We start from the raw sequence: 229564 nt of genomic DNA on the forward strand, positions 1-229564 counted from the left end.
GATGTCACACCAGTACTGAAAGCTCATGCACTGACATTGCCATGGAATCACCCACATGCGTCTGTTTGGGCTAATTCATTCAAAGGATCTCCATTTAGAAGTTGCATGAACTTAACATGATGGAATCTTTACGTGCTACGATGAACCATATAGTTTCATCCCAGTCTTATTTTTTATTACACTACAAACATTTTCACTTGTTACATCATTCCTTTTGCTCAGCAGTAATTTCCAGCTCACAGAAAAAAGGTTTAGTGTGGTTATTCCACTATCAGTCATACATCAGCAACAATACGTTAGCCATTTAGTTGAACAACCTGAATAGACAGATGACTAATGCCTTGCGTCAAATCTACCTTTTTCAGTGTCTTGAAATCTCTTTCCAATTCTTTAGCACTACATATCTGTGTCTGAAACACTTTCACATAACTGCCTGTGTTTGCTCATTTATACAATCAATAATATTCTGTATTTTCACCAACAGAGACCTTGTTTGGTGTGGGCCAGCATTCCCAAAATTAAGCTACAATGTTGTTGGTGTTATTAGCTTATGTCTGGCCTTGTTGTTGTAATTTCTGTTTCTGGAGCTACATATAACCATTTGTGGGCTTCCCATCTGTACCACCTCATTTACCTCAAAACTGTTATGATCAGTTGTCCTCATTCCCTGAAATACTAATCCTCACCACAGCAAAGTAAATTTTTTGCTACATAAATGGATCTTACATAAACACTAACAATGCAATGATGAAAAGTTCCACAGCTATCCAAAAAGAACGGTTTTGGCCAAGATCCAATAAGATTAGCAGCAAACAGCTACAATAGAGTCAGAGAGATAAGAACATCTACTATATTTGTAGTGTATGACAATCATGAAACATGAGAGAAGTGAGCAAAATCAATCAACTTGTAAATGTATTCAAAATTAAATCTCTTTAGGATCTATGTGAACACTCATTACTTGTGTGTGTGTGTGTGTGTGTGTGTGTGTGTGTGTGTGTGGAGAGAGAGGGAGAGGGAGAGAGAGAGAGAGAGAGAGAGAGGTGAACTTGAATTCTTGTGTCATAGAAATTGTATCCTACTAAATTGTCTTTCATTTTTAAAAAATCAATCTTCATAGCAAGATTTAAGCAACTGAAATTCTTAGTGTTATGCTTCTTACTTCATTCATTTTAAATCTGATACAAATTCTTCATTGGGGTGACAAAAATGGCTTCAGTTACTTATTTACAAAACATTACAGATATTTATATTCCTAATTGTAAGACACAAAATACAGAAAAATGGAGGCTGTTAAACAGATATAGATTTAATGCAGACTACATATGCAAACTTGATACTCATCCAGGTTCATTATCAGGGTAGGATTTACTCAGAATTTGGTACATTTGCTGCTCAGTACTTAACATATTTATTGCAGGTACATGTTGTACATAAGATCGGGAGACAGTCAGGTGATGCACAGAGTGGCAGATGATGGATGTATGGTGGACAACTGTTGTAATACATCTTCCTTTTTTATGGTTCTCTTCTTGCTGTGTCACTCTGGAGGCCCTCTTCCTTTATCTGTCAAAAATCCCACTCTTAACAACTTTTATTTCTTGGAAGACATTCTGAAGGAAGGGGTTATGTCCAACCACAATTTTTTTTAATAATGGCTCTTGTGGTTCCACAAATCAAACATTTCCTTCTTAACTGAATAACTGTCTCTCATTTGCTGCAGACATACTTCTCTATGCCATATGGTCACCTCACTCCCTCCAAGTGGGAGAGGGTTGAAGACCTGTTCTCACCTGCCTGGATACCCAACCACATTAAACATTAAAGCACCATCTTTCAGGACACAAGGAGGCATACCAGCTCCATATTGAATCCATATAATGGCTTAACACTGGAAACCAGTGTGCCAGCCAGCCTGAATGTGGTTTCCCACATTCCTGTACCTAAAAAGGAGAACATTCAAATTTCTCCCTAACATCAGAGAGAGACTAAAAATGAGCTTTGTTCAGCTGTCAAGTGAACTGATACACTACCTGACCGATAAAGGCCTGTATGCTGTTTCTGTGCAAAATCAAAAAGACAGATCAATGATATTTGTGCTTGCAACAGTGTGGGCACTCCAGAACACAAATTGTGGGACTGTGCACTCTACAAAGACACAGCAGGTAATAGCTGTCAGGAACTAATGATCAGCTGCAGTATCGAGGGAAGCCAAGGAAAATTTCACAGAACACTCAATCACTTGATGGCATGCTGCCATCCTGGCTAGATGAGATATTTTACAGAAGGCGACCTCTAAATGAAATGATTTTTCTAGAATTTATGATTGGTTGGTGCAACTGATCATGGATGTGCAGATTGTAAGATGTTACAGGGATTCATGGCATTGCTAGTCATAATGGAAACACTGATAACATATGCCCAACCAATGCCGCAGATAATGGCTGTTGACTGGGATAGCTTGAGGGTAAATCCAGCAATGGGAACAAACATCCACAACATAGATGCACTGTAATAAATGAACATAAACAAAACAAAAGGTTATTCAAATGAGGAATTAATTCATACATATATTACTATCCACAAAAATGTAAATGTATGGCCTATGTTAGCTTCCTAAATAATAGGCTGTAATTGTGAAGAAAAAATAAATAAATAAACTTCACAAGAAGATGATGAGTGTGACGCTCTTAAAAATATCATGATATCTCAACATTTCCATCTGACTGGAAACCCAAGAACTTTTCATTAGTAGTATCTGCTACAAAAGCCGACATTTGATGTTCCTCTTCACTCAATTACTTCTCTCTGATCATTTAGACTTCCATACAACCTCAGTCATTTTCTATGGTAGTGCTACCCAAGAACTTTTCATTAGTAGTATCTGCTGCAAAAGCCGACATTTGATGTTCCTCTTCACTCAATTACTTCTCTCTGATCATTTAGACTTCCATACACCCTCAGTCATTCTCTATGGTAGTGCTACTTTATTATGCTGTTCTTTCTCTTTTCCACCTCTCCTCAAAATGTCTTTTTCTGTAATTTACCATCTGTGGACTTTACTTTACCGTTCACACAAACCCATCTTTATAAAACTGAGAAACCTTTGTATGTAATAACAAATTACTGAAATGCCAATAATTGTGTTAGGGTCTAAAAATGATAAAATAAGACACAGAGACATGGTTTGTAACATCATGTAATGAACCCAAATATTAAGGGCTTCACCATTTCAAATGAAGCTGAACATCCAATAAGTTACTGAGGTAATATAGCTAGAATGTTTCTGCTGGTACAGCTATTGGCCTAACTAGCAAACTGTGCTGAATAATACTTGAACGGCAAACATATTCCATTAAAACACAGCAGAACATAATCCACAAGCTCTGCAAGAATGTCACAACTTCCAGAACCTCCAATTCTGTGTCTTGGGATGAGTTTGCTTTGTTTAAAGATGTGAATTCCTGAGATACTTAATACACACTGTGTATGTTCCATTAAGCTGACAAGGGAAACTCCCCATCACTTTCCCCTCAGATTTAGTGGTAAGAAGGCCCAATGGATAGCCCATCAAAAACTGAACACATGTCAAACACGGAAACATGAAGAACATGTACTGAACTGTGAAAAAAGAAGCAAAATAGTAACAGTGAACAGTCCAAGCTCAAGCTGGGCAACATCAAGTGAATTGCAAGAACCATGGTACTGCAGTTTTGTGGCCACGATGTTAGACTGCAAAGAGGGAGATCTGTATTCAAATGTCCCTTGTGCCTTTTTTTTTCCAGAATTGTAAAATGTCCATCTGGTCATTCACGTGTCCATTCACTATATTAAAATTTGTATCTGTGTCGTAGTGTAAAGTCTGTTTGCAACAGCAAGGTGTAAGGAAGGGCCTCGAGACATAAGTACCTCCTATTTGTTCTACACAAGTACCACATGTTATGATTCTTGCATTCTGTTTTCGATGTTTTGACTCTTGGATTCCTTTCTTGTGATCTAGTTCACGCCTGTTTATTTGTTGTTTTCATTTCTTTGAGAGATCTATGTGGCATCTCACCTGCTCTCATTATTCATCACATTCACTTTGCTATGGTAATACATTCTTACCACATGATTCATATTCTACAACCAGTGTACAGTATGACAGTTACCAAGACAACTGAAGAAGAACAGACATGCCAATGAGCACACAGACAGTTCATAATTTTGTGAAAAAAAAAAAAAAAAATATGGGGCACAATGGAGATCTGAATACGGATCTTTTGCTTTGCAGTTCAATACCATGACCACACAACCACAATGCCATTGTTCTCACAGTTCACTTGATGTTGCACATCTTGAGCTTGGATTATTCACTGTTTCTGTTTTTCATTTTTTTTCACAGTTCAATGCACCTTCTTCCTGTCTTCATGCTTGGTATGTGTTCAGTTTTCAACAAACTATTCACCAGGCCATTTCATCACTAAATCTCAGGGGGTTGTGATGGGGAGTTTCCCTTGTCAATAGCCATCAGGAACAGATATTCACTTCCTGTTTTCCTTTTCGGAGCCCCATACTGAGCCAACGCTGGGTTGTAACTAGTATGGCACATTCTAGTGTTCCTGGTGAACCAACCATACCTAATATAGGCTATTATTATGAAAAGGTCACTACTTCCAAAGCCATTTTGACACTACATCTACATCTACGTCATACTGTGCAAGCCATCTAATGGTGTATGGCAGCGGGTACATTTTGTACCAATAACAGAGCCCCACAAACCTGTTCCATTCGCGAATAGTGCCTGGGAAGAATGCTTGTTGGTAAGCCCCTGTATTGGCTCAAATTTCTCTAATTTTCTCCTCGTGGTCATTATGCGAGACATATATAGGGGGAAGTAACATGTGGTTCTACTCTTCCCGGAAAGTGCTCTTTCAAAATTTCATAGTAAATCTCTCTGTTATGTACAACACATCTCTTTTAATGTCTGCCAATGGACTTTGTTGAGCATCTCCATAATGCTCTTGTGCCAACTAAATGATCCTGTGACGAAACGTGCCACTCTTCATTGGATCTTCTCTCTCTGTTCTATCAGTCCTATCTGACAAGGATCCCAGATAAATGAACTTTACTCAAGAATGGGTTGAACAAGCGCCTTATAAGCTACTTTCTTCATGGATGAATTACATTTCCTTAAGATTCTTCTTATGAATCTGAGTCTGCCATCTGCTTTTGTACCTAAAAAGTCCAACACAATTTTCCACAGCTGTAATATGTGATCTTGTATTAACTTTCTCGTGTTGGCCTCAGTTCCAAGTATCTTCCATACTTCCATTTAACTACCTTTCTTTAACCAATAAAGTTCTCCCCTAGTCCTGATTTCTAAGCCCAGTGGGCATATTTCTAGAATTACTAACAATGCATCATTTAGGGTAGTGTATAGGCATCCTTAATCTCTGCCAGTGCTGATTTCTCTGTGTTCCAGATGTAGACACATAATTTATTTCTCTCAGGGTTTCCCTGGCACTTGAAGCTTTAGTGGGTCCTTTGCAGAGCCAATACTGTCTTGTGTCTTTGGTGACAGCTCGAAGATTGTTTTGATATCACATTTTCAATGTGGCCTCAATATTTTTCCTGAGAGTGGTCCCCTAGAGGGTAGAAAAGTGATTCTCTCGTTTCCTTCGTGGATTGCTGCATCGGTTCTTTCCTTGGAGGCTAAACAGGACCCTAGTGCCCACACCAAGTGGAGGGGACAGTCACCCTTAAATATGAATATAGGGACAACTGCAGCATCTCGACACATTGCCAGAAGATTATAAATACGACATTCTTTGAAATGTCACAGTACCTCATCACTGCCACCTAGCTGGAAACAGCTTTTCATCAATGATAGAAAATTTTCCATAGAACCACGTCTATAGTTATTACTCTTCTATTACCATTAATTTTGTCACTATCAACCATTTTCTGATAAGCATGATACATTCAATACTCTGGGAAAACTTCAAGAATCACATGATACCTTTTTGTAAGCAAATTTGAAGTAACAAAAAGTAACAAAGGAACTTTCAGAACATATTTTATGGCTGAATTTGTGATTATAAAGAAAGTACTTAGTTTTATAATTGGAAACAAAATTGTGAATATGAAATTATAAGAGAATTTTTTATGTTAATTGTGTCATAGACAACAAAATTTTTTTCCTGCATAGTTGCAAGAAGAGTACAAACATCTGAAAAATATCATTCAAAATTTCTGCCATTCATGACACTGTTACATTTTTAAACTGGAAACTATTATAATTGAATATGGTATAATTATTTATTAAATATTTTTCTGTCACATATTTTTTGCACATTTTTAAAGCTAGTATTTTGTTAAAGCATGAATAATATGATGCATATCCCTTCTACACAAATTGCAGGTGAAGAAGAAGCTGCTTACGAGAGCAGCGCATTTTCTCGTATAGATGATGTACTGCAACAACACAATATAAGTTCAACTGTCTGCACACAGAGAGTGACATGTTGGATCATTGATAATGCACTATCTAAAACCAAGGAAGGAAATGCTGGCAGCTTTGAAAAAATTGTTGATGGAATTGTGAGGTACGATAGTAAAACTGAGTCTGCTTAGTCATAAACATCAGTTTACATCCATTTACTGAAATATCTCATTCTACGAAGTTCATAATTTTTTAACCATCTTAATTCAAAAGCAGTGACAAATTTTCCATGTGAATTTAAAGTTAAATTGCACACTTCAACATGCTTTCTGTGCACTTTATCTGTCATATCTCTTTTTGCATTACTTTCTTTATTCAGTGTTATGTTTGTATGTATTGTCCCTTCCAGTCATTAATAAAAGGTTCATCTGATACTTCTAATAAATAAGAGATGGAATTTCTGGTCAGTATTTATCTTCTAGCAGCCCTAAACAATAATAATACAATATCACATTGGTATTTACCTTCAGATGGCATAATACTTAGTATTGCCAACAGACACATACAGAAGTAAAAGTGATGAGATTGTCCTTTCCTTTGGAGCAGAGAGGTGGTAGAGTGGGGAAGGTTAAATAATGAAAGGCAGGTCACTCAGAGCCCATGGTAAGAGGAATCCATCTCCAGTAAGGATAAGGGCTGGCAAAGATGAAGGGGAAGGAATCAGAGGGTTGGGTTGTTTGGGGAAGGAGACCAGACAGCGAGGTCATCGGTCTCATCGGATTAGGGAAGGATGCGGAAGGAAGTCGGCCATGCCCTTTCAAAGGAACCATCCCAGCATTTGCCTGGAGCAATTTAGGGAAATTACGGAAAACCTAAATCAGGATGGCTGGACGTGGGATTGAACCATCGTCCTCACGAATGCGAGTCCAGTGTCTAACCACTGTGCCACCTCGTTTGGTAAGGAATCAGAGGCAGTGGAGGGTGAGAGATGGTAAATTGGTAAGAATGCCTCATCCTTACTGCAGATGGGTTCCTCTCAAACTAGAATCTGCATGACCTGCCACTTTCATTCCATAAATGATAAGGGCACCGTCATTGGTAAAGAGAGACTAGGGGGAAGAAAAATGAATAGTGAAATTAGCAAGTACAGGGTAGCACAGCAGAAAAAAAAACAGGAAGTGGGGAGGGAGAGGAATGAAGATGAAAAGGGGGAGGGGGGTTGTGTAGTGAGAAAGAGAGAGGGTGTGTGTGTTAATGAAGACTAAGTCCAGGAGGATGTTGGGATGAGAGGATTTTTTGGAGGGCAAGTTCATGTCTCTGGAATTCAGGGAATCTAGCCTTGAGTGGGAGGATCCAAATGGCCCATGTCTCTTTGGTCAGGCTGTAAAGCATGTTTGACAATGGGGACAGTTCTTCTATACTTATTCATACTTTGCATGTCATTGGTTATACAGTGTGTGTGTGTGGTTGTTATAAGTACAAATGTGAGGGATGAGTAGATGACAATGAAACAAGCAAAAAACCATAATAAACATATGTTCATAAACTAATGGTTTCCTTGATGAAATGAAATGATTGTATGGCATTATTAGATAGGAGACCCCATCTGGAGTTGTTTGACCGCCCAGTACCAGGCTTTTTATTTGACACCATTTTGGCAACTTGTGTGTTGATGATGATGAAATGATAATGAGGACAACACAACATCTAGTCCTCGTGTGGGTAAAATCTCTGACCCATCTGGGAATTGAACCTGGACTTCCTGTGTGGCAGTCAGCTGCACTGACCACTAAGCTGTGGAGGTGGACGGTTTCTTCATAATAGAGTATTATGACTGAGTACATCAATACCTTATAACAGAGTCCCCAAATACATTATAATAAATATTCCACATGGCCAGTGTTCATGTGACAGCAGGCTCCAGTACGTTCCCTTGTTGATGCCTGTAATTGTTCAAAAATCCCAGGCTGGTTCTGAATGCACTGACAACCATGCATGATGTGATTCCAGAGTTCATTGACACTAGCAACATAGCTGGGATACACAAAAGCTTTTAAATATCCCCATATAAAAAACAGGTTCAACTTGGCAGGCAATAGTAGAGCTGGACCATGACCGATATACTTATTGACGAAGATTCGTGCTATGCATCCTCAAACCGTCACATGAAAGTGTGCTGGTTTACCATCATGCATATATCAGGTGTGCAGACTTTCACCATAAGGTACATCATCCAAATAGTGATTAGGTTGTGTTTCAGGAAATTGAAGTTACGCATGACCAGTAAGTTGGCCAGGTAGAAAATGTTGCCCTGTTAACAGAACACTAATGACACCTGCTCAAACATTAATGGAAAATATCTACTAATATGCTGTCCCTATGATAGTATATGGATTCTCATTAGACCAAATGTGTACATTCTGAATGTTCATAACATTGTCTCAGGTAAAACATGCTCCATCTGTAAATAACACATGGGTGAGGAACTCTGAGTGAATCCTTCTCACATGGTGTATGGGTCCATTGGCAGAAGACAACCTGGGCTCAAAAATCAGGGGTGGCCAGGGCTTGCACACTTCGTACATGATACGGTACAATTGTCCCTCATATAATACTCATCATAAGGTGGACAACAAACAACATTCTGCTGCGCAATCCTGCTGGTACATGTACCCAGCACTGCACCCACTTGTAATACACACTTTTCCATTCACGGTGCCAGTACTGCATATTGGTTTAAATGAACTAGTCTTGCACAAGTGCTGAGGGTCCCAGTGAACGCTGTTGTCTGGCTGTCTTATAGGAGGATATGCTTTGTGATACAATTGTATTGCCTCCCAAGCATTTCTATTAGCAGACCTGTACAATAATGTGGATGTCCACCATTTCTTCATTTGAAAAAGTGTATGTAGCCATGAAAACTGCCTAAAATGGTACATGTGAATATCGCGTTTGCTGTTCATATGGGAACTGGCATGTGGAACATAAGATTGTGTTTATGCTGCAACCTGCATGGCCCAAAACTTGAGCTGTAATTGATTGCTTTGAGGTCACTCTTTGCTTCGTACCAATAAAAGTAACATACTCAACTACCAACAGAAATGTGCAAGGAGTGAAGCTGCAACAAAGACATACCAGGTGTAGAAGTATGAAACCAAAATTTGGTTGCAGTAACTAAATGTCTGTTGTTTGAAACTAATAAACAATATTTCATTCAAAATAATCTCCATTGCTATTCATACACTTTCCCACCTCCCTGGCAGGCTATAAACGCCACATCAAAAAAAGAAAAAACAGTTCTTCCTTTAAAGTGAACCAGTCAGCAAGCCATTTTCATACGAATTTAAGCATTGTACAGTGAGAGCGTGTCCCAGTCATGCAAATAGATGGTAATTGGACAGAGCCAATTCTGGAGAATAAGCCGTATGCCCTAGTATTTCCCAAATGAATGCCTTGATTGTTTCCCTGACCTGTTTTGCTGTGTGTGATGGGGTGTTATCATGGAGCAAAATGACTTTGTGTTGCCTTTTTCCATATTCCAATCGTTTCACACGTATAGCTCGATTTAAATAGATCATTTGTCGTTGGTAGTGATCAGTATTAATGGTTTCACTAGGTTTTAGCAACTCATAATAGATGACACCCTTTTGATACCACCAAACACAGAACATTGTCTTCTTTCCAAAGTGGTTTGGTCTTGCAGTGGATGTCGATGGTTTGCCTGGATTCACCCATGATTTACGACACTTCAGATTCTGAAAATATATCCATTTTTCATCACCTGTCACTATTCAGTGGAGAAACTACTTTCTTTTGTATCTGGTGAGCAGCATTTCACAAGTGGTCTTTCGATTTGCTTGCTGTTTTTCATTCAGTTCACGCGAAACCCATTTTCCCGTTTTCTGCACCTTTCCCACAGCTTTCAATTGAATACGGCTTTCTGCATCAAATTCAATTGTTCTGTGAGTTCCTGTTGACTCTGAGTATCATTTTCATCCAATAAGGCCTGCAATTCGTTGTCTTTGAACCTTTTTGATGGTTTCCTGTGCTCGTCATTTCTCATGTCAAAATCACCACTTTTGAATTTTTTGAACCATTTGAAACACTGTGTTTTCCCAAGAGCATGTTTGCCAAAAGCTTCAACAAACATTTTTTGTGATTCTGCAGCAGTTTTCTTCAAATGATAACAGAAAACCAATACTGTCCGCAAATTGTAATTCGTAGGCACAAAACTCGGATAGTGATGTAAGGAACTTGTGATATTGCATATTGACATTTCTCATCAGCAGTTACAGGAAGAAGATGATGCTGCAGGTGAGGTCTTACAGACCCTATACTGACAGCTAGTGCCATCTATAGGGAAATCCCGGTTTCTTACTTCTACACCAGGTAGCTTTAGACATTAACAGTGTTGTAACGCTGTGTGTATGTCGTACCAGGAGGACCATTTGTTTCTGGACCTATCTTTATTAGGATTATTTGCTTGTTTCATTTTACTCTATTTGCCTCTTTTGCTTGAACTTATAATAGCCAAACATCCTGTATAAATCTTAAGAATGTGGACTTTGCTAGAAGGTGAGAGAATAGGATTTGCTCCCAGACCATAGACAAATGTGTTCAGTATCACATATATTCAAGTTAAAAGCTCTGTAAACATATTTCCAGTTTACAATGACTGAATGTGATGTAAACTGAAAAGAAATGGAGCTTGAGGCCATGGAGGGAGGTACTAGGATATGTTCTCATTTGTGCTATTAAAAAAACCGGTATTGGGGAGGGGAAGGGGTGTTCAGATAAGGTTTTCCGTTTTCACAGATGGTAATTCTCTCTGCAGCATATCCTATGTACCTGTGATCACCTTGGTTTCAGTCTGCTAATCCCCGTAGTCTTCCAATCTATTCTATCCTCCTGTCCAACATCAGATTTTTTGTATACTATTTCAAACACAACAGAAAGGTGAGATGGGCCACAGAGTAGAGCAGCAGCTGTCATTGTAAGGAAGCTGGGCAGCAGTAGAAATGATTAGCAAATGCGTAAATACAGTAAAGATAAGTTTTACTTGATTTATAGCTTCCTCCAAGTGTTGTAAAGAAACTTTATGAAAGAACAAACAGGAATGAAGTCCAGCTATTAAAGAGCATTGTGCAGTGTGAAACTGCCGCTACTAATGCACAAGTGAACTGTTGAAGACTGCGACTGAGACTGCACCGTGTAGCTGCCACTGGCCATCCTATATTACAGTGCCAGATGGTGTATGTAATTGGAGACACTGAAGGTGTGCCTCAATAGGCATGCACCATTGGATCCACTAGAATATGTGTCATCACTGTCAGCATCTGTCAGAAATGTGCACTTCCATTGCCAACTGTGAGATGCCAGTGAGGGTGGTATTGATCTATGATACCACAAGATTCACATTTTGTCAGTTACTTTTCTACTCCAAAGTAACTTGTGCATTGTAATCCTTCATTATCTCTTTCTTCTATTCCACATCCTCAACTTTGTCTGGTACTTCATCCCCAAATTTCTCCTGCCCTCTCCCCCCCCCCCCCCCCTCCTTCCCTTGCTTTCCAATGTAAGCACCTGAAGTCCCCCATGCATACATCTGCACTGCTCACCAATAAAACTGCAACACCAGTAATATCAGCAAATAACAAAATTTTTGGTTATTGTGCATACACCGAAAAGCCAAACAAACTGGTACGTCAACCTTTGTAGGGCCCCCACTAGCACGCAGAAGTGTCGTACCATGACATAGCATGGACTCGACTAATATCTGAAGTAGTGCTGGAGAGAACTGACATCATGAAGCTGCAGGGCTGTCCATAAATCCGTAAGAGTACAAGGGTGAGGGGGGGTGGGTGGGAGATCTCTCCTGAACAGCCCATTGCAAGGCATCTCAGATCTCAGATATCTCCATAATGTTCATGTCTGGGGAGTTTGGTGGCCAGCGGAAGTGTTTAAACTCAGAAGAGTGTTCCTGAAGCCACTCTGTAACAATTCCGGATGCGTGGGGTGTCACATTGTCATGCTGGAATTGCCCAAGTCCATCATAATACACAATGGACATGAATGGATGAAGGTGATCAGACAGGATGCTTATATACGTGTCATCTGTCAGAGTCATGTCTATATGTACCAGGGGTCCCATATCAGTCCAACTGCACATGCCCCACACCATCACAGAGTGTCCATCAGGTTGAACAGTCCCCTGCTGACATGCAGGGTCCATGGATTCATGAGGTTGTCTCCATATCCATACATGTCCATCTGATTGATACAATTTGAAACGAGATTCATCCAACCAGGCAATATGTTTCCAGTCAGCATTAGTCCAATGTCGGTGTTGAGGGGTCAAGGCAAGGTGTAAAGCTTTGTCTCATGCAGTCACCAAGTCATGAGTGGGCCTTTGGCTTCGGAAGCCCATATCAATTATGTTTTTTTTAATGGTTCGCATGCTGACATTTGTTGATGGCCCAGCACTGAAATCTGCAGCAGTTTGCGGAAAGATTGCACTTCTGTCACATTGAATGATTCTCTTCATTCGTCATTGATCCCCATTCTTGCAAGGTCTTTTTCCAGCTGCAGTGATGTTTTACCGGATTCCTGATATTCACGATACACTCGTGAAATGTTCATATGGGAAAATCCCTATTCACTGCTACCTCGGAGATGCTGTGTCCCATTGCTCATGCGCCAACTATAAAATCATGTTGAAACTCACTTAAATCTTGATAACCTGCCATTTTAGCAGCAGTAACCAGACTAACAACTGTGACAGACACTTGTCTGATATAAGTGTTGCTGACCACAGTGCCGTCTTCTGCCTGTGTACATATGTCTTATTTGAATACGCATGCCTCAGTGTATACACTATAGCAGGAAGAATATATAACTAAATTTGTAGATACAGAATGTAGAATTTAGTAGACAGATCTTGCACCTCTGGCAGCAGCAATTACTCAAGTGTAGCCCAGCACAGAGTTCTACTGAGCTTGAATAACAGATACGAGTATGTCATTCCATGCCACTTCAACTTTACATCAGATTTCATCAATTGTAGTGGCTGGCAAATAGCGGCACGCCATTTTCTCAGCAACCTCTGATCACTTGTTTCCGGGGAGTGAGAGATCTGGAGGATACATTGGTCAGAGCAACAATTGACCACCCTCTGAAGGACAACAATGCAATATGCAGTTGTGCATTATCTTGTTGAAAGATAATGTCACAGAGTCCTTGAAGATAAGGCACACTCATTGGCATTACCAGGTCAATAATATAATGGTTGCAGACCACTTTAGTGGTTATGCAAACCACAGGTGATGGTGTTGTGTATCTGATGGCATGTTATACAATCATGCCCTGTGTTAGGTCCATATGACCATGAGAGCAATCTATCAACATCTGTTCTCCTCAGAGCCGCCACACATGGATTCATCCATGGTGATACTGTATACGGAACTGGTACCTAGCTGAAAAAATGAAGTAGGTGTCACTTCTGTGCCAGTGCTGTGATTGTACAAATCACTGTTGGTGCATCTCTCTGTGCTGCCACATCAATGGTAGTTACAACATTAATCACTGTGCTGACAGTCCATGGTGCTCCAGACATCATCAAATTGTCTAGATCGGTACTTGTCTTACTGCAGATAGGCCTGTTTACTGGTTCAAGGTGACGTGGCTGTATGATCGTGCATGGTTGAGCAACAATGTGTCTGTCGTCTCAGGTGCTAGTCGTGTCAGAGTGTTAAGATCATGCTTGGTGTTGAGTATGGCCCTCCTGAACCTATCAGTTCCATATCTGTCTGGCAGATGTGGGATCCGAACCAACATGAGCAGAAGCATCATGGGATGTTCACTTGGCCAGAACCCTTCACTGTTGAATCCTGACACAAGATGGTAGCTGTTTTTTATTTGTGCGCGAAGCATAACACAATCTTCCCACTGACAAACAACATTGCTGAATGAGAAACATGCTGTATAATCTTTTGTTATGCACACAATATAAATAGTCTTACTCCTACCTGCTTTGTGCTGTTGCTCTCAACTGCTAATGATTTGCATAACATAGCTGCTGTACACTGCTTGCCAATTTGACATTCAATTCAAAATTTATTCACTGACTGCAATTTCTTTGAGATCAGCTGTATTAGGTATACATATTATACCTATTAGTGACATATAAAGATTGGTGCCCGACTAGAACACTGACATTTGTTGCATGCCACCTTCACAGTGTTGCAATTTCAATAGCCAGATGTGTATGTGTTCCACAGTCCATACATCTCCACTTTCTACAGCATCCCACCCTTGCCATGACTGTTAACTGTCCTTGTCTGGTTGGACACACACACACACACACACACAGAGAGAGAGAGAGAGAGAGAGAGAGAGAGAGAGAGAGAAAGAGAAAGGTTGGGGTGGGCCGTAGAAGGGGTCACTTTTGATCCTCTTCACAGCACTATATGAATCATACATACATCATACTGTGACTTGCTGGTGTAAAGCAGATCTCCACAACATCAGACACTACATTTACACCCACACATCACATGTCCAGAAATCTGACACAACCAGTAGCAGTACACAGATGCAGGATTCTGTTCTCAATTAAGAATGACACTCGATGCACTGGAGATGGAGGCAACGCGTTTGTGACATCTAATACTACTATGGTTATTGTCAGCGGAATGCCATGCTCTCAGGTACAAAGATTGTATAGGTAAGATCCAACAATAACGAGTATGATAAAACATTCAAGAAAACTAAGAAAAAATGTGTGAAAATCTTTTATTTGATTGTGGTATCAAATATGACTTTACATATAATTACACTGAAGAAGCTGGTAGTTATAACTGGATTATTGTAGATGTTATTCAATGTAATGTAGCTCTGTTGAATACTATAAGGAGTTTGGGAAGGATATTTCCTCAAGACATTAAGGCAAACAAAACTACTTTCAGAATGCCATGATGTTGAAACTTCAATAGCAGCAACTATTTATTCACAACCGATACAAAAGAGTTACATGTTTGCACCTGTTACTGTCCTTCAAAGTAGTCACCAATGTTGTTTAGAACCCGTTGCCAGCAATGTGGAAGGCATAGTATACCGTTATCAGAGCCTGTTCTGTTGATGGTGTCACAAGGACTGAAGTCTGGGGAGTATGGTGGATGGCACACTACTTCCCAGTCCCATCAACCAGAGTAGCCACAGCTTGCGCTGTATGCGCCCATGCATTGTCGTGCAAAATGATGGGTGGATTGTGCAGGAAGTGTCACCGCTTCTTTCGCAAAGCTGGTTGCAGGTGATGCTGCAAAAATGAACAGTAATACTGTTCTGGTCTGTTGATGGTCTGTTGGTCTGCCATGGAGGAATGTAATGCGTTGGGATAATACCATCACAGTCGTACACGAGAATCACCATAGCTTTCACCATATTGGAGCTCTGACACACTTTCGACTTTCGCAGCAACCCATAATAATACCATTCATTGAATTGGTGTTTCAGTTTTGGCTCATATAATGTGGCCGATGTCTCATCCAGTGTTATAATATGGCATAAGAAAGCCTCTCCTTCGAACTCATAGTGCTCCAAGTACATCTGAGCAGCGTTGTAACGCATCCATTTCAGCATTTCCATCAAATCATGCATAACCCATTGTGATTCAGTTTTTTGCATGCCCAGGCATTCCTTCAGGATGCAACACACAGTTGTATGCACTAATCCAGATTCGTGGGCAAGCTCACGAATCATATGGGATCGATCATTCTCCACTAATACGACAGTAGCATGCACTTCTTCTTCAGAGACGCTGGGACGACCTGCCCGATGCATGACTGCCACAGTTTGCCGACCTTCGTTGAAGGGTTTTACCCAATGTGCCACTGTTCTGTACAGAAATGCTGATTCCCCACACGCCTCTTGAAGACCTTGATGACACTCTTGTGCTGTACGACATCTGGCACATTCAATCTTGATCCAACTCCATTGTTCCTGTTTTGAAAACATAGTGACACCATTACGTTAGACCGCTTGCTCACAAGTGATTGTGTTTCCCTCAATTGTGCGCACACCGGTGATGGGTGTCACCTTACCAGCAGGCTTAGTCAACAAGACACGTTTAAAGTCAGTCAAATGCAAACTCACAATCGGTAAAAAGCAGATTATCGCACTTGATGGAAATGACAGACGAATCACTGAAAATGAGGAGGTTTTGCAGTTCATCAGAGACTTTTATAGCAATTTGTATAGCAAAACAAGGGAAAATTTGAGTGTATCTAAATTAAATGATGTACCTAGTGTTCCAGATAAACTCCCATCGGAAGTTAAGTGTGCTCTAGATAGCGTGAAGGAGGAACAGTGCTGGGAGATGATGAGCTCAGTGTTGACATCCTGAAACTGGCAGGAGAGATAACAATAAATGACTTGGCAAAAGAATTTATTTCCTGCCTGCACTATGCTCAATCCCACTATCGTGGAACAAGGCAAAGATTATATTGATACACAAGAAAGGAGGTATCCACAACATCAAAAACTATCGTCGTATCAGCTTGCTCTCAATTTTGTACAAAATTTTCACAAAGATCCTGTTAAATCGAATTAGTTCCACCCTAGACCCAGCCCAACCTATAGAACAAGCAGGGTTCTGAAGCAATTTTAGCACCACTGACCACATTCTGACCATTAGTGAAGTGATAAGCAAAGCAAATGAATACCAACTGCCTCTCTGCATTGCCTTTGTTGATATTGAAAAGTCGTTTGGCTCCATTAGCCATATAGCTTTCCTCCAAGCTTTGAGTGAGCAAGGAGTGGGAGCAGCATACATTGAAGTGCTCAGCAATATCTACAAAACTTCTTCGGCTTGTGTTAATATTGGTGAATCAACTCAAGAATTCCATATCATGAGAGGTGTCAAGCAAGGGCACTCCATCTCCCCAAAACTGTTCTTGGCTGTACTGGAAATAGCAATGTCAAAGCTGAGCTGGGAAGGTAAGGGAATTAGAATTAATGGAAGAAGACCTACCAACTTGAGATTTGCTGATGATAGTGCCTTACTGACCAACAACTTCGCAGAGCTCCAAAATTTAGTTACAGATCTTGCATCAGAATGTCAGTTGGTTGGCCTGAACATGAACCTTTTCAAAACAAAAGTAATGTCCAGCAAAAGGGTCCCAGCTGGAGATGTGAAAGTCAAGGACAGTCCATTAGAAGAGGTCAGTGAATATATCTACCTTGGCAAGTTTATACATATGAAGGGAGATGTAAGGCCAGAAATCTACGGTGCATCAAGCTTTGCTGGCAAGTATTTGGGAGGAATTCAACAGTATTCAGATCAAAAATGGCAGTAAATCTGAAGAAAACTGTATTTGATCAATGCATTGTTCCTGTGCTGATGTATGCTTGCGAGACATGGACACTATATGCATTTACAAAAGGGAAGCTTAGGACACCACAGAGAGCCATGGAAAGATCAATGCTGGGCTGTACAAGAAAGGATAAGAAAAGGGTGGATGACGTCCGGTCTGTGACGAAGGTTAAGGACATCTTAGAGACAGTAGGCTCCTTGAAATGGCAGTGGGTTGGCCATTTTGTGAGAAGAAAAGACAGCAGATGGACAAAGCTAGTACTGGAGTGGAGTCTGAGAGAGCATCAGAAGACTAGAGGAAGACCACTGGACAGATGGGACAAAGATTTCAAGAAGATCGCTGGTAGCACCTGGCAGAGAACTGACAAAGACCGTTCCACATGGAGAAGACTGCTGAAAGCCTACCTGACTTCACGACTCGAAGAGGCCACATCATTTAATGATTGAATTGGATGATGATGATGATTACCAGGATAAGAAAACACTTGTAACAAAGTTTTAAATACTTTTATCACCACTGATGATCATCAATAAAATATGGTTTGTTTGATTCAAATAGCAGAGTGGCAAATGTTAGACATCTGTTAGTTGCTCTCAGTTATATGCACCTTTAACTTAAAATTGTTCATAACATTATCTCTTGATATGTTTATTATTCTTCATTAAATGCACTGTATTTGCTTATGAGAAATACATAGCTTGTAGCAACCTCACTTGTCCAACTGGGTGTGTCATCTTGATATTGACTTGACAATGCCCTGGAAGCACTAGTTATGCCAGATCACAACAGTTTCCTACTCCTCACAGTTGTTTCTTAAAATGGGGTCCAAGGCACACACCTCTGTACAATACATAACTTAAAATAGTGCATCTGTATTACAGTCCTCACACCAATGCAGAATTGTTGCAATGAGTTTTTCCACACTTTTACGACACATAGACAAATGGATTCTTGTAGTTGTGTTCCAGCATTCAAGAAAACATGGTCCTTAAGGAAATGCAGCAAATGTATCTGCTGCCTTTTGCTGATCCCATGGCCCAATGTCAGTTCATGACAAAAACAGATGATTTCCATCAACGTCTTATGCACACACTGTTTTATCAGTGCTATATCCACTGTGAGCTGAAATTTCATTTTTATGATACACGAAACCACATTCACAAAAACCAGCAGTTCCTTTCATTCTAAATTTGTATCTTAGTCACCCTCTTTTGTTGACAATACAGTCATCTCCCATGCAATGTTTATCACTAGCATACAACCTTCACTGTTCCTGGTAGCCCCTTTACACATACACATCTGACACAGCCCTTCAGATGGTGTTCAGCCCATGCATACATGCTATCGTGTAATTCTGATCCTTTAATACCATACCCAACTGTCTGTTTCAAATTATTTCTTAGAAACAGTGGTTATCAGATAGAGGGAAACATTCCACGTGGGAAAAATATATCTAAAAACAAAGATGATGTGACTTACCGAACGAAAGCGCTGGCAGGTCGATAGACACACAAACAAACACAAACACACACACAAAATTCAAGCTTTTGCAACAAACTGTTGCCTCATCAGGAAAGAGGGAAGGAGAGGGAAAGACGAAAGGATGTGGGTTTTAAGGGAGAGGGTAAGGAGTCATTCCAATCCCGGGAGTGGAAAGACTTACCTTAGGGGGAAAAAAGGACGGGTATACACTCGCACACACACACATATCCATCCACACATATACAGACACAAGCTGCTGTGTCTGCTTGTGTCTGTATATGTGTGGATGGATATGTGTGTGTGTGCGAGTGTATACCCGTCCTTTTTTCCCCCTAAGGTAAGTCTTTCCACTCCCGGGATTGGAATGACTCCTTACCCTCTCCCTTAAAACCCACATCCTTTCGTCTTTCCCTCTCCTTCCCTCTTTCCTGATGAGGCAACAGTTTGTTGCAAAAGCTTGAATTTTGTGTGTATGTTTGTGTTTGTTTGTGTGTCTGTCGACTTGCCAGCACTTTCATTTGGTAAGTCACATCATCTCTGTTTTTAGATATATTTTTCCTACGTGGAATGTTTCCCTCTATTATAACCAGGCAACAGTTTGTTGCGAAAGCTTGAATTTTGTGTGTATGTTTGTGTTTGTTTGTGTGTCTATCGACGTGCCAGCGCTTTCGTTTGGTAAGTCACATCATCTTTGTTTTTAGATATATTTTTCCCATGTGGAATGTTTCCCTCTATTAATATATATATATATATATATATATATATATATATATATATATATATATATATATATATATATAAAAAATTGAGTCAGAAGCAAATACAATAAATAGTAATTACTGTTAAAAACAAAAGAGAAAAAGAATTACGAAACTACACTACTGTTGCCCAAAATCTCGCATCAACTGCACTCGGAGTCGTGAGCAGATCTTCTGTGACAGATGCAGGGCATAGTTATTCCATGGTGTGTTCTTCTCTGCAGTAAGGATTGGTGGTATCCATTGGAAAAGTGTCATTTCTGGAAGTTATTCCTGGATCTTTTAACTCCAGACTGAAGGCACTCAAGTGACCTTCACATGATACAGTTCTGTTCATGGCCAGGTGAGAGGGTTTCCAAAAGCGGTGGGTAGGACAAATTATTCTCAAATTGTGAAATTCACAGTTGTTTCCTTGCTGCATGTAGTTTTGTTCACAACACTCAAGAGGTTTTGTTGAAACTTCCTTCTGAGCCTCAACCTTGGGGCTATTGGAATGTGCCCATGGGATGTATTGTTTTCCTGATAAGCCTGTAATGTAACTTCAGGTTATAACATTTACTTCTAACTGTTAATACACCAGTACTTCTCACTTTATTCCATGTACCTGCAGGCTAACTTTCATGCTGAGGCTATGACACTTGATAAATGAGCAACTGAATTAACTGAAATAATGCTTCCTTGCATTTCTCATAATGCTGCAAAATTTGACCTTTTGCACTTTTCTGTCTCTCAAACAAAAGTGCATGAAGAGGTTTCTTGTCAGCCATAGTAATTTTTCATTCTACTTTGTACACAGTAAAAAGGGAGGAGACACAAAGAAATAACTAAAAACTTAAAGACTGAAGGAAAGGGGATAGAGAGAAATTAAAATTGAAACTTGCTTGAGCAGTGAATCCTCAACAATTACCTGCTAACAGCTCCAAAAACTTGCATCTCAGTTGTAATTTACATACTGTTTCTTCCTCTTCCATTTTGTTTCAATAAATGATGATAAAAATGGGAGAAAAGTAAATAGTCTAAAGTACTGCTTTATCCCAACAAGTACAGTACATCTGTCTATACTATTTACTGCTGCTTACTTTTAATTTAAATAAAACAATGGAAAAACCATGTTGGAATAACAATAATCTGGAAAAGATAGATGGCTACTTATCTTACAGAGGTGGCACTGTCACCTTTCTGTTGTTATCTTTAGTGTATGTATTTTCTGGTAGTGTATCATTATGCATCCAATGTCCACTGTTAGATAAAGGCCTTTTCGGCACATCTACGTGTTAGCTGTCTGAACAACTATAACTGCTCGTTTGAGATAATTGGCCAATTATACGAAATATGAACTCCAGCATGTCAAGAATGAATAGCATTTATTCACCAATAAACACAGAAGAAGATATCTGATAATACTTTAGAGTAGTTAGTGCTGGAGAAGAGTCTGCCAAGACACTATTGCCCTGTGTAACATTCATGGAATGTGACACTGCACACAGAAAACAAAACAAACCCCAGCATTTCTAGCAGTTGGTGCGCAATCTCTTTGAAGGAAGGAAGATTGTGTTTAACATCCCGTCAACATTGAGGTCATTAGTGACAGAGCGCAAGCTCAGATTGTGTCAATGGTGGGCAAGGAAATTGACCATGCCATTTCAAAGGAACAATCCCAGCATTTGCCTGGAGCGATTTAGGGAAATCACGTAAAACCTAAATCTGGATGGCTGGATGTGGGTTTGAACCATCGTCCTCCCAAATGCAAGTCCAGTGTGCTAACCACTGTGCCACCTTGTCTGGTAACACTCTTTGAAGGCCCACCATAACTGACAATCTTGTTTGCTCCCTCGAGGTAAGTGGAGCGTCATCCAAAAATCCTACGTTCAGGTAGAGGGTCTGCTTTGGATGGGTGCAGTTGTGCTTGAGGATGAGGTTGGGGCTGTTTCTGTATGATACATGTGTTGACAGTACTTCTTGGGACATGTGAACTGGTTTCACTCATCAGTTGAGACTGCGGTTGTTTTTCCATTCATTAGAATGTCCAGTTTGCCCTCCTGTTTTGCCTACACAATGAGGGTCTTGACAGGTGGTTGTAGTGCTGGTTTGACAGCATTTGTGTGTAGCATGATGTATGCAATGTTTTTAAATCACAATGCACATAATTTGGTCTTGTGCTGTGTCTGGATTGTCACTGAGGACTAATTTGAGCAATATTTTCCTTCAGGTGACAGATCAAGTCTGTTCGGTCGTGGTCTGGAAGCTGCACAGAACTTGGGTTGATGAATTTGCCAGGGAGTCAGAGTGTTTCACCATAAATGAGCTCCACTGACAAAGAATCCAAGTCTGGTTTATAAGTGTTTCGAGACCAAGCAGGACCAGGGGTAAGGCTGTTGTCCAACTAGTGTCATGACACATCACTGCAGCTCAAACAAAGGTGCAACCATTCACACTGTTGCTTGTTGTCCTATGATGAATAGTGTTGCAGATAATGCTAAGATGAGTAAATAGTTCTCATTCAAACTGTCAGCAACAGTTGGTGGTGATGTGCAGCAGATAACCGAAGTGCGAAATCCTGTTGGACACAAAGGCGAAGGCTAGGTCTTCTGCTGAAATGTTGTCAGCAGGTTTTGTGTTCGGCTAATGAGTGGAATGATCAATTGCAGTTAACAAGTAGCACTAACCATTTGGTGGCAGTGGCTGACCTATGATTTTGATGTGCACATGCACAAATTGTATTGTAGTATCTGGAAAAACTTCCACTTGTTCATGCACGTGGCGGGGTATCTTGCTGCGTTGACACTGGATGTACGTGAGTGTACTCATGACCATCCTTTTGCATGCCAGGCCATATAAGATGTTTTGAAACACGGTGAGCTGAAGGTGTAACACCAGGATGGCACAGCTTGTGCAGTCTTTCAAAAGTACATCTGCGGAGTATGGGTGGCAGAAAAGGATGAAGCCTATCTCTTGAAATATCACTGTACTGCACGAGGGAAGTCGACCACTTATAGCTGTAGGGTGGACAACGCACCTTTCAATGGATTCTAGAGTTCCTGGCCAGGTTCCTGTGCCTTTGCAAGTTATGCAAAATCAAAAGCATTTGTTATGCAGATAACTTGAGACAGTCAGCTATCACATTGTAAATATCTGAAATATGAATGATGTCAGTGCTGAATAGGACAATGAGCTCTAAATGATTGTACTGATATGGTGAGCATTTGTTGTTCTGTCGAAAAGTGTATACAAGCAGCTTGTGCTCGGTAAAAATTGTGAACTCTCTGGCTTCCGACTGGGAGGTGAAAGTACATGATTGATGCATAAACAGCAACAAGTTCGTGATCGTAAGTGCTCCATTTTTGCTGGAAAGGTGAGAACTTGTGTGAAAAGGAGGCGAGTGGTTGCAAGAACCATCGATTAGTTGTTGATTCTGCACCAATAGCATTCTGGCTAGCATCTACCACCAATGCAAGCAATGTGTCCAATGTGGTGTATGCCTGAGGTGCAGCATTTGCCGTGCTTTGCACTGCTGCTTCAAAGGCATGGCTTATTGTGTCTGTCCTTTGGATAGGAAAATTCCCCGTAATTTTAGGTCTGGAAAATGCTGCAGTCAGTGGTTCTTGCAATTCGACAGTGGAGCAGATGACACCGGTATAACTACAGCATTCCTAGGAAACAAGTAATTCCCCTTTAGTTTTCAGGCCGTGAAATCTTCATTATGGCTTCTGCTTTCTCAGGAAATGGTAATGACCCTGCTGACGAAATCAGATGGCCCCAAAAGATAATCTGTGGTTGGCCAAATACATAATTGGCAGCATTCAGTACCACAACATGCTGCTCTATGTGTTTAAAGACTTCCACAAAATGTTGCTGGTGCTGTTCTACAGTGACAGAAAAGACAAGGTTGTGATCTAGGTAGGCAAAACATAATGGCAATTCTTGCAGCACATAGTCAATAAAACTCTGTCGAGACTGTGCAGCACTGCATAATCCAAATGGCATGCTTCTTGTATACTGACTGGGTGGAGAGGTGATGACCATGGACTGCTAGAAGCATGAATGATACCTTCCTTGAACATAGAATTGAATTCTGCCTTTGTGATAACCAGATGGTGAGGAGTTAATTGTCTAGACCTCCATGAAACTGGTGGGCCATTAATCATTTTAAGGTAATGAATGGTACTGCGATGTACTTCTCTTGGAACACCTGGAGGTCATGTTATAGCTGGAAACTGCTGAGGTAACTTGGCATATTTATAGCCTGCCATCTGGATGAGTTTGGCACTACATGTCCGCCCCCGTTAGCTGAGTGGTCAGTGCGGCGGAATGCCATGTCAAGGGGCCTGGGTTCAATTCCCGGCTGGGACTGGAGATTTTCTCCACTCAGGGACTGGATGTTGTGTTGTCCTCATCATCATTTCATCCCCATCTCCGAAGCACAAATCGTCCAATGAGGTTGAATACAATAAGTACTTGCCCTCAGCGGCCAAACTTCCCCGAATGGGGGATTCCCAGCCCACAATGCTGTATGCTCATTTCCATTTTGGCACTACATATCACTGCACTGCTTGGATTCTGGCAGTTGTGATGCTGCTGATGAATCCTGCATTTGCCACATCCAGTAGGAATGATAATGGAGCAAGAAGTCTGGTCCAATTGTGGGTTCTGCGATGGTAAAATTTCAGGGGAACACATGGCGCAGTCCCAAGTCCAGCTCAATACAGTGAGTGCCATAAGTTGGTATGGATGAATTGTTTGCTGCAGAGATGCAGGAGGAAGTTAAGGTACATGGATAAATACAGTGTGTCCCAGTTCTATTAGGATTGTAACTATCAAAAATAAAAGTAATGAATTATATTCACAAAATCGCTGCATTTATTCAAAATAGTTTCCCCCTGAATAAATATGCAGCTGAAGTCATTTTAAAAGTGTTTTCAAACTGTCACTACTTTTTTTTGGAATTACATTGAGTACTGCAGTACAATTTTTTTGGATGCCTTTAATTGTGTTCTAACAGTGTCCTTCCATTGCCAACTTCAATTTGGGGGACAAACAGAAGTCAGGTGGGGCCAAATCCACCAAGTGATCCAGGACTGTGATTTATTTGCTGCCAAAACGATCTTTGCTTTGTGGCTGGGGCATTGTCAAGGAGCAATCAGGAACTTGCCTCTTGATGTTCAAAACCTGGTGTTGCCTCACTGCTCCACTGTCATTTTCCAGTGAGTGTCATACACGTACTGTTACATTAATGACGAGGACACGTGCTGCAGCGATGCTAGCACTTTGGCCCTCTACATGGCTGTTGTTGAAGCTTCAAGGGTCATAATGCCACAGTTCGCCACAAGAGACCACTGCAGTTTGGAATTTCACACAACCCATCCCAACAGAACTGGGACACATGGTGTACACAAATCTGAACCAGTGTCCAAAAGAAACTTTTGTCTCATCTTCTAATTCCTGATGAGGAGATGCTGAGGATGTTATCAGCAATCGGATGCTCCTACGTCCAACAGCCACTGGCAGTTGGGTGAGCACAAAGTGAGGTGCACGTGTGTGTACGATCTCCCAACTTCCTTCAATACTAGCAAAGAGAAGGTGGCTGCTCTGCACCACTCAGGGCCAAGGAGTTCATAGAGGAATGACTACACAATCTCTAACAACAGTACCCGCTGTTGTTGCTAGAGCTCAGCGATGTAACGATTCACTAATCTGTTTAGTCACAGCTTTAACCTTAACTGTGAGGCCATTGTAATTTGCACAGGTTACCACTGATGACAAAGCAATGTTGTGCAGTACTGTGACTGCATTAATTGAAGTTGGCATTGTTGCAATAGCTTCTAAAGGCATTTCTGTCTGACACAAGTTGGCATTGTTGCAACAGCTTCTAAAGGCATTTCTGTCTGACACACTATTACAGCATTCACCTGGGTGGGAAGACCGCTGTTCCACAGTGTAATTGGTAAGGTATCAGGCAAAGTATCTGGGTTAACTTTCCTGCATAAGTGCCTAAGGTACTGTGACATTTTTCTGTCACTGATAAATGCTTGCTACAGTACTTCGGCACACGCTCTTTGTGTGAGGTGGAAACCCTGCGAATTAATTTGGGCTTGAATTTGTCGTATATCTCTCACTCAGAGGCGCAGTTATTGCATCTTCTACTTCGGCCATGTAAAAACAATCCAGCTGGCTAAGCACCAAGGCAAATTTAATCGATTCTGTTGTTATTCTGGTGTAATGAAAGCTTGCTTCTACTTATGCAAAGCATAATGCAGGATTATGAGGTTGGAATGAAGGCAATCTCTCAGTGAGTCGCAATACTGAGGGCACTTCAGCGGCCAGTGTGTCTTGCATTTCGTGAAGATTCTTCCATCATACCTGAAAGTTAGTCTGCTTCTTCTGCTAACATAGACTAAACACACAGACCGAGAACATGTCAGGGTCACACCAATACAGGTGCAGCAAGGAGTTAGCCATCTGAGCAACTGTAACTGCACATTTGAGATACTCTACCAACTGTATGGAGTATGAATTCAGTGTACCAAGGAAGAATGGAATTTATTCACCAATAAATACAGAAGACTATACAAGATAAGAACTATTAGGTCAGCATCAGTGTGTTTGTTGGGTTTCCTTCCATGTAAATCATCATCATGATATTATTGTGCCCAATTCCGTCATCCATGATGACAGTAGGCATGTTCACAGGGCTGCATGCATTTGCTCCTTTTTGTAGCGGCGGCACCGCATGAGGTAGCTTTAGCGTGAATTTGCGGCAGTGGATTGCAGCCGTACCCGTAAGTCAGGTGCGGCCTTATTGATAAGAACTTTGTGCAGCATGAGGTGCCAAGTATGTTGGACTTACATGGGCACAGGACTTACTGAAACAGTGTGCTCAGTGGGACTGAGAGTAACTCTTCATGCAAACCTGGCACTAACCTACTGTTGGTAAGAACTATCTATCATTGCCAAGAAAGTAATGTTCTCTGTAACATTCATGGAACATCATACTGCACATAGAGAATAAACCAAAACCCTGCATCTCTGACAGCTGTGGTGCAAACTCTTTGATGGCTAATGTAAACATAGCATCTGACAATCATGTCTGCTACAGCTTCTTCCGTGCGTCACAGTATTTAGCTACACTTGTACAAGTTGCTCCTGCAAACTTGTACTTATCCTTTAAAAAAACCAGCAAAGGAATTCTTTGGTACATTTATCTGCCTTCATGCTCTGCCCGCCCATATTTCATTTTCAGTGAGGTTGCACGTCAGTTGTCTGATCCATTTGTGGTTTTTTCCCTCTCTCTTCCAGAAATTTTCAATATGCACCTCTCCATTTCTCATTGAAAAACCCTCAGTTCTAAAACAGTTTTCAGACTAAAAATTAATGTTTTATTGCTGTGTCAAAACTGGTAATTCTACACACTGATTGTAATTTTCCATTTACCGTTAGTCTGAAAACACTAATTTTCACCAAGAGTGCTACATATATTTTCTCTCTTTATTTCTACTGATTTCCTATGTGAGGATTACATGTTACTTTAATGGTTATTCAGAGTTACTTTCAAATTGCTGTGTTAAGTTCTTCCCTCCACTGTAAAAGTTTATTTGCACTAGAGGCAAGGCTATACATCATCATCAGTAAAACAAAGGTGATTCAGGTCTATTTCATTTACAACGAGTTTAGGAATCTAAAGACTTTCTCCAGGAATGCTGAGAATCATTTTGTTGACATTGAATTACTCACTATCCTTATGAATTCTAACAGAAGCTGAAGTGCTGACATTATATATCCTTCAGTATACTAACATTGGTTGAATTACTGTCTTGTTTCTCATTTTGTTGAAACTGAGTCAACAGCTTTTTCAAATTATATGAGTACTAGGCAAAGTCGTAATTCATACTCATTTTAGTGAATATCTTGTGCATTGTGGAGGTGGCTGAAATGTATGAAGAGTATTTATTGTCTGCCCACTTTCTTGTGAAGCAAAATAATTACAGCACCATTTGTCTTTGAGAATTGCTTTCCTCTGCACCTTTTCTGTACACAATAAAGTAAGTTTCTTTTGTATTGCTGCACTGTCAGCTTCACTATTTTTTTCTGTTATTGCTTCTTGAGCCATCTTGATTAATGAAATAGATATCTACCTAACACAATTTCCATTATGTTTTCTTTTATCATTTTCATTACTTCGGTTATTAAACTTTTGTTATAACTTCTCACATGCTCTTGAAGATTTTGTGAATAGTTCTGTTTATTATATTATCTCATGTTCCAATTGCTGTGCTCTTCCTACTATTTACCTATTTCTATTGCAGATTTCTTTCCTTTTGTCATATTCATAGCTGCAGCTTCTTTGACGGGCAAACAACTTTTTTTAAATTCCCCTTTTCACTATGTCCATGTAATCTACCTTTTCCTAGATGCTCTACTTGTTGCTTGCTTTAAACTGATATACCCGCCAACCAATTATTAAATAATTTCTTATAATCTACATTTATGCCAAATGAATTGTTTCATTCTCACATTGTATCTAATTTCTTGCAGTATCTTATGCTTTAAGGGATCACTTTCAATTTGAAAATTGATACAACTGTCACAACCTGTGCAGTCTTCTGTTGTTTGACAGAGTAATCTGTTTCAAAAAATCCATTTTCTATTTGTTTTCCACTGGAAGAATGTGGTAAGGACAAACAGTGTTTTCTTGACAAATTCTACTACAATTGATAAAATTTTCCATTGAATATGTTTTGTTTATTTTTAAAACAAACCTTTCTATTCTGTTTGAAATCCCTTCACAGACTAACATTATTTCATTTTTACAATAAAAGTCTGCACTTGAATTTCCTCTCTGATCTGCTCCTCTGTCACAAAACATATGTCCTGATTTTAATTATAATTGTTCCAAATTTTACTGTTGCAACTTTGATAGCCCTAATGTAATCAATTTTATGTTATTTAACTCCTTTTTAACAGTTGCATACCAATACTGTATGTTGCACTGGCCAACGCCAATGGGAGGGGTCAGCGACTGACCCCACAACCATTACACATTCTCTGTCTAGGATAAATCACATTACTTATGTATTTCCATAATTTTGGCAGATTAGAAGATTAAAATGTTGATTATTATTACTGGGAAAGGGTTTCTAGGAAATTTTTAGTAAAAAATAAGTAGTTTATTACATTTATTTGTATTAATTTCACAATTACAAGGATTACTCAGATTCACATTCAGAACACTTTACAATACGAACTACTACTTATCTCTTGGTGTGTGCAGGGCAGATATACTTCCTGCAAGAAGTGCAAGCCTTCATGTACTTACGGTCTTTGCTTCTGGCACATAAGTAACAGCGTCCTTTCTTTGGCAGATTATGCACAGCTGCAAGTGTTACTTTCCGCCGCGGCTCTGTAACTTTGTTTCCTCTGCTCACAGCACCTTGATTTTTATTACACTCATACCCAAAAGTTGATAATGCTGTAGTGTATTTTGAGTGTAGGCCTACAGCATTTTGAGCATGTCTTTTCATGTTAAGGTCACAACGTTCGCTAGCAAGTTTCTTCCAGAACTCTTTGAGCTTTCGGATAGTTCACCGCTAAATTCGTTGTCTGAACTCTCAAGCAAATTTCTAATTTCATCATCTGTCAATTTCATCTTTTTGTATATTCTGTCAAATGCCACAAAGATATTTTACCTTCCACTCACCACACTGTTTACCGGTTGACTGCAAGTGATGATTGTTAACCTGCTACACCTTCAGTTATAACAATCGCTATAACTCAACAATGAGTGTAAACCAAAAGCTGTTCTTATTGTCGATTGTAACAATTATAATTGCGATAAATGCCATGTATTTATTAAATAAACTACTGAACATGACAGGAGTTTTAGCCTGAAAACTTCGTTGGGGTCAGTTACTGACACCACCCATTGGTATGCAACTGTTAAAAGTCCCTAACATATATTCATGCAGCGAAGCTCTGGTTTATTGTTCCTGAATATAAAGGGAGTTGTGTTTCTAATTTTTTTGGTGGCGTAGTTTTGTAAAATCTTTATATATAAAAATTCAGCCCGTGTTCATATATATATATATATATATATATATATATATATATATATATATATATATATATATATATATATATATGCACTATGTAAAGGGAAAATGTTGTTACCAAAAATCTCAACAAGTTCTTGACCAATTTTTTTTTCAAATCTTAAATGATTCACAAGGACACAGACAATATATTTTTATAAATAACAGTGTATAGGTTTTCTGTTAAAACCAACTGGGGGAAAGAAAATGTTCTACTGTAAGAGCATGTGATTTTGTTTCACGGGCAGTTTTAACTATGATAGCCAGACATTTACACCATTCAATGAATTGTTTTGCTCATATATACTCACTCTCATTATATTAAACAATGGAAAATCTAGGATGGGATGTCACAGTATCGTGAAAAGAGTATAAAAGGAGAGAAGTAAAAAGACTGAGGATGCATTGGTGGAACAGAGGGCTGTGTAGTGCTGGAATGGGAACACGGAAGAGGCTACATGGGTGAGTAAAATGACTAACAAAAGCTGAGGCCAGGAGTGTTATGGGAGTGTAAGATATATTGCAGGGAGAGTTCTCACCTGCATAGTTCATAAAAGCTGGTGTTGATGGGAAGAATCCAGATGGTACAGGCTATGAAGCATCTGGATCCTTCCCACCAACACCGCTTTTCTGAATTGTGCAGGTGAGAACTCAGCCTGGAATATACAGGTATTCTATGTTCCCACAACCCTCCTGGCCTCAACCTTCATTAGTCATTGTCATTAACCATCTAGCCCCTTTCCTGTTCCCATTCCAGCACTACACAGCCCTCTATTCTACCAACACACCCCCAATCCCCCCCATTTCCATCTAATCTCCTGACTTCACCTAGATGCCATACCCTCTCTCCACCTCATCTCTGTTTGCTCCCACACTCCTACCCTGCTATCCCTCATCATCCATTACCCCTACTATCCAGTTGCCTCTCTCATCATGTGCTGAGACTGTGGTCATGTGTGTGTGTTGTACAAAGTATGATGTCTATTTTCAATGGAGGCCTTGTTGGCTGAAAGCTCACTTTCTCACAATCTTTCTGTTGTGCCTATCTGTGACTCAGCATCTCTGCCATATGGTGAGTAGCAACTATCCTTTTCAAAATACTGTTACTCTCTCAATATACAGGGTGTACATGAAGTTTATTTATTGCACAAGAACCAAACACTGTACAGATATCATACATATGTAATTTTGAAGAGAAACCCTGAGTTTTTTTCATGTGTACCGCCACAACGTAGTTTGGTAATTTGCCTATAGTCAGCGCTAGTCTCAAACATGGCGAGTTCAGGTGAGAGAGCACTTCGCTGAGAGCACTGTCACTGGATATTCCTACTTGGACATGCTGCAGCAATGGCTGACGCCTCAAATGCAATTGGACTCTCTGTTCATCTTTCAGCAGGATGGGGCTCCACCCTATTTTCATCATGAAGTTCGTGAGTACCTGAACACGGAGCTGGATTGGCTGTGTTACATGGCCTCCCCGATCACCAGATCTCACTCCATGTGAGTTTTTACTGTGGGGACACATTAAAGATCTGGTGTATGTGCCACCTCTAACAAGTGATGTAGCAGAGCTCCAGGAGAGAATTTGGGAAATGACTGCCCCAGTCGACGATGCCATACTGGGATGGTTATAGCAAGAATTCGAGTATTGTATTGACGTCTGCCGGGTCACTCATGGTTCACATATTGAAAGTGTTCCCAGACTTTATGTACACCCTGCATATATTTTTAAACATAAATTGTATAAAAAAAATGTGCTATTTTGTTCTCAGACGGGTTTAACAAAAACAGGAAAGTTGTATTTCTGACTTACAATTAGAATGCTACTACAGAATCTGAATTTGCTATAACAATAACCGTGGCTCAAGGTGAAAGAGGGAGGGGGGCAGAGGGGATAGAGAAGGTTGACAGAAAGAGGGGGCAGGAGAAGATGTACAAGAGAGGATGGAAGAGATGATAGGCACAGAAAGGGAGAAAGAGGAGGAGATGGACAAAGAGATTAGGAGGAAGAGATAGAGAAAGGAGGAAGTTAGAGATAAGGACGTATGTCTAATTCCCATACATCAAACAATGGCAAACCTGGATGGAATGGCGTGCGTGTGTATGTTGCCTAATTTTGGCGAAGGCCTTACTGGCCAAAAGCTGTATTTGTGACAGTCTTTTTACTGTGCCTATCTGTGACTCAGCATCTCCACTATATGGTGAGTGGCAACTTTCCTTTTCATAATACTGTTAATTCCCATACATATTAGAAATGTGTGCTTTCTCTTTTCATTTAACCAGACTGAGCCATAGCAATGTGTGACAGCGCACAGCTGAAGTCTACTTCTCTCATCTGTGACAACTGACTATTGAGTCAGTAGACTTCAGCTGTCTAACTTTTCATATTTGTGTTTTAAGAACACTGGATATTGTTCAGTTTTTCAGCAATATAACCAGTAACTACTGTCCAACAATAAAGTATATGTTCTTTGTGTACTATATAGTTCAATCTTTAATAATAATCATATTTTTTCCTACCCTACTTGAATTTATTCTCCCTATGCAATCTATGAACTATTGAAAGGGAAAACTATATTAATACTGTCTTATTTAAAATTTATTTTCAGTAACAAATGGCTGGAAGGCTTTGTGGAAGGCACTCCATTTCAAGAAGCAATAAATAATGCTAAGACTGGAAAAGATTGCATAAATATGTATTCGAAGTGCCCTTTAACAAAGGAAAAGCTGAAGTCTATGGCAAAATCTTTTGTTGCAACTTTAAATCTGTAAAGTTTGTAGGGAGAATGCTTTGTTTTGTGTTTTCATTGTTATTTTTTGTACCTGATGTTATGATAAAAATATCACGAATAAAACTAACTGTACAAAAATGTTTTATTTCATTTGTATTTCTTAGGACTGCCTGAAATATAAGGTCATGCAAGGACTCTTGAAATGTTCAAATACAAATTACCAACACTACTAAGTATGGAAATTAACTCATTCCCCATCAGCAATGATTCACCCTCACAATCTTACTTATGGAAAACAATGTTTGAATGTGTGAGGAATGAACTGGTCTGAAGTTCTTATACCTCTCGCCACTCCAATACACACGGCTGCTTTAAAAAGAGCAGAATAACATTTCTTATTCTCCTTTAAATATCGAAACTACACGATAACATCTGACTTACCGTAACTTCTGGCATCGCATGAAAGCTACTACAATTGTGCCCACAAAAATGTAACAAAGGTAACTGAAATGGAAGCAAGTTTTAAATTATGCTTTCTATGTGAAGTTGATATCTAGCATGACAGTCACAAACTATTATTACCACCACACGTAAATGCAATGTCTCATGTTAAAAGACAAAAAAGAAACTATTATGTCAAAACCGAGTTTCATTGTCTTATAATTACAGTGATAGCAGTCCTGAAAAACTACACACATACATTAGTAATTTGTGTTAATGTATTAAAAACTGAACATCTGATTCTTAATTCTGGCACATGTTAGTTTATTCCGCAACACTTTAAGTGACTTACTGTGTTTACAAGCCTGAAACTACATGTTCTTCACAAACACAGAGCGCAGCAGAAATTATGACCATATATGATTCTTCACTTTTGCAAAGAGAAATAAAATTACTTGGATTAGAACTAGGCAATGGTTATGGAAATATCTTGATTCAGGGATTCCCAAGATATGTTGCATTTGGACGTTTAGTGAGCAGGCACAAGCTGTGGTGCACTTTGTAACATTCTAAAGTTTTCCCCCGTCAATTGCACGAGCTTTCACTACCGTCTACTAAAATAATTTTCAGTCAGCCAAAGCTATACTATACCTGCAGTAACGTTATGCGACTCAATGAATTACTGAACATAGTAAGACAATGCTGTATACAGATCTCTCCTGTTAAGTAATGCCTCTTTTCCAAAATACGTTGTTCATTACTTCAAACATGGTTGCTGCTGTGTGTGTCGAATGGAGTGTTTACACAGTGTGTGTTATCAACATGCATCTCTGTTCACACAATGTTACTCCCTCAATAAAAAACGGAACAAGACTGATAGAGGTACTAAACAACTCATTGCTGTGCATATCAGTCTATACTGTTTTTAAACCTTCAACTGTCTCATTATCCAACAAGTTCATCAAAACTGATCAATAACTACAGTAGATGAGCAGCTTATGACAAACTGGATCACTTTTGTGCAATGCTTTATCATCTCCATCAACTACTTTGACATATCAATCCCATTACTTGCAGTCAGCTTCTTTTGCGTGGCTTATCTAACAGTTAACTCTTCTGTCAGCTTTGCATACTTTTTCCTTTGTCCTATGGAGAATAAACACTTCTCACTCTCTCTCTAACCTTAAAGATTTATCATTAATTCTTTTCACAATAATCATGTATATTTTTTCCAGTATTCTGTAACTTTTAACAGTCAAGCTGCAGACAATTTGTAAGGATTGGCCCTCTTCTGACATTGCAGCCAAACCACTTTACAGAAAGTGGAAACAGATAAAAAAATATTGGCATGTCCATATCACTATGGATATAGGTATTGAATAAAATGTATGTATTACAACTTCTGAATGTCAGTTGGAACATCATTTAATTACAAAAAAATAATTAAGTCAATAATATAAAAAATCATATAAGCACCCAAAGAAAAATAACAACCATTACAAAAATTAGTAAGGTACAAATTTGTCATGTAGCAGATGTCACGTGTCAAATTTACAAAAGTTAGTAAGGTACAAAATTGTCATGTATCACATATCACATATAAAATTTACAAAAGTATCATATTTCACATCTGATAATTAAAAATATATTTATATAATACTATATGGTACAATACTGGAATGTATATTCAAATCAGCATGATTTCAGCTCAGGTAAAACAGGTATTAGAAAGAGAGATCAAGAATCTCCAAGGCACATCCAGGTGTTATTAGCATTTGAAATTTGTCAATATAAAGTTAAAAATTTACATTCCCAACTTGTATCCATACTTTCAGAGTCTTGGTTTCTTTGCATGTCCTTCAACTGACATAGCACAAACAGTTGCCAGATCTTGAGGGTGTGCTTCTGCTTCAAGATTCCTTTTTCTGACTGGAGATGATGATGGTGACTCCTGACGAAGAGTTTCAACGTCATTGAAGATAACCTGAGCACCACCACTGACAGTTGGAACAACATCTCCCTGTAAAATCACAAGGTTCAAAACTCATTCCAATTTTAGTATACAAACTGAGCAAACAACAGAAAATAACCTTACATTTTTTACTTCTAAAGTGCTAAAAATGACTAGATAAGTTAGAAACAGCTGTAGAATGCCCAGGGTGAGGGGATTTAATGCTGTTATACTTTCCTCACCGGCAACCAGTATTCGATAAGGAATAACCTAAATACCTGTCCTGTTAGTAGCAGAACACATTACTTCCTACCAACTCGTTTTACATATAAAATGCTACAAATAGTCTTAGTTGATATTGTGTGGCCACTGCATGGGAAAACATTTAGTAACAGATGGTGTTAAAATTATTAAATGATATAAACCCATTTTTCCTCAGCTCTTCAGTGTGTGATGGAACATACTTCTGATCTCTCTCTCCTTTCCTTTCTTGTAACAATCAACAATAATGTGTGACAAGAATGTAGGTCAGCACACCTCTGACTGAGCTTGAAATTCTCCAATTTTCTGACAGTCATTTTGTGAGACATACTTCAGAGGAAGTAATATGTTGCCTGATAAACACAAAATGCTTAAGGGAAGTCTCTCTAACAAAGAAACCACTTTCTACAAAGCTTGGGTATCCGATTAATGAGGGAATTAGTATATTTCATCAAAATATACAAGGTATTAGAGATAAAGTTAGTGAATTGCTTATAGATGTTGGCTCTGAAATTATTGGTGTATCTGAACACTTCTTAAATAAGGAGATAATTCAGAGGCTTCCTTTACCAGGATACAGGTTGGCTGGCAGCTTTTCTAGGAGCTCTTTGCGGTGTGGGGGAGTAGCCATGTATGTGAAAAACGGTATCCCATTTGAGTCAATTGATGTTTCAAAGTACTGCACTGAAAAGGTGTTTGAATGTTGTGCAGGTGTGGTTAAATTTAGTGGAGCTAAACTTCTTACTGTTGCTATTTATAGATCCCCAGACTCCGATTTCACAACATTTTTGCTAAAGCTAGAGGAGGTTCTTGGTTCGCTTTATAGGAAATACAAAAAGTTAGTTATATGTGGTGACTTCAATATTAATTGTATAAGTGATTGTGCAAGGGAAAGGATGCTGGTAGACCTCCTTAATTCATATAATCTTATGCAAACCGTATTCTTTCCAACGAGAGTGCAAGGGAACAGTAGAACAACCATAGACAATATTTTTGTTCATTCGTCATTATTAGAAGGGCATTCTGTTAGCAAAAAGGTGAATGGCCTTTCAGATCATGATGCACAAATTTTAAGTCTAAAAGATTTTTGTGCTGCAACACATGTTAAACATAGTTACCAACTTTTTAGGAAAGCTGATCCAGTTGCTGTACAGACTTTTGTAAACCTTATCAAGGAACAAGAGTGGCAAGATGTTTATAGTGCTGATACAGTAGACGATAAATATAATGCTTTCCTCAAGACTTTTCTCGTGCTCTTTGAAAGTTGCTTTCCGTTAGAACGTTCAAAACAGGGTACTAGCACAAACAGGCAGCCTGGGTGGCTGACTAAAGGGATAAGAATATCTTGTAGAACAAAGTGGCAATTATATCAAAACGTTAGAAACAGTCACAATCTAAATGCAGCAGCCCATTACAAACAGTATTGTAAGGTGCTTAAAAAAGTTATTAGGAAGGCAAAAAGTATGTGGTATGCAGATAGAATAGCTAAGTCTCAGGATAAAATTAAAACCATATGGTCAGTCCTAAAGGAAGTGGCTGGTCTGCAGAGACAGGTCGAGAATATAGAATCAGTGCGTAGTGGGGATGTCCGTGTTACTGATAAGTCGCATATATGTACAGTACTTAATAATCACTTTCTGAATATAGCAGGTGAACTAAATAGAAACCTAGTCCCAACAGGGAATCATATAGCACTCTTAGAAAAAAGTGTTCCGAGACTGTTACCTGAAATGCTCCTCCATGATACTGACAAGAGGGAGATTGAGTTAATAATTAAATCACTAAAGACCAAGAACTCTCATGGATATGACGGGGTATCTAGCAGAATACTGTAGTATTGTTCCACGTATGTTAGCTCAGTACTTAGCCATATCTGTAACTTTTCCTTTAGGAGTGGTCGGTTTCCTGACCGATTAAAGTACTCGGTAGTGAAGCCACTTTATAAAAAGGGAGACAGGGATAATGTTGACAATTATAGACCTATTTCTATGCCATCGGTGTTTGCTAAAGTTATCGAGAAGGTTGTATATACAAGGTTACTGCAGCATTTAAATTCACATAATTTGCTGTCAAATGTACAGTTTGGTTTTAGAAATGGCTTAACAACTGAAAATGCTATAGTCTCTTTTCTCTGTGAGCTTTTGGACGGATTAAATAAAAGGTTGCGAACGTTAGGTGTTTTCTTTGATTTAACGAAGGCTTTTGACTGTGTTGACCACAAAATATTACTGCAGAAGTTGGAACATTATGGAGTAAGGGGAGTAGCTTACAATTGGTTCGCCTCCTACTTTAAGAACAGAAAGCAGAAGGTAATCCTCCGCAATATTGAGAGTGGTAATGATGTGCAGTCCCAATGGGGCACTGTTAAATGGGGCGTTCCCCAAGGGTCGGTGCTGGGGCCACTGCTGTTTCTTATTTATATAAATGATATGCCTTCTAGTATTACAGGTGATTCAAAAATATTTCTGTTTGCTGATGACACCACCTTGGTAGTGAAGGATCTTGTGTGTAATATTGAAACATTATCAAATAATGTAGTTCATGATATAAGTTCGTGGCTTGTGGAAAATAATTTGATGCTAATCACAGTAAGACTCAGTTTTTACAGTTTCTAACTCACAATTCAACAAGAACTGACATTTTAATCAGACAGAATGGGCATGTTATAAGCGAGACGGAACAGTTCAAGTTCCTAGGCGTATGGATAGATATTAAGTTGTTGTGGAAAGCCCATGTTCAGGATCTTGTTCAGAAACTAAATGCCGCTTTATTTACCATTAGAACAGTATCTGAAATAAGTGACATTTCAACATGAAAAGTAGTATACTTCGCATATTTTCATACGCTTATGTCATATGGTATTATTTTTTGGGGTAATTCTTCTGATTCAAAAAGGGTATTTTTGGCTCAAAAACGGGCTGTTCGAGCTATGTATGGTGTAAGTTCGAAAACCTCTTGTCGACCCCTATTCAATAGTCTGGGAATTTTGACATTGCCCTCACAGTATATATTTTCTTTAATGTCGTTTGTTGTTAGCAATATTAGCTTATTCCCTAGAGTTGGCAGCTTTCACTCAGTTAATACTAGGCAGAAATCAAATCTGCATGTGGAATGCACTTCCTTGACTCTTGAGCAGAAAGGAGAGCAGTATTCTGCTGCATCCATTTTCAATAAGCTACCACAAGAACTCAAAAACCTTAGCAGCAGCCCAAACACTTTTAAGTCTAAACTGAAGAGTTTCCTCATGGCTCACTCCTTCTATTCTGTCGAGGAGCTCCTGGAAGAGCTAAAAAATTAAGCAAATTCCAGTGCTACATTCTTGATTTTCTTTATTTAAACTAACGACTTGTCGCCTGAATATTTCATTTCATTCTGTTTCTACAATCGTGTTATAATTTCATGTATTGACTCGTTCCATGACCATGGAGACGTCTCCTAAATGTGGTCCCACGGAACAATAAATAAATAAATAAATAAATGCAAGCTCTTAGAATTATACTGGTAGCAGCAAACCTCTCCTTAATGTCCAACACCTCTCTAGTAGTGTCTGTTACTGGAACTGGATAATTATCTGAGGCACTAGTACTTGCATAATAAAATACCACCAAAATGTGTGGCTCTTCTTTGGACCTTCTCTGTCAGACCTACCTGGAAAGTGTCCCCAACTGAGAAGTAGTACTAAATAAACTGCTCGATGGGGGTTTTGCAAGCTGCTTCTTTCATGGATACTTTACATTTCCCTAGGATGAGTCATAATCTGAGTTTGCTTTTCCAAATAGGGAATTTCATGTAATGAAAGAGACTCTGAATAGTTCCAATTATTTTGTAGTCGTTATTGTGCCCATAGGTATAACATTGACATGGGGATGAAGCACTAATAGGTCTTTTCAGTTAAATATGCACAACAAGTTTTACTTAACCACGGTGAAGACAACTGCAAGTCAGTGCACCAAGCACTGATTTTCCATTCCATTATTACTTATCTCAATATCTGTCAGTTTGGTTAATGAATAATGATTGGAACAAAGGACTATACGCAGAGGTAGCAAAAACCACGGATAGCGATACGCATATTTACAGATGGCAGTAGTATCATGTACACAAGGTATGAATGGCAATGCATTGGCAGAGCTGTCATTTGTACTCCGGTGATTCACATAAGTAGGTTCCTGATGTGATTATGATCACATGATGCGAATTAGCAGACTTTGAAAGCGGAACGGTAGTTGGAGCTGGCTGATGGGACATTCCACTTCAGGAATTGTTACAGCATTTAGTATTCAGAGATCTACAGTGTCAAAGAGTGTGCCAAGAATACCTCATTTCAGGCATTATCTCTCACCATGGACAACACACTGGCTGACGGCCTTCACTTCACAACTGAGAGCAGTGGCATTTGCATAGTTGTCAGTGCTAAAAGACAAGCAACACTGTGTGAAATAACTGCAGGAATCAATGCAGGATGTATAACGAACATATCAGTTAACACAGTACAACGAAATCTGGCGTTAATGGGCCTGCAGTGCCTCTCTTAAGCTTGTGACCATATTGGTTGAAGCCCAGACAACTGGAAAACCATGGTCTGGTCAGATGATTCCCACTTTCAGTTGGTATGAGCTGACTGTAGATTCGAGTGTGGCGGAGACCCCATGAAGCTATGGACCCATGTTGGGAACAAGGCACTGTGCAGCCTGGTAATGGCCCCATAATGATGTGGACTGTGTTTAGATGGAATGGAGGAGGCCTCTGGTCCAACTGAACCAATCATTGACTGGAAACTGTTATGTTCAGCTACTTGGATATGACCGGTGCCCATTCATGGACTTAATATTCCCAGATAACGATGGAATTTTTATGGATGACAAAGCACTATGTCACTGGTCCACAATTGTTCATGACTGGTTTGAAGAACATTCTGGACAATTTAAGAAAATGATATGGCCACCCAGAATGCCTGTCATGAATCCCATCAAACATTTATGGGACATAATCAAGATATCAGTTATGTGTACAAAATCCTGCACTGGCAAAACTTTCGCAATTATGGACAGCTATAGCAGCAGGATTGTTCAGCATTTCTGCAGGGGACTTCCCACAACTAGCCGAGTTCATGCTATGTCTAGTAGCTACACTATGCTGGGAAAAAGAAGGTCTGACACGATATCAGAAGGTATCCCATGACTTTTGTCACTTTAGTGTAAATTCCATAGTGAAACAATTTTGGGAAGCAATTCAGCATTTCAACCTTACCTGTTATTTCCTGTTTTGGTCCAGAATGTTCAATTAGTGGCTACATAGGTGATTTTTATCCACATACTGACTTTATGTATAACCATAAGTTCTTAAGAATTATTGACAGATTAGTTGCAAAATTATACTTTTGAACTTGTTAAACACTTCACTCATTGCTTTCCTTATGCTTAGCTTTTGTTTGTCAATAAGTTCTCTTTGCTTTCAATTATTGAAACATGTAAAATCTCTCCTATTGATAACAGCATAACTTGGATGTACATATTTAAACAACAGTGTGTAATACCTTTCAATTTTACCTATGTATGCCCTCCATTGTTCTTTGGACTGTATGTTTGACTTTGGCTGCTCAGAGTTTCTTATCGTACTTGCTAAGCAAAAACATTTTTCTAACTCCCTTAATACTCCTTTTAGCACAGATAGTCACTGATGATGCAACAGCATTATGGTCATTGATTTGCTCATCTGTAGTAACTGAATTGCAAAGTACATATGTTAGTTACTAGGAGATCTAGGATATTGCCCTCATGAGTCAGTTCTCTAACTTCACAAGTCCGCAGTGATATAGGGATGTTCCAATTCTGGACTACAAATATTTTACATCAGGCAATTAATTTTGATTTATTTATTTTATGTATCAAATGACTTTGCAAGTGCAAGTACGAACATTGAGATGCTTAAAATAGATAACATATATTTCATATATGTACAATATGTTCGATTATGATACAGATACAGAACAAATACCAATATAAAAACAACAAACGCCAGTACATTTAACATTCACATGAGAGAATAGTTGTGGTGGAAGGGTAACAATAACCCACTACAAAGTTAAATCCAAATGCGGTAGCCACTCAATAGCAGCCGGGCTGGCCTCGATTTTCCAGAGAACCTGTTACGGGCAACGTTGTACTAATGTAGCAAAGTTTGATCACCATTTTCACAGTCCCACATTGGGTTATCAGTAAATAAATGTCATGTGATTAGGGCCTCCCATTTGGTAGACTGGTCGCGTGGTGCAAGTATTTTGAGTTGACGCTAGGAGAAAATCTCTGACCCAGCCGGGAATCAAACCTGGGCCCCTTTGCATGGCAGTCTGTCGCGTTAACCTCTCAGCTATCGGCGCAGATGGGTTACCAGTGGTACCCTACTTATACATCATGGATTTAGATTAGGCGCATCCAGTTCTTACACAATTTAACTGACACCATATTTTGTGGGGAAGTTGCATTCCTGGAATTGTTGCTTGGCGGTCTTCTATATTGTTGCAGTTAACATCAGCGTTATTCCACTCAGCTTTCCCACTCAGCTTTCCAGAATTTACAGATGTCATAGGCAAGTATTCAGTCTTTCCATATCAGTGCTCTTGATTTCAGGTGATTTCTACAGTATTCATCTAGTACTTGGTCTAGGGGTAGCGTCTTTGATTCATAATCAAAACGTCTTCGGACCCGGGTTCGATCCCCGCCACTGCCTAAATTTTGATAAATAATCAGCATTGGCGGCCGAAGACTTCCGGCATAAGAAGTCAGCCTCATTCTGCCAACGGCCTTTTCAAACAGAGTGGAGGAGCGGATAGAAGTTCAGGGCACTCTCTTGTCCTAGGGGTGGGAAACTGCCCCTAAAGGCAGAAGAATCAGCAATGATCAACGACATGAGGACGCAGAAGGCAATGGAAACCACTGCATTAAAGACACGTAGCGTGTATCCAGAGGTCATGTGGCCTGTAATTGAAGAAGTGTCATGATGATCTCTCCATTGGCAAAATATTCCGGAATAGTCCCCCATTCGGATCTCCGGGAGGGGACTGCCAAGGGGGAGGTTACCATGAGAAAAAGATTGAATAATCTAGGAAAGGATAACGTTCTATGAGTCGGGGCGTGGAATGTCAGAAGCTTGAACGTGGTAGGGAAACTAGAAAATCTGAAAAGGGAAATGCAAAGGCTCAATCCAGATATAGTAGGGGTCAGTGAAGTGAAGTGGAAGGAAGACAAGGATTTCTGGTCAGATGAGTATCGGGTAATATCAACAGCAGCAGAAAATGGTATAACAGGTGTAGGATTCGTTATGAATAGGAAGGTAGGGCAGAGGGTGTGTTACTGTGAACAGTTCAGTTCTAATCAGAATCGACAGCAGGCCAACACCGACAACGATAGTTCAAGTATACATGCCGACGTCACAAGCTGAAGATGAACAGATAGAGAAAGTGTATGAGGATATTGAAAGGGTAATGCAATATGTAAATGGGGCCGAAAATCTAATAGTCATGGGCGACTGGAATGCAGTTGTAGGGGAAGGAGTAGAAGAAAAGGTTACAGGAGAATATGGGCTTGGGACGAGGAATGAAAAAGAAGAAAGACTAACTGAGTTCTGTAACAAGTTTCAGCTAGTAATAGCAAATACCCTGTTCAAGAATCACAAGAGGAGGAGGTATACTTGGAAAAGGCCGGGAGATACGGGAAGATTTCAATTAGATTACATCATGGTCAGACAGAGATTCCGAAATCTGATACTGGATTGTAAGGCGTACCCAGGAGCAGATGTAGACTCAGATCACAATATAGTAGTGATGAAGAGTAGGCTGAAGTTCAAGACATTAGTCAGGAATAATCAATACGCAAAGAAGTGGGATACGGAAGTACTAAGGAATGACGAGATACGTTTGAAGTTCTCTAACGCTATAGATACAGCAATAAGGAATAGCGCAGTAGGCAGTACAGTTGAAGAGGAATGGACATCTCTAAAAAGGGCCATCACAGACGTTGGGAAGGAAAAAATAGGTACAAAGAAGGTAGCTGCGAAGAAACCATGGGTAACAGAAGAAATACTTCTGTTGATTGATGAAAGGAGGAAGTACAAACATGTTCCAGGAAAAATCAGGAATACAGAAATACAAGTCGCTGAGGAATGAAATAAATAGGAAGTGCAGGGAAGCCAAGACGAAATGGCTGCAGGAAAAATGTGAAGACATCGAAAAAGATATGATTGTCGGAAGGACAGACTCAGCATACAGGAAAGTAAAAACAACCTTTGGTGACATTAAAAGCAACGGTGGTAACATTAAGAGTGCAACGGGAATTCCACTGTTAAATGCAGAGGAGAGAGCAGATAGGTGGAAAGAATACATTGAAAGCCCCTATGAGGGTGAAGATTTGTCTGATGTGATAGAAGAAGAAACAGGAGTCGATTTAGAAGAGATAGGGGATCCAGTATTAAAATCGGAATTTAAAAGAGCTTTGGAGGACTTACGGTCAAATAAGGCAGAAGGGATAGATAACATTCCATCAGAATTTCTAAAATCATTGGTGGAAGTGGCAACAAAACGACTATTCACGTTGGTGTGTAGAATATATGAGTCTGGCGACATACCATTTGACTTTCGGAAAAGCATCATCCACACAATTCCGAAGACGACAAGAGCTGACAAGTGCGAGAATTATCGCACAATCAGCTTAACAGCTCACGCATCGAAGCTGCTTACAAGAATAATATACAGAAGAATGGAAAAGAAAATTGAGAATGCGCTAGGTGATGATCAGTTTGGCTTTAGGAAAAGTAAAGGGACGAGAGAGGCAATTCTGACGTTACGGCTAATAATGGAAGCAAGGCTAAAGAAAAATCAAGACACTTTCATAGGATTTGTCGACCTGGAAAAAGCGTTCGACAATATAAAATGGTGCAAGCTGTTCGAGATTCTGAAAAAAGTAGGGGTAAGCTATAGGGAGAGACAGGTCATATACAATATGTACAACTACCAAGAGGGAATAATAAGAGTGGACGATCAAGAACGAAGTGCTCGTATTAAGAAGGGTGTAAGACAAGGCTGTAGCCTTTCGCCCCTACTCTTCAATCTGTACATCGAGGAAGCAATGATGGAAATAAAAGAAAGGTTCAGGAGTGGAATTAAAATACAAGGTGAAAGGATATCAATGATACGATTCGCTGATGACATTGCTATCCTGAGTGAAAGTGAAGAAGAATTAAATGATCTGCTGAACGGAATGAACAGTCTAATGAGTACACAGTATGGTTTGAGAGTAAATCGGAGAAAGACGACGGTAATGAGAAGTAGTAGAAATGAGAACAGCGAGAAACTTAACATCAGGATTGATGGTCACGAAGTCAATGAAGTTAAGGAATTCTGCTACCTAGGCAGCAAAATAACCAATGACGGACGGAGCAAGGAGGACATCAAAAGCAGACTCGCTATGGCAAAAAAGGCATTTCTGGCCAAGAGAAGTCTACTAATATCAAATATTGGCCTTAATTTGAGGAAGAAATTTCTGAGGATGTACGTCTGGAGTACAGCATTGTATGGTAGTGAAACATGGACTGTGGGAAAACCGGAACAGAAGAGAATCGAAGCATTTGAGATGTGGTGCTATAGACGAATGTTGAAAATTAGGTGGACTGATAAGGTAAGGAATGAGGAGGTTCTACGCAGAATCGGAGAGGAAAGGAATATGTGGAAAACACTGATAAGGAGAAGGGACAGGATGATAGGGCATCTGCATACTGCCTCCAGGATGGTGTCTCCCAGGCTGTCAGCAGCATGGCAGAAGTTTTACACAAATGGTGGCCAAACTGGACATAGAGCCTCTCATGGTCAACAGCAGCATGTGCAACCTCAACAAGGAAAGTGCTCGCTTCAGAACTCTGAGACAATTTCAGTCTTTTATGACATTTTTGGGACTCTAGCACAAATAATTTTACGTGTTCGAAAATCTGTTTGCACTCAAGATTTGAAGATGGTCATCACAGGCTGAAATTAAAAGTTCTTTATATGCTCTAAGTAATTTCCAGGTAAGATGTTGATGTCAATATACCATAACCCCAGTATCGTTAGAATGTGTGCGACTCCATTTTGCAGGTGGCAAGGTGAAGTCTTTCCTATTACAATAATGTGTCAGATAAAACTTGGAGAATACCAAAGATAAGTTTGCCGATGTGTTCTGTTAATGCACTACTGCAGGAGGTTTTACAACTACCATGTTTGACTCAAATTTAATGTGCGCCTTCAATTAGATTGTTTCACATACAGAACTGATAATAACCACGCTCAATAATGAGTTCTTACTACAACAGTTGTCACCACAACTGATATTCAACCAGAATTAAAGCTTCTGATGCTATTCACTTCTTGTTTCAACCAGCTTTCTGTTCCCACTACTATGTGGACATTATTATTGAAAGTGATGCTAATTCTAGAGCCTCACCATTGACCCCGCTGATGTTATCTAGTATCACATTAATAAAATTTTCTCTTACTGAACTGCATGGATGAATATTCTTTGTGATACATGAAACAAACTGATTTGCTCTTACCTGATTGCAGTATGCAATACATCATTGAGTTGGTGGAGGGTTTCCTCCACTTTCTCTTATGTATTTGTCTATCCCAGTAGTTTCTTCCTGTATATAGAGCCTGCCTGAATTATTGAAGGGGTCTACATCCCTCCACTCTACACCGGAGGTCAAGAAATATCGCACCGATATTGTTGCAGAATCATCTGACCTCTATTTCAAGCCCTCCACTGGACACAAACCAAAAGGACTGCAATCACTTCTGGATGGCCAGAAATTACTTTGTCAGCTGTGCTTCAACAGTCCGTATTAGGCTACCTATGTTCATCGATTTGGCCTGTTGTGTAGAAAAACTGAGAACAGTGTTTGAACCATATCGATATGAGCTACGATCTGCGGCAGGAAAACCGGCTTAGCAAAGTGCCCCCTACTAGCTCTGATTCACTCTCAACAGTGGGCAGCACTCAATGTGAGTTAATAATTCGTAAGGTGATAGCCATGTACCCACCATCTACATTTACCTTCGAACTCAGAGATTTTCGAATCCACCACTGTCTGTCATTTGCCCTTGGGTGAATGTCATTTGCCCTTGGGTGAAGACAAACCAGCCACTCTGTATGCATTAGCAGGTGCAGCCACTTTTGTGTGCATTAGCAGGTGCAGTGTCGTCAGGGTTTCCAGGGGATTCCAGAGGCGACTCAGATGCCCAACTGTGCCGCAGCCAGCAGCGGCTGGAAACCAGTTGATCAAGACCAATTCCCTCTCGTGCCAGCACACAAGCAAAGCCCATAATTCTACAGAACTATATAATGAGCACAAAGGATTGTACCAACACAAGCAACCAGACTTACTAAAAGAAATACAGGAAGACTGCAACAATAAGAGATCCAATTAAGTGACAGCTGTGCTGGAGGTAGAACAAAGTTACCACTATTAAAATGGCAATACAATAAACTACTTCACAAAAATAAAAGCTATCATATTCATCCCACTAAACAATGGAAAGTGCATGATGGACTAACAAGAAAGCCATATGTGTTTGAGTTGTGCTTATGTGAATGTATTTTCTGTTTTGAAAGGAGGACTTTTTTTCTCCAAAAGGTGAAATGTTTAGCAGGCTTTTTCATTCAGCCCATCTCCAACTCAGCACTCCCTCTATGGTGTTACTGGTACTTTACCCTTTTCATTTTGTATTCATCCCATTATAAGACGATCCTGAATATAAGACAATCCCCTTCTTTTTTAAAAGGTTATTTGATTTTTTTTAAAATATATATTCTGACTAACCAAAAATACAAACTATTTTATTGATATAAAGTGTCTTCCTAAAAAGGTTAACATCGTACCTATTCTAATCTTATACTATTTAATGACTGTCTATAGCTTGATAATACAAAGACAAATAAAACGAAACTATTTATATTCATTTATTACTATCATTATTATTATTATTATTAATTTTTTCCTACTTAAGTCAGTTGTTTACCTATGGCGTCACTATTTTTAATAATAATAATTTTAATTTGAAAGCATACTGGCATTCTTCCTTCCTGACACTTCTCTCATAGACATCATCTTCTGAGCCATCCACAGAACTGGCAATGCAACACTTTTTGAATCATTTCGTAATAGATTCACTTGAGATTCCGCCATTGGCAGTAAAGATGTACTGGCCAAGAAATGATACTGAGGGTTTAAATTCTTCCCAGGAGTAAGGACATGGTTGCCTAGAAGCCACTCACTCTAAAGCTGTCACAGCTGAGCCTTAAAAGGTCTACTCATAAAAGCATCTGTCACCTGAAGTTCTGAGGTCATGCTACCAAGAATTATTATCAGGTCTGTGTTGTTCTTTGTTTCATGGGTTAGGTGTCTCATGAAAGAATCCAGCACTAACTTTCTTCTTCTGTTAAGAAAACCACAAGGTATTTTCTTCCAAATGAGCTTTAGCCAATCTAGCATCTGGTCATTTGTCATTCATCCCTTTTCTTAGCAAGCAATATAAACTCTGCATATCAAAATGGAAAGGTGTCTAATTGGGTTACCGTATGTCCTAGCAATATGTTGTGCTGTTTCGTTGGATTGATTATCTGTATTACTAAACGGCTGTGATCATCCAGACCCAGTGACAGGTCGCCTACATAATGGCTTCCAGGGGCAACAAAAATTTGATTTGAATGACTTAATGTAACACTGATTAAGTTTAAAATGCTGTCAATCTACTCCTTAAAATGTATAATCCTAGTGACTTCCATCAAACTTTATATGCAATTTCAAACCTTTTCAAAACTTGTTCTAAATAACACATCCAAGGCGTTTGATACACATTTACACAGTTGGTAGCAGGGCTAAATTTGCTACCCGCTCACTATTCCCCTCCCTGCATTCATACTAGTGCTTGGCCAAGCTGGAGTCACTGTTGCTCCTCCAACCATTACAAATTCTTCAAATTAAATCTGCATGTGACCTAAATTGCCAAAGCTTCATCTGTAAATGTAAGATGACCCCATTTTATTAAGCTATCACATTATATAAAAATGAACTCATTGGCAGCAGTTAATCTGCAAATGTAAGATGACTGTTTATTTTTCAAATGATAAATTTGGAAAAAGTCTCATTATTTTATTCATGGCTGTAATTTTCAGCAACTGTAGTTCATAGCTTTCAAAATAAAATTCTGAAGGAAAAAAACAAACCCTCATCTTAAAGGTGGGTAAATACATTATGCAGACACTGGCAGTTACACGTCTACAAGCAAGCATACATTCAAGTGGACAATGATTAGCATTTCAAATGCTTTGTTATTCTGCACTTCTGTTGACATTCAAGACAGTAACTGGTATACTGAAGCTAGTTAGTTTGAATTCAAGGCTTAATACACAATGAACAATAAATGCTAAGAGATGATACTAGCCATCCTACAGATTTTGCTTCTATTCAATTATACTTAGAGAATAGAGTATATTGTATCAATATTTAGGAATATAGGATACCACTCACCAAATATCAAACATGTTGAATCATCAAAGACACACACACACACACACACACACACACACACACACCACACACACACACACACACACACACACACACACACACACACACACACGAGACTGAAAACTCTGTTAGCTTTCGGAATAAATATAAATCCTTTGCCGAGCTAGTGTGTGTGTGTGTGTGTGTGGGGGGGGGGGGGGGGGGGCCTCTTTGCTCCAGTGGAGCTGCCCCTAAAGCATTATGCAGTGTGTTAAGTGGCTATGAGAAAATGCATAATAGGGGCTGACCATCAACTTTCACTCACACATGTTCACAGTTTATGTAACAGATATGAGGTTTGTTCCATAAGTTAGGCAACTTTGTCCACAAAATTTTTCTCCGCTTACTTTTTACTTATGGTGCAGGGTCTCTTTTGAAATGCTCTCCGCCGGCCGCGGTGGTTTAGCGGTTCTGGCGCTGCAGTCCGGAACCGCGGGACTGCTACGGTCGCAGGTTCGAATCCTGCCTCGGGCATGGGTGTGTGTGTTGTCCTTAGGATAGTTAGGTTTAAGTAGTTCTAAGTTCTAGGGGACTTATGACCTAAGATGTTGAGTCCCATAGTGCTCAGAGCCATTTGAACCATTTTTTGAAATGCTCTCCTCCACAATTGATACACCACTTCCTACACCGTTTCCACTAGCAGAAGCAGTCTTGTTACACCTCTTGTTGGATTTGCGAAGTGTTGTCTGCGGATCTTCTTTCATCTGATCTATCGTTGCAAATCTGCGTTCTTTCAGTGGGGTTTTCAACTGTGGAAATAAGAACATGTCCGCAGGGGCCATGTCTGGAGAGTACGGAGGATGAGGCAGCACAGTGAGCTCGTTTTTAGTGCAATAGTCACCCACCAACAGCGATGAACGTGCGGATGCATTATCGTGATGCAAGAGCATGAATTGTCTCGCCACATTTCAGGCCGTTTCCTTCACACATTTTCTCACAGGCATCGCAATACGTCCTGATAATACCATCGATTAACAATTTGTGCACGTGGCTTTGAATTCATGATCAACTAATCCTTCACAGTCAAAGACAACTATCAGCATAGCATTGACATCTGGTCCGACCTTGTGAGCTTTCCTGACCCATTGTGAAGATTGAACCTTTACGTCAACATCGTAGCTGTAGACCCGTGTCTCATCACCAGTTATGACTCTATTAAGGAGCATCTCGTTCTCATTTGCGTGATCCAAAAGCTCTTCACAGGTTGCGAGGCAAAGGTCTTTCTGGACTTGACTCATGAGCTGTGGGCCAAAGTTGGTGGCAACACTATGCATTCCAAGATGCTGTGTCAGGAGTTTGTGATACAATCCAACTGAAATGTTACATTCTTCTGCAGTCTCTCGGACAGCCAGTCTTTGATTGCCAAGCATAATTTCATTGACGTTCCTCACGTGACTGTCATCAGCAGATGTCGACAAGGGTCATCTTTTAACTTCCACCTGGCCATTGTTAAACCGTATGAACCATTCATAACACAGAGTGTGGCTTAAGCAATCATCATCGTAGGCTTCCAGCATAATTTGGTGCATCTGTGTAAACGTTTTCTTGAGTTTCACACAAAATTTAACGCGGGCACATTCCTCCTCTAACTCTGCCATCTCAAATACAGCACTGAACAATAACTAACAGACATACAACAATGTAATTTCCAAAAGTTACACATTAAACACAAGTGCGTGCAGGAACGCCAACCACATTTAGCTTCAACACACCATTGGCATGACAATATGAATGTTTCGGAATTTTTAGAACAAAGCTCACAGGCGACTTTTGATAATTTGGTGCATATTGAATCTGTGTGGAGGTTCCAAGTTAGTTTGAAATCCAAGTGTACACTCAGAAGTTTAACCAACATACAATCGTTGTTTATTACATTTTCAGTTTTATTTTGGTTTACAGTTAATCATTGTCTTTAAACCAGATAGTAGAAATTCTAAGTTGGCTTTGCTTTGTTTTTTTAGGTTCTCTATGTCATTTCCAAATGCAATGAAAGTGGTATAATTAGCAGATAGAACAGATTTACATGGTTTGATACTAGGTAGGCATGATAATATTAGAATCCAATGATTCACAGTCTACTGTCTTGCTCAGGTCAATTGGTAGGGCATCAACAGATGATTTTGCTTCAGAAGTAATGAATTTCAATGTGGATGAATTTTCCCTGAAGCCATACAGAGTGTTTGTCTGTGTTCCATTGCAAGTGAAATGTTTGTAAATTTGTTGATACATGCAATGTTCTACTATTAGCAAAACAACTTGTCTCATTTTTTATGTAGTGGGACAACTCTTTAAGCGTGCTGACAAAGAATAAATCATAGAAATCCAATTTTTTAGTACACAAAAGTGGTTGTAGTACAATATCCGCAATCTTTTTAACAACTAATTTTAACAGACCATACAAGTCTTCTGATTTTGAGTTGCTGAATTCTGATATAGCTACTGCACCACCAATGACAAGAATTCAATACACTTGAATGTACATGTTGCAGGTCTGTTATGCAATATGAGTAACTTTGCTCCCCCCCCCCCCCCCCCAATGTTTATTAATGCCTTATTTATAGTTGTCATTTTGTTGAGTTGAGTGTCCCTTATCACCAGAAAAAAAAATAAAGAAGTTATTCATGTCATCAAATATGATACAGGTAGTATTACAAGTGGTTCTATTAGTATTACCCACACTGATCTGGTAAATCTCCAAGAAGCCTTGCATTTATTTTGTGGTTTCTGAATAAAGTTACTATTTGCCATTCATTTCTATTTTATAATACCTGATCTGGACCTCTTCTTTTCTTGAAGGTACTAAAGTCTACTTCACCGTGCTTTGGTCTGATATGGATATTGATGACCTGTGTTCTTAATTTTTTGAGGTCAGGTGTGAACCATTGATGTAAACTCCTATGATTACTTTTGCTTGGTTTCCCCTCGAGTCTTTTTAATACTTAGGGCAGCACTTATTAAACATATTAGAAACAAGAATGAGATTTTCACTCTGCAGCAGAGTGTGCGCTGATATGAAACTTCCTGGCGGATGGTAGAGCACTTGCCCGCGAAAGGCAAAGGTCCCGAGTTCGAGTCTCGGTCGGGCACACAGTTTTAATCTGCCAGGAAGTTTCATATTAGAAAGAAGACTGACAAGGCCGTCAAAAATTTCATCGACATTTGTACAATGAGACAGGAAGTTGGAGCATTATATCATAAACAGTTGTGAGCTGAAAGTGTTGATTTGGGTATCATTAACAATTCTAACTCATTTGGGTTGTTCACATTGCTCTGTGGATTTTTTTATCAGAAATTTTACCATATCCTTCATACAGAAACTAGCAATTTTTAGCATGGGTTTTTGTGTTGCATTAATATACATCTTGTTTTTGCGCATCAGCTTCAGCTCTTATAGGGAAGTAGCCAATTTTTTGTTTTGTACGTGATATGAAGGCAGCATTTGCCTTTTTAATGCGGTTTTTCACGTCATCTCCAGCTCCACCATCTTCCGCCATTATACTACCCAGATACAGGAATGAGTTGACAGTCTCCACCCGCTGCTCACCTATTAACAATGGCACCTCCACGTTCCCTGAAATCACTCTCATTTCCTTTGTTTTGCCTATATTTATCTTGAGGCCAGCAGTCTCTGCTTTTTCTTTCAGCAAGTTTAATTTAGCTTGGATATCAGTCAGCCTTGGAGCTAATAAAACTATGTCGTCTGCAAAATCCAAATCCTCCAGACGTTCGTGGATCCCCCACTGGATTCCTCGTCTCCTGCCTGCTGTGACTCTTCTCATAAGAGTCTAGAACGAGTAGAAAAAGTGTTGGTGACAAAATGCAACCCTGCCGGACTCCAGTTGTTACTTTTATGGGCTCTGTCACATTTCCCTTGTGGAGTACACAGCATTTGTAGCCATCATATAGATCTTTTATGATGTTTAAGATCTTCTGTGGTATGCCACAAATGTGAAGGCTGTCCTTCTGTACACCAGTGAAAGCTGGAAAATGGATAAAAAGATAACATCCCAGTTACAAAGCTTCATAAATAGATGTCTTCGACGCATCATGAATATCTGGTGGCAAGAAAAAATATGTAATGAGGAGCTCTGGCGAATAACAAACCAGATACCTATAGAAGACCAGATACGAGAGAGAAAGTGGGGCTGGTTGGGGCACACCTTGAGAAAACCAGATGGAGCCATCGAGAAAAAAGCATTGGAATGGAAACCCCAGGGAACAAGGAAGAGAGGAAGACCAAGGGGCACATGGAAGAGGACAGTGGAAAGGGAAGCAAAAAGAGTTGGCAAGACCTGGGCAGAATTGAGGCAAATGGCCAAAGACAGGGACGGATGGCGAGTTCTCCTGGATGCCCTACACCCCCATAGGGGCCAAAGGAATTAAGTCAAGTAAGTCAAGTCCAGTGTGCTGGCCAGTCTGTGGATGGTTTTTAAGGTGATTTTCCATCTGCCTCGGTGAATGCGGGCTGGTTCCCCTTATTCCACCTGTTACACTATGTCGCTGATTGCTGCGCAAACACTTTCTCTATATACACATACACCAAAATTACTCTACCTCGCAAAAATTGGGGTTACATTTGTCTGGTGTGAGACATTCCTTTGAGGGGGGGGGGGGGGGGGTGTCATCTACTGGGGGCCAAACCGCACAATAACCCTGGATTCGGTGTGGGGCAGCGCTGGGGTGAGTGGACTGCTGTAGCCTGAGGGCTACGGCGGGGACGAAGCCTCTCCGTCGTTTCTAGGGCCCCAGTTCCATACAATAGAATCCCCTATGTATTGCTCACATAGGGAGCGTGAGGATAACATTATTAATAATTACTACATGCACAAAGGCATTCAAACAATCATTCTTTCCACACGGTACAATGGGAAATATACTCTTTCATTCACTTTATGGTGGTTTGCAGAGTGTAGATGTAGATGCATAAATTTCTTTCTTGATTTTTTATAACATTTTCCTGAGATAACAGCTGTCTTGTCGACATGTTATTTGCACAAAGGACATTGTGTGTCAGCTAAATACACTGAGCAAGTGAAAGTGGTTTGTTATCGTAGTCCTAATGTTAAAGTTAGATGGTTCTATCTAATACCCGGAAATGCAAAACTTATCAACCCTTTGAATGGTTAACGTTTTATACACTGGCACAGAAACTTCCCGGCACTTTAGGGGGAGTGGAAAAAAGGTGAGAGAAGTTTTGGAAAGACCTTTGATGTGCAGCAACATTATGCTGTATATTTTCGTATTACGAAAGTATAAATTCAAATTGCACCAAACACAGCATGTTAGTTTCTGGAGCATTGAAATTGAGATTGCAATGCCCTTTTTGAAGCCAATCATATCTCATGCCACATGATCTCACCAGCCGATGACAGCAGATATTCAAAGCATAGGACACATGTTATAGTCAGTCAACAGCAAGATCACTGCTAAGCATCGGGAACAAACAAAGAGGAAGTCTTTTCTTTCCTTTTTCTTAAGTATGGTTTTAGGGCACAAAACTGCTACAGTCATAAATACCCAATCTGTGACTGAAATTAAAATCAGCAGCAACAGGAGCGAAAGGAGGAGGGAAACTAAAAACTGAAGGAAATCTTTAGAAAACTGATATTGAGGCGGGGGGTTCCCCGAAAAGAGCTTCAAATGACCGATGTCATCTCGCTGACACTGATAAACTCAAGAATGAGATCGGCTGAGTGCGTGTCATCTAGTAAAAGGGGAGATATATCAGGCAACAGCTGTAAACGAGCACGGATTAAAATAGGGGCACTGAAGTAAAAGGTGTCTCACCGTCCACTGTTGAGAGCAGTGGGGACAAAGCGGGAGAGGATTGCCACTTAAAACATGTCAATGGCTAAAAAGACAGTGCACAATCCGGAGTCTAATTAAAATTCCTTCCTCCCGATGACGAGACCAGGAGGAAGAGGTCCAAGCACAGGGAAGAGGTTTTATGTCCTGTAATTTATTATTGGGAAGTGCAGACCAATGTGTATGCCATAAAAGAGCAACGCAACAACATAAAACGCTCTGGAGCCTGGCAAAGGAAACCATGCGAACAGCGGGTCGAGGAAGAGAGACTGCAACCTTTGCCGCTATATCGGCTGCGTCGTTTCCGCGAGTACCAACATGCCCTGGAATCCAGAGGAAAGCCACAGAGACACCACCCAAGTAGAGCATGTGGAGACAGTTCTGAATCCGGTGGACCAGAGGGTTGACAGGATAAAGAGCTTGGAGGTTGAGAAGAGAGCCGAGCAAATTCAAGCATATAATATACTGTATCCGCTGATGGCGACATATGTATTGGGCAACCTGGAGAACAACGTAAAGCTCCGCAGTAAAAACCAAACACTGGTCGGGTAACCGAAATCTAATCGGGGTGTTGCCAACAATATAGGCACTCCCAACACCACAGGTGGTTTTTGCGCCGTCACTATAAACGAAAGTGCACATACAGCAGCAAATGCCCAACGATAAACTATAGCAGGGGTTCTGTCCTTGGCAAGCTGGCACAGGTCACAGAGAAGGCAGGTACGGGGGGTGAAGTCAAGGTGGTGCCATACCCCCATTCCTCAAGAAAGTTTTAGGAAATTGGAAGGAAAGGGAATGTAGCAGCTGACGGAAGCAGACTCCCAGTGGTGGTAGAGAGGAAGGGCGGCCTGCATACCCTAAATCCAAGGAGGTGTCGAACAAAAGGGCATGGGTCGGATGAGTAAGCATGGAAGACAGATGCCTAGCATAACGACTCAGAAGGACAGCTCGCCGATTCGACAGTGGAGGTCCAGCAGTCTCAGCATAAAGGCTCTCCAAGGGGCTGGTGTAAAAAGCTTCAGACGCAAAATGCAATCCACGGTGGTGGACAGAGTCTAGACACCGAAGAATAGATGGCCGTGCACAAGAATAAACTATGCTTCCATAGTCCAATTTTGAGTGCACTAAGGCACAATATAGGTGGAGGATGATCACTTGGTCTGCTCCCCAGGAGGTACCACTCAGAACATGGAGATTGTTGAGGGATCGCAGACAACGAGCCAGAAGATAGTAAACGTGGAAAGACCAGCACAGTTTTCTGGCAAATATAAACCCCAAGAATTTGGTGACGTCCGCAAATGGAAGATCGACAGGGCTTAGATGTCGGGAAGGCAGATAAAACTCAATACGAGGCCAAAAATTTACACACATAGTCTTACTGGGAGAATATCAGAAGCCGGTTTCGATGCTCCATGAGTGGAGGCAATGGAGACATCAATGAAGACGTCTCTCAATGATGCTGGTCTGTTGAGAGCTGTAGTAGATTGTAAAATCGTCGACAAAGAGGGAGCCTGAGACATCGGGAAGGTGAAAATCCATAATTGGATTTATGACGATGGCAAACAGTGCAACACTTAGCATGGAGCCCTCGGGCACCCCGTTTCATTTGGTGAAAGTATGGGAGAGAGTAGTGTTCACCAGCACCTTAAATGTGCGCTCTATCATAAATTCACGGATGAAAAGGGGTAGCCGACCTCGAAAGCCACAAGAGAAAAGCGTGTGGAGAATGCCTGTCCTGCAACAGATATCGTATGCCCTCTTCAGATCAGAAAATGTAATTACCGTTTGGAGTTTCCTGAGAAAATTGTTCATGATATAAGTGGAGAGGCCAACAAGATGGTCAACTGCGGAATGATGCTTTCGGAAACAGCATTGGGCAGGCGTCAAAAGGCTTTGAGACTCCAGCCACCAGCCTAAACGGCAAATTAGCATACACTCCATAACCTTACATACCTTACTCATGAGAGAGATGGGGCGATAGCTAGAGGGGACACGTTTGTCCTTTCCAGGTTTCGGAACAGGAAAGACAATATCTTCCCGCCATCTTCTGGAAAAGGTACTGTTGGTCCAAATTAGATTATAAAGGCAAAGGAGATAATGCAGATACGTTATGATAAATGCAGCAACATTTGGACATGGATGCCATCTGGTTCTGGGGCAAAAGAGCGAGAGGAGGAGAGTTTGCATTGGAGTTCCCGCATAGAAAAAATGGTATTATAGCTTTCGTGATTTTGAGATGAGAAAGCAAAAGGTTTCCCTTCTGCTGCTCATTTCTTTGGGAGAAAGGCTGGTGTGTAATTTGAAGAGCTCGAAATCTCAGCAAAGTGTTGACCCAAAGAATTAGAAATTGCGACTGGGTCCACTAAGGCATCTAGCGCGATAGTTAACGCAGAGATCAGGGAAAAACTAGACGTGCCGGATAACTGTCGAATTCGACTCCAAACTTCAGATGAAGGAGTGAAGGTGTTAAAGAAGCTGGTAAAGAAGTCCCAGCTTGCCTTCTTGCTATCACAGATGATGCAACAGTTGGCCAACGTAGGATGATGGCGGAAAATGTGAAGAGCACGTCTCCGCTGATGTGTTGAGTCACAGCACGCCTCATTCCACCAAGGAACTGGGAGGTGCTGGGGCAAAGGAGAGGTATGAGGCATTGAATGTTCCACCAGCATCTTGAGCTCATAGGTGGCAGATGTGGACGCGGAGATCTCCAAAGCGGGTGGTGTGCGTTGAAGTGACCAACCAGCAAATAGGGAGGTGGAAGCTGACCAAGGAGGTGAAGGAAATCGGCTCTTGCCACTGTTGAGGACGATGGAATGTATATGGTACAGAGAGAGAAAGAGTCAAGAAGGCAAGACGTACAGCGACAGCTTGGAAGGAACTGTTTAAAGGGATTGGGTGATAATGGAGAGTATCATGGAAGAGAATCATCAAGTCTCCCACGTGCCGGAGCTCCATCAACAGAGGAGGGATCAAACTGGAACTGATTGGATATGAGGGAAGACAAAGCAAACTTGGGGATGTAGCTTTGTACGTAAGAAGCCTTCATGAGTCTGGGCGTCTGATTTTGGGGCCTGTGATTTAGCAGGAGCTGATGAAGGTTGAGTCTTAGAGTGAGCGGGTGATAGTAGGGAGGTTGAATGCGCTATCTTTGGGTTGGCTGTTCTGACGACCGTGGTGCCAAAGGTGAAATCGCAAGTCTGTGCGACTACCTCCTTAGTAGGTCGAGGAGAGGCGAGGACAGTGCTATATTTACCCACTGGGAGCACAGTGGGCTTTCTACAGGCGAATAACGTATGAGCAGCAAAGGTAGACACCTTTTCCTTCACTTGGATTTACTGACTACTGTGTTCATCTTTAAAAATAGGGCAATCTCTAGAGAAAGCAGTGTGGTCGCCCATACAGTTGATGCAATGGGGGGATGGAGGTGGACAATCAACCTCATGGGCAACCCTGCCACAGTTAATGCATTTGGCGATATTTGAACACGACTGGTTGGTATGATTAAACTGCTGACATCGATCGATAGCAACGTGTAGGGTTGGGGATGTAAGGGTGAACTGAAATCATCTCATCCCGCTATAATGTTCGAGGGAAGCTGAACTCTGTCAAACGTCAAGAAGTGAGTGCAGGTCGGTACCAATTCCATTTCAACCCTTTTCATGACTCGATGTACGGCCTGATCAGACAAGTAATTTTGAATGTCCTCATTGGATAATCTGTTGAGTGATCTTGTATAAACCACCCTGCATGATGAATTTAAGGTACGGTGTGCTTCCACCCAGACAGGGAGGGTGTGTAGCAGTATAGTCCAAAGCAATTTATGTGCCTGGAGGGCACTGTCTGTTTCTAACAACAAGGTGCCATTTCGTGACCGGGAACAAGACTTTACAGGACTTGCAATTGCGTCGACACCTTTCTGAATAATGAAAGGGTTGACTGTGGAGAAGTCTTGACCTTCGTCAGACTGAGAAACCACTAGGAACTTTGGCATTGATGGAAGAATTGGCCGGGCTGGGACTCGTCTAGCTTTCTCTTGTGGGCACAAGTTGTAGAATTAGAAGAAACCATGACTACCGGTGTCTCCGATGGCGCGCTCCTTCCTAATGGGGGCCCTCCCTGAGGGAAATACCATATAGTTATCACAAGATAGCTGGAGGTCTGTTCTGTATGAACCTATTTCACTCTAAACTTTGTCAACACAGTCTCTACAGCTAAAAAGAGTATTTAGTGTTCAAACAAATTTCGGGCTTGCAGCCGGTCGTCGTTCAATACTTCGCACGATATTTCAACTGGGCACCTGCCAGTCATCTTCAGGTGAGCCGTCGCAGACTGGCGAAAACGTCCTCCGTTCCGCAATATATAGCATACTGTAACTATTCTGCGCATGTGTCGAAAACTTGATAGATGAACCACACTGCCTGCCGGCAGTGCCCTCACTGGTGGAATACCAGAACTCAGTCGTCCTCTACGTTGCCGTTTGCCGCGACCGTCGACGCACTCTGTCGTCTTCGATTAGAGCAAATCGTGGAGATGATGGAATTCCAGGCACTGTCCAGCTGGTAGCCACTGTCACAGTTTAACAGATTTTCCGCCAGTCGTATTTCTACAGATTCTTTAATAATGGAGTCCCAGAAAGACGTTGCTGTGGATAAAATCATTATTTTCTGATACTCCATTAAATGTCCAGTAGAAATACAATGTTCAGCAATAGCAGACTTGCTTGGCTGCAAAAGGCGGGTGTAACGTTGATATTCAGTGCAGCGTTCTTTCACGGTGCGTGTGGTTTGACCTATGTACGCCATACCAAATTGGCTAGGTATCTTGTAAATTCCAGCCTTTCATAGTAACAGATTGTCCTTAACTGATCCCACAAGGTCCGCAATCTTCGATGGTAGGCAGAAAACCACTTTAACCTGAAATTTTCGGAGGATTCTTGCTATTTTAAACAAAGTGTTGCCAACGAAAGGAAGAAAAGCTAAAGACTGTTCCGGCATGTTCTCCTCTGTATTCAATTCCTGCTTCTTAGTTTTAACTTTTAGTGCCCTGTTAATCTACCGGATGGAATACCCACTTTCGCTGAATGCTGCCCTTATATGGACGAGTTCTTGAGGTAAGCAATCTGGATCTGAGACAGTATGAGCTCGATGAACAAGTGTTTTAAGCAAACTAATGGTTTGCGATGGGTGATGGCAACTCGGTGCTTGCAGGTACAAATCAGTATGAGTGGGTTTCCGGTAAACTGAATGCCCTAGAGAACCATCATTCTTCCTTCGAACCAGGACATCCAATAAAGGCAAACAACCATCTTCCTTTATTTCCATGGTGAGCCGGATGTTGCTATGAATGGAGTTGAGCTTACCTCAAGAACTCGCCCATCTAAAGACAGTAATCAGCGAAAATGGGTATTCCATCCGGCAGATTAACAGGATCGTTATAGTAAAGAGGTAAGCTATTCTTTCCCCAAAAAATTTCTATGGCACTTGTCCTTTGTAAAAGAATAGAAAATGTATATTAAATAATTAATTATAATGTAATGCCAGTTTTTTAATAATCATATCCATATAACCCAAGGAGGTTTCATCCTTTCATATAAAATGTACTAAAAATATCAAGTTGAACAGTATGTCTAATATGTCAGATATTACAAGAATGTGAAAAACAACAGAATCTGCAACACACTAAATCTAGTCATTTATTACTGCTCCTGCACACACAGTACTGTGATATAGCACTTCAGAAATACAGAAACCCAACTCTTTAGGTTTCGTGCCTGTGCCTGCTCCTGCCCCCCCCCCCCCCCTCCCCTCCAACTCTTCTCTCTCCCCTGAGAAATATGCATCAAAAGATGTCCCTGATCAAGAAGTAGTTATGTTTCAAAATCTTATGATCAGGTTGGCCTACACAATGTATTTGTCAAAATAAATTTAATTTTGTGTAAAAATAAATAACTATTTTCACACTGTAAAAATACTTTATTTTTTGTTCACCCGGTATTGGATCAGCTTTAGTTGAGAACTTCAAATAAATAGACATCTGTAGATGAAACAACTGATTCTATGGGGCACTAAGTTCCTAACCTGACGGTAGGAAAATTAACTGAGGATGCGCCTGGTCAGTCCTATCCTGTGCGCTATGAATTCCTGCATGAAGCAAATAACTCCACATGTACTACTTTCTTTGGTGTTAGATTGCAGAAGCTTTGACCAGATAATGTAATTAAATATCATTTTAAGTAAATACTTTTATAAATAATTTTCTGAGAATATGTATCTTATATTTTCATTAGTCTGTGGCCGAATAATCTAATAGAAGCACACGTCTTTTGCTGTTATGTAATGCTGCTCCAGAGATGCTAAAGCCTGAGAAAGTAATTAAAATATTCTACCCAAATGTGAAACACAAGTCTTGCTCATGGGCTCCATCGTGTTGCAGAATCAATAGGCTCTAATCATTGTAACATCAATAATTTGATACACTCAACTAAAAAGACACGCATAACATTTAGCAATTTTAATGGTCCCAAAGATATTAAAATAAAATAATCTTTATAAAAATCATATTTTGTCCTAAACAGATGTTTTCAGAAGCCTCTGCACGTGTAGCTGCTTATAAAGAGGGTGCACCTGAGTTACTGTTATCCCCTCATCCCATTCTTACCAGATGGGGTACTTGGTTGAGAGCTGCGATGTTTTACTCGGACAATTTTGATGGCATCCGTATGAAATAAAATTTATTCATAGTTAATTGCAATAAAATTATTACTTTATTATTTAATTCTAAAACAATTACTTCTTTCATTTTAAATAGTAAACAGTTTCTTGCCAGATGATGCCTGTATATCAGATATGCACAAGAAGCATTTGAATGCAAAAGAATACTTTCTTTGAACTGCCCTCTACAATAATGAAATTATAAGCCATGTGTCTGCCACTGGTAGACTCAATGTCAGTTGTTGAGGAATTCCAGAGATTCCCCAATCATGCCTGAGGGAAAATAGGAATAAATGCAAAGAACTGGACAGTGTCAAACAGGAATGCAGACTACAGATTCTTTTGTTCAGTGAAAAAAGTATTTTGTGGTTAAGGCATCAATGAAGTACTTGACCTGACACTGTCACAAATATGTTAGTTCAAATTTGCACCTGTAACTTCTTGTTATGTGAAGAGATCATCTTCTGACTACAAAAATATTTTCACTGATAACTGCAAGAACCTCTCAGAAAAGGTTATTAACTTTCTTAGTTGTTAACTGTGCAAAACGGGAAGTGAATTAATAAATTGGGAACAAAAATGTTAGTGCATATTTTAATGTATTTTTCACTTCATCGTGCAAGAATTATAGTTTGATAGTGCATGAAAGCATGCGTATTTTGCGATTTTATAGAGCATGGAAGTCTCATCTTTGTTTATAGGCCAATTATTTATTTGTTCATTAACTGCGTACACAGAAAGAAAGAAAGAAAGATAGAAAAGACGGGGCAGAAAAGGCTTAGGAGAGACTTTTAATTTAAAAAAAGGAGAGAAGTTTTCGAAAGACCTTTGATTTGCAGTAACATATATGCTGCATATTTTCGTATTACGAAGGTATAAATTCGAATTGCACCAAACACAGTGCGTTAGTTTCCGGAGCGTTGAAACCGAGGTTGCGATGTCCTTTTGTAAGCGAGTCATGTCTCAAGCCACGAGATCTCGCCAGCCGATGGCAGCAGCTATTCAGAGCTTAGGACACGTGTTATAGTCAGCCAATAGCAAGATCACTGGTTACATAGCGCGAACACACAAGAGGAAAAGTTAACGGTTTACATTAATGTAAACAGTACCGTATATCTACAAGAAAAGCTAAGCTTTCACATATAATATTGGTCTCTAAGATTAACACGCTACAACAGAACCTGAGCTTTCACATGTAATATTGCTCTTTTTTTGCGTGTGTTATGCTTTAAGATACGTCACCCAAATGTGCCAGTAAATTTAAAATTATGATGTAAATGTCTTGGCTCGAAATTCTTGTAAGTGGCTGGTTCTCAAACTGTTCAGTTTCGAATGCTCTGTGAATTAGATATCCATCCCACTTTCTCACACGTAACATATTTCATCTTGCGTAAAAAGAAATTTACTTTAAAAGTAACGCTTTTCTAACCACCGTTCGCAGTACTATCCGGAGGCTGTTAAAAATAGGTTCGATTTACCAGTTGCCGGAGAGTGCCAGAAAACAGGCATTATTGTGCGTGTGCAACTGCAGCGTGGTGTAGGAAGCCCGCATGTTCGTGTGCATAAAGCACTAAGAGAGCTTACATTACACCACAAAAGAAACTGGGCATCAGAGGATACTCCAAAGAGAATTAGAATTTCGTAAAGCATACTAAAATGCATAATTCGGCTTGGAAGTGCAAATTGGCTTTTTCCAGATTCACAATGAAGTACGTCCCATCTGATATTAAGCTTTTCAGTGTGGTTTTTTGGGATGTAAATTTTCTTGGAGTACCAGTACTCTACGATCTCATTTTTGGTTCTTTATTATGGCACTTTAAATTCAGCGAACAGTTGGAGCTAGCCAATACTGTAGAATGAAACACTTCGTTTAAAATAAAATGATTGCCTCAGCGGAAAGATTAATAAAGCCAAATTTCTTTAGCAAACTTGCAAAAATAACTTCATTGTTCTGCAAGGCGATTAATGCTTGACTGCTACTAACTTGGAAATAAAATAAAATCAGAAAACTGAAATTAATAATATATTTTTGCCCTCCATAATTATGTGAATGTATTTTAATTCATTTGATAGCTTCCGGCCACAGAAATCCGTTTTGTTTTCATTTGACGTGGGAGCTGTACACGAAGAGAAGCAGCGGAATCACTTAACGTAAAGACGGGTCACGTGGAGACTAACCCCCCTCCCCACTGCAACGCAGACAACTCTGTGCAAGCGCGAATCTGGCAGCTAGGGCGCGCGAGCAAAATTTTTCTCGTTTGCATCTGGCTGCTTGCTACTACCGATACAGCTAACAGCCAAACTTCAAGTAGCGGGAGAAGGTACTGCTTATACGCGAGTCAAATGCGCATGCGCAACAGACCGCTGGCAACTAGTCAAACGAACCTAATGTGAACAGTTGTGACGTCATGCTCATAACAAGCAGTTTATTGTTACGAAGAATTAACAGTCTGCGCCCTACGGCCTTTGACATATTTTTGCTATTTGCAGACGCTTGTGTGTGCACGGTGTTTTGTTGTTGTAAATTGCACATTTCCTTTGCTACTAGAGTTTTATTTTTTTCCCTCTCGTTTATATTTTATTGCTGCAGTATCATTCTCCAGTAGCAGGATACAATAACATTCTTTGCTAGAGATCAATTCTGCAGTCAAAATTACAAAAATTTAACTGAAAGCTAAAACAATGAAAAATTCCCGGAATTCCAAAAAATTTCCGGGTTTTTCCCGGTTTTCTCCCGGATAAAAAAAATTCCCGGGTTTTTCCCGGATTTCCCAGGTCGTATACACCCTGGAATTATCATCCAGAGCGTTTCCTTTACTGTGGACTTGACTAGGTAGAAAAATACAGAGAGGGGGCCGTGCAAGTACATCAAAGAACAGCAAGCAAACATAATGTGAACACAATAATACCTGAAGAACATTTGTTATGTTTTTAGGTGCATACGGATACATAAAAAGTGACATGATCAATATACCGGATGTGAAGTTATGCCATATTTTAGACTGTGGGTACATCATTTCTCTACAGGTGAATCAACATGTACGCCGGTATACAATCTAGGCATTAAACTGAAATCGGTATATGTACAACAAAAGGTCTAACAAGTCCTAACACACTTTGGAAATTTTACATATAGTACAGTGCCTCAGATGTGAAGTAATTGGGAGGCAATGACATTTGTAACCACCAGACTTCATAACTTAAAAATGGTGGAGGGGAGAAGAGAGCAAGTGACAAGTAGCAACTGAGACAGAGAGAGAGAGAGAGAGAGAGAGAGAGAGAGAGAGAGAGAAAGAGAGAGGAGGAGGAGGAGGAGGAGAAGCCTCATGGCGAGGAGCGAGCTAGAACGAAAGGGTGGCGAAGGGATATGCCGCTCAGCCTGCAGAACTTTGGTAACTTTGGTCAGAGAGAGCGGTGGCCTTAATAACTCTTGTCTTTATAACTGAGGTGCTCTACAGTACGTGTAAAATTAGCTAGAAACCCGCAATAGATTACTGGAGTAAAATTGGTTGGTAAGTTTTATCACTGATAGTTTCTTAAAGGGCCAAATAACACCGTGCTACTAATAATTTCGTAACTTATGCTGATTGTTGCTTGGCAGAGAGAGAATTGTTAAACCTGCCTCACTCGCTTTTCAAATCATCCAGTTTGTCAGTTGTCAATCAATGTGCTGGGCTCACCTGATGAGTTCAATTCTGCTCACATGTGGAGCAAAGTTTTATTAATTGACAAGGTAGGTATCACTCATTTGTGTCATATTTCATCATGTGTAACAACGAGGCACAACCTTATTTATATCTATGGTTTATCTCTTTCCAATAAAGACTGCTCACCAATAATCACTGCGACAGCACCATGTCGATTTGCTTTCAAGACAACTGGCTTTCTGATCCAGCACTCAAGGACTGGTTGATGAAAGTACCCACAGACCTTCATAGTGCTAAATGTGGATATGTCCAGAGACCCTCGTTAACATCCATACTATGGGAAGATTGGCTCTTACAAGTTACATGACAAAATCCAAGAAACACGTCACGAAAGCAGCTGCGATGAGAAGCACAGCAAGTCTGTATGTCCACACAGGATAGACAATGACAACTTCAACCCAGCAGGTAAGATTTACTTCCACTAACACGTCTGTGGACTCGGCTGGACCACTAACAGCAACGTGGGTTGCTCGAATTGTTGCGCCCCTGCGGAAGGACCTCACTGCAGCATAAAAACCCAAGGATGTTTAACTGAGAGGACTTGGTCGGATGACAATAAAGGATCAAACAACAAAGGCGGAAATACTGTGGTGTCTGGAGTGCATTGTTTCACACAAGTCACTGCATAAATCTGTGAATGATGCGTTAATTTTCCCTACTATGTTCCCCAATAGTGAATTGGCCAAAAGCATGCATTTACAAAAGGACAAAATCGGTTCTACCGTGCAATACGGACTAGCTCCCTTTTTTTGAATCTGAAGTTAAAAGCTGACCTCATAAATGGATTAAGGATTGTTGTTTGTTTTGATGAATCCTTGAACAAGGTGTGGAAAAGAATACGGATGGACATTTTAGTGCAGTATTGGGACGACCTTAATGTCAACCTTGCTTTTGTAAGACAAGAAATTGATGAGGTAGACACCAATTTATTGGAAACTGGAACATGTGAGCTTCACATTGTTCATGGCACCTTCACGTCCACAATACAGGAGAGACAATGGATGATAATTAAGTTTTTACTTGCTTTGTACAAACTTTGTAAGGGTGTCCCTGCCAGAAGAGTTCTGCACATTTCGACAATGGAAACGGAACTGTTTCCCTTAAAGGTTTGTGCGATCTGTTGGTTGAAGAATGTGAAGTTGCTCAGCGAGCTCTAGTAATGCTTCCATTTCTGCAAATATTTGTTTGTTGGTAAGACAAAAACAAACCAAAATGTGTTAGTTACAAGATAGTGGAAGATCACCTCAAGAACAAGCTGCTCGGTCTGGAAGTTGCCTTTTTTCTAGGCTCTTTCTGGAGACTTAACACCTTTTATACAGGATTTCCAATATGATTGGCTGCTAGCACCATTCCTCCATTCTTCTCTGACAGAGATAATGGCGTCAACAATGACGTGATTTGTCCAGCTGATGTAGATCTCACCGTCATTTTATTTGGACAAAGAATCTAATCTTATGGATGTGAACCACGTTAAGATCGGGTTTAGCGTCAAAAATGAGTTTAGGAAGTGGAAGTCTCTCACAGCTCTTGAAATCACTACATTCCTGAATGAATGCAGAAAAGGAATGATCAAGTTCATGTCAAAGTTGATGGAGAAATCTTCCCTAGATTTCAGGTTGACAAAAGCTCTTTTTTTTTTTTTTTTTGGTTTTAGGGCGCAAAACTGCTATGGTCATTAGGGCCCAGCCCGTAACTTAGGAAACAGTAAAAAAAACCGAAATTGAAAACAAGCAGCAATGGGAACAAAGTCATAAAATTGGAGAAACTAAAAGCAGAAGGAAGGCTTAAAAATCCACTACAGAAAGGGGTTTGTTATCCCCAGAAAAAGCTTCAAATAACTGACGTCATTTCACTGTCACTAATAAACTGGAGAACGCGGTCGGCTGAGCGCGTGTCATCGGCTAAAATCGACGATAGATCAGGCGATAGCTGTAGACGGGCGCGTAACGGATTAAAATAGGGGCATTCAATTAAAAGGTGTCTTACCGTCCACAGCTGAGAGCAGTGGGGACAGATTGGGGGAGGATCGCCGCTTAAAAGATGTCGATGGCTAAAAAGACAGTGCCCTATCCGGAGTCTAGTTAAAATTACCTCCTCCCGACGACGCGTTCGGGACGAAGAGGTCCAAGCGCAAGGAAGGGCTTTCACTTCCCGCAATTTATTATGGGGAAGTGTGGACCAATGCGCATGCCATAAATGAGCAACTTGGCGACATAAACCGCTCCGTACATTGGTGAAGGGAAGCGACTGAATAGCTGGCCAAGGAAGAGAGACTGCAGCCTTGGCCGCTATATCGGCCGCCTCATTCCCACAGATACCAGCGTGTCCCGGGAGCCAGAGGAACGCCACCGAGACGCCCCCCAGGTGGAGCAAGCGCAGACAGTCCTGAATCCGGTGGACCAGAGGGTGCACAGGGTAAAGAGCTTGGAGACTGAGGAGAGAGCTGAGAGAATCCGAGCAGATAACGTACTGTATCCGCCGATGGCGGCGGATGTAGTGGACAGCCTGGAGAACAGCGTAAAGCTCCGCAGTATACACCGAACACTGGTCGGGAAGCCGAAATTCATTTGGGGTGTCGCCAACAATATAGGCACTCCCTACACCTAACGATGTTTTCGAGCCGTCGGTGTAAATAAATGTGGCGTCCGTCATTTGTGCACGTAGAGCAGCAAATGCCCGACGATAAGCAAGTGTAGGGGTACCATCCTTGGGAAATCGACAAAGGTCACAGAGCAGGCAGATCCGGGGACGGAGCCAAGGCGGTGCTGTACCCCAAGTTGTCAAGAAGGTTTTAGGAAAGCGGAAGGAAAGAGAATGGAGCAGTTGACGGAAGCGGACTCCCGGGGGTAGTAGGGAGGAGGAGCGACCTGCATACCCTACATCAAATGAGGCGTCGAAAAAAAGGGCATGGGCTGGATTAGCAGGCATGGAAGACAGATGGCTAGCATAACGACTCAGAAGGACTGCTCGCCGATTGGACAACGGAGGTTCAGCAGTCTCAGCATAAAGGCTCTCCACAGGGCTAGTGTAAAAAGCTCCTGACACTAAACGTAATCCACGGTGGTGGATAGAGTCGAGACGCCGAAGAATAGACGGCCGAGCAGAGGAGTAGACTATGCTTCCATAATCCAATTTCGAGCGCACTAAGGCGCGATAGAGGCGGAGAAGGACCACTCGGTCCGCTCCCCAGGAGGTACCATTCAGGACACGGAGGGTGTTAAGCGATCGCAGACAGCGAGCCGAAAGATAGGAGACGTGGGAGGACCAGCACAGTTTTCTGTCAAACATAAGACCCAAGAATTTAGCGACGTCTGAAAACGGAAGGTTGACAGGTCCTAGATGTAAGGAGGGCGGAAGAAACTCCTGACGTCGCCAAAAATTAACACAAACGGTCTTACTGGGAGAGAAACGGAAGCCGGTTTCGATGCTCCAAGAGTGGAGGCGATCGAGACATCCTTGAAGACGTCGTTCAAGAAGGCTGGTCCGTTGAGAGCTGTAGTAGATCGCAAAATCATCCACAAAGAGGGAGCCCGAGACATCGGGAAGGAGACAATCCATAATTGGATTTATAGCGATGGCAAACAGTACAACACTCAGCACGGAGCCCTGGGGTACCCCGTTTTCTTGGGAGAAAGTGCGGGAGAGAGTAGTGTTCACCCGCACCCTAAATGTGCGCTCTGCCATAAATTCGCGAAGAGAAAAAGGGGCAGCCGGCCTCGAAAGCCCCATGAGAACAGTGTGCGGAGGATGCCTGTCCTCCAACAGGTATCGTATGCTCTCTCCAGATCAAAAAATATTGCTACCGTTTGGCGTTTCTGGAGAAAATTGTTCATGATATAAGTGGAGAGAGCAACAAGATGGTCAACTGCAGAACGATGCTTTCGGAATCCGCATTGGGCAGGTGTTAAAAGACTGCGGGATTCCAGCCACCACGCTAAACGGTAATTCACCATACGCTCCAAAAGCTTACAGACACTACTCGTGAGAGAAATGGGGCGATAGCTAGAGGGGAGATGTTTGTCCTTTCCAGGTTTCGGAACAGGAACGACGATAGCTTCCCGCCATCGTCTGGGAAAAGTACTGTCGGTCCAAATTCGATTATAAAGGCGAAGGAGGTAACGCAGACTATGGGTTGATAAATGTAGCAACATTTGGACGTGGATACCATCTGGTCCTGGGGCGGAGGAGCGAGAAGAAGAGAGTGCATGTTGGAGTTCCCGCAAGGAGAAAACAGTATTGTAGCTTTCGCGATTTTGAGAGGAGAAAGCAAGAGGTCGCACTTCCCCTGCACGTTTCTTCGGGAGAAACGCTGGCGGGTAATTTGAAGAGCTCGAAATCTCGGCAAAGTGCTGACCCAACGAGTTAGAAATTGCGACGGGGTCCACTAATGTGTCATGCGCGACAGTGAGCCCAGAGACCGGGGAGAAACCAGGCGCGCCTGAGAACCGTCGAAGCCGACTCCAAACTTCCGAGGAGGGAGTGAAGGTGTTAAATGAGCTAATAAAGAATTTCCAGCTTGCCTTCTTGCTATCGCGGATGACACGACGGCATCGCGCTCGGAGCTGCTTATAGCGGATACAGTTGGCCAAAGTAGGATGGTGGCGGAAAACGCGGAGAGCACGTCGCCGCTCACGTAGTGCATCACGGCATGCCTCGTTTCACCAAGGAACTGGGGGGCGCCGGGGCAATTCGGAGGTGCGTGGTATTGAATGTTCCGCAGCTGTAAGAATAACGTCGGTAATATGTGTGACCTCAGCGTCGACGCTGGGAAAGTGACGGTCATCGAATGTCGCTAGAGACGAAAAAAGTGTCCAATCGGCTTGAGCAAACTTCCAGCGTCGCGGGCGCATATATGGCTGTTGAGGCTGCAGTCTAAGGACACATGGAAAGTGGTCACTCGAGTGTGTATCATCAAGGGCGAACCATTCGAAGCGCCGAGCTAGTGGAAAAGTACCGACCGCAAGGTCCAAATGAGATAAATTTGCCGTGGAGGCAGACAAAAACGTAGGGACCCCAGTGTTGAGGCAAACTAGATCTGCTTGGTGGAAGACGTCTAGCAATAGTGAGCCACGTGGACAAGGATGTGGAGATCCCCAAAGCGGGTGGTGGGCATTGAAGTCCCCAACCAGCAAATATGGGGGTGGAAGCTGACCAAGAAGATGAAGGAGATCAGCTCGTGCCATTGGTGTGGACGATGGAATGTATACAGTACAAAGAGAGAACGTGTATCCGGAAAGGGAAAGACGGACGGCGACAGCTTGGAAGGAAGTGTTTAAATGGATTGGGTGATAATGGAGAGTTTCATGGAGAAGAATCATGAGTCCTCCATGTGCTGGAGTGCCTTCAACAGGGGGTAGATCATATCGGACGGACTGAAAATGAGGGAGAACAAAGCGGTCATGGGGACGCAGCTTTGTTTCCTGAAGACAAAAGATGACTGGCGAGTAGTATTTTAAGAGGATCGACAATTCATCCCGATTGGCTCGAATACCGCGGATATTCCAGTGGATAATGGACATAGGGTGAACTGGAAATGGAGGAATGTGACCAAGGTCGCTGTCAACTCAACGACTGCTCTGAGCTTGCGACCGACAGCACGGAATGGCATGCAGCCGAAGGCAGAAGATCCTGATCCATAGGTTGGTCAGGAGCAGCTCCTGCCACCAGCGACCGGCCGGTTGATCGGCCGCCAGCAGTGCGCCTCGGCGACACAGAAGACGGCCGAGGGCGACTTCCGCCAGGTGGTGCTGTAGATGGGACACGCCTTGGCGGAGAAGGAGAGGAACTGGGTTTCTTTGTAGCCTTCTTGGAAGTATGATGTTTAGAGGAACGAGGAACCGATGGTTGCGAAGTTGCCGTACGTAAAAACTCTTCACGAGTATGCTCTTTTTTCGAAGTCTTGGTGTCTGACTTTTGGGCTCGAGATTTAGCAGAACTCGACGAAGGGTGAACCAGAGAGTGGGCAGGCGAAAGTGGTGAGGTTGAACGGGCGATCTTTGCGCTGGCCGATCTGACGACCGTGGCACTAAAGGTGAGGTCGCAAGTCTGCGTGGCCGCCTCCTTTGTTGGCCGAGGAGAAGCAAGGACAGTGCTGTATTTTCCTTTCTGAGGCACGGTGGGCTGTCGACTGGCGAATAATTTTCGAGCAGCAAAGGTCGACACCTTTTCCTTTACTCGAATTTCCTGGGTGAGCTTTTCGTCCTTAAAAACGGGACAATCTCGAGAGGAAGCGGCGTGGTCACCCATACAGTTGATGCAGCGAGGGGATGGAGGTGGACAAGCACCCTCATGGGCATCCCTGCCACACGTAACACATTTGGCCGGATTGGAACAGGACTGGCTGGTGTGATTGAACCGCTGGCACCGATAGCAACGCGTAGGGTTCGGGACGTAAGGGCGAACGGAAATTATCTCATAGCCGGCTTTGATTTTCGATGGTAGTTGAACTTTGTCAAATGTCAAGAAGACAGTGCGGGTTGGAATGATGTTCGTGTCAACCCTTTTCATAACCCTATGAACAGCCGTTACGCCCTGGTCAGACAGGTAGTGCTGAATTTCTTCGTCAGACAGTCCATCGAGGGAGCGTGTATAAACGACTCCACGCGAGGAATTTAAGGTACGGTGCGGTTCCACCCGGACAGGGAAGGTGTGTAGTAGTGACGTACGCAGCAATTTTTGTGCCTGGAGGGCACTGACTGTTTCTAACAACAGGGTACCATTCCGTAATCTGGAACAAGACTTTACAGGACCTGCAATTGCGTCGACACCTTTCTGAATAATGAAAGGGTTGACCGTGGAGAAGTCGTGACCTTCGTCAGACCGAGAAACAACAAGGAACTGTGGCAACGATGGAAGAACTGACTGTGGTTGAGACTCAGTGAACTTACGTTTGTGAGCAGACATAGTGGAAGGTGAGGAAACCATTGCGGAAGAATCCCCCATGATTACCGGCGTCTCCGATGGCGCGCTCCTCCCTTGTGGGGGCCCTCTCTGAGGGCACTCCCGCCTTAGGTGATTGTTCACACCTCAGGTCACACCTCCCGACAAACGGACGGAGGGACCAATCGGCACTTTCGGAAGGTATCAGCTCGGGTAATCACCCCTCCCTGGGCCTGGCCGTTACCAGGGGGTACGTACGTGTCCTACCTGTCTACCCGGGGCGGGGAATTACGCGTTACCCCGTCACCGGCTACGCATGGAAGTGCGTGGGTTGGCCTTCAGACACGCACAGGGAGGAAGAAAGAGAAAGGGAAAGGAAGAAAGAGAGGTCTCAAACGCCGCAGCAGAGAAGGTAGAGAGAAGAGGTAAGGAAAAGAGAAGGACAAGGGAAGGATGAAGACTTACAATCGAGGAAGGAAGGCGAAGAATGTAGTATATTTAAAAGCGTCCGTCTCCGGACATAGGCACAAACCATAATCCCAGAGAAAGGGAAAGAAAGAGCCAGAGGTGAAGAGGGGGGGGGGGGGGCGAAGATGGGGGATGGGGGATGGGGAAGGATGCGGAAAGGGAAGGTATGCAGCCCGGAAAGGAAGGAAGGCCACATCAGCTCGGGGTCCCGTGCTCGCTACGCACGTATCCACAAAAGAGTTGTGGATCCCCTGGGGGGAGGTTGACAAAAGCTGTTACCTGCTTTGATCCCACCACAGCGTGCAGGGAGGCTGGTTCCAAATGATTTAAATTCTTTCTACATGTTTTGGTGGAAAGCATCTCGATGGAAAGTGGATGTGGATGTGCTGATAAAGCAGAAACACAGTATGCTTCTGTTGTAAAGAGGAACTACAAGACACAATTCGAAACATTCAACAAAAGGGAGGAACGGTTGGATGAAATGTCTCAAGAATCAGAATGCAATGTGCCACAAGCTGCAGAAGGCAATAGAAACACGCTCACTTTGTCGCACAGGCAAGCAGCTGTGGAGCAAGGATTTTCGGTCAACAAAGAGTGCTTCTTTGAGAATACGAGGAAAGGGTCTGTAGTGAACAGTCAAGACCCATGGCAGAGTCCAAGGAGTGGCTATAACAAAGTCCCTTGTACACTCCAAGAGAAACGCACGAGATCAGTATGTTGAAGACTTCAAAAAGCAAAAAGATGAGGAGTCCATGAAAAAGGATGATCTGACTAAAAGGAATATTGTTGAAACAGCAATCAGAGAGCTTAAAGAGAAGAAGGCAAAACTTCAGGGGACCATTCAGAACACTCATACACGGCAAGAATCTATTACAGAAAGAACCAATGCTCTCGCAAAAAGCTCCAAGTGAGTTATCCTCTGAAGTCCTATAGTACTCACTCCCAAATTATTTTTTGTGCTGTCTAATAATAATTAAAACATGTCTTTAATAAAATGCTTTTATAACAAATGAATATAAAAGAGTTATTTATTTTAACCTGCTAACTCCCAAAGACATTTAAATATAAATTTCGAACAGTAACTTTTGTGATTCAACATTGACTGGTAAGTAAACCTAATTTAAGAAATTAATCAAGTATTAAAATAAAGCCCAAAGTCAAAATTTAGAAACATGAAAATCTGAAAAGATTTTAAAAATGGACAAAATATTCTATGGAAAAAAATATCTTTATTATTCTAAAACGAAAGAAGGTACCTGAGGGTCTTTTTACGACTAAACGACAAGTTTTTGTACTTAAATAGTAATAATAAACTCAGAAAAATTGAGGAATGAAAGAGCTAAAAGACATACTTGTCCTGATTGAAAGCAGATTTTAGAGCAGTGAATATAGTAGCTGCACCTAACACACATTTTCCCTTTTGTAAGCCACCTATCGCTTAAAACTGGACTAATTTCATACAAGAGCAAGGTACGGACGTCTCACTACCTGTAACTTGACTGGGGCTGCCTTCTGTTGTCTATTTATAGGATCACTTAGAAAGAAGCTGTAGGAAAAGTTAGAGCTGTTTGAAAAAGATTAGACAATTCATTGGCAAAACAATTAGAAAAGAAGCGAACTGGTATTGCTCTTATTGTAACACATCTCTGTATGCCAAAACACTGACTTTTCCATAGAGAAGCCAATTACGTGTGACATTGCTTAATAACTCATTATGTACCGTCGTCATTGTATAATTTTTAATCTATGAAAGAACAAAAATAAATATGAAAACTAACCTTGAAGCTTGGTCGTTTTTAGCGTTTGTTAGCCTTTAAGACATATCAAACACAAATGTGCCAGTAAAATTTTAAATAATGGCACAAATAGCTAGTCTTCTGGGCCTGAAACTTTTTAAATATCTAAAATGTATTATTTTAGTTAAATATTCTAGCATGTTTCAAAGATCTTTCATATCTCGTGCTTCAATTAATCTGTGACGCGACAATCAAATTTCAACAATAGCTTGCTAGTTGTGCCATTATTTGAAGTGGTGCGCAGTGTTAGATTTTTTCTAACAAGGGAGTCTTTACGTAACAATTACTTCTTTTGTGGGATATTGCCTTGCTTCTTGCTTCACTTTTAGTCTGTTTCTTGTAACATGTGGCTGTGTTCATTGTTTTCTCCTGAAAGTGTTCAGCAATGTTACATCTTTTCTAAAAATGTAAGTATTCTTACTGGGTTTTATAAATTGAATGAAACAATTGTTTATACAGAGTACATGACATTCTCTGTAGGATATGAAAATACATAAAACTTTTCAGGGAAGAAGTCATGTCAGAGGAACAGATATTGATGTGGCTAGATGAACCACTAGACGAGGATATTTACATAGAGGGTCTGTCATCAGATACTGACGCACCCTCTGAGCATGAAGAGATCAATAGTGCAACAGACCAGTCACACAGCGAATCTGATACTTCTGCTACAGCTGTTTCTCAATATACAGATCATGAAACCTTTCTTGGTAAGGATGGAATAACAGAATGGTTGACGCAACACACTCCTCCAGCAAAAATTGCCCGTCCAAATATTGTAACACAGCTTCAAGGTGTGAAGGACGTTGCGAAAAATATGAAAACTGTTTTGGAATGTTGGAAATTATTTTTTCCAGATAGTGTAATTGGCTTCCCCCATGAACCATGGACCTTGCCGTTGGTGGGGAGGCTTGCGTGCCTCAGCGATACAGATCGCCGTACCGTAGGTGCAACCACAACGGAGGGGTATCTGTTGAGAGGCCAGACAAACATGTGGTTCCTGAAGAGGGGCAGCAGCCTTTTCAGTACTTGCAGGGGCAACAGTCTGGATGATTGACTGATCTGGCCTTGTAACATTAACCAAAACGGCCTTGCTGTGCTGGTACTGCGAACGGCTGAAAGCAAGGGGAAACTACAGCCGTAATTTTTCCCGAGGACATGCAGCTTTACTGTATGATTAAATGATGATGGCGTCCTCTTGGGTAAAATATTCCGGAGGTAAAATAGTCCCCCATTCGGATCTCCGGGCGGGGACTACTCAAGAGGACGTCGTTATCAGGAGAAAGAAAACTGGCATTCTACAGATCGGAGCGTGGAATGTCAGATCCCTTAATCGGGCAGGTAGGTTAGAAAATTTAAAAAGGGAAATGGATAGGTTAAAGTTAGATATAGTGGGAATTAGTGAAGTTCGGTGGCAGGAGGAACAAGACTTTTGGTCAGGTGATTACAGGGTTATAAATACAAAATCAAATAGGGGAAATGCAGGAGTAGGTTTAATAATGAATAAAAAAATAGGAGTGCGGGTTAGCTACTACAAACAGCATAGTGAACGCATTATTGTTGCCAAGATAGACACAAAGCCCATGCCTACTACAGTAGTACAAGTTTATATGCCAACTAGCTCTGCAGATGATGAAGAAATTGATGAAATGTATGACGAGATAAAAGAAATTATTCAGGTAGTGAAGGGAGACGAAAATTTAATAGTCATGGGTGACTGGAACTCGTCAGTAGGAAAAGGGAGAGAAGGAAACATAGTAGGTGAATATGGATTGGGGGGAAGAAATGAAAGAGGAAGCCGCCTTGTAGAATTTTGCACAGAGCATAACTTAATCATAGCTAACACTTGGTTCAAGAATCACAAAAGAAGGTTGTATACCTGGAAGAATCCTGGAGATACTAATAGGTATCAGATAGATTATATAATGGTAAGACAGAGATTTAGGAACCAGGTTTTAAATTGTAAGACATTTCCAGGGGCAGATGTGGATTCTGACCACAATCTATTGGTTATGAACTGCAGATTGAAACTGAAGAAACTGCAAAAAGGTGGGAATTTAAGGAGATGGGACCTGGATAAACTGAAAGAACCAGAGGTTGTAGAGAGTTTCAGGGAGAGCATAAGGGAACAATTGACAGGAATGGGGGAAAGAAATACAGTAGAAGAAGAATGGGTAGCTCTGAGGGATGAAGTAGTGAAGGCAGCAGAGGATCAAGTAGGTAAAAAGACGAGGGCTAATAGAAATCCTTGGGTAACAGAAGAAATATTGAATTTAATTGATGAAAGAAGAAAATATAAAAATGCAGTAAATGAAGCTGGCAAAAGGGAATACAAACGTCTCAAAAATGAGATCGACAGAAAGTGCAAAATGGCTAAGCAGGGATGGCTAGAGGACAAATGTAAGGATGTAGAGGCTTGTCTCACTAGGGGTAAGATAGATACTGCCTACAGGAAAATTAAAGAGACCTTTGGAGAGAAGAGAACCACTTGTATGAATATCAAGAGCTCAGATGGCAACCCAGTTCTAAGCAAAGAAGGGAAGGCAGAAAGGTGGAAGGAGTATATAGAGGGTTTATACAAGGGCGATGTACTTCAGGACAGTATTATGGAAATGGAAGAGGATGTAGATGAAGATGAAATGGGAGATAAGATACTGCGTGAAGAGTTTGACAGAGCACTGAAAGACCTGAGTCGAAACAAGGCCCCGGGAGTAGACAATATTCCATTAGAACTACTGATGGCCTTGGGAGAGCCAGTCATGACAAAACTCTACCATCTGGTGAGCAAGATGTATGAGACAGGCGAAATACCCACAGACTTCAAGAAGAATATAATAATTCCAATACCAAAGAAAGCAGGTGTTGACAGATGTGAGAATTACCGAACTATCAGTTTAATAAGTCACAGCTGCAAAATACTAACGCGAATTCTTTACAGACGAATGGAAAAACTGGTAGAAGCGGACCTCGGGGAAGATCAGTTTGGATTCCGTAGAAATGTTGGAACACGTGAGGCAATACTAACCTTACGACTTATCTTAGAAGAAAGATTAAGAAAAGGCAAACCTACGTTTATAGCATTTGTAGACTTAGAGAAAGCTTTTGACAACGTTAACTGGAATACTCTCTTTCAAATTCTGAAGGTGGCAGGGGTAAAATACAAGGAGCGTAAGGCTATTTACAATTTGTACAGAAACCAGATGGCAGTTATAAGAGTCGAGGGGCATGAAAGGGAAGCAGTGGTTGGGAAAGGAGTAAGACAGGGTTGTAGCCTCTCCCCGATGTTATTCAATCTGTATATTGAGCAAGCAGTAAAGGAAACAAAAGAAAAATTCGGAGTAGGTATTAAAATTCATGGAGAAGAAGTAAAAACTTTGAGGTTCGCCGATGACATTGTAATTCTGTCAGAGACAGCAAAGGACTTGGAAGAGCAGTTGAACGGAATGGACAGTGTCTTGAAAGGACGATATAAGATGAACATCAACAAAAGCAAAACGAGAATAATGGAATGTAGTCAAATTAAATCGGGTGATGCTGAGGGGATTAGATTAGGAAATGAGACACTTAAAGTAGTAAAGGAGTTTTGCTATTTAGGGAGTAAAATAACTGATGATGGTCGAAGTAGAGAGGATATAAAATGTAGACTGGCAATGGCAAGGAAATCGTTTGTGAAAAAGAGAAATTTGTTAACATCGAGTATAGATTTAAGTGTCAGGAAGTCGTTTCTGAAAGTATTTGTATGGAGTGTAGCCATGTATGGAAGTGAAACATGGACGATAACCAGTTTGGACAAGAAGAGAATAGAAGCTTTCGAAATGTGGTGCTACAGAAGAATGCTGAAGATAAGGTGGGTAGATCACGTAACTAATGAGGAGGTATTGAATAGGATTGGGGAGAAGAGAAGTTTGTGGCACAACTTGACTAGAAGAAGGGATCGGTTGGTAGGACATGTTTTGAGGCATCAAGGGATCACAAATTTAGCATTGGAGGGCAGCGTGGAGGGTAAAAATCGTAGAGGGAGACCAAGAGATCAATACACTAAGCAGATTCAGAAGGATGTAGGTTGCAGTAGGTACTGGGAGATGAAGAAGCTTGCACAGGATAGAGTAGCATGGAGAGCTGCATCAAACCAGTCTCAGGACTGAAGACCACAACAACAACAGTGTAATTGGTCGCATTGTGGAATACACAAACCGAGAAGTTGACAGAATGGCAGCATCTTATTAACGGAGTGCTTGAGACTGCCCACAGACAGATTTTGAAGAGTTATCTGCTTTCTTTGGTATATTATTTCTCACAGGAGAGAACAAGGCACAGCATCTCAATACTGATGAGCTATGGGCCACTGATGGAACTGCACTAGATTTCTTTATTGCATCGATGAGCAAATGAAGGTTCCACACTCTTCTCCAAACAGATAATCTGGCAAATATCTGACGAACTTGTGGATGTTTGCAAGAAGAGCTATAGTGCCAGTGCATTAACAATGATAGATGAGATGTTAGAACTATTCCGTGGACATATATGCGCTCTGTGATGCCAGAACGTTTTATATGCTAAATATGTAAGTATATGCAGGCAAACAGCCTACTGGGTCATATCAAGAACCCAATAATGCAGAGAATGTGGTGTTATGATTGACAAAACAGGCAGAAACATGACGATGGACAGTTATTTTACATCTATACCATTGGCTAACAAAATGTACGCCAATCATCAACTCTCAGTAGTAGGTAGTCTACAGAAGAATAACAGAGAAATTCCACCGAAACTTCTGGATGTTAAGTGTAGGCAACTAAACAGCAGCATATTCGCACATGGAGAAGAACCAAGCAACAACTGCTTGATTTGCTCATACGGCCCAAAAAAGAAACAGAAAAAGAATGTTCTAATGTTATCCACCATGCACAGTAGCGATGCTATAGACAGTGACAGTGATGAAGCGAACAAACTTGAAGTCATTACATTCTACAATCTCACAAAAGAAGGTGTAGACGTTGTCGAACGTTTGAAATCAGAATATTCTGTTTCAAGAATAAGTAGCCACTTGCCTCTTACAGTTTTTTTAGCTTGTTGAACATCAGAGTAATAAATGCTCAAATAATGTATAAGGTAAACACAAATGACTTAATTCCACGGAGAAGATTCATCACAGAAATGATTATGATGCTTACAAAAGCCCATATGATCAAATGCTTGTCGATACCAAGGATATCACTTTGATTGAAGGAGAAAATAAAAGGTTCTGTACACATTTGCAAACTACCGACAGTTAAAGAAGAAAACAAATCAAGAGAAAAAACAAGATGTCACTATTGCTGTAAAAGGAAAAACAGATTCATACAGCATCGCTGCCATCATTGTTCCAGTTCTATCTGTAAAGAACATACAGCATCGAGTGTTCTTATTTGCCAGGAGTGTATGTCACAAGAAGCCATATCTGAATCTGACGAGTAAAAAGGAGATTCATCACTTGCTATAAATATTATGAACTGCTCTTCACACAGGTGTTATAATTGTAATCAAAAAACAATTTTGTTTTTTTTTAAATCCAAACATGTTTCACTGCAGTTGCAGCATCTTCAGTGGGCTTTTCTTTTTCATCTGTTAAACATAAAGACTGTTCTTTACTGTTTGTATACTTGTAACTATTAGTTTTTAAATCGTAATTACAGGTATTTGAAAAAAAAAAAACACATAAATTATGAATTAATGCCTTTTTACAACATGGTGTGGTTTTTCTAATGTGTTGTGTTATGTGTTTTTTCAATATATCTGTAATTACGATTTAAAAACTAATAGTTACATGTATACAAACAGTAAAGAACATTCTTTATCTTTAACAGATGAAAAATAAAAGCCCACTGAAGATGCTGTAACTGCAGTGAAACAGGTTTGGGTTCAAAAACAAAATTGTGTTTTGCTACAGGCAGACCCTATCCAAAAACATAAGTATTGTTAAAGCAAACACGGAAAAAAAGAACTTCCAACAAGATAATTATGTAATCAAAAAAGTTTGTGAAATCTTTGCCTGTTGAAATATTTTTAAGTTTGGTGAATTACTTGTTCCACATTATGTTAATACTATAAGCTTTGGTCATAATAAAGAAATGATTTACTGTATAAATGTGCCTTTGTCTGACATAAAGAGAAAAAAAAGGTGCAAGATCTCATTGTTAGAAAAAATCTAACACGGGAGTTATCGCGTGACAACAATATACATGAGCGACCGGGGGTTGAATTTTGAATGAGAGTCAAACACTCCGTGAGTTAAGAAATTCATCGCACATTCTGAAACTTAACATAATTCATCTTGTGTAGAAATTTACTTTGAAAGTAATGCTTCTCAGACCACCATTTGCAATATTTCCCGCGACCTGCTATAAATGTAAACAATTGTGACGTCACACTCATGTCTATTGTTATGAAGTACTGCATAATCTTTGTCCTAATGCCTCTGAACATTTTTGTGTTGGCAGACTTGTGTGTGCACTGTGTTTTGTTGTTGTAAACGACCCATCTTCCTTGTAATTGAAGTTTCATTTTGGTATTATTCTCTTGTTTATGTTTCATTGCTGCAGTATTACCGTATTTACTCGAATCTAAGCCGCACTCGAATCTAAGCCGCACCTGAAAAATGAGACTCGAAATCAAGGAAAAAAACAATTTCCCGAATCTAAGCCGCACCTGAAATTTGAGACTCGAAATTCAAGGGGAGAGAAAAGTTATAGTCCGCATCTCCAAATCGAAACAATGTTGGTCCATTGTAATATGAGACACAATTTCGGTCGAATGAATGACGATACAGCTACAGTAGTTTGGTTCGAGTCATAAGCTTAGCAGTTAAGCTTTACCAGGTAGCCATTGATATGCGTCAGGCGCTCCGTCCGAATTTATACGGGTACTCTTCCTTTTCCACGTGCTTAGTTTGGTTTGAATTGATTGCTTATTTTTCTTTGATCTGATAAGCGCAGTTTTCTTTGTTATGGGTGTTTACGTCACTCTAAGCTGAAAATGCATTACTGTACTGTGTCATGCATTGTTTGCCGCATTCTGATAGTGCGTGTTTTCGGCCTGTTGCCGCACGCGGCATGGTTTGCTTTTGTGCGCGCTACCGCCGCTTTTTTTTAAAAAAATGAAAAAAGAAAAAAGAGGAATCGTCTCATTAGCGAAACAATGGCAAGAAACTGCTATTTGTTGTTACTTACACTGCTGCTTTCTTTGATAATGATCAACAAGAACCAAATAATAGACTGCGTATGATAGATGTTCTGAACGAGAGTTTAGCGAAATTTTTCCTCCGTTTGAAAATATTTGCAGGCGCCTCTTTAGTACATTACATTCTACACAGAAATTAGAGTCATCTTAGATTTAAAAATCTAGTCAATTGCCGTGCTTCATTTCTGACTGTATCACTATTAAGCATAATACAAATATAAACATGACATGGTATGTATATTCTTCCGCGTTTGCTGTTGTCTCACTCTAGTTTCGTAGTTTATTAGGCAGATAGGATTTAAATGAGATAGCAGCAAACATGAAACAATACATGGCAAAAGGTTTATATTCGTATTATTCTTATGGTGACGAGAATACTGCATGTGATTCACAATTTATAAAAGTTCCTATTAACAACCATCTCTTCTCACAGATAAGAAGAAATGAAGAACATAGAGTTGGCCATATTGACAAACATCCCAAATAAGTCTTGCCAGTCGGATTTGCATAGTACATTGAAATGCTGCTACATTCGAAGATGAACAATACGGAATTTGTATTTACTTCGTTGGATAATGTATGAAAATGCAGGGGTCGAAACTCGGGACGGAGAAAAAAAGCTTGTCTTCCATCTTTTTTTTTTTATTTACTGACGCAGAGGATGTGGTGCTAGTATTTATCTTTGTGCCTACAAAGCATTCCTGTGTAGCGCTACATATATTCAACGGCAGAAGTAAGTTGTGGCGGCACCCACCATTTTTCAGAACTTCCGCTTGCGTTGCACTCGATTCTAAGCCGCAGGCGGTTTTTTGGATTACAAAAACCAGAAAAAAAGTGCGGCTTAGATTCGAGTAAATACAGTATTCAACATTAGTGGGCTGAATTAATGTTCTTTGTTAGAGTATTAGTTCTTATAAGTCAAACTTACAAAAATTTAACTGAAAACTAAAACAATAACAAATTCCCGGGTTCCCAGGGCATATACACCCGGTAGTACACCACCAGTCAAATTATGGTGCAATGTGAATCAATGACTAATATGAAGGTATGGATTAAATCTCAATTTGTGTAGATGAGAGTATCAGCTGCAACTAAGTTGTTTTTCATTGATTGTGTGTGTGTGTGTGTGTGTATAAATAGAAATTCTGTGATATAATCCACTTAAATTTGGCTGTATGCTAATAAAATTTCTGAAACTGAAAATTCTTCACACTTTAAAACACAGGAAAGAAATAAAATGATGAATGTTTAGAAACCTTTTCCAAGTTTTCAGTCACACAACATTACTCGCCCCTTCAAAATAAGGCAGCATTTCTTCCTATACACCTCAGAAAAGCATGTTAGTACAATGGTGAGCACAGCAGAAGACAGCTGTATAAGGCATTTTATGCAAAGAGAGACAGAGTACTTTGTGATGGCATCGGTGAACTTTGTCTCTTATCCGACACTTCACGCTCCAGGTGTTCCCTAGCCTGGTAATTGGTAATGCTGGGGTGAGAGTTGCATCAGGTCAGTGGTTCTGCTTCCAGCTCTCCCTAGAAAAATTTATATGCTAAGAAAACTATATCATAATCATTTCTTAATGTAATGCTTTTTGCATTTGCTTTATGCCACCCATGATCAACACAATAGTGGATGAGTACCCCCACAATATTTCAACTAACCTGGAAACCAACACTAAATGTTTTATGTGCACCCCAAAAAGCACACTACAGGCAGACATGGCAGATTGGCTGGAGCATCGCACTGCTCCTTACTACTGTTTCACCCCACCACCTGCCTTCCGATGTACACACCATTAAAAACTGTACATACCTTGTACAATCTTGTTTCCACATCTCCACCAGAATCTTGCTCTTGAGTCATGAGACAATATTTATTAGTCATTGGATCAGTGATATCCTTAATATCAGTTAGCCTGGTTACAGATTTCCTCTTTTTCATATGGGGTTGAAGCACAGTTCCCAGAGGGGCTGGTATAGCAGGCCGATGGTCAAGCCACACTTCACCACACAGTCCACCAACAGATCGGGAACGGCGCCGTACTGGCGTCAGCCCACTACAGGTTGTACCAGTGCTCTGAAGAACAGATTATTCTTTGGTTTATGTGTAGTCATCAGAGAGTCAAAATAATGAGCAACTTACATAATTTCATGCTTAAATATAACAATATGTACAAGAATGTGTACAAAAATCAAACCATTGTTCACTATATAAATAAAAATGGGAAGTGTCCACCATGAACACCTTGACTGAATGCTACCAAGCTGATACTCCAGCATTTCCATGCCCGTGTGATATGCTGATTAGTATTTCATCCTTATGCAAACTATTTTCAATACAGAAAAAAGTCATTCCTACATATGAAGAACTGTGCACGTTAACGAAGGCTACTGGGTATGTCGAACATTACTGGAATGTGGAGACTGCAACACAGCATTCGCAGGTGATGTCAACATGAAGCTTATCACTACCTTTTGGACTTTGAGAAAGTAAAATCGCTGGTGTGAGGTGCCAGGGGAGCATCATGCAGACAGCTATCACAGGCAGTTGACCATAGTGCAAAGACTGGTGAGGAGCTGGACTGAGGACAACAGCTTGGCAAGAAAAGTAGGCACGGATCTTCCCAGAAGGACCATACCACAAGAAGATTGTAGGATTCTTGATCTGGCTCAGATTACTAAATGGACGAAAACAGCAGAAATCCAAAGAGGTTACAGGAAGAGTGCCACCATGAACCATCGGGAACAGGTTATTGGAACCTATGTTGTGATCTTGAGTTGCCCCAAGTTTTTTACAACTGACGCCAACCACAAGTAACAGAATTGCAGTGCAGAGCCACAGTAGCCAGAATACTGACTGTGGTTTTGACAATGAGTCATTTCCGACTGCAGTCATGGGTAGATGCAAGGGTGTCTGCAGACTATCTAGTGAAAGGTCACACAGAGTATTTATTCTCAAAACTCTTACTTTAACTACTGGAACCATGGTACAGCGAGCACCAGGACTAATTTCGTAATTGCTGCAGTGGGTGAAAAGTCATCAGTATGTGCCAAGGAAGATAAACCCTATGGACATACCCCTTATTAACAGGGTACTGAACGACGTATCCTGGTAGGTTAAAGCAAGATCCCCCACACAGTAATGCACACCACAGATCCTTTGAGAACTGTATGGATTCTTAACTGGACTGGGCTGACCAGTCCCAATTTCTTTCCCATAGAACATGTCTTGGATGTGATAAGAAGTCGTATACTTTCTTATCATCCCCCAGCCACAAGATGAAATAAGACAGTACGTGTTTCATCCTCCAGATGACATTTGGAAGATGTTTGCTCCCATGCCATAATGAATAGTAGAGTGTATTCGCAACTGTAGGTGCTACAATATGGACATCACTTCCGATAGGAGGGAAAGTTTTATCATTTAATATTTGTTATGTATGAACAGCTCCAAGAAGTATGACAAAATCAAACTATTGCTTCTTAGCGTGAAATGTTTCATTTCTGTTCACAAAGTTTTTAATGTAGTGTGATATAAATAATATCCCCATTTAAGAATATTTTGATTTACCTTTAATTTGGAAGAATAAGGAGTCATGCTTGTTGTAGCAGATACAACATTATGGTCAGATTTAAAATTATTCAGGGATATATGACTATCCGAATTGGCTGAAAGTAGCTGAGGTGAAGGACGATCTTCAATAAGAATCTGCTTAACTTTTCTCAATTTTTCTTCTTTCTCCCTCATTTGATTCTGAAAGAGAATATTTTCCAGTAACATATTAAAAACTTAACTACAGTGGATTGGTTTTGCACAAAATGAAAATTTTTCATCAATTCATGACAACGCAACTATTGTTAATATTAGTTCAAGAGCAGAATACAGAAATTTTACGAGTATTAGAAATAATGATAAACCTGAATACTAGACAAAACATTAATCTAATTCAGCAGTTTCTTATAAGACAACATGAAAGTATGTCAGCATGATCTGCTTTCATCTCTGCAGTTTGACATCCTACTGCTTTTCTTTCATAATATTTCCCTACAAAGAAATGTCAAACACTGAGTGTGCCAAAGATTAATAAGCAGTACACTTTGGGCTTGAATGATCAGTGGCCGGTGCTGCTCAAGTTTCACACTTGTTACTGATTTCACAAGGACGGGGGAGGGCAGGGATGGAAACCAAATCTAAGACTAAAATTACTGACGTGCTGACCACTTCAATTAAAAACACTGAGTTTACCGATATGGGGAAAAAAAGGAGAGGTTACATGCTGACTTGAATTTATCACTGGGGGTGGTGGGAGAAAAAACTGGCCACCATTCCCGTAACCAGCACGCCACACCTAATTTTTTAAATTGTAATCAACATATAAAACTGTAACAAAATGACATACAGTAGTAGTAGTAGTAGTAGTAGTAGTAGTAATAAAAATAACAATTATTATTATTATTATTATTATTATTATTATTATTATAAGAGAATCAGGAAAGTCATTGCCCTTTATTAAAATAACACTGACATGCTTCTATTCAGCACAAATATATATGACACCAGAAAAAGCTTCAAAGTGCAGCTGTACAGTACTATTTTCTGAGTAATACAAACAAAATGTTTACAACTTTTAATATTTAAATGTAATGTGGAAGATTATCTAGCATTCTTTACAAAATTAAATCATCATGTCCCCCCTTGTTGTTGATTCTTTGAAGAAAATGTTGTTATAACACTGCTTACACACTTATCACCTGTTTTCTATTCCTTTTGTATGTCCAGTTTTCTTCACCTCTTGTTCCCTAACTTTCTTAGCACTCTCCAACATTGCCCAGGCCACAATAGATCCCACCAAGTCGTTTTTTCATTGCTTCTTTTAAAACACTAGTTTGCAACATCCAGTAATCTGATAGTTAAAAAACTGTCTTGATCACAAATTTCTTTTAATTGGAGTGACTGGTTTCAGTCCTTATGGATCATCTTCAGACTCCAGAATGGCAGGTGGACTTCCACGGAGCAAGCTGCGCCGACCCATGACGCTGAACTGACTGCAATCCTTAAGGATAATTTTCAGACTCCAAAACGGCAGGTGGACTTCCACGGAGCAAGCTGCGCTGACCCACGATGCTGAACTGACTGCAGTCAGTTCAGCGTCATGAGTCGGCACAGCTTGCTCCATGAAAGTCCACATGCAATTCTGGAGTCTGAAGATGACCCTCAAGGATTGAAACTGGTCACTATGATTAAAAGAAATTTGTGATGAAGACTGTTTTTTAATTATCATATTAATGTAAGATCACTGATAATGTTTTCAAAAATTTTATCCAGTAATCTGTCAACAGTCAATCTTTTCTCCGTTTCTTCCTCTTTTATTTTCATTTTCTTTGGTGCTTGTTCACAGCAATCAATATTTACTTTTTCGTTTTCAAACTTACTCTTCATACTTGCTTGCAAACATTTTTTCTTCGTTTCACTGTTCCTTCGCTTTTACTCGGACACTCTTTTTATCTTTACAGTACTGCTGATACACTACATCAGCTGTGCATGCTTATTGAAGAAGTTCCGAGTGATAATTACAAAGTGAGCCTTCTCCTTAAACACATTCACCACAGCATATCTTACAGTCAAATGAGAATTTAATATTCTTTCATACACATTTGTGGTGTCGTCATTCAATATGTTCGCTGACGATGAGAATCCCCTTTCTACACCCACACTGCCATGCAAAAGTACAAGTGCAGCCTTCACAATTTTCGCAAGAGCAAGGTATTCCTTTTCTCAAAAAACTGACTCCAGTAAACGTTCACTGGGTTCTTGCCACTATCTGATTTTTCTTCTTCTAAAACCAACAGTATCCATTTATCAACTAGTAAATATTCATTGTACTGAACTGGAAGAACTGCAACTAATTTCGCTGTATTTTTGTATGATCCTTCTTGCAGTCTCTATGCAGGATGCAAACATCGGAGATACCACAACACAAGACTATGCAACGCAGCCTTTTCCAGACTACATGTACAAGCAGATACATAGTGCTTTCTAGCTTACAAGGAAATGTAGCATCATTTTTGTGTGCTTAGCTTCTTGAGATATTCATTTTTCTCTAGTGCCTAATGCTGTTTTTCAAGCGCAAGTAATATTTACCACAAAATCTTTCCTGCATAATGGAACAGCACTAATACAAAATCAGTTCACAAGTGTTCTGATGAGGTTTGTGAGCTCATTGTAGATTAGATGCATTAAAAAATCTCTTTTCTGAAAGAAACCGTGAATCTTGAATATGTATGAGCTCTTGCACAAGCAAATATAATTTCTGCTTTGGTAGTTTTGTCTTTAAATAATTCAATGGTATTCTTGTATTTCAAAGAACTGATCAACTTGCTTTGTGCCAGGGTATGAACTGAAGAATGTATTTCTCAACAACTGACCACTGTTCTAAAAGTCACTCTGCACCTGATTCTAATGTCAGCCATCTGGATGACAGATGTTTCATAAAACAAGCTCTGAAGTTGGAAGGAACACATGAAATATACCCAAGGAAGAAGGGAAACAAATTGTAAATCAGGTTTTTAGCTTTTTCAGATGGCATTGCCCTTTTAGCTAGTAAATGGAAGAACACTGGGACAAAGCAAGCTGGGAAAATTTAACTTCCCCCCTTTGTTTTGCAATCTGCCTCCTTAAATTAATTTTTTTTTTCATTTTAACTAATTACCATTAACATCAGTGAGTATAATGTGTGTTTTCATAAAAGAGAAAGGTTGGACCACAGTCTTGAAGAATATACCACCAGATCTAATTTTGCGCTTAGTTTCACGTATGTAATTGATTTTCTAATTTATATTGACTATTCCCAGTTAGTATCTTTTGTTATAGGGTGAAATCAGTAATTGTTTCGTAGCTTAAATTCTATTGTTGACTTATAAACAAATATAAATTCTGTACTAATTATAAACATTTGGAGGAACAGCTAATAGTATTCTTAAAGGATCTATTTGGCTTTATTTGAAAACATGTTAGCAAAGCCAGCTCTTAATTCCAAGGTAACTACCAGTTTTGTCAAAAGTATTGTTTGCGTAGCTATATCTGTTAATTTCCTCATTTAAACAAATAATATGGTTTAACCTTTGTAGTAGAAAAAACTGTTAAAAAGATGGAATTTTCAATGTTTTCTGTTAATTTAATGAGTTAGGTTTTAATTGTAATTTCTGTAAATTAAACATCAAACAATGTGTAGTTTCAGTACCTATTATTGTGAGGATATATAAGGGCCCGAAATTTGGTCCCGAGACAGTCAGTCCATGGCAAAGTTTCAGACAAGAAACCTGTGTTGCTTAGAACAGCAGCAATGCACCAACTTAACTGTGAAACAAGTGTAACACAATTAGGCCGTGTGTTAAAACAATGACAGTGTCTGTTAAATACATACTGTATTATGCAGCAAGAATTGTGTGGTTAGGTTTTTACTTCTCGTAGATGTTCAACAGTACACTAGCAGTATGCTGATGTTTGCTTGCAACCTTTAATGAGACTCATTAAAAGTTAAACAATAGTGGACTGGCCATATAACTGTGTAAGTAAAGAACCATGAAACGCAAATGTGCACCTGTTGGCTACATCATTTAAAGTAGTTAGTGTTGAACTTCCACCTCCCATTTTTCAGCCAGTGCAGCAATGCTGTACGTCGACATTGAGGACAATCAACTAAGAAATAAAGCAGGCGAACATCACAACACATCAAGAATGGCAGAGATCTAGCATGAAACCACAGGAAAAATGAGTCTCAAAATCTTGTATCAGACAGAATATATGGAGAAGGGGAGAAATACTTAGAAGCAAAATATTGGAAAATTAAAAGGACATTTAAATCCAAGTGTTTAGGAGAATGGATTCGGTCCAATGGACTGGATAAAGATGCTGTCAAAGGAAAAACCAGAAAATTAGACATTGCTTACAGACTAGCACAAAGCAGGTACAGCAAACAGGCTATATCCTACAAGGCCAAAAATCAGGAACTATAATTCAGTAGCACGGAAACACTTAGACTGTGCAATATTAGTTGGAGGCGACTGCCGAGTATAGACTGGTATGTCTACGGATTCATTGCAGTTGCTACAGACAGACAGTCTTATGAAGTAGTTCCAAACACTTTACTGAAAACATGCTTTGAGCAGTTAGTTCTCCCACCCACACACAGTGGAAATATTTTTAAATCTTGAGCTACAAATACACCTGACCTTACTGACAGTGTCAGTACAGAGTGAGTTATTAGTGATCATATCATCATAGTAATGATGGTTACTGAAGTTAATAAATCCTTCAAGAAGGTTAGGCGACTATTTATATTAGAAAGGGAAGATAATCAGTTAGCATCCCACTTAGATAGTTAATGGAGATAATTTTATTCGAGTATGATGGACATGGAGGAATTATGGGCAACATTTAAACTGATTGTAAATCTCACTCTGGAGAAGTACATGTCAAGTATATGGATTAAGGATGAAAAACCCCACCCTGGTTTAGTTAAATATTGGAAGAAGCCAAGGAAGCAGAGATTGTTGTATTCTCAGGTCAAAACAGAATATGGAAATGTTGACAGGCAAAGTTTGAGAGGGCACGAGATTTTCCACGGTTTTATCAGTAATAATTTTGGTTAAAGTTAACTGTTTTATCGGAAACTCCTATACTGTAGTAGTCTATAATGAGCAAATGTTATTTCATTTTGTGGTTAAGTTAGTTGGAAGTTACATATGCTGCCCCAAGCAATATCGACCAGAAGGACCAATGGACAATAATGTCAAACTAATCATCATTTTTTCCATTTTCTGTCGTTCCTTAGTTGCTTTGAAATTCATGAACGTATATTCTGTTTTCACGGCTAAATGAAAGGCAGTTTGTTACTTGCCACATGTGTTATGGTTCTTTTATTTGTTAAGAATCTTCAAAGGCCTGTAATACATGTTTGTTTTATACATACAATAAATACGTTATATAGTAATTACAAGTCTGGTTAGAAACAATTTTTGCAGCATAAGTTTCGTGAAGTTTAGTTATTGTATGAAGTTACTTACAATTTCTGATGTTAATCCATGTGTATAATACTGTAGATGTATTTATTCAGTCTACATGCTCCAGATGGCTAGTTTCTGGCGTACTTTCAACCACAATTATCTCAACACTTCACTTCCATTTTTCAGTATGTACTGAACATGTTTGTTTACAATGTGTAGTGTCGTCAACTATTATGCGGACAGTATATCACGGCAGTTTGCTGCAGTTGTAAACAAGTGAAAACTTGGACTGTCCGAGGGAAGACAAGCGGTGTGGGGGGGATAAGTCCCACTTCCTTCTCGGCAGGCTGCACCCTGCATCCACGTTCTGTGCTCCCACAAAAGCAGAACAGACATAACAATCATAGGGATTGTTGATTCCTTTTCTTGTGAGAATCTTATTAAAATCCCATTATACTCCAGGATTAGTCTCTCCACTCATTTCAAAATAAGAAAAGAGATGACGCAATCCACCACATGAAGTAAATTGGAGCACACACAGCATCTGATAGCAGCTACAGCACAGTTGTTTTCTGCGGTTGGCAGTGGTGGTTCAGGCCTGACCTCTACCGGTATCTGACGCAACCATAGTTCAAAACACTCCTCACCTTTAACTGCCACAATTTAAGAGTTCGCATAATATCAGTGTTTTTATCCTTTGTCTTTTGTATGTTTTGTAGTGTGTGTAAGTTTTTGATATTGGTTCATTTGTTACGTTAATGATAATTTAACTTCTCGCATGGTATCCTGTGAACCATGGATGAAAGCCAACAGAGATTCCATATTCATAGATTCCCAAAAAGTGACACACAGTGCCCCACTGCAGACTATTAAAACAAGTCCGAGCATACAGAACAGGTTCCCAGATATGTGAATGGTTTGGCCTTCTTGAGTAATAGAGTCCAAAACATTGTCCTTGATGGTGAGAGTTGATTAGAGATAAAGGTATCATCACAAGTGACATAGGGAAGTGCATCAGGACTGCTCTTATTCCCTATATACATAAATGATTTGATGGATAGGAATAATAGCAGTCCATGACAGTTTGCTAATGACATTATAGTAAACAGGAAAGTATCACTGTTGATTGACTGCAGAGGATACACAATAACTCAGACAGAATTTCTATTTTGTGTCATGAATAACAGCTTGTTCTAAATGCAGAAAATTGTTAAGTTAACGCAGATGAGTATGAAAGACCAGTTCAGAAACAGTATTAGCGGTGTGCTGCTTGACGCAGTCACGCCAATTAAATAGATAGGTACAGTGTTGCAAAGTGAAATAGAATGAGTATGAAAAGTCAGTAGTATCGAAGGTGAATGGTTAACTTCAGTTTATTGGGAGAGTTTTGGAAAATTATTGATCGTCTACAAAGGAGAATGTGTACAGAACACTCATGTGATCCAATCTTGAATACTGTTCGAGTATTTGGGACCCCACCAGGTCAGATTAAAGGAAGATATCGAAGCAATTCAGAAGCATGCTGCTACATTCGTTACTGGTAGGTATGATCAAGACTCAAATGTTATGGAGATGCTTTGTGAACTCAAGTGGGAATGCCTAGAGGTAAGAAGATGCTCTTTTTGCGAAACACTTTTGAAAAAATTTGAGGAACTGACCTTTGTAACTGACAGCAGAACAAATCTGCTGCTGCAACATACGTTTTGCACAATGACCGTGAAGATAATTAGGGCTTGTAAATAGGCATATAAACAGTCGATTTTTCCTTGCTCCATATGCAAGTGGAACAGGAAAGAAAATGACCAGCAGTGGTACATGGTGCTCTCCAACATACACCATATTGTGGCTTGTGGATTATGTATGTGGATGTAGAAGAGGACAAGAGCTGTCAGTGATGGAAAACAAGGTTGTCTGCACACGTCACAGCAAAAGAGGGGAGAACCTTGCCTCATGTCTTTGGACAGTCACAGTAGCGTATATGGCAGATCTATACACTTCCCAGCGCTGAATGGTTTCCACACTAATCAGTCCACCTGAACACATGGAAATGTTCTGCTCATGAACAAAGAGTTTAGTTCTACGCTATCTCCAAATCTAAAATTGTTAAATGGCAGGCTGCATGCTAACTCACTACTCATGAGAAAACATAACTACTTTTAGTATGTACCCATCAACAGTGTTCCTCTACCTATTGCATTCGAACAGAACCTTACTGAAAAGCTTAAACATTCTAAAACCAAAACTTAGAAGGAAAAAATGACACCACATACAAGTTTTATACATATAGTAAGAGGCTGGACAATCCAAGTAACTGACTCATGGAAAAGCCAGGAAATAAACGCTTCCACATGAAAGTGTGTTTTAGCTTAAGAATATTTAGCCCTTTTCCTTTTTTACTTCATTTAATATCATTATTAAAGATCGCATCAAACATGCAAACAAAAAGTAGATATAAATGCTGCTGGTAGTTTACGTTATCTACCTTGAGTTCAGCCTTCTGAAGTTTCAATTGCTGCTGCATCTCCTTTGACATCTTCTCAGTTTCGGCCATCATTTTACTGCTGTATTTCTGCTTCACTTTCTCTTTCTCAATGGTGCGTTTGTTCAGCATGACTTCTTTATTGTCCAGCTGTACAATTAAATTAAATTGTTATGCAGATTTATTACAAAAATCATTCACATATCATTAATGTCAAACACTATTTATGTTTTTAGGATGCTGTGTGTGTGGAAGCTATAATACCTAGTGGGAAATCTCAAATGTACACCACAAATCTACCTGTTATCACAGCAAGTGAATAAAAACCCAGTTCAGAAATTTTCTTGTACTTAAATAACCATTTTTACAAAAACTGATGCAAAAACTGCATAATAAGAACAATATAACGCATATATTATTCAAATTCAATTACATTAATTTCGGCAGATTCAAACAAAATAAGTAAAGTGACACAGCAAAGGGAAATTTTTAGTTTTCAATAAATTGATGATGGAAAGCATCAATTTTTGAGAGCATGACCACTTAATTATTACAGTTAACTTTATGGCGCACACTGCAATGTCAGTGTGTAGGGCTTTAGTTTTATTTCCAGTCTTTAAAGATTTAATGCCCTTCTGACAAATATTTTGTTGAGGTCTGAAAATATCAAGGAAAGGATCACAGGCAGTGCCTTTTCTAAAGGAATTTTAATATTTAGTGAAAACATAAATGTCCACAATTTCTTTGTCACAATTTCAGTCCTTTTCACAATGTATATGTATATTCTTAGACTGCAGTATTGATGTAATTTTATTTGTAGTTTTCTTTAAACTCAACATTTTTATAAGCAAATGGATGGGCTCTTGAAGGCACTTTATGCCGAATAAAATGCCAGAATATCATACATATAATCTTTTATTTTTGGCAAATTTTGTTTGCAATTTCATATTCATATCGCTGTTTGCATTGTCTTCTACTTCATCCATCATGCTACTGGTAGAAATGTAGCTCAAAATAATGTCATATTAGCGAATTCTTAGTGTAAGTTCAATGTAAAGTTCTGACACATCTGACAACTCTAGAATGTACGTAAATTAATATACTTGAAAACTACAGAAGCTGCTGCACTGGTGCCCAGTACACTAATTTTTTTCCCTTTTACAGTAAAATATTGTCTCATGCCATTTCATAATGCCTGACACCGTGTACCTATCGGCAGCCACAAGCTCCACCCTGTTAAGTACAGTTTATCTTCAGATGGCATGTTCGTAGCACAGTCTGAGTGACATACGCCTTGTGAATTAAACATATATTGTGAATGATTGGTTGGTTGATTTGGGGGAGGGAACCAAATAGCAATGTCATTGGTCCCATCGGACTAGTTAAGAATGGGGGAAGGAAGTCGGCCATGCCCTTTCACAGGAACAATCCCGGCATTTACCTGAAGCGATTTAGGGAAATCACACAAAACCTAAATCAGGATCGCCGGATGCGGGATTCAACCGTCATCCTCCCGAAATCGAGTTCAGTGTGCTAACAACTGTGCCACCCCACTTGGTATATTGTGAATGAACATTAGGGTTGAAGAGGTGGTACCAGTTTAGACCTCGTCACAGTTGTGGCTCCAAAAAGTTCTAATTGCTGTAGATTTCTTGCACACTCTTGCCATGACCTTTATTAACACTATCGTTCGCATTGTCACTATCATTCCTAGCTGGTCGGTCAAGCGGACGGACGGTCGGTCGGTCTCTCTCTCTCTCTCTCCTCCCGCCCTCCCCCTTCTCCACGAATTTGCATCATACCAGTGTGACTTTAATAAGGGTATGGTTAACTGTTTCGAGTGACAGTGGCAGTAGGTGCAGATTCTATACAAAGCTACCAACACTTCTGACGTGTGCTGCCGTGTCCTGAATGTTTCAGGTACTTTTAGGAGACTTTTTTTTTTTTTCCCCATGAAGAAATTTATTCAGGTATTAAGGGGTTAGTGAAGAAATAAAAGTTAATACACAGTACTGCACTATACACTGCACGAAACAGAATGGAGTGTGTGGCCGCCAGCTGTCCAGTGTGATGCCTTGACGTGTGCACTGGCAGATTTGTGGCAGTCAGTGTATTAAGTTTGTTAGTTGGTTGCATGTTCCATTGATCAATTGCACGGTACAGTAGCCATTATGATGTGGAACGTGCCAAATGCACAGGAAATGCTCGTATGAAACAAATTTTTTTAGAAAGAAACATTCCACATAGGAAAAATATATTAAAAAACAAAGATGCTGTGACTTACCAAATGAGAAAGTGCTGGTAGATAGACACAATAAGAAACACAAACACACATACAAATTTCAAGCTTTCGCAACCCACGGTTGCTTCATCAGGAAAGAGGGAAGGAGAGGGAAAAAGAGAGAGAGAGAGAGAGAGAGAGAGAGAGAGAGAGAGAGAGAGAGAGAGAGAGAGAGTGTGTGTGGGGGGGGGGGGGGGGGGCGGCTTCCTTCTTTCCTGATGAAGTAACCGTAATTTTACAATACAGAGTTACAGATTAATATTTCTATTATTTACCCCATTCCCTTAAATGGCACGAAATGCATATACTCTATTTACAGATTTATTTATTCCTATTCAAGAATTCATCTATGGTATAGGAGTTGTCAAGGAGATATTATTTCAATTTATTTTTGAAGCTATTACTGCTGTCTGTCAGACACCTTATTTCATCTGGTCATTTGTCGAAAGGTTTTAAAGGAGCATATTTTATCCCTTTTTGTGCCAAAGATATGTTGAGCAAAGGATAGTGTAAGTCTTTCTTTTTTCTGGTATTATAATCATGAATGTCACTGTAGTTTTTAAACTGGTCCACGTTGTTGAGAACAAATTTCATTAGTGAGTAGATGTTTGTGAGGCTGTTGTAAGAATTCCCAATCTTTTAAATAGATGCCTACAAGATGTGAGACTATGAACTCCACACATTATTCCAACCACTTTCTTTTGAGCAGTGAATACTTTTTGTCTAAATGTTGAGTTACCCCAAAATATTATTCCATATGACATCAGAGAGTTAAAGTATGCAAAGTATGTTAGCTTACTAATTTCTACATTTTCAAAATTGGTAATTATTCTGATCGCAAAAGTTGCTGAACGTAGTCTCTTTAGGAGATCCAAAATATGAATTTTCCAATTAAGATTCTCACCTATACGCACACCCAAAAACTTAGTATGCTCTACCCTTTCTACTGACATCTGATGACGTGTTATTTGAAGGAACTGTACTGTTTGCAGCAGAAAATTGGATGTACTGTGTTTTTTTCAAAGTTTAGAGCGAGCCCATTTTCAGAAAACCAATTAATGACTATTCCAAACACCTTATTTTTATCATTTTCAACTGGACTTTCTTTTACTGGATTAATAATGATGATTTTATCATCAGCAACCAGTGTCAGTTCAGCTTCCTGTTTCAGATAGGAAGGGATGTCGTTCACATATATCAAGAATGGAAGGGGACCCATGACTGAACCCTGTGGAACACCTAATGCAATTTCACCCCAGTTAGATGAAGTGGCAAACTTATTTAAATCACTTGACTCATATAAGGAAACGTTTTGCTTCCTGTTCTGTAGGTATGACTTAAACCATTCATATGCTATTCCATTTATACCATAGAATTGTAATTTCTGTAACAATGTCGTGGTTCACACAAGCAAATGCTTTAGGCAAGTCACAGAAAATTCCTATTGGTAACACTTTACTATTTAAAGACTCTATTATGTGGACAGTGAAATTTTATATTGCTGTCCCAGTGGAACAGCATTTTTGAAACCAGAACTGTGATTTACCAAGTATCCCATTACTGTTGAGATGGCTAACCAGTCTTGAGTACATTAGTTTCTCAAAGATTTTTGAGAATGCTGTAAGCAAGGATACTGGCCGATAATTATTGACATCTGTGGTGTCCCCCTTTTTGTAAAGAAGCCTGACAATGGCATATTTTAACCTGTCTGGGAGAATACCTTGAGTTAGTGATGCATTGCATATGTGACTCAGAAAATCAGCTGTAATTGCTCCACATTGATGTACTATCTTATTAGAGATGTCATCTACTCCAACAGAACATTTATTTTTCAGAGATTTAATAATTTTACTTATTTCACAAGAGGTTGTCAGGTGAAACTTAATCTGATTAATCTCAGACAACAGACTCTTCCATGTACTGCCTAGCTTTTTCTTTTGAATACATTAGCTACTTGTGTACTTTTGGTTAGGATGGTCCCATTCTCTTTAACAGTAATACTACCTACCCCAGTGGTTACTTTTCATGTCTCCCTTCTAACAACATTCCATATTTATTTGATTTTATTGCCGGAGTTGTTAATTTCTTCCCTAACATACATATTTCTTGATTTCTTTACAACTTTTCTCAGTATGTTACAATAATTTTTACAGTGTAAAACAACTTCTGGATCTTTACTAGTTCTTGCTGTCTCATATAGTTTTCTTTTCTTTCAGAAGACACTTTAATACCTGTAGTAATACAAGGTTTCTTTGAAAAGTGTGTGGTGTTACACTTAGGAAATGCCTAGTAGAGGTACAACGTAATCTCTACCATGCTCCATACAGTGGCTTGTGGAGCACATATGTAGCTGTAAATGAAACAGTCACCTCTTACTACCTGTAATTAGTTGGGAAGGTACATACTGGAATGCACATAGACTAATTATTTTGCAGATACAAATTACATTGGAGCAATACACATGCTCAGGAGAATGCATAAATTAAAGGCACCCTATCTTGTTCCTTGTACTACGCACCTTCTTTCCAGGGAGATAGAACTTGTTGGTATATTTCATAGACACGAGTGCTCTCTCAGCTCATTTCAACATGGGCCCAGTAAGCACCAGAGAATGAGAGCCCACACTGACAAGAATAATATGAAATGCCAGCAAGTTCATTCCAGATGCTAAGAATGAGGTAGAAACAGCATGCAACAGAGCCTTGAGTGCCCACTGAGATACCACCAGTACTGACCACCACAAAACCACAATATTTGCTCCGATTTGTTGCATTGTTCTACATTTAAAAGCTCACAAGGTTTTACAAATTGCACTGAACAGACCAGAGTGCAATTAACTCTATGGGCACAAATAATTAACTATTTTCCCACTGTAGCTCCAACTCCGGTAATGGGCCTAAGACTATCTTGTTCATCAAATCCATAGAAAATATAATGGAAAACTCTTGATGGAATTTTGTGCGTACACATTTGTACTCGACAACACTGCAGGATTCATCTGGAAGTAAGTAATGTTCTCATTCTCGTGTGCGTACCTACCAATGATTCTGCACCTCAAATATTAAGCGAGTTTTACCTTTATTCCTTCCGTGGCAAAATATTGTAAAGGAAAGATGTTCAAACCCAAATATTTGTTAGAACAGCACAGTGCTCTATGTGTAGCTACCAAATTAATTACAGGGAACCTACATTTCAATATGCTAAAAACCACACCACAGTTTGTCATTTTTTCCATAAACAAATCATTGACAGAAGTGTTATAGCTTATTAAATAGAGATCTGTTATATTTATGTTATTTATTGTTGAACTTCCTAGTCATTTCACTAAAAAAGTAACCATCTTTTCTTAATAGTTAGCAAATATTTTTACGTTCATCAGTAAGGAAAGAAGGAGCTTTACATCTTTCTATTTTGGTTTCTGTAAATTGTTCTCATAAGAATTTCTTTGTTAGAGTTTCACACTCCATCAACAGCATGGTCAATAGAAACAGAGCGCAAAATCTGATTATGGAAGGATGGGGGGCGGGAAATTTGCTGTGCCTTTTACAAAGGAACCATCATAGCATTCGCCTGGAGCGATTGAGAGCAATTGCAGAAAATCTAAAGCTGGATGGCTGGAAAAGGATTTGAATTGTTGTCCTTCTGAATGCAAGTTCAGTGTACTAACCTTTGTGCCACCTAGCTCAGTTTATTTTTAAAAAAGCGCACGCACACACACTCTTTAGAGTTTTCTCAGCCAATGAGAGAAACAGCTTTCCTAGATAAGTCATCAGTACTCGGTATTCATAGGTAACACTGTTACACTATTTTAACAAACTTCCTCATTAAACTAACCAACAAAATGTGAAAAAGGCTCTTAAGTATTTTCACTTGCCAGGAGATGCTAATAGTACATGGGTAAAATCTCATTTTAATGACTGGAAAGCAAAGAGTGATGAAAGCTTGTATGTATAAGGTCTACATCAGTAATTTTTATTGTATATTACAAGTTAACACATTAAGGAGAATATTACAGGAACTCCCATCACAATTTTTGAAGGAGATCGAGGATCTTGGCTGCACGTGGCCTAGCATTGTCCTGGAGAAGCACTAACCCATTCGAAAGCTTGCCACCTGCACTTTTTCTTGATGGCCTGTTTGAGCCTCAGCAACTTGTTGCAATACTGTTCAGCATTAACTGTTGAATCCCACGTTAGCCAAACAATAAGTAGAGGTCTTTCTTCATCGAAAATGAAAGTAAGCAATACTTTTCTGGTCTTTGGAACAGAGTGGGCTGTTTTTGGACTAGAGCTGCAGGGATGCAGCCAGTCCACATCCTTGGAGGCAAAGTCAAAGTGGTGACACCATATTCGTCACATCCTCCAATTGGAGGAATAAATAAGTTCATTGCTCCACATATCTCAACAGATAGGTCAGGCAAACACCCATTCTTGCCATCTTCTGAACCTCCGAAAGATGCCCACTGTGCAGAAACTTTGCACATGGATTATGAGATGCACAGTTCCCTTCCTTATTGACAATTCAACAGCAAAGCTGCATGTGGTGTCTAACAGTTCATTCATATGAGCTCCTCCACAGCCAAAATCGGGGCACTGGTAGAGATAATGGGCACCTGACATGTCCTTTATGCTTAGACATCCCACCTCATAATATTGATACCACTGGAACATTGTACCCTGTGTGAGACAACTGTTCTCCACACGCCTTTTACGTCTTGCAATAAATTTGTGAAGCATGCTCCTCTTCTGTGTGTTGGAAGAAATTGAATAACTGCTCTTTGTGCTGATGGGGAGGAATCCACCATGCAGCAGACTGTGGAAACAACTCTCCAGAAATGATTAAATTGCTGCAAGGCCATTAGCTCCACTTGTACAACTCCAACACTACAATCTCATCTCTTGGCAAACAGATTCAGTGTCTGGTATTACACAACACCACTGCAGTGAAGGCCTCCTTTTCAACTCAGCATACCTTCTAATAATTTATTCTGCTCTAACTATGCAATGGGCACTCATGGGTTAAAGCACTGCACCTTTATCAGTACAGACATATGTATGAAACATGAATAGGGGATATTAATACTGCAAGAACGAGGTATATCCAATAGTGAGATAAAATCACATTTATTCCCTCACCCTTGGACCCAGAATCTTTTCAGTACCTTACAGAACTGACCGAATACACAATCTGTTCTAGTAGATCATAAAGCTGTACTTCCTTTGCTACTATAGCTTAATTTGAGATTGTGAGAAAGAAATGTTGATGAAAGGTACAAAGATGAAAGTCATTTCTGTTTATTGTATTAGTTTTCACTTGGTTCAGTTGTAATGCAAAAGCATGAAAGAGGAAGTGTGATTATACTCCGCCTTCCCACTTAACTCCATCAGACTTAAAATGCAGGTTTTTGGATTTTACTGTTTAATCTCAGGTTCAGTTTTCTCCAACGCAACATTTATCCCTGCAGAATTCAAGATGCCTTTCCTCCATAGTAATGAGAGCATTATTTAACACACTAGTGTGGTGTAGCACATTAACCATTAATAGGGACAGGTAAATTTCGTTTAAAACAATTACCAACACCAGAATCGCAGTTATTAAAGAATGGATTTTGTCTCTGTTGCTACGTAATAAACGTCTTGATGTCAGTGTAACTGATATAAGATGCCAAAATTAGCCAAGCGGCATGTCTCTGGGCTGGCCGTGACATATCCTTCACCAGGTGTATGGCAGTCAATGGGTTAAAGTAATGGTTCATTTCTTGTGTTAAATGAGTACAGGTGTTTCATTTTCGCTCGCTTTGGCAATGAAATAGTATTGTGCACAATAGCACTTGAATGCTGTGCTTCATTATTATTAATGTGTATTTGGTTAACAAATACACATTAACACACATTCCACACACAAATATGCATTACAATTTAAATCTACAGTAAACAAAACATTTCAGCGCTCATCGTATGGGTAAAAGCACGACAAACTGTGTATTGTTAAGTATAAGATCAGCTTGCACTGCTTACTAACTTGAAAATATTTGATACTATCATAGCTGTTTGGATATTTTCTCAAAAATTGATGTACAGGTTTCTGCATCCAGAGAAAAATCTATGGAACTATGTATTCCTTTCCGTCGCAATTCATACCACTAAACTTTTTTGGTGATGTAGCTGTTACACACAGACATTAATATTTTCTCCAAAATTCTTGTGCAATTGAGACTGAGGACAAATTCTGTCTATTCATTGTATCAAAAACTCGATTGCAAACACATGTGCTAATGTAATTCATTACTGAAAACACCGAAGCCTGTGATGATTGGTAAGAGGGTATGGAATTTTAAAAACTAAAAGGTTATATGCTCCTGATAATAATCCCCCCTCCCACGCACACACATACATACTGCAACATCATAATTTTATGGGAGCATACCAACACTATTCTGGAACACCTGTGGAGTGAAAAGCATAACAGGAACAAAATGAAGCAGTTCACTTTGCTAATGAAGTGGCAGTCTTCAATTAAGAACAGCACTGAGGCTGCAAAAAAGAAAAAGTAACTTGATACCTACTCCCAAGGACCGTGGCACCACTTTCGAAGGCCAACATTCCACTGCACAGGAAAACTAAAATTTTCAACAGAAGACGAACAAATTCACTGACTGTGAGCAGAAAACTGTTAACGGTAAAATTAACATAGTTTGACCTTCATGCTGCCAAAAGTTAAAACTTAACATATAATAAAGTAATATATTTTGCTCTAGTACAGTATAAACTTATTTTAAGAATTGGGCTACTAATAATTGTTTCTTTTTATATTCTGGTAATGTTTCACATGTAAAACCAATGAGGGAGAGAATCGTGCCTTCAATAGGGCAAAGAAATGATTTAATAGAGCAGTAAGCAGGAAAAGGTATTACCCGACAAGACCACTGACACAGGAGACCACTGCGCTGGTAACTTGTTTAAGTGGGGAAAAAGACGAAACTTTTTGTTGCAATTAGGCCTACACAGATTCTTGACATAGCAAACTTGATGCAATGTGCTTGTGCAATTTTAAATACAATACAGGTGTTATTGGATACAAATATCTATTTCATTAAACCCTATTAGGTGGTCTTTTCCGGACCTAAGACATATTTGAATTAGAAGCTATTTAACCTGAAGAATTCACAGAACTTTGTTGGCTTTCAATAAATAATTATAAGTATCGTAAAGTCTGTCTTAAGGATGGAATGTGTTTCAGCTTTTGAGTGCAATGTCTCCTTAGCTTTCTTCTTGCAGTAAATGCACACTAAAATAAGATGACACATTTTGAGAAATTCCACTAACTACTCATAACTGAAGCAGCTAACATTGTTTAGCTGCAGGCTACTTGTGCATTGCACAAACAGGCAGCACATATACACTAAGTACTTCAATTACCTACATACTACCGAAATATGGTTTCCATTTCAGGTTTAAAAACAAATTCAATATGTTGGCCACATTTTGTACACAGTAATGAATGAAGAGTGAAGATTACAACCACAACTTTCACTGCAAACCCTTCGAATTTTATGAAAAGGGTTACTAAATATCCAAGTACCACAGTAACTAGGACAAATATCAATAAAATAGTCACTTCATCATCAAGCTTGACGAACGAAAGGTATTATACAGTGAAAAAATACTAATCAAAACTTTTATTGAAAAATAACAGTAAGTACATGTAGGCTTGCTTTATTTATATTCTGTATTCTTTTTATACAGGGTGATTCACGAAGTTATACAAATATTTTACTATGTTATTCTACAAGTAGAACTAAAGAAAAAAGTTCAGATGAACAAAGGTCCACAAGTGTTTTGTAACAGAGTTACGGCTAACAAAAGATTTTGCCCTAAATTCAGCAACTTCACTAATATGAAGCCACAGCAAAACTATACGAGGTTAAAGTAAAGCACGATTTCCATTTATTTTATTATTATTCATCAAGAAGCAAAGACTATTATACAAGTATATTTGTTTACTTTCCATTAAGAACGTAGAAACTTTTATATCATTGCTGGCAACTGTTAGCGAGTTGCTTCAGTCATTTCCTAACCTAGAAACGAGTCAGTTTTCTGTATTGTTCATTGAAAGAACATAATAACAACAGTGTATTTAAGTGAAACCACATGTTAACTGTTTTAGTTTGTGAATCATTTATGAAACACGGATGCCTTTCAAATTTACAACAGAGGAATACCCTGGAATGGTGTTTTATTTATGGCAAATGTGATGGTAATGCTACGGCTGCAGTTAACGAATATTGCGTACGTTATCCAACTCCGACAATTCCAAATGCATGAACCATTAGTGGAGTATTTCAATTGTTACGGAAGACAGGTTCTCTACCTAGCATTCATAATCAGTATGAGCACTCAATACGTTAAGAAGATGATGATATTATGGATGCTGTTCAATGTAGCCCTGACACCAGTACACAAAGTACCTGTCAACGACGAGGCATTTTACAATCTAAAGTATGGCATACACTCAAGTACAATAATCTGCACCCTTATCATAAACAAAAAGTGCATCATTTACATCCGGGTGATCCTGTCCTTCGCTTGGAGTTGTGCAACTGGTTAAATACTGATCAGCAGTAACAAAATACATTTTATTTACTGATGAGGCACATTTTACTCGAGACAGTATAAAAGATTTACATCACAAGCACATATGGTCTGAAGCAAACCCACATGCAACAGTGCAACTCCAATTTAACACCAATGGGTTTTTGTGTATGAGGGTGGATGAAAGACAGTCTATCAGGTCAAAGTCAATATGCATTATGAATGCAATAGACAAAATTAAGAACAACCCCATGAAACAAACAAACAACAAAGTCTGTTCAAACAAGTGCAGCTAAATGCATGAAACTCAGTGAGGACATGTTTGAACATTTATTGTGAATCTATTGTGAAATTGTATGTACACTGTACAACTTCCTTTACACTGTTTGGGATGTAGTTATATTTCAACACAGACAGTGAATGGCTATTCTCTAACTATAGTGAAGTGTTAAGAGATAAATGGAACAATCTCTCTGAAGATAACCTAAAAATCATGACACTACTGTCCTCTAGAAAAAAAATTTGCAGTGTTTGGCTGAAAATCTACTTACTTACCTTAAACGTATTTTTTCTTTAATCAAGTATAATTTAAATTTTAATCCCTCTTTTCTCCTCAAGGTAGGGTAAACTAAATAAATGGGATGTGTACAGAGTAATAGATATAATTTAAATGAGGTATACAGTGGAACTTCAACTTTACATTCTCCAATTGTACATTTTTCACAATTCTACAGCGTAAATTTGTAGCCCCTATGAATAACCGTAATACCATTGATAAAAATTCCCTGTTTTTACGTTCCTTTCCAGTAAAGTTTACTTGATTCTATGTTCTTACTCGACATCTCGCTTGACTCCATCCGATTTTCTTCCTATAGACATTTGATGTGAATCAACGAGTTGCAAGTGGCACAAAAGACAAACAGTTTGCACCGTGGGTGATGGAGTTAAAGGATTATTTTAGGCCATTGCAGAGAAGGGAGAGAGGAAATGCTGACAAAGCCACAATCGGTGTTGCCAACACAACTTGTAACGTTTAGGTTCACCGCACAATGATGGGTCGAGTATGTTTCACACTACTTTTTCCAGGAACTGACGTACTTGTGACGTGGTGGCACTGTGAAGGCGACCAGGAATGAGGCTATCAATTTGTCGATAGCTGTAGTGTCAATTTGGTGTTTATGGATGTGTTGGTGACAGGAGAATCTCAGTTGTAGCAAGAACTCTTTGGGGAACGTTTGTGGTTCCGCAACGTACGAAATATTTGTGACAAGGAAGAATATGAATGTTATTGATTACCATCTTACATGCAGCAATTTAAGCTGTCCTCTTAGGTTCCAGCCTAACCACACACTCTGAAATCATCACATATTCAGAAATAAAGAGTGAAGTATTTGTGATGAGGAACAACATGAATTTTACTGCTGCTCATTTGACTCGCATGAATGTAAGCTGTCATCTTAAGTTTTTGTGTAACCACACCCTCAGAAATCACCACAGTCGGAAATAAACAGGCGAATATTTATTTCATACTTCATTCTCCAATCACACAGAAATGATAAACAGCATCGAATATTACATAACAGATTGTATCATGGTCATAACAAATGCGACAACAACGCTAAGTTGAAAAAAGTATTGGTAAGTAGCGAGATGCAAAGCTATAATGTCTAACTCAGCTACCCACGACATTAACCATTACGCTGTAGCTTACTCATCTGAATTTTGTACTGTGCATTAGTTATCATAAAATCTCTTTTAGACTTACATTGTTGACGCTTTATTAACCGTCATGTCATTTAATGACAGGTGTGTGATGTATTTGTGATATGGTACTTTCAATGCACTGTTGCTTTGAAATAGCATACTGCACTCATCCATCACACACGCTACAAAGGAAATGAATAACTGAAGTTTATACAGGGGTCGTTCGCGAGTGCTCACAGGAGTTGATAGTCGAAAGCCCATTAGTGACATCACACAGCAAAAAGCAGTGTGAAGTGGTGTCCACACTGCCACTAGAAATATATTTCTGTTGGAAACATTACTTCCTACAGTGTTTTGCATGTTTCCAACTTTCTTCCTTGTCTCTATTTCTGTCTGACAGCAAAAGTTTCCCTGTGTATTCACATTGTCTGCAATGCTATTTGTTGTATTGTTTTCGCATTGTGTGCCATGACATGCCTAGAGATGAGGAAACTGTAATATGTGCTGCTGCAATATTAATTCTCAAAGCTTCACACAAACAAAATGGATGACATCATTGTTCATTCTTTTTTATTTATTATGACTGGCGACCTGAAGGTCTTAAGCATCTCTCAAGTGCATTTCATGGTTTTACAGAATCAGGTTGCATTTATCAAAGAATTTCTTAATTGGTTTTAAAAGAACAATATTATTTTGATGGAGAGTTTGTACAGCAGTTAGTTGGTAATGGGTAATAAAATCGAATTAGTATTTGTATGAAATCTATTTGTTGGTTTGCATACAGTTGTCTGTGATGAGGAAAAACATACCACAGAAAATCTAGTGGATAACACTTGCTACAAATGGGAACTGAATGTGGAAGACCGTTTTAGTTTCCATAATTTCACTTGGATATCCCCCACACCCCATGAACCATGGACCTTGCTGTTGGTGGGTAGGCTTGTGAGCCTCAGCGATACAGATAGCTGTACCATAGGTGCAACCACTACGGAGGGGTATCTTTTGAGAGGCCAGACAAATGTGTAGTTCCTGAAGAGGGACAGCAGCCTTTTAAGTAGCTGCAGGGGCAACAGTCTGGTTGATTGACTGATCTGGCCTTGTAACATTAACCAAAACAGCCTTGCTGTGCTGGAACTGCAAATGGCTGAAACCAAGGGGAAATTACAGCTGTAATTTTTCCCCCAGGGCATGCAGCTTTACTGTATGGTTAAAAGATTATGGCAACCTGTTGGGTAAAATATTCAAGAGGTAAAACAGTCCCCTACTCAGGTCTCCAGTCAGGGACTACTCAGGAGGACATTGTTATCAGGAGAAAGAAAAATGATGTTCTACGGACTGGAGCATGGAATGTCAGGTCCCTCAATCGGGCAGGTAGGTTAGAAAATTTAAAAAGGGAAATGAATAGGTTAAAGTTAGATATAGTGGGAATTTGTGAAGTTTGGTCACAGGAGGAACAAGACTTCTGGTCAGGTGAATACAGGGTTATAAATACAAAATCAAATAAGGGTAATGCAGGAGTAGGTTTAATAATGAATAAAAAAGATAGGAGTGTGGGTAAGCTACTAAGAACAGCATAGTGAACGCATTATTGTAGCCAAGATAGACACAAATACCACACCTACCACAGTAGTACAAGTTTGTATGCCAACCAGCTCCACAGATGAAGAGATTGATGAAATGTATGATGAGATAAAATTATTCAGATAGTAAAGGGAGACGAAAATTAATAGTCCTGTGTGACTGGAATTCAATAGTAGGGACAGAAAGAGAAGGCCAAGTAGTAGGTGAATATGGAATGGGGGTAAGGAATGAAAGAGGATGCCACCTGGTAGAATTTTGCACACAGCATAACTTAATCATAACTGATACTTGGTTCAAGAATCAGTAAAGAAGGTTGTATACGTGGAAGAGGCCTGGAGATACTGGAAGATTTCAGATAGATTATATAATGGTAAGACACAGATTTAGGAACCAGGTTTTAAATTGTAAGACATTTCCAGGGGCAGATGTGCACTTTGACCACAATCTATTGGTTATGAACTGTAGATTGAAACCAAAGATACTGCAAAAAGGTGGGAATTTAAGGCGATGGGAGCTGGGTAAACTGAAAGAACCAGAGCTTGTAGGGAGTGTCAGTGAGAGCATTAGGAATGATTTCCAAGAACGGGGGAAAGAAATACAGTAGAAGAAGAATGGGTAGTTTTGAGAGATGAAATAGTGAAAGCAGCAGAGGATCAAGTATGTAAGAAGACGAGGACTCGTAGAAATCCTTCGGTAACTGAAGAAATATTGAATTTAATTGATGAAAGGAGAAAATGTAAAAATGCAGTTAATGAAGCATGCGAAAATGAGATCGACAGGAAGTGCAAAATGGCTAAGCAAAGATGGCTAGAGGATAAATGTAAGGATGTAGAGGCATGTATCACTAGGAAGTAGATAGACACTGCCTACAGGTAAATCAAAGAGACCTGTGGAGAAAAGAGTACCACTTGTATGAATATCAAGAGCTCAGATGGCAACCCAGTTCTAAGCAAAGAAGGGAAGGCAGAAAGGTGGAAGGAGTACATAGAGGGTCTATACAAGGCCAATTACTTGAGGACACTATTATGGAAATGGAAGACGATGTAGATGAAGATCAAATGGGAGATATGATACTGCGTGAAGCGTGTAATAGAGCACTGAAAGATCGAAGTCGAAACACAGCCCCGGGAGTAGACAACATTCCATTAGAGCTACTGATAGCCTTGGGAGAGCCAGCCATGACAAAACTCTTCCATCTGTTGAGCAAGATGTACAGGACAGGCGAAATACCTTCAGACTTCAAAAAGAATATAATAATTCCAATCCCAAAGAAAGCAGGTGTTGACAGATGTGAAAATTACCAAACTGTCAGTTTAATAAGTCACAGCTGCAAAATACTAAAATTCTTTAGAGACTACTGGAAAAACTGGTAAAGCTGACCTTGGGGAAGATCAGTTTGGACTCTGCCGAAATGTTGGAACACGCAAGGCACTACTGATCCTACGACTGATCTTAGAAGATACATTAAGGAAAGACAAACCTACGTTTCTAGCATTTGTAGACTTAGAGAAAAGCTTTTGACAATGTCGGCTGGAATACTCTCTTTCAAATTCTGATTGTCACAGGAGTGAAATACAGGGAGCAGAAACCAGATGGCAGTTTTAAGAGTCGAGGGGCATGAAAGGGAAGCGATGGTTGGGAAGGGAGTGAGACAGGGCTGTAGCCTATTCCCAATGTTATTCGATCTGTATATTGGGCAAGCAGTAAAGGAAACAAAAGAAAAGTTTGGAGTAGGAATTAAAATCCATAGAGAAGAAATAAAAACTGTGAGGTTTGCTGATGACATTGTAATTCTGCCAGAGACAGCAAAGGATCTGGAAGATCAGTTGAACAGAATTGACATTGTCTTGAAATGTGGATATAAGATGAACATCAACAAAAGCAAAACGAGGATAATGGAATGTAGTAGAATTAAATCAGGTGATGTTGAGGGAATTAGTTTAGGAAATGAGATACTTATGGTAGTAGACAAGTTTTGCTATCTGGGAAGCAAAATAACTGATGATGATCGAAGTAGAGAGGATATAAAATGTAGACTGGCTCTGGCAAGGAAAGCGTTTCTGAGGGAGAGAAATTTGTTAACATGGAGTATAGATTTTAGTGTTAGGAAGTCTTTTGTCAAAGTACTTGTATGGAGTGTGGCCGCATGTGGAAGTGAAACATGGCCGATAAAAAGTTTAGACAAGAAAAGAATAGAAGCTTTCAAAATGTGGTACTATAGAAGAATGCTGAAGATTAGGAGGGTAGATCACATAACTAATGGGGAGGTACTCAATAGAATTGGGGAGAAGGGAAATTTGTGGCACAACTTGACTAGAAGAATGGATCAGTTGGTAGGACATGTTCTGACGCATCAAGGGATCACCAATTTAGTATCAGAGGGCAGTGTGGAGGGTAAAAATCTTAGAGGGAGACCAAGAGATGAATACACTAAGCAGATTCAGAAGGATGTAGATTGCAGTAGGTACCGGGAGATGATGAAGCTTGCACAGGATAGAGTGGCCTGGAGAGCTGCATCAAACCAGTCTCTGGACTGAAGACAGCAGCAGCAGCAGCAGCAGCAGCAAGAGAGAAATTTCAGGAAAGCAATTACAACCAGGCATACTGTTGATCATAGTATTTTTGTCAATGGGAGATTCATTCCAGAGCCTTGAGTATTTGTTTCACATTTCAAAGTAAGCTATGATATTCTCTTTTCTATGCAGTCTTCGTCAGTATTCTACCAAATGTAGCAGTAGTTCTCCGTAGAGCACCTTGCTTTTTATTGCTGTTCTTGTACTGCTTGCTTCATATATTCCACAAGCAGTTATTAGCCTGATACAATAACAACAACTCAACGGTCTGCTGCTTCGTCCACTGGATTCACCACAAAGTGTGCGAGTAATTACCCAACATCTCGTCAGATCACTAAGTCTAACAAAATGCTACCTATAACATGAAGACACCAGCAGATACAGCAACTAAGTCAATTCTTAATGACAAACAAAAACAAGAAATCAAGCTCGTGGACAGCTCTAAACAAAACTTACTTCCATTAAATAGCTCCAGTTATTTACATAGAAGGTATTATTTGTTTTGACAATAATTGTCTGACTGCAGTCTACTGTGACGGATATATGCATTGTCTGGGGACCAAAACTCTCCACCCTGAATCATCCCGTGAAGATACTGACAAATTTCTTCAACTGTCATTTTTTCTGAGCACTGTAGACTTAATTTTGGGTGCCTTACTTGCTCTGTCCACTGCTTTTGTAACATTCAAAATTTAACTCTACTACAACTTTAGACAGAGCACACCAAGGGATGTGACAGTTTTATCAAGAGATTCCCCGAGATTCCTAGGTTAAAATTTCAAATTTCTCTAGATCAATTTTTACCTGCATGTGACAGTAATTTTATTTTACTAGTTTTCATCACCAAAAATTAATTTTTCTGAGTTGCCATTGGATCTGTTAGAGTAGTAGCTTCAATGACAGTATTTCGCACAGTTTTAATTTGTGAATGGCAGGAAAACAAAGCTAACCATAAATAAAACTGTTTTCTGTTAAAACAGCCTGCAAGAAAGAAAATGAAACCACACATTTTCGAAGCACAGCAGAGCATTTTCTTTCTTGCACTGTTTTAAGAGGATTCTGTACACTATTTAAAAAATGTAGCTTACAGTTGTCTGAATGTTTACTGAAGTATCATGTAAAAATTTGAAGTACATTGGTCAAGAACTTTGATATTTTTGGTACCGGACACACACACACTCTCTCTCTCTCTCCCCCCATGTTTAATCTTAACACTTGGTAACAGATTAACACTTTCATATATTGGTAAATGAGTGACCATTCTTTACTGCTCTGTTAGCAGAAAATTAAAAACAAAAGCACTACAAAGAAGACACAGAGACGATTATAATACACAAAAATTTCTACTGTGTCAAATCTCCAGACACGAAGCACATAGCATTATTTCTTCCTTTGTAACTGATTTTTCAAAGCATGTATCATAAATGGCTATTTATAAAATAATTATAATTAGCCAATTTTGCATATGGAGTTCTCTTTTCTGAGATTGCTAATATGCAGATGTAATGTTTCAATTTTTTCATTTGGATTACTTCTGGTCCTTGTTGAGTATCTGCTAAAACTATGATAAATTTTGCCTCCACTTCTTTCACTTTGAATAAGTCTTTTAAATTAAATTAGCTCTCCAAGATGCATTTGAAACACTGATAGCCTCTTAGACGTGATGATAGGCTACCATCTTCCCCCTTCTTGGTTTTCATCTTCTACAGTTCATCCAAAACAACCTTGATACCACATCAAAATCTCTCATTACAACAAAGCATTAATACTTGTAAAGTTGTGGTGACAGGCATTTAACTCCAACAATAGCTACCTGCAAAGCAATTTCTCAGGAACACATTCAAAACTGTAACAAGCAGGAACTCAAAAATCAAACTGTGTTCTTCTGCCACATGGTGTGAAAGAGGTCCTGCATAATATGCTTTTGAATCAAAGTGGGGGCTTCACCAAATACTGATTTTCAGCATGTGGCATTGCTTTGCTGCCATGTAAATTTGTTTATTTTTGTCAGTGATTTCATTTAAACTGACATTTCGCTTGCTCCTATAAGGTAAGTATCTAAGTTTACAACATCATACATCAAGGTTGCTACTGTGTACTGTTCTGAACATTTTCAAGTATTTTCTTTCCTACGTACGCAGTAAACTGAAGGCTATACAAAGAAAATATCTGTATATGTAATATGTAATTTACACACACACACACACACACACACACACACACACTGAATGTGATGCATAATCTATTATTATATAAAAACTTTTATATTTATTCACACTTCAAACAAATATGTTAATGTACACATGTTAGCAAGTTTGAAAGTGCAAGAGAGAAAAACTGTACCATTCCACTTTGCTGTTCACAAACACTAAGATTTCAATTGTTTTGGTAAAACTAAGCATTTAAAGTTCAGGAATGAGAACATTATCCTAAGAGTAAATCAAGTATGACAACAAGATCTGAGTAGCCATTGAAATCATGAAATTGCTCCAGCAATCTTACCAAACAACCATGTGCACTTGCAGGTGGTCAATGATTTGTACATTTTGCAGTTTTTCTGTCAAAACAGCGTCTTTTTCATATTCGTACGACACACTTCAAAAATTAGAGTATTTAAGAATGTGACAATCTTAACAGAAAAATACATATCAACAGCATGCCTTAAGACATCAGCATCACAATTTTGAAGTGAAGCATTTGAAGACAAAACACCTTAAAGCAAATTACAATCAAAAGGGATAATGTAAGCATTTTTTATTCAAGATGGTAATACAAATAAAAATGTTAATCCAAAATTAATATTTTGGTGTTGCAGTTACATAGTCCTGTAGTAAGAACACAGTACCACAAAATATTCAATACTGATGTTTTCCTTCCAGGATATAATTTACAGGTTTTGTATAAAATTATAATTTAAAACACTGAACAGTATCACTACACAATTATACCATGTAACCATATCAAATGAAAAAAATAAGAAAGTACTTCTATGATTTTTGTACCTGTATTTTTTCATTTGTACATATAAAAATGGAGATTTACCATATTTACCTGATAAGACGATGCTTTTTCCCGATACAGGGTTAGCTTACATTTGCAGATAAAGCTTTGATTGATGAGGTCAACGAGTAGTAGTAGTGGAGAAGAAGTAGTAGCAGTATAGTAATAGCAGTATATTTGCAGATGAAGCTTTGGTGGTTGAGGTCACATGCAAAATTAATTCGATAATTTCTGAAGGTTAGGTGGCGTGCAGTTGCACATGGCTGAATGTGGGGAGGGTAGTGCAAGCAGGCAGCAAATTTCTCTCATGCATCCCCTATACCTTGTTTACTGAATGTGTACCATGTTTAAGTTTAAACTGGAGTTCACCTGAATGTGAATGTTGTTGAAACGGGAAATGACTGACAATGAGATAGTTCAATGTATTTCAATAGGAGACTAATTCTAAGATATGTTCACTGTGAAGACTCAAAACATGGCAGAATAAATAAAACACTTAAGATCAACAATGGTATGAAGCAGTTATTTCACAGCCGGACTGATGAGTTTAAAGGTTGGCAACAAATGATGCAACACTGACAGCCCGAAGTGATAAGATTTCTGCTAATTCAGAAAGGAGGGGCATAGAGAAGAACATAAAGTTGTTATTCAGTTTGCTTACCATATTTATCCACATGTAAGTTGTGTCCAAGAAAGTGTCTGTGGCTTAGATTCAGGAGCAAAACCTAAGGAAGTTCTGAATAATGCCACTAGAAGCCACTTTAAGTACTTATTTTGCCACATCAGCTTTTTTTTTTTAGTATTGAATGTTAATTATTTTTATCACGGGAAAATATAAATTTATTTTTGTTCATCTTTGAATTTAGCAGTTTTTCAAATATTCATAGTAATAAATCTCTATTCTCATCAAAATGGACTTTATGGAACTTGCAGAAGTTGGCAAGCATGATAAATACAATTTTACATTTTGACAGCTCCAGCTTCGTTCAAAAGCTCTCAGCACAAATCAATGTACATCGAGCCATTTCTCAATGCTGCCTGTATTCATGATTTAACAAAAAGGGTTTCACTCCTTAATTTCATATTCATGAACACAAATAAGATCCACATTTGAACATCAGCATTTTTATATACAAACTTTTATAAACCCGTTATTTCCACGAGAGATTTCTACATCTATGATTGATATGAATCATATGCTATCCACTCAGCATGCAATGGCTGAAACTTTCCTGCTGCACTGAAACCCCCTCCCATAACTTCATTTTTGTTTCTTCCACTGGCCCCTACGCAAATGAGAGCAGTGCTCCTTACGTTTACAGACAGCATTTGGATTTCACCCTTTGTTTCAGTCCACTTTAGTACTTTTGTGAAATAATACGTTTTAGTCTACCATATGAAGTATGTTCACTACACCACGAAGTTGGAAACAGAAGTGATTTCTCTTGTCACGAAATCATCAAATCATGCTGCAGGTCAGCGACACAGGATCAACAAGAGTAATGCGAGACAGTGAAGGCAGCAAAAGGAACCACTTTCAGCTCGTTCCAGCAATAGAAAAACGTTTCTGGGCCAAAATGTGGCTGCTACCGTATGCTAGAAGGTGTACTGAATGATTTGGTTAGGGAGAAGTGACCGAAGTGCTTACGCATGAGTGCAGAAATCATCTAAGTTAAAGCAAACAAAGTTACTAGACAGAAAAAAAATCATGAATTTCAGAGGAAGCCACAGTTGGGTTGCCCATATGAAACATTCGACAATGATGATCTTCTTGGTCAGTTACATAATCCCAATGAAACTCCTGTGTATTTTGATATGCCAACAAATAATGTTGTAAAGCAAAGGGGAACAAAGACATCAAGATACTGTCCACAGATGGTGGAAAGCAGTGCATGTCTGTCATGCTTGCTTGTGCCACCAATGGCAATGAACTGCCATCTTTCATTGTTTTTAAATGAAAGATGTTACCCAAGCCCAAGGTATTTTCAAAAAGTGTTATTGTACATGCTAACAAAAGTGGCTGGTTCAGAGGACATGGTATTGTGCTTGTACTAGATTCATACATACTTCTCTGGACATAAACAGAAAGTTAGTAGAGGGTAGAACGGACTTTGCTGTAATTCCAGGATTGATGACATCGATTCTACGGCCATTAGATGTTTGTTTAAACAAACCACTTTAAGAACAAACTTAAAAATGTGTACACACAATGGCTAATGAAGCATGATAGGCAATTAATGCCTACAGAACCTGTAGAGCATGCGAGTTTGTCTCAACTCTGTGGAAATATATCCAGAATGAAACTGTCTATCACACATTTAAAAAATGCTGTTTCTAACACACTTTATGGCACAGAGGATGATTTTCTCTACAAGAGAGTAGTGACAAGGAATCTAGAGACGACGACTCAGAATCATAAGATAAAACTATTATGAAGAATATACTTATGATAGTAAAATAAAATTTCCATTTTGTACTTCCAGTTTTTACTTCTAAGTCAGTTTTCATATAGATATGTGACTGTATCCAGCCAGTCAGTGCGCCTATGATATAACAAATGAAAAAGACAGGGTGTATGTTCATTATGTGTGTATGTATGTAATAGTTATTTATGTCTTTTTGTTCTAAATGTGTATTCTTGTTTTCCACATTATAAGGGCTTCTCTGTAGTGAGACTCCTCTGACGTCATCATTCACAGCCCACCTGTGTCTAGTCCCTATTACGGCTATCTCTATTCTAGACAGCCATGCCCTAATGTGTTTGTCGAACAACAGTGACAGATGTAGAAGGATGCTGCAGGAGAAGATTTTCCGCAGTGGTCAATACTTACAGTTCACACTTTGTATGTATCACTTGTGGTGGAAATGATTCTGTTTAGAATGTCTGCTCCAAATCAGTGGATTGACTATGCAGATGGGTCTTTGCTAAATTTAAGTCATTTAAATCACATTCGATACTCTGTAGTTTCATTGAATGGGAAAAATACATATAAAAGAAAAACTTTAGATGAAATTCATGTGATATGGAAAGCCTGATGTACAGCTAACAGGAGTTGCAGTACAGCATGTAAAAGTGTTAGTGGCCCCAGTTGCCCTGTTCAACTCTGAATATTTGTGAATTCTCACTGCTGTCAGCGTGTGCAGGGTAACAGTAATTTTAAGTAATCAACAGACTAAATTTAATCCCACACAAGTTACTACAAATAAGTACTATTCTCCGTAAATCCATGGGAAATGGGTCAACTTTGTACTTCACCCACCAATGATGAGCCACATCCGTTATGATTTTTAAGTGCAGCTCAAAATGAGGGTATTTTCTGCTGCACTGATGAGGATAAGGGTGGCGTTTACGTCACTATGCAGTGCACCACTAGCTCTGAAACTTCCTGTGGTGTTTCACAAAAACTATTTTGGTACCAGTGTCATTTAATTTGAGAAAACACTGCATCTGTTTACAATACAAAGTACTATTTATTTAATTATATTTTTTTGAAGACAGATCTCAAGGCATTTTATACCATTTGGGCCTTAGCACCTGGAAGCAATGGCTGTGTGAACAAGTTGTGTTTGCTTGAATGTGTGCATTTTCTACCTGTGAACAAGAACTTCATCCAAAAGCTTAAATATTTCTAGTATTCTTTTTCATTATTTCTATGTGGCGAGTTACAATACATTCTTTCCATTCTATTGTTCGTATGGAGGCAATAAACTAAAAATCCTCCCCCTCCCCCACCCAACGCGCGCGCGCGCACACGCACACACACACACACACACACACACACACACACACACACACACACACACACACACACACACACACACGTATGTATGTTCACAAAAACCAATATTCTCAAGCCACACACTAAGAAGGTAAATAAAATTCTGTAATGATTAACAACAGCTGCTACAACAGCAGCAACCCGTTCCTCTTTATAAGAATTATCCTTGAACAAAAATTTCATTAGCTTCTTAACACAACAAGGAGAAATAAACAGTAGTAACATCAAGCGTGACACTGACTTGACTTGATCATGAGAGAGTATCTAACATTTGGTCTCAATGTCATTATCCTCATCACAGTAGCATAACTAAAAGCAAAGGTCGACGTGGGATTCCAACTTATTTGATACCTTTTTAATAATTTCTCAGATAAGGAGAGAGATTCACTATAAAACTTTTATTTCTGGCATACAGAAAAATCAGTATAATATGAAGTTTCCGCAAAAGAGAAAGGTTCTCTCTAAAGTAATTAAGAAATTCTTGAAGGGTTAGTTCATCCGAAACTTCAAACCAATCTCACAGTCTCCATTATCACAATATTTTATTTTTTGCACTGCAATTTGATCTGAAAATGCAAAGAGAGGTGAAGGCAAATTAAAAACTCCATTCTTGAATAGTACGAGACAAATTAAACCATCAACAACTGAAGTAGTTGAGCTAGTAGGGAGAATTTTCTTGCCCGCTATGAACTTGCTTTAACAGTAATTACGTAAAATTTTGATGGTTCGAAACTGCCACAATGAAGTCCACATGGAAATTAGTGTAATATTTTTCAAATTACAGTGATTTTATATTAAGTTCTTTGAGGTTCTCCTAAGCTGGCAATGTCTTCATTGGGCAGCTAACTTTATCATGATCTACAGCCGATTACCGCAATTCTCTGCTGATAGAACTGAGAATCAGACAGGAACAAATTTGAGGATCTCTGTCTCCACACACTGTTTTGAGATATACCATATAGTTCAACTTTCATTTCAGCAGCAACAATATAACCCAAATGCAATGTATCAACAGAAAATTCTAACAGTTCTAGAAGACGTCCAGGCCAGAATGACTGTCCTCTGGAAATAAACTAATGAAGTGTAAATCGGCTAGTAGCTGACATATATGAATATTGTATTGCTTCTGCCCTAACAGCATCTGGCACATCTTCAAAACTAAAAGCGTACAGATCAACATCTTATTTTACATACTACAATACCTCTAATGGCTGAACATCTAGTAATTGCAGTGTCTTTTCAGCAAATGATGGATCCTCCAAAAATTTTGCAGCATAAGGCATAAATAATTCATCAGCCCACTGTAATATGCTCAACTGCATTTGGAAAATTCTATAGAGTACATATTGGGATGCTCTATTCTGGAGGATTTTGAGACAGATTCTGTTGGAAATAGCACAAACAATACTTTTTGTGCCAAATTCAAGAAAAGCTTTCAGTAGGGAACAATGGTGCCCTTCATAAATTTGACATCGGTGGTATACAGAGCATTTGCAATACTGTCTAATTCTCCAAAACAATTTTCCAATTTTTTTTTCACTCCAGGGCCAGCCCTTGTGTCATAAGTAATTATATTTTGAAGACATAGTCATGGACTTTATACCATTTGCAGCTACTGTCCACAGGGGTTTTTACACATCTGTAGACCGGAACAATATCTATTCAGATGGTTTAGTCAATGAAGTCCATCTTAAGTGTCAACACCTAACATTGCAAAGTTTTAAGGAGCTCTGGATGCTATTGCTCCAGTATATAAACATTCTGGGAAATCTTTCCCGAACCTTGCTATCTGTTAATTGGGTCAACTGCCCAATGGAGCATAGCATTCTTCAGTCATCTAAAACAAATGAATAGGTGAACAAAGAACTTTAAAATATAGCCACTGGAAAAATGGATTAAATTTTTCAAGACCTTTCATAACTTACTGTGCATCAATGCTTCCTACAGCTGCATCAACTAGAGGTAAATCTGGCTTGTAATTTTTTTGAAAATAGGAGAAGAATGTCAACTTGCAGCTCAATGTCAATTGCATCACCTTTCCTTATTCTATCTGCCAGTTTCAAAACTCATCAAAATCCCAACGTCCCAAGCTAAGGGGAACATTTTGCATTGTTTAACAAATTTGTGGGAGGCCAAGAATGCCATATGTATCTGCACTGTAGGCCATAAATGGACAAAGATTCATTCACGATGATACAGTTTTCACAAACCATTTGTTTTTACCTAATTTTAGTCTCTGGAAAATTTCCAGCAAGAATAATACAGAAACAGAGGAAACATGCTTCAAAATAATTAGAATAAATGCTTACCTCTTGTTTTAACATGTTAATTGTCAGTTCCTTTTCATCCAGATTTTTCTGCATGGTTGCCATGTGAGACTCCATAGTCGTTAATTTTGTTTCTAACACAGACATCTGAAAAACATTTCCTCAAATGAACAATATGAAAGAACAGTAATTTAAACCCACTGCTATTTCTATACTTGAAAAAGTAAAGCATAAATACTTTCGGCAGAGTGGAGGGATGGGCTGAGCAAGCTCGTTTTGTACTATGAAGTATTTAATTTAGAGAACTGCACAACAATTAACATCTCATTTATATGCCAATCTACTATTCAGTGTCTGCACTTTACATCGGCAGCTTGAATAGACACCTGAAGTGCATAGTTATTGGTCACACTGGTCGTTTATGACAGCATGGAGCAAGTCTATGGGCTGGTCCAAATACATAAACCTATTTGGAGTGGTGCAAACTTTTAGACATTATAGTTCCTTCTGTAACAAATTCATCCACAAAAACTAGTGTACTACTAATGGATAGAAGGTGATGTAAACCACCATTTTCTGGCACTAAGACTGTAGGAGGTTTTGATCTTAGAGTGGTAAAAGGTGTAGCCTTGTTACTTTTAAGGACAAGGAATTTTTTGTAAACAATGTAAAAAACAAGACATCATTGATTTTCGTAACGGTTTTTATGAAATCTCATGAAATTTGATATTTCTCTAATTCTCATGGAAAATGTTTAACATATGAAAGCCGTAGTTTACTCATATTGGTAACAAACTTATTCAATGTTGAAAATGTATCTTTTTTTCCTCACGGCAAGGTTACTGTGTAACCTTGAACGGATTGTTTCTTTGCTTAATATAAAATTAATGCCTTAGAAGTGCCATCAGATGAAAACATGCTCTTTCCAACAAATTAATCCGGTAAAATGGCACCTGTTTGTTTGCATACATCAACCAATTATAGTACAGGATGGGTGAAATATCAGTATCATCACCACTGAGTTCACATGTGATGGAGGGAAGAATTTACATTATACTGCACATGAAACATATCTTTTATGGAATCATGTTCATTGGCTTCATCAACTGAACCAAATTCCAACCTTACTTAGACAACGGGCTGTGTCATGAATCACATTATGCCACATGTCTGAAGTTGCAACTGGTAGCTGAAAGCAAATAGCAAACACAGCAGACTGTAAGTTGTTTTCCACATTTTTGAAGCTTAAACTCTTTCACTAGCATTGGGATGTATGTTTTCTATGATAGATTATTAGGCTACCAGTGGGAATTTGTTGCATGTTATTGCTATGTATCTATGCCCCGTTAGCAAGAAGCAGCCTGCTAAAGATTAGCAGAATTCTTGTAATATCAACTTGCGCTTATAGATTGTGCTATATTGATATTTCATTGTTAACACACTGCTCCACTCCTCTCTGTACTGTCAGATGGAATTAGTTCGTGCCTGCAGATTGGCAAACCCAATGAACAGATTTGGAATATGAGCTACTGTCATACCTTCCTGGTCAATACAAGGATTTGTGCACACATGTTCGTGTTTGCCATATTTACTGCCTGTAACATGGGTTAACTTTGAGAATTCTCTATTCACAGGTGTGTTTTTTTACTGTATGGTTGTTTTTGTGCAATACTCTGAAACCTGGTGATACTTATAAATAACCCTGTGTGTCCAACCCCCTCCTGTGTTCGAAAGGTGGGAAATACACTCCTGGAAATTGAAATAAGAACACCGTGAATACATTGTTCCAGGAAGGGGAAACTTTATTGACACATTCCTGGGGTCAGATACATCACATGATCACACTGACAGAACCACAGGCACATAGACACAGGCAACAGAGCATGCACAATGTCGGCACTAGTACAGTGTATATCCACCTTTCGCAGCAATGCAGGCTGCTATTCTCCCATGCAGACGATCGTAGAGATGCTGGATGTAGTCCTGTGGAACGGCTTGCCATGCCATTTCCACCTGGCGCCTCAGTTGGATCAGCGTTCGTGCTGGACGTGCAGACCGCGTGAGACGACGCTTCATCCAGTCCCAAACATGCTCAATGGGGGACAGATCCGGAGATCTTGCTGGCCAGGGTAGTTGACTGACACCTTCTAGAGCACGTTGGGTGGCACGGGATACATGCGGACGTGCATTGTCCTGTTGGAACAGCAAGTTCCCTTGCCGGTCTAGGAATGGTAGAACGATGGGTTCGATGACGGTTTGGATGTACCGTGCACTATTCAGTGTCCCCTCGACCATCACCAGTGGTGTACGGCCAGTGTAGGAGATCGCTCCCCACACCATGATGCCGGGTGTTGGCCCTGTGTGCCTCGGTCGTATGCAGTCCTGATTGTGGCGCTCACCTGCACGGCGCCAAACACGCATACGACCATCATTGGCACCAAGGCAGAAGCGACTCTCATCGTTGAAGACGACACGTCTCCATTCGTCCCTCCATTCACGCCTGTCGCGACACCACTGGAGGCGGGCTGCACGATGTTGGGGCGTGAGCGGAAGACGGCCTAACGGTGTGCAGGACCGTAGCCCAGCTTCATGGAGACGGTTGCGAATGGTCCTCGCCGATACCCCAGGAGCAACAGTGTCCCTAATTTGCTGGGAAGTGGCGGTGTGGTCCCCTACGGCACTGTGTAGGATCCTACGGTCTTGGCGTGCATCCGTGCGTCGCTGCGGTCCGGTCCCAGGTCGACGGGCACGTGCACCTACCGCCGACCACTGGCAACAACATCGATGTACTGTGGAGACCTCACGCCCCACGTGTTGAGCAATTCGGCGGTACGTCCACCCGGCCTCCCGCATGCCCACTATACGCCCTCGCTCAAAGTCCGTCAACTGCACATACGGTTGACGTCCACGCTGTCGCGGCATGCTACCAGTGTTAAAGACTGCGATGGAGCTCCGTATGCCACGGCAAACTGGCTGACACTGACGGCGGCGGTGCACAAATGCTGCGCAGCTAGCGCCATTCGACGGCCAACACCGCGGTTCCTGGTGTGTCCGCTGTGCCGTGCGTGTGATCATTGCTTGTACAGCCCTCTCGCAGTGTCCGGAGCAAGTATGGTGGGTCTGACACACCGGTGTCAATGTGTTCTTTTTTCCATTTCCAGGAGTGTATTTTTCCTACTGTTATCTGTCATTACAAAATTAATTACACCACACATTCGCAATGCCTTCCATTAAAAAAGGTTGAGGAAAGGATTAAGTGTTATAGTTGATGGTTTTTGTATTGATACTTGTGCAATACAAAAATATACAATGTAACTGATGCACTACATTAAAATTCTACCCCAAATGTCTTTCACACAATTTGATATGATAAAGTATTGGCAAACTTGAAGCGTGAAAAATGAAGAGTTTGAAGATGGCTTCATTATCATGGCAAAATTAAGTTGTTACTAAACTACCAAGCTTCCGAGAAAATGTTAAGAGAAAACACTCAATAGAGATGAAGGAAACACTGAAACAGGCATCTCTTATAGCCACTGGGCTGTGCAATGTGTGTTCGCAGCCGAAGATTTTGTTTCAGTCTTAGAACCATTACTTCTACTACTGCTGACATGGCAAAGAGTCCTATGTATATCTGGAACTGCAGTTCTCAGCCATGTTAATTTTCTGAAGGCGTATAGATTCCTTCACAATTTAGCAGAAAAACAACTTTCCACAAACGTCTGCTATTATGCTGAAGGCAGTGTGTTTCATGTTCAAATACAGACTCCAAGCAGCTGATTTCCCACTATGGTAGGGAGCAGAAAAACTGGCAGCTGGAAGGGTAAGTGTAGAAGGCACCCCCTCTACCTTTTCTATGCACTTCACCCCACTCATATCCTCACCACAAAGTCGCCACAAGTCAGAACTCTTAAGCCTTCAGTCCTCGCGTGTTGAGCCAAACACAGCAAACTACACCATCAGACAAAGTTCTCTGTGATACGGTGTCCAAAAATGGCACCTAGCATATTCCAATAACTATTTCAGAATCAGAAGGAGACCATGACTTATTTTGAACAATTTATTAGGACTGAAAACATATGTAAAAAAAGCTTGGAAAATATTTTGGTGAAACAGCAGCCTCTCCACTGCATTATCACATGTTTGGAAAACATGTTACAGCCAGACACTACTACTGCTCACCTGTTAAATAATAAAGCAATTTTGGTTTTTACTACCAGAACGTTTACCGTATTTACTCGAATCTAAGCCGCACTTTTTTTCCGGTTTTTGTAATCCAAAAAACTGCCTGCGGCTTAGAATCGAGTGCAAAGCAAGTGGGAGTTCTGAAAAATGTTGGTAGGTGCCGCCACAATGAACTTCTGCTGTCGAATATATGTAGCGCTACACAGGCATGGTTTGTAGGCACAAAGATAAATACTGGCGCCAAAACCTCTGCGTCAGTAAATAATTTTTTTTTTTAAAAAAAAAGGTGGAAGATGAGCTTTTTTTCTCCGCCCCGAGTTTCGACCACTGCATTTTCATACATTATCCAAAGAAGTAAATACAAACTCCGTATTGTTCATCTTCAAATGTAGCAGAATTTCAATGTACTACGAAACTCCGACTGGCAAGACTGTTTGGGATGTTTGTCAATATGGCCAACTCTACGTTCTGAAATTTTTCCTATCTGTGACAAGAGATGGTTGCTAATAGGAACTTTTATGAATTGTGAATCACATGCAGTATTCTCTTCACCATAAGAATAATACGAATATAAACATTTTGCCATGTTTTCTTTTGTGTTTGCTGCTATCTCATTTAAATCTTGCCTGCCTAATAAACTACGAAACTAGAGTGGGACAACAGCAAACGTGGAAGAATATATGTACCGTGTCATGTTTATATTCGTATTAAGTGATACAGTCAGAAATGAAGCACGGCAACTGACTAGATTTTCAAATCTAAGATGACTAATTTCTGTGCAGAATTTGATGTACTAAAGAAGCGGCCGCAAAGATTTTCAAACTGAGAAAAATTTTCGCTAAACTCTCATTCAGAACATGTCCTATCATACGCAGTCTATTATTTGGTTCTTGTTGATCATTATCAAAGAAACAGCAGTGTAAGTAAGAACAAATAGCAGTCTCTTGCCATTGTTTCGCTAATGAGACGATTCCTCTCTCTCTCTTTTTTTTTTTTTTTTTTATTGTTAGCGGCAGTAGCGCGCACAAAAGCAAGCTATGCCGCGAGCGGCGACAGTCCGTAAACACGCACTATCAGAATGCGACAAACAATGCATGACACAGTACAGTAATCTATTTTCAGCTTAGAGTGACGTAAACACCTATAACAAAGAAAACGGCACTTATCAGATCAAAGCAAAATAAGCAATCGATTCAAACCAGACGAAGCATGTGAAAAAGGAAGGGTACCCATATAAATACGGACGGAGCGCCTGACGCATAGCAATGGCTACCTGGTAAAGCTTAACTGCTCAGCTTACGACTCGAACCAAACTACTGTAGCTGTATCGTCATTCATTCGACCTAAATTGTCTCATATTACAATGGACCAACTTTGTTTCGATTTGGAGGTGCACCCTAAACCTCTTCTCTCCCCTTGAATTTCGAGTCTCAAATTTCAGGTGCGGCTTAGATTCGGGAATTTTTTTTTCCTTGATTTCCGAGTCTCATTTTACAGGTGCGGCTTAGATTCGAGTGCGGCTTATATTCGAGTAAATACGGTAAGTATTCCTTTACAGTGCACATTAATTTAGACATCTGTACAAAGCAGAAAACTGGTTTCTGAAGTGCTCACAGCTTTGGGGGAGAGAAGGAACAACATACATTTAATGCAACAGATTGTTGTTTCATTGTCCCATTCAGAAGACACAATCTGAGGAGTCATTTGAAGCAATGATAAGGTTTTAACAAACTTTTCTCAGATTCCTTCCTTCAGAAAGTAATTTTCTTGCTGATTTTCAGTGTGGCAGTGTATGGAAGTGAAACAGAGACGATAAATAGTTTAGACAAGAAGAGAATAGAAGCTCTTGAAATTTGGTGCTACAGAAGAATGCTGAAGATTAGATGGGTAGATCACATAACTAATGAGGAGGTATTGAATAGAATTCAGGAGAAGAGGAGTTTGTGGCACAACTTGACCAGAAGACGGGACCGGTTGGTAGGACATATCTGAGGCATCAAGGGATCACCAATTTAGTATTGGAGGGCAGCGTGAAGGGTAAACATCGTACAGGGAGACCAAGAGATGAATACACTAAGCAGATTCAGAAGGATGTAGGCTGCAGTAGGTACTGGGAGATGAAAAAGCTTGCACAGGATAGAGTAGCATGGAGAGCTGCATCAAACCAGTCTCAGGACTGAAGACCACCACCACAACAACAACAAATGCACTTTATGTAGTCTTCTACAATAACAATTGCTTCCTCGAGTAAATGCGTACTTTCATTCTGAATGTGCAGTTTCTGAATACGACCCTTCCTTTCACTAGGGCCTACACATCTTCTAGGGGCTTCTGTTGGCAGTAGTGAGCTGGCACTCTACATTGTGGCCAATTTCTGCTGCTAAGCTGGCAATTTCATATTGATTATAAAGGTGCTTGCAGTATCTGAATTCCTCCAACATCTATGCTTTTGTATAGTGGTCCTAGCCATTAACTGGTCTTATTCAAGACAATCACAAAATCCCTTTCCAAATCACGTAGTAGGTCTAAAACCCACTGTTTAAAAACATCACTATTTCTTGATTAGCATTGAATTTGCAAGATGTTAATATTAGCTTTGCACTTTTGATAAACCCATATTCAGATTCCACATAACAAACAGGTCTCTTTTCTTTGCTAGGTCTCACAAAGGTAAAAAGGGTGACAGTTTACTTTCCTGATATTGTACCTTTTTCACATAAAAGTAGGTCCAGCTGCTGCAATGATCTCTTCATAAGAATGCATCTTCCATTGATGCATTTTCTGTACCTAAATCATGAAGATTTCAGAATTCTTCCACTGCTAGCTTTTGTCTTGTAGGATGTCATAAAATTCTAATACAGTGAAATGAAAAATGAATTTCTAGAAATTGTCCAAATCAGTGGCAGTTCTTCCACTCATCTCTTTTCTTGGAGACAAACATATCCTGACCACAGGTTTCCATTTCCTGTGTGTCTGCAGATATTCTGTGTACAATGTGTAGGGAAAACCACATGGCTTTGCAGTTGCAATCTGTGGTGCTGATAAGATTTCATTTCTTCTGGCACTGTCTTTAATGTTGCAATTGCTCAGACATCTTAACCAGCAAACAAAAATATCAGTACAGCCCAAAGAAAATCACTGTCCTCTTCACAAACACACTTCCATGAAGTGTAGACATAAGCAAATGCTGGACAAGCTGCAGCACCATGAACGAAGTGCAATATCGTCAAGGGTCCAGTCAACTATGTGTGTTCATTTGGTAGCTGTTGCTTCCTACAATGCTATGTGGATGGTACCCATTGACAGAAATGACACTGTGGCAATAATAAATTGTGGACCAAGCCAGACTAGACTAAAGGCTTCTCACTAACACTTTGAAATGGAGAGCTGACTTACCCCTCTCAACTACCATTTTCACTGCTCTCTAGAATAGTGGTGTGTTGACTTACAGGGGAATAATGTCATTGAAGAGAATCCTTTCTTTTAAAAACTTTAAAGCATATGGTTGCAAAGCATTTTTTCTGTAAATGGTATTTAAAAGATTTAATAAGTTTGTTTTTTGTAACAAAAATGTGTGTGCTGTCAATAAATATAAGGTAACTGAAACATAAAAGCACATTTTCAATGTTACAGTGAGAAACTCTGAAATAAGACACAAAGAATATACAGTACTTGAAAAAACAAGCCAGCAGAAATTAGCTGCATGTGCGCACAATGAAACATTAATTTCTAGAAGTTGTCCAAATCAGTGGCAGTTCTTCAACTCGTCTCTTTTCTTGGAAACAAACATATCCTAACCACAGGTTTCCATTTCCACGCACGCGCACAGAGAGAGAGAGAGAGAGAGAGAGAGAGAGAGAGAGAGAGAGAGAGAATACGAATTGTCTGGCAACCCTACCCTGTCACCAAGTGGCACAATATACAACAGTCAAGGAGTTTTTTAAAAAAACTCACACTTGTGTTTGTTATGTGACTGCCTGCTTAAAATTTGAATAAAATCCCAGATAAATTTCAAATTTATTACATATGATGTATTCCAGAGGGTCTATGATCAGGTGGCAGTTTCCATCTATAGCTCAGGTACATTGCTCCTGGGAAACATATGGAGCTACTTGGCGTACTTTAACAATATATCTAGAAAAGCTTGTAAACAGAGTATGTGTTATCTTCAAATGCAATCTATACAATGTAGATGCACATGACTGCAGATATTTAGACGTGTTTCCCACCTGAGACAAAAACTGCAAATTGATTAAGCAAAGCCTCTTAAATGCATTGTGAATAAGAAATTTGAAATTTAGTGACTGGTTACTTTCAGTTCTTGTTTATAGCCCAGCAATATTTTAATGACACCTGTCATGGAAATACACATTTTTCAGAATGTATAAGGACAGACAGTGCCTCCATGTGTGTTGTATGTCGACTAGTCACAAACCCAAAGAGCAAATTTTAACATATTCTATGATCTCTCTTGTCTAATCTCAGTTTACAGCAAATTATCACTTTCAATCATTATGACAAATGGAAATGTGCACATGAAGTATGTCATTACATTTGGGCAAGATGCTGCGAGTTTTTTTGTGGTAGGGGAAAAATAATAATAATAATAAAAACAGTAATGGGCAAATTGCTCTGAACAATATGTAATATTGGGTCAAGAACCTTAAGGACAATGAAATCTAAATACTCTAAATGTGGAATTCTGGGATGAACAATACAACGAAAAGATAAGATTGCTACGTGCCTAAAAGATGACGCACTGAGTTGCATAAGGCGCAACGAAAAGGTACATTTACAGTTATACAGGGTGGCGCAGGGAAACGGGAAATTTCGAAATAACGTCATTTCCATGAATAAATTCATAAAACTAGTAATATATTAACGAAAGTGAATGTATTCAGTATGCCATTATTCAGTATGTCTTTACAATCAAAATGTCCAAAAGTGTCTCTTTACTTTTTAAAGATGACATCGGAAAGATGTGCTCCCATTCGGCATTCACACTCTAACAGCCTGTTATGAAAACTCTGGAAAGTGCGGTGTAACAAATCTTGGGGAATGGCTGTGGTTTCGTTTTCAATGTTCTCCTTCAGTTCATGGATTGTTGCAGGACGTGTATGGTACACCTTGCCTTTAAGATATCCCCACAGGAAGAAGTCGCACACACTAAGATCAGGAGATCTCGCAAGCCATGCAATGTCACCGTTACGTGAAATAATGCGTCTTCCAAACAATTGACGAACTGCTGCCATCGACTGTCGAGCAGTGTGTGACGTGGCTCCGTCCTGCTGAAACCACATGTTTTCGACGTTAAGATTAAGCTCGTACAGTCTCAGTGTAAAGAATGTCTGAAGCATTTCAACATATCGAGCGGATATTACTGTCACTGCACTACCATTCTCACGTTCAAAAAAATAAGGGCCGATAACACCATGACATGATACAGCACACCATATTGTGACCTTGGCGCTATGTAGTGGTTGCTGGTAAAACTCACAAGGATTGTCCTGTGCCCAATAACGAAAATTCTGTTTGTTCACGAATCCGTTCAGGTGGAAATAGGCTTCGTCTGATATCCATAAGTTACCAAGGAAATTCGCGTCCTCGTTGATTTTAGCCAATATCTGGCTACTGGGTCTCGTTCATGTAAGTGTTGCACAATCTGCAACTTATAGGGATGGAAGTCTAATTCGTGCAGTATTCTTTGTAAGCTTCGTCGCTTAATCCCTAGCGAAGATGCATGCTGTCGAACGGAGCGGCGAGGACTTCTCTCGATTGCAGCTCTAGCAGCTGCAATGTTCTCTGGGGTACGTACCGTTGGAATGCCACCTGGAGGTTTCTTTTTCAAGGCAGATCCTGTTTCTTCAAAATTACGCACCCATGTTGCAATCGCATGCGCAGATGGGACACGTCCATGACGTCCAAGCTGGTAATGCTGTCGAAATGTTCTCTGCGCGGCAGTCGCACTATCACCATTTTTGTAAAACGCTCTCACAGCTACTGCACATTCCGCACCAGTCCAATTCTCCACGATTACTAAATGGCAATGCATTCACATCAATTGTGCAAAGTTTCGAACATCTGCCAGGGCTACAGTGCTGCCAACTGTAACGTTCAAAATTTCCCACTCCCCTGCACCACCCAGTATTTTGGCCAAAGCCTTCCTGAGAAAAAGTAATACATGCACACTCATTCACACAAGCAAGCAAATCTCACGCACACGACTGCCATCTCTGGCTGCTTGGTACACCCTACTAGATGTAAGTCAATCTGACAAGCAAGTAGGCATTTGCAGTTACCTTTTTCGAAAGTACACGTTGTGTCCATAAAAGGTTGCATGTATTTGTGTATAAACTGCCATTTCACTACAAAATCCAACCTGAGGACATGTCACGATAGAAGGCATCCGCAGAGAGAATTTTGGTGAAAATTGATGGAAACGAGGCATTCCCTGATTTCAACGGTTTCTCAGACGAGGCTACATTCCACATTTGCGGCACAGTAAATAAGCACAATTGCCGCTTATGGAGAACTGAACCCCCACCCCCACATTGTGATAGAATGCAAATGTGACTCTCCAAAAATGAATGTGTGGTGTGGACTGTTAATGGACAGGGTTATAAGGCTGATTCTTCTTCACGGAGCCTACAGTTAAGCCAATACTGTACTCAGACATGTTGAAGCTGTATCCTGTGCCCAAACTTCCTTGTGACATGATCTACCAGACCTGAACTGTCGTATTCGTGAGACATCACAAATGTTACATCTTTAATGCTGCAAAACACTTGGGGAGAAATGGAATACATATAATGGTGTCCATCACACCATTAATGGTGTGCATATAAAGGTGTATTATGCTGTGTCAATAAAAATCTTGGGTTACCATACTTTTAGAAACATACTGGCAATAAATACCTCAATTACTTGTCAAGTTAATAGATTTTTATTATTATCTATTCTACATATATACCCCAGAAGTCACCATATGGTGTGTGGTGGAAGGAATGCTGTACCACTACTAGGCACTCCATTTACTGTTCCACTCGCAAACAGAGTGAAGAAAGACAACTATCTATATGCCTCGCTATAAGCCTTAATTTCTCGTATATTTTCTTAATGGCCCTTACAAGAAATGTATGCTGACTGCAGTAGAATCTTTCTGCAGTCAGCTTCAAATGCCTGTTCTCTAAATTTTCTCAACAGTGCTCCTCAAAAGGATCACCACCTTCACTTCACCGATTCCCATTCGAGTTCCCAAGCACCTCCGTAATACTCGCTTGCTGCTTGAACCTATCAGTAAGAAATCTAGCAGCCTGCCTCAGAACTGCTTTGGTATTTACCTTTAACCAGACTTGGTGCAGATCCCAACACACTAGCAGTGCTCAAGAACAGGCCACACTAGCATCCTATACTTTGTCTCCTTTCCAGGTGAACCACATCTTCCTAAATTCTCCCAATAAACTGAAGTCAATTATCTGTCTTTGCTATCACAATCCTCACATGCTTGTTCCATTTCATATCACTTAGTAACGTTATGCCCAGACATCTGAACGATGTGACTGTCAAGCAGGACACTAATAACACTATTTTAACATAAAGAGCCTTTTTCCCCTACTCATCTGCATTAACTTATGTTTTTCTACATATAGATAGTTGGTTGATTGGGGTTTAAGGGACCAAACAGCAAGGTCAGCAGTTCCTTGTTTCAAAGGCGGTCCATTCGGACGGATTTACATCTCAGAAGAGTCATAACGATAAAAAGTAAAAGGCTAAAAAATGTAAAAGTGCAGTCGTGTTGTCAATGGTGGAAACAAAAGGAGGGAAGGCAGCAAGTGGGCAACCCAAGGCTATTCTAGAGGCAAGAAATATCCCACCTCTGATGCAGTACATGCAAGACCACCTGCTATTCAAAAGCATTCAACCGCTAGAATGTAAAAGTGTGTATTGTAAAAGGAGACTAACCAAATCTAAAAAGCAATAAAAACAGAGTAAAAGGGAGAGAAAAAGAGGATCTTGTCCAGGGAGGGGAGTCAGGAATCTCCAAACACAGCTTACAGTGGGAGAAACCCCAACCCTCACTGCCCTGCCCCTACTCCAGAGGGAGATTAAAAACCTTAGAACTGAAAATAAAAACCACTTTCACACAGGAAACTGAGAATCAGTTCAATCATCTGGGAATCGTCTGTCAATATTAAAGGTGCGGGGATAGTCTGTACTTAGTACGCAGAGCCGAAAGAAGGGGACATTCCACCAAAATGTGGTCTACTGACTGGAAGGCTCCACAACCACAAAGTGGGGGTGGCTCATTACGCAAAAGAAAACCATGGGTCAGTATGGTACGGCTGATGCAGAGACGACACAGGGTGGTCGAGTCCTTTTGGGAGAGGCAGAAGGAAGAACGCCTCGGGACAGGTGTCACCTTAATTGCACGAAGTTTATTAGACAGGGAGGTAGCCCCCCAAGAGTTGGCCCATGATTGTGCAAAGTGGGACTTGATGTGAAGCCGTAAATCTGCCGCAGAAGGGGTTAGAGGGAAGGGGGGGGGAGGGGATAAAAGTGACTGCTCCCCCAGCAGTTGATTACCTGGGATACCCACATGGCCAGGGACCCATAGGAAGTCAACGGAACAAGCAGCATGGTGAAGATCAGCGAGACGGTCATGGATGGCCGAGATCAAGGGATGGCGGGAAAAACTCCTGTCAAGGAGGAAGGACAGGAAAGGAGAGGGAGGGGAAGGGAAAGGAAATGCTGCCCGGGAAAAAAGAAAGGCTACAATAGCTAGCGGCCCCATGCTCGCCACACACGTACTCATGAATAGACTGAGCCCCTTGGGGGGGGGAGTCTACATTTAGAGCTAGCAGCCTGTCATTAAACCAACGGTAAATTTTGTCTAAGCAATATTGTATCCTTCTACAGTCAATCAATGTACATCATAGCATCATCAGTGAATAACCGCAGATTGCCACCCATCCTGTCTGCCACATCATTTATGTACGCAGAAAATAATAGTGCTCCCATCATACTCCACTAGGACACTCCTGACAATGCCGTTCTCTGACGAACATTTGCCGTCAAGGACGACATACTGGGTTCTATTACATAAGAAGTCTTCGAGCCTCTGAGTTATCCGGAAATCTATTCCACATGCTCCAACCTTCATTTATAATCTGCAGTGGGGCACCCCATCAAATGCTTTCTGGAAATACAAAAATAAGGAATCACATTACGCTCGATCCTTAGTTCGCAGTATATCATGTGCAAAAAGGGCAAGCCGAGTTTTGCATGTGAATGATGCTTTCTAGTGGACAAACTTTTTGGTCTCAGGGAAATTTATTATATTTGAACTTAGAATATGTTCAAGAACGTATAGCAAACCCATGTCATGGATATTGTTCCATAATTTTGAAGGTCTGTTCTTTTATCCTTGTGTATAGGAACCCCTTGCACTTTTTTCTAGTTTCTTGGGACTTCACGCTGGGTGAGAGTGACGATAAATGCAAGGTAGGTAAGGCGCCAATGCCATACAGTACTCTTTGTAAAGCGAAATAGGGATCCCATCCAGACATGGAGACTTTCTTGTTTTCATCTCTTAGTTGTTTCTCTATGCCTTGGATGCCTATTACTATTTCATTCATAGAAGAGCCCACAATGGTCAAACAACATTATGCTTAGATGATTCTCCGGTGTGAACAATTTCTTAAACATGAGATTTGAAACTCTGGCTTTCTTTTTCCTATCTTCTACTGCCACACCAGAAGGGTCAACAAGTGACTGGATGGAAGCCTTAGACATGTTTAGCGATTTTCATAGGACCAGAGTTTTCTTGGGTTCTCAGTGAGATCTTTTACTAACATATGATGGTGGTAGTTTTATGCTTCGCGTATATATCCTTTAACAGATGCATGAATCTCTACTAATCTTCACCTGTCACCGTCTGTGCATTCTTTCAAACCAAGAGTGCAACAGCCTTTGCTTTAGTATTTTCCAAATTTCTTTGTTGACCACAGTTGGTGTTCCTGTCCTTTATTCACTTACTAGGCCCACACTTCTCTAGAACACAATTTTCAGTCTATTTAAACTTAGCTCATAATTTCACTGGAACTAAATGATGTCAATTCATTGCTGAAGTGAGATGCTAACAACTGCCTATTTGCTTTTTCTAGCAAAAGAACTCCTAGCCTTATTGACTGGTTTATCAACGACAGTAACTATAGTTGCTATGATGACATCATAGATCACTAATACAGTATATTTTAACTCAGGCACCCTGTATTTCACAAATATTTGTTGGAAATAGCAGTACTAGAAAAGGCCCGAGGAGGAAAACAACACTAACTCCCAGTTCTTAAATTTCTATAACAATACTTTACTGGCAAATATAAGAACCAATTATTTTAAGAACTATTGAAATAAAATACCTTCTTCCTCTCCTGGTCAAGTGTAGCCTTGTAAGTGGACACTTCTTGCTTAAGAGAGCAGTTTTCTTTCTCCATTTCCAGAAGATTACACCGAAACCTTCCTTCTGCAAAATTAAACGATGTGACAACATGTTGAACAGAGAGAAAGAATTAATTTTTAATTTGTTACAATAGCCCATTACAATCTTCACTCAAAATTGAATTTAATAAGTTATTCCAGTGTAATTCACTACAGTACAAGATGCATTCAAGTTGTAACGCCTCTAATTTTTCCCCCCTCACAAAGTAATCACATGAAACTGTGAAAATTGTCACTTCCTGGCATTATCTCCCTGCAGCTGTGCAGATTTTTCACAGATCTGACACCACAATTCAGTGGCAGCTGCAAACATTTCTAACAATAGTGACACAGCTAGTGAATGTGTGACCACAGAGTGGGTGTCATCACTGGAAACAGTCAAAAGTTGCTAGCAGCATGTCACCCGAGTAGGAAGTATAGGAAATCACTACAAAGTAGTAGTCGCAAACTCACTGTGGCGTCATGTTTGCCTGAATTGCTGGTGCATTGTCTTTGTGAAGGACAAAGTATGCATCTTTTTCTAGCCGTTTTTCACTCAATGCTGGAAGAAGCCTGTTCTCTGAAATGTTTTCATAGGGTGAACCTGTCACTGAAGTGCCCTATGGAATGCAGCAAATAGGGATTACATGGCTGCAAATCCAGAACTTTCCCACTATTTTTTCAGCACTGGCACTTACCCAAAATTTTTTCAGTGGTGATTTTGTGGTGTGTGTGTGTGTGTGTGTGTCTGCACTCACGCACACACACACACACACACACAAACACACACACACACACACACACACACATCCACTGAGCTTACTGGCACTTTGTTCCACGATTGAAAAATGAAATGGCACCCATGTATAACTCATCCACTGTTATAATCAATGAAAATAAATTCCTACTCATGCTACTATCATGCGTCAGGAGTGCCTAGCAAAATGCGACCATCATATCCCTGCAGTTACCCGTCAGCATTCACTTTGAGGATACTTTTCACATTTATAGGTATTCATGCAGCACTGTTTTCACACATACCGTGGAAATGCCAATTTTGGAGACTGTGTTCCGCACTCATTCGCCTACCCTCCAAAACAACTTTCTCAGCTCACTCAAAAATGTCAGGCCGTCTCATGCGAGGCTGAGATTGTTGTCTGTTATTGTCAGAAGACGTTCTGCCTTCTTTCAACTGTCACACCCATGAGTGCGCACCACGCACATCCTCGACACCATCACCACATGTCTTACTCAACTTGCAATGAATTTCAATCTGTAACACCAAACAGATGGAGAAAACTGCTCTTGTAATGAAAAAAATTGCTATTTTAAGTACCAAAAACAGTTTTTACTCCCACTGCTGCCACTAGAGTTTTATGTCATACAATGCTGCCATATCTGTCGCATTCACTAGTGCACGCATATTTTAAAGCAAAGAGTGCACGCGTATTCTAAAACAAACAGCATATTTGTATGCTTCCAGTACTGAGAAGAAACGTAGCTGTTGTAACTTCAATGCACCTCATATTTCAGGTCATACTATTCATATAAGCAAAACAAGACTAAAGCAGTAACAACAACGACTGTGATAGAAAATGAAGCAACTCACGTCTCTTAGGAAGGTCAGCAAGGAGTTCACATCTTTTCTTCATACGAAGCTCTAGATGTAAAATTAATTCTCTAAGAATGTTTTCAGCATCAGCACTATTCATTTCCATTGATGGGAATGGTGGACCCAAACTGAAAATATTTTAGACACAAAGATGTTATACAATTTGACACTTAACACATGTAAATAATTTTAATGCATTTCTAAATGGAACAAGTTATCAAAAACAAAACAATAGCGTAACTTGTTATTATTGCCTTTAAACTAAAATGCCAGTTATTTTAAAACACTGAATGCCGAGGTACTCTGACCACGACACATATATTATTTACTGTTTTTAGCGAGGAGAAGAAGAAGGAGGAGGAGGAGGAGGAGGAGGAGGAGGAGGAGGAGGAGGGGGAGGAGGACGTAGTCTGAAATGCCATTTGGCAATGAAGATTAAGGCTTTCCATGATTTCTTTACGTCACCCACAGAAAATGAAGGAATGGTTCTTTTGGAAAGGACACAGCCTTTTACACCCTCCATTCAAGTTTGACCTTTGTCTCGAAGAATGTAATTATCAACATGACAATTATTTTCACTTTCTTTGCTTGGGTTCAGTGTCTTATGTGTAAAGTACTTTCAAGCATATAAATCACTAGCCTATCGTCAAAAGACCAAAAATCACAAGAAACCTTTCCCAAAAAGAACACTCATTTATTCTGGCAAGTTTTGTATGTAATTTAAAGACTTTTTACATGGTTTTCAAGGTATTGATTTAAGCATATTCGCGTCTCGCCAACATTACAGTTAAATTTTTTCTGTGTACTATGTTTTCAAGAAGTACCGAGTTTCACAGCAATATAAATACAAATATTTCTTTCTAGTTTTGCGAGTTGATTATCAAACTCCTGCACACCACTATTCATTTTCTTCCTGTTCACAAAGGCTTAACATTGCCTTACACAAATTTCTACATTTGTCATGATTTACACTAGAGTAGAAACATCAATGTTGTTGGTATATTATCTCATCAAAACACACTTTTTTTAAAGTGGCACCATGAAGAATTAATGCAAATATGTCACAAACTTATATTCATAGAAGTGTCGACAGATAATGTAAAATAGTGAACTGTGGCGGCTGATGGGTGGATATGTGATGATGCAGCACAATTTCACTGCACAGCTGGGAAGGATAGTAAACAGGTGACATGTCAGTTATAGAGCTCTAAGTCTTCACTAATTTCATTCCTCGTACTCAGCTGGACAGTAAGTATGCCCCGCACACAGGTGCAAAACTCACAGATGTCAGCACCGGAGAGAGAGAGAGAGAGAGAGAGAGAGAGAGAGAGAGAGAGAGAGAGCATGTAGTTGGGCTCAAAGAAGTTGGTTGGAGCGATCGGTGAATCACTCGTCATTTGAATGATGCCACTATTTGTGCCAGCATCATTGAATACATGAAAAATGGCCAAACACAGTGTCAAGAAGAAAGCTGTCAACCTACAGAGATGACAGAACATGAAGCCTGAGCAATCATCAGAGAGGCACTCAGAGCTCCAGGTTCGTCATCATCACCAATCCAATTTTCAACTGGTGCTTCACTGATCCTAAGGACCATTAATAGGTGGCTCATAGAAAGGGGGCTGAACTCACAGCACCGACTGTGCTGACTACTTATGACTTCCATACAACAAGCTCAATTGCAGTGGTGTCAGGCACATTTGGCCTGGAATCTCACTGGCTGGAGTAGAATTGTCTTCAGTGATAACATCCGCTTCAAACTGAGCCCAGATGACCAGTGAAGATGTGGCTTGGGATGCCCAGCACAGTACAGGGAAACTAACCGGACTGTTGCCTACCATACACCCACACAATAAGGAGTGATGGTCTCAGTTGTCATTTCAGTTCACAGCAGGACCCCTTTAGTTGTCTTCTGCAGCATCCTTATAGCAGAGCAGTATAATGATATTCGAAGTCCTGCTTTGTTGCCCTTCATGGAAAACTATCCAGGACTCACATTTCAGGAAGGTAAGGCCTGCTCGTACTCAGCTAGAGTTTCTATTCTTGTTTTTGTGCCTGCCAAACCCCACCTTGGCCAGCAATCTCTCCTCAACCAAGGGCATTCTGAGCATTATGGGCAGGGGCTTCCAACCAACTTGGGATTTTGAAGATCTAACATGCCAGTTGGACAAAATCTGGCAAAATATCATTGAAGAGGAAACCCAGCAATTATCAATCAATGCCAAGCTGAGTAACTGCTTGCATAGTGGCTAGAGGTGACCAATGCCTTACCGACTTCTCAAATTGTGAAGTGCACTCTTCAACAAATAAAATTTTTTCTTATACTGGAATCATTTATTTGTTTGCACAAGGACATTGGCTATCGAATTCCCTCCCATTTAAGTAATTTCTCCGTGGCACATCTTTTTTTTTTTTTGTCTTGGTGTATATAAGTCACCACCACCACTATCGGGAGCTTTCTAGAGGCACTTGTCACAAACTGCATGAATAGTTACAATCTTTGAGAACTGACGAAAAACCAGAATCATTCAGAGATCATTGCAGCTTCGTATGACATATTCCCAACAAACAAGCTAAATGTGGCATCAAAATATTTGCTCTGTGCAATGCTAGGTCATTCTACTACACTGATTTGTTGGAAGTGTATTGTTGCAAACAGCCAGGACTGTTTAGTGTTTCTAATAAGCCATTTGATATGGCATGTAGGCTAACTGAACTAATAAAAGGCACAAATAGAAATGTGGCTACAGATAACTAGTCATTTGTATAGGATCTAAGAGAAAAAAAAATCTGAGTGAGTGTTTGCAACAAGGATAGAGAGAGTGGTTCGGCAGTTTTTGGGCACCAGAAGGTAATTACTGTGTTATACACTCCTGGAAATTGAAATAAGAACATCGTGAATTCATTGTCCCAGGAAGGGGAAACTTTATTGACACATTCCTGGGGTCAGATACATCACATGATCACATTGACAGAACCACAGGCACATAGACACAGGCAACGGAGCATGCACAATGTCGGCACTAGTACAGTGTATATCCACCTTTCGCAGCAATGCAGGCTGCTATTCTCCCATGCAGACGATCGTAGAGATGCTGGATGTAGTCCTGTGGAACGGCTTGCCATGCCATTTCCACCTGGCGCCTCAGTTGGACCAGCGTTCGTGCTGGACGTGCACACCGCGTGAGACGACGCTTCATCCAGTCCCAAACATGCTCAATGGGGGACAGATCCGGAGATCTTGCTGGTCAGGGTAGTTGACTTACACCTTCTACAGCACGTTGGGTGGCACGGGATATATGCGGACGTGCATTGTCCTGTTGGAACAGCAAGTTCCCTTGCCGGTCTAGGAATGGTAGAACGATGGGTTCGATGACGGTTTGGATGTACCGTGCACTATTCAGTGTCCCCTCGACCATCACCAGTGGTGTACGGCCAGTGTAGGAGATCGCTCCCCACACCATGATGCCGGGTGTTGGCCCTGTGTGCCTCGGTCGTATGCAGTCCTGATTGTGGCGCTCACCTGCACGGCGCCAAACACGCATACGACCATCATTGGCACCAAGGCAGAAGCGACTCTCATCGCTGAAGACGACACGTCTCCATTCGTCCCTCCATTCACGCCTGTCGCGACACCACTGGAGGCGGGCTGCACGATGTTGGGGCGTGAGCGGAAGACGGCCTAACGGTGTGCGGGACCGTAGCCCAGCTTCATGGAGATGGTTGCGAATGGTCCTCGCCGATACCCCAGGAGCAACAGTGTCCCTAATTTGCTGGGAAGTGGCGGTGCGGTCCCCTACGGCACTGTGTAGGATCCTACGGTCTTGGCGTGCATCCGTGCGTCTCTGCGGTCCGGTCCCAGGTCGACGGGCACGTGCACCTTCCGCCGACCACTGGCGACAACATCGATGTACTGTGGAGACCTCACGCCCCACGTGTTGAGCAATTCGGCGGTACGTCCACCCGGCCTCCCGCATGCCCACTATACGCCCTCGCTCAAAGTCCGTCAACTGCACATACGGTTCACGTCCACGCTGTCGCGGCATGCTACCAGTGTTAAAGACTGCGATGGAGCTCCGTATGCCACGGCAAACTGGCTGACACTGACGGCGGCGGTGCACAAATGCTGCGCAGCTAGCGCCATTCGACGGCCAACACCGCGGTTCCTGGTGTGTCCGCTGTGCCGTGCGTGTGATCATTGCTTGTACAGCCCTCTCGCAGTGTCCGGAGCAAGTATGGTGGGTCTGACACACCGGTGTCAATGTGTTCTTTTTTCCATTTCCAGGAGTGTAGTATGTACCTAAATGTAAAAAAATCTGTTTTAGTGACTCCCACAATGCACAAGGAAGGAACTGTAGAAGAGGCTACTAAGATACCCGACATTACACTAAATTATAATGACTGAGGGGGGGGGGGGGGGGTTGATACTGTTGACCAAATGTGCAATACATATCCAGTAACACAAATGACAGGAAGATGGACACTGGCTATATGGTATGCATTGTTTAACATGAGTGTATCATTGTGGAAATTCTATTTCAAGCAAAGGAAAAGAATAGGAAACATCAAGATCTAGTTTCCTAAAGAACCTTTCTTTTCAACTTGTGAAACCAAATCCTATCAACAGATCTGGGATACAAAGTTTACCCGCAGACGTCAGCATGTACCTATGTCGTTACGAAGCTGAAGAGATTCATATACAAGAGCAAGCACTGAAGAATAAAGGTAACTCAATTTGTAGGGGGACAAAGAACAGATCTATAACAAAAAGTTTTAGCTCTTGTAATGACTGTGTCTGCAAAGGACATTCTCAGACAAGAGTTTTCTGTGAAAAATGCAGTGTTTGTACATACAAGGTTGAAGACAATTAATTTTGCAAACAAATTATTCCAATTTAACAAGTTAGCATCTATAACACATATGGCACTATTCTTAAGCAGAATATTAAATGTTACATGTAGTCATATGACAATAAATGATAAGCAAATGCACGCACGCACTCGCTCTCTGTACGAATCCAAAAATGTCAAAAATCACACATCAGATTGGGTGAATGTGGAGGCCACGCAAAACAAGCTGTCTTCCGACCACTTGTAGCCAACTGCATACTGATTTACACCAGTGGGGTGATGCACCACCTTGCTGCCAAATAAAGTTCTGTGGTTCAGCTTCTTCCAGTTAAGGGAAGAGGTGTAGTTCTAGTGCATCAATATAAGGAGTTACAGCTGCTTCACTGAAAAATTAAAACCCATAAACTTTCCATCGGGGTATGGGACAAAAATGATCAATTTAAGAGTGTCTTGTTGTAACTGTATCATACGCTGGGGATTTGCTGACCCCCAGATGTGCACATTATGTGTGTTCACATTTCCACTTACACAAAATGTCTATTAATCACTGAAGACAGCACGTTTCAGAAAATCTTAGTCATGCAGCAACATTTCATTTGCAAAGCTGGTATATAAACTGTAGTCTGTAAGCTTTAGAGCCTACAACAACTGTAACCAATAAGGACATAGTTGTAAGCATTTCCTTAATCTTCCACACAGAAATAATTGGAACTGCTAATTCATAACTAGCCTTTCGAACGGATTTCTTGGGTTGTGTGTGAAAGACTCGTGCTCCTTCAACATGTTCTACAGACACTCTTGGTTGTCCCATACCCTTTCCTTTGCAATGACACATGTGATCTTCAAACTGATGGTAACATCTATGGATTTTATCATCATTTGGAGGATTACAACAGAACTTTATGAAATTCACATTTAACTGTAACAGCGAATTCACGCCTTGCAAACTATAAAACACAAAGCTTTCAGTTCACTAGTCACCATCTTTGCTATTAATACTTTCTAATGAAAGGCATAGGAAACAGTGCTTGTATACAAGTGTACAAACAAAACTGTTTGGGCAGTATGTACAGAGTTAGTGTGAAAAAAATCCAAGGAGTCTCTAACTGGTATTATTTTACATACAGAACACAAGCATGCATACAGTAATTTTTAATGCCCCATATGAGAAAAAGAATTTAAATAAACTGAATTTTATTATAATTTTTATTGTTAGTGCTAAAACTGCACAGTATGCAGAATATTGTCAAAGACCAATGGTCATATATGCAGACTAAATAAACCCTAAACTTTCATTACGTGTCATGTGCTTTTTTTTTTTTTTACATGTATTATCAAACGAGAAATCAGTACACATATGAAAAAAATGTTGTAACTTCTAAATTTGTTATTTTATAACACTCAGTAGTAATCACTTTAACCATTTATAATTGTCATTTTTATTTCACTTCCTATATGAAGGCGAACCCTGTTCATTTCATACATGCTTAAGAAAATTAGAAAGACAACCTTACTTTCATTCATGTAAGATACGAGTCCACATTTTCTAAATAGGATATTTCAATTAAATCTTATATGTACATTAAATATAAATTAAGTATCAGCAATAACATAGGAAAACTTACCTTTATGTTCCATACTTTTAAAAATTAGAATAAATGATGACCAGAAGGATATGACAGACAAAAGTAACATTTAAACAAAAAGAAAAATATTACAAAACTTCTTTGTGGGCAGAAGTATGTACATGAAACACTGTATTAAAGCTAATTTGTGATTTTGAAATTATTTGTTTCTTCTAATTTCTGCAGGTCAGTTCTTTTCTCTTTTGCAGCTTTCATCATACTATTTGTTTATTTATTAACAAAGTCATATCATGATGTTTCTTTGCCTGGTCAGCAAGTTCTGCAGACTGATTTTGTATGGCCATTTACGTAGCATTGCAGATATTTTCTTTTCTTTCTAACTTAATTTTCATCAAGGTCATCAATTTTAGTCTCCCTTTTGATTAGCATTTTCTATATTGATTATAACAGCGTCTTGCCACTGAAATGCTTGCACAAATCTTTATCAATAACTTTTGTTATAGATCCACCTAAGCTATTTATATAATCACAAATGCTAAAACCTCTTTCCAGTTGCTTGGCCATGGCTTAATAGAAGCTTCTGGATACGTGGTCAAACCTTCATATGTTTCACTTTTAAATGAAAGGGAAATAAATCATTTACTCTCCTAGTTTCCTTATAAAAATTAAATTCTTCACTGTTTCTACAAACAGTTTCATGGATAAAATCTGTGTGAACGTCGTCATAGTCTACAATTTTCACAATATTTAAATCTGCTGAGCTACTTTGAAGGCTTTTCATCTTCCTTATACAATTTTTCTTCTCTTCCACTAAATTTGTTGGCATTAAACATGACTTCTTCCAATGCTGAAACCTGCTGGCGATTTTCAAATTATAACCGATACCATTTTAATTAGCACAGACTTTACATCCCTAAATGAAGTCAATCTCTATTTAATCTGCTTTTCACCACAAAACCAAGGTCAACTATAGTTAAATTATTCAACGATTCTGGTTTTAAAAACCTTTGCCTTAATGTAAGAATTACTTTAATAACACAACTTGTGTACCACAACATATGCAGGCAAAATTTCTAGTACACGGTCACATAAAGACATTTTCTTATCCATGGGTAGTAAAAAAATTTCAAAGGAAATCATGCCCCATTAACTGTACTAAAATCTTCTTTCCTAGCAGGAGAACATCTGAGTAATCTATACAAAAAAAAAAAAAAAAAAAACATTCCAATGCCCCAATCTAATGTTTCAAATCCTTGTCTAAAAACATTATGTATAACGTGTAATGTATATTTATTAGTTAACTGGTATTATCATTAAGGTTGTGTTCCTCCATCAATTTGTGCAATTTTAAGTTGACATTTGGGCTGTCCATAGACAGTTTTAACACGTTATTACATGATAAGGGGAAAAATTTAACATAGCCGATTTTGAAACATGCCACTTGCAATTGCATGGCTGAAGAAAACTTGTTACAAAGCATTTTTTAATATAGTTGTTTAACCAAAACCTAACATGAATTTCTATCTGCTTCATTAAAGTTTTTGATTTCAATGCTCCCTTTAAATCTTCTAGCACAATATTTTTGTAAGAATGGTACAAGTCCAGACCTTCATATGTTAGTGGTTTTCTTTTTGTCACATGGCAAGTTAGCAGCAACATTGGGAAACTTTTTAATGACTTTATGAATGTATGTTTGATCTGTATGAATAGTGACATTTGATAGATCTCAACACCCAGTGTATTTCTGCATCCAACATCTCAAGAGGTCTCCAGCTAATTCAGCATTTTCTTTTCCAGATGAACTTCATTCTTTGCTGCAGCCTACTGCTGGGAAGAAGTTGCTGGCTTTGAAAGAGATTTAAATGCTTTTTTTTCCCTTGCACACAGCATTGCTTTTAATGTGTGGTTATGTCTTTTATAACTCATGTGATTTTAGGTCAGAGTCTCTCTCACTGGCAATCAGAAAATCTTTGTTGTATGCAATGCATTTTGCTTTATGTTTACCCTCGCCAGAAGGTGAAAGCCAATCCTTGTACAATACATTTTCTAGCCAGTTTACACTGACTTTTCCACCCACTGTCATATCATTTACACTCAGACAATATTCCTAGAGAAAAGAAGAAAAATTTATCTAGAAACATCAGATAGCCTGTCAAGTATGTCTCATTCCGTATGAATACAATGATTTTTTTTTAAAAAGTCGTTTCACCATGGTAATTTTTTTACCACAGACTGATGTAATTGCTCTATTCTTTCCCAGGTTATCAGAAATATGTATAAATATATACATGACGAGCTGAAGTACAAAAATAAGATTCCAGGATTAATGTGAGCCAACATATAAAATTAATATTACAAGAGTAGTGGTCTGATATACTAAGTTTAAGATAATGTATCTCAGATGAAGCATTAAATAAAGCTTAGCAACTTAACGGGATTTTACAGTCTTCATTAAAGCAAGGAAAATGTACTTACCAGTAGAGAAAAAAAGATTCTTTTATCAGCAAAACATGATGAGAGTAATCTTATCAGCAGAATATCTGCAAGTTTAGAATTATGTAGCAGAATCTAGTAACGTCATATGTAACTTAAGTAATGCCCCCAAGCACTCCAAATACCTGAATTCCGTGTAATTCCCCGCAATAAGGTGACACTGCTGCTAACCACTTTTCGGAGCTTCATAAGAGGGGGAGGAGGGAAGGAAGTCTCTTAAAGAACTGTTTTCTCTTCGGGCTGTAGAAGAGTAGGTGTGGTTATTAGTGTGATCCAAGCCGATCACCACAGTTTGAACTGAATGACATGCTAAGAGAACTGCCATTTGTTTTGTGATCACAATACATTAAAAAAATTCCATAGTGATAATATGCATGTTTGAAGCTGCACAGATTTTGCATTGGTTGATACAGAAAGAGCATAATTTGGAAACGTGAACCAATCAGCCAAGGCAATGATTCACTCCGAAACCCATTTTGAAATTATAAATGCTATCTGCACCAAAGTGTACCCACTTCACCTTATTTGTCAGCAGTTCCTGGAAACTATGTAGTCATTTTAGAACTGACTAACAGAGTAGGTGGGCTGCTGCCAACACTCATTTTTCTTTGAATTGTGATAGTGGATGAGAACCTAGTCATTCTTAAAACTTATAAGGTTAATCACAGTACTTTAAGTTGACTGCCATAGAAAAAACAGCAGATTTAAACTTGGCATACCCCACCACATTTTTCCCTTTACAACTTTACTGCAATCTAAACTGAGAAATCATCGTGTACAAGCTGCAGTACCATAATACATTTTTTCACAGTTCACAAAAATCAGTATTTTGCAGTGTTTCCTCCCTATCTCAGATTCATTCACTAACAATTCGGTGTAACAATAATTGAAATTCCTGAATGGAAAGAAACATACAATAAGGAAAAAGCAACCACTTACCCATAGAGGATTGATGCAAGGCGCTCAGACACACAATGAGAAACTGTCAAATGTTAAGTTCTATTTTCTATTATGTTTCTTAGCAACACACACCAAATCTCTATGGGTAAAATGTTGCCTTTCCCTTATTTAATAATTTAGTGTGATGTCACTCCATTTCTCTTCCTGGCTGGATAACTGAAACTGCTCATTTAAAGAAAAATTAACAAAAACAACCCTTTTATCCCTGAGGTATCAATAAGACAATGTCCATTTGACCTGGAAAACAACTGGCAACACCATGTCTGCAAGACATCGCCAGTTCAGCTGAATCTGTATAACAACTTGTATTTGCCAGAACATTATCTGTTTGCACAATAGAAGCTAGTACACATTAGGCACAAAAGAATTTGAAATGATTGTACCCAGGAAACTTGTTTGAAAAATTTCTATAAATTTAACAAAGGTTTAGGAAATGCAGACATAAAACAAATTCAATCAATACGCAGGACTGCAAAAAAACAGCATCAGAGGAACAATGGGTCTGGGTGTTCAACACAGCAAGAGTTAATTACCACAGAATGCAACGTGGAGAAGTAATAAAATCTGAAGAACAGGGAAAGTAAATTAAAAGCAGTGTATCAAAAAATCAAGTGAAAAGATTCTAAATGTGAATTACGTAAGTACATAGAATAAATTACATTCGAACTCAGATTCCACTGCCACATATGCACTACCAAATTATTAGACAAGAATCTTAAGACTTACCTATACACAAGACCTATATCAAAATCATTTTGTACATCTTCCTTCTTTTCATTCTGCTCCAGGTGCTGTACAGCCTGCTTGAAAATCTATAAAACAGGAAACATGTTTATCCCCATTCTTGAAACATCTGAAATAGTCATTTACATGTACAGTTTTAACAGGGAAAAAAATTTGCATGCCTTTTTCTGTTACCATCAAACAGATGTTGCAAACATCACACCTCTGACATTTGCCATATCTGCCTCAATAACCAATCTATGTCCCATCTCCACAATTAGTACCAGTGCTTCAAACAACTGAATAAGCTCATTACCTGATTTGCTTTTCTCCGTCCTGGCAGTAAACCAATCTCGATCTTGGGTGCCTCTGGTCTCGTTACCTGGACTTCTTGTGTCATCTCAGCAAATTTCATAACTTGCTACACAAAACAAAAATCTTATAAAAGCAATCAATTTAAGAAAAATGTCAACAACAAGCTAAGAAACAAATTTTTATCCTGCCTCATTAAATAAATTCTTTGCCCAATTATGCTTACTTCAAAGAGAAGGTAAAGAGATTCTACCATAGAACTATGGAGCTCCTACCACTGCGGACAACAGAATGAGTGTGATTTTGGTACCACGGATGTATTGCTTTACACTGTTTCACAGCTTTCTGTATTCACTGCATTCAGACCTCAGATTTGAGAATGTCCGAGCAGCATCCCTCTTGTTCATCATTTGAGAAGTAAGTTGTGACCAAGGAGCAGAAGTTTGTTTTACTTACTTGTCTGGATACAAACGTGTGTGTCACAGAGTTTTGTGTTTATTGGTAAGTTCATTAGTTTTGCCATCTATTGTGGGCTGGGCTCTCTGCTTATTAAGTCCAAGGGGTTTCTGACCTGTCAGCTGTTTGGGTGACTATGGAGTAGATCACAAGTAGTATGTAATGCGCTGAGGGGCTGAAGCCGAAATCAGGTCGATACATCTTACTTTGTGGGCTTATCGACAACCTAACATAGTTATATGTTAAATTGCTATATTTATCTTTACTATAAATAAAATTAGAGCTCAGTACTACAAACATCATTCTCATAATCACTCTTAATGATAAAAAGACAATAGAAAGGAAATAAAGGAGAGGGGAGATATATCTCTTATGTGCAGTAATCCAATGACAGCTTTCTGAAGTACTAATACAAAACGGGGGCAAATAAAAGTGGCCCACTCGAGTAGATATGATTGGATGCAAATGTATGCATACAACCACATCCCAACAGGATGCAATAACTGCCCCTACAGATGGCCAAACCTTAGAGCACCTTAACACAGCTGTTACCAAATGTCAGCCTGGTCGTGACCCTAGCTGGCCACCCAGGTCACCTGATCTGTCAGTGTGCGATTACAGGGAGTCCCCAAATCTAAGGTATATTGCAAAAACCATCATAGTGTTAAAGAACTGCAGCAGAACATTTCAGACGAAATTGCAGCAATTCCAGCTCTAATCCACTTTCAGTAACTTGCTGACGAAGGCCCAGAAGTGCCAAGAGATTGGTGGTCACTTGCAACATCTGTTATAGTCAAGTTAGTACTGTATTTCCTTTCTACTGCTGTGTTTCTTTGTACCCTGGAACTGTATTCTCCAGGTCACTTTCATTTGGCCCACCCTGCAGTTTTACAGGCAGTAGATAACTCTTAATCCTGAACTGGAAAAATCGCTTGAAACATTGCAGTGAAGACAATGGCACAGATACTCCTTTTTAATAAACTAGTGTCTTAATTTTTCCACTGAAACAATATCAAAACTTGTTGAAGCAGCGACTCCTTTCTTCAAAGGGAAATATCGCTTTAAGATGATTAGGTCTGAGGATTAATGTGGCACTTTATGTGCTGACATGATTTAGGATAGAATGAAGCCTTAACTGGTCTGGAGAGATTGCTGTAAACCTACGGTACCCTGTGAGGGAGGCTTGAAACTGTAATATGGCTAGATCATCATAAAGACGAGAGAAGCAGGAAAGGGACAAAGTCGGACAGCTTGTCCAGATCTTTGCTCATTTCATTTGAGTTATGTTGTAATGAGTATGCAGTAGGCCTCAGGAAATGTGACGTGAATGGCTGCACAGAAAGCAAAAACACTTATTCATAGTAATCATTTATTTGGAAGGCCCAACGGTACTGACCAGAAACCGTGTCATTCTCAGCCCACAGGTGTCACTGGATGTGGATATGTAGGGGCATGTGGTCAGCACACCACTCTCCTGGCCATATGTCAGTTTACGAGACTGGTGCCGCTACTTCTCAATCAAGTAGCTCCTCAGTTAACCTAACAAGGGCTGAGTGCATCCCGCTTGCCAACAGTGCTCGGCAGACCGGATGGTCACCCATCCAGACAGCGCTTAACTTCGATGATGGCAGGAACAGACAAATGCTCTAGTAGCATGTTAATTTACATTTGATAATCTATATCCACGTCCAGTGACAAAATAGTAAACTACATAACTAGAAACCACATAAACTGTCCTGACCCTTCTTACTTCACATGTAACAAAATATGAGAGGATTACCAGTTTAACAAGAAGCCATTCAACTTTCTAGGTTCCTGTTTACCCCACAAGAAAGTGTGTACACATTTGATCTTTGAATCATATCAAATTACATGAGTTAATCCTCTTACTAAAGAAAATCTAGCAATTTCCTTAGATCACATTCCAAAATTTTGATGGTTGAAATGATTTGTAACTTTCAGGGTAATGTGTACATTTCCTCAGAACATAAGGACACTAAGGTGCATTTAGATGGGCCATTTCACAGTAATGTGGCCACAATAGTGTCGCCATAAATACATGGCAACTGAAATATTGCATGGTCATACTGCAGTACTGCTAAGACAAAGGTGGAGAATCTTTCCTACGGCTGGGCCCCATCTACCTCTACCTGCATATACTTTCCTCACAGTATCAGCCTTGCTTCGTGTATCTCAGACCGACAGCATTGCAGTATCATGCCACATCCAACATTATTTCACTTCAGTTCAAAAGTTGGCGTACGTATGCACAGGCACTATTTGTTGCCTACAGGAGTGTGAAAGTGGGCAAAAGAGAGCACCATGAATTTTGTAAATGTGATACGAATATGTAGTGTGGAACAGAAAAACAATTATAAACACCAAAAAGTGAAAAATCATATTCTTGCTATCAACTTACAATGTCTGCAAGAGTGAGAATTTTAGTGTACATATGTTCAAGACATCGAATTTTTTTAAGCTTTATCATGTGTTTCACGGGCAGCAATTTGCCAACTTTTTAAATGGTGTTTGCATTACATTTTATATCCAATAACTCTTGTACATTTAGAACATTATCGAAATTAATAGCTCTCACTGCACTGGTGCATATAAAAATAACAAACATCCGACTGTTACTTCAGACTAACAAATTCAAGTCCTTCCACCAAAGTGTTGCAAATGCCTTGTGCCAAGAGGCATATCAAAGAGAAATGGGCGTTTAACTTCATGACTCACCACTGCCAAAAACTGAAAAGAGGCACGCAATCTGGTTTGAACTTTTACATCATCTCTCATATTGCTATCGGTCTTACCACTACAGTAACCAATTATTTTTGAAGGATATTAAATAATGTTTTCAGCATCCTGGAAATATAGCCAATATTAGGTTACAAGTTTCGGAAACAGTTTGCTTAAGTAAGAACATGCACATAGCCCAGTTGGTAACTCCTTTCCTTGTGGAACACAACTGCATGAGAGCCACACTCACTCCCACTATTTCACTTCTGTCCCACTTCGCAACATGGAAACAGTCCTGGCTGAGAAATATTTTGCTAATAACATTGCCATGCAATAGTGACTGGCAATACTGACAAACAACACTGTCAGCGATACACAATTTTTGTGACCCATGTAAACGTACCTTGCAAACATGTATAAAATTCACTTATAAACTCATCACCAAGGTGTGACTATGTGCCTTTCCACACTCGAAATATACTACAATCTTTTCTTAAAAACATCTTTGCTTTCACCCGAACTAAATCAAATGAGTCCCAAGGTATTACAAAAAACTTAATTTTTAAAAGCTAATGAATACTGGCAGTGAATTACACTCTCCCACAGAAAATGGTACTACCATGATTTCCTTAAAAATTCTCTATCATAGCTCTAGCTCACTTCCCTAGTCATAACTCTAAAACAAAAGCTTTAGCAGATCCCAACTTTGTCACTCACCACAGTCTCATCGTAGTCTTCTGCACGTGGATTAACACACACTATTACAGCAACTTGTCCTTCACCATCAAAATAATTCTTAAAGAGGTGCGTTATTCGTGAGTCACGATATGGAACCATTTTATTGGTGCCTTGCATTTGATTTTCTCTCAGAATTTCGAGACATGATCGCAGTGTCATCAAGGAGTTGTTGATGTTACCTGTGAACAATTTTTTGCCTCCCCTCATCAAAATTTTACTTCTGATTTTCAAATCTTATACTCATAATTAAACATCTAACACAAACAAAATATCAAATATTGGGAGATTAATTTGTACACAAATTTAGTAACTGACTTTTTGGCTCTGAGCACTATGGGACTTAACATCTGTGGTCATCAGTCCCCTAGAACTTAGAACTACTTAAACCTAACTAACCTAAGGACATCACACACATCCATGCCCGAGGCAGGATTCGAACCTGCAACCGTAGCGGTCACGCGGTTCCAGGCTGAAGCTCCATTAACCGCACGGCCACACCGGCCGGCAACTGACTTTTTGAATTCTCTTTCTTTGCTACACTGGGAACTAACAAACTTTCACACAGAAGACCAAGACACCAATTTTCATCCATACAGAAAACTTCCAATGGACACTTTAAATGGAAAAAAAAGGAAGTTTACAAACAATCTGGAAACTGTTACACTGTGAACTCTCCTCTACTAAATAGTAAAGGACTTCCGTCTCCAACATTGACAGTCGATGTTTGGCCTTTATCACTTTCTGGAACAAGTATTCACACTATAAAATACTGTGCATCAGAAAGTATGAAAGTTAACAATTCAGTAAATATCCCATAAACCAATATAATTATCTTAGGTGCTGATTTTATATTAAACAATATTCCCAACAAACATTTTTACACTTATGGATTCAAAGTGTCCTGAATTCCACAACCTCGAGAAGCAAAACATTTATTCAAATTAATTTTGTGCAAGAAGTAAAAATTACCTTTCATTTCTAAAAGGCACAGTAGGTACACACCAGATATTCAGCTCACTACTCAACTGCAAATCTGCTGGGAGTGTTGCAGGTATTGTTTGCCACATTGTGAATGTTAGAACTGTATTTTCCACACAGTCACATTATTTGCGATACTGCAGTAATGCAATATGGTTTTGAAAAGTAAAATTTACTGTGATGTACACAGTACTTTTACCACTATTTTCTGCATTATTAAATTGGATAGAATCCACAGCACTGCTCTTTTACTGTCCAAAAGAGAAGGAAGCTGACAGTGGAGGAAGAAGAAGAAGAAGAAGAAGAAGAAGAAGAAGAAAATCTTCCCAAAAACCAATACAGTATGTCAGTAAATTTACAACAAATGCACAACAGCTGGTAGTGATACCCTAATCCGACATTTCCTCAATGGTTTCCTCAGCCATTCACGGTACACAATTTTGTACAAGACACAGCTGCATCTTGAAATAGCTATTATAACTGAATTGCACGCCAGCAAGTCAGTCAACACAGTAATACACTTATTCCACAAAAGATCACTGTTGGTTGAAATAAATAAGTAGCATATACAGTAGAACATCAAGATGGTAAAATACTCAAGCAAAGCTTCAGACTGGTTCCAAAAGCATACTGCTCTGTAGCTGCAGCTACCTGTTATACTGGCTGTGCCTTCCAATAATAGTAAGAGATTAGTGTATCTACACTCATGGCAAGCTGCGTGAAAGGAAGAATGTTTTTCAATGCTGTTTGGGTCTACGAAACAGGTAAAATTTATAGGGTTTTGCTTTAATGCAACTGTCTCAAGATATTATTAGAGTCAATTTTATGTAAAGGTTTTGAAACATCATCCATCCATTATCCAGATCAAGAAAATTTTCTGGCTGTCTTCAATAACAATGTCAATGGTAGATTTCATGCTTTCTTAGCTCACTTCTAAATCAGTGTGCATACCTGAAAAAATTCCAAACAAATTAATATGGGAACTACTAAACAAATTTTAACAAAGCAAAGTGAAGGTGTCCCTTGTTTTTACACTAGCCCTGATGAACATTAATTTTTCTGATATTGCAGTGCCTGTGTTGCTCAGTGGTACCATACAATGTTCCTTCGGATATGCACAAAAGTCTGAAGGAATATTGCATCGTACTTCTAAGCAACACAGGCACAGCAATATATTGCTTATCCACGAACACTGGGCAAGTGAATTACAATTACAATGTCTCTTCTGCACGGGACTGTACACAATGGACGTACGAGTACAGGTTGAAGACACAAGTTTGGGTGTGGCTGCAAAGCGTACACATACAGCCTAATGGTAATGCGACCATGTACAATAAGCAGTCCAGCACAAATTTTCATTGTCGTTGGTTGGTTTAAATAAAAAGGGTGGAGTAAGGGACCAAACTGCGAGGTCATCAGTCCCTTGTTCCAATTAAAACAATTATACTTGCTGAGATATATATATATATATATATATATATATATATATATATATATATATATATATATATATATAGAGAGAGAGAGAGAGAGAGAGAGAGAGAGAGAGAGAGATAGAGAGAGAGAGAGAGAGAGAGAGAGAGAGAGAGAGAGAGAGAGATAGAGATAGAGATAGAGATAGAGAGAGAGATAGAGAGAGAGAGAATAAGCCAGCTGTTCTGTGACACATTAAAACCTCCAGCCTACAAGCACTAGGGTGGAGGACACAAAGAAGGACAAAGCACATGCACTAAAACTTACAGAGAATTATAAAACCCACTCTCATGCATAAAATGTAAAACCAAATCAGCCAATGAGGCACTGTCTGCTACAATTAACGGTAACGAGTCTGGTAAAAGATCATCACGCAGGGCAGCCAAAGGAGGACAGCTGAACAATATATGGGCCACCGTCAACCGGGCACCGCACCAACACAGAGATGGCTCTTCACGGTGCAGGAGGTAGCCATGGGTCGCCCAAGCGTGGCCAATGCAGAGCCGACAGAGAACCACAGAGTTCCTGCGAGAGACCCTCATCAAGGACTTCCACACATTCGTAGTCTCCAGAGAAAGACAAATGAAGAGGCGGGCCCGCTCAAGGGCGGAGAGGTCATGGATAGTAAGGGTGATGAGAGAAGCATTGGTCAATAGCCTGCAGGCTGCTCATGGAGTCTGAACAAATTAAAACACTGTGGAGGAAGACCTGAGAATCGCTAGAAGCTCTTCTGTGAACACACTATGTGATCCCAGAAATAAATAGTTGGTTGGTTTTGGGGAAGGAGACCAGACAGCGAGGTCATCAGCCTCATTGGATTAGGGAAGGACGGGGAAGGAAGTTGGCCGTGCCCTTTGAAAGAAACCATCCCGGCATTTGCCTGGAGCGATTTAGGGAAATCACGGAAAACCTAAATCAGGATGGCCGGACGCGGGATTGAACCGTTGTCCTCCAATAAATAGTGCTCAAAGCCAGTAGGAGATGTGAAAGCATATCCCACCTCATCAATAGTCTTGGAATCATCAGTGTAAAAGATGGTGGCATCCTGAAACTCTGCAAGGATGGCACAGACAAGGTGCCAGAAAACCATAGGAGTGACAGAGACCTTAGGACCCTGGAATAGATCAGTCCTTATCTGTGGTCTAGGCACCATCCAAGGGGGACGGGGGGGTCAGGGGTGGTGGGCGGTGGGGAGGGGGGGAGGAGGTGGTAAGGGAGGAAAGACACAGGGTACAGTCCAGTGAGTGGAGATCCCAACAGAGGAAAGTGAGACGCATGCCAACCAGCAATACCAACCGTCAGTGGGTGTTAAGAGGGAGACATCCTTCACTGGCGAAGAGCACAGGGTACACAGGAGAGTCAGGGAATTGGCGAATGGCGATTGTATTAGAAACAAGGAGTTGGCTCTGTCGGGTGTGTAGAGGGGGAATCCCCGCTTCTGTGAAGAGACTACCAACAGGACTCGTGTGAAAGGCACTAATAGTGAGATGCACTTCACAATTATGCACAGGGTTAAGGAGTTTCAAAGTAGAAAGAGCTGCTGAGCCATAAACCTGACCACCATAATCTAGTCTGTACAAGACCAGATCATGGTAAAGATGGAGAAGAGTCTGCACCCTAAGATGTTTAGGCCAGGAGGCTGAGAGCATTATGCTTCTGCAGACATGTAGCCTTTAGGTGGCAAATGTGGGGCAGCCACGTCAGCTTATCAAAATTAAGGGCCAAGAAACAGGACTGTGCTAAAACATCGAGGAGCTGGTTGCCTAAATAAAGTGCTGGGTCAGGGTGTACTGTGGGATAATGACAAAAATGCACAACTCACATTTGGAGGGAGGAAACTGTAAACCATGGGCGGTGGCCCACACAAAGGCCTGTCGGATGACACCTTGGAGCTGGCATTCAGCAGACACCACAAGCTCAAAAAAACGTCAACATACAACACTGAGGTAACCAGAGGCCCAACAGAGGTCACAAGCTCATTGATGGCAATGAGGAAGAGTACGACACTTAGCACAGAACCCTGTAGGATACCATTCTCCTGAATCCGAGGGACACTGAGTGAAGTGCCAATTCAAACCTGGAAGAGCCGGTAAGATAAAAACTTGCAGACAAAAATCTGAAAGGGACCACAGAATCCCGAGTCATGGAGGGTAACTAAAATGTGATGGCGCCAAGCCGTGTCACAGGCCTTATGTAGGTCGAAGAAGACCGCGACAAGGTGCTGGAGGTGAGTAAAAGCCTGATTCCAATCTGAGTAAATGGTCAGGAGATCTCCCTGCCCGGAAGCCACTCTGATACGGAGAAAAAAGACGCTGAGATTCGCGTAATCAATATAATCTGAAGTTGACCATCCTTTCGAGCAGTATACAAAGTACACTCTTAAGGCTAATTGGGAGGTAGCTACTGAGAGACATTGGGTTTTCCCCAGGCTTAAGGATGGGGATAACTATAGTGCCTCACCATTGTGATGGAAAAGCACCCATGAGCCAGATGTGGTTGAAGACTGAGGAGCTATTGTCCAAGTGTTGAATCATCTGGTTGTGGACAGAATCAGGCCCTGGGGCTGTGTCTCACGAACAGCTAAGAGCCTGCACCAATTCCCATTCAGCAAAGGGTGCATTATAGGGCTCAACATGATGCCAGATGAAACAGTGGAGGGTCTGTTCAACTCCGTGTTTCTGCCAGAGAAAGGTAGTAGGGTAGGAAGAGGATGACGATGCCATCGCGAAGTGTGCCGCAAGGTGTTCTGCGAGGACCAATGGATCAGTGTACAGAGCATCTCTGAGGTTCAGACCCTGGACAGTTGATTGCCGCCGGCGGTCCAGAAGGCTACGGAGCTTTGACCAAACCTGCAATGAAGAGGCATATGTCCCCAGGGAGGAAACAAAGCACTCCCAGCATTCCTTTTTACTCCACTTAATAAGGCAACGAGCCTTAGCACAGAGACACTTAAAAAGTGAGGAGGTTGGTCTGTGAAGGGTGTAGCTGAAATTGTTGCAGTGCCTGTCGGCGGTCCTGGACAGCAACTGCGACAGCCTCGGTCCATGATGGTACCAGCTGACGACGAGTGGGACCTGTGGATAGTGGGACAGCAGTGCCAGCAGCATGAACAATAGTGGCAGAGATGCCTTGCATGAATACATCAATGGAATTCGGGAGGGGGTGTCAAAGTGGACAGCAGACGTATATAAAGGCCGATTGGCACTGCGGAATACCCAACGTGGTGGGGTCCTGTCTGCCTGGCGGCAGCAAGGAACGACAGAATCACCAGAAAATGATCACTGTCACAAAGGTCATCATGGGATGACTAATGTAGGGAAGCCATAAAGGCAGGGAAGGAGATCATGAGATCAATAGCATGAGAAGGTGCCATGAGATGCACTTAAGTGGTAGGGGAACCATCATTGAGGAGACAAATCAAGCTCGGTGGTAAGTTGGTCAATTATGATACCCCTACCCGTTTACCAAGAGACTCCACTTCACCAAACTTGTCCTCGATATTTTCCACGAAAAACTATGGCTTTGTGGCAGTGAATGTGTCCCCTACCGTCCTAGAACACACGTGGTAATGGGGAAAGGGTTTCATCACAAGACTGCAAGCTTGGCTCTCCTCCCATGGTGTAGCCAGGGTAGGAGAGGTTGCCAAGTCATACAAAGCAGCGTTCAAGGATCCTTCACCATTCAAAGAGATGGCCTTTTGAGAACTGCCAGATTTTTGCAGTTTGATACATTCCATGTGCCAATTACCCATCCTGATACCATCCACTCTGAACAGGGGCTTTCTCCATGGGCACCACAGCAAGGGAAGTCTGCCAAGGCGGTCATTGCCGGGAGTTCCAATGCTCCAGGAAGATAAGCAACCACTCCTTGGCATACATGGGGGAGGGAACAGCTCAGGTATCAGTAGTGTGATACCTGTGTTTTCAGGGGGCTCAGCCATATGGGTACATAACAGCCCCACCATATGAACTGGATACCTGTGCTGGTGACCTAGCAGGGTGAAAGGGGGCTACAGTGGGGAAGGGAGAAAGGAAGAAATCCACACTGTAGATGCCGAGTTATTCCCCATATGGCTCTCACTAAAAACAGGAAATTTTGAAGTGGGGACCTAAAAACCAGAAAGAATGAAAGAACAGGCAAAAGGAACAAAATTTCAACCACTACAGGAAACCAAGTGGATAGCCAGGTCGACATAAATCAGAACACCGAGAGAGGGGAAGGAGGTGGCAACAGGGAAGGAGCGGGGATAGGGAGGGAGGGTGAAGGAAATGCAGACAGGGAATGAAGAATGGGCCACAATAGCTTGGGGTCCCCTGTGCGCCAGGGACGAACCCACGAAACAACTGTGAGCCCCCTGGGTGGTACTTTTGTCTGAAGCTATTGCGTTTCACCATGTTTGAATGTATAAATGTTTCTCTTTCCAAAATTCAGTGCCGAAGTTTAGTAGCCCCGATTTTTTCTGACTCCAAACATGTGCAACTTCACGAAAATGATGTTATATTATGAAATATTGAAATTATAAATTTCGTTTTGAGGAAATTTTTGGTGGGCTCTGATGCTCAAATTTGAACTTATTTATAAAATAGTATTAATAATTAATACTTTTTCAGATTATACAGCTTTCAGCTAAATAGAATAACTACCTTCTCTAACGTGCACACGTGTTATCCATTTTCCTTACCTTTTAGATTATTCTCAGATGTATGATTATTCTGTAATTTAATTTTCCCAATTCTGTACTTCTACACACAGCATTATGTGCTATAGGCAGAAGTTGTGAAGGTCTGGCAAGCTAGTACAGTTACTGTGCGGGTTCGAGATTTGCAAACGATGAGGATCTATACTACTAACACACCATACCACAACCCAGTACAAGATGCAACACAAGGGCAACAAAAATTGGTTTTTCAAAATTTTGCATAATTATTGACCGAATTTAAAATGCTTCCATGATCTAATCATTAACAAGTATAAGAATATATGTTTAAAGTTTAACACAATAAGACAAATATTACAGTTAGACACTGTATCCTGAGGCAGCATAACTAGTCAGTCAGTCGGTCAGTCCATCCGTCCACTATCTGAGAATGAGAGCACTTAGTGACTTACAAGGAAGTTTACATGTAATTTCAAACCTTTCCTGAACTACCTCTCACTTACATGCTTAAAGTCAAATTTTAATGCATTAATTCGCCTGTAAAGTAATCAGACATTTGATGCCATTTTAAACATGGGAGTTCAATTCTTTAAAGACTCACGGGCTTACTGATAGGCACTATTATGATTATGAACTGCCATTTTTAGCTTTACATTGGGCTAAATGGAATCTACACAAGGCACTGAACTGATGCAAGGACACTTTTTAAATTAACACACAACCTGTTCACCATATTAGATGTGACATGTCCTCCAACTACCCTGATCTTCAGTGAATATTTCAATTATAAACAGCACATTAACAATCCTCACCTGCCTCCCGAAGCCTCTGGCCACTGTTCTTTGTGCGATTTGTACGTTCGCTACCTGCCAAATCAACTAGTGACAGCTGGCTGATACAAACTGCTCTCTTATCTTGAAGCACTGTTTCTCCTTGGCCATCAAGAGGAGCCTGGTGGCAAAATGAATAATGTTGAACATTGCATTGCAAAATTAAACTACAATACATGTTTGGAAATTGCCTAGTCTCATTTCTAAAAAAACTTATCTTGCTGTTTCAACAAGACGTTCAGCATAAATTGTATGAGGGCTTTTCATAAATTAAGCTCAGACTGACAAAAAAAAAAAAAAAAAAAAAAAAAAAAAAAAAAAAAAAAAACCAACACCAATAGATTTTTAAATATATACAACCTGTACTTGCTGTTGACATTGCTTCTCCAAAAGTAACTGTGCTACCCAACACCAGCTTCTTTACTCCATCAGAGAGTGGTACCCCTTGATGCTCCAACCAGTTGGTGACACCATCCTTGAGCTCAACATCAGTCATGAAGTGCTGACTAGCCAGCCAGGTTTGCACAAGACATGGAAACCTCTTTGTGCTTGCTTCACACTTTAGGTGGTGATACTGGAAACGCTCCCAGCCAGAAAGTAAGTTTTTCCTTCCTTCAGAGTGTGGTTGTGCATTGTTGTGAAATAGAGAGATGATCTCGGACCACTTATTTTCTAGTAATATTTGAGCTAAATTGTCTAAATACCACATCAATACAACTATGTACCGATTAATTGTCTTTTGAGTGTAAAATTCGTGACTTTTGAGAATTTAATTTTGATTTGTGGTAACAACTGCAAAGCAAACAAGTATCAACATAACAGATAAAAGTAATGGTGAACAAAAACCTGAAATTTTTGAGCCATATGCTCAAACCTGTTAACAAAAGCATCCTTTAAGCTGAATTAACCTCCAAATCGAATTAGTAGTTGAGATAATGTCCACAGCTCTGAATCAAGGAGGATGAAATGCAGAGCCTGTTGCTCCAAATTGGCATGTAACTCATCATCAGTCTATACGAGGAGGCTGTGTTGATAGTTGATACCTAGTACCATATTGAGGCATATGGCAAGTCGGGAGGGAGTCGAGTTATTGGAACGTCACCCAGCTTTTAACAGGTGAGCACTGCCCATGACTGAGTGGACAACACCGTTTTAATCAGAAATGAACCACTTTTCATTTTCAAAATCCCTGCTGCATCCCCAAACTTGTGCTCAAGATGTTCAACAAAGAACAATGTGGTCAAAAAGTAATCTCACTAAGTATTGCGGGGAATTGCCTTTTAGCTCTACCTCACTCCCATATAGCAGCCACAGAAAAAAACGTAGGGTCTCCGCATTTTAGTGGTTCTGAAGTAAGTTTGATCTGCTACAGTTACGAGTCACCTGTGTTGGTGCTACCCACTCCAAATGGGGGCTCTCCCCCACTCAGCTGCACCATTGGCAACCTGGCAAGTTAACCACTGCTTTAGTGCCCATGCCCCAGCCAAGATTGGCACATGCACCTTGGCTTACGTGGGGAGTTTCCAGTTCAGACACTAGTGTTATTCCTACTTTGTGAGAGGGGCTATCACCATGCAAGTATTTGCGGTCGTCATGACTGCTTTAGTCACAAAATGGTGGTTGTGGAATGGAGTATGGACCATGCCAGAGCAAGCCTTGTGTTACAATGGCACTACGAACTTCAGGCTGGAGTTTTACTATGACACGTCAATGACTGAGTGCTACAATTTCAAGATCCTGAGAGCTGTTGGCACCAGATTTACCCTAGGGAATGTAGTGATAGGATGTGCATTGCAAATTGTAGATGATCTTATGGTGGGTTGTGTTTTGAGCGTAGATCTGTTTACAGAAAACGGCAAAAATCTTCAGGAAAATGCTATTTTGTGAACGACAGTGTTCAGATTTCAGTGCATTTACTGGAAACTTACAATGTCCATGGAAAGTATTGCCTGAGCGTTAAGGTAAAGGGGATTACAATTAACAGCCACTGAAAAAGACATCAGCCTGAAATTACAGCCATGTCTTACTTAAAACAAATCAAAGGGGGGTGGCGGGGTGGGGGAGGAAGAGAGAGAGAGAGAGAGAGAGAGAGAGAGAGAGAGAGAGATAGTTAGTTTCAAAAGATCTGTTATGTGCAGCAACATGTACGCTGCAATTTTCGTATTACGATTTCGTAAATATACTTTCAAGTATAAATTCAAATTCCACCAACACAGCACATAAATTTCCAAAGCACTGAAACAGAGACTGATGTGCTTTTGTAAGCCAATTGTAGCTCATGTCAGGTAATCTCACCAGTCAATGACATGAGATATTGAGAGCATAGGACATGTCGTGTAGTCAGCCAGTAGTAACATCACTGTTAAGTAGCACGAATGCACAAATAGGAAAAGTTAGTAGTCTATATTAATATACATACCATAACTACAAAAAAAGCTAAGATTTCATAAATAGTATTGGTCTTTTTTGGTGTATTACACTTTTAGATACATCACATAAAAGGGCCAGTAAAATTTTAAATGACAAATGTCTTGTTTTCTGGGCTCAAAATTCTTGTAAGTGGCTGGCCATCAAAGTTTTAAGCTTTAAATGACAGTCAAATGCTCTGCGATTTACGAAATTCAAAGCGCATTCTCACACGTAACATACTTCATCTTGCATAAAATGAAATTTACTTTTGAAGCAGCGCTTTTCAAATCACCATTCTCAATGTTTTTCTGCGATCTGTTAGAATTTGTTTCAGTAGTTGTCACAGAGCATCAGAAAACAGACATTACTGCGCATCCACTGCTACAATGACATAGGAAGCCCATACGTTAGTTTAATATAGCATTAAGAGATCTTACGTTACACCATAAATGAAACAGGACATCAGAGGATCCTCCAAGAAGTTCGTACACCATACTAAAATGTATAACACAGCATAAAGTGCACATTTGTATGTCCAGATGCACCAAGAAGTAGGCCACAACATGATATTAAGCTTTTCAGTTGGGTTTTCAGAATCAAATTTTCTTGTAGCACCAGTACTGCATTATTTCATGTTTGGTTCTTTATTATGGCATAAAGCTGTGTGTTCCACATGATGAAAATGTGTACTTGAAATTTAGCAAACAGCTGAAACTAGACAGCAGTGTGGAATGAAACACTGTTACAAATAATTGACTGCCTCTGCGGAAAAGATTAATAAATGCCAAACTTCTTTAACAAATCGACAAAAATAACTTCATTGTCTGCAAGCCAATTAATGCTCGAGTGCCAAAAACTGTAGCAATAAAATAAAATCAGAACACTACTAACATATTTTAGTCTTCCGCATACATGAATAAAAATACATTCACTTGGTAACTCCCAGTCACAGAAATCAGTTCTGTTTTCATTTGACAGGAGCACTATAAAAAAGGAACATGGGTCACATGGAGACATTTGCTATCTGACTAAATAAAATTTGAACTTCATTCACGAAGACTACTGTATTCATACATATATTTGCTTCACTACAAAGAAACTGATGCTGAAACATGGAAATCTTGTGCAGGAGTAAAACTGTGGTGGGAACTATGAATTCTATAGTCAAGTCTACAGAAAATTTTCCATGTCTGTCGAATAAGCAATTTAAAATACAAGTATTTTTAAACACTAATTTGCAAATTACTGAATGCTGCAATAAACTACTTCAATTAACACCTTGTGCCTGTGACATCATGTGCTCAGTGTTCACCTCGAGTTTTCATTGCTGTAGCAATAATTTCCGCAAGTATTTATGTTGAAAATTCTGAATACTATGAATCCTTTTATAATCTTACTTAAAAACCGATCACGAAAACTTTATTCATAGTAACAAAGATGAATGCCAAGAGAAATAGCTATCTGTCAAAGACAAATGAGCAAAGAAGTTTGGAGGAATTAAATTGTGGCAATCACGTTTATGGAGCAATCTTATCTTTCTCCAAAGGCTGCCATCTAATTTCACATAAACTGCGCTCTTTGAGTAAGATGCTGACTAACAGAGGCACTTAGCACACACAATTTATTGCTGCTTATCTAAATTTTTCACAGCTTCTTCCAATTAATAATTTATCCATAAAAAAGCACATTCTGGTAATAAATCTTAATGAACACAGGTAATTGTTCTCATGTGCTATTTGCTAAATTGAAATTTTGTAAGCACAATCTAATGTTGCCACATATATGTATCTATACTCAAACTATGGAAACATTGGTGGAAAAAAGAACGCATTCCCATTATTTTAGTTGAAGATTCAATAGTTAATACCCACCCTTTTTGTCACATATTTGAGTTTCACTATAATTATGTACCATGGAAATTGGTTGCAGAGTTAACAGTTTGGTTTCAAGACTGTAATCACTTGAGTAAAAACTGAACTTGGAACCTGTATCTCGAGAATATGTTCTGAATGTTTAAAGTTATTTTCTCTGATTATCATCAACTGGACAGGCAGAAAGTATGTAAGAGCATTGCAGTCACATGGTACATTATCAGCCACACGTAATGCAAAAGGCAAATATTTTTGTAAGCATGACTATAAGTTTGTGCTACCATAAGAAAAGTAGTAGTAGTAGTTGTAGTAGTAATAATAATAATAATAATAATAATAATAATAATAAATGATAATAACCACCAAATCATCTCTTCATTTGTTAATTTTAAGATTAATATACCATTAAACAACAGGCAATGAATCTCTATAGCGTTGACTACCCCAGCTTGCAGAAAGCAGGTGAGTGAACTGATCTTGTTGCTGGCAGGGGGGACAATAACTTCATCCACTTTTTCTACTTGCTGCAGGCAGACTGACAACATGATTACCATGGTCTCCTTTTCCAACCATTCAAGTGCCATGAAGCATTTGTTTATTCTTAATAGCCAATCTGAAGTTAAGTTACTAATAGCCCTCATACGAAGAACCATTTTCAAATGTAGGTGTATTCCATTGTAAGATTTACCTGCACCAGTCTAATTGTGAACACCGAGTGACTACGACTTGACTCAGCATTCAGCGAAGTGTGAGCCATCCTTTTACGTTTCTGTCCTTTGTAAAATAAATCAAATGCTTCTTCTGTTGATTTAACTTCCACTTCTGTCACACCATGTACATACATATTGTGATTAGCATCTTCCCTGATGATTCGACTTTGCAGAGATCTAAAATTAACAAAGAAATAATTTTAGAAGAAATAGTGAAACAGCTCACTGTATCAGCTATGGCTACAAAGATTTTTACATGTTTTGTGTTATTTGTTTCAAATTGATGTAAATAGCATCTGTTCATGTACTTTGTGCCCTTATACAAAGAACTAATGTATTTTTATTTCAGATGAACACACATGGCTGTATCATGTCAATGGAACATTTAGAGCATTACTTCCTATTTATTACAGAAAAAACTGAAGTTCTTAAAACACAACAAAAAATCTGAAATATAACAAAAAATCTAAAATAAAAAATCTTATTTGTAACAGCAATGCTGTAGACAGTTTATGTGCATTGCTTTATGAAGGTAAATAATGAAATTTATATCACTGGTAAAAACCCACTTTATGAACAGAGACATGTGCAGGATGTTTGAATACATACTTTACAACCTCATTTTTGTTGTTTGGTTCAGATGCTGTAACAGTTTTTGCCTTGTGTAAATCAAAACATATTTAAGAGTGTAGAGTGATACTCTATGCGTATCACTAAATTAAAGACACCTGCCACATTTTTCTGTCAGTATGTGAACGCTAACTCTCACACACTACTGTGGGGATTGTGATACGGTATTTACTGACAGGTAGCCTGATCGATTAAGGAGATTTGTGCGTACAATTTGTTACTGCTATACCAGACAAGTCCTCTAGCCATAGATACACAATGCTAACTAAACAAAGCCAAGGCAGGTAGCCAGTTAATGCCAAGGAAAAGGCACAACATCTTTAATGAGTTATTCAGACCAAATCTGTTTCTGAAGTGTGAAAGAACTCCAAGTGTGTTACATGAAAACAATCGTCCACAACCAGCAGTACAGAAATGTCATGCAGACAGGCAGTATGTATTTGAAGCATCATATCAGGCAACCTAGGACAAGTGAAGATGACACGGAGAACATACCTGTGGCTTTCCCCATTCACCACCAAAGACTCTTTGGAAGATGTCTTCACTACAATTAGTTTAATAGTAAACTATTTGGCAACAAGCACCACAACACCAGGCCAAGGCTGTTTAAGATGTCCTGAACCAGCAGCTCCAGAAAATCACAAAAGAAGCAGATGGACTCCTTAGCCTCCTCGGTAATCTGACATTACACCTTTTGACTTTTTCCATTAGAGGTTTTTCAAAGATACACTTTACTAAAGTAAAAGGAGCAATATCACAAAAGGGAAGACAAAGATCACTAACACAAATGCCATAGTTGTACACACAATATGCAGTGTGTGGCTGGAGCTGTAATACAAGTTAGCTCTACCATTTTCAAAACATTGGATCCTTGAATACAATATGCCACATCAGGTCATCTCACACAAGAGTGGGAAATACTAACTGACTACTCTTGAAATCTTAGCTATGAAACAGTTCGGAGCTGAAGAATTTTAATCAGATTCCAGAACTTTGAAAAACAAGGTAATGTACATTGTGCAACACCTTCCTAGTTTTAGGCAAGTAAGCATATACCGTTATATGAAAGTTGAAAAGGACACATGAGCACTCAAACATAGTGCATTTAGTCCAACCATTTAACATGCTACAGCCATCTCTCATCATATAACTAGATAATCACAACTGCACCTGATGGTTTCATGTATTTGTCAACTTTTCCATTTGGTAAAGAATCCAACCATTATTAATAGATATTATTTCTCAAACTGAACACTGTGAGGCAACTGTTTCATTACCCCTATTTTGGATTTTAAGAGAAATACTCACAATTTAAAATTTTTAGAATTACAAATGGAAAGTAGTGTCCTGTGTTTTTGTAAAATAAAAAAAAAAAAACCATTTGCTACATGAAATAATTAGTCCTAAAAATTCAGTCTCATTACCTTTATATGTTTCCCTCTTTAATACTATTAATAAACTTATCATTTTCTTTTATTTGACAATAAAATGGAAATTCTGAGTTGCCACCAAATGGTGAGGCTATACATAGTTGGGATCAAGAGCAGACGAGATAGTCCATAGTTATTCATAAGAGACTATATCAATCATAAGGATAAAATCCAATTTGTATGTGACCCGCCAGTGCCTTTTATTATGTTTGTTTCAAAAGAGAATATTTTAATATTATCTGGCATCATCAATGTATGTTGTGTAGATAGCAAAGAATATACAAGGATGATTCAAAACTTCTATTATATAAGGAACTCATGTGCAGCAATGTACAGTTTGGGAGCAAAAATCAGTTGAGCATCACTTTCAAATCTCCAGCTCCACAGCCTGCACACAGCAAAGACAATGAGATCTGACCTGTGTGCTGTAGCAGTACATGGCACAGGCAGTTTTTTGAGTACTCCCAGTCAGGTCTTCTCTTATGTAACTACATGAAACTAAGAACGTCCTCATCAATGCCTTGAGTGCAGGATGTCCTTTGAGCACCACAGCCAACCTTATTAGTTTCAAATACACCAATTTCCCATAGCTGTTTTAGATGGACAAAGGTGTTATGTGATGACGTAATTACAAAAGGGACAGACAACAGCATCCTCTTCTGAGCTTGTGTGTGTACCATGAAGCAGCACAGATGAAAGTGAGCCAATCTTCAAACTTACTTTACATCCAAACAGTACACTTCCAGACATGGGTTCCTTATCAAAAATTCATCTGTTAAGTCCCCTATACGAACCCTGGAACCCCGTGAAGAAGAAATTTTGAATCAACCTGTATAGCAATGCCATGTTACTTTTCAACTATACCATATGCCAATGCACCACCAATGTTGAGATTTTAGTTATTGAGTTTGCAGTCATAGATGAAGGAGTTTAATACTATAAGGAAACCAAACATTTCAAGTCAACTATTTTGATTTGGACCAACAATTACAGATTTCAGCTCTTAAACATGATGCTTGATATTAGGAAATAATCTTTACCTTTGCCTCAAGCAATCTTCTGGTATTTCTTCCAATAGATCATATGTATTGTTGTTGTAAATTTCAATGTATGTGACAAATACTGCATATGTATTGTCTTCTTCAGCACAAGTCAATTTTGTTGAATCACTCACTCTTTGCTCCTCAATATAATTTGGTTCTTTCCTGGAAACAAAAAAGATGCAGATTAAACACAAAAGTCCATTCTAAAAAATACAGGGTGTCCCAAAAAGAATGACCCGATTTTAACTTGTAATAATATTGAGACAAATGTCACTAGGTAACTGAAACAGCACTAGAAGTAATTGGCATGGTCTAGAGTTTCAGAAAAAATCCGCTAGATGTCGCTACAAGCGCTGACCTGGAGCGTGCAGCCAGTCTCGCGCAATATGGCGTCCGCGCAACGGAAGGCGTATTGCGTTATTGAATTTAGTCATACTCAATCAGTGATCGTATTTCAGTGGGTGTTTCGTACTCTATTTCGCACTAAACATTTCTTCCTTACCTCGTGACATTGCTGAACTAAAAACAATAATATCAGCTGCTGTAGCTTCAGACACCTTACGCTCTGTTTGGGATGAATTTGGCTATCGGCTAGATGTTGTCTGTGCAGCCAATGGAGGACATATTGAACATTTAGGGCAGATTTTTATAAACTTCTGTCTTTTCTCAGTAATTCAGTATGAAATTTGTTGGTGTTAAGCCCTTCTTCCTAATAAAGAATTCTATTTAGAATAAGGTCATTTTTTGGAACACCCTGTACAAAAAAATGAGCGGTCATTTAATGCAGTCTCACAGGGGGAAAAGGTAACAATTTCAGAATTTAGGCATGAATACTTACATGTCTTAATAATAAAACTGCCAAGTAGCACAGTCATAACAGCAACAATATTTGATAAATTCATGTTTGAAGTGTCAACAGTGTGCACATGATCATCAGTCCGGCACCACGTCCCCATTTTCACAGATCTATTACCTAGTAGTGAGTCAACACACTGTCCAATTTTTTTTATGCGTCTTGTACATAGGCGACCAAGATGATACAATGTGCGATGAGTAGGACACATCATATGTATTTTTATGACAAATGTTTAAGAATACACTTTCACGCTATGGTTAATTTTTTATTTAGGTGTTAACTATGTACGGGAAAACAGTACACAGCTCTGATTTTGTACTGTAACCCCTCAGACCTAATATGAGGTATAAATAAGAAAAGCATCTGGCATTGTAATTAATAGTCCTTACCTTCATTTAAAAATGACTCCAACATAAAATAACGACAAATTTGATGAACGTCAAAGTACTGGGGCAGGGAGAAGGGAAGTGCAATGTAAACTTTATTTTTTGCTGAAATGTTTCCATATCTGGTAGCACTCTAAGACTCAAAGACAATCACCGTAGTAAAATATTCTTGGGCTACAAATGGCATCGAGGGTTAACTGTCCACAAGCTTTCGGCACATATCTCCTCTGTCACAGTCAAGTGGCTGACTGTCATGTGAATGCCACTGCCGTGTTGATATAGTAGTGCCGTCGCCAGCGACATCACTAGTTCCCCATCCCAAACCATATATGGCAATGTTTCAGTTGCGCAAATGCTGCGCTTACTTAAACTCCCCAATCACAGGATCCAAGGCCGTACTCCGGTGCAATTCACTGTTTTTATTGAGGATGTTGTCCGATATTTTGATTCTATTGCCTCATTTATTACACTATCAGACAACATCCTCAATAAAAACAGTGAATTGCAGCGGAGTACGGCCTTGGATCCTGTGATTGGGGAGTTTAAGTAAGCGCGGCATTTGCGCAACTGAAACATTGCCATATATGGTTTGGGATGGGGCACACGCGCATGCACGCACGCACGCCATCCACATTCAACACTACAGGGATTAGTAAATGAAACCATGTATATTCCTTGAAAAATTATTACTTAAATATTCGTTGTTGACCTGCAGATCACAACTGTAAACAAGTGAGAGCTGGAAACAGTCATCAATCATTTTACTTGGCGTATATGCTGTATTTCACTGTTAAATGGCTTCGGTGTAAAAAATTACAAGACACCTTGGGTGTGATGTATCAGTACGCATGTGACACCATCCTTACCAATATGTTCCAAAACTCCGCATATAAAAACAGGATTTTCCGGTGCTCATACCTCAGGTTCTACCGGTGATAAAATGGCAGAGTCAATTGTTGTGGATAGCCCTTGGGCTACAGACCATTTGTATAACCAACAGAACGATTATCTTGCTGTCACTATCCTATAGTATGGCAACAAAGTATGAATATTAGACAGTAAGCAAATCGTTTGCTGCTTCTTCTTTTTGCATTTGATGTGGTCTACGGTGGGCCTTGGGGGCTTATGGAGGCACTATTAGTTCAAGGGCTGCTCCTCACAAAGCACCAAAATAAGTTTACATTTTTTCATACCAGAACTTAGCTGTTGATTCCAAGACTTCTATGCGCAGCAAATGACAAACTTATACAGTATATTCCTACAATCCTGATCTCTAACAATCTCAAAAATTTTCTTGTTATCTTTAGCCATTTCCAAAATACAGAAGTTCAAAGTTGCCCCTCTTGTGCACACAAAATACGCTTCTAAAATCTGGAGTGATGCGAAAATTTAGCTAATGAAGTGACTTAGCATGGAGACATGCACTGTAAATTGTCTCCATTTTCATCAGAAGGGGTCTGGGTATCCCATGTTTTAGTATTATTGAAGTACATGCAAAACTTTTTGTGCACATCAAATCCAGCCTGAGATGTAAAATTAGTTTTGCATTAGTTCAGTTCCATGTCGTTAAACTACAAAATTTTTACTGATGCATAAGTTTATTTTGATCTGAGTGACACGCCCTGCTGTGGCAAGGAAATGAAGGGAACCAGTGAAAAAAAGGCTAATATGCCCCTGTTTAAATGACTGACAAATGTCGAGCACTTTTTATAAAATTTCCAAAAAATTTTTGCTTGCAAATGTATTCACACTAATTTTTCTTAGAGAAGGACACAGTGACAATGGGAAATTGATAGGAAAATACAAAATACTGGAAGACAGCAGACAGTGGCTGTAGTATAGAAAGAGTGAAGGGAGATTCCAGGGTGATTCGTATTACATTTTGAAATCAATGGTTAATTATGCTGATATTTTTATCAATCTATAAACTTATATTTTCTTTTGTAAATCACTCATCATACATTGTGTTATTCAGGCAAAGATGTTGAATTAATATTTAGGCAGTGAAGAGCTTTAAAATTAAAGAACAAGAAAGTAATTCATATTGTGACTCATGTTACAAATGTACATTTAGGTCGAAGTGTCCTCAGACTATTAGGAGTATGGATATGGTTTTTATCACAGAAAATGCAAATTAGGTTGGCATTCAAATGACACAGTTACACATTTCTAAAAATATTTATACAATGTAAAATATTGTAATATATTGAAAATGCATGTGACTCAGCGTTACATGACTTATGTTACTTGCTACTTATTGATGGAAAAAGTATTTCCTGTGAGCAGAGAAATAAAAATATGTATAGCATTATTTACCAAATTAGATAAGTTTATCATTTTTTAACACTATGAAAAATTATAAGAGCATGACGTCTGGGAAAACAAACTGTACATTCAATTAAAATTCAGAGAATTGAAAATATCCTCTTACACTGACATCAGATGGATTAATTTTCTTTATAATTTTTTTCCTGTGTGCACAGTATTTCATCACATTTTGCAGGCCATTCCCAGCAATGACCAGCACGCTCCATTGCAATGATTAGATAAGAGTTACCAAAAATTGCACGTATCTCTCCAACACAGAATTTATGATCATATTCTAGTTTGTACCAGTCTCCAATTTTTACACCTTCTACAGTATCTTCAGTATGATGATCTGCAGCAGGGAAAGTCTTTGCAGACAACAGATATGTTTGTAGTAGTCCTTTCTCCTAGTGAAGGCAGTGAGTGCTTTTCATGTTTAATACAGACAGTGCTAAAGAAAATATTTGAGCCAGATTAAGTTCCACATTGATTACTTCAGTTTCATCAGTAGACATAAGAAAAACCTGCATAGCTGTGGTACTTGCAGCTGCCTGAGCGAAAGTTGATGCATCACCAGCTACAAATTTTCACCTTATTATAGCATTCCACACTTGCTATTTCGCAACTGCACCAATTCCATTTACAACTCCTTTACCACGTAGCAAAAAGTTCCAATACTGAAGTTGAGGTACAGCAGCAGTAATATACTTGTTTTTAAATTGTGAGGCAGGTCCATCTGACCAGATTGAAACTACCTTCGCATTTTCAGGTATAGTTGACAGTACCTCGCTAATGTATGCAATCACTTGTTAAAAAGATTACAAATATGTTTGCCTGCCAAAACTTTTGTGACAATTTTTAAAGGTGCTGAGGAATGTAGAATGAGAAATCCTGCACAACCCTTTCAATTCAGTGTTTTAAGCAGGAGCATATTTGCTTTTTTCTCTCTGGTCCTTATTCTGTTATTGCAAATTAAAAAGAAAACTAAGTGAAATAAAATTTGCAGGCATTAATGAGAGACAATTTCTTACATACAATATAAAGACACAAAGATTTTTGCATGCAGCAGTTTAATGAATTCAAACATAAAGAAGCAAACTGTATTTTTAAAATTCTTCAACCATATCAGAGTTGTTGACTTGATCAAAAACTAAATAACTTCATTTACAGCAGAGAGCCAAAATATTTTCATAGCAATTACTGTAAAGTTTATACAACTATTGTAATTGCATTATTAGCTGCAACAGACAGAAGACGTGCTTTATTGGTGCTGCACATTTTAGTGATTTTGATCAAGATAAACTTACACTGCAGGGTGGTTGTTCAGCACACCAGTATAGAAGTTGGGCACAGAATCAGCTAAGCAAAAAATATGTGCAATACACATATTTATTTAAATATGAAAGCCAACTTAGGAATTTCCCTTGTATGAGACAGCTTGTCCAAGATCATGTATTGATTTGAAGTTCTACATATGCATATTTTACTGTTCACGTCGCTTTTGCATAATCTTTCATTGATTGTATTGTGAAATTTCAAACGTTCGCAAGTGCCGCAATAAACTAGTATTGTTATCGTCAATTGCAGGTATGAACTAAGTTGAGTTCTTTTAAAAATTTTAAGGGCAGTAGGCCTACTCTCGTTCAAAACAATCTTTCTCTAATTTCATTGTCCAATTACGTAAGAAATCGCTTAGTTTCCGAATTTTCAGCTGCTTACAAAACTATATTTCCTTAAATTAGTAGTACCAGTGTTTTGGATACATAATTTAATTCCTAGCAAATCAGCAATTTTAGCTGCAGTTCAGCTGAAGTAGACATCACCCTCTGAATTTCATTGTATATCAACACAAATAAACGTTCGTTTTTGACAATTTACGGAATCTAACACTGCCATTTACATAACCTACGAGTAATCAAGTTTTGTGATTTAGTTACTGTACCACATTTTCTAACTAACATTTTATGTTACTTCTAATTTTCCCTTAAACAGGAGTATCCCTATATGCTATCTGCATCTAATGTAAATTAACTTTGTTTTCAAGTTTGCTAAGAACTTTAACATCAAAACGTTTTAAGAAACCAATAATTCCACTACAGATTTTTGTGTTGCCTTAACAGAAATCTCATTTTGTGTACTTGCTGAAATTCTTATAGGGAATAAGGCCCTTTTTAGCTCAACAGATTAAACGATAATCAGCAGGTTTAATTTCAAGTCTTTGAGACAATGGGCAAGCTGGGTAGTGCAGAAGTATAGGCCCAAACGGGAATAGGTATGCATGGAGTCTGAAAGGAACATGGGTGCGTTCATGCTAAGGCAGATGGGGGTAAGTTGATTGAGGTCAGGCAAGAGGACATCTCTCGGACCAGTACTGGGAGAACCCCAAAGGGGATGGTGCACATTAAAGACACCGAGCAGCAAAAACGGGTGACGTACCCATAACCTCGAGGAAGTCTGCCCTGGTGACTTCAAATGACTAAGAGATGTGAACAGTACAAAGAGAAAAGGTCAATTGAGGAAGGAAAATGCGGACTTCAACAGCTTGAAGCCTGGTAGTCAGGGGATGGGTTGAGAGATCATCATCCTGGATGAGCAGCATGACTCCCCACAAGATGGAACGCCCTCCTTGAGGGAAAGGCCAAAGCAGACCGGGAAGAAATGCAAGAGCTCAACGTGGTCATGAGAACCCAATTTCATTTCCTGGAGGCAGAGTACAAGCAGAGGCTGCATTTCTAAGAGCAGCCGTAAGTCCTCTGAACGAGGACCATGAACTTTCCATTCAAGGAGGGTCATGCCAAAGAAAAATTGAAAGGGTGTACCCTTAGTAGCTGCTGAGGGCCAGTCTTCGAAGACTCGCTGCTACAGTGCACAGAGACAACAGGATCCTGCTCCATCAGGTCTAAACAGGCATCGACATTCTCCTATTGGTCCAGGGTAGATAAACGGTTGGTGGTGCACATGGGTGAAACAGAGGTCAGCCAGACGAGGGTGTCATGTGGTGATACCATCAAAGATGACCTCTAACTTGATGAGGGAAGACTGTTCCCCTTTGTTTGATGTCTTTGAACCTTTTCAGTTGGCAGAGGAAGACTCAGATGTTTATCGTCTGGAGGAAAATAGAAAGTCTTCGCGGGAAAATTCCTTCCATCTTTTCCAGCCTGCTAGTTGTATAGCAGGTGACATTGCCCTACGAGGTGAAAGTTAGGTGGCTTGTTGTACACCTGGAGGAGACGGAATAAAACCATGACACTGGGCAATTTCAGTACCTCTGTGCTAGATTTGAGGTCACATGTCTGCATGGCCATGTCCTTAATGGAGCAAGATGTAGGAAGCACAATACTGTACGTGCCAGATGGTCGAACACAGGGTTTAAAACTACCCACCAACTTATGAGCAACCGGGTAAGGCACTTTTTCCTTCACCCAAATCACCTGAACAGCCTGCTCGTCAAGATACACAGGACAATCTCGGCAGCAGATGGCATGGTCACCACTGCACTTGATACAGCAGGGAGGAGGAGGCAGACAGTTGTCCTCTTGAGCATCCCTTCCACAGGTTTGGCCAAGAGTCGACAGGACTCTTGAGTTTAGTTGTAACGATGACACTGGTAGCAGCGCATCGAGTTCGGAATGTATAGTCAGACTGTGATAACTTCATAACCTGTTTTGATCTTGGACGGAAGCACCAAAAGTGAGAAAGAGAGTGCATGTGGGCACTAAGGATGCATCTACGTTTTTCATCATCCAAAGGACTACAATTACACCCTGATAAGAGGTAAATTTGGATTTCTGCCTCTGTCAGACCATCTAGCAGCCTTGTGTAAATAAAACCACATGAATTCAGAGTTCTATGGGCCTCGACATGAACAGGATAGCCGTGGAGGAGTGAAGTTGCAAGCAGTTGTGCTTGAGAATCAGAAGTAGTCTCCAAAATCACAGTGCCATTTCATAAACAAGAGCAGGATTTCACAGGGCCAGCAACTGCATCAGCATCTTTCTGAACAATAAACAGATTTACCATAGCAAAGAACAGACAGTCTTCAGTACGACACCACAAGGAACTGTGGTGAAGCTGGGAAGGTCTTTGAATCATTAGCCACATCCGTTTACGTTTGGTAGACGTTGACAGTGAAAAATATGATTGGCTCATAGTGAGAAAATCCCCACGATTCCAGCATCTGATGGTGTGCTCCTTGCAACTGGGGACCCCACAGAAGCGGGTACACCAGCCTTAGGTGATTGTTCACACCTCCTGAACACCTGACAGAAGGACCAATTGGGAATTTAGGAAGGTAGCAGTTCAGGCAACCACCCCTCCCTGGGCCTTGGCTTTACCAGGCTGGGAATCACACGTTACCCCGGTCACCTGTTGCCCGTCAGATGCGTGGGCTGGCCAAGGAGCACAGAGGGAGGAAGAAGAAAAGGAGGAACCCAAAACGCTGAAGTGGAGGAAGGATAGGAGAAGAGAAAGCAAAAAAGGAACAAAAGACAGTGGAGACACTGTTCTAATATCTGCAACTGACAATGCAGAACACGTTTCCTACAACATCCGAGAAATGTTTCCCAAGAGAGGGGAAAAGAATAGCAGGAGGATAGACATGCAGCACAGAAGGGGAAAGATGCTGCGAAGGCTGGGACCCCATGGCAGCCAAGCACGAACCCACCAAAGAGTGGCGAGCCTCATTAGGGAGAGAGTGGGGCCCGTGCCAGATAGGACTAACAGGGGATAATGAACATATACAGGAAAGAGCAGCACAAATTGTCACAGGTTTGTTCAGTCCATGGGAGTGTGTTACAGAGATACTGAAGGAACTGAAGGGGAAGACTCATGAAGATATACAAACTATACCGAGAAAGTCTACTAAAGTTTCAAGAACCAGCTTTAAGCTCACACAGGGGCTGTGAGAATAAAATTATAATAATTACTGCATGCACAGATGCATTCAAACCATCATTCTTCCTGCACTCCAGATATGAATGGAACAAGAGGAAACTGTAGTAACAGGTACAATGGAATAACCCTCTGCCATGCACCTCTTGGTGGTTTGCAGAGTATAGATGTATATGCAGACAGACTTTGGAATGATGGGGCATCCACTTCGCAACATCTTTAAATTCATGTGATAGACTACCTGGGAAATATGTCCTATGTACAAGTTTTGTGCCCCTCTTGCTGCTGTTGTGTTTTCAAGAGCTGCCATAGCAACAGTGGTTCCATTTGTGTCTGCTGAAAGGCTCCTCATTAGAATGGTGTCTGTTGCAATGATCAGCAATGTATGGTGCAGTTGTGTTCCTAGAACTGTCCTCACTGTACTATACCCATGTTCCAAGAAACCTTTGTACGATTTGTTCTTTAAAGAAACTAACATATTAAAACCTTGTATTTGGTGTGCAATTTCTTCAGATTTACTAAGTTAAGTTTGTTCTGGGTGTGAACTATCTTGTTAAAGACCACAATGGAAACCAACTTTCCTTCCTGCACAGTCTTAAAACATTGGCATTTTTGTAAAATTTCACTATGTCTTGTTTCACAGTTTCAGCCACAACTACCATAAGTTTTCTTATCACACACGCCATGTGCCCTGTGACACCAAAAGTAACTGCTACTCTAGCAGCCCTCCATGAATGTGGAGGAAGTTTTAAAACTTTAATCTGTTCACTGTGAATTGAATACATTTCTAAGCAAGGATCTGCATTAAATCAGAAAAGTGGTGGCACTGTTCACCTGAGCACTCCACTAAATACAGGTGTTTGTTTCTTTGTAGGATATCAAACCGTGTGAAACTTTCTTGGAACACAGGTACAGTACAGTACAGTATTTCAATTTGTTTGTGAAACTGTTCTTTGCAGAATGTGTGTTTATGTAAGTAAAAAAACTTTTAATGTATCATTATTGCTTGTATATATTATTTCACTGATCGTGACTAATTTGCAGAAAGATAATAACAATACATCACCACATTTGTGCACTCAAGCTGTATCAATTCTTTATACTGAAATGACTCAACACTGAAACAACATAGGCCTATACATAAGGAAAAATGGTAACTCTTTTCAGCTCTCACCTATTTACAGTTTTGATCTACAGGTCAACCACAAATATTTTAGGAAGACTAAGTTTTCGAGGAATACCCATTGTTTTTACTTACTATGGGACTTAACATCTGAGGTCATCAGTCCCCTAGAACTTAGAACTACTTAAACCTAACTAACCTAAGGACATCACACACATCCATGCCCAAGGCAGGATTTGAACCTGCGACTGTGGCAGTTGCGCGGTTCCAGACTGAAGCGCCTAGAACCACTCAGCCACCATGACCGGCCCTTGTGGTGCTGAATGTGGATCGTTGTGTGTAAGTCGCATTTTCATCTCTTTCTTTGCCAATGAATAAAATGAGTCAGGATCTTATTCTTTGCACCTAAGATTGCTACCAGATATGGAAATACTTCTGGAAAAACTCGACTTGAGATTCAATCTCCCCCCCCCCCCCCCCTGCCACATACAAAGCGCTCTCTCTCTCAAATGTGTGTGTGTGTGTAACTATCAAAATCAATTACAATTTTCTCTCTGCTTGGACAACCTGGGGCATATAATAACTGTGATGCTTTATTTTATTTAGCTGTGAAGCCAATCATGTTAGCAAACTGCTGACATATTTTTGACATATATGATACTTTTCCTACCTACGGCTGGTCTTCAGTTAGCTTTTTCTTCTAGTACGGTGATTGGCACTATTGCTAAAATTTATGTTGCAGAGTAGGTCATTCACATATACTGGGCACACAAAAAATCTACACCTATGTATTTACGTAAGGTTTCACTCACCCTTTATCCTTTTTTGGGGATGGCGAGGGTGGGAATGGCATAATAGTCCAATTTTTGTCAGTTTATGAAGTTTTAAGTTGTTTAGTATACATATTAAGGAATGGAAACTAGAAAAGCAATATAGTCCAAATACTAAAACGGAGTTATTCCACACTCACCATAAGAAAATTGCAAACTTTGTGAGCAAAGCAATCTAAAATTAAACATATTTTCATTCAGTGATGTTCTACACGGTAATAGCCAGGTAAAATTTAATCATTGCTCAAAAATAATGGTTAAAACTGTGTGAGGTTCATGCACATATTGGTATATCTTTTAGCCATATGTTTTAAATATTATCCACAGTCTCACATGCTTAATCACTGCTGAAGTTTAACAATTTATTGCAACTAGAGAGGAATAAAATAAAAAGTAAAAATAATAAACTCTGAAATTTTGTTTGTGGTTTAAGACTGATTTGCTGTATTGCCCAAGGTACAGGCAAGGGCAACAAATATGAATTCAAAATAAAGATTGCAGTAACACCTTAACCTTGTTTTCTCCAAAAAAAATCTGTTCTGAGATACAGCCCTCCAAAGATGAGACTTCACATACCATTCTGAAATTGTGAATTTTAGAAAAAAGTTTAAAATGCTGTATCTCTGGAACAGTTCTAGATATTTTGTCTTTTTTTTTTATTTGAAAAATAATTGCTTTATGAATACAAAGAAATCCTCCACTTGGACTTATCTGTCAAAGTTCTTTTACTATAGCATTCTGAACTTTTCAATATTTATGGATTTTTTTTCTTTTCAAAAATGCCAAGCCATAAAATTTTAATTTTTTTCTGTTGATTAGTACCACATAGTTATACATTCCCTGAAAAGGAGCTTCCACTTTTATGTTAAATAGGTTTTACAAACAATTGAAATTTTTGGCATACATAAAACCTGTTTTATTACCACATTATCACTGTTTTGTACTGAAATTAACCATTCAATGAACTAAAAATGTATTCCACTGCTTCAGTATCTTCCTTTGATATAGAGTGATGCCTTTCTGTTGAACCAATAGGAACTGCAGCACTTACAATCTTCAAAACATTGTGAACAGGAAATGAGCACTGATGGTGTTGCTGTCCTTCAACTGGAAACTTATATCCAGCAGCTTATCCATGTGGTAGCACGAAGTTCAGTACAATTTCGTTTAACTCATAACTGGTGTCTATAACCTCTGCAATCCACCAGTCAGAGTCACACACACACACACACACACACACACACACACACACACACACACACACACACACACACACACACACACACACACCACAAACAAACCCCCTTCTCAGGTTGTGAATCTGAATACTATCCTGCTGTTTCCGAGGTGTTGGCCGAACGAGCAAAATTTCTTCTTTCTTGCCCTTTAAAGTGCGTGCAATATGAATTCTCTCATCACAGAGTCCAAAAATGTGTCTTCTGAATTCCTTTCACAGGAGTAGTTTGTTTGGACCACTCTTTTTTCTGCTCATGGAATTCTTCGATTTCCTCTTTGGACAAAAGAATGAGGCTGTGGATGTGTAAGATTTCACAGCTCATAAAATCCTCAGCATTCTGAATTGCAGCTGTATTTGGTCTGGAAGGATTATGTTTTGTAGCATGGTGCTTCAGCAGGCCTCTTTCACCATCACAGGACCCCTTCCTGTCATCAGTAGCCCTGTATACCCAGTCAGTTGGCGCAAGTGACTTAATTCAAACAGCTGGTAACTATTTTTAAAATAACTAGTAGCACCATCAGAAATAATGATGACCACCTTTGCCCTTGTTAGCAGCTGAAGAATTTTTTGCATTGCTAGCAAAGCATGTGCTGAGTCATGTCCTGTGTCATTACTTATAACTGCAACACTTATGATCTTTTGAAAACATGTCACTTCTGTAAAAATTGAAACCTGGTCATTACTCCAGTGATACCCTTGTACTTCTTGTGGGAGAACTACAGTTCTCAGCAAAATCACAGTGAAGCACTGAACATAGTTCAGCCTGTACACACCCTTTTACTTCTGCAATGTGTTGTTGCAATTTCTTCAGATTCTGGTGTGTTACGGCTTTCACTGACCATTTCCCAAGTTCACCAATGAAACTGTCAAAGGCAAAAGTTTTCTTAATTTATTTTCCTCCCACATCGCATATGTAATTACTGCAGAGTTATCTGCTACGTCTTCCAGGCCAAGTGTCTGTAAAAATAGTCCTCACTTTCCAGGGCAATCACCACAGTCTTGATACAAACAAGTCCCAGACTACTAATGACTGCACACACCCAACCAAGGTGTCATGTCACGTGCTCCAATAACTTCTTCAAAGTTAACACACTAAGGTCAAAATTTGCGCAGAATACATAAACAGACATCTCTAGGTGGGTGTGGAACTACCCACTTAGATAGTAGTGCACAAAATTTTGATCTTCCAATATCTGAAGTTGTATAGTTGCTCTTATAAATTGCAAAAGTTTCGTTAATACTGCATGTCGTGCAACTCTTCACTTTCGCAACTTTTTAACCTTCAACAGTTACAGTTACAGTGTCTTTTTAGTTGGCACTCTGGGGAGAACAGTTGCATTTATCTTCCACATAAAATGATTGCAACATCTGAACTTCACATAAAAGGATTGCACTATTTGAACTTTAACTGCTTCTACAGGATGAACATAATAGGGTCTAGGTCTTCCAAAGTCTCCTTTTACAGACATCACGTTACTTGACTTCTCTACCATGTACTTTGATACTGATAGACTGTGGTTCAAAATTGTTTTCTTTCAAAATGTCTCTGGAATAATAGTTATAACCTGAACCTTTTCACTGTAGGATGCACAATATTCAACAGCTGAATTGATATTTGTGAAAAATTCCTGGCAAGAGGTGCAAAGTCCTTTGGTTCATTTTCTTCTGAAGATGGAATTTCTACTTTGAAGAGTATGGTCAGATTTGATTAGTGTATTCATCCATAGCTTTAGTAATTTCTCTGCACTTTCTTGATGCATAGAGCTTATGACTCAGCTTCAGTGGCCACAGTTTCTTAACAGGACTAACACCTACCTCTGTAGTTGACTGATTCAGGGTATTTAATTCTTCCTCTATTGACATGAAATCTGCACCAAGGGAGGCTTCACCTTGTTCAGATACTATCATTATTATTCTGTCAACACATTTAGAACACACAAAAGTTGTCACTGGAAACATCTACACCTTGAAACAGAGTCTTCAAATGAGAACACTTATTCCCAACCTGAACAAAGTCTGTTTTTTTGTTTGTCTTGTATATAACTCTCTTATCATTTCAAGCAGTCCTTTTCACAATGCACATTGCAACTGTGTCAACTGGCAAATTCCTCATGAAGACACAGAACTCCCTGGATGGTCTCAGATTTCTTAGAAGCCTCTTCAGTAAGCAAATTAGCACTGAACAACTACAACACAGAAAAAAAAATGAAATGATCGTACGGCATTGCTGGCCGGGAGGACCCATGCGGGGGAGTTGGGCCGCCGTATTGCAAGTCCATTTTAGTTTATGCCACTGCGGCGACTTGCGAGTCAATGATGATGATGATGGACAAACAACACCCAGTCACCTCGAGGCAGGGAAATTCGCAAGTTAAAAATGGTGTTCACACTGTCATCTTTGGAGACCTGCATCTCGGGGCAGAAATTTTTTTGGAGAAAACAAAAAAGTACATATTTGTTACTTACTCCTGAATTTTAACATATTCTAAATTCAATAACATCCGAGACTATGAAGGTAAGCCCCCTGCCTCAAGTGGTATGGATTATGCCTTTAGCACTTTTTTGTATTAAGAGCTAAAACTGCAAGGCAAATTAAACATAAAACATATGGCATGTAACAAATAACCCTTTTACGGGGCTACAGTATGGTGGAACAAAGTAGAGCAGAGGATGGCTGCTAAGGAGCTCAGCATGGCACTAAGACGGTCCAGCTTTCTCAACAGAAAATTATGCTCCTTGTATTGGTAGTGTAAGTAATGAAGCCTGGTCAGAATTTCACAATCAAGTACTAACAATGCTTTAAGATGTTCTCTTTTTAATATCACTTCCAGTTTTGAAACATGGTTTTGTAAAAACTTGACTAGAGACCTTTAATGTCTGCTCGCTACATATAGTTCCTATATTATATCAGGAATTACAATTTCCTGTGGGACTTTAAAAACGCCCAGTTCTCAAATTAAAGGATGCACAGAATCCCAGTCTACGTAACATGTAAAGCTTTATAGAAAAGTATATCAACAGATAACCACAGAGACTAAGCTTCTCAGAAATGACAACATAATAAGAAGGTAGGGCAACCAATCAAACTGTATGGGATACTGAAAAAGATGAAACAGGGAAGATGCAATGAAGAGCAGGAAATTACTCTTACAAATGCTCAAGACGGCAGAAACGACTAGCAAAAATACATAAATGATTTATAAATGCTTCCAAAACACTTGGCTTAAATTTCACTAATCAGGATAAACTCTGGGTTTGCTCACCAGTGAAGAACATTAGGTTTGTTTGAACTAATGAGCAAACAGTAGTAAATGTCATTAACAGCATCAAATGCAAAATGTCAGTTAGTGTAGCTGTTCCAGTGTCACTTATAATCTGTACACCAATTGGCTCATATTGTTAATTTATCTCCTTCACTAACAAGGTGTTCCCTGAACGATTAAAAATATCGAAAGTAACGTCTTTATTGAAGTGTGGAGATAATAATAAAGTTGCAAATTACCTACCAATTTTACTCCTCTTGCATCCTCTAAAGTAATTCAGAGATTAATGAAACAACAAATTGCAAAATACATAGATGACCACACAGCCTACAGAATAATAATAAGCATGGCTTTCGAGAAGATAGAAGTACAGAAAGAGATGACTGAGTACATCAACAAGGTAGTAATTTTGATAATAGGGTTGTCAGAGTTAATTTAGCTCTTTCAAAAGGTTTCACACAGCCATGAAATTCTTTTAGGTAAGTTAGAGGCAATGGGGATAAAAGGAATAGAAAACACTTGGGTTCAATCACATTTTCAAAATAGATTACAGGTTGTGGAGCTCTCATTAGCTGATGTTAGTCATAAAATCAGATCAGTATCTGATTCAAGGAAGGTCAAAATAACTGTACCTCAGGTAGTGTGTTTGATTCGGGGCAGGAGACCAAACAGCAAGGTCACTGGTCCCATCAGATTAGGGAAGGATGGGGAAGGAAGTCAGCCATGCCCTTTGAAACAAACTATCCTGGCATTTGCCTGAAGCAATTTAGGGAAACCACGAAAAACCTAAATCAGGAGGGCCAGACACGAGTTTAAACCGTCGTCGTCCTGAATGTAAGTCCAGTGTACTAACCACTGCACCACCTCGCTCGGTGGTGTGTTGTGCAAGTTTATAATAAAACAAACGTCCGAGTTAGGAAAGGGGTCAATACAGATTCTGACCATTATTTAATGCAAACAAAAGTAAAACTTCAACATCGAAAACTCTTCAAAACATAACATGTTATCCCAAAATTTGACACTGCTAAAATAACCCCAACTCTAACAAGCAAACTTGACAAAAAACAATCCAACAATTGGCAAAGCCTAAAAGAAAAGTAGGTCACAAGACAACAAAATTTAATTCTGCTTCAAAATAAATAAGAACAACCTTGGTGGAAAGTGAATTGTAAAACAGCAGTTAAGTCTAGGCATGAGGCATTCAAAAATTGGAATAGTAAGCAAACAAAATATGTATCGCATCTTTCTAGTTGTAAGAAAAGAAACATCTAAATTAAGCCAACAGACTAAAAGAAACTACAAAAATGCAAACTTCTAGAAATTTAAAGAGACTTATAAAGAGCAATATAAGAAACTGTTATAAAACATTCAAAATAAAACTTATTAGCAACCTTGCTTCAAAAATGAAAATGGCTGTTTGGCTCTTAACAAAAAGGAAAACAGTAAGGTACTTGCTGATTTTTTGAAGAACTATTACACCATCCAGAACCAGTGAATAAATTCAAACCACAGCAAACTAACAACACTTAAGAACCTGATGAAATTGAAATGATTAAACAAATGAAGACACTTAAAAGCAATAAAGCATCCAGAGAAGACAGTATAACCGCAGAACTACTAACATCAGCTGGCCCTAACACTATAAAAGAGATCGCTCAACTAACTGCATATATCTGGCAAACTCAGAAACTACACGAGGACTGTAAAACTGCTCTAATTGAACCACTGAATAAAAAAGGGGATATAACTGATGTTAATAATTACAAAGGAATGTCTCTTGTCCCGGTTGCAAACAAAATTCTCTCGAATTATTTACTTGGCCAAGCCCAAGAACAGTTAGAACCTGAAATCATTGAATATCAAGCAGGCTTTAGATCAGACAGTTCCTGTTCGGAACAAATTCTTAATTTGAAACTAATTTCTTTCTTGTAACAATAGGGTATGTACATTTGCAGATTTTGTAAAGCCCTATGACTTCAGTTGACTGTGAAAATTTTTGTCCAAATTTTAAAGGAGCAAGAGATAGATAATAAAACTAACACTGATTAAGGAAACATTAACGGACACTAGCTCTAAAGTTAAATTCATGGGAGAAATTTCTGAATCATTTTATTTTAAGGACTGGTGTTAGACAGGAAGATGGACTCTCCCCATTACTGTTTAACTGTGTTTCGGAAAAGATGATTACAGAATAGCAAGAGCAAAAGTCTAGTCAAAATATAGATCAATCAAGTCAGGCAGAAGTAATATGAGAGTTGATTGCCTCGCCTTTGGAGATGATCTGGCAATTTTAACTAGGGATATTATCACAGCTCAAATAAAAATTTAAGTTCTTAAAGAAGTTGCAGAAAAAGTAGGACTACAAATGTCACTCAAAAAACGGATGACGACATGCAACAAACAAACCCCAAAGTTTTTAACACAAAATATGGAAAAATAAAAAGGCTTTCTCAGTTGAAATACTTGGGGAAAACCATACCAGAAAATGGTCTGGAAAAAGCTACAGACTAAGATCGCTGTCAAAAAATTATAACTGCATCCAGGTTAACACAATATTTATAATAAAAAATCACCTTCTAAATTCAGTAAACTTAGACGTTACAGCACTGTAATCAAACCTAAAAGCAAAAACTTTAATTTAAATAAAAAAAGGGATAGGCCTACTGAAGAAATTCAAAAGAAAGAAAGATTACCAGGAAAATATTAGATCCCAAAGTTTCTGGTTGGAGAAACTTGTAGGCTGAGAAGTAATAAGGAAATAGGAGAAAACACAGACATACATGGTGACACAAGAAAACGAAGACTTCAATTTTATGGGAACATTAAAAGAATGGCACCCACTAGGTTGCCAAAATAAATCTCAGAATTCTACAAAAACAGAAGTAAGGTTAAAATTGAGCCAATTAAACAGATCGCTATGATTAAGGAGGATCTTAAAGTAGCTGGTATAGCTCAGGCAGATGTTACAGCTAGAAAAATGTTCAGGCAAAAGACATTTACTTAGAAAGTTGGTCAGAGGTAAATTAGAAAAAGGACTAGAATACCACGGTCTGATTAAAGAGACTTCATTCTGAAAGGATGGAACAAATTTGGACACAAAGGAAGGCCAACCATCAAAAGTGACGGATTGTACCTCGTGTGGGTCTAATAATAATAAAATCTGAGAAATGTTAATGTAACCCCACATCATGGGGCAACATCACCCCTTTTAACTTTTTTCCTACTAATATATGAAAAATATAACGCACACAGTACATATGGGCATTTCTATAGAAATAATGAACAATAATAAAAATCACTATGAATATTAATTGATATATACAAAAAATATTCAACAAGAATGTTAAAAAAGGTGCTTATCTTGTCCCAGATGATGGTAGTTTTATAATTATTCAGTTATTAGTGCCAAATCATGGGAGAATCAAAATAGAGGAGAATCATATAGTACCTGATGTAAGATGCATATTTCCCTTCATGAAAATCAACATGTTATAGAACTTTTAATCTGACAGCGAGGCTCGTTTAGAAGAAAAAACTTTTTGCCAACAAAGATGTCATTTGTTTGCTGCACTCTAGCATATAAGGGTATTACATTTAATAAATGAACTTACTAAAACATTTTCCCCAAGAAATACCGCAGCCTTTAATGAGAATTTGGCTTCATTGTTGCTGCTTCCACCAATGCCGCTTCCAGTATATCTACTTGTTGAACTTTTGGCAGCTTCTTACCTCAAAGCATGTTCTACAACTTTTCCCATTTGTTTTCTAACTACTTCTAATCAACAGCTCTGATACATTCTCAACAGCCAACACCTAGACATTATCACTTGCACTCTACTGTTCCATGAATTACGTGCTCCCTGGCCTGTAGCCACACACCTACACGACCTGAACTTATCAGAACACTATTTCCATGTGCAGCACAGTGTCATTTTTGTTACAAATAGTATCTAATGAATAATGGATTCAAAGTTAATAGAAGTTGGAATGCATTTATGTTTTTTTTTTAATTAACTTAAAATTAATACAGTACTCAAATAGTTAACTTTGTTCATTAGCAATTAACAGTCTTGGGTCCAGCTATGCTTCCCAGATTGTGCCAGACTGGGTTATTTTGGTTAATTACAGTCCATTTTAGTTTATGGAATAATTTTCTTTGGTAAAAATTAATAGTCATTTAAATGAAATTTTTACACTACAGTAAAGGACTATTCGAATCTTCTCACATAGTTCGGCTAGGGCTCATTGCAAGCCGCTATTTAAAAAGTTGTATCCACTTACTGTTCCTCCTCGTATGTATGCAAACGTGAATTGACAAGAGCTAGACTTGGTGACCCGTTAGCCAATTACCACAGTTATACTTGCAACAGTGGATCCCTACATACAGGACAACTCTCACTCTAAGACATGTGAGCCAGTTTGGTGCTATTCTTCATAATGCACTGCCAAGACACAGGTTGGAGATGGCAATGGCTTTTAGATCCGAGTTAAAATCATTTCCTGCCGAAAAGTCTTTCTACAATAAAAATCATTAGTTAGCTTATAGGATTGTTAGGCCCTCCATGTTTCTGTTATTGGTTTTCTTTTTCCCCTGTTTCAAATGAGGTGCAACACATCTGGTGCTAACCTAACTGTGACAGTTATAGTGTCAGCAGGTTTTCGTGCACTCTTGCTTTATACCTTTCAGCACTGCTATATAATGTATTCTCATGTTATTTTTTGAGGCGTGTTTTAAATCAAACCAACATCACTGATTGACTTATTGTGTACTTTGTACTTTTCTGAGTGTTATGTAATTTGTTCAAGTTTTTTCACTTTAGCACTGTTTTTATTTTCAGAATTTCTTGCTTGTTTATTTAGTTTTTGTGCACGTTCTCACAATGTAGATTATTATTTATTCCCCTCCCAATCATGTACCAAGCGAGGGGCTGCTCCAGTCTTAATGCACCGGACTAGCATTCAGGACTGGGGATTATTCACCATCCAACCATTCCGACTTGGGCTTTCCATAGTTTACCCCTGTTGTCAAGATGAATGCTGGAATGGTTGCTTTGATTAGGCTGTGGACAATTTCCCACCCTATCCCCACCTAATCTGATCCTATTTTGCTAATATTTTTATGTACATGGGTCAATCCATAAGAAGTGGTCCAACAATGGTGGCTTGACCATTTTTAAATATTTTAATTTTGTTTTTATATGTGATTGCCCTATATTTGAGAAGTTCAAAACAGTTTTTTAAAATAATTTACCTTGCACCTTTACTGGATGGCGGCCATTTTTATTTGTAGTTGCACGACAATTTTTCAGTCTGGAGACATCAGTGAAAATTTTAATATCTCTGCACTGGGTTATGTTACAACATTGCAATTGACATGATTGTTTTTAGAAAAGTGCACTCTACAACATTGTCTATTACACAAAATACCCTAAATTCAAAAATAACCAGTAAAAATGACCAAAATTTGGCATACAAATTTTCAAAAATCTGCTTTTTAGGCCCAAAAATAACAAACAAGGAGTAATTTGTGAGAGTCTATTTTTTCCTATAGTTAGATATCATGCACTACTATCCTCATATAGAGCAAGTACACTTACAACTGTTTCCTTAATTTTTTATGAATTTTTTGAAATTTGAAAATTTTCATTTTTTGTAAAGTTTAGGGTATTTTGTGTAATAGACAATGTTGTAGAGTGCACTTTTCTAAAAACAATCATGTCAATTGCAATGTTGTAACATAACCCAGTGCAGAGATATTCAAATTTTCACTGGTGTCTCCAGACTGAAAAATTGTCGTGCACCTACAAATAAAAATGGCCGCCATCCAGTGAAGGTGCAAGGTAAATTATTTGGGACTGAACACAAAAAATATGATTTTGCACAGTTTGTACACCTGTATGATACCAACATAGGCCTACTGTAAAAATTTCAGCTTTGATATCTGACTGAACAAAGATATGAATTTTTGAAAATGAGGAACAAAAGTGGAAAAAATGGAAACATCACTAAGATTAACATTTATATTATTTTGACATACTTAAAATAAATATCTTCAATTAACATCCTTTGAGATGCGAGTTCCTAAACTTGGTGGTGAATGTTAAGAACACTTACGTCTTCAGACAGCTTGTGTGATATAGAATAAGACCTCCCAGTTTCTGTGGTAAGTACAACCACTGAAAGTTTCCTTAAAATATTTTTCATTGGCATCCAAACTTAGTCACTAGTAGATTTCTTGAATGATGTTCTTGAGCCAGTAGCATGGTAAAAATACACAAAAACATCATTGTTTTCGAAACTTATTATTTTGGGTCGACAGAAGCGTCCGATCCCATGCGTCGGCTTTGACCCGTGACGTAAGGGTGTTGTCATGTGTGACGTCATGACGGCGTGAAGTTTGGTTTGAGTGTGGCTGTCTCCAGTTCTGTTTTATCTTATTTTATTTACTTTTCTGATCTGTTCGTTCTATCCCGTGAGATGTTTTTTTTTAAAAAGACAAAAAACACTAATCAGGTACTGAAGCATCTTTATCTTCTATGGGTTGCAGGGGTTACGACCCCTGGGGAGGTGGGTGGGTATTCATGCATGGCTGTCTTCACTTACACGTTGCAGCTACGCAAGGCGTCTAAATTTGTTTATATTTAGTTTGCCCCGCATCCAAAACACCCCATTTCCCGCACTTGTCCCGTTAGTGTCATTAGGCTTCTTGTGGAAAGTGTGTGTGTTTGTTTGTTTTTGTTTCCGCCATATTTGTGACGTCATGGGTCAAAGCAGACGGGCAGGATCGGACGCTTCCGTATTTCCATTCTTTTAATCTCTGCAAGCCACCACTGTCCATCATACACACATACCACTCAACTTTAAAGACAGATGTAATTTTACTGGCACAATGATCCTCATAAATTTCGGTTTCTGATGTTACGTAGCATTGAACTAAGTTTTCTGCAATGCCAAGGAATTTGTGGAAATGCCTTATTCCCATTATTGCTATACAGTTTTCACTTCATTTGGATTGACCCATATATTATTTCTGCATGTTTCTGACATGTCTAATACTACTGTACAAAATAGCCTGTGGACGAATACATAAATAATATGCAGAATTAGCAGCACATCCACAGCTGGGATGGAGACCATGCTGGACATGGCCCCATTACACCAGTGGGTTGAAACTGAGGTGGTGGCAGCGACACAGCTAGGCTAAAAACTAGAAATAACAGGACATTTGTAGGATATCTGTAATACTGAATGTGTTGAAAAATGCCAACTGATTATGACAGTAACTTCCAGCCGCTTCAATAAACCTTTCAATTTAATGAGTGGAAGTAGGTAGCAGCGAAAGAATGAGCGACGACACCATGCAGGAGAAATAGTATGGTTTACTGACTGATCAAAAACTAAGCTACTGGGGCCACGGCACAAGGATGTGCATCTTTCCAAGGAGGATGGCCACAGTATTCCAGGCAGAAATATCCATTATCAGAGTGTGCACGAATAAGAATTTCTATAGGACTTCAATATTTGTTCACAACCAAGCAACTCTGAAATCTCTGTCAGCCCCTGCAACAATATTAAAGATCACTAAGGAATCAGTGGTAATATACAAACTGAAGTTAAGAACATGTGTGACAGTTCCATTTATTTGACTGGAACCTGTCCTAACCACTGTCAAATAGAAACTACAAATAAATCACAAGGTATCATGTAGAATGTTTGACTAGGATCCAAAAACAAAATAATGGTAAGTCAAAGACACCAAAGCCACATGTGAAAAGTTTTGTAATCCTGGACTCAGACCAAACTCGCAGTAGCACTAATGAGAGGCCATAAGAACTTTAGGAAACACCTACACACAATGGGTATCGAAAGAGTCCCTTCGTGTAGGCTGTGTGGTGTAGGTGACAAAACTGCACCACACCTTACCTTCCAATGCACAGCATCTGAGATCGGAAGGCAGAATATTCAGTTCATCAAGTCCTGAAGTAATTGTGCCAATAAAGAACTACTACAGGGACTCCTACCATTTGAAGGCAGTAGTTGGCTTTAAACCATTAGGAACGCAAGGAGTGAAACCACATAATAACCACATTTTGGGCAAGCAATAGTGGCCAGGTCCACTGTTTTCATCTCCCAGTTCAAATGGAATCTATGAAGAAACACTCCACGAGTATTTTGTTGCATATTATATATATCATGCACAAAATAAAAAGAAAATGCAATGGGTCTACTCTAACTTTCGCCAATAAAAAGTCTGTGCTCCTCTTTTCTGAAGTTCACATAGGTACAGAAGGGAATAAAGGACTCTGGCAATCTGCTCATGAAAAAATAGACATTTTCAAATATAGTTTTAGAAACTACGGAATATAAGAAACAGTTACAGACTCAAATTGCTAGCATTAAGAGGAACACAACTAATTTTCATTCCTATCTTATGTTTATCTCAATAAAAATCAATTTTCATGAATAACACATATGGACACCAATGTTTATCAATAGTAAACACTAGCCTACTTGTATGTACAGTGTAAGAGAAGTACATATCAATAAATATTTACAAAATCTTGTGCAAATGCCAATAATGTGCTTACGCAATCCCAAAAACTGATATACATACTTTCTTTGGATTAAGTTAAACATTCTCTACCTCTCTGCCAACTCTACCAAACTGTGGCCTTTTAACCTTATATAGGCCTTTGACTACATTAGAGATCACCGTGACCATAATTCAAATTTTAAAAAACTACCCACATACAAGAGAATAATTGTCAGTGTTATGTTATCTTCCTATTTGCACATACATGACATCATGCTATTTCTGGGACAAAGCTGAAAAATGGTAGGCTATTGATAAATTCACCTAACGGTGGTGGTGGTGGTGGTGGTGGTGTGTGTGTGTGTGTGTGTGTGTGTGTGTGTGTGTGTGTGTTGTCATCACATGTATACAAACAAACAATTATGTCAACATTTGCATATCTGGATAATTTTTTTGGTATGTTAAGTTGCACTGACAAGTTTATTTCTAACATAATACAAGATCCACAGAAACGGCAGTCTTCCAATCCATGAAAATGGTCCTAAATGCCTTGGGCAAGAATGAATTAAGCTGTGCAGTATTCTTAGATATATATAAAGCATTTGATCTAATCAGCCATGACTTATTGCTTATGAAACTAGAATCTTATGGGGTCCGGGGATTCGCCTTCAAAGGTTTATCTCTCTGATAGACAACAAAGTACAAATATGCCATGAAGGCAAAGAGTATCTTAAAAAAAACTAGATATGGAGTGCTAAGGGTTCCATGTTAGGCCCTCTGTTATTCTTGTTGTATATAAACGATCTGCTAAACCATCTGACAGTGGCAGAAATGATGATGTTCGCTGATGACAGTAGCATTTTCATAAAAGGATACACTGAGAATAATCTACAGCAGAGTGTCTCTAGGATAATGAGACAGCAAATTGGTTTAGCAACAATGCTTTGATCATAAATGAAGATAAAATGGTATTGATGAATTTCAGTAATACTAAAAGTAAAGCTAGAAGAAGAATAAAAGCTGAGTTAGAGAACTATGTTATTGCACAAGCTCCATACACAAAATTCCTACACATGTGGGTGGATGAGTACTTGAGATGGGAAAAGCAGCTAGAAATTTTGAGTAAAAAAACCAAGTAAATGCTGCTATGTGCTAAGAATGCTTTGGGACTGTTGCAACACTTAGTCATTGCTATGTGCCTATTATGCTTTTATAAACAGTTTGCTTAGACATGGTGTGACCTGGTGAAATACAGGTACGGCAAAAAATGCTTTCAAACTTCAAAAAAGGGTTGTTAGAAGGGGATTCCCTGCAGAGTGTCATGCAGGGAAATATTTGAAGAATTTAAAATAATGACTCCTCCTAGATTACACATCTATGAATGTGTCTGCTTTCTGAAAACTCACCAGGAATTTCCAAAATGAAATACTGAGGCTCATAACCAAGAGACAAGGAACAGAGATGATTTTCCTGAGACACCCACAAAGGAGCACTCTTCCAAAAAAGTGTAAACTACCATCCCAAAATAGTTTAGTGCCTTGCCTGATACAATAAAGAAAATTTAAGAATTTCACAAATTCAGGGTAGATCTTAAACCATTTTCACTAACACATGGCTTTTTAACACTGAAAAATATCTGAATATGGAAAAGTAATACTATTTATTTATGCTAAAGTAAAATATCTGTATTTATTATCAAAGTTTTTGAAACAAATGAAATATCAGAAAACATATTTTAATTGATGACATCCCCACAATTATGACAACCTGTCTACACTACATACTGGAATTTTAATCCACCATAACTCAGGTCAGGGGATAACACCTATACCAAAGATTCTGGGGCTTACTGCATATGCAACAAGATACCAGCAGCACTACTGTCTAAAGAAGTCTAACGAGGTAGCACTCACCTTGTACTATCTGAAATCAGATCACAATTAAGCTTCCATTAAGAAAGTGCTATGTTTATCAATGATGTCCATCAAAACTCCAAATGAATAAGAAAACCAAGGTTTCATCCTTATATACCGACGCCACATGGCATTAAAGACTGCACACCTATCCAAAATGCCAAACTTTTAATATAGTTTGTTGTGTTAGTGTTGGGATTTGTGACTACGCATTCAACCAGTACGAAAACCAATTACGGGATTTTTGTAACTAAATTCTATTATAGGGAACGAAAATCTGAAGATACCTGTTTAAGCTCATGATTACACGCAGTGGAAACGCTTTAAACAGGATATAATCACAGCACAAGGCCCGCTTACCTTCTAGGAGTCTTCGGTGTTTTCGACTGTAGCATTTGTAGCATCTCACTTTGCCTGTCAAGTAATGCGTCAGCATCAGTCTGGACATCAAAACCATTCATCTTATCTGGTTTAAAACAATATTTCTTGGCCTGAAATTCTGAAATGCTGTTGAATAGCACATCCAAGCACCGTGGCATAATACCACCATTAGTCATATCACCGGTCATGGTAAAAGTTTTTCCACTTCCAGTCACACCGTAAGTAAAGAGGAGCCCGTTTTTCCCCTGGATGAGATTCTCAACCAAGGGTAGAGCAACAGTATCAAACACAAATTTCTGTGTACTTGTTTCGTCAAAAACGAACTTGAATGTATACTGTAGTTCTTTGTATGTGCCACTTCGATAGTTAACTGAAGACTCAGGAGGAACAAGACGAACAGTACTAGGCGAAATAACAGCCATGCAAGACACATCGTTATCATTTTGCATCGGCCGTATACGACAATATACTTTCACAGGATCCCGCCCTGAACTCCGCTGTTTCGACGGCGTTTTCTTGAACGGAGTTCTGCTTCTCCTATAATTTAAGAAAGAAAAGGAATGATTAATTTGTGAGCCCTGCCAAATTCGGCACTCAAGTCTTTAGGATGCAACTGGTTACTTCATTATATTGCTACACTCCGCGTACATAACAAAATCAAGCCGTACTAGTACAGCTGGCAAGCGCCAACACTGTCACTTAATGTCAATATAAAACAAAGAATAATGGGTAATTGCAGAATACGTAAATCGCTTTATTATTAGTTGAAACGCAAACTATTGAAATTTTTGTACTTACACTGGTTTCATGTTTCACATTGAGCAGCACAACACACAATACTGAAATGTCGGATTGTTTCACTCAAACCAACTCAAACAAACCCGCTCTAGCCGTTTCAGACGGTTACAAAGATAATCCTACCAAAGATGCTCCAAACAAATCGCGTCTTTGGACGATTGCCATGATCGATTCAACTTCCAGCATTCACTACGTTTACATGCGACTCATATTCCGAAAGATGAAAAACCAATTTACAAAACCGTTTCTCGCTGAAGTGTTTACATGTTACGGTCTGAAGCAGATTACTAGCCCAGTTAAATGTGGCGCCTGGAAAACAGCTATTACAGTTTCTAATTTAGTCAGCACAATCACTATTTCTCTTCAATTAGACGAGGTACAAACAGCTCCAGTCTAATATCGTATTTCTACTCATCCTTTACTATACAAAAAGCCACGCCGCCCATATTAGCGGAAAATTTTTAAAAACAAGACGAGACCTGACAGCCCAAGTACATTTCAAAAACGGATGAGTTTACATGGATAAGAAAATCGATTGCAGAAATGGAAAACGGTCAACTAGAAGCGGATTTCCAGAATTTTGAAGTGTGTTCGTAACCACCCAGAAGCGGTATTGGGAAATCGTTTTACGAGATCTGGTTTTGGGAGCCCCATGTAAACGGGGTGATTATAGTCGTGTTGTAGTCGCTAAGGAAAAAAATATTTAGCAAAAGTAAATACACTAGGCAGGAAATGGAAATATTAACGGTGACAATATCAAAAAACTAAGAAGTTTCTTTAAGGGTAGAAGCGGTAATGTACACAGTCTACTTAATCACCCAATCGCCAATAAATTTACACTAAACATAAGAAGAATTATAAATTAACAAGAAGATGAATCTATTCGACATGTAAAAAACATTTGCCAGTAAGGGAGTCAGCAGGAAAGACAAGGTCAGATTACTGAATGTATCTTAGTAGGATATTGTGAAGCATACAGGTTTTTCGAATCAATTCTTCAGAAAGTAAGTGATGTTATTTTTAGGGAATGTACTTTTAAACAGTATAACGAAGACACCGAATTAGATGTATCAAGTACATTGTTCATATCATTCCTGGAAGACAAACAGAACAGAATGGCGAAGACTGAACTAGAAGCCATTGATCTTGAGACCATCAAATCCAGATTGTGAGAAAATAAAACACCTACAGATGTCCTTCTGATTTTCTTCATTTTGCAGTTTCTGCACTTCAATACGTCATATTCAGGCTGTAATTGAAGCCAAAAGAATGGACATACAAAAAATCACATCAAGAAGTTGTTCAATGAGCAATAGCTGCAATGAGACTCCAAGTACAGGCAATACAAAACATAGCAATGAGTGACTGCATCAAAGTTGGCCAATACAGTAGTCACCATGAATTCCAAAGCCAAAGAAGATTGATTAAATGTCATTTATCAATCTAAACTAGTGATTTCTAGCTAAATAAACAGTCTATTAAATTGGTTCTTTCTCATTATAAGACTCAATGATGACAGAATGTTCCCAAAAGTGGCTGCAGTTGATATAATAAGTGTCACCATCTTAGGAAAAGAGCATAGTAGATACTTCCACTGGGATTCACAGTTTACTATCAGGACAGAAACCAATAACTGAGAAATGGGTCTTTTAAACTAAGAAAGATTTGAAAGTCAGCATTGTAAGTTACAATCCATGCCTAACAATAAAAGACTGGGCTGAGAAACGCCTAGATTATAACTAATCATAATCACCAGTAATATAACTAGATCTGCCCCAAAAGTTACAATCATCAGGCCTATCACAAATGATAAAATTGTCAGATGTGTTCAGTGTTACAGTGACATCAGCTGAGATTAAATTTCTCAGGGCAGCTAAAGGCTGCACCCTGGTGGAGAAAACACAGAATTAAGACAAGAGCAATAGATTTTCGTTTTGGATAGCAAAATTAAAAGATAAAAATCCAGCTGCTGTGACCATTTAGAAGTAATGTGGTAAGGTTGTCTGCCTTGAATAGCTGTGAACTACAAGTCCAGTGGACAGAGAAGTGTTGGATTCTGAGCACAAAATAATTCCCAGAACAGGGTGTGCAACCTACTCCATGAAGTGAAGAGCATTATTATGACTCTCCTTCACGTTTTAGGCCAGTTTCCATTCTACATTGTTTTCTTAAGTTTTGGAATGTATAATTTACTAACAGTTATCTGTTTACTTTCTAAATCTAGGCATAATAATTAGTGAATCACAATACAGTTTTAGAAAGAACATGTCAATTATTGCTGACATGGTCTCTGTCGTCAAATATTTTCATCAAGTGTTTCAGGATGATGGAATTCCACATGTCACTTTCTGTGATCTAAGCAAAGTCCATTGATTACCTGAAGGATACATCACTTATAAATAAATGAACTCCTATGGCATTAGAGATAATAGTCAAACCCCTTTTACAGAACTGTAAGCAGTTTATCTGTGTTGACAAAGAAAAGTCTGGTACAGAACAAGTTACAGTAGATCTTCCTTACACATTTGTGCTGGGGCATTTCTTGTTCCTAATAATGATTATCAATATGCCATGATTTACTAAATCCAGTATATTTCTATAGGCAGACAATAAAACTTTTTTTCACAGTGGTCATGATTTCAGTAGCTTTAAAACTTGTACTGAAAAGACAATCTTTCAGTCATCCTACTGGTTTGAAACAAACAGATTCTTGCTGAATGAAAACAAAACTCAGCAGGTAATTTTCACTCTAAAAGAAAAACTTCCACTAGATTTTTCATGTGATGTTCTTTGACAGGGCAGCATGTTTAGATGATAAATTATGTTAAAGTCAAAATGTAGAGGTAAGTTCTCTAGAGTAACATATTTCTCAAGGTGACTTATGGATGCCATAGTTGAAATACATGTTAGACTGTCCTATGTTTCATTTTTCCAAAGCATAATATCATTTGATATTATGTAGTGAGGAAACTCTAATTGCATACATGACAGTTTAATATTGAAGAAAAAACACTGTCAGGCTAATTACTTGTTCTTCATACACTGATCAGCCAGAGCATTGTAATCACCGACCTGCCATCCATACAGAGACATCCAGGTGATAGCAGTGTTACCCAGAGAGGAATGTCTGCTAGTCAGATACACGCACGTTGCGTGTAGTATCAGTGAGTATTCTGTCCATGTCTAATATGGGGATGGCGGATGATCTATCTGAGTTTGACCAAAGGCAAATTGTGTTGGCCTGGATGTTCGGCTCGAGCATTGGGAAATTGCACGACTTGTCAGGTGTTTGAGGAATGCTGTGGTGAGTGTCTTCAACAAATTGCAAAAGCAAGGTGCAAAACCACATCTGGACATTATGGCTGTGCTGCTGCTTCCAGGAAACCCTATGTCTCGTACACCTCATGGCCAAACACCAGCAGGCAGTATGCTCACATGGCGAGGTTCTGACAAAGAGCCTCTTGAACGCGAGGTCGCAAGTTCATATCATCCTTCTATGAGATGTATGTATTACACTTCACAAACTGAGCATCGTCCACATTCAAGATATGTAAAAAACACCATTAACATGCACTATGAACACACAATGGAAAATGGTGTCTCGAATGCTCACAAAGGTTCGCACCATCTAGATCAAATACCAACTCTTTGGGAGTTACAAACTATGCAGGACTTTCACCTAGGTACCCATTCTTAAACAATGCATATAGAATCATCTGGTGTAAGGGATGATGAGAACTGATGGAATGTGATGGCATGCAAAACAGTCAGTTATGGAGCTTATCATGAAACTTGCTCTCCTTTGGGGCATAGCTGCAGACAGTGCGATAATGTTTCAAAGCCACAAAAAAATCCAGATTCTGAATTATTCCAACAGTTTAATATGGTATGAATTGCAATGTCACACACTTTTCAGGATGGATAGTTTGCTCTAAAGTAGTACGATTTTTACATGCAGACTAGGAATCAAGCAAAAGCAAGTTCTTTTGATCACCTATTGACCAAAAGCAGTGCTCCTACAATGGCTGAAGTTCTCTTGCGTCCGTTTTCCCACTCTTCTTTGTTGTGGCGTTAATATTTCCAACTGCCCTAGTGAGATCAAGTACATGAAATAGAATCTTAGGGGGCAGAACACCTCCAACTTCACAGCACAATAAATAACTTTACCGCCAGTTACCTTTTACAGCCAATTACCAACCACATTAACAGTCAGCATAATTGTATGTGAATGTGTTGAGGCATGGATTTTAGTTGATCTCGAACCAACTCTCTTGGAACCTCTAATTTCCAGTGTTCCTTTCATATGCATTTTTTCTTAAAATACTGATTGATCAGAGTTGAAAACGAATTCGATACTGAACTGTGGATAAGTTTGTTTATCTCATCTACAAATTTTTGGTCAGATTTCCCAACCTGCTGCGAATCATCAAGTTGACGCTTTGTTTGAATTTTCGTTATCTTACGTCTTCCAGTTTTGTAGCTCTGTTTGAAGTAATGCAACCATCTACTTACTCCCTTGGAATCACTGTAATCTATGCCATGCACTGTTTGATGTACATAATGTAATAGGTCACTATCATGCACATGTGTAAATAGTATTAAGCATCTTTGAAACACACAAACACCAGTTTTCGAAAAAAGTGGGCCTTGTCCTCCCTTGAGTATCCAGAGTTTTTCTTGTGCACTATATGGTCATATTGCTGTGGATGTATTCGAAATCTATTCATAATTCTGTTTCTACTATGCTGTGGGGGTCTTTTATGTATGTAATAGCATTTAGTACCTGCTTCTTGGACCACTGTACTTTACTAAATGTCACTGAATACAGGATTTGTGGCTGCCTGTACGACAAGAATGATGAACTAAATGTTGACAGCTGTTTCAGTACCACTTCCACTTCATTCTCACCCTGTGGAATTCTTTAGGTTCCTTCCTGACGAAATGTCAACTTCAACAACTGTTGTAGACATAATGCAATGTTTGGTTTGTTTATCGTTACCATTGCTCTGCTTTGTGTCAAGGCCACTAGCTCTGTAGCACTGTCGTGAGTTACTTGTTGATTAAAGCAGTACAACTATGCTCCGTAGCCTCATGCTGCACCTACCATTGGATACCTCCATTCTCGCCCCTATTGCCATTAGCAGCCAATAATGTGGTTGCATGGTAGACAATATGCGAGATGTCGAATCGCATAAATATTATTGGCCTTTTGTGATGTCATACTCATTGGGGTTCCCTGTGAATATATCTAACACTAAATCATATAACACAAAAAGAAACGCAAAAAGTGGCAATAGAATGACGAAACCTATAACGTTATCACTACCAATATATTACTAAGACTTTAGAATGCTATTTAAGTTCATATATGAATTTTACGATAAGAAATATTCATGACAACAACCTTCTGACAAATAAATGACGTTCCAGATAAGCCGGCCGCGGTGGTCTCGCGGTTCTAGGCGCGCAGTCCGGAACCGTGCGACTGCTACGGTCGCAGGTTCGAATCCTGCCTCGGGCATGGATGTTTGTGATGTCCCTAGGTTAGTTAGGTTTAAGTAGTTCTAAGTTCTAGGGGACTAATGACCACAGCAGTTGAGTCCCATAGTGCTCAGAGCCATTTGAACCATTTTTGAACGTTCCAGATAAGGGAGAATGAAGACAGCTATAGTAAGAGCATATATGAGATGCTGCTGCACCAAAAGAGGAATTAGTTATAAATAAAACAGTTGCACTGCAATGATTGAGTGCCAAAACAGAACGACCACCACAGTTACACAACGAAATAGGTTCTGCATAAATTGTTTACATTACTGTTGTTTTTCTTGATTAGTACATAACTCTAGTACTGTTGTGTGTCATTTCAGTAAAGCAGTAAATGCATGTAAATCAAGCTGTGAACTTGGCTAGGCTCCAGTAATTCCAATTCATAATGTAAAAGAGTTACCCAAAAGACATAATTTCAGATATATAGAAAATCTGTATAATACTGGAATTCACATATAATGTAAAAATACATCATATTTATTTAATAAGAAGTATGTTCAAAAATTACGCTATGATACACAACCAGGCCCTAATCCGAAACTCGAGCGATTAAATATATTAAACCATTGTGTTCCTGCTTTCTGGTTGTTGCACCATAGAGTAAATATCTCTGGAGTGAGCATTCACATGCGCAGAACAGATTTTGTGTTGTCAACATACATGTTGTTTGTCCGTATAGCGCCCTATGTCATTACATCCCTTTACAGACGGATTCTTTTCGTACGTGTCGTGGATTATTTATATATGTTGCGCAGACATTTTAACAGTATCGATTTGATACCGGGAATAAACCAACTACGTAACTTTTAAGGGCAAGTGATATTACATTCTGCTTCTTTGCGATAGGTGTCACAGTTCAGTTGCACTCGATTTTTGGTAGTTTTCGGTATGATACGGCACTTTATGGTATTACAGAGCCTGACGTACATTTTTGCAGTGATGGTCTTGCAAAACGACTTGACAGTACGCTAGTACTTTTGCAAGTGTCCGAAAAACACCGAATTTGCCACACATTAACGATCATATCCCTGCTAATTCGTCCTTTTTTCTTGTTTTTCTGCGTATTTATTTTCTCGTTTGTGAAAACCTAAGCACAGTTTTTCTTACTGGTGGCACTTTGAGGCATTTATTTAACGCATTTTAAGTACTTGCTCCCAGCTTATTAAATAAATAGTAGATTGAGTAATCTATATACATAATCGACAAGTCACTGATAAATGCATGGAGGATAGTATTTACTGAAACAACTAACCATTCCCTTTCCTGTTCCACTAGCAAATTTACGAGAGGAAGTAAGCTTTTGTACGAGCCATAATATCTGTTATACAGTCATAAAATCGTAGAAAAATTGGTCTACAGAATCAAGCCTTAATTATTCGGGGGACTATAGTTCAATTCTTTTATCTTGGCGGCTCGCGCATGCCCGCCTAGACGCGGGAGATTGCTGCGTTGCCAGTTGCACACGACGCACGCGCCAAGAGAAGCAGCGCCATAGTACAGCATAGTTCGCAAGCTTACGTTTAGGGGGGAGCGCGCAGTTCATGAAGTAAAGCCACCACGGCCGCATTAACCCTTTCGCTGCTACAAAGACGTGCTCCCTGCATTCCGCGCTGTGGGCGATTTTGTCACTGCACTGCTCGCCTGTGCAGACACATTGTGTTCCGACTGCTTTGACACTCTTTTATCATTCGATTCCACAAAAACTATTTGGCTCAAAAATTAGATTTTTACCTATCTTCTTGACTGATACCTTCCCCCCATAAATGACTTAATTTTGTTTCGATGTTCAACGCAGTTATTATGCAGCATTAAATATAGTAAACCATTGCACGAAATTTTGAAGAGTTTGCAGAGGTAAAGTCCATAGAGTATACTTTCCGGATGGTCGATTTTAGTTGCCACAATGCTGAGAATGAAATGTGGACAAGATACCTATATATTTCATTTAATTTAAGTACCACATAAGTGTCGTATGTAATATTCAGAAATATTCCACCTTTCGCGACTGTAACAAAAGTTTTACTTACACTGGGCACGTTTGGCTTTATTTTAAAGCACTTCAATCAATCAAAAGGAAGTAGACAAAATACATTAAACAAAACTGTGGACTTACAAAAACATTAGGACTTGAATATACCGTCTGTCAGTGAAGTGCTCAGAGCTATGTCAAATATAATTTTGTGTGTGGCACACACAAACAGCATTTATTTGCTAAAACACTGATGAGCCAACACAAACGTTGAATATTGTGCTACCGCTTCACAAAACTACGAAAGTTGACTTGGCAGTGGAGGACACAAAATACAGTCCTCTTATGATGCTTCAAAAGAGAGAAACGCATCTGGTCTAAATAAGTCGCTTATTACAGTTGCAGAAGAGGGATATATTTCAATACCATTGGTAAAACTGCGACTGTGGAACAAAAACAAGAAATAGAACATGAATACCATTGTGTATGTGCCATACCTTTTCACCTTTCACTTTAAAATAAAGCCTAACGCGCCCTGCGTAAATAAAACTTTTATTACAGTCGCGAAAGACGGAATATTTCTCAATATTACATACGACACCTACGTGGTACTTAAATTAAATGAGATATTGTTATACAGTAAATATTATATGAAATTTAGGTATCTTGTCCACATTTCATTCTCAACATTGTGGCAACTAAAATCGACCATACGGAAAGTATACGCTATGGACTTTTACCTCTGCAAACTCTTCAAAATTTCGTGCAATGGTTTACTACATTTAATGCTACACATCAAAACAAAATTAAGTCATTTATGGGGGGAAGGTATCAGTCAAGAAGATGTGTAAAAATCAAATTTTTTGGCCAAATAGTTTTTGTGAAATCGAATGATAAGTGTGTCAAAGCAGTGGGAACACCATGTGTGTGCACAGGCGAGAAGTGCAGTGATGACAAAATCGCGCACAGCGCGGAATGCGGGGAGCACGTGTCTGCAGCAGCGAAAAAGTTAATGAAGAGGCAAAGCACTGGAAATTTCATTCAAATGAATAAAAATCGTGAAGTAAGGCACTCCAATATTGTTTTTAAATAAAGAAAAAATATTAAGCTCCGCACAAGGTTTGAACACGTAACCTTTCACTTGGCAGGCCAACACCTTAACCGTTCCACTATATCGGCTCATCGAACAGAGTCACTCCTTAAGGACTCTAACAACTCACGCAACTACTTATAAACACTGTTGGTATGACTATGAATTACTCACGCTTCGTCGAAGTACAATAGGAAATAAACAATTACCGCTGTTCTTTATTGCGAAAAAGCAGTTCGTGAGATTCAAACAAACACCTTTCCTTGCTATCGCCTGAATTAGGAGTCTTATTGCTTGTTTGGTTTAATTAATTAATAGAATATGAAGCAATTGGTATAAAGAATGCTTTTTCCAAACTTTCTATAAAAGAAAGTCTGCTATCAAGACATTACTTTTGTTCTATTACTGTATTTATGACTGAACGTTTCTAAAACTGAAGAGACTCGTCCGTGCTCTGCACTGCAGTCCAGATCTGGCAACGTCGTTCTCTGTTCATTGGCTGACTGTGTTTTCTGACGTCAGATGCGCAGAACGAACCTAAACTCGGCCGCCAAGATATATGACGCGCACTTTAGTGCAGCAGGGGATACAACCACCACCACCTAAAGAGAAGGCCGCGGCGCGCACTTGTGACGTCACGCAAAGCGGGCCAGGGTTGGCTTGGCGCCGCGCTTAAGGATTCGAGACGCACGGCCTGCAAATCTTTGTCATACGGTTTTACAGAACCTGTTCCGTAAAAAATAATTAATTTCTGAAATACTTCTAGCTTTATATGGCAGCTTCATGGTGAAGTGCCAATCATTTCGATAATGGTCATAACTATTGTGGTATTTCACAGATGAGTATCAAATTTGAGAACGTTGCCATCAAAAATAGGGGTCGCTATGAATTTGTGTTTGATGCATATTATACATTCTATTGCTGAGTGTGAAATACAGATGAGGTTCGGAAATTTTCGTAAAACTTTAGATCAATATCTGCTTCCAATCTCGAACAAATTGAGCATCTGCAGCAACTACACTTCCGATCGCAACGAGCGGGAATGAAATATTCGTAACGCCTCTCATATCTCGTAAACCGCTGGAGATAACGAAATGAGATCTTGGCAAATGATACCACGCAAAGAGGAGAGTACTTTGCGTATGGTTAAAATGCGTAACTTTATCAATCGCGATACAGCAGAAGCTATAGTTTATAATTCTTTTTTTACCGGTAATGTAACTGCTTAAGACTTATCAATAGCCAGTGAAAACGTACGAGTGCGGGATGTAAATAATATTGCGATATACATGATAAAACAAGGAACATTTGTGAAAAATGCACTGTGATTTTCTGGACCAGACGACTATTATTTACACTAACTTGAAAAATTCTGCACTAATACAGTGTATAATATTAAATTCCTCTGCCTTCAGTATCCTAAATAAATATTCTGTAACTGTTTATAGAACGCCCTCAGGAAAGCTGAGTACATTCCCCAAGCAAACAATCACTTTTAACTCACCTTTTCTCAGAAACAAAAACAATTATTCGTTGTTATTGTAATGTAAATTTTCATGTTTGGATAGAACAACAACTCCAAAGCAAACGCATGCCAAACACAAAATAAAGTTGAACAGATGCCAACATAAATGACACACCTCAGTAAGACAGTCATGACCATCCAACTGGGAGTATGTTAAGAAAATATCCACTAAACATTCCGTGCCAAGCTGTGCCGTATGAACTAAATGACACTTGTCACTTCAATTAACCATCTGGAACATTTAAAATACCGGACAGATTAAGTAACTGGATGCGTTATTAACAAGAATGTCGTTATATGAGGCGGCTCAAGTGATACAGAACGCCATTTAAATCTGTTTGTGAAGACACCTATTCTGCATCGTAACCTGAAGTTAGGTTAGGTTGAAAGATAATTATTTGATCGTGGGTTGGCGAATGTCTAACAGGAAAAACTAACACAGAAAAACAACACAGATATGCTTCATACAGAGAGATCGCTTTTTAAACATCAAAACAGCAATTTCAACATTCGTTAGCACTCATGCTAACTAATGCGAGACTGAAAAACAACACCCACTCACAAATAGAGAATAAAACGTATCGGTAATGCGTAACAAAATACGAACTGCAGAGAAATTTAAACACGAATAAAAAGTAACATGAGCCACAAATTTATATTTCGTTTTCAAAATCAAAATAAAGCCGCTTGAAAACGAATACTAGGCCTATTTACTGCGAACTTTTGCTCACAATTTTAGTCAAATGTATCCAAAATGCAAGATATTCCACCAAAAAAATAATAATAATTGTACTAGGTATATAGTTTTTACATACCTTCGTGTGCTCAGTGGGTTGGAAATTGTCCCGATGAATTGCTTAAAGCCATTTCCAACGCAGATTCGCATCTTTCGGAAAGGAAAACAACATTACTTTCGGTCCAGTTCCGTAATTCCCACGACACCTTGGCACACAACATTTATAAACCATGTTCACAGTAGCTTCACTACACGTAAACTCTGTAATCGCCAGTTTAAAGCACGAACATAGCACTCGATCTAACAAACGTGTAGATAAACAAACGCTTCGAAACACAACATGGTGGCCCGCTTGGAGTGACGTCACGACCTGCTATGAATTTCGCGCCGCGGCCTTGTCTCTAGGTGGTGGTGATACAACCCGTCCGCTTTGAACAATGACGTCACAAGTCGCCAGAGAGCATGTATTACAGAGATGAAAGAGCTGAGGAGAATGTTGAGAAACAAAGGAATGCGACAGAGATAAACATTGATCTTGTCAAAAGCATAAGTGTTTTTTGACTTTAAAAAAATCTCACGAGATAGAATAAACTGATCCTACTTTATTAAGCAATATCTTGTCAAAGCCGAGAAGCGATTGTTCTTAATGTTCTAGCTCCCTTCAGTACGTAATAAGTGTTTTTTGACTTAAAAAAAAAATCTCACGAGATAGAATAAACTGATCCTACTTTATTAAGCAATATCTTGTCAAAAGCCGAGAAGCGATTGTTCTTAATGTTCTAGCTCCCTTCAGTACCTAATAACTGTTTTTTGCCTTTTTAAAAGAAAAAAATCTCGCGAGATAGAATAAACTGATCCTACTTTATTAAGCAATATCTTGTCAAAAGCCGAGAAGCGATTGTTCTTAATGTTCTAGCTCCCTTCAGTACCTAATAACTGTTTTTTGCCTTTTTAAAAAAAATCTCACGAGATAGAATAAACTGATCCTACTTTATTAAGCAATATCTTGTCAAAAGCCGAGAAGTGATTCTTCTTAGTGTTCTAGCTCCCTTCAGTACGTAATAAGAGTTTTTTGGCTTTTTTAAAAAAAAATCTCACGAGATAGAATAAACTGATCCTGCTTTATTAAGCAATAGTGTTTTTTGGCTTTTTAAAAAAAAAATCTCACGAGATAGAATAAACTGATCCTACTTTATTAAGCAATATCTTGTCAGAAGCCGAGAAGCAATTCTTCGTAGTGTTGTAGCTGCCTTCAGTAGCTGATAAGTGTTTTTTGGCTTCAAAAAAAATCTCACGAGATAGAATAAACTGATCCTACTTTATTAAGCAATCAGTAAAAAAACGAAATGGAAAGATAACAGCAGAAGCTGTTATGTTTTAGTTTAGTTTTTTTTATTGATTGCTGAATAAAGTAGGATCAGTTTATTCTATCTCGTGAGATTTTTTTTAAAAAAAAAAGCCAAAAAACACAATCCACATTACCTCAATATCATTACGAAAAATATTAAGTACCGGACAAATAAAAAACAAACAATTAAGTTAATTAAATCACACATTTAATGATGCACCGAATATCAAGCGATCGCTTTTAGATTAACATTCAATTATTTTAATGATAGTGCTTATTAGAACACAGAACTGCTTTATTATCTATGCCTCAAAGTGAAGACATTACGATCTATGACTAAGGAATGACGTCATTGTTCAAAGCCGACGGGTTGTATCCCCTGCTGCATTACACCGTTATTCGGCGTCTCGAAATTTTTAAACCTATACAGTGTCTCTCACTAATATAACTATAATCAGAGCTACATGGTATGTACCCATTAAAAGTTGCTATCCCTCCTTTCACATATTTTTCTTTGCATCCATAGCAAAACAGTAATTCACCCTCGCTATTACACTATCAACAAACGGTGACACACAACAAAAACTCTTGATATTATAAACTTCAAACGCTGCAGAAAGCACACACGCACAGCGAAGTCCAGAAAACACGTGACAATCCTGGTTTAATGTTGACAACATGCGCAGAACGCAATGCTCACTCCAGAGATATTTACTCTATGTGTTGCACCAGAGACATCGCTATAGGCTAGTTTCATCAGAGAGTAATCAGCAGTAACGGATCATGGTGTAATTGTTCCTCCACCTTCATCTTTTCTGGGGAAATGCCATAGTATTCCTAATGCAGAACGTAAATCAAATTTAACAAAGGTATGAGTGGTGCTCAATAAGTAATGCAACACATTTTTTTCTGAAATGTGTTCGTTTTATTCATTTCTTCAGTACACCATATTATTCCCCACCCTTCTGGCTGCAAAATCCTATTTTTCGACAGAATCTCAGTTCAATGCAATGGCCTTATGGCACCTTACTGGGAGTGCCTGTATGCCTACGTCAGAGGCAACGTCTTGCTGCATCAATAACGTCCACATCATTCTTGTGGAGGAGAAGTTCGTTTGCATTTTTCTGGCGACAAACACACTGAAGTCGTTTCTTCGGTTTCCTGAGGGTAGCAGAGCTGTGTGCGGCCAGCCGGCATGTGGGAAGTTGGACAGGTTTGCGCGACCTTGTTGCGTTTATGACAGACGCCTTGCCCAACGACTCGCCATGCTTTTGTTTACTGTTAGGTCTTTTCCCCCAGAAAGAAATTCAATGACAGCTCGCTATCTTGTACGCGCCTCTGTTATAGACGCCTTTTGAGGCCAGAAATCGGAATTTCATGAATCTAAAGAGCCTGAAGTTGGAATATTCCGCGATGTCCCACAACAAGTTTCGCGTTTTTTCAATCGAAACTAGCCGAGAAGAAAAAATGTTGCTTTACTTACTGGACGCCGCTCGTAGTATTTTCGAAAAACTGCTTGGCGTCTGACAAAGTTACTACTTTGCGCTGTCGGCGTCCGGCTGCAGCCTTGCTTCCTCTCCCCCTCCTTGCCTCTCAGCCCCACTCATCACTGGGCTCGGAGCAGTAGCCATGAGTGCGGTCTGAATGCTCGAGCTCAAGGAGTGCTGTTTGGCCAGGCCTGGTCTACTCCAGACAGCATCCCTGAAGCAACTGTGTGCTCACCAAGTTCTTCCTGCCCACTAATAGCGCCAGAAAACCTCTGACGTGAGTTATTACCGCCAGCATGCCATAGAGTTCTACCCCACATGCTGTTCAGATGCAAAATTCGTTGATTGAGTTAGAACGTTATCTTGGATGGAGACGTATCGACGGATGCAGAAGCAATTTTGGTGTGGCCCAGGCAAGTACATTTGGACAATTGATGTGTTCATATTGTATGTTACAACACTATGGAGAATATTAATAGTATCCTCGAACTTGCGAATTTGAGGAAGATACAGTAATCTACACTACTGGCCATTAAAATTGCTACACCAAGAAGCAATGCAGATTATAAACGGGTATTCATTGGACAAATATATCATACTAGAACTGACATGTGATTACATTTTCACGCAATTTGGGTGCATAGATCGTGAGAAATCAGTACCCAGAACAACCACCTCTGGCCGTAATAACGGCTTTGATACGCTTGGCCATTGAGGCAAACAGAGCTTGGATGGCGTGTACAGGTACAGCTGCCCATGCAGCTTCAACACGATACCACAGTTCATCAAGAGTAGTGACTGGCGCATTGTGACGAGCCAGTTGCTCCGCCACCATTGACCAGACGTTTTCAATTGGTGAGAGATATGGAGAATGTGCTGGCCAGGGCAGCAGTCGAAAATTTTCTGTATCCAGAAAGGCCCGTACAGGACCTGCAATATGCGGTCGATCCTGCTGAAATGTAGGGTTTCGCGGGAATCGAATGAAGGGTAGAGCCACGGGTCGTAACGCATCTGAAATGTAACGTCCACTGTTCAAAGTGCCGTCAATGCGAACAAGAGGTGACCGAGACGTGTAACCAATGGCACGCCATACCATCACGCCGGGTGAGGTGATACGCCAGTATGGCGATGACGAATACACGCTTCCAATGTGCGTTCACCACGATGTCGCCAAACACGCATGCGACCATCATGATGCTGTAAACAGAACCTGGATTCATCCGAAAAAATGACGTTTTGCCATTCGTGCACCCACGTTCGTCGTTGAGCACACCATCGCAGGCGCTCCTGTCTGTGATGCAGCGTCAAGGGTAACAGCAGCCATGGTCTCCGAGTTGATAGTCCATGCTGCTGCAAAAGTCGTCGAACTGTTCGTGCAGATAGTTGTCGTCTTGCAAACGTCCCCATCTGTTGACTCAAGGATCGAGACGTGGCTGCACGATCCGTTACAGCCACGCGGATAAGATGACTGTCATCTGAACTGCTAGTGATACGAGGCTGTTGGGATCCAGCACGGCGTTCCGTATTACCGTCCTGAACCCACCGATTCCATATTCTGCTAACAGTCATTGGATCTCGACCAACGCGAGCTATAAACCGACCTTTGTCAAAGTCGGAAACGTGATGGTACGCATTTCTCTTCCTTACACGAGGCATCACAACAACGTTTCACCAGGCAACGCCGGTCAACTGCTGTTTGTGTATGAGAAATTGGTTGAAAAATTTCTTCATGTCAGCACGTTGTAGGTGTCGCCACCGGCGCCAACCTTGTATGAATGCTCTGAAAAGCCAATCATTTGCATATCACAGCATCTACTTCCTGTCGGTTAATTTCGCGTCTGTAGTACGTCATCTTTGTGGTGTAGCAATTTTAATGGCCAGTAGTGTATAATGAAGTACTGTCTCAAAGAAACTGCACAAATATTCTGTAAGATCCTGGTAAGATTTTATAAGGTGGTGAAAAGACTGGCAACTTGCTTTAAATGTTCAGATATCTAAAATTGTGCACTTCACAAAACATAGTCTGAGATGACTAGAATGCCAGTGAGTCACAGTAGGAATACTGGGTGTAACATTTTGTATGGGTATAAGATGGAATGAACATCCTGCTATCAAGGTTTAACGCGTGCAGTGTCAACAACCAACATCACATCAAAGCTTCAAAGATGCCTAACACACAGGGGACAATGTTCCAGAAGACAGACGGCCATGCTCCAACTGTCCTCCAGGAGGCCACAGGCTGCTCAGATCTATTCTCTTCCACGAGGCACATGACTGAAAATAGGCTCATCTGTATCTTAGCGCCAAGTTATATTTAGGACAGTGTTCAAGCTAGATCAGATCAGTTCGTTCAGAGTGAGTTTCTTGGGCTAGGTGCCGATTCCGCAAGGATGTCATTAATCAGGATTCTCACTCGAGAGCAGGCAGGCTCCTCGACATCGTTGCTGTCTACGTCTGACTTCATAGCCCCACGAACTGCCAGATGTGGATTTACAGTGTTCCTGACCTACTTTCCCAAGAAGATGGGGACTCTGTCGTCGTGGTAGACTTGTGGACTCATAAATTAATTACTGTTTATCTTTCGAAGAGCTACACACTAGACTTAGATAATTTTGCACCATATGGAAATTTAATAAAACGTGTGTTTAACGAAGTTAGACTTAGTGACAATCCAGCCAACCTTCAGCTACCAGAATTATTAGTCTTCTATTTTAAGAGATGACTTATTTTCTCGTTTGTTGTAATCCACGTCAGAGAAGATTATATTAATCTTTGATAAATAAATTTGTCCAATCATTGCTACCTGAATATTTTTTGTGACATCTTCGGTGGACATATCAGTTGTCGATGACGTTTTGTGGTCATGTCAGGCTCAAGCATATGCTCCAATCTACATAGTCAGTGGTTCCATGTGTTTTCCACTTGACAGTACACTCATTACAGTGCTGCTTACCATGGGTCCCTGTGTTCATGTGTTGATACTACTCCAGATGATGCAATGGACGCACGAACTCCTGATTGAGCAACTAACAGCCATCTTCATTCCACTTCTGGAAATCTCCTCCCATGTCTCTGAGATCGGCTCCATGGTCAAGGATTTCTGGTTGGTGCCACAAGCTGTCCAGCCATTCAACAGAAAGGTTAGACCACTGGCAAAGTAATTTGCATAATGCATGGAGCAGCATTTCCTGATTCACAGCATCTCAGGTGACAACTAGAGGCATGCTTTCTTTTTGGCATATGTAGGCCCAGACATTAATCACCTATTACAACATTTAAATCCGGAAGCAGAGCCAAAGGCCCCCGCCCCCCCCCCCCCCCCCCCATATGACAAACTGTAGACCTGATTACTTGAATACTTTGACTCTCATGTGAATGTGGTGCCAGATCGTCACATATTTTTCAATTGTCGTTAACTCCAAGAACAGTCATACAGATAATGGATTGCCTACCTATGGGGTTTATCTTGTGACTGCTGTTTTCAGTGTAGTCACCCTGAGTGCAAGGAATCATACACTGTTAGCTTGGTTAGTGCACACCCTGGATAACAGTTTTAGAACTGGTCTCTTGACACTCAAGAACACATCTCTAGAAGCTTGTTTTCCATCATCAGGGCCTTTGAACAATATCTGCAGTCCTTGGCTAACTTACATGACCTTTAGCAAATATTTGCCCCTCCAGGCAACATGTGTCCTCATACCCAGTTATGGACACTCACCTCATTAGATTTACAAATTTCAGGCACAGACATGGCAACCAGGAGGAATCTCCAACAGCTTCCTTCCTGCAGTCACTGCTTTGTCTGTCATCAGCGACACCAATGCCATTACCAGCGAGCAAGATGCACCTGTTATGGGAAATCTAGTCGTAGAGTCGAAGTGTGTCAGTCAGCTTTGAAGATATAAATGGCCTGCACACACCCGCATAGGCCCCTCAGATGTGTCAGCAGACAAAATGGATGAACTGTATCCTCATACTGCTTACATTTAGTCAGTGTTCCCCCACTGTACAGAAAGTCTCTCTTAACTGTCAAAATGAATAATGTGCGCATCTCGTTGCAGATAGATATGAAGTCCTCTAAAACTATGATTTATTGGATCCCCTCCCCTCCAACCTTTTGATACCCCATAGTGAATTTATAGCTATGACCTTCTAACAATGAATGGACAATTCACAGCGCAAGTACAACATCAATCACACAACACCACAATCAGGATTTTGGTGGTTGATGCCTGGAGGGCTGTCAGTCTCTTAGGCATGGACCTTTTTAATGCACTTGGGTTAGAAATTCACTAACCTCCCCCACAGTCAGGTCCCTGGGAACAAACCTGTACTTCAAAGATGTTTTCAAAATTCACCTCTGTACTTTTACAAACCTCTTTGGGTATTAGAACTATGAAACCCACATAACCCTCCTTCCATCGACAATGCCGAAATATTTTGAGGCTAGAAATGTCCCTTTTGTGTTCAAGTAGTAATTACAGCGTCTACAAGATGAGGGCATTCTCACTGCAAGCTCCAACAGCCAACGGGTCAACCATGGTCATTATTGAAAAGCCAAATCCTGACTTAGACATTTGTGAACTTTACAGGATGACCATCAATGCCCAATCAGTCAGTGGTAGAGCACATCATGTCCCAGCTAGTGGGAAGAAAAGTGTCTGCAAAAATTGACCTCAGGGATGCAGACCTCCAGCCACCAGTGGACGAAGAATCCTGACTATCCCAGTCATCAACATTCCCTTCATGTTGTTCCAGTAGGTATAGCCACGGCCACAGTGATATTTCAGCAATATCTGGAGCATATCACTCGTAATGCACCAGAGGTAGCAAATTATTCAGGCGGAATTCTCAACACAGGCAAATGTGTCCGGAAATGGCCAACAACTTGGAAGCTCTGTTTACAGTCCTCCAACAGGCCAGTCTAAATTGGCACAAGGACAAGTGTTGTTTTTTTGTTTTTGAAGATCAATATTTTGGACACATTTTCAGTGCTCCCATCATCCACCTCAAGCCTCAGTATATTGAGGCATTACAAAAACTTCTGGCTCCTAACAATAGTAGCCAGTTGAAATCAGTGTTGAGACAATTAAATTAGTGCCAAAATTTTATTCCCCATGCAACCACCAGCTGCAGGAAAATGTATGTGGCAACAGACCTCAGCATGTGACAAAGCTTTCAGAAACTTAAAACAAGCCGTTCTCCACCCCTCATGCATCACAGTATATAACCCCACCGAACCTCTTATCGTGGCAGCATATGTGTGGGAGCAGGCCTGTCCCAGGTGATTGATGAGTTGAACGTCCGATTTTGTGCCCAAAACACTCATCGCTTCTCAGCGAAATTATAGCCTGATTGCAAAAGAAGAATTAGCCATCATTTTTGGACTGAAAAATTTTTATATGTATGGTAGTCTTTTCACATTATTCACCGACAATACATCTTTGTTACCTGCCTTCAAGGCTTGAGCCAACATTCCCACCGAAACTACAGCCTCCTAAGGTAGTGGGTCGTGTTCCTGTGGTATTATAATTATAGTATTCAGTATCACTCTAGCACACAACATACAAATGTTGACCTCCTTTTCTGCTTATACCTGGGTCAGGCTCCAGTGTTCTACAATGACACTGAAGTGTGTTTTCGCCTGGACATTGCTGTAGAAAAAGCTATGGTAAACCTCTCTCTAGCTGATGAGCACATCGTGCACCACATTATGGAGGACAGAGTACTCAATGAGATCCTCTGCATGGTATGTGTGATTGGCTGCCAGATTATAAACAGACTACTGGCACAGTTAGAATAAGCTCTCAACACTGAACAATGTGCTGCTGCTCCAAGGAGAAAATGGACCATACATCTCTCCAGCAGTGCGTTTTGTCACTTCTCCACACTGATCACTGGGATGTGGTGGTCAGTAAATGTCTGGCCTACCACCATGTCTATTGGCGTGGCCTGGACACTGCTGCCACTCAAACAGCATCCTCCTGCACCACCTGCAAGAGCGAGCAGGCTGTCCAACCATATCATTTCTTCGCTTGCCGAGACTCTTCCAGTTCTTGGCTTCATCTGGATTTTGTGGGGTCTTTCTTAGGTCACACTTGGCTCATTGCCATAGATAAGGGCTGTGGGTTTGCAGATATTATCTGCTTGTCTGCCACATCAACTAGTCAAACTACTGAAACCTTATCTCATTTTTTATAATGAAGGACTCGCTGACACTGTTGTCACAGACAATGGTCCCAAGTTTGTATCTGTGGAATTCTCTGCTTTTTGTTACAATAATGGCATTGTCCTATTTCACACAGCACTGTTCCATCATGCCTCACACTGGCCTAGCGGAATGTTTCGTCCACCAGAATGTCTAAACTTCCTGTCGCCATTCTCTGGACGAGGCCCTCACTACTTTCCTGATAGCCAGCTGGTGTGACCGAGAGGTTCTAGGCGCTTCAGTCTGGAACCGCGCGACCGCTACGGTCGCAGGTTTGAATCCTGCCTCGGGCATGGATATGTGTGATGTCCTTAGGTTGGTTAGGTTTAAGTAGTTCTAAGTTCTAAGGGACTGATGACCTCAGATGTTAAGTCCCATAGTGCTCAGAGACATCTGAACCATGTGGTGTCCTAAATGTCAAACCTGCAGGATGGTTCGTGTCCTACTGAAAAACTCCACAGCTGTTATCATCAGTACAAACTTTCTATTTTTCACCCAACAGTTCACAGCCCACCTACTCGGCAGTCTAGCCAGTGCCATTCTTCACTTAAAGACCTAGTGTGGGCCCTTCTTTTTATTAAGGGACACCAACATTGGTTTCTGGAACTAATTTCCAAATTACTAGACAGGTCATGGCCACGGTAACACTTAAGGACAGCACACTGTGACACCGTGTCAGACGATTATGAACTTGGCATGGTCTTTCTCCTGACACTGAGGAACTACCATTTTTTTTGTCCCAGAGTTGGATCCACCTGCCATCTCCACCCTGGCCACTGCCAGGCCATTTCAACCTCTGCCAGCGGTCAGCCCACTGAAGAAGCCTTCAGCAGCTCCACACACCATGTCAAGACTGACACCAATGGATGTGGCCATCATACCTCAACCATCCCAGCCACCAGTGTGGAACCTGCGTACTCCATGGACACAGAGATCAGCTTTGACATCTTCTCCCTTCCATGTGGGGATTCTGTACCAAGGTTGAATGCCTGTGGTGTCAGTAACCAACATCACACCAGTGCTTCGATGATGCTTAACACACAGGGGCCAGTGTCCCAAAAGACAGAGAGCCGACCATCCCACAGGAAGAGATCCAAGCTCCATTTGAGGCTTCATTCAGGCTGCTTGCATCAATTTCTTCCACAAGACATGAGATGAAAGTAGGCCCAGCTGTATCCTAGAGGTGCCGAGTGGTATTTAGGGCAGCACTCAGTTCCATAAAGATTCCATCAATCAGGATTCTCACTGAATGAGATTTTCACTCTGCAGCGGAGTGTGAGCTGATGTGAAACTTCCTGGCACATTAAAATTGTGTGCCGGACGGAGACTCGAACTCAGGACCTTTGCCTTTCGCTGGCAAGTGCTCTACCAACTGAGCTACCCAAGCACGTCTCACGCCTGTCCTCATAGCTTTACTTCTGCCAGCGGAGAAATGGCTTAGCCACAGCCTAGGGGATGTTTCCAGAATGAGGTTTTCACTCTGCAGCGGAGTGTGCGCTGATATGAAACTTCCTGGCAGATTAAAACTGTGTGCCGGAACGAGACTCGGCCTTTCGCGTCGTGCTTGGGTAGCTCAGTTGGTAGGGCAGTTGCCCGCAAAAGGCAAAGGTCCCGAGTTCGAGTCTCGGTCCGGCACACAGTTTTAATCTGCCAGGAAGTTTCAGGATTCTCACTGTCGCCTGCAGAACGTTGCTGCCGTTCAAGCATGACTTCGCGACTGTGGGAGCTGCCGGGTGTGGACTTACGAGTGTTTGTGGTCTTCTCTCTGAAGAAGACTGGCACTCGGTCGTTATGCGAGATTTGTGGACTTATATATTTATTCCTGTTTATCTTTCGAACTGCTGCATGATGGACTAAAACAAATTATGATTTATCGTTATTGAATCATTCGCCGTAACAGAGTCCTCCACAAGTTCGCAAATTATCAGCAGCAGCACTTTCCACTCACAATAAGCTCCACGTAGTAATTATTAATGAAAAAACATTTTATTATAATTATTAATGTTAACAGTGTTCGGGTTGACCAGTATGCTGCTGCCACAGCATGCAGAAGTCAGTCATGCATTTGTCTTGAGTTGGGCCATCCGTTAGTAACCTGCTCACAAGACTTCCTGAAAACGTGACGTCATTTTGATGTCACACGCAGTTATCGAAGACCGCAGGAACTGCTATCAACTTTCGGTAGCGATCGATGTGCGGTGCTTGGCATATCTGATTCGTTCAAGGCATCTGCACACAGAAGATTTATAAAAACACCTCGTTCTTGGTATTATTCGCTATAACTGGACGTCACATAATGACGTATCGACGGTTAAAGCTTTCATGGTCTTAAGAAATACAGCAATGGACGTTATTTCGCAACTTCATTGTGGTTTAGTGGTTGTAAGTGTCGAGTTTGGGAAATATGAAAATAGTGAAGTAGCTGGTCCATTCCTGGCATATACGATTGTTTGTTTTTCTTAGTCTTCGCGTTTCTGAAAGATTCTGGGATTTTTTAAAATTTAATACGGTATGTTCTGTAATATTCGATATTATGTACATATAAGAGCTCTCTCTCTCTCTCTCTCTCTCTCTCTCTCACACACACACACACACACACACACACGCACGCGCGCGCGCGCGCGCACACACACACACATACACATACAGCAGTGAGTTGTCATTACGAACAATTTACAGATTAAGCGCGGAAAAAGCATATACGAATAAATTTTAAAACACATTCATCATCTGGTAAAACAAATAGCCAGTCAGAATAAAAATCACGAAAAATACTGACACGTTTGCAATAGGATTAAATGGAAACTTAGTCTCAGCCATATATATATATACCGAGCGAGGTGGCGCAGTGGTCAGCACACTGGACTCGCATTCGGGTGGACGACGGTTCAATCCCGTCTCCGGCCATCCTGATTTAGGTTTTCCGTGATTTCCCTAAATCGCTTCAGGCAAATGCCGGGATGGTTCCTTTGAAAGGGCACGGCCGATTTCCTTCCCCATCCTTCCCTCACCCGAGCTTGCGCTCCGTCTCTAATGACCTCGTTGTCGACGGGACGTTAAACACTAAGCTCCTCCTCCTCCTCCTCCTCAGCCATATATAAAGCACATAAGACAATTTACGAGCTGGTACTTTTAGGAAATTTCTTTTCCAGACAAGAACGTTTTCAATTAAAGTGCATGTTAACCACTAATATTACCGTTTTCGTCATTTTATTACAGCAAATTTTACCAGTACCTGTGCGTTTTCGACAGATTTTCAATGTCTCGTCGTTTTGAAACAGCATTTATTCGTAGGACATCAGATAAAGGCGATGCTGCTTTAAATCGTCAGATAGAATGGCTATCCACCAACCAACTCTTGAAACTAGTTTTCAGAATTTTTGAAAATAAGCTAATGTTGATGAGACACCTTAATGAACAGTGCTGAGTATGCACCTTACGTTAAATGGATTCAGTGTTGGGTGACTTTGGCTTGCGTTTTGCTTGTCAATCAGCAAGTCGTCTCCCTTTGGTTTGGTGACGGCGTATTAAGAAAAATAGCTGGTACAACTTGTTTCAGTAAGTTTCGGAATTAGATCCTGCAGACACTTTAATCTCTCCCTTATCCACAGTCCAGTGCACATGAACGCAGAACTTTGCGCATTTACGAACAGCGTAATTTCGAAGTTTACGTATCCTGCAGCAAAGAAATACTGTAACCTACAATTAATACCGTTGTTGTGGTTGTTGTTGTTGTGGTCTTCAGTCCTGAGACTGGTTTGATGCAGCTCTCCATGCTACCCTATCCTGTGCAAGCTTCTTCATCTCCCAGTACTTACTGCAGCCTACATCCTTCCGAATCTGTTTAGTGTATTCATCTCTTGGTCCCCCTTTACGATTTTTACCCTCCACGCTGCCCTCCAATGCTAAATTTGTGATCCCTTGATGCCTCAGAACATGTCCTACCAACCAGTCCCTTCTTCTTGTCAAGTTGTGCCAAAAACTCCTCTTCTCCCCAATTCTATTCAATACCTCCTCATTAGTTATGTGATCTACCCATCTAATCTGCAGCATTCTTCTGTAGCATCGCATTTCGAAATCTTCTATTCTCTTCTTGTCCAAACTATTTATCGTCCATGTTTCACTTTCATACATGGCTACACTCCATACAAATACTTTCAGAAACGACTTCCTGACACTTAAATCTATACTCGATGTTAACAAATTTCTCTTCTTCAGAAACGCTTTCCTTGCCATTGACAGTCTACATTTTATATCCTCTGTACTTCGACCATCATCAGTTATTTTGCTCCCCAAATAGCAAAACTCCTTTACTACTTTAAGTGTCTCATTTCCTAATCTAATTCCCTCAGCATCACCCGACTTAATTCGACTACATTCCATTATCCTCGTTTTGCTTTTGTTGATGTTCATCTTAAGACACTGTCCATTCCGTTCAACTGCTCTTCCAAGTCCTTTCCTGTCTCTGACAGAATCACAATGTCATCGGCGAACATCAAAGTTTTTATTTCTTCTCCGTCTATTTTAATACATACTGCGAATTTTTCTCTTGTTTCCTTTACTGCTTGCTCAATACACAGATTGAATAATATCGGGGAGAGGCTACAACCCTGTCTCACTCCCTTCCCAACCACTGCTTCCCTTTCATGCCCCTCGACTCTTATAACTGCCATCTGGTTTCTGTACAAATTGTAAATAGCCTTTCGCTCCCTGTATTTTACCCCCGCCACCTTTAGAAGAGAGTATTCCAGTCGTCATTGTCAAAAGCTTTCTCTAAGTCTACAAATGCTAGAAACGTCGGTTTGCCTTTCCTTAATATTTCTTCTAAGGTAAGTCGTAAGGTCAGTATTGCCTCACGTGTTCCAATATTTCTACGGAATCCAAACTGATCTTCCGCGAGGTCGGCTTCTACCAGTTTTTCCATTCGTCTGTAAAGAATTCATGTTAGTATTTTGCAGCTGTGACTTATTAAACTGATAGTTCGGTAATTTTCATATCTGTCAACACCTGCTTTCTTTGGGATTGGAATTACACTACTTGAAGTGAATGTTATTGTTTCGAACAGCATGTTCGCCTCAAGAGCTCTTTCGTCTTCGATACAGTGTGTGACGTCAAAAGACGTCACGTTTGCACAAAGTCTTCTGAACAGACGGTTACCTGCCATCCGGTCACTACAAGTTTAACTCATCTATTTTGTCTCGAAAACTTACAACTGTTTGAATACTAAATGTGAGGTAGATAACTAAGAAATTGTGAATATGCTTATTATCTATGATGCAATTGTAAATATTACGTTTCTGTGGCATAGGGAAGCTTATGTCTTGTATACATCAATGCGTCACATTTCCGAAGCTAAACCACATAGGCAGAGAGAGTATCGGGGTCTTTTGAAAATTGGATGGTGTCTTCTCGCTGAGGCCAGGAGAACCTTCATTAGTGACAGACTTTGATAATATTATATTTATGAGTGTGGATAAAACTTTTATACGTCCTGGTGATTACCTTACTGACTTGTTTGCGGTACGAACTTTAACGGTAGATAGCGTCCGGAACACCGCTTACTACTGTGCTTGCTGCTCACTGTTTGTTTTATTTATTTTATATAAGTAATGCAGTATTACTTAACCGTAAGAGAATTTTATGACTACAGTACTTATATGATTTCTTTGATTACTTAACATGTGATAGAACGTTGAAAGTTAATATTTAATTCAGAGCATTCGCCCACATTATTTATGCTTTGGCGTATTTTCCTTTACCATTATTTTTAAATTTTCTATAAGTGTAATTTGCGTAATCTCTTGGTCATCAAGTTTTATAATGTGACTAACTAGTCTGCATGCTACGTTAGTTTTAAGTTATTTGGGCCAAGTGGCCCCCTACTGATTAGCGAGTCACGTAAATATCATGCTTGCCCGGTTAGAGGGCGACTGTCAGCTTTGCTCTCACTTATAGCACACCACATACGATGGTACTCGTAGTTTAAAATATTCTCGGAATGAAATAGAAAGAAACGATGTACCTCGGTGAAAGATTTTCATTTTTCAGTGTAATCTCCTTGTACACTAATGCACTTGGAGCAGCGATCTCCACTGCCTTGATCCCATCTCGAAAATTGGACTCCTGCAAAATACCCACCAACGTCGGCTGTCAGTTCTTCGTTTGAAGAGTATCTCCGTCTATAGTGGAAAATTTTTAGCTCGGGAAAGAGATGGAAGCCTGACGGAGCCAAATAAGGTGGGTGTGGCAACAATTCGTATTTTATTTCATTTTTTTTTAACCATGGCAATGACGTCGGTGTGCGGGCGCACTTTTTCTTGATGGAAGATGACCTGCTTCCTTGCAAAACGTGGCCGTTTTTGCGTATATTTTGCTGTAGTTGATCCAGGAAGTTGTCGGAGTATTGTCCAGTATCGTTTGACCAATAGGGAAATTAACTATCAGGAGAAGCCCTTTTCAATGCTGGAAAACTGACGCCATGACCTTCCCGGCCGACTGTATTGGCTTCGCTTTCTTTGGCGGGGGTGAATTAACAAAAATGGTTCAAATGTCTCTGAGCACTATGGGACTTAACTCCGAAGGTCATCAGTCCCCTAGACTTAGAACTATTTAAACCTAACTGACCAAAGGACATCACACACATCCATGCCCGAGGCAGGATTCGAACCTGTGATTTAACATGTTTCCACAGCTTTGACTCCTGTTTCGTCTCTCGGTTGTAGTAGTGGACCGAAATTTCATCTGCGATCACAAACGGCACAAAAAACCTTGTTGGTTGCTCTGAAAACGGGAAAAAAATCCTTCAAACATTCCCGTCCTTATGTGTTTTTGATTCTACGTTAAGACTGTAGCATCCATCTAGCACATAATTTTCTCATACCAAATTCCAATGTTTATATTTGCCCATTCATATAACATCTCTGCAGTACCCTTTCTTGCACTTTCAGTCGAGGATCCTCCATGACCGTTTAATGCACTTTCGCAATAATTTCTGGGGTAGCTGCACATCTTGGTCGACTATTAAGCAGCTATGCTGCCTGGACCAAATTTAAACTCGTTTGTCGACTTGGCAACAGTTGAATATGAAGGAGCAGAGTTTTCCCGTGTCTTCTAAAAGACGGCATGAATTTCCTTTTCTTTCATGCCTTTCTTTACGAAGTACTTAATCGCTGCTCGAATCTCAATTTTTTCTGTCTTCACAAGTCACTACACTAGAACAATGACAACAGACAGACGTCCGCACCAAAGGGCTCTACCCATAGCACTGTTGCGTCACGTATCTATATATATTGTCAAAATACATGTACGTACGTATGTATGCATGTTCCACATCCCCTCCTAAACCACTGGACTCATTTCAGCCAAACGTGGTCCACACATCACTTACTGTCTGGAAAAATCGCTGTGGGGGTAAGAACCACCCTAGCTATCGAAGGAGCGGGGGTGGGGGTGAAAAAAGAATGTACCACACGATGCACAAATTCGCAGAATTTATTCATCCAGTATTTGAGAATGGGAACACTCAGTGACTTGCAACGAACTTCACATAATTTCAAACCTTTACGAAACTTTTTCTCACTGACAAGTCGCACAAATTGAAAGGAAAAAAGTTTTGCAGTTACTACATTTTCGCTCTTTGTGTAGTAAACTTTCGCATCATGCACTACGTTTTAATTTATTACCTCCTTACAACTAACTGTATTCTCTTCACATTTTGCGCACAGTATTAACCTATACCACTGAAAGTCCTGGAAAATTATACTATTGTACGATACATTGTCTGGGAGATTTGACATCATAGAAAACGAAAGAGTAGGGCTACAGTTACAGGTGAAATATGTGTACAAATATATGTGAAACATACACGAAATACATGTGGCACGTGCATATTCTGGCAAAGCCATGGGTAGAACGCTCCTTCTGACTCCCTGTATCGATTTCAGCCAAACTTGGGAAACATATTGCTTACTATAGAAAGGAATACTGTGGGGGTAAGAACAAGGAACCTCCTATTGGGGAGGAGAAGATGGGGAAGAGGAGATGGACAGAATAAGGAAAGAGGAGCATATGGACAAAGAGAGGGGGGAGTGTGGGGGAGGAGGAGATGGACAGTGGAAAGGAGAGGGGGAAATGGACAGAGAAAGGAAAGAGAAGGAGATGGACATAGAAGGAGAAGAGGAGATGGACAGATTAAGGAAAGAGGAGGATATGGACAAAGAGAGGCGGAGTGTGGGGGGGGGGGGAGGAGATGGACAGTGGAAAGGAGAGGGGGAAATGGACAGAGAAAGGAAAGAGAAGGAGATGGACAGAGAAGGTGAAGAGGAGATGGACAGAATAAGGAAGGAGGAGGATATGGACAAAGAGAGGGGGGAGTGTGAGATGAACTGAGACAAGGTGGTGGACAGAGAGATGGGAAGGAGTAAATAAAGGGCAGAGAGAGAAGGGGAAAATGGGGATGAACAGGGAGGAGAGGATGGACATATAGGGAAGGAGGAGGGGATGGAAATATAGAAGGGGAAGAAGATGGTAAGGCAGAGGGAGGAGAAGGAGATAAGGCGAGTGAGGAGGAGTTAGGAGGAGATGGACTCAGAGGGGAGATGAGGAGATGGACAGAAGGAAAAGTAGCAAGTGGATAGAATGTGTGTGTGGGGGGGGGGGGGAAGGGGGGAGGGTGTAGGGGACCAGAGGGTGTAGCAGATGACAGAGAGAGGTGCAGGAAGAGATTAAGAGTGGGGGTGGAGGACGCTGACAGAGAGAGGGGGAGAAGGAAATGGACAGAGAGGAGAGAGAGGATGGAGGAGACAGACAAAGAGTGGGGGAAGGAGAAAATGGGTTAATACAACTGGAATAAATACATACAGGAACAATGCTGGGATCTCAGGTAGTTTACTAATAAAGGATGAGCTATTATTACGCGGTTACCCCGTTGCGCTAGCGCTGGCATCTGGTGGTAATTCTGCTAACTTTTCAACCTACCCCCAAGTCCCACACGCGAAAGGTCCCGTCCTATCTTGTGCAGCTCACTCGCCCGTTCCTAGCCCAATGCACGCCTAGTAGGGATGTCGATGGTAAAGTAACAAAAGGCGTTTTGCATATCGTACAGCTCAAAGCATTGGACAGTGGCACGAGCAGTACGACTGTACTGGTTTTGTATGTAAGAGAAGATCGACAGCCCCCCCCCCCTCCCTTCTTCCCACCGCGAGCTCTGTCATGACGTAGATTACATTCAACACAGTTTTGCGTGTGGTCCACAGAAGTCTGATCGTAGTGGTAGGACAGAGTTAACATTCCTTACGTGTCTGGCGTGTTTTGCGGCGACGCGTGCATTTAAAAATATACAGGATAGATTTTTTACATGATCTTCATGATGGTGACAAATGATTTTGGGTAGTGTTTTGTGATTCATTCTGGACACGAAGATGGAAGATAACAATGTCTCGTTTTCAGTTATGAGACTACGTCCCACTCGAACAGAAAAGTGAACCGCCGAAACTTAAGATATGGATAACACAGCAGCCACTTACAGTACTGGTCATTAAAACTGCTGCGCCACGAAGATGACGTGCTACAGACGCAAAATTTAACCGACAGGAAGAAGATGCTGCGATATGCAAATGATTAGCTTTTCAGAGCATTCACACAAGGTTAGCGCCGGTGGCGACACCTACGACGTGCTGACATGAGGAAAGTTTCCAACCGATTTCTCATACACAAACAGCAGCTGATCGGCGTTGCCTGGTGAAACGTTGTTGTGATGCCTCGTGTAAGGAGGAGAAATGCGTACCATCACGTTTCACACTTTGATAAAGATCGGATTGTAGCCTATCGCAGTTGCGGTTTCTCGTATCGCGACATTGCTGCTCGCGTTGGTCGATATCCAATGACTGTTAGCAGAATATGGAATCGGTGGGTTCAGGAGGGTAAAACGGAACGCCGTGCTGGATCCCAACGGCCTCGTATCACTAGCAGTCGAGATGACAGGCATCTTATCCGCATGGCTGTAACGGAAACACGCCACCCATCGTCCCATTACAACTTGCTGATTTATGACAGTCGTGTGTCGGAATTGACATTTGTCACATCGCGATCTAATCCAGCAGACAGAGTCCTCTTAAATAAAGACCTCTGTGGCAGATTGCGGTTACCTTATCTCAGAAATGTCACCGAGAACATTTTCCGTAGATCTTGATGCAATAATTTACCAATAGCCGTATGTATTGTAGAAATTTATTTTATGAACTTCTTATGTGCTACCACGCTCCACAATGGATCAACGAAGACTTTCCGTAGATGTCTGCACGGAAAAATAGTTTGAACTGTTTCGTCACGAGTATATATCTTCTCCAGTATCATGTCGACCTAAGGCGATGTGCCATGAATTTATCAGTTGCGCAATAAAAGTATTTAAGCGACCATCCTAAATTTATTTATGGAAATCAGCTGATTAATTTTCGCCAAATTGTCCTTGATGAACTTCCTATGCAAGAACCTCTGCCACTGCCTTTCTACAGTCATTTTTGTTTAATGTCACCTGGGTACTTTCTTCTGTAATGTGTGCCAAATGCTTAGGGTCATAATTATGGGGATTGTAAATGATTCTAAACTTTTCACTCTAAGAAACGAAAATTGTCATTATTCTCGGTTTTACGATGCATTTACGTTTTCCAGTATCGCAAGATAATGTAACAGATTTAATTTTCGTTCTGAATTTGTCCCTATCCGTCGACAAATTTTCTTCGATTTTTTTGTTCTGATTAATAGCTGCATTTCGTGTATCTACGTGGCCGGGGTCTCCCTCTTTTCTTCCTTCCTAGTGGTTCCCACTCCATCGTGGCTGTCTCTTATCAAGACATCCCTTTCGTGTGTCCATACCATATGAGTTGTTTTTCTTCCGCGGTATCAATAATCGAACTTATCACATCCGTCCTCTTGCTGATGTTATTTATGATCCTTTCCTGCCTTTAAATCCCAACAGCCGCTCTCCAAAAGCCCATTTCAAGTGCCATCAATTATTGCATTAATTGGTATTTAACTACATTTTTGAAGACAGCTAAAAGCCGCATTTTGTATTTTTATTGAGCGGTTTCGCTCTTCAAATGAACAAGAAAATCATCAGAACATATGCTGTATAAGGTAGAAATTGAGATAATACGGAAAAATTACACTCACATTACGTAAAGTACATATTCTACTTCCAGTATCGTGACTTATGTTTAAAGTTGACTGATAGCCTTAAAAATTGTCTTGAAAGCTGGCTGACAGGTCTAAAGATTAAACTGGCTGTACGTTTGAAGTACAGTAGTGAATGATAACACTGACAGCGGCAAAGATGAAATTGACTGTACAACAGCACTTCTAACGTCCATGGTATAGTCTATCCAAAGATAATTTACAGCTACAGAAAACGAAATTTATATTTTAATCGCCTCTTTTACGGGCGTGTGTGCAAACATCTCATATCTGTACGTATCTTGTTACCTTTCAAAAAATACGAGTACAGCTGTAAAAATTAAAATATCCTACAAAATACATTACCAAAAACACATATTTAATAATAATAATAAATAGTCGTCGTAAACAGAGTTGAAGATCCTTCTACCTACTCGCCATAAACGTCAGTTTCTTCTGCGACACATTAATCCGTTAGCCGGCCGCGGTGGTCTCGCGGTTCTAGGCGTGCAGTCCGGAACCGTGCGACTGCTACGGTCACAGGTTTGAATCCTGCCTCGGGCATGGATGTGTGTGATGTCCTTAGGTTTAAGTAGTTCTAAGTAGTTCTAAGCAGTTGAGTCCCATAGTGCTCAGAGCCATTTGAACCATTAATTCGTTACATAAGAGGCGTGTTTTTTTAAGTAAGTACCGTTTTGAAATAAGAAAAAAGTGATAAGATATCTCAATAATTTTATTTTTAGATGAAAGCCTGTACCTTAATCTACTTTTCTACATAATTTCCGTCAATATTGTGGCACTTGTCATAATGTTGTACCAGTTTTTGAATACCCTCCTCAGAAGTCTGCCGCCTGACTTGTTAACCACTGCATCACCACTGTTTTGACTTCGTCATCCTCTTGAAGACGCTGACCGCCCAGGTGTTTCTTCAAGTGCAGGGACAGATGGTAGTCACTGGGCGCAAGATCGGGGCTGTACGGAAGATGATCTAGAGTTTCCCATCGAAAAGATGTGATAAGATCTTTGGTCTGATTCGCCACATGCGGACGGGCATTGTCTTGCAGCAAAACGATACCCTTGCTCAATTTTCATGGACTGTTGCTTTGATTCTGGTGTGACTTAGGCCACCCATGTTTCATCAACCGTAACAATTTGGCTTAAGAAATCGTCACCGTCGTTGTGGTACCGCTGAAGGAAAGTCAATGCACTGTCTAAACGTTTGGTTTTGTGCACATCCGTCAACATTTTCGGTACGCAACGTGGGCATAATTTTCGGTAATTCAAGTGCTGGGTGACAATGCCATTCAAAACATTACGAGAAACACTAGGAAAGTCATCCCGCAAGGAGGAAATCGTAAAGCGTCTGTTTTCTCTCACCTTATTATCCACTTCCTGCACCAAACTTTCATTAACGACCGAAGGACGCCCACTCCGTTGTTCATCATGCACATTTGTGCGGCCATCTTTAAATGCCCTCACCCACTTTCTTACCATTCCATCACTCATAATGATTTCTCCTTAAACTGCACAGATCTCACGATGAATATCGATCGCTCTTAGGTCTTTAGCACTAAGAAATCTTATAACAGCCCCTACTTCACAGTCGACGGTACTCACGATTATCGGAGGCATCTTAAACTCTCAGTACACAACGAAAACAAGGAAGAATCAGACTGTAATGGCGTCAGTGCGTAGAGTAAGGCACAGGCTTTCGTATAAAAATAAAATTATTGAAATATCTTAGCAAGTCTTCTTTTCATTTCAAAACGATACTTACTTAAAAAACACGCCTCGTATATGTTTGTTTTTTATGCTATGAGATGGTTACTCTGGTAAAATGAGGTGGGTCTTGTCTCAGTAGCCAATGCGCTACGAGCCGATCGCAAGCTTCCCATTCCAGCTTCCTCCGCACAGGCGCCAAGTAGAAGTGTGTGATCAGTACTCACATTAATATTAACCTACTTCAGTTAACAGTAAACGTTAATTTTATACCATTAAAATGCTGTTTTTCATAATCTGCAATTTTTCCGTCCCCTCCATTCAGGAAACTATTAGTCTTAGAGATAAAATGAAGAGAATACTTTTTTTTAAAAAAATAATTTAGTTTAATTTTGCTCTGGGGAACATTTTCGCTAGAAGGCGCAGGTTAGGAGATATTTAAGAAAAAATATTAGGTGGCTTTTAAACGCCCCCCCCCCCCCCCTCCCCAAACCCCAACTCTCACACCCCATCGGTGAGTATTTTTAGTACATTGTTCATGACACATCCCTCTACTACTGTACAAAAATTTGGGACTATACGAATTTTTTCCCAAGTCGACCTTATTTTGGCCTTCGATGACCAGGCGACAAGTGCGGAACAAAGGCACAGATCGTAACGTCGTTGCTACAGTAAATGATGCATTTTGTTATTTCCGTTACGTGAAGGTATCAGGATGCAGTTTCGTTTTTTATTCCTCACACTTTGGATAACACGACACTCTGTTCCATTTATTCTTTTCCAACAACAATCGTCTTGTGCATACCTGCTATACCCATCGGCCGATGGTGGCCAAGCGGTTCTAGGCGCTTCAGTCTGGAATCGCGCGACCGCTACGGTCGCAGGTTCGAATCCTGCCTCGGGCATGGATGTGTGTGATGTCCTTAGGTTAGTTAGGTTTAAGTAGTTCTAAGTTCTAGGTGACTGATGACCTTTAGAAGTTAAGTCGCATAGTGCTCAGAGCCAACCCATTTCCATTATACACGCACGGTCTGATTTTGTTCGTATATGTTAGAGGAAGAGTTAATTTCCTTCTTAACCCTCTACTGCCCACCGTGACTCTGAAGTCACGTCAAATTTTATCGTTATATTTCGCATTAGGATCGTTATTTCTTTCTTGACCAGTGTGACTTGAGTGTTACAATATGGCTGCTTTATACACAAACAATGTAACTGCCCACTGTGACCTCAGAGTCACAGAACTATTTTAAAAAAATAATTTTTGTCAAAAACAAAAATTCACCTGATATGTGTTAAATACATTATTCTCTAACATTCTGTGCATATAAATATTTTTTTATACAGGAAATAATAATTTGGGCAATAGAGGGTTAATGTGCGACGGCACTTAGATCGTGTATACAATGACAAGTAAAGAGGTTACCCACTGGAATTGTCCTTCTTTGAGAGACTGTGATATGTGAGATTTATGCTACGGCACTGTATAGTGCGAGTGACTCACGAGACCGAATGACTTGTAAGTTTGACTGGATTCGTGATGCACAGGGAATGTTAGTAAGAGTAAATCAGGCAATGAAGCAAAGTAGCGAAGCGTAGACAGAACTGCGTAAAATACATTTCAGATGGATAATTTTCGATGATTTGTAGGTCAATAGTATGGAAACAATGTTTCTAACATTTGAAGGGTGGTGTTCCAGAAATATAAGGCTGTAGACTTACCTTCTCCCATAGTAACTTCCAGCTTTTGATTGTAAAGGTTCGTTTGGCTTTGCAGCACTCCAGTCTCGTGAATACATTTTTAATTTTTATAGATTATTGCCGACTGTTCATATAAGAAAATTAGTGCAATGTACACATGTTCCAAGAGTGGAAACTGGGCATGATCGTTGTGCCGGATGCAGATAAGTCGCCTGGTTATTCATATGCTGCTCGTTGGTCCTTGAGAATATGACAAACACAGAGACATGAGCTCAGCAGTACAGTAAGCATCTAGCTGTGACGTACAATGCTAAACAGAAAAACGTAATGTCAATTAGAAGAGTAATAATGAATTGACTCTCGCGATTTGACGGCCAACCATATAGCATATCGTTGCGTTATAATTGTGTGACTGGAAAATCGCCATTCACTGCCTTTTAATGGTGAGGGAAGCAGCTGATGCAACTATAAAGGGCTCACGAAATACCTTCAGTGTACTAATGCATTATACCTTTTAACTATGGCTTCTGTTCATTTAAGTGTGATCGGTTGCTGTGTATAGTTTTTTTCTGGGAGAGCACACCTTAGACAGTAACTTATGAACGTACGGGAAACAGAATTTCTGACAAAATTTGGGGGGAGGATACGGTTTGCTGAGTAGATTTAATTTTTCATTCCTTTTAAACAGGCAAAAGCTAGTGCAAGTGTTAACTGGGAATTCAGTGGCTTCTGAAAAGTTCAAATGTGTGTGTATTCCTAAGGGACGAAACTGCTGAGGTCACCGGTCCCTACACTCACACACCACTTAAAGTAACTTATGCTAAGAACAACACACACGCCCATGACCGAGGCAGGACTCGAACCTCTGGCGGGAGGGGCCGCGCAGTTCGTGACATGGCGCCGTAATTGCGAGGCCACTCCGCGCGCCTGTGGCTTCTGACTTAGCAAGCCACGTCACTTTGTAAAACTTTAGGTATTAAACGTCCCTTGGGCCTCGGAGTTTCTACAAAAGATGCTTTTTAACGTGCTTTTAACGTGCTTTTGCTTGTAAAATGTGATACCCCCGGGTTCCCGGGTTCGATTCCCGGCGGGGTCAGGGATTTTCTCTGCCTCGTGATGGCTGGGTGTTGTGTGCTGTCCTTAGGTTAGTTAGGTTTAAGTAGTTCTAAGTTCTAGGGGACTTATGACCACAGCAGTTGAGTCCCATAGTGCTCAGAGCCATTTGAACCATTTTTGTGATACCCCTAGCCTAATTTCCGTTGCCTTTATAATGGCAAGATTTAAGTGGAACAATATTTTCCACCTAGCTAGATACAAACGAGTCATAAAACCAAAGATTATTTTTTGAATTCTTAAGCTGTCTGGTGAGGAACCTGGAGCAAATTTTTGGATAAAGTTAACGACCAGCTGCGGACAGCGTAACATCCCTCTTCGACTCTATCTGTTGTCTCCGCCGCCTCCTATTGTCCAAAACAAATAGTAGTGAGTCAGTATTTCCCGAACGCCATTAAATTGTTCAGTGATATAGCTATGGGGCATAAATTCGCTGGGGTGGCCGAGGGGTTCTAGGCACTACAGTCTGGAACCGTGTGACCGCTACGGTCGCAGGTTCGAATCCTGCCTCGGGCATGGATGTGTGTGATGTCCTTAGGTTAGTTAGGTTTAAATAGTTCTAAGTTCTAGGGGACTGATGACCTCAGAGTCCCATAGTGCTCAGAGCCATTTGATCCATAAATTCGCTGACATCTCCTGATCTAAGTATTGCTTAATCGCATTCGAATCCGTAGTGAAATGCGTGTACACAATAAATAATAGAGATTGAATAATTCTAATAAGAAGTACTACGACAGGATGCTAATGTACTTGTTTATGTGGCGAAGTTTTTTATGTCAATCATTATGTCATGAAGATCGCGTTAATGACTACAGTTTGAACGCAATTAGTTTATCACACGACAACCCGAAGATAAACGAACTTGTCGGAGGAAAGTGGCGTAGTGTTCTCACCTTATACAATTTACTGGCTCTATGGGAACGCATACATTTACTTCTCCGACATCAGCTATCAACACGGGCCTTTGCGTTTTTCTAGTAGGTCATTAATTTTCTGAGTGACTGGATGACGCCCGTAAATACACTCACGCTCATAAATTAAGGATAATGCTGATACATGGTGAAACAACGCTCTGGTGGGCGGTTTGCGGGTTTAAATCACCTCGGGGTATGACCATGCGATGCATTTGACCTGCGATCGTCGCACGGTGGCGCTGGCAGCAGTCCACATACGCAGAGGCCTGTTGGTGCATGTCAGAGTACGGTGCAGCGAGTAAGTGTGCAGACTTTTTCAGACGTGCTAATGCTGACTGTGTTGAAAATGGCTCAAAGAACACATATTGATGACGTTATGAGCGGTAGAATACTAGGGCGGCTGGAGGCTGGTCAAACACAACAG

General features: G+C 39.8%; 1 protein-coding gene across 1 annotated transcript; it reads right to left on the reverse strand.

Moving 5' to 3' along the window:
* Positions 1-34784: 34784 nt before the first annotated feature.
* Positions 34785-192735, reverse strand: LOC126198828 (kinesin-like protein KIF23). The gene is made up of 15 exons (XM_049935405.1): positions 192618-192735; positions 191799-192356; positions 166098-166262; positions 162976-163174; positions 157990-158128; positions 150049-150248; positions 146141-146245; positions 145828-145913; positions 135210-135340; positions 133543-133646; positions 118982-119086; positions 93167-93313; positions 85250-85432; positions 83492-83755; positions 34785-35308 (listed from the first exon to the last, which is right to left on the reverse strand). The coding sequence occupies exons 1-15, from the start codon at positions 192626-192628 to the stop codon at positions 35120-35122; spliced, it is 2586 nt and encodes an 861-aa protein (XP_049791362.1). The 5' UTR covers positions 192629-192735; the 3' UTR covers positions 34785-35119.
* Positions 192736-229564: the final 36829 nt, after the last annotated feature.

This window comes from Schistocerca nitens, chromosome 1, assembly GCF_023898315.1.
Source record: "Schistocerca nitens isolate TAMUIC-IGC-003100 chromosome 1, iqSchNite1.1, whole genome shotgun sequence".
NCBI classification, from domain to species: Eukaryota; Metazoa; Arthropoda; class Insecta; order Orthoptera; family Acrididae; genus Schistocerca; species Schistocerca nitens.

Coding starts and splice junctions, on each gene's coding strand:
- LOC126198828 (XM_049935405.1), bottom strand. Junction 93,314..118,981: donor TTAACATGTTAAAACAAGAG/GTAAGCATTTAT, acceptor TTAATTGTACAG/CTGGACAATAAAGAAGTCAT. Junction 85,433..93,166: donor TTCAGAAGGCTGAACTCAAG/GTAGATAACGTA, acceptor ATTCTCTTTCAG/AATCAAATGAGGGAGAAAGA.